General features: G+C 41.6%; 2 protein-coding genes across 4 annotated transcripts; one reads left to right on the forward strand and one right to left on the reverse strand.

The window, feature by feature from the left end:
- Positions 1-5,401: 5,401 nt before the first annotated feature.
- Positions 5,402-30,190, reverse strand: SREK1IP1 (SREK1 interacting protein 1). Of its 2 annotated transcripts, XM_034773083.1 has the most exons (5): positions 29,932-30,190; positions 14,732-14,779; positions 12,437-12,581; positions 9,155-9,226; positions 5,402-7,784 (listed from the first exon to the last, which is right to left on the reverse strand). In XM_034773083.1, exons 1-5 carry the CDS (start codon positions 30,050-30,052, stop codon positions 7,595-7,597), a joined length of 576 nt encoding a protein of 191 aa, XP_034628974.1. In that variant the 5' UTR covers positions 30,053-30,190; the 3' UTR covers positions 5,402-7,594. The 2 variants fall into 2 exon arrangements, with proteins under 2 accessions (XP_034628974.1, XP_034628973.1); XM_034773082.1 differs by lacking the exon at positions 5,402-7,784 and having other exon boundaries at positions 9,112-9,233; positions 12,441-12,581; positions 29,939-30,092.
- A 49-nt stretch (positions 30,191-30,239) lies between these two features.
- Positions 30,240-236,671, forward strand: CWC27 (CWC27 spliceosome associated cyclophilin). Of its 2 annotated transcripts, XM_034773080.1 has the most exons (14): positions 30,240-30,419; positions 37,239-37,335; positions 41,768-41,880; positions 47,096-47,239; positions 47,979-48,077; positions 48,319-48,422; positions 56,467-56,536; positions 61,641-61,720; positions 63,518-63,551; positions 69,855-70,027; positions 152,668-152,771; positions 205,061-205,170; positions 210,590-210,693; positions 234,989-236,671. In XM_034773080.1, exons 1-14 carry the CDS (start codon positions 30,378-30,380, stop codon positions 235,149-235,151), a joined length of 1,437 nt encoding a protein of 478 aa, XP_034628971.1. In that variant the 5' UTR covers positions 30,240-30,377; the 3' UTR covers positions 235,152-236,671. The 2 variants fall into 2 exon arrangements, with proteins under 2 accessions (XP_034628971.1, XP_034628972.1); XM_034773081.1 differs by lacking the exons at positions 152,668-152,771; positions 205,061-205,170; positions 210,590-210,693; positions 234,989-236,671 and adding an exon at positions 78,548-80,602.
- Positions 236,672-288,358: the final 51,687 nt, after the last annotated feature.

Genomic DNA, 288,358 nt, shown 5'->3' on the forward strand with positions numbered 1-288,358 from the left:
GGGGTGAAGTGGAGTGTGACAGGGAGTGTGTTGTATGTACGTGGGGGGAGAGAGAGTGAGTTTTTGGGGTGCTGAGAGTGTGTCAGCATGCTATCTTGTAAGTTCAGATCCACCTCCCCCCACTCTCTCTCACTCATTTAAAGCAAACAGTAAATGTTTGCTTTTTCTCAGAGATGATAAGCAGCCGTTTTTGCCGAAACGGAGCTTTGAAAGGGAATTTCCTCATTCCTGCAGCCGATTTCACAACAATGACAAGAGTGGCCACTTGACTTAAGGGGATTATGGGACGTTTCCAGAGGCTGATCACAGCGCAGTAACACAACACCTCGTTCACACTGGCGCTCTGGTGCTCCTGCGGGGGCGCAGCAAACATTATTCCACTCGCCGAGGTGGAGTACCAGCAGTGCTGTAGCTGCAGAGTCAGAGCGCTCTACGTGCCTTGCCAGTGTGGACGGGGAGTGAGCTAGGGCACCCGGGGCTGCTTTATTGCGCTGTAACTCGCAAGTGTAGCCAAGGCCTTAGTGAAGGCTGAATAGCAAAATAACACTGCTTGAAATTGTCATTCTGGAACATGCCACAGTCTCCTGTCTGTCTTATGTGTTTGCATACACAGCTCAAACATAATAACTGGAGCTTATTTGACCCTACTGAAAAGTAAATTTGTTTCTCCTATGGTGTGCATTGGAAGTTGAGGACTGTACATTTCCTGTGATATTTTATATGTTCTGCAGAATGTTTAGAGGCTGCCATTTTCTTTTTGTGAATGGTATTTTCTTCAATCATTTATAAAACTGTTACTTCATTCACTATTGATTTTTTAATCAGTGGCTGAATCTTGGCCCTGGTATAATAACTGAGACCTAGCCAGAATTTGTGCCCTATACTTAACATGCATTGGGCTGAATGATTGTAAGAACCTGCTATGAAGGGGGATTAGAAAGGATCCTCTTACAGTTTAAGGGAGTGTGGTGCTCAATTAATGAAAATGACTGGCAAAAAGTCATTCCTAATGACCAGAAGTCGATTCATATGTCAAGTGCTTCTGTGAGGTCTTCTTTCACATGAACTCCCTCTGCAGTCAGGAACAGTCAGGTTAAGTGTAGGGCACAAATTCTGGCTAGATCTTACAGGTTCTATGCCCAGACCATGCCAGGGCCAGGATTATAAATGATTGAAGAAAATATTCATCATTCACAACAAGAAAATGGCAGCCACCACCCATTCTGCAACACAAAGACTCTTGTGTTCGGACTGTCCTCTTAGGTTGCTCATTAGGCTTGGGACAGCTTCCTACTCACTAGGCCAAGCATTCCCTTCAAATAATTTTGAAAATATACTTGTTCAATCATGCAACTGAGCTCTAATGACCACATATGTTTATTATACCTGACTGTGCCTTCAGATCACAAGTTCTCTGGCACAGGCCCTGTTTTAAGTACGTCTAATCTATTGTTCTGTGCCATCAATACTTACAATAAATATAAATATAAGTAATAACTCCGTCAGTTACAACAGGCACAATCTTTTATGAAAACTTGTTTTGTGAAAGTGTCAGATTTCAGTCACTTGGTATGAAGAACATCCCTCCCCCTTGAACATTTCTGTTTCATAACTGGCAACCCTTCTGTATCTTCAAGCATTTTTCTGCTGAACAGCACTCCCTTTGTCACAAACTAGAGCAGCAGACTGGAATTCCTGCTGGGACACAGAGATGAAACAGTGATGCTGACTGTGAGACATCAGAGCTCTTCACAGCTATGGACATATTAAAACAGTGATAAATGTTTAGACTATTCATTTTTAATATATAATCTGTTAAAGTAATGTAAACATTTATTTAGCTGAAATACATGTCTGAAGGGGAACTGTTCACTACAGGTTTCCCGTAAGGCTGGGATTCCTTTCCTTAAATGCTGGCCCTAATCGTGCTTACTTTTCAGATGAGTAAAGTCCTATTGACTTCAGTGGGACTTTTTGCATGAGTTAAGTGAGCAGAATTTGGCCCATAGTGTGAAAAACTAGCTAATATTTGGATAGGCTTTCTGCAATGAGACAAAAAAGTATGAATGAAAGACAATTGTGGCCCTAACTATGCCCATTTAAACAAAATCTTTAACATTATTTTAATATAGAGACATCTTTGTATTCAATTTCTGTTGTTCTGATAGTAGAATTGAAGGAATAAAATTCATACAATATCATGAGGGCATTCCTTGCTGTGGAGGTGGAATTGTGCCAATTCTTCACTGTGACACTAAGAAAAAAAACCTATGTACATTAACGCTTTCTCAGTTCCACACTTCCTTTAGATAGAAAAATATATCAATGGAAGCACGGTTAACTCGTACTTTTTAGGAGATGCTGCCTTTAACATTGAACAGGGTCATTGGGTCCCTGGTATAAAATACCATATAATTATCATTGGAATTGTCATGATGATAGATAAACAATAACTACTGCACCTCATCTATTGAAATCAAAAGACTGCCTATGTACAATCAGAACAAAAAGTCTAATGGAGACAGAAAATTACAAAAATACAGAAGTACCATGTAGACCATTAAAAAACATGACCAGTTACTTTTCTAAACTTAAAGCCCCTCAAACTACATACTGTCATTAACAAAGCACTAATATGTGCAGTAGTAGCAAGAAGAGAAATCTGCCTCAAAAGGGAGCTAGCAGGATCCAGGGAATGGGTAGAAGAAATTAAGGGAGATCAGATTGCAAACCTATATTTCAGGCCAGCAATACGCAAGGTCATCCATGAAGGGGATACCAAATAATAAACTTTAAAGTAGGTTCAGGACACAAATTGTCCAAAGCCACGTCCTGTTGAAATGGCTGGGAACCTGGGCCCTTTTGGTAATATCAAAGGTGTGCAGCAAATGAAGCACCAACATGCCTATGCTTATTATGTTAAGTCTTGTACAAGGAAATGAGGAAATATTTTAATATCTTCACCCTATTTCCTTAAAAAAAAAAAATCATTCTGAAAAAATGCAGCTCCTAACAATAGCTTTGTATAGTCAGGGACTATGGCAAAGAAGCCCATCTCCATCTCCATCTCCAGTGCTGTTGAGATCTGCAATCGGAATGGAAAGTAGTTCTTTCCCTTTGAAATCCTTGCACTGCTCTCTGAGTTCCATGGTGATAGGCATAGCATAAGAACAAGAGAGCCAGCACATGGCTTATACACTACTTAAGCCCTTAAAATAGGACTTGAGTAGAATTTAACAAGGTAAATAGACTTTGTGCTGGCCCTTTGTAGAAAGATGAATTTTACCCAGTGTCAGCAGTTAGCTGAAAGATTGGTTTTAACCAACCATCTGATATCTGGACTAAATTGTTTAGGCTTCATTTAGCTTTCAATTCACTGACAGGTAAAAAGGATTTTAAACATACTTCCACATCTTGCTAAATCAGAATTAGCAAAGGCTGCACTCCACATTTTATTCTTCTGCTGCCCCTTTGTATCCAAGAAGCTACTGAGCCCATCGTAAACAAACAGTTTCAGGGACTAAATGCAAGCAAAACATCTTTAAAGTAACTAGAAACACTGAACTTTCAAAACAAAAACCCATTAGCAGCAAAGATTAAATATGAAACAAAAAGAACTAAGTACATGGGATATTACACTTTTTTAAAAAGGTAATTGAATGTGATTGACTTCTAATTTTTCAGTATGTTAGTTTTACCATTAAAAAGTCCAGATTTATTTAGTATATACATTTAGATCCAATATTTCATTTCTGATTTTGCCAAATTTTCACAAGTAGTAAATTTGAAGCAAGGAGGTGCATATTACCTCTCCTGATCAAGATAAATTAACAACTTAGTATTTTATTTTTGAGGGAGAAGAGCTTCTATTATTTAAAATTACATGGGAGAGATTCTAGAGAATCTTCTTTAATAAATGTTATAAAGAGTATTTGGTGTTAGTGAAAAATGCAGGCTTGACCATTCAGGAGACTAAAATCCTGTTTCCATCCATGTTAACAAGTGACGCTTAGGCAGCAGCCATGAAAGCATTCTCAAATAACTCCAACTCTCAATGTAGAAGAACCTGCATTAGGCCTAGAAAATAATTCAGTTTCGATGATCTTTCAACTCCTTGGCCTCTTTACTGAAGCTGCCAACAATGGTACTTTGAGTCTGCTGTGATGTACATGCATATGCAGTTAAACCAGACTAACTGCCAACTCATTTCACATAGGTCAAACCACCATCAAATGGCAACAACTTCCAGTGAGTGCTGCCCTGGGCAAACTCCTATCAACATCACAGAGATGAAATGCCTCATATTTAGCTGAGCTTTAAAGGACATATACTCAACTTGATGGCATTTCTATGTGCATATGTAACATGGTAAGTTTCAAACACCACATATGATCAATTCCAACATTTCAGGGAATATTCTAAGCTTCAGTGGCCAGAAACCTATTCCTGTTGGGGAAAATTGAAAATCAAAAAAGGGAAATGGGGGATATATGGAGCTCCTACCCTCTGCTTAGCACAGCCACAGCTTCAAGGATATCTGCAATTGTCTCAAACTGGCTGATGACACTCATTAATGTCTTCAGGCATAACATTACCCCATCTCATTGCATCCTTCCAATAGAGGATAACACATTGACAATCTGAATTACTTATCTCAGAAAAATAATAATGGGGGTCGGGGCAAGAAGATGTGCACACAACCATTGCTATAGGGGAGAGGAAATGGGGCTCTACATAGCCACTGGCAGGAGAGAAGGGGGGACCCCGATAATGCAGAAAAGGGTCGCACAGAACCTTTGATGTGTGGGGGGGAGCAGAACACTGGACTCTGTTATAGGGCAGGAAGGAATGCCCCCTCTTCATCCCTAGAACCATGGCACAGACGGAAGAGGGACACACAAAGAGCTTGTCCCGTAGAACATAGGAATACAAGGAGTCCCTGATGCGTGCGGTAAGTTTGGCCTCCGCCAGGTACAAAGTGGGTGACCCCCTCCTCTATTAATCCACTGAGCCATTCAGTTTCCAAACTACCATCAAATTACATTTTTCTTTTTTGCAATAAATTTATAAGACTCAGAGTTCACTCTAACGGTTTGGTGTAAGGTACTGACTGCCCTCAAGTCCCAAATCAATGGTAATTAACAGCATTCAGCATATTGAAGGAGGGGGCTCAATGCCTTGCAGGATGGAGCCTCAATACCTGCAATCGTCAGAAGTTAAAAAACTTTGAGGGCACAAAAATATTTTGACCACTGCATCGGTGAAGATTACCTGACCTCACTTATGCCACTTAGTTTTTAAATGTATTAAACAGTCTGGTAATAAATCATGAAAATGGAAGTGCATAGTGGTAGTGGCGAATAAACAGCAACTACAATTGTACAATAAAGACATTACATTGTTTGCAGTTTTGTAAAAGGCTGCACAAAAGTCTAGGTAACATTTTATTAATCACTTCCTGAATTCAAAATATTGTTTGTGCAAATTTGAAGGGTTAGAAGTCAAATAAGAATCTGCAAATCAGTTACATAAGGGAAGCACAAAATCAATGTCAAACATCTGCTTCCTAGGTATATTTTAAAAATGTATTTCAGATATAAAGCACAATATAGGTTAACTCTTAGAATAGTCTCTGCACGGCTCTTCACAAATAAATTTCTTAAATGTTTTGCTCCTGGGTAAAAGGAGATTTAATGAATTTTTTGCTCATAGGCCAATTTTAAAGGCTCAGATACAAATTTTACATATGCCAAAATCACAGTATTCCTAAAAAAAGTGTCCTATTATGTCCAAAATAAAGGAAAAATGATCTACTTAGAAATATATTAACTAGGTATGGGCTTGTCTACATAGCACAGGCAATGCAGGCTATGGGTTGTGATTTCTAAAAGTGCTCTAACGTGTTGTGCTCTAACTGGCCAGAGTAAAATCTGCTGGCACTGTCTAAAAGTGCCTAATTCAAGTTAACGGTCTTTCAAACAGGAAAAGTTTAACACAAACGAGGTACCTTTTAGAACATGGCAGCAGAATTTACATGGGGCAGTTAGAGCATAGCACATTAGTGCATTTTACAAATCACACCCCTGTGGCACGCTTTGCCATACTGTATAGGTAAGCCCTATGTCTTATTAAGAAGGTACAGCAGTAAGGTTCAGACTATGGCCCCAATTCTACTCACTTATACTGATTTTACACCAGTATAAATGGAGTAATCCTGACACACTGACTCTCTATACCTGCAATGGGCTTGAGGTAATTTGAAACAAGAAATATTAGTATTTAGGTTCCTGATCATCCAGCTATTATAGACAACGGGGAATTTTGCCACTGACTTCAATGGAGCAGGGGCTGGTCTTTAGACAACAGGGCACATGCTGTGTTACATAATAGAAGAAAAGATTTTTGGTTTTATAAAGCCATTGTGAATTTTATAAAGAGAATGGTGAATGGGGGTTGAAATTATCAAGAGTATCCAAAGTGCCAGTCTTTGATTTCCCTTACCCCTTTTTAAAAAGGTGAGTAGGTAATCTTAATGCCATAAATTGACACAGGACTGGGGCATTACTGTAGAAAACATTGCTGGATTGTCACTTAATATGGATAACAGTATATGCCTTATACACACTCGCCTGAAACCAGTGAGTACGTATTCAGTCGAGCTCAGCAGTGCCTCTGCTGCTGCCATGGTACCACGGCTATACTGCTATTTATACACGCGCTAGTCCCATGAGAGCTAATGTATGTGTACGTGAGCAGGGGAATCACACCCATAGCTCACAGTGTAGACACAGCCTTACATCTATTTTACAAAGAAGAAAAGGAAACTAAAGAATGATAGGTGTTATGTTTGTCCATGTATAGATAGGGCCACTTTCTGAGTATGATAGAAAACAATCACCATGTGTTTCAAAGTACATTACCAGATCAGTTTTAAAAGACTGTTCTTATTTGTAGCAAAGATTTACTATTTCTTCCCTTACTCTGTCCCTTCAAAAAAACAAAACAAACAAAAAAAACAACCCTCAACCTTTCTTCTACCTCAATGTCCTTATTTTTATTCACCAATGTCTCTATTTATTGCTTTTAAGTGGTGGCTGATATGGAATTATGTCAAACATGTAGGTTTTTATTTTAATAATCAAGATTTTAGAAAACTTAAAATTAATAAAAATGTTTCAACAAATTTTGTTAAAAATTCCAGTGGAAAGCACATTTTAATTAGTTCAAATCTTTCCCTGCACATGTTAGCAATCTGAATATTCTGGTCATGCATGGGAGCTAGCAATCAAAAACGGACTAGAAATTAACCAACCACAAAAGTTTATACAGCTAGTCTATTTTCTTGGTCCAACTTGCATAGAATGGAAATAGTGAAACACCATTAATTGCAAAAAACAACACGTAGATTTCCCTCCCACCCCCAAATATTTCATTTTAATAACCTAAGGTGTGGATATTTGTAAATAAATGTACTTTTAAAATATATAGATAATTTTTTTTTAACCTGACAGTATTGTAAAGCACACATAGGATAGATTTGAAAGGTAAGCAATCCTAATCTTTCAGGGTAATGAAAGCTGAATGCACTAACTCCTCAGTCGCTACTAGAGGAGTCTGAACTATCAGACGATGAATGTTTTTCTTTTTTTCTCTTCTTTTTTTCTTTTTTGTGATGTTTTCCTTTCTTAGATTTACTCTTTTTCTCCTTTTTTCTTTCTTTTTTGTGGGATTTCTGTTTTTTTGGTTTTGGATCTTCTTCTTCAGTGACACTTGATGAATAAGATCTGTTAAAAAACAAAATTAATACGGATTACGTTATCAATCAGGGTATGTATGGGTGAATCATATATTCACTTTATTTTTCTTTCTACACTGAATTTAATGCTGGAAATTGTATAAACACATGAATTCGTGCAGTCGGTATAGAGGTTGTCTACTCCAGCCTGTAATGGGCAAATCAATCAAATCCATGCTCATCCAAACTTTGGCCTCTCTGATGAGGCTGCCTCACCAGGAAAGCACTCCTTAACTAACAGTGTTCAGAAATGTGTAAGTTATGTTTGGAAAGAGTTAGTTACTCATCCTTGTAAATTAATTACTAATTGTATCTTACTGATTTAAACGTTAATTTTATTTCTTTGCTCTGCCTACAGCATTTTCCAAAATATGGAATGTAGACAGTTCAAGGTTGAAACTTTATTGATAGGCAAATGATCTTATATGTTTAGGTCTTTAAAAAATGGATAGAAAGCACGAAATCAAGGCACATAACAAGATGAAACCTTGACCAGAAAACCTACAGTAATAAAATCTAACTTAATACCTTAAAACAAATGGCTGTACTACCATTCCCGTTCCCACAATCCCTGCCAATTCAGAGAGCAGATGTTACCAGATGCAAAAGATGTATACATTTTCATTAAACTGAATTGTCTGTTTAATAAGAGATAAATCTGGTGTGACATTTAGAATATTTCATGAATATGTAGTAACTTGGTTTTAAGTACAAAATTTAATAATGCAATTGGGGGGAGGGGGGAGAGGAAGTCCTCTTTACCTTACTTAATAATAGCTTCATAAACTTAATTGTTACTACTTGTGAAAGTAAGGTACGCAGGATTTGACTTCTTCATAGTAATAGTCAAAGTGCACTAGGGAACTTTTAGTGCACACTAGCAGGGTCCACAGAGACAGTGTGCAGAATTAACATAGCTACACCTTAATGCCCCAACTGACTTCAATGCGGGTACTCAAAGTGCATAAAGTTAAACTCCTGCATAAATCTTTGTAGGAACAGAGTCTTAGTATGGTGATTGGTAGACTATCAAGCAAATAAAGTATTATTTTAAATTCTCATTCTACATAGTTTTATTTTGTTGTTTAGAGTAAACAAGAGTTTTCTTTTAGCATTTGTAATTGCAATGTCTAATCACTTTTTAGCCATGTTCCGGATTTGTTTGCAAAAGATTAGTAGTATGTTTAGTTTTATAGGGTAAAAATTCTGTATCAGACATTCAAATTTAGTAGATGTGCTTTTGTAGAAGCAAAAATAAAGGTTAATGTGCACAGGATATAAAAATTTGGTAAGTATATTTTGGACTTTAAAATATTAAGAAAATTCTGTTTTGGGCTTAATTAGGTATTTGTAAGTTACCTTTTCCTTAATTTCTTTGATTTGGATTTTTCTTTGCTTATTCTTTTTAGAGTCTTCTTTTCCTCCTCCTGACTTGTATCTGTGGATATAAAAATTGCATTTTATATAAAATATTTTTCCTTTTCAACTTCAAAATTAATTTAAAAACTCTCACTGAAATCAGTAATTTTTTTTATTGCTAATGTTTGTTTCAAAGACCAAAACATTTTGTGCTATTTTGCAGGTTCATTTAAAATATTTTGCAGAGCAGCCGCACTTTGGTTACACAACTCACATTGTAAAGGACCTGCAGCTAAGTACTGAGAATAAAATTAGATATGTGAAACATGGCCACTTTTTCTTTTTCTTTCTTTTTTTTTTTGTTGGTGTGCTTCGGTGGCGCTCCGGCCGCTTTTTTTTCGTGTGTATGTACGCGCTTTGGCAGCGCTCCGGCCGCTTTTTTTTTTTTTTTTTTTTTTTGTGCTTTAGCGGCATTCTGGCTGCTTTTTTTTTGGCGCTTGGGGTGGCAGGAGCCACCTTATGTTCGCGTTATAGCCATATTCGAGTTATCGCAGGGCGCATTATAGCGGGGTTTCCCTGTACCTTCTAAAAATGAAACCTACATCTATCTCTGAGTTGTGAAGAATACGTATTAAGGTTATAACAATAAACAAGAACGCACTTTTACGAAGAAATCCATGATTTAATTGAATCTTTCTGACTTTCTTCCACCCTGCTTGGAAACAAGCCCATTTTATTTACAACCCCATCTGGAACTCTTGGCTTCTTCTCGCATCTGTTCCCTACCTGGAATCAAGTGTCCTCTGTGATGTTGGGCCTAGTTGCCAGACTCTAGGCAGAGATTTTATGTTCCTCTGTCTGGGCAATCCTAGCTTAACCTGCCTCCTTCTCACATTTCATTTGCTTCTTGAGTTAATTTAAACTTGAGTGAAGTGGCATCTTGGGCAGCTGTTGCAAGGCTGTTAACCCCTTCATGTCTTAGGATGTATGTACCCCACACCTGACTGTCACACAACTGATTTAAAAAAACAAAAAACACTTTCCACAAAGGAAGGCATCCTTTTAAGGATACTTTAAGCCAGTGCATCTTAAACTACCCACAGACCACCATGGATGCCATAGAAAGGTATCCTTAAGTAGTAAGACTTTATCCTAGGAACTCAACCCATGTACTCCCAGGAGGGGAAGCCCTGCTGAGAGTTTACTTAGATCAATCATCTGAAGACTGATACTGGGGTAGGGGAGATGGTATTGAGGACGTGACATCATTCCATAACCATGAAGATATCATCACTAAAACAGCTGATAGTTGAGATTCCAAACAAACAATAACAAAATTGTATAAATAGAGAAAATACACATCTAGTTTACAGGCAGATTTCAGTTTTAAGAGATATTAGTAACAAAGATATGTAAAACTTATAAATTCAAAATTCATAATATTAAGGTTGCTAGTGTTTATTTTAAGTAATTCCGTAATATTAATACCATGACACCAGATGCAAGGATGTATCATATCTGATTATAATACTTCCTTCAGCCTTTGAATTAGATGTTTCCCAGGAAACATCTACCTTTAAATGCTGAATTTGTCCATCCAATTAAAATCATGTGTGACCATCATTCTTTTCTGTCAAAATGACTTTTGAGGTTTAGCGGAACAAGCAGCAGGAAGTGGGAGATGTGTTTAAAAAACTGAGAGAGAAAACATTCCCAAAAAACCTAGATGAGTTTTCAAAAATGCTGTATAGAGCACCTACAACTTAAGGAAGAACATTTATACTAGATAGGGATAACACAATATCCTCTAAACATCTACATACAACTAACTGTTTCTCTCTAGGGCTACATTTACCTTTGTGTTTCCTAAATGAGTGTCCATTCAGAGCCATGGTTTCAGAAATCCCTAGGTCCACAAGTACACAGTTTTTCTGAACAACTTAGTTCCTATCCACAAGTTCAAAAGAAAGGCTTTTTGGGAAAGCAAATTCAGCAACTCATTTTGCCAAAAGAGGTCCTAGCATTTCTTTTGAAGTGTTCTAGCAATACAGGAGGAAAACATATGTTGGAAAACATCTCTCTACCTCGCCTTCCTCATGTCATCAGAATAACCACTTCACAGAGTATGTTTACACAGGAGTTAGAGGTGTGACTGTAGCTCATATAGAGATACCCAACCTAGCTTTAATCTTGCTAGAGTGAGTACTAATAGCACTGAGGTCACAGCAGCAAGGATTTCAGCATGGGCTAGTTGCCCGAGTTAGTATCAGAGTCCCAGGTGTGCTTGCACATCCCATGCTGACACCTGTGCTGCTGTGGCTTCACCGTGCTACTCACACTAGCTAGATTAAAGATAGCTTGGGTAGGTCTACACCTGCTGCACCTCGATTGCAGTATAGATATGCACACAGATAGGGTTTTGATTAGGAAGTGGAGGCAGGGTCTAGAATAAGAGAGCAATAATAATGCAAATGAGTAAAAAACATTAAGAAAAGTGCATCCATATCTAAAACACATATTCTAGCTCCCAGAATAACAAAGACTAACTGCAAAGTAACAGCAGAATATCATGCCCCAGCATTCCTAAATTGGGGGCTCACAGTATGCTAGAACAGACTCCCATCTGGGACCTTTTTGTAGGTTGAAACCTTAGCCCTCCTGCGTCATCTTCTGATCAACTTGCGTACTATGGACTAATTAACCCCACCTGGTTTTCTCTTCCTCTATAGAGACTGAGCTTCATTTCCCCAAGACAGAAAGCGAGCAGTTATCCCTCCAAATGTTAACTGTCAAATCAAAACTATTAGCTGCATTCAAACAAAATAATGCTTAAGAACTAGAGAGACAAAACAGACTGAACAAAGAAAAGCATTTAAAGAGGCATCATTTACTTGGGGGAAGGAGAGAAAAAAAAAGAGAATTGTTTCAGCTTTATGCAGTAAACAAAGGATAACATCAATGAAATAATGTATATTACTTTCCCTGCAATGGGCATTTGCACATTCCAAAACTCACAATCTTTTGGATTTAAGAGCCTAAATGTAGGCACCCATGCTTGAAAATCTTGGTCAAATGTTTTTAAGTAGAAGCTTTTCTCATTTTTCCACAAGGTGTCAGGGGGGTCTCAAATCTCTTCAGCCTGGAGCCATGCCATAAAAGCAATTTTTTTAGGTCACTGGATAAGACAGAGTAAAAAGTGAACTCTACAAGAGTTAAATGACAGTTACAGGACTTTAAACAAGATAGCTTCCCAATTTAGCATTATGCTCTGTTATTTAAAACATACTCTTTTTCTCTGGTAAGGCCTGCAGTTTCCCCAGCTCCTCTTCCTCGCTGTCTTCACTGCTCGTACTGCTAACGTCTAAAACAATGTCTCTTTTGGGGTCCACCCGGAGAAAGTTTCTGCATTCAAATGTCAGATGACCAGCTGAATAAAAATCAAAAAAGAGTAAGCCATGAGCAGAAATACTTCAAATTATAAAATAATGTTAAAGAGTTACTGCTTTGTGCTGAGAAATATGTGTTTTCCCTTCCAGTGACAAATTATATCTGCAGTAACCAAAGGTTATCAACTAAGAATGTGTACGTATACTATGTCATTCATTATTTTCTAAAACATATGTGCATCGGTGTGAGTTTCTAGTGCTTTATAGACACATTAGGAAAAAGGAATTTGAAGCTAGCTTACACTGAACTTATTCTGAAACATGAGGATTGAACCAGGAAGGTAGATGTGGGGTGGAAGCAACTGCTTGCCATTAAAAAAAATCTCAATATATTCTTTCTATGATCAGCTCAAAAACAAAATTCCAGGATAAAGGTGAAATGAACTAACGACCCTCTCCCAATTACTGTAACAAGCGATAACATTTCTATCTTAGAGATAATAGACTAATTCCTTTTTAATGCAGTCAATATTATAAATGCTATTCATTAAAGCACCCTTTGTCTGCAGCAGCAGTTATCCGTAGCAATGTGTATTTTAAAGAAAATTAGGGGCCAAAAATCTTAAGTTTGTATCCAGGCAACAGAAACTCCTAACTCATCTGAAATAATGGACCTGGGGAAAAATGTGAAAAAAGGAGCTCCAAATCTATGATAATTTGTAAAGCTGTCAGCTGAAAAAATAATTTAGCCCCATATAAAAGGAAAAGGCTGCTAGAAGTCTCAGCAGGAACCAGGCTACTTACTGCTACAAACACAGCTTCTTCACATCAAAGATAATCTCCTGAAGCCAAAGCAGTAGGGAACATTAAAACAGAATAGGTTACTTGGCTTTCCTAATTTCTTTCATATCCAGAAAGTTTACAACACTGCACATATCAAACAATTAATTCTATACTAACATCTAATTGCCTTCAGAGGCGTTGACAAGTAAAGCAACGCAGTGTCAAAACTTGCTGGAAGAAAGTCTACTCTCTCTCTCACCATGTAACCTTTTTCTAAATCAATTAAAAATGGTTTGAAAGGTTTGTCAACAAAATGTTCATTAATAATTAAGGGAATAATTAATTACTTAAATAGTATCAAACATGTAATAAGAAGATTTAGTATTAATTTTTTTAAAGACAGACTATAAACCAGATCAAAACTAATTCTGTGCTAAGATGTTAAGAGAGAATAATCACTGAGCTTCCCAACGTTTCCCAACATACAATGTTGAAATGATAAAGAACAGCTACAGTACTTGCAAGGTAGTGTGTTATGGTAGTGTCTTCCAAAGTGTGGGCATGCAGAAGAACAGCCTTTGAATTGTTCTTTAGAGTCTCAGCTTTCATTAAAAAAAAAAAAAAAAAGAAGTATATCTGGTATAGTTGTGAAATGACTGTAATTAATGCAAAAATTCTTGTTTGAGCTTGCAGAGAGCCTGATACAATAGTTCTCAGATGTGAACTGCTCATTCATCAAAATGGGTGCCAACTCAGATACCAATGAGGATATGTAAAATGTCAAATTTGTTAGCCATTTCACTTCTCACTGAAGCATGTAGGAAAGAAGTAGTATCTTATTATTAGGACCCTACCAAATGCACAGTTCATTTTGATCAATTTCAAAGTCAGAAGGCTTTAAATTTGGCCAATTTCATGTTTTCAGATGTTTACATCTGAAATTTCACCTGGCGGTCCCAACCCAAAAGGTACCCGGAGGTGGGTCTGATCCCCCTGCCACTGAGCAGCCCTTCAGGTAAAGGGGAAGTCCTGTCCCTCCCCAGCCCAGCAAGGATTTGCAGCTAGAAGCCCCTGGCTGGGGCACTCTCAACAGCCCAGGGGAGATCAGATTTCACAGGGAAAGGCTTATTTCATGGCCCATGACACATTTTTCACGGCCGTGAAATTGGTAGGGCCCTACTTATTATGAAGATCTACACTAAGGTTTCCCACAGTGTGGGAGTAGGGAGCACACAAAAAAAGTATAAATTATGATAGGCAGGTTTTTAACAACGCACTGCAGAGGAGGTGTGTTTGTGTATGTATGTATGGAGGGGGAACTGTTTCATTTTCCCGAAGAGAGAGCTCAGCTTTCAGAAGTTTGAGAGAAACTGCACTCTGGGCAACTTTATACTGCCTTCATACTTACGATAGCCACACTTCTTGCATCCTGCCCTGATATTATCCTTATTTCCACCTGAAAACAAACAAACTTCCATTAATAATTGGGTGTTACTAATTAGACCTTAGTTTCTTTTTATATTTGACTTGACACTGCGTTAAAGTACATACGCATTCTGTAGTGATTTATTCATTAGAAAAGTCTATTAGAAAACCTAATATCTGGTCTATTGTCCGGCTATGCCGGAAGGACAGGAAACACTGGATGTGTTTTAATTAGGCTGCAACTTTATTCCTAAATGTCTGGGAGTACCAGGCAGATAAAAGTTTACAGTGCAGATAATTCTTTAATTATTTACATACACCCGGGGATAGGACTGCCCCTTACCCATCCTGGTCCTCTGCAATCCGACTGCTGGGACCTCTCACCCCCTCCCCAAATGAGGGGGAGGACTCGCTGTCGTACCAGTCCCTAAACACCTATTTCCACTCCTTTAAAGAATACCTCCTTTAAATCCTTTCTCAATCTATTTTATCTGATCACTGTATCCATTCCCTATGGAGTACCTGCACTGGACATCTGCCACAAGGAGGCACCAGCAATTAGCTTGGCTGCCTTACCCCATATCTAGCTGGGTTCCCAGAAATCTTCTGATGCCTTCTTCAATACCAGCCAAAAACATATCAGCTTCTAAGTCTGCAGGTCAACCCCATCTGCCATGAATAACTCTTGCCCGATATGCTATGTAAGGATGAGAAATCACCAACTCCCTTATGCCATCCATGATTTTGGCTACCTCCCTGTTCTCAGACCTCCTACCCTTGTCCACCCATGGAGGCTTCACAGCTTCCTGCCACAGCCTGTATCACAACATGCCCATCCATATAGTTTTTACTCCTGGGAAAAGTTCCAGGATCTGGCTCAAGTCCCTCTTAGCTCTGAACATTAAGTCCACCTCTTCACACATTCCTAAATCATTTCCCCCGAGGTGAATGACAATCCTATCTGGTGCATGCACACAGGCCACCACACTATCAGAAGGGGCATAAGCTGCTCCCATAACATGCACCTCCCCTCACCCTTTTTACTTATTTTGGTAACCAAAAGCATTGAGCCATAATGTAAAGGGAAACAGAAATAACTTAGAGAATTTTTCACTTGACCAGAGCTCAAAGAGCCGGGAAGTTACAACATCTCCAAAGTCACTTTTCTACAGCATATCCTATCACAATAATCCTGATATTCCATGTTAAAACAATTAGTGCCAAGTACTTTTAGATAAATCCACTCTGAATGACTGGAATAATCTATTTTAATGATGTTTTGCATTTTTATTTTTTAATTCTTTTCCTAAAGAATGGCAACAAATGAAAATTAGCCTACTGTTAAAATATGTTAATTACAACTAAATATTGCCTTTAAACTAAATGCGGGGCTTCTTTTTGCTATATACATTTATTCAAGCAATTATATAGCTTAACTTTCCTTTAGAGTCTTAATTTTTACTTTTTTATTTTAGAAAATAGTGAATGATGCATGTCTTATTTACCAAATTTTGTCACTAATTATTTTTGTCAAGCTCTAGTTGGATAAATAATAAAATTCAACTAAAAATTTCCCAAAACATTTTTAATTAAATAAAACCACCTTAAAGGTGCTGGATACATAGGAAAAAAAAGTTTATCATAGTATGTTTTGCCTTTAAGGATACGTCTAGACTGCAATTAAAAACTTGCAGCTGGCCTGAGCTAGCTGACTTGGGCTCATGGGGCTTAGGGTAAAGGGCTGTTCAGTAATCAGTGTGGCCATTCGGGCTTGGGCTGGAGCTGGGCTCTGGTATACCGTGAGGGAGCAGGGTTCCAGAGCTCAGGCTCCAGCCTGAACCCAAACGCAATGAAGCAGCCCTTTACCCCAAACCCTGTGCACCTAAGTCAGCTGGCATAAGCCAGCCAGGGGTTTTTAATTTCAGTTTAGACATACCCTTAAACTAACACATTTATTAATACATTCTTTGTTGATCTATAGTTAGTGAATTTAACTGATTGTTTCTGGTCGCCATGTCCTTCAAGATTTTAGAACTAGTATATAAGTAAATGAAGCATTGGTTAGGTAAGCTTACCTCACATAACATGATAAAGGCCTAATCCTTACTTAGTGGATAATTGATTAGCAATTAGTGTATAAATAGATGCATAAGTAATATATGAGCAATATATATGTAGATTCTGTATGCCTGCATAATTGAGTATGGTTATGACCTCTGTATAATCTTCCGAGATAGGACAGCGTGAACAAAGGTTCCTGGCAATGAATAACAACATCTGGACATTCTGTTATTGAGTTTTTGGTGTGTCTAGGGAAAATGAGGGAAGTTTCTGTCAGATAACTAGAATTGATAGTTTTGTTATTGTTAAAAATTTAGAAAAACATGTTATATAACTTAGTGTGCAATCAGGATTATCATATAGGGTAGTACATATTACCAAATAGAAAAGGAGCGATTGTGCTAAAGAATGAGGAGTGTTGATAAAAAGTGATATGTAATATTGTATGTAAAGGATCATGTTGGGACCTGAGGTCTCTGTCTATCTGACAGACAATTCATTAGCCTGCTACCTTCCACCTGATCACTGAGATGTGGCACTCCGTACCTGTGTGAATTAAACCTGGATACTGGATTCAAGAACTCAGAGTTATCAGCAGTCTGTCTGCTTTCCTTGGGTTTGTGAGTAAACCTGTGGGCCTTGCCGAATGGGGTTCTGAAATATCACTAAATAGTAGAGATCATCCTCTTACACGTTGTTTTTTATTTATAGATTGGAAGAGGAAAACAAGCTTTCCTGCTTTTTCAACTCCCAAAAGGTTTTTTAACTTTGAATGAAATAGTCATTGAACTGAACTAGTTGAAATAAACTGAAATGATTAAAATACTCTCTCTGCATCTACAGAAGAGGCTACTGCTGTCAAAAGCTGATTTAGCACTTCAACAAAAACTGGTTCCAGGTGCTTAGCCAGTGACTTCCACCAGTTCAGAGCTTTGACTTTCTTTAATACTTTATCAGGAAACGTACTGATTAATAGTATTTCTTGTATTTAGCCTAGAGGATTTTAATAGATTATAATAAGTTTAGGCCTTAACCTAAATTGTCAATTTAAAAATTAATTTTCAACCAATTACTTTTTAACTATATCTGTATGTAAATTAAAAAAAAATTTACCGATTTAAAATCCAAAATCCAATTTGAATAAAAAAAAAAAAAAAAAGATTTAAGAAAACACAAAACAGATTTTCATTCACCCTACAATCATTACAAATTATATAAAATTTGTCATGTGCACTCATGCATTAATTGTACATACGTATTTCCACAGATACAAAATCTAAGTTATGATTTCTAAACAGAGATAAACACAAACAAGGGCGCAGTCAACTCATGCAGTTAATGGCAGTTAACTCATGCGATTTAATCGCGATAAAAAAATTTTAATCGCGATTAATCGCACTGTTAAACAATAGAATACCAATTGAAATTTATTAAATATTTTTGGATGTTTTTCAACGTTTTCAAATATATTACAAATTACAACACAATACAAAGTGCACAGTGCTCACTTTATTTTTTATTAAATATTTGCACTATAAAAATGATAAACACAAGTAATATTTTTCAATTCACCTCACACAAGTACTGTAGTGAAATCTCTATCATGAAAGTGCAACTTATAAATGTAGCATTTTTTTGTTACATAGCTGCACTCAAAAATAAAACAATGTAAAACTTTAGAGCCTACAAGTCCACGCCATCCTACTTCTTGTTCAGCCAATCGCTCAGACAAACAAGTTTGTTTACATTTGCAGGAGATAATGCTGCCGGCTTGTTTACAATGTCACCTGAAAATGAGAACAGGCATTCACATGGCATTGTCGTAGTCAGTATCTCAAGATATTTACTTGCCAGATGCGCTAAAGATTCGTATGTCCCTTCATGCTTTGACCACCATTCCAGAGGACACGCATCCATGCTGATGATGGGTTCTGCTCGATGACGATCCAAAGCAGTGCAGACCAACGCATGTTCGTTTTCATCATCTGAGTCAGGTGCCACCAGCAGAAAGTTGATTTTCTTTTTGGGTGCTTTGGGTTCTGTAGTTTCCGCATCGGAGTGTTGCTCTTTTAAGACTTCTGAAAGCATGCTCCACACCTCATCTCTCTCAGATTTTGGAAGGCACTTCAGATTCTTAAATTTTAGGTCAAGCGCTGTAGCTATCTTTAGAAATTTCACACTGGTACCTTCTTTGCGTTTTGTCAAATCTGCAAAAAAGTGTTCTTAAAACTAACAACATGTGCTGGGTCATCATCCGAGACTGCTATAACATGAAATATATGGCAGAATGCAGGTAAAACAGAGCAGAACACATACAATTCTCCCCCAAGGAATTCAGTCACAAATTTAATTAACGCATTTTTTTAACAAGTGCAATCAGCATGGAGGCATTTCCTCTGGAAAGGTGGCCGAAGCATGAAGGGGCATACAAATGGTTAGCATGTCTGGCACGTAAATATCTTGCAATAACAGCTACAAAAGTGCTATGCGAATGCCTGTTTTCCCTTTCAGGTGAAATTGTAAATAAGAAGCAGGCAGCATTATCTCCTGTAAATGTAAACTAATTTGTTTGTCTTAGTGATTGGCTGAACAAGAAGTAGGACTGAGTGGATTGTAGGCTCTAAAGATTTACATTGTTTTGTTTTTGAGGGCAGTTATGCAACAACAACAACAAAATCTACATTTCTAAGTTGCAATTTCATGATAAAGAGATTGCATTACAGTACTTGTATGAAGTGAATTGAAAAATAGTATTTCTTTTGTCATTTTATAGAGCAAATATTTGTAATTGAAAAAAAAAATAAATAGTGAGCACTGTACACTTTGTATTCTGTGTTGTAATTGAAATCAATATATTTGAAAATATAGAAAAACATCCAAAAATATTTAATAAATTTCATTTGGTATCCTGTATCAGAGGGGTAGCCGTGTTAGTCTGAATCTGTAAAAAGCAACAGAGGGTCCTGTGGCACCTTTGAGACTAACAGAAGTACTGGGAGCATAAGCTTTCGTGGGTAAGAACCTCCTTCTTCAGATGCAAGATGCACAGGACCCTCTGTTGCTTTTTACATTTGGTATCCTATTGTTTAACAGTGCAATTAAAACTTGAGTTAATCACGTTAACTGCAATTAATCAACAACCCTACTTTTAATATTTTGTTTTTGATAATTTAGTAAATCAGCATCTTAGCTGATGCTTTCATGCAGAAATAGTTTCATTTGTGATATTAAGGTAGAATAGGTTATATCCTTTGTAAAGCAATAAGCTAGGATGTAAAAAAAAAAAAAATTAAAGAGGGTAGAAACAAGCACAGGTCAGATAATGTCAGAAATCAGACACTGAGAATTCTCCCTACGGTAGGATATTTTGTACAAAAAAATCTGAAGAACTTAGCCTTCTGAAAATGATGTTAAAGTTGCACGATAATTTCATTTGTGTATTTTTCTGATTCTTTTGTCATGGCTGCTTAATTGAGTTGAAAAGACACCAGAAGATATTCAAAGCTCTTTATTAATAACAGAATACTTCTGCAGATTTAAATTGAAATTACATATACAAAATTCTTTAAACTAACCCCCCCCCCATTATTATATATCATTAATATTACCCTAGTGTCTATGAGCCCTAGTCATGGATCTGGACTCCACTATATTAGGTGCTTTTCAAATACAGAACAAAAGTCAGTCCCTTTATTCCCAAGGAACTCACAAGGAACAAGCTGACTGCCCATTTCTTCTTTCCTTACACTGACATGACATGACTTCATTATGGAGCAGCTGCTGGCACTTCATAGTTAAGGTTGCAACTATAAACTGATTCTCCCTCTTAAACTCCCCCCCTACTCCTCCTGCCCCCCAATGGAAAAATAAATAGTGTCCTCAAAATTGGTTTGAATTAGATCCTTTAACTAATTCTAAGTCAACAGGACAAGAGATTAATGATATTACATCATAAAAATAATAAAATAAAAATAACCAGATTTTAAATGGGAACTTCAAAATAGTACACCAGCTCCTAGCAAGCTATCTTTGGCTTGCTGGGAAGCTCATTGTCTTCAGGAGGCTCTGCAAAACACCAAGGACCCATCAAATCCACATGTAAGAGTTTTAGAAAGCTAATTTGCCAGTGTATTAAAGGACATAGACAATCTATGCAATACAGGGCACATACATATTATGAAGCAGAGTTTTCTGCCAGTCTCATTTCCTCCCTGACACACATCTCTTTCAGACTCCCTAAATTCAGCAGGAGGATTCCCACTTCAGTCCACTGGTTGAGGTCTTCAGAAGTGGGACACTTGCCTAGAAGGATGGTGAGATGCGGCAAGCTGCAAGACCACAGGACTTAGGGATGGCAGAGAGGGAAGAGACTACTGAGGAGGCAGCAATCTCTCATCCTTGTTTGTTCTCTGTGTATGGGCTCCATAGCTGGCTGTGGGCCCCTGAGTAATCAGCAGAGACAGCTCTGTTTGCTGGTGTCTTAGTAGGGGCCATGTGGTTCTGACCCTTTTACTTTTGATCAGCCCTGCTGTTTGAAGTCTCAGTAGTTAATTACTCCCTGGTAGTGATGGTTGGGGCTGAGCTGAGCTAAGCAGGGACACTTGTTATAAAAAGTCACTTGCTAGGTGAACTCAAGAGCTGTGAACAGAGGTAGCTAACATGATAGTTTGGGAAGGAGTTCAGAGGGGGACAGAGATAATTTCCTGAAGCTGGGACTTCCTGTGCATGAAGTGCAAGTTGATGGCCATGCTGAAAGAAAAAAAAATTGGATTAAAAGGGCAAGTAGAGATACTACCGAGAATCAGAGAAGCTGAGGAGTTCCTAGACAACTAAGTTCAGGAAACTTCAATATCTCAGGATCCTGGAAGAGACAAACTGGCCATCAAGGAGTCAGAGAGAGAGAGGAACTCAGCAAAGGCATAGCAGTGCTTAATGACCAAAGGTAGAAGTCAAGGTGGCTTTCTACACAGTTGGAGGCTGACAACGATAGGTAGGCTGCAGCCACCAGAGAGAAGAGGATCTAGGAGGAATTCCACACAGCTAGAAGTTTACCATCGATACCAGGTCCTCAATGTGGAAACTGTGGAAGATTTTTCTGAAGATCCGGCTGGTCAATGGAACACAGAGCTGTGGATGTCTGCTTGGCCCAACCTGTAAGAAAATCAAGCTTGCCCACAAAGAGATCTTCAACTGGTGCCAAGGAAGATAGATGATCTTTGTTGGGGATTCTACAACAACAAGAATAGAAAGAACATTCTGCCAAGGACTGACAGACAAAAGGCAGCATGCGGCCTTCCCAGAGCCAAGAAATGTCATGTCACACCAAGACTGGATAGGCTTCTGAAGTTGATGGGTAAGGATCCACTGGTGAGTCTACATCAGCCCTAATGCCACTGCACTGTGGGATATCTCACAGATTATAGGTGACTTCAGGGAACTTAGAATGCTGCTGAAGAAGGAGAATGTCCAAGTGATCTTCTGTCTTCCTTCACCAAAGGACATGGAGGATCTCCAAGAAGTCAAAAGATTCTGAAAGTGAATCTCTGGCTAGGTAAGTGGTGAGGATGTATGGTTTTAACTTTATGGAATATTGGTCCACTTATGGGGAGAATTGGCTGTACAGTTTGGATTGCCTTCATCTCAGTAGAAAAGGAACCAATTTTCTCAGGGACAGCCTGGCTACAGTAGTTAGGAGGGTGTTAAACTAATAACAAAAGGAGAGAATAAGAAGAGGGAAGAAATGGGCATTCATTTAACACAAAATTGAGATGCTGTAAACACAATTAATCAAGGAACCAAAGGACAAGAAGAGAAAAAAAAATTCTTTAATTATGTATACGCCAATGCTAGGAGCCTGAAATTGCTCATTTATGAACAAAAATTTGATCCAGTTGGTGCCAGAAACCTGATGGGAATATTTGCACAATTGGAATGCAAAAATCAACTGCTATAATTTATTTAAGAAATATCAAGTGGGCAAAAGGGAAAGGGTAGTGGCACTCTGTCAAAAATGACATTATCTGTTTCCAAGTGAATGAGAACTCAGAAGAAAGTGATCCATATGCATTCAGAGTCAATGTCCTAACAGATATACTCCCATTTTGTGCTTTTAGTTATCGTCTGCTACAGACCATCAAATAACACTAAGGAACAGGGTGACCTGCTTGTTAAACACATATCTATAATATGTAGGAAAAAAAGTTGTGTGATCATGGGGGCCTTAAGTTTGAGTGACATATGGAGGTCACATGCTGTCAGTATTAACACATCTTCAGAATTTCTAAATATTCTAGATGACAATTTCCTAACTCAAGAAGTATTGCATCCAACATGGACAAATTCTATATTAGATCTCATCTTTACAGATAAAGAGGAATTCATCACAGAACTAAAAATTAGTGGTAGCTTAGGTACAAGTGATTATGATTTGATCACATTTGTCACATGCAGGCAGAATAAAGTCCAAACCAATAATATATGCACTTGGTGCTTTAAAAAGGCAAATTTCACAAAACTAAAAACAATTATGAGCCATATCAGCTGGGAGGAAGAATTTAATCACAAAAATGTGAATGATAATAGGGAATTGTTTAAGAACACTTTACTAGATGTCCCAAAAGCCATAATACCACAATCCAGAAAAGCCGTACTGGTTAAAAAAAAATGACCTGGCTTAAAGGAGAAGTGAAGGGGGCTATAGAAAATAATAATGAGAATGATGATAAAACAATATATAACAAATGAAATAAAGGGGAAGTTAGCAATAATGAATATATATCAGAAGCTATGAATTGTAGACAATTGATAAGGGAAGCAAATGGACACAAGGAGAAAACTATGGCCAGCAGAGTTAAGTACAAAAAGGATGAGTTTTTTTAAAAGTATATAAGAACATAAAGAACCCTAACAATGGTTTTGGATGATTACTAAATGGAAATGGTGGAATTATTATTATAACACAGAAAAGACAAAACTGTTCAATAAATATTTCTTTTCTGTATTTGGGGATAAGCCAGATGATTTAGTCATCTCATATGATGATTACATTCTTTCCATAAAGATCTCTCATGAGGATGTTAGACAGCAACTATTAAAGTCAGACATTTTTAAATTAGTAGGTCCAAATAGCTTGCATCCAAGAGTTTCAGCTTTCACCTTTATTCAACTGCTCTTCTACTAAGAGCTAATTTTATTTCCATACTGAGAAAACTTGGATATTTACATTAAGCAGAGGCAGAGCTGGATATCATCTATATACTGTTGACAATTCAGCCTGAACATTGTCAGCAGCATTCCCAGGGGTTTCACATAGATATGGAATAAGGTGAGGAAAATAAATGAGCCTTGTGAGACACCGACTGCAGACAGAGGCTATGGAGGTGGAGAAACCGTTGCCCATAACAATCCTTTGGATTTGGTTTGAGAGAAAGGACTGTAGTCATTTCAGGATATTTCTGTTCATCCCCACACTTACTGGGCTGCAATAGGAGTATTTGGTGATGTTGCAGAGACCCAGCAGAATTAGTATGGAATTATCTCCTTCCCTTGACTATGATCAGGAATAGATCATCCAAGAAGCCAAAGGCTGCGTCTGTCTGTCTCTCTTTTTGAAACTTACGACTGGAGAAAATAGGGATTAATATGAGAATTGAAAGACACATAAGGAACCGGTTAAAGGGGAGACTACAACTGGCCATAGCAAAAGCTGAACTGTCAGGCTGGAGGAAGGTTACTAGTGGAGTTCCACAGGGATCAGTCTTGAGACCAGTCTTATTTAACATTTTTATTAATGACCTTGGCACAAAAAAATGGGAGTACGCTAATAAAATTTCCAAATGACACAAAGTTGGGAGGTATTGCCAATATGGAGGAGGACTGGAACATCATACAAGAACGGTGGATGACCTTGAAAACTGGAGTAATAGTGTTACCCATAATTTGACAGTCCTGCGGTAACCCCAGAATGTGGCAATACTGCCATCAGCCATCTTGTATTTTCAGGTTTCAGAGTAGAGGCCGTGTTAGTCTGTATCCGCAAAAAACAGGAGTACTTGTGGCACCTTAGAGACTAACAAATTTATTAGAGCATAAGCTTTCGTGGGCTACTGCCCACTTCTTCGGATGCATATAGAGTGGAACATATATTGAGGAGATATATATACACATACAGAGAGCATGAACAGGTGGGAGTTGTCTTACCAACTCTGAGAGGCCAATTAAGAGAAAAATTTTTTTTTGAAGTGATAATCAAGCTAGTCCAGTACAGACAGTTTGATAAGAAGTGTGAGAATACTTACAAGGGGAGATAGATTCAATGTTTGTAATGGCTCAGCCATTCCCAGCTCTATTCAAGCCTAAATTGATTGTATCTAGTTTGCATATCAATTCCAGCTCAGCAGTCTCTCGTTGGAGTCTGATTTTGAAGTTTTTCTGTTGTAAGATAGCCACCCGCAGGTCTGTCATTGAATGGCCAGACAGGTTAAAGTGTTCTCCCACTGGTTTTTGAGTATTACGATTCCTGATGTCAGATTTGTGTCCATTAATTCTTTTGCATAGAGACTGTCCGGTTTGGCCAACAAAGAAAATAACAGAACACCACTAGCTGTCACCTTCAGCCCCCAACTAAAACCTCTCCAGCGCATCAGAGATCTACAACCTATCCTGAAAGATGATCCTTTACTCTCACAGATCTTGGGAGACAGACCTGTCCTCGCTTACAGACAACCCCCCAACCTAAAGCAAATACTCACCAGCAACCACACATCACTGAACAAAAACACTGACCCAGGAACCTATCCTTGTAACAAAGCCCGATGCAAACTCTGTCCACATATCTATTCAAGTGACATCATCATAGGATCTAATCACATCAGCCATACCATCAGGGGCTCGTTCACCTGCACATCTACCAATATGATATATGCCATCATGTGCCAGCAATGCCCCTCTGCCATGTACATTGGCCAAACCTAAGGTGCCACAAGTACTCCTGTTCTTTTTTTGAAAATAGAAGGAATGTTTGGACAGCCGACCTTGGTTTGAAGTGCCTCTGACATGTGTGTTTTATTGTTATGACTAGAAATGCTTTGACATGAGATAATGAATAGTTTGGTGAAATTACGAGAATTGGTGACTTTTGGAGGTTACTATGGTGATCCACTAGGAGTCACTGTAAGTTATGTGCTTTGTTTAAAGTTAGCTATAAAAGATAAGGTAAAAGAATATGCTTTGGATCAGACCGAGGAAGCTTTTCTTTAGACAAGGATCTGACACCTAAGTTCCCCAGCAGCTAGATGGAAGGAGGGCCCCCGGAAGGCTGGCTGTTGATTCCTCAAAACCATCTTAAACTATGGTAGATTCAGACCTAAATCTGAATCTACTGCTACAGCGTGTGTGTGCATGCGCATGTGCTTGAGACCTAATAAAAAAGTAGTTTTTGGTAAATCATTGATCAAATGGAGGAGCTGTGTCCCCACTGATTTATTCCTGACACTGCCTACAGAGAAACAGTTAAATTACCACTGCTTTGGCTTCTGAAAACCCTAGGTAGCAATAGGATGAAATTTAAAAGTGCAAAATGCAAGCTCATGCATCTAGGAACTAACAAGATTTTTTTTCTATAAGCTGGGGACATATCAGTTGGAAATGACAGAGGAAGAAAAAGACCTTGGAGTTTTGGTCAGTTACAGAACGACCATAAGTCACCAATGTGATGCAGCCTTCAAAAAAGCTAATGCAATCCTAGGATGCATCAGGTAAGGTATTTACAGTAGATATAAGGAAATGTTATTACCATATTATAAACCACTGGTTGAGACCTCATCTGTAATACTTAAGAAAGATGAATTCAAACTGGAACAGGTGCAGAGAAAGGCTACTAGGGTGATCAGAGGAATGAAGAACATACTTTTCAAGAAAGCAACAGAGGGTCCTGTGGCACCTTTGAGACTAACAGAAGTATTGGGAGCATAAGCTTTTGTGGGCAAGAACCTCACTTCTTCAAATGCAAGTAATGGAAATCTCCAGAGGCAGGTATAAATCAGTGTGGAGACAACGAGGTTAGTTCAATCAGGGAGGGTGAGGTGCTCTGCTAGCAGTTGAGGTGTGAACACCAAGGGAGGAGAAACTGCTTCTGTAGTTGGATAGCCATTCACAGTCTTTGTTTAATCCTGATCTGATGGTGTCAAATTTGCAAATGAACTGGAGCTCAGCAGTTTCTCTTTGGAGTCTGGTCCTGAAGTTTTTTTGCTGTAAGATGGCTACCTTTACATCTGCTATTGTGTGGCCAGGGAGGTTGAAGTGTTCTCCTACAGGTTTTTGTATATTGCCATTCCTGATATCTGACTTGTGTCCATTTATCCTCTTGCGTAGTGACTGTCCAGTTTGGCCAATGTACATAGCAGAGGGGCATTGCTGGCATATGATGGCATATATAACATTGGTGGACGTGCAGGTGAATGAGCCGGTGATGTTGTAGCTGATCTGGTTAGGTCCTGTGATGGTGTTGCTGGTGTAGATATGTGGGCAGAGTTGGCATCGAGGTTTGTTGCATGGGTTGGTTCCTGAGTTAGAGTTGTTATGGTGCGGTGCGTGGTTGCTGGTGAGAATATGCTTAAGGTTGGCAGGCTGTCTGTGGGCAAGGACTGGCCTGCCTCCCAAGGTCTGTGAAAGTGAGGGATCATTGTCCAGGATGGGTTGTAGATCACTGATGATGCGTTGGAGAGGTTTAAGCTGAGGACTGTAGGTGATGGCCAGTGGAGTTCTGTTGGTTTCTCTTCTGGGCCTGTCTTGTAGCAGTAGGCTTCTGGGTACATGTCTGGCTCTGTTGATTTGTTTCTTTATTTCCTTGTGTGGGTATCGTAGTTTTGAGAATGCTTGGTGAACCAAGCATGTATCCAGAAGCCTACTGCTAGCTAGCAGAGCACCTCACCCTCCCACCCTAACCTGTTGTCTCCACACTGATTTATACCTGCCTCTGGAGATTTCCATTACTTGCATCTGAAGAAGTGAGGTTCTTACCCACGAAAGCTTATGCTCCCAGTACTTCTGTTAGTCTCAAAGGTGCCACAGGACCCTGTGTTGCTTTTTACAGATTCAGACTAACACGGCTACCCCTCTGATACTTTCCAAGAGGAGACTTAGGGTACGCCCACATAGCAAAGAAAAAACCCTGGCTTACCCATGCCAGCCAACTTGGGCTCGGGGGCGGAGGAGGGGGGAGAGGGGGCTTGGGGCTGTTTCATTGCTGTGTGGAATTTTGGGCTTGGACTGGTGCCGAAGCTCTGGGACGCTCCCACCCCGCAGGGTTCTAGAGTCCGGGCTCGGTCCGAGTCCAGAAACCAACACAGCAACGAAACAGCCTCGCTGCCTGAGTCGGCTGGCACGGACTAGCTACAGGATTTTCTTTGCTGCATAGACATACTCTTAAGGAGCTTGACTTGTTTAGCCTAACCAAATGAAGGCTGAGGGGAAATACGACTGCTTTCTACAAATACATCAGAGGAATAAAAAGGGAGAAGACCTATTTAAGTTAGGGACTAATGATGGCACAAGAACAAATGGCTGTAATCTGTTCATCAACCAGTTTAGGCTTGAAATTAAACAAAGATTTCGAACTATCAGAGTGAGGTTCTGGAATCAATGAATCATAGAATATTAGGGTTGGAAGAGACTTCAGGGGGTCATCTAGTCCAATCCCGTACTCAAAGCAGGACCAACACCAACTAAATCATCCCAGCCAAGGCTTTGTCAAGCCAGGCCTTAAAAACCTCTAAGGCTGGAGATTCCACCATCTCCCTAGGTAACCCATTCCAGTGCTTCACCACCCTCCTAGTGAAACAGTTTCCTAGACCTCCCGCACTGCAACTTGAGATAATTGCTTCTTGTTCTGTCATCTGCCATCACTGAGAACAGCCTAGCTCCATCCTCTATGGAACCCCCCACCCCCCTTCAGGTAGTTGAAGGCTGCTATCAAATTCCCCCTCACTCTTCTCTTCTGCAGACTAAATAACCCCAGTTCCCTCAGCCTCTCCTCGTAAATCATGTGCCCCAGCCCCCAATCATTTTTGTTGCCCTCCGCTGGACTCTTTCCAATTTGTCCACATCCCTTCTGTAGTGGGGCGGGGGAGGGGTAGGGGAGGGGGACCAAAACCAGACAGAATACTCCAGGTGTGGCCTCACCAGTGTTGAATAGAGGGGAATAATCCCTTCCAAGGGAAGCAGTGAGGGCAAAACCCCTAACTGGTTTCAAGACAGAGCATGATAAGTTTATGGAGGGGATGCTATGATGAAATTGCCTACAATGGCATGTGGCCCATCTACAACTCTTAGTAACAAATATCTCTACTCCAACAGCCAAAGATTGGTCATTAGACGGGGAGCATATTTTTTCCCCAGGTATCTAGCTAGTGTGTTTCATGAACACGCTCAGGGGCTAACAGATTGCCATATTTGCAATGAAAAAGAAGCCAGACTGGGGATTTTCACTTTCCTCTGCAGCATGGGGCTCAGGTCACTTGTAGGGTTACAGTACTGTAAGTGATGGATTCTTTGTAATTTGAAGTCTTTAAATCATGATTCAAGGACTTCAATAATTTAGCCAGATTATGGTTTTAGTACAGGAGTGGGCGGGTGAGATTCTGTAGCCTGCAATGTGCATGCCAGACTAGATAATCATGATGAGCTCTTCTGGCCTTAAAATATCAATATAAAGCAACTTTTCCACAACATGAAATCGGGGTTTCTTTCCTTCAGTCTGTTTTGTTTTGTCGCCACTTCCCCTCCAGGCTGATACACGGTCCCCACTCGCTTTCTGGCTCTTGTAAAGCTTCACTTTGTGTTCTCACCCTGGGCACCTTTTTGTAGGATTGCCCCACCTGGTCTGATCTCCCATCTCGTCTGTGGGGGCACTCTTCCCTCCCCCGCGCCCCCTGCTCTTTACTCACTCTCCCAGGAGGGGTCCTGCCCCCTTCAAGTAAGGGCGACCGGATGTTTCACTGTGGGGGGCCCCCACCGCCAATGCGGGAAGCCGACGGCCCGGGCAGCCAGGCTCCCTTCCTCGCCTCCCGCGCCAGGTGTCTCAAGGTCTCCTCGGGCGCCCGCTCCCCCCACGCCAGGACGGATCTCTCACCTGGCAGCGCCATGGAGCCAAGGGCCCTGCAGCGTCTTCCCCAGCCGAGCCGAACACAGGCAGTGGCGCTTCCCGGCCGGAGGCCTTTGGGCGGCGCACTCCGGGCCGCACCATTAGACAGGGCGAGGAGGGGTGAGTGAAATCACCCCGGTGACGGGGGGAGGAGGCGGGGCGGAGCGGAGGAGCCGGGTCGGTGTCAGGATTAGGAGGCGCGACGGAGGCGGCGTGTTTCTCAGCGCTTTTGCTGCGGCTCCACGCTCGGCCTCTCGCCCCGGCTGCCTCCCCCCGCGCCGCGGCGCCGGATCCCGGGGTCCAAAATGGCGGGAGGTTTGCGGGGCTAGTCGGGGATTCCGCAGCGCCGGGACTGGAGCGAAAGCGGAGCCGGGTCCATCCTCGCGGCGCCCCCTCCCCTCAGCCCTAGCCCAGCCCCGCCGCCAGCATGAGCAACATCTACATCCAGGAGCCTCCGACCAACGGCAAGGTGAGCCCCCGCCCCGGGCGCGCCGGGGACGCGTGAGGGGGGATGGGGCAAGGGACCAGCTGTGAGGCTGGGAAAGGCGAAGGGAGCCAGGAGCTCCACTGACCATCACCCGGACCCCCGTTATGCAAATTGTTCCTGTGCCTGTGCCACACTTCTTGGCAGGTGCAAGTTACATTGGCGTACAGTAGCCTCCGTCAGCGCATAGCTCCTGTACCTGCAGGCTTGGCTGCTTGCTTCGGCGCTGCGCATGTTCACCAGGAGTGCTTGGGTCGATGCAGAGTGCGTGCACCAAGGGTGCGTCTCCCAGTCTGCAAATCTCTACCGTCTAGCGCAGGGGTTCTCAACCCGTTTCTTTCTGAGCCCCTCCCCCACCCCCCTAAAAACTCTAGGACCACTTGTGCCAAAACAATGGGTTCTCTGCATATAAAAGCCAGGGCTAGCGTTAGGGGGTAGCACACAGGGTAGTTGCCTAGGGCCCCATGCCATAGAAGCCCCTGCAAAGCTAAGTTGTTCAGGCTTTGGCTTCAGCCCCATGCGGAGGCGCTTCAGCTTTTTGCCCTGGGCCCCAGCGAGTCTAACGCTGCTTGGCAGACCAGCCCTGAAACCTGCTTGCGGCCCTGCAACAGGGCCTGGAGCCCTGGTTGAGAACCACTTCTTTTGGGAAGTTTTCTCCTGTGGTGGGATAGAAATGACTCACTCAGTGATCTCTGGGAGATGAGTCAAGTTCCCAGTATGCAACTTAGAATAATAGGGTTAGAAGGGACTGCAAGGGTCATCTAGTCTAACTCCTTGCCAAGAGGCAGGATTTGTTGTGGTTAAACCAGCCAAGACAGATGGCTCTCCAGCCTCCTTTTGAAAATCTCCAGTGAAGGAGCTTCCAAAACCTCCTGAGCCAGTCTGTTCTATTGTCCTATTGTTCTTCTGGCTATGAAGTTTTACCTGAGATTTAATCTAATTTAAACTTTCTCCATCCCGTAATGTCATCCCTATCCCATAATTCTTATGCTATTTTTTTAAAACCCACAAACCTGCATGGCACTTATAGCTGCCTGCAAAAAAAAATTGACGCCTTCGAGGAGCATTGGGCGCTGTCCGGGGTTCTCTGCTCGGTGTCCCCATCTGGTTCACTTCGTTTGACCCTTTGACCACACTCCTATCCCTGTTCTTTTATTAGTTGTCACCTGTAATTTTTTGGTCTCCAGGTCCTGTGGCCCCCCACTTAGGCTGGGGGGATCCTTTAGCCTGCCCACTTCCTGGATCCCAATAGGATCACTCTCCTGTAGCCAACTGGCCTGACCCTGTCACAATATATATCTTGGGGAAATGGCTGGAGCTGTGGATGGTTAGACTGCATCATTTTTTATTGCATTTCTGAATATCTGTTGTAATTTTTACATTAGACATTTTTGGGTATTTTAACATATTTTGATGCTAGGACATTCTGTAGGCTTTTTTGTTTTTACTACTACTAAAGAATAGATATTTACTCAGTCCTTCTTAATGCAAACAGTTCCATCAGAGCCATTACAGACTATGTTGTGAATACATAATTAAAGGTTTTCTAAAATCAGGGGAAAAAAAAAATCTCTGACAGAAGCAGAAGACAGGGAAGACAGAGCTCTGTGCTATTGTCATGAAAATTACAAATACAGAACGCGCAATCCTCTAGTAATAGTAGAGCTGCAGGAAGAACTGCAACAACTGGGGACATGATGATTTCTTTGAGGAGAGACTCCTGAGAGTCATAGCAAAAAACAATTCAAGGTTATTGATGGAGCACTGCGTCAGTGCTCATTTCTCTGGCTCACATTGGTGAGATCACATCATAGGGCAGGTTTGGGACAACGAGCAGTGGCTGCACAACTTTCAGATGCAAAAGGCCGCCTTCTTGGATCTATTTGCCAAGCTCACTCCAGCTTGCCAGTAAAGGAACACCAGAATGAGAGCTTCGCTGGCAGCTGAGAAGTGAGTGGCAATTCCACTGTGGAAGCTTGTGATGTCAGATTGCCACCGGTCAGTGGGAAATCATTTTGGATTTGGAAAATCCACAGCGGGGACTGTTGTCATGCAAGTATGTGGGGCCATTAATCTTATTCTGCTGTACAGGCGGCGGTGCTTCCCGGCCGGCGCACTCAGTAACACTGGTCTACAATTTTTGAGAAGTCGTCTGCTTCAGAGATAAAATGTGCTATTTATTATGTATTTTGATGTGCTGAATTCAAATATGACAATTAAAACAACTGGCTACTGTTTCTAAGATATTTAAGTTTTTACATTTGATGTCTATGTATATTGTGTAGATAGTAGGGTTTTAATCATAAATTGTAAACCTAGGTCTTTTCATGTGTTTATGGTTTCTTTACATGATAATATTTCAGCTGTCCTGTTTATGTAACACTTTAAAAATCAGCAAAAGGGTTATATAAATAAAATTTATTATGAAACAAAAGGCAAAAAACTATTATGTACATAGTTTAGTGCTATTCAGTATCTACTCGGCGCTTCTTGGCTTGTCTCTTGTATTCATTAAATGGAGCATCTCTTGTCACTGTCCAGCAATAGTCTGCAAGCATTGATGGGCTCCATTTGCCCTGATAGCGTTTCTCCATTGTTGCAATGTCCTGGTGAAATCGCTCGCCGTGCTCGTCGCTCACTGCTCCGCAGTTCGGTGGAAAAAATCTAGATGAGAGTGCAAAAAATGTATCTTTAGTGACATGTTGCAACCAAGGCTTTTGTATGCCTTGAGGAGGTTTTCCACCAACGACCTGTAGTTGTCTGCCTTGTTTCCGAGAAAATTTATTGCCACTAACTGGAAGGCTTTCCATGCCGTCTTTTCCTTGCCACGCAGTGCATTGTCAATTGCATCATCTCGAAGAAGTTGACGAATCTGAGGACCAACAAAGACACCTTCCTTTATCTTAGCTTCACTTAACCTTGGAAATTTTCCACGGAGGTACTTGAAAGCTGCTTGTGTTTTGTCAATGGCCTTGACAAAGTTCTTCATCAGACCCAGCTTGATGTGTAAGGGTGGTAATAAAATCTTCCTTGATTCTACAAGTGGTGGATGCTGAACACTTTTCCTCACAGGCTCCAATGACTGTCGGAGTGGCCAATCTTTCTTGATGTCGTGGGAATCTCTTGCATGACTATCCCATTCACAGAGAAAACAGCAGTACTTTGTGTATCCAGTCTGCAGACCAAGCAAGAGAGCAACAACCTTCAAATCGCCACAAAGCTGCCACTGATGTTGGTCATAGTTTATGCACCTCAAAAGTTGTTTCATGTTGTCATAGGTTTCCTTCATATGGACTGCATGACCAACTGGAATTGATGGCAAAACATTGCCATTATGCAGTAAAACAGCTTTAAGACTCGTCTTCAATGAATCAGTGAACAGTCTCCACTCATCTGGATCGTGAACGATGTTGAGGGCTGCCATCACACAATCGATGTTGTTGCAGGCTACAAGATCACCGTCCATGAAGAAGAATGGGACAAGATCCTTTTGACGGTCACGGAACATGGAAACCCTAACATCACCTGCCAGGAGATTCCACTGCTGTAGTCTGGAGCCCAACAGCTCTGCCTTACTCTTGGGTAGTTCCAAATCCCTGACAAGGTCATTCAGTTCACCTTGTGTTATGAGGTGTGGTTCAGAGGAGGAGGATGGGAGAAAATGTGGATCCTGTGACGTTGATGGTTCAGGACCAGAAGTTTCATCCTCTTCCTCGTCTGACTCAAGTGAGAAAGATTCTGGTGCATCAGGAACCGGCAGTCCTTCTCCGTGGGGTACTGGGCATATAGCTGATGGAATGTTTGGATAATGCACAGTCCACTTTTTCTTCTTTGATACACCTTTCCCAACTGGAGGCACCATGCAGAAGTAACAATTGCTGGTATGATTTGTTGGCTCTCTCCAAATCATTGGCACTGCAAAAGGCATAGATTTCCTTTTCCTGTTCAACCACTGGCGAAGATTTGTTGCACAAGTGTTGCAGCATATGTGTGGGGCCCACCTCTTGTCCTGATCTCCAATTTTGCAGCCAAACTAAAGGTGATAGGCTTTCTTAACCATAGTGTTATGTGTTATCCTTTGTCCAGTCAAGATTTAAATGACTGCAGCAAATGTGACTTCCCCCATATCCCTAAGGAAACTATTCCATGGTCTAGTGACAGCTGTGTTTGTTTAGAAAACCAAAGAAAAGACACAACAGAAAATACCAGAGGAACTACAGGAAACTGAAAACTTTTGTGATGCAAAAGTCACTTCACCACAAACATAGCAGAAGTTATCTGCACTGTTCACACAAGTACGAGACATCTCTGCTCACTTTGGCTAAAGAGAAATGTGTCCCTTTGCAAAATCAAACACTGACAAATAAGAGAGCACGACACTGTATGATTTCTAGAGCTGATATAGGGCAATTTGTTCAGCAGAGTGATGTAAGCTTCGTTATGATTGCATCATCCATGACTCCTAGGAATAACATGATGCAATTCATATCATGTATGATGCAATACCAGCTTCAGATTGCATCATTCATTGTTTTGCCTAAAAAGCAAGTACTGTCCAAACCCAGTCAGATTTATTCATAGATCCAGTCAAAGCTGTATTTTAGTCATTTCTGGTTTAAATTGAGATCCCTTCCCTTTATAACTCACTTATCCTCCGCCATTCCCAAGTCAAGGGTCGTATATACTGACCCAATAGCATATCTTGAAAACTAGAGCCAATCAACAATTTTAAGCATCATTTTCGTTCTCAGTGACCCAGAATTAGTAAAGTTTGACTACATTTATTTCAGAAGCATTTTAGCTGTAGAGCAGTGTAATATGCAGGACATAGTGCGTGGATTTGCAGCAATGGGGCTCCCAAGTTGTGATGGGGTGATAAACAGCACACACATCCCTATATTGGTACCAGCTCACCTTGCAAGCAGATCACTAGGTACGCTTCACTGACATCAATGTGTGTGGGGGAAGTGGGGGGCGGGGAAGAAGTGCATGATGCTTTCATGTTTAAGAACAGGACTGTTCAGAAAGCTGCAAGCAGGGACATTCTTTCCTGACTGTAAGGTTACCATTTGCAATATTAAAATGTCAATAGTGATTCTGGGGGACCCAGCCTATCCCTTGTTCCACAGCTCATGAAGCCATACGCCAGCCACCTCAACAGCACCAACGAAAGATTCAGCTGTCAGCACAACAGATGCAGAATGACCATTGAATGTGCTTTTTGTAGATTGAAGGGATGCTGGCATAAAATTGCATCTCAGTGAGAATAATATTCCAATGGTTATAGCTGCCTGTTGTGTCTTGCATAAATATCTGCAAATGGGGGAAAAACTACCTCTGGCGTGGAGCAGCCAGACACAAAGGCAATTACAGAGCTCAACATGGAGCTACATGTTAATGGCCAGCTACAGTAATGTGCTGTACTAGAGTGTGCTCTGGCCCTGAAGTTTTGGGGGCTTTTAGGAATTCTATAAGCTAGTTATACATTTATAAATATTACCCCATGTCTTTTGGTGAACCTGTGAATTATTAGGTGCTTGCTGTATGTATATAATTATTACACTGTGTGTTTTACTGAACCTGTGAGTTTTGTGATACTGTACAGCTACAAGTAGTGTGTTTTGAGTACTGCTATACCTTCTGCCATATGAGTTACGAACTAATAAAGATGTTTGTTTTTAAAAAATATAAATTTATTGTGTAGCAAAAACTGTGCCAAAATCGAATGCTGAAATTAAAAAAACCTCAAGTTTGAACAGAAATTAAAGCATGAAACTTTAGAATTAGAAAGACAGAAAACATCCTGACCCTTTCATTGCACAAATGTAGTCCATTTTGTACTCCTGGGGGGATTCTGCACCAAAAAATTAAAATGTATGCACTAATATTTTAAAATTCTGCATATTTTATTTGTCAAAATAACAAGTACACCAGTTTCAATTATTTTTGGTCATTTATTTCAAAATACCTGTCAGCAAGTATGTCTATAACAATACAGACAACAAAAAAGATTCAGGAAATGTTTTTTGACAAATAGATTCCTTACTAGGCATATTAATACAGAACTCTGAATAATAATTCATTTAAACTACAATACTGAACCATATTTCCCACTCCCCTCAGAAGCAGTGCAAAGGCTTGGGGGAGTCAGGGGTAATGGAGGAGCTGAAGGAGAGGAAGTAAATTGCTGGGAAGGAGCCTAAGTATGAACTTGGAGGGTGGTTAGGTATGGGTGGGAAAAGTATGGAAACCATTTTTTTTGGGAGGGTGGGCGGGAGGCAGGGGAATGGATTGTTGGGGAGCTTCCCCCATGCAGACCCTGGCTGACCCCTAGCCCCACTCAGACATCCACTCTACACATCCCCATGTGGCCCTGCACCTCCTCTCCCTGTCCCCATGAGTCTCTATACTACACCTCTGGTAGTAAAGTTAAGCAAATACATACGTGTTTGCAGGATCTGGGCCCAAATGGACAAGATAAACAAAAGTGGGAAAAGAAATAAATACAGAGAGGAGAAGAAACTTTCCCAATGTCACACAGTGGACCATTGGCAATAAAGTTTTATGAAAACTATTCTTTGAGTTGTATCTTATGTATCAGACAAACTGTAGGACAGTTGACATCTAGTACATTACAAAACCTGCCACTGAAAACCAGACCAACTTCCTAATTTTGTTGTTGCATTCCTAAAATTGGATGAAGAATTTTTTTTTACTCGTGACTGTATTATTTGATCAGAGACTTCACCTGTAAATGTTTAAGTGCAATAAAACTAAATAGTATATTTTCATATATTTTTATAGGTTTTACTGAAAACAACAGCTGGAGATATTGACATCGAGCTATGGTCAAAAGAAGCACCAAAAGCATGCAGAAATTTCATCCAGCTTTGTATGGAAGGTAATGATTGAGTTGGACAGTAGTTGTTGTTAATATTATTCAATGTACAGTATTGGTGACTTCTTACATTTTATGCTTTTTCATAAAACAGGAATCAGAGGAATATTACACTAATGTCCACGGGAATTGACATTAAGATATAGTTACCAGTGTGTGGGAAAACTAGAAGCGTTGAGAAATGCAATGGTTTTCAAAGATATCGAAAGAGACCTTAGACAAAGAATTTTAAAAAGCATTTTAAAAATGTTTCTCAAATCAAATAGATAGCAGGTTATTACTGAACTACAATACATGAGAGACTTAGGAGGACTTACTTTATGGGTATTTTGTAACATGTAACTATGTTCTTCAGTAAACTCATGAAATGATAGCCAAGGAGTCCAAGGAAGTCTGAAAAATTACTTTGTGCATCACTTTCCTTTCCCTGCTTATGGCCTCCTGTTTTCTTTCAAAAACATTTGGGAATTTTTAATACTTCATTGTACTGCCATTTCAGAGTGGTGGGAGCACTGTAATCCAGATAAAAGAAATGGGGTTTGGGAATTAAAGGATCTACCTTGGGAAAACCACACCATGGGAGGATGAAGGCGCTCGTAGCTACACAGTATCTCCAGCTGGTGCCACTATGTATGTATGTATGTATGTATCTTTTAAGGGTAAGGTACCTCAAGACCCCTTCTGATGTGTACCATTTCTTGAAAATATCCTCTTTTCAGGAGATTTTCACTCCTGTCTTGTGCTTCCAGCATAAATCAAGCCCATCATTTCTTGTAGAGCTAGAACATATCTGTTTGAAAGTCATTCAGTCCTGGTATAAAGTCTTCAAGTGATAGAGATTCCACTACATCCCTTGGTAAGTTGTTCCAATGGTCAGTTACCCTAAATATATTTTTTTTGAGTCTGAATTTGTCTAGTTTCCACTTCCAGCCATTGGATCTCATTATGTCATTGTCTGTCTGCTAAATTAAAGAGCTTTCTACTGTTGGAAATCTTCTTCCCTTGTAGGTACTTATAGATGATGATCAAGTCACCTCTCAGTCTTCTCTTGGATAATCTGAATGGATTGAGCTTCGTACCTTTCTAGTTGTAAGGCAAATTTTTCAGACCTCAAATCATTCTTGTAGCTGTTTTCTGAGCTCTTTCCAATTTGTCAATATTGTTTTTGAAACATAGACACCAGAACCGGACTCAGTACTCTAGTAATGATCTCACTAATGCCATATGCGGAGGTAACACCAACTCCTACTTGATAATCCCCTGTTTATATAGACAAAGATCGCTTGAATCTTCTTAACAGCTGCATTGCAGTGGGAGCTCATGATTGTTTGGTTATCCACCATGATCTTGAAGTCCTTTTCAGTCGCTGTTTTCTGGACACAGTACCCCCCTGGATGGAGGACTGTATCTAGAGGCCTAAACCATGGGCCAAGGAGAAACCAATCCCTCATGAAACCATGCCCAGATGAGACTATTATAGCAGTGAATTCCACGTTTGTTGATGCTCCGAGCACTAAGAAGAGCACTGTGCTCCATGAGTTAAGGCAGTGACCCATAAAAAAGGTAATGTCTTTGTCTTTGTCTGTGCTTCAGAGATTGACATTCTTTTTCATGGGTCTTTGGTTTAGCTCAAGGAGCACAGTGCTTTCATCTGTCACGATTAACACCATCTTTATCCTCCTCGTCAGGTCTGCAACCCAAAAGTTATTTTTGATTCCCTCATCCCCATATTTATGCTTTTTCCAAATCCTGCCACTTCTTCCTCCATGGCTTCCTATCTGACCCTTCAACACTGTCTAGACATCAAAAGCTCTTGTCCACGTCTGAATCACATCCCATCTTGATTTACTCCCAGGCATCTCCTATGTTTCTGGCTTCATTCCCTTCCTATGATTTATATATGTTCTCCTTCCCAAGGAAACCCTCCATAGACCTACCTTTCTCCAGGCATCAAGTTCAGTTTTCTTGTCAGTTTCTTCATGTGCCTAAATGAATCTGTTCCTCCTTAGTTATCCACTCATCTCATTGTGTTGCTCCACTATGCTTTGCTAATTATGCCAGCTATGGATACTAGTTAGTCCTACAAATGCCTCCAGGTGTTCTTCCATACTGCTCTTTATAGATGGAATGCCTTCCTTGAAATCATCTGAAAGGCAAATACAATTCTCCTTTTAAGACCCACCAGTGCTGTGATGCTTACAAGAAAATAAGCAATTATTGATAGTTAGATTAATCGTTTTTAAGGCCAGCGGGACCATTATGATAATCTAATTTGACTTCTTCATTAACACAAGAGAAGGAACCTCACCTAGTGATTTCTGCATCAAGTCCATAACTTCTGTTTAAGCTATCTTTTAGACTGACAACCAATCTATATATAAGAATATTTAGGTTCAGGGGCAGATGAGGATAGTTTTTGTTTTTTAAATTTTTGGGAAAAAACAACAACCCACCTTCTAAATGGTTTGGAATCATCAAGTTGTACCCTTATAGCTAGCCCATGTTGCTGCATGATTTTATTAGGTTTTTCATCTTCCTTCCCCCTCCTCTCCCTGGACCTCCTATTGTTTGTTTGTTTTGAATTTATCTCTTTTAAGGCAACAACTGTCTTCCTATTTGTTTCTTCAGCACCTTGAACAGTGGGGCCTTTGAGCACTGCTAAAATATAAATAATGAGAGGGACTTCTCAAGAAACATAAATTGGCCAAATGCTACGAAGTAACAATTTTACACTGATAATTAATTTGAATATCTGATTTATGGCACCCAGTTTACAACACTATCCTAAACACACACAGTGCTGGAATAGTGTATAACTATGTCATAATTATGAGGCTTACTGGGAAGGGAGCAAAAGTTCATGTTTTATATGAGATTATTAGAGAAAGAGTAAAGTTTGTTTTCAGTAGTCAGAATAATAACATTACCAATATGGTGAAAAAATGTTTGAAATATGTGAAGACTTCTTGAACTTGGAGTATTTTAAATGGAAATATCTCTGTCTACAGTATAAAATTTGTAAGTCATCCATTGTCTTAAAATATCATATTTTTTTAATTGACTTGCTACATATGTCAAGCAGAGTTAAATTTTCACCTCCCAGAAGCTGTTTTGATTTCCCTATAATAAAACCAAGAAGCACAATAGACTCAGTATTTCAGAGTCTGATTGGAGCACCATATAAGGTGAAACTGATGAATACTTGTCAGTGTTGGCGTGTATCCAATACCATTGTTTGGTCATACTAAATTAAAGATGCATATGGAAAGCTTTGGCCATAGAGAGAGAATGAAAGGAGGAGAGTAGAGCCCTATTCTGTCAATTTAAGAATTTTTATACTCTTAGCAGCTGATCTATTACAGCAGGGTGGCCGTTAATTTAGCAATATTGGCAACATGCCGTCTCATGTTCTTGTTTTATTTTTTTAACACAGCTGTCTTTATTTCCGGTCACTTATGTGATAGTGGTGTTATACTTATTTTCTTGAACACTTGATAACTGACAATAAGAAATTATTGCATGGAAAAACCCAGCATTGTGACAAATAATGTGGAGTAGGCAGTTTATTTTTTCTCACATTTATTGATATAGCTTGTATGTAGATTTTAGCTCCATTAATCCACATAAACTAATCTTCAGGTTAGGAAATTAAGAATTACCCCACAACTTTGATTATGTGGTGATTGGTGGAAATATGGTGCTAGAATATTCCTACTATTTTAAGCTCCTGATGATTATATTAGAGCAGAAGTCTAAAAAATAAGGAGATACTGTAGAATAAACACAGACACATTGGACTTAAGTCTCCTTTTATGTTGATCTTCGTCAATAATAATGCAAAGTCCTTGGTAAAAGGAGTATATGGGACAGGAGAACCAGGTCTATTAAGACTATCTGGGAGATGGCTTCTTTTGTTTCCAGCTTTTATCTATCAATATTAAACTTTCAGTGACGTGCAGTGCCTTCAAGTGTACTGCAACACATCAAACTGTTCTGTATTGTATATTAGTGTGTTTAATTTTGACACCGTTGTCTTAAAAATTTTAAGATGTTTACCGTGATCACACATCTTATGGTACTTCCCATTTCATATAAATGGAATATTTTAATATTGAAAATTGAAACAGAAGTTGAAAATCAACAAAATACCAGTCTTTGAGTCAAAGCTCAAGTTCTAACTTCTATACACATAATAATACCTACCCCTAGATCTCAAAGCACTTTATAAATGTGGTGAGTATCACTATTATTAGATGGGAGAAACTGAGACATAGGGCAGCAAAGTGACTTACCCAGCAGGCTAGTTGTAGAGCCAGAAATAGGTTCCCTGAGTCCCATTCTAGTGTTGTAGCCACAAGGCCACATTGCTTACACTATAAGTGTACTTTTAGAATAATTTAAAAATATCTGTAGTAAATATTCTTTTTCTTTGCAGGTTATTATGACAACACAATATTTCACAGAGTTGTGCCTGATTTTATAGTGCAAGGGGGAGATCCCACTGGTACTGGATCAGGTGGAGAGTCAATCTACGGGCTCCCCTTCAAGGTAGGTGTCTGTATAGCTTGTTTTTTAATTACTGTATATTCATTTTCAAGTGACGTTACTAATAGGAGAGATTGCTAAAACAAAGCTCACACAAGAAATTAATTTTTTCTCTTGTACAGTGATTGCTTGCACATCTTGTGTCTCCATTTTTGCATGTGCATTTTTGCATGCACAGTTCCAAAATTTGTCTGTATTGTACCCAGGGTACTAATACAATGTATTAACCTATTAGCAAAAACTGCACGAGGAAAAGTGAAAATAGGGTACAGTAAGAGGACATGAAGAAAAGAGGAATCAAAAGGGTGAAATAAGTGTAAAATTGGGTGAGTTACTTAAATGTAAAAATATCACTGAAGTGATTTCAATGTTGTTCCTACTAGGTATTCAGTAGAGCAAAAAGAGATCAGAAAGCACCAGGTAAACTTGTGTGGAATATTACAATAAAAGGAGAGTCAACAGCTTTCAAATATCTTCTTCTTCTCTTGCCCAGATTGCAATTACTGAATTATGCTTTCCAGCACTTGTCATACTAGTATTCTGGCAGCAGCAAATATTCAAAAATATGAACAGATATTTGCACGTGCCAAACTTAGATACAGAAATACTCTTATACTCGGGCAAGTTTAGATCTAATGTTTACAGGTCCATGAACGGCCCTGTCTTCAACATATGTTCACTGGGGTGTTTTCACACACAAGTTAGAAATATAGGCCTGGAAGGGATCGCAAGAGGTCTTCTAGTCCATTGCCCCCACACTGAGGCTAGACCAAGTTGGGCATGTGTAACTCTTCAGTGTAGTTAATATATTTCTAAAATTTGACACCCAGTCTCTTAATATTCATATTCTTCATATGTTAGAAGGTACCTTTAAAAACAGACTTCTCTTTTGTAGATGTTCTTCTGTTTTTATCTCGCTTAAACTGCATTGAAACAGAGGGTGCACTAGATATATGAAATTGTGCCAGAGAGAGGTTTTGTTGTATGATTTTGTGATCTGTTAGACAACACTGAAGTGATTAATGCTATATGTTCAATTATTTTATCACGAGGAATGTTTATAGGCAAGGCCCTCAATACATTAGAATCAAGAGGAAGACCAAAGACAGGGTAGGCCCACTGCTCAGTGAAGAGGGAAAAACAGTAACAGGAAACTTGAAAATGGCAGAGATGCTTAATGACTTCTTTGTTTGGGTCTTCACCGAGAAGTCTGAAGGAATGCCTAACATAGTGAATGCTAATGGGAAGGGGGTAGGTTTAGCAGATAAAATAAGAAAAGAACAAGTTAAAAATCACTTAGAAAAGTTAGATGCCTGCAAGTCACCAGGGCCTGATGAAATGCATCCTAGAATACTCAAGGAGCTAATAGAGGAGGTATCTGAGCCTCTAGCTATTATCTTTGGAAAATCATGGGAGACGGGAGAGATTCCAGAAGACTGGAAAAGGGCAAATATAGTGCCCATCTACAAAAAGGTAAATAAAAACAACCCAGGAAACTACAGACCAGTTAGTTTAACTTCTGTGCCAGGGAAGATAATGGAGCAAGTAATTAAGGAAATCATCTGCAAACACTTGGAAGGTGGCCAGGTGATAGGGAATAGCCAGCATGGATTTGTAAAGAACAAATCGTGTTAAACCAATCTGATAGCTTTCTTTGATAGGATAACGAGTCTCGTGGATAAGGGAGAAGCTGTGGATGTGGTATACCTAGACTTTGTAAGGCATTTGACACTGTCTCGCATGATATTCTTATCGATAAACTAGGCAAATACAATTTAGATGGGGCTACTATAAGGTGGGTGCATAACTGGTTGGATAACCGTACTCAGAGAGTTGTTATTAATGGTTGCCAATCCTGCTGGAAAGGCATAACAAGTGGGGTTCCGCAGGGGTCTGTTTTGGGACCGGTTCTGTTCAATATCTTCATTAACGACTTAGATATTGGCATAGAAAGTATGCTTATTAAGTTTGCGGATGATACCAAACTGGGAGGGATTGTAACTGCTTTGGAGGACAGGGTCATAATTCAAAATGATCTGGACAAATTGGAGAAATGGTCTGAGGTAAACAGGATGAAGTTTAACAAAGACAAATGCAAAGTGCTCCACTTGGGAAGGAAAAATCAGTTTCACACATACAGAATGGGAAGAGACTGTCTAGGAAGGAGTATGGCAGAAAGGGATCTAGGGGTTATAGTGGACCACAAGCTAAATGAGTCAACAGTGTGATGCTGTTGCAAAAAAAGCAAACGTGATTCTGGGATGTATTAACAGGTGTGTTGTGAGTAAGACACGAGAAGTCATTCTTCCGCTCTACTCTGTTCTGGTTAGGCCTCAGCTGGAGTATTGTGTCCCGTTCTGGGCACCGCATTTCAAGAAAGATGTGGAGAAATTGGAAAGGGTCCAGAGAAGAGCAACAAGAATGATTAAAGGTCTAGAGAACATGACCTGTGAAGGAAGGCTGAAAGAATTGGGTTTGTTTAGTTTGGAAAAGAGAAGACTGAGAGGGGACATGATAGCAGTTTTCAGGTATCTAAAAGGGTGTCATAAGGAGGAGGGAGAGAACTTGTTCACCTTAGCCTCTAAGGATAGAACAAGAAGCAATGGGCTTAAACTGCAGCAAGGGAGGTTTAGGTTGGACATTAGGAAAAAGTTCCTAACTGTCAGGGTGGTTAAACACTGGAACAAATTGCCTAGGGAGGTTGTGGAATCTCCGTCTCTGGAGATATTTAAGAGTAAGTTAGATAAATGTCTATCAGGGATGGTCTAGACAGTATTTGGTCCTGCCATGCGGGCAGGGGACTGGACTCGATGACCTCTCGAGGTCTCTTCCAGTCCTAGAATCTATGAATCTCTGTGTAAACCTGCATTGCTCTTTTAAACCCAGGACTCCGGTTCTTTTCTAACCTCAGGCATCAAAGGAGATTGTTCATGCAATCAAGAAGAGAAACTAATAGATTTATACTACTAAACAGGGAACACATGTGATCAGTTGGCCAGACTTTTTTTTTTTTTCCAAGTTAATATTAGCATGCAACTTTTGTTAATTTTTTGCGTGCTAACTCTGCATACAGTATTTTTTTGGAAATGATTCAGTTGCATAAAGTGAGTTTCAAGCTTTGTGTCCAACAAGGGCTACCACATGGAATCAGGGCTGAGCAGGATATTGTTACTGAGATGCCTCTGTGGTAGTTCAACAATGCAGCCACACTATTGGACAGATCTCCATGTGGTAGTAATTTCTTCCCATTCTGGTCTGTGATGGGGTTTACAGACCACACAAAGGCTAAGGTAGTGAGGAACCAGTCCCGGCAAGAGGACCCTGCCCCTCTGCAGCTGCAGAGCATGCTCCAAATAGAGAACCTACTTAAAAGGGGACTCTGACAGTCAAGCAGCTGTGGAGGGAGATTGAAGGCAAGGCTGTCTGGAGAGAGGAAGCCAGTTTCCAGCCTCTGGGACAGAGTGGTCCAAAGGTCTGGAGTGTGGGTAAGACCCAACTGGGAAGCCTGGGGTTTGACCCTTTTCTCCCCTAGAAGGGAGAATAACTGGACATTGAGAAGTGAGCTGGGAAGTACCCATTTGACTATGTAGGTTGTTGAGGCTGATTTGGAACTCTCTACTAGGGAGGGGCAGAGTGCTGTAACCATGTCCCAGATTGGGGAGGTAGGAAGTAGCCCAGGGGAAGCTGGTCTGGTGTATCAGCGAGAGGGGACTTAGACATCCTTGCACCTTCCCCTTTGGTCCCTGGCCTAGACCTGGTTGAGAGGGAGGGCCCGGGTCCCCTACCTTCCCCTCCTCCTATTTGGCTGGGAAAACCCAGAGAGAACTGGGCAACGCTGGACTGTAACTCAGATGCCAGGCCCGCGGGCTGTCCAGCAAGGCCATCCTAGGACTTTGGGGACTCTTGAGCCATGGCTTCCCAGTCCACAAGTGGAGCCCTCTACATGATCATGCAAATAGAAGAAAAATAGCCCCTTTGCAGGGTCCCAGTGCTTCTGCCACCCTTGTAGTTGCACACAGATCCATTCCTGTCTCCCAGTTCAGCCTTATAAGACTCGGTCACAAAAAACAGTAGCTTCATACCCCCTGCCCTACCCTTGGTCTTAGGGTGCATCTGTAAATCATGATCATGTAGTGAGTCATGTGTGGGTGGGCCCCTAGCTTATGCAGAGCCCACATTGAAATGTGAGAGGGGGATGAGTGGTCTCATTTTCCTTCTACCAGGATTGATGGTTTGAATCTGATATTCTATTCTCTCTATAATTTTGAGGACCCAAGATGATTTCTCTCACAAGAAATGACCTGAGAAGCAGTTGTAACAGAAGGCTTTAAATACAGGGTTTTCTTCTTTCAGACTGTTCTTAGTATTGGGGAAGTTTGCCTGCTTGTGTGTGCTTAGTTTTTCTTTTTGTAATGCTAGTTCTATGTGCACTTATGTAAATCACAAGCACCTATTTTTGCACCATCTTTACATTTCCAGGATCTTTGTGTATAGTCAGGGTCTCCCTGGTTCTGTAAAGTTAGTACTTCACATAACAGAATATCGATTGGCTGCGTATTGTGCTATTGCCAACCTGTTGGGCTGGCTAAAAGAACAAAGAAACACAGGAGAAGTGTGTGTGTGGGAGGATTGTATATGATCTTGTATTTGAAGACTATCATAATGTGTATGCATCGGAGGGAGAATTAAGTTTGCATGTGCAATTTTTAATTTCCTATCTTTACATAAACGCTGATCCTGGCTCCTTTACTGGTATTATTAAAATCTATTGCAGAGCTCCCATTGATTTTAATAGGAACTGGATTTGTTCTGAGATGTAACATTTAACCTAAAAAATATGATAGTTTTGATGTCACAAGAAAAATGCAGGTTTTAGTCTTTTTTTCTAATAGGAGAGATTGTGTTTAAATACTAGGTTTCTTTTTTCTTTTTTTTTAATCACAATAACATTGCTTTGAAGTTGACAAATATTTTTCCATTTCTTAGCCTGGTTAACAAGGAGCTCTTAAGCTTGCACTTTTTTAAAAAAAATCATGTATTTGTTTGCATTGTTGATCTGGGAGTAGTTTTTGATGTTTCCTTCAAGAGGAGTAATTGTGTGCTTATTCATATTGGCATAACAGAAAATTGAGAGAAATGATGAAAGAATGGAAATTTTGTTTAAAATCTTTTCAATTCAAGATCTCTATACTAAACCATCTTCCTTTTTACTTTGAAGGATGAATTCCACTCACGATTGCGTTTTAATCGAAGAGGACTGGTTGCTATGGCAAATGCTGGAGCTCATGATAATGGCAGTCAGTTTTTCTTTACCCTGGGCCGTGCAGATGAACTTAACAACAAGCACACCATTTTTGGAAAGGTTCGCTATAGAGTTATGACTTGAATAATGGTTTTGACAGAGACAATTAAATGTAGTTCTAAATTCAGAGAATGTTTTCGTATTATCTTAGTACTTCACACAGCTCAAATGCATTTTTGCTACTTTCAAAGTTATTTTAGTGTTTAAGAACATCTGTTTTTGTCTGTCTCCATGCCTGACATTGATCTCAATTGGTAGTTTCCCTTAATAGTTAATTTTCCATTGCTTTTCTAATAAATTGAACCTTTACGATACACTTTTTCAGAGTAATCTAATAAAATTAAAAGTGCCGAATGTTGCATATACACTGTTTTTCTACTGTTAATAAAATATTAATTTAGAAATACAATTAGAATATCATTATTCAAGAACAACCCAAACAAATGAAAGCAATAAAATGATGATGGTTTCAAGGAAATGTGGAAATTGTCAAGTAGGTTAGCTCTGTAGTCTACAGAATTTTTTTTTAGTTTTATTTTCAATTCACAGTTCCCATCACTAACTTTTGTGGCAGTTAAATAGTTCTTAAACACAGAATCGGGTTGCTAAAGAGGAGAGTCTTGTTGCATTTAAAATATCTGTAGCCATATGTAATCTAAATTTAGATATCCCTCTTTCATATATTCAAAATTATTTGCATAACAATTTCCTTAAATTTTGCAGAATAATTCACAAGCAATCTGAAAATTGATAGGCTTTGAAATAACTAACTTTAAAAAAACTTTTGTGAATTTGCTAGATTACTGGGGATACCATATACAATATGTTACGACTGACTGAAGTAGAAATTGACAAAGAAGAAAGACCACTCAATCCACACAAAATAAAAAGTAGTGAGGTATGTATGCAGTTAATTAAAATATTCTATTTTTTTTCTTTGTCTTCAAACAATTATATTCTAGTAGGATGTATTGGCATTAATTTATCTGAGTGGATTATATATTATTGCTGAAAAAATACATTTCAAAATAGTGTCTTTTTTTAAAAACAAATCTTATTTTTTAAAGAGGTAAGCATTCTAAATGACAGCAAAATGCTTATTAAATATTTTTTATACAAATATTTAACTTTTTCCTTAGGTTTTGTTTAATCCTTTTGATGACATCATTCCAAGAACAAATAAAAAGCTGAAAAAGGACAAACCAGGGGAAGAAGTAAAAAAGTCAAAATCCAAAGGCACAAAGTAATTATACTTCATACGTGGGCTTTTCTTTAATTTTATATAGCTCTAATTATAAAATTATTTCAGTCTTGTTCTATGATATGCTAGTGCCCTTGTATAGTACCTTGTATAGTAAATGTGGTACCTGATTTTTTTCAAGATGGGAGTGCATAAAAACTGTGTTCATAGTTTAAGCAATTTGTCCCTTTTCCTTTATTTCTTAATGCTGAATATTATAGTTGGTAAAAAGATTGTTTACATACAGTTGCAGGTATACATACAGTTGCAGGTATAAGATTTCAGCATTATATATGCCAAATTACAGTTAAAAAAACCTGTTTAAAGAATAGTAAGGTTGCAAAGTGAAGCAGTTATAAATTAAGAAATGTCAGAATAAAGGGTGCATTTGCAACCTTAATATGGGCCCCTAGTATGTATGCATCATGATACAGTCTCTGGTTTCATTATTATATACTACTTTGTCCAAGACACTGTCACTTCATTCTGTGCATCAGACTGATTGTGTTCTCAGAATGAATCAATAGTCTTGTGAGTGACAAAGTTTTCTGTAGGACTTCATATTTGGTGCAGGAATTGGAAAGCGTATAGTTAATAAGGGAAGGGATTGCAAGCAAAATGGTTTATGGTCAAGGAAATTGAATTCCATTCTGGGAATTGGATTCTATCCCTGCCTCTGCCACACAGTTCCTTTGTGATGTTGGGAAAGTCATTTAAACTAAAATATTCACAATTGGCCACTAATTATGTGTTTCTTATTTTCTGGATGTCAAGTGGGAGACATTTGGTGTCAAATTTGCAGAAGTGTAGAGTACTCACATCTGCAACTGAAGTTTGAGAGATGTGTTTTGAATGTATAAAGTGTTACAAAAATGCTAGGTACTCTGGAAAGATCAGTCCTTCGGCGTCTCAAGTTTAGCACCCAAATTTAGTGGACACTTTTTTGACAATTTTAGCCTTAATATCTTTTTCCCTTGGTTCCCCAACTGTAAAATGGGATAATACCATCACCTAATCTCATAGAATTGTTATATTGATAAATTCATTAATATTTGTGAAGCACTAAGATACTACAGTAGGAGTACAATATCAACATTGAAGAGAAAATTAATAGTTTTGTATTCAGTGCAGGGTTTGGATGGTGGGTATTAAAAACGGTCTGTGGCCTGTTATCCTCTGTGTAGATCAGGTGCTTTGGAGGGGGATGACACACACACAATTTGACATTGAGTTTCACATCTATTTGCAGACAGAGAAATGTAGAGATCCAGGACTCCTGGTTTGGATTCAATTCCAGGTTCTGGAGGGGAGTGTGGTGTAGTGGTGTTAGATTCCTTTTGCTGTTGTGACTGGCCTGTTTCTGTCCCCCTCTCCTCCTGTCCTGTGTTCCGATCCCAGCACCTGCTTGCCTCTCCCTCAGATCCTAACCATTTCCCTGACTAGTTCCCCTCCCCCCATCCCCCATGCTTGCTCCTGTCACCCGTCTTCCCCTCTGACTCCTGTTATCCCTCTGTTCTTCTTTGAGTAGTGTCCTGTGGGTGCTCCACTTCAGGTGCGCAAGCTCCCCCTACACCTGTGATCAGAGATTTTTGGTAGAAGTGCCTGTTTGGCCGGCTCATGCACCCTACACATCGCTGTGCCTCGTAGTTAGGTTATATTGGGCTGCATGGGCGAATTGCCATCAATTCATTCTCAGCTGCCTTCACCCTGAGATGAAGCATTTAGCATGCCCTCTTAGTTTCACTTAGCATACTTAGTTAGTTCAGTATACGTAGTTTAGACATGTTGTTCTTCCCCATTTGAGGGATGATTTTGGACTTGGTTTTTGTTTCTGGGATATGGTGGGGACCCCACCATATAAGTGTTGTTTTTCATGCTGGAAACTACGCCAATTAGTATGGACAATCTGTGTCTCTGGTGTGTGGGAGACACCCATATACCATCAAAGTGTAAGATCTGTTCTTCATTCAAGAGCAGATCTAGAAAAAACAGGGAGATAAAGTACAAGCTTCTCATGATGGAATTAATCCTCAGACCAACTTCTGACCTGGATTTCAAGAACCCCTGTACATAGTGCCCTGTCTACCTCCGGATTCTGATCACCAAGAGACTCAGTCACTGAGATTCCGGGAGATCCAGCATTGTCACTCGTCACAGCAGTACCAAAAGTCCCACACTCTTAAGTCTACAGATACTGGCAGGAGTTCTAGATCTCCTTCCAGGAAGTCTTGGTTACTGGGGATCTCAGGGCCCAAAGGGACTGCTACTGAGGCTCCAAGTTCTTCTGGTACCACAAAGAAGGAACCTGCTTCCAAGAGCCATGATACTACTAAGAAAGGCACAATACTGAATACCTCTTCTGCTTCCAGTGACCATGCCCATTTTAGTGGACATTCCACTTTAAAGCGGTTTGTGTCATCAGATCCTTCTGTACCTATCCCAGTGCCTCAGACTTTTTTCCTCTGAGTCAAGACATTCTTGTTCTGTGCACACAGGACTGGCTGCACCGACTCATATTACCAATGTACCTACCTCAGTACCAATGCTGACTTCTACAGGACTCTGCATGGCTCCTGCTTATTTTCCCCTGCTACAGCAGGAATTTCAATACTCAAGAGTCGTCCTGGTATCGAAGGAGCCAGCACCTCCATTACTTACGAGGACCACACATCTCTCCCTACCAAAGTCTACTGGGTTACTGTCTCAACACTTTTTTTCTTGCTTCTACGACTTTGACCACCCAGAGTGAACAATTATCACTTCCCCTGCACTATGTTGAGGATCTTTCTTTACAGATCTCCTGTCTGCTCTGAGTCATTATTCTCCTTTACATACAGAAAAAGGGGAGGATAGGCAACACTGACCTTTGACCACCTGGGGTGATCAACCATGGATGCCTCCTCTCATGCCCTGTGCTCCCTCTCAGTGACCTCACTAGGATCCTTAAGCCCTGTATTGACAACAATTGTTAAGGGCACTGAGTCCTCGCAGGAAACAGACACACATTCTCTTGTGTCTTCACTTCCTCCTCTCCAGCCAGAACCCGGAGAGAAGACGTTTGAGGAAAAAGAAGCAAGAGCTGACAAAGCGGTTACATCTCCTACATATATCTCTTCATTATTGCCAGATGAGGTAGTAATGCCTCTACCACAGTCCTTGGCAGATGTGTTTAGACATTTCCAGAAGCTGATGAAGTATATCGCCGATACTTTTCAGATCCTGCTTGAGGAAGCCCAGGACTCCCATCATAAACTGGACATTTTACACACTCCAGCTTCTCATGTGGTACTCCCTATTAATGAAGCTTTACTAAAGCCTGCCAAGACAATCTGGCAGACTCCACCTATGCCCCACGCACACACTTGTAAAAGTGCCAATCAAAAATACTGTGTGCCAGCCAAGGATTCAGAGTTCTTATTCTCACATCCAACACCAAATTCACTGGTCATGGATGCATTGAATTTATGTGGTAGACAACACAATACGAAATCTACTCCCTATAACAAGGACCAGAAGTGACTAGATCTATTCGATTGCAGGAGTTATTCCTCCACAGTGCTACAGTTCAGAATAGCAAACCATCAAGTGCTCATGTCATAATATGACTATTTGAATTATAACAAGTTTAACACTTTTATTGACCATTTGCAAGAAGAGCACCACAAGCAATTTAAGGCTATCATACATGAGGGTCAGCTTTTACCAAAGACATTGTTGCAAACCTCCATAGATGCAGTTGATACAACAGCCCGGTCCATTTCTGCTGTGATTGTTATGGGGTGAGCTTCTTGGCTACAGTTGTCAGGCTTTCCTAGGGAGATACAGAGCACAGTTGTGTGACCATCAAAAGAGAAGTCCTCATTGTTTTTTTGGAGTCCACTGATGATTGCCTTCACACTTTGAAGGACTCCAGTGGCCACACTTAGATCCCTTGGAATATACACACTTGCAAGTAAAAGAAAATTTAGCAGGTTCCAGACATCACAAAGATCTCGCCCAACTCACTTCTCTATTTTCTGTAGATCAACTGACGCTCTGACCAAGAGGCTGAGATATTCCAAGAAAAAGCCTGCTATTACCTCTTCTTCATTTTAGCTATCTGAGAAATCCAAGCATTAGCTTTGATGGCTTCATCAAGAGTCTGAACCACCTGCTCCAAATAAATCTGACTCTGCAGTGTTCCATCCTCCTTCCCCACTTTGGATACCCCCCTTTTCACCATTTGGATCTGCATAGGAGACACTAACATCCAACCAGGGGGTATGGGGATTGTACCATCTTGGTTATTCCATCTATTTCACCTCCCATCCCCTTTTCCTGTCTCTTTTCAGAGACCCATCTCATGATCAGTTGCTGAGTCAGGAGGTTGCTTCTCTCCTATACTTAGGGGCTATAGAACCACTTCCAGTTCAGCACGGGAGGAAAGGTTCTGTTCCAAATATTATCTGGTCCCCAAAAAGAATGGAGGATGGAGATCAATATTAAATCACAGATGTCTCAACACCTTCATGAAATAACATAAATTCAGGATGGTGACTCCTACAGCTATTATTCCCTCTCTAGATATCAGGGATTGGTTTGTGACTCTACCTTCAAGACACTTATTTCCACATTGCAATTCACCCCCTCACAAGACCTTTCTTTGATTTATAGTCAACCACAACCACTTGCAATACCAAGTGCTCCCTTTTGGCCTTTCCTCTGCCCCAAACATATTCTCAAAGGTCATGGCAGTCCAAGCCGCTCATCTACATTGTGTAGGCATAATTGTCTTCCTTTCTCTCAATGATTAGCCACTCAGGTAGCCATTGGCAGTACATATGATGAGGTCTTTGTTTCATACCTGAGACCTCCAGATTAACCATGAAAAGTCTGTTTTGATCTTGGTTCATTGGACAGATTTTATATGAGCCTTGACAGGTTTGCGAATCTGCAGAATCTTAGTACAAAGATTCAATTAAGCCCTCAGACTTCAGCAAGGAATTGTCTTCCGCTGTTGGGCCATATGGTGGAGTGTGTCTTCATGAATCAACATGCCAGATTGCATCTTCAGTATTTCCAGGAATAGCTCAGGACAGTCTACATACCAAACAAGCACAGACTTGACAAATAGGTCTCTCTTCCCCTTTGGGTTCTGGACTTGCTCAATTGGTGGAAGAACTCCTCCAAAGTCTGTGTGGGGAGTTCTCTTCTTTCAACCTCCTCTGACTACCGTTATCACTTCAGACAGATCCCTTTTGGGATGGGGGGTGGATCTCAGTCCTCACACCATCCAGGGCAAATGGTCTTTCTAAGAGAGTCTCCTGCATATCAACATTCAGGAGTTGAGGGCAGTCAGGAATGCTTGCTCCCATTTTCTTTCACTGAACAAAGCCAAATTAGTCAAGATCATGACAGACATTGTGTCCTGCATGTTTTATATCAATTGACAGAGGGGAGCACGCTCCCCCCCGACTCTGTGCCAGGGAGACAAAGCTCTGAAATTAGCATGTAACCAACATGATAGCATCTCAGCTTCTTATCTCTCAGGTATACAGAACATCACAGCTGACCACCTTCGCAGACGCTTCTCTAAGAGTTATGACTGGAAGTTGGATTCACAAATCCTCCACAGTATATTTCTAACCTAGGGGTTTCCAGAAATGAAACTTTTTGCCACTGCTGCCAATGCAAAGTGCAGCAAGTTTTACTCTGGGGGGGGGGGGGGGGGGAGGGGAGAGATTCGTGTCTCGGTCACTGGGAAATGACTTTTTTATTCCATGGGCCAGGAGTTGTCTTTATTCTTGTCCACCAGTGACATTGATCTTGAAAGTTCTCAACAAGATCAAGCAGGACAAGGATTAGGTCATTTGATTGCACTGACTTGGCCAAGGTAGGTTGGTACCCTTACCAGTTCATTTCACTTCTCATCCACTGCTGAGACTTCCAGTTGGTTGCCACCTGTTATCTCAGGGGACTGGTCGCCGACCACTTCACCGGCCAATTTGGAAGTTATGTGACCTCAAACAAGGCTCGTAGATGGTTCTCGGGATAGAGACTTCCCACTTAACAGAGATACAACAGGTTTTGTTATACAGCAGAAAAACATCTACAAGAAGTAGAAATTTCACCTATGGTGTATCGGCAAGTATCTCTTGACCACGCTTCTCTTTCCACCATCCTGGATTATCTGTTAGAATTAAAAAGATCAGGTATTGTTATGAGTTCTGTCAAGGTTCACTTGGCAGCAATAACAGCCTTTCATTAGTCTGTGGAAGATTTTTCACCACAACTCCAAGATTTCTTAAAGATTTGAATCGTTATCTATAGGTTAAGGAACATACCCCGGTATGGGTCTTGAATGTGTCCTTAATTGCCTTATGACACACCCCTTTTAGCCATTAGCTACATATTCGCTATTCCACTTGCTCATGAAAACAGCTTTCTTGGTTGCCTTCACTTCTACACAGAGAGTGGGAGAATTGAGGGTTTTAATGGCAGATCTCCCCTGCCCCACAGAATTCTTCAAGGAACAGGTTTCGTTACGGTCACATCCCAAGTTTCTACTCAGTGTCCTCTGAATTTCACCTTAATCAGACCATTCATTTACCATTCCCCCCAAATCACATCACTCCAAACAGAAAGCTGCTTTCCATATCTGGGATGCCAGAAGGGCATTAGCCTTCTATCTAGAAGAACCAACTATTTTGAAAGTCTCCCAGACTGTTTCGATTGTGGACAGATCTAAAGGATCCACAGGCTCCACCCAAAGTCTCTTGTGGTGGATCTCTGCGTGTATTATTTCATATTATGACTCTGCCAACATTCTAAGGTGCCAGCCCATTCTATAATGTTGCAATCGATGTCTATGGCATTACTAAAGGATGCTCCAGTTGCTGACATTTGCAGAGCTGAAACCTGGATTTCAATATGTACTTTGGTTCATGTCCCTAGATCAGATGTGGCAGTTGGCAGTCCAGTTCTGTCTTCAGTATTGGGTTCTGCTCTGAAGATCCTTCCTTCCTCTGGCGATACTGCTCAGGAGTCACCTGAAGTGGAGAACACATAGGGACGTTACTTGAAGAAGAAGGAGAGGTTACTCACCTTGTGCAGTAACTGGGGTTCTTCAAGATATGTGTCCCTATGGGTGCTCCATTAGCTTCCTGCCTTCTCCCTAGGGACTTTGTGGTAGATAAGGAACCGAGGATGGTTCACCCACCTAGTAGGGCACATGTGTGGGCCAAACAGGCACTGCTATCGAGAAAATCTGATGAAAGGCCCAGAGGGTGCATGTGCACCTAAAGTAGAGCACCCATAGGGGGACACATCTTGAACTCCAATTACTGCTCAAGGTGAGTAACCCTCTCCTTCCTCCCCATCCTCTTTTCCTTCTCCCGTTTCTATCAGTTGGCTTCTCTTCCTAGATGCCTAGGTACGAGCAGTCTCCCTGCTCTCAGTTCCTGTGCCTTGCACCACATTGGTCTCTTGGAGCCAGGAGGAGCAACTGTGTAAACTGCAATCTTTTAGAGGCATATAACTTGGCTAAAATTGGGTGAATTTCTGTGAGGACGGCAAAAGGCTCGCTCTTGACGCTCGGACAACCAACCCCCTGTTATATTTCTAGCTCCTTCTTTAAAGCAAGAAGTGCTAGAGCCTCTCAATAAAATAGTTGTAAGAATTTTTGTAACAGGGGCAAAACAATGCTTATTTCCCTATTCTCTTTCTCGGAAACGTCTGGATGATTTTTAGCTGAAATTTACAGCCCACTACACCCTTCCCCCTCTGCAAAAAAAGAAAGAAAGAAAGAAAAAAAGAAATCAGCTTGAGGCAGAATGGAATGGAAAATTTTGGCCCAAAAAGTTGAAGTTTGGCAAAGTTATAAGCAACTAAAAATACCTTTTGTTTAATGGAGGTGAAGTAGCAAACATGTAGCTAATGGTTTAAATGAGACCATGCCAGTTATTTACTGGATGTTTTATTTATTAGAATTTTGAAATTTCATATTTATTGTTTGCATGTTCAAAATGTCACTGGATCAAAATGTATTTTTTTGTTTTGTTTTTTAAAGAAATTTTAATTTGCTTTCGTTTGGAGAGGAAGCTGAAGAGGAAGAAGTGGAAGTCAACAGAGTTAGTCAGGTACAGTTCCCAATTACTATTCTCTCTCTCCATCTCCTGTTCTTATTGTTTTTCTTTTGGCAGCATTGTTTTATAGTGATAGTCTATCAGTTTGAAACCTTGAAAGTTGTTCATTTTGTAGTTTTTCTAGATTCGATCAATAACTATTTAGGGGTAGGGAGGAGTTGCATACTTAGTTTGCAGCATTCTATTCTCAGAAGTTGCAGTCTTTTAAATTAAATTATTTTTTTGTCTTGTGTAATTTTGAATATGATTTTAGTTTTCTCACTTTTATAATTGTTTTGTTGTTTCTTTAAACACAGTATTGTTATACTTCATAGCATATTAGTGATTCTGCCATTAAAAGCCCATATATTGTGTGTGTGTGTGTGTGTGTGTGTGAACTTTGTTAAAAGAAAGTTGTTTAGCTTTCAAAAAGTTGTTTAGCTTGCAAAATGAAAAATTCAAGTTAGGAAATGCCAGATTTATGGTTCTCTATTTAACCGCAATTCTATCCCTTTGTGCATCTATCCTGTGCACTGAATGAGGCAGGGAGCCTATGTTAAAAACAGTATGTGATTATGTAATTAAAGGCTATATCATGATGAATATGCAGAAGTAGGCAGAATTAAGGTTACACTGGTACCATAATTCAGGTTTCTCCTGACTTTCAAGTGTTTTAGGTGGCAAAGATTATGAAGAAAAAAAAAAAAAGTTTTGTGTCACTGTAACTGTCCATTATGATGTCCTAGTTGCTTGGATACACTGATCTGTTGGCTTTGTGCCAGGGAAGGCAAAGGGTCAGAAGGGACATTATCCAAAAAGAGCAGCATATTTCTGAAAACCTCGGGTAATATTTTCAAATATGGATAGCTAAATTAACCATTGCCTCAAGTTCCTCTCCTACATCCTCCTCCACCAATCTAGCTTCCACCCTTTCTGCTCATCTAAAACTGCTCTCATTAGGATCACTAATGATCTCTTCTCGGCCAAATCTCAGGGCCTCTACTACATCTTCATCCTTTGACTTCTGTGTTTTCATGTTGCTGATCATAGCCTTATTCACAAACGCCTACCCTCCCTTGGGTTTTTCATAGAATTATAGAATATCAGGATTGGAAGGGACCTCAGGAGGTCATCTAGTCCAACCCCCTGCTCAAAGTAGGACCAATCCCCAGACAGATTTTTACCCCAGTTCCCTAAATGGCCCCTTTAAGGATTGAACTCACAACCCTGGGTTTAGCAGGCCAATGCTCAAACTACTGAGCTATCGCTCCCCCCCATTTTCAATACTGTCTTCACTGGTTTTCCTCTTACCTCTCTGGTTCGTCCTTTTGCATCTTTTGGCGAGTCCCCATCCTTCTTTCTGCTCCTCTGAGGATGGCATTCCTTAAGGTTATGTTCTAAGTACTTTCCTCTTCTCTCTTTTTGGTGGTTCTTACCACTTACACAAACTCAGCTATCATCTCTATATTGACAACTCACACATCTACTTTTACGTTCCTGACCCATGTTTTTCCATTTCATCTTGCATCTCAGATTGTCGCTTTGACACCTCCACCTGGATGACTTGCCATCAGTTTAAGCTTAAAATGTTCCAAACTGATCTCCTCGTTCTTCCCAAATTCTCCCTGATTTCCCCCTCATTGTCACTATTTTCAACATCTTCATCCTTTTCTCCACTCAGGGCTGAAGTCTGATGACTGTCTTTAATGACTACTACTCCTTCATCGTATGTTTTCAGATTGACTGAGCTGGACTACATCAAGCGAGAAGGAATGAAAGTTGCACTAGTCAGCATTCTTCTTTATTTGTTGTAAAAGAGGGAAAACTCCACATGTAGACTTGGTTGCCTACCTATTAAATAGGTGATTTTCTCTAGCTCTGCATCCCCATAGCCCTAGAAATGGGCATTCTTTCACTTTTGGTAGTTAGGCCTAGCCACATAACTTTCTTTCTCTGCCCCTGTGTCTTGGCCGAATCATGGGCAACCAGACCTAGTAATCAGAGCCAGAGTCTGTGATCATGAGATGGAAGTCAAGTATAGGCTGGGTCCAGATACGGGGGGGAAATGGGGCAGGAGCAGGAGGCAAACTGGCGATCAGAACCACAAGTCAGGAACAAGAGTTAGGCTGGGTTGGGATACCAGGGGGTAAGAGACAGGAGACAAAATGAAGATCAGAACCATGAGTCAGATGCAAGGAATCATGCTAGGTGAGGATGCCAGGAAATCAAGCTCGGGGAGCAGAAAGCACACAGTCTAGAGCATGGTGGAACCCTGTTGTTCGGACAGCTTCCTGTTCCTGCTGCTTGCTTAAGTAGGGCAGCCAGTGCTCCTGCACTCGGCCAATAGGACCTCATGGGCGGAGCGTCAAATTGGGGCTGAGCTTCACGGGTCCCTGGTAAGTGATTGTTAGCCGTCTGCCAGGTGGCGAGTTCGAGCGTGGCCACTCCCATGAACCCAGCAGACCCAGGTTTGAGACCTGTGGTTCATGACATTCTGCTAGCTGGAGCTCTTAAGAAAAGAGAGGTCAGAGCTGAGCATAGCAGGATGTCAGGTTCTAAGATGCTGCATGCAGATGTAGGGCTATTCTGCTAACTGATTTCGTAGCCAGATACGGTGGGTCCTGTTGGCTTCAACTCAAGAGAATAAAAAGGTAAATAGTCGAAGGGACTGTTTTGTATTAATTTTGATGGAATATATAGGCCCAGAGAGTCAAGATGTTAACATGACCCTGTCACCGTGTATAATACCAAACCATTAAACATGGCTTGGGGTTTTCAGTACTGAGACCTCAGTCTGCTTAGTACCATGGCAAGCACACTAGAAAATTCATGCCAAAGTTTGAAAGTTTATTGATCAGGATACGTAAGAGAAGAAGAATCAGAAAAAGTCATCAGTATCTTGGAATTGAAATTGAATGCTTATGCAGAACAAACTTAATCAAAACCTGTTTAAGTAATCTTTTAAGAGAGAGGCTATCAGTTTGGATTTCATTTTGTCAGGCAATCTTTCTTGGTGGGGAAGAAAGGATTAGTTCTGTTTGCTTCTGTGGTGTGAATGTCAGTCATCTTCTCTGCCTTTGCCAAAACAGATACAAGGAGAAAAAAGAGAGAGGAGGATAAAGATGAGGGAAATATGGGTTTTATTGATGTTGTCAGGATACCAACCATCTGGTCAGGCAAGGATGGACGCTCTGACCTGGCACTTCAACAGTTGTTCCTGTGGCCTCAGGCTCACTTCCCCGGTCTGGGATGTCATCTGGCTTGTCTGGTCAGATCCATCTCCTTACAGGTCTTTCTCAGGCTGGTCAGTGCTGGATGGGCAGTCTCATCTCATTGTGCTGGTACTGTGTGGTACAGTAGGTTTCATGATTGTGTGAAAAGCTGAGAGAGAGAAGATAGGAGGAAAATAGTGGGGGATGGACATAGGAAGGGAGGACAGAGCAAGGTTTTGGAGGTCTCAGGCTGGAGTTTTAACTAGTCTACTCATGATGGCCAGTTGTCCCAACTAGCACCCTGAGGTCTGGGTACCACAGTGATGTGATGATGCATGAATGAAAGAGAGTCTTTTTTATGAAGGGGAGGCCTGCCATCTTTTTCTTCTCTTCTGGGGATTCCTCAGACTGTCCATTCCCTGTTTCGCCACCAAATCTCTTTTGGTAAGGACTCTGAAAAGTGGGTGATGGGCAAAATAGCCCATCCTCTAATTATTTCGTTCCCAGTTAGGCCTAATTTCCAACACATCAATTTTGGTCCACTGATTTCCAGTCCCATGCTCCTTTTGCTTACCAGGCATGATCTCCTGGTTATATCCATCTGGTTATATCAGTAGGCATTTTTGTTTGGACTAATTCAATCTTTTTGTTCCTTTGCCTATGAACATTTATTTGTTATAGGTGATTGGAACATTTTTATTAATTTTTATTCACTTTCCAACAGTTGAGCCCATATTTGGAGTGGGCCTGTCAGGCCCCAGTTATTACAATAGGACTGTGGTGAGGCAGACAGTTGATAAACCATCACTAGAAGATAGAGAAGATGCTCTCCTCCCCAAAAACTGCCAACTCAGAAGGTGGTTCAGAAAAGTGGAGTAAACACTCTGCTCATTCACATTAGCTCTCCTGATCCCCTCATGTTGACTCAGTAGGCCTTTGTCTTCTAAACTGCTGACTCTCTTCCTAGACTACAGCATGTCAGTTGGCCTGGCTCTTGAACACATTAAGAAGAAGGGACTTGTTGGAACAAATAATTTTTCACATAGCTAAATGGCGCTAAAAGTCTGACTTCCACATCATACAAAGTTGAGGGCATCTACAGGGTTTAATTCGGGATAAAAAGTTAAATCTCTAGATGTGACCTTTCTGACATTCTTTCCCCATTCAGGATGGGATCAGTGGCACCTTCCTGAGGCTTCAAGCACTTGATATTGAGTCCTTAAAGTACTACATTACAGAAACATATGCTGAATAAAGGCTCCACTGTCTGTCAAGCCTTAGTTCACATTCACCCTGTCTCTTCGGTTGAGAAGGGAATGCTTTCCTACTAGAACCTTTGTATATAAGGACCTGGGCGTGTTGTCGGATCTTTAGATTTGTTCTGTCAGGTTCTATGGATACTACCTTCAGTACATTGTTCCTGCATGCTACACTCTGAGTTGTTAAATCTCTGTTTTTCTAGGTATTTACTGTCTGTCTATTGTAGTGATGGATATTGCTGCTATAAGTGGCACCTGTCTGAATTGGCATGGAGAGATGACAGACTTTCTTACCTGTTTGGTTACCCGAGTTTGTCTACACCAGCTAGGGCATCCCACTTTTCTATTGTATTGTGTTGGTGGCAGTGGGACTGTTTTTCTGAAACAGTTATGATCTAATTTTTTAGATTTATTAGCATTTTTAGTGCTGAAAGAGCTATTAAATTTCTAGAATAAACCAGCCAGTCCCCTTTATAGGAAGAGTGATGTCACAATAACTCCCTTTTTGCCTCACTCTCTTACTTGGGCTAAAATTAATAGGAAAAAAATTACAATTTTTTCCTAGACTCACCTCTCTTCACTTCCCACTCTCCTAAATATGGTTGTGTGTAACTTTTTTATTGTATTTATTTATTTATTTTTATATAGAGCATGAAGGGAAAAAGTAAAAGTAGTCATGACTTGCTGAAGGATGATCCACATCTAAGCTCAGTTCCTGCTGTTAAAAGGTGAATACAGTAGTTCTAATCTACATAACTGCTTCTGTTTCAATATGTTAGATCTCATTGGCACTATGCATTTTCATTTTATCCATTGCTTTTTCTGAGTAACAATTCTCTCCACACAGGGCTTACTGAATAAAACTATTTTGTCATTAAATTCAAGTCATTGTTGGTGTGCCAAAATGTTTCTTTCCCAGCCCTCTCTCATCCTGTGTCTGGTGATGGGAACCTTTTTATTGGCTTGGAGCACCTCAGAAAATTTTGGCCTTTGGGATTCCTTTAAAGAAATTTCACTGAATGCTCATAATACATTATATATTCATAATATTATACATGTTTACAGTTTAGAAAACTGGATATTGGGAGATTATATATGATTAGTAAAAATATCTACTAATGCCTGAATTATGCCAGATTGCCCATCAATCAATAATACATTTATTTATTTGTAGATGAATGGTAAAGATAGGTTGGAGACTAAAGAGTTTAGGAATAGGGAGTAATAGAGGAGGGAAAGAAAATAGATAAGAATCACAGTAACAACAACAAAAGCAGGAGAAAGCAGTAAGGTTGTCGCTTTTCTCCTCTAAATCCCAATAAATCCCATAAAATGTGCAATTAGAGAGAAGGCTGCCCCAGATGCCAACTACTTACACTGCAAGTCCAGGAATGGCTTACACGTAGATCATAGATGTCCATCTTACTAGTATGAATAAAGGAAGTTTGGGTTTTTTGTTTTTACATTTCATTCTAGTATATCCACTAGTCCAAAGATCAACAGATGGCATAGTTTTGCTCTTCTATGTTTTCAGTATAATTCTTTTGAATTCTTGCTTTCAGGAGCTACCTCTTTTCATGCTTATTCAAATTAAGTGTAGGTGAGGTATCATGCTACTTTTGTCTTTTTCCAAATTGGTCTCTAGGGCCACCATAATTTCTCTAAGGGGTTATACCCGCACCATTTTCTCTCCACTTACCAGTTGTGCTCTTCACTTGGGCCAGAATTGCTTGGTTTAAGAGCACAAAGTGGTCCACCAGATTCCCAGAAAATGTATATGTTGCTGTTTGGTTTGGAGGTCTTGAAATGTTCTGTAGCAGAGTGTGGCAGTTCCCCCTTGGCTCCTGCCTCCGCTAAGTCCACAAAGGTACTCTGAGACCCTGGGGTTAGTATCCACTGGTGCCAGTTTATTCACAGGCTTGTTCCCACCACTGTTTCACCATGTACAGTTGGCCCTTCACCATCTGCAGGCAGGAGGGAAGGAAGAGCTACCTCCCTGTTTCCACTCCTTTCCTTCTGCTCTTCCCCTGGCCTCCTTCCCCTGAGGCTTTTATACAGCCGCAGGCTAATTAGGCAGCAGCTGTCTCTGATTCCCCGATTAGGGCTAGATTATCTCCAGCCAGCTCTAATTTATTCTCCTAAATAGGAGCTGGTGTGACAGAGGGCTGAATCAGCAACCCTTTGCCCAGCACCCTGTCACAGTGTTCACTAACTGAATTTACCCCTTACATGGTAGCATTGTGTTTTCTTGCTGGTCTGTCCCACATTTTTCAAACTCTTCTAGCTAGTGGGTGTGACAATCAAATGGTGGGAAAATATAATCGACTGACATTATAGTGATGATCATGGTGAAAATGGCTAGATTGGGGGAGTTCTGGCATAGTTTTAAATAAATAACCTAAGTGAATTCTTGGTTAAGGTACTGCTGTACTGTTTTTAAATGCTACTCTTATCAACAGATTCAGAGTGCTTTAGAGAAGGAACAATCATCTTATATGGATTGTCTCTCTTTTTTTCCCCCTTAGTGAAAAAGCAAATGACGTGAGGGATTCAGACGAGGTGAGTGGCACTTCTTCTGCAAACAGAAAGTTTTGATTCATTGTAGATACTCATTCTGTATTTCATGTGAATTATTATTCTTAAGGGCAAGGTAATACTCTAAAGATACAGTTTCCACTAGGATTTTGACAGTGGGTCTCAGATTCCCAGCAAAAAAACGAATGGAACTCTCAAAGCTTTTAAGTTTTGGCCAGTATGAGCCATCTCAGCAGGGTAGAGCGTGACCCTGACCTGCCACACACCACCTCCCACATTCTGCATAGATTACTGCCTGAACATTTCTGACAGTAACTTAGGTAGTGGCAGACAACGCTCCTCCAAAGTTATAAACCAATCAAGAAGAAAAAAAATTCCTCTGAAAAAAATTATGTAATGGAACAAATACCACAAATGAAAAATCTCCAGACACTGAGGGGAGGCATATAAGTGTGTGAGAATCTGAATGGAAAGATGTATTTATAGAAGAAGAATTTCAAGTAACTTTTCCTTTGCTAAAAATGCCATCTATCATGGCTACAGCTACACTGCATCTATCAGGATTCTCACTTCTGAGAGTCAGAAACTTGGGGGATGTCCTTAAGGTAAACAAACTGCAATGAACAGTAATAATACAGTCCAAAGCCAACCATGGAACATAGAGGTTTTTTTAACTACAAAAAAGCTCCTTCCTACATTTACTATGGAAAATAAAACTTTTGGGTTGAAGTGTGGCTTTGCTTGAGTCTTTGAGCAAGGGCAGCATATTGTTGCACTGTCCCTAGAGCAAATTGTGACTTTGAGTCTCCAGGCAGGGAAAAACCATGTGCCAGGTATAGGCCTGGTAGAGTATAATTGCCCCCAACATAGTAATGATAGCAATGCCCAGAAAATTGTTAACAAAAGGAACAAAAAGTTGGGAGCACTTTCCAAGGCTTTTACCTCCAAATAGAACCCCCAGGACTGTATGATGACATGACATGTTTATGAAGGTGTTCCTGGGATGGGCATGCATGTATGTGGAGAATGTTGGCAGGATAGCAGGCTCATTAAGGTGGACTTCCAACATAATTATGGGGAGGAATCTTGAATTAGTTTGAAACATCACTATATTTCTGTAAATGTATTATAAGATGGGTCAGTCACTTGGGCCTGTGTCTTAGTCACTCTTCAAACCAAAGCCACAGCCACTAGGAAAATGACATCGAATTTAAGAAACTTAAGTTCAGAGGAATCAGGTAGTTCAAAAGGAGCTTTTATCAGCTTTGTCAGGATCACAGGTTTAATATCCCATGACACATAGGTTTTTTAATGGGAGCTTTGAAAAATGTCAAGCCCTCCGTGAAACTGAGAAGAGGCTACAGAGACACTCATTCTATTTTGGTCACATGATCTGCATGGAGTTATCTTTTAAGCTGGTCTTAAAATAGAGAGTTGAGACATCAAAGTGAGAAATCCTGTTAGAGAGGTATCTCCAGAGAAGCAGAATTTCAGGTACATAATTTTCATTACCACATATAATATTTATAAAAAGTAGATGTTAAAATTAATTGTTTATATTTGCAACATGCCAGTGTGACGCTTGCATCACAGATATGTCTTTTCATACTGTGCAAAGAAGCACTGTGGATAGGAAATATTTCACTAGTACAGAGTTGCTACATTTGTCAGTGGTGACTGACAGCCTTCAGGTTAGCAATGCTATATTTATATTTATGTACATATACTTCTTTTATTTAATTTTTTATTTTTCCCTACTCCTCTTTCTCTGTTGTTAATTTATCCACCAATAAATTGTGAAACAGCTAGGCCTGCATTTAAATATTGAATCCCAAAATTGTGATTTTTCTAGGAGGAAAAGACTTTCACTCCTATTAAGTTAAAGTCTAACCTTTCACACATGTTTTGTATCATAAATGTTATTCAGAATTGAGCTACCATGTATCAACATATAAAAAGTATCTAGCTGAAGGATGGGAACTGCTCCTGTGTATGCATGGCTAACTGTATGATTGATGTTTCCTTACGTTTTTAGTTACAACTTTTTTGCTAGCTTTGCATATTTTAAATTATTTTTGAGTTGGGACTTTTGTAGTCTGGTTGAGATCATGTCTGTGGCCTGACCCATGATGTCAAGTGTCTCAAAATATTTGGACCTGCTGACTGACAGGCTATATATTTTTGGATCCATGGACTTTCTAAACCCAAAATTACTGGAATGGGAGATACTTTATTTGCATACAAGTGAACTAATCAAATCCCATTGGGCGATGCAGTAACTTCAGAAGGGGAGTGTCCTATTCTGATCACCTAAGAACACCTGAGGAGGTCTCCCAAAATGGGGAAGAAACTAGCTAGGTCACCATCTTCATAAATAAAAGAGAAAGAGGAAGCCATTGCTTATCTGATTCCTTGCTTTGGGCTGCTGCAAGGCTTTTAGTCTCTGGCTATGGAATGCATCATGCCTGACAAAGGCTTGTGCTTCCTCCATCTGGCCATCGAGAAGATGAGTCCAGTAGTGTGCAACATCAAAGAATTGACATCTACAAGCAAGTAACTTCTAGTCATCTAGAAGGTCTGTCAATGTCAAACCAGCAGCACTGAAAAAAACACCAGCTATTCTTTTCAACCATGTGCCGTCTTCCTGAAGCTGAATGAAACCAGTGAGGGTACGTCTATACTTACCTTCGGGTTCGGCGGTAAGCAATCGATCTTCTGGGATCGATTTATCGCGTATTGTCTAGACTTGATAAATCGATCCCGGAAGTGCTCGCCGTCGACACCGGTACTTCTGCTCCGCGAGAGGAGTACGCGGAGTCGACGGGGGAGCCTGCCTGCCGCGTGTGGACCCGCAGTAAGTACCTTGTAGTTCGAACTAAGATACTTCGACTTCAGCTACGTTATTCATGTAGCTGAAGTTGCGTATCTTAGTTCGAACTGGGGGATTAGTGTGGACCAGCCCTGAGTGTGTATGTGTGAATAGAACCCAGAGAATTTATCCAAGAATGGCATCTAACTAATAATTCCAATACCTAAAACAGTCTCAGCTAAATAATATATTGCATGGATTAGGAAGTGGTATGTTTAATTCTGGAAAATTAGGTTATTTTCACCTAACTTTTTTAAATTTACATTTTAAATTTAATAAGTTGTATAGAATGATATAATCACAGAACTGGAAGGGACCTTGAGAGGTCATCTAGTCCAGTCCCCTGCACTCAAGGCAGGACTAAGTATAATCTCAAATTGTATTGTGTTTCATGTAATCTTATGTGGGAGAGGAGGGGGAGAGATTATCTATTGCTTAAACATCTATAATACTTAGCATCAGAGAGTCTCAACAATAGTTTCAATTTAGGAGTGATTTCACTCTCTACTCCCAGTATCAACCACTTGGATGCAATATATCAAGTGACATTGAGATTAATAATGCCCTGTGACTTTTGAGGCTGATAATTAAACAAGATTGCTGCCTTTCCAAATTGTTAGATAAATCTTATAAATGTTGATTTATTTGATAGGGTTTCATCAACCTAAGAATTAATTTGGTTTTATATTAAGCCACTCTGTTTTAATTTTCTTATCTATTTTATTTTATGCTTTTTTGGATAGTGATATGGTTTAGTTATAAATACAATTATATACTATCTAGAAATGTATATAGTTAGAAATCTGAGTAGTTTGATTATTTCTTTCCCAGATATCAGGGTATCAGACTTGAGGAGCCTGAGGGTAAATAAAAGTCAATTCTGTGTCCCATCTCATGGTGGTCCTTAGAACAGCTGCCATAATCCTCACATAACTGGTGCCAAAACCAGAGACACTGTCAGTTTTTGAAGGAACGTTGAGTTATGTATAGGTTATCTGTTTGAATAAACAGTGTAGGTTCCAGAAGCTTTGAGGATTTGAGGTAGATACCAGCCTGTCAACCTAAAGGCTGGCCAGTTCAACATAATAAGTACTATATCATCTTCTTCCTTGTGTTATATCCCTCAGATGGGTCTACAATTGCTCTCCCTCCAGAGTAATCTGTTCAATGCCAAATCACACCACATGCTAGCATCTTTCTTTATGACATCCCACCCTGTCTTCTTGGATCAGGCTTCTCTTTTTCCTTCAGTCTTGCTTTGTTGGGCTTCTTTGTCAGCAATGTGCTTCACATGACCAAACCATCAGAGCCTACACTCCCTCATTTTTTCATCTACGGGTATTACTTTGAGTATGTCTCTGACATGCACATTTCACATGTGGTGGTTCTTGCTTACATCACTCAACCATCTCAACATTTTCATTTTTGTGGAACAGATCGTTTGTCCGTGTTTCTTCTTTGTTGCCCAATGCTGAGTGCCATACATTAAAACAGGATAGACCACCATTTTATAGACTTTCCTTTTAATCTTACTAGTATCTTCCTGTCATGGACTACACCACTTCTCTCTCCATTTGAGCCAGGCATTTATTATTCTAACTCTAATTTCACCATACATTTCCCTGGTTTCTGAAATCCAGATACTTGAAACTTTGCGTTTTCAATATTGTCTGTCCATCTAGTTTCAAGGATAATTCTTCAGTGTTTGGATTATTGAAATTACAACATAATCAGTCCTCTACACCTCACAAAATGGAACTCTCCATCTTCTGCCACTCTCGCAAGTTCAGTATAAAAGTACATATGTGTGCATATGTCGGAACAAATAATAAATACGTATTATGAGAGAGATGGCATTCACTTTTAGAACATGTGGGATTCAAAACTAGTGAAGATTCTGTCAGTGAAAAACTAGAGGCACTGAAGTTCAGTCCTTTCTTTCTTTGTCTTTAGTACCATTAGAGACACCTAAAACAGTTGGACCTGTTGCTTACTTCTTTCTAGCAGAAGTCATGTCAGTTTACTTGTCTATAAAATATTTTGGACATACATAATGCTATTTCTATAGCACCAATTATTTTGAAGGTTTTGAAGTACAGAGAATTTGCAGTCCTAGGTGTTACACACTATTTTAATTATAAATTAAAATAATAATATACAATAAAATTTAGATCAATTCTCTTGTGTGGCCTTTTCCATCAAGGATAGCCTTAGCAGCAATGTGAGATAACTCATGTCACTTCATCAGCAAGCATCAGCTGTAACACTTACTCCTGAGGGAATTCTGCACTGAAAAATTACAAATTCTGTGCACAATATTTTAAAATTCTGCAAGTTTTGAGAAAGAGCTCAGCAAGAAGAGGAAGTCCCATCCTCTCCCACCTCCAGCTCAGCCAGGACTAGCAGCTGATCCCGGTGCAGGGTAGGAGCCACCGGTTGGGGTGTCCCCAGCCCAGCAGTGATTTACCTCACCGTTGTTTGCTCCAGGTGCCTGAAATGATGTACCTGCACTGCTAGGGAGGGGTGCATGACTACTCTTGCAGCTTCCTTTGCTTCCCTGTCAGAAAGTCATTTTTCTGTGGGGAAACAAAGAAATCTGTGGGGGTCATGAATTCTGCACACGTGTAGTGGTGCAGAATTCCCCCAGGAGTAAACACTGCTGGTGCTATTTCTTGAGTTGAATGGTTAGTTTAGTTTCCATGGCAATTCATTCGTTATCTTCTCTGCTGTGTAGACCAGTTGTGATGTGAATGCTTGCCCACTGAAATCTGGTTTGAAACCCTTAACTGAGGTTCTGGCACATTGTTAGACAGGAAATGATTTTTCACGTTTTATTTAAACATGTATTGACTTGTAATTTTAAATTCTATTTGTGTATGTTATTAACGGACTGTAAAACTTTTTCATAGCATAGACTATATCTTAGAGAGATTATTATATAGAACCACCTCCCCTTCCATTCAGGACTGTGTAAAAATCCTGTATTATGTACACAATATTTGTTTACATGGAAAATTAAATATTGTCTTAATTAATTTGTCTTTTAATAAAGTTTAGAATCTGGAGTCAGTGAAGATACCTTGGTTTCAGACAGATCCCAAGAGGTCCACAGGCCACAGTTTAAGAATAAATGATTTAAGATATTAAATAGTGTGGGTTTTTTTAATATTTAAATACATGTATTATTTGTGACTGTAGCTCTTAAAAATGTACATCCTTTGTTGGTACTACTGGTTCACCTTCTAAGGTATCTCTGAGAGATATTGAGGATATGTTCCTCTGTTTTCATAGCTCATATTTTGAGGCAATTACAAAATATTAGCATATATGTGTATATAAATTATAAATGTAAGCATTATATAAGCTCTCTTGCTGAGAAGTTGTTCCCAACTTTGTTCCCAAAAAATCCTCCAGTAAAATAGAGCTAAAATTAAAGCGGTCTGTTTAAATCAATGTAGGAAGAAGAGGAGGAGGATGACGATAGCGATAATGAAGAAGGTGAAATGGATAGTGACGAGAAATATCAAGTGAAAGAACGCGTAGCTAAGAAGTTGAGAAAAGATAAAAATGAAAATGTTAAGCTACCATTTAAAGAAGAACCAGAAACTGAAAAGAAAACAACTAGTCGCAGGTAAGCAACATGCAATTTTTTCCTGATTTGAAATTATTTATTTACAATAAGATGTTTAACTGCTCATCTTTAGCATTGCTTTTTACTGTGTTGAAAGTTACATATCCTATTTGAATTGCTGTAGTTAAAAATTTTATTCCCCCTCCCCTAAGAATTAATTGCTTATTAACTTCAATGATAAGAACATTTATTAATTTTTCATCCTGCAGTTGAATTCAATATTTGATTTACTGCAGGAATGGTGTTAGGGTAATTATATAATTTGTATTAATTTTGTGTGGGCTTTTGTTGTTCCCATATGCAGGAATAAGGTGGCTGTGTTAAAATCATGGGATTTGTAACTTTGCTGATGTCTTTCTGATGTAATAGTTTACCATTTGATTCACCATAGAGAGTGAATTCAGCTCAGCCTTTCTCAAACTCTGGGTCGGGACCCCAAAGGGGGTCATGACCAGGTTTTAATGCGGTCTCCATGGCAGGCCCAGGGTTGGAGCCAGAGCCCCACCGTCTGGGTCTGAAACCCAAGGGCTTCAGCCTTGGGCGGCAGGACTCAGGTTACAGGCCCTCCACCTGGGGCTGAAGCCCTTGGGCTTCCACTTCGGCCCCTCATCCAGGGCTTGAGTGGGCTCAGGCTTCAGTTCCTCCTCCTGCGGTCATGTAGTAATTTTTGTTGTGAGAGGGGGTCACAGTGCAATGAAGTTTGAGAACCGCTGAGAATGTGATGTGGTCAGAGATGATAATAGCACATTGTAAAAAGTAGCAAGATAATCTAGGTGTATAATTAGTCCACTTCATATGTGATAATAAAATTGTATAGGTTTTTCTAGCTAAAAACTATTAAATATGAACTCTGCAAGTTTATCTTGTAACTGAAATGTTAAGCTGTAGTGATCCCTGTTGAGAAATATACGGGCTAAATATTAAAGACCTGTTAGTCACCTGTTAAAGCCTGATCCCACCAAGTAGAAATGAATATACTTCAGCTATTTCGATCTCCAGTATTAAAGATCATTAAGGCTGCGAGTCTGTCACGGAGGATGTGGGAGCTCCTCAGAGCAGCAGTGCTCTAGAAGCAGCTAAGATTTAGTCAGAGGTATTTATAATAAAAGTCATGGACAAGTCAGAGGCCTGAATTTTTGTTTATTGTCTATGACCTGTCCATGACTTTTACTAAAAATACCTGTGACTAAATCTTCGCCTTAGGGCTTGGCTTCACTACCAGGGAGATCAACGCTGCTGCAATCAATGCAGTGGGTGTTGATTTAGCAGGTCTAGTGAAGACTTGCTAAATCAATGGCAGAGCGCACTCCAGTTGACTCCGGTATTCCAGTTCCCGAGAAGAATAAGATAAGTTGACCGGAGAGCATCTCCTGTCGACGCAGTGCAATGAAGACACCGCGGTAAGTCAACCTAAGCTATGTCGACTCCAGCTAAATTATTCACATAGCTGGAGTAGCGTAACTTAGGTTGACTTACCCCAGTAGTGAAGAAAAGCCGTCAGTTATCATTTATCAGAACAAGTTATACATGTGCATGCATATGTGTTTTTAAGCATCTGTGCCTCAGATGATGTACAGGGAGATGATATTATGGGTGGATAATATCAAACTTATTAGGAATTGTTTCACAATATGTCAATAAATGTGGACTCCAACGGTTCTTGACTAGTGCTTGTGGAGAGAAAATTATTTAATCAGCTATCACCAGTTCAGCTTATATGTGTATTAAGTTGACTAAAATTAAATTAAGTTACTTTTTTGACAATTTTAATTTGTAAATTCCTTCGAAATTCACTGTTTTATGTGCACTTAATGTAGCTTTTGAAATGAAAGTAAAACTTACCCAACCCTGCTACCAGAAAATTGTTGATGAGTGCAGACAATAGTTGGTTTTCCTCCGTCAGGTTCAGCTTCCACACTTAACAATGGCTCTTGTGTAGCTTTGAGGAACAAAGTGTTCTCCTTTAACTCTCTCATCCTGTTCAGTCACCTATCTCAATTGCTCCAAAGGTGGTGAAGCCATTTTAAAAGTATTGTTTGTAGAACCAGCTACATCGGTGGGTGTAGTGAGCTTTCAATATAGCTATTTAAATAACTTAGATTTGAAAGTGATGTTGGCTGTCCACAGAGTAAGGTAATGCCTTGTGAAGAAGGGAACTACCAGAGCAAGAAAGAAACAGTTCAGAAGTCATTCCTTCCCACAATAGACACACATGTCACTTTTAATGGCATTTCTTGGGCCACTAGGGCATTTTTTTCTCATAGAAGCTGGAAGTTGTATAGCTGGCAGTGGCAGCTTGGGAGAGGGTAGGAAAAACTCAAGAAAAACAGATCTTTATTATATATTTGGACATTAAATTAATATGAATTTAAAACATATTCTAAATTGACAAAACAGTTCAGAATGTTTTTCTCCTATTTTTTCTTAAATAGTTATGAAATATTTTTCATAGTAGGTTATGTTCCATGAAATAGCAAAAACAATTTTTTAAAAATGACACACAGCAGAATTACAATTATTCATTAATTTTTGTTCAGCGATAGTCAATGTGTAATAGATTTACTTAACCAAATTTGCATTTTTTTTTAAACTAGAACAACCCAAATTAGATCAAACAGTAGCATGCTTTTAATATCCACATCAGAGAAAGTCAGCCTCCCATTAGTTGGGAAAAAAACCCACAAAACCTATAAAGAGATCATGGTTTAACTCTCAAAAGTTCATTTAAACTATAGATTTATTTTACATATTCATTTTATGTTAATTTGCTGCACATTTTCTGTAAAATTGTCCTGCAACAAAAGACTACCCAGTGAGACTGATATAAATTCTGTTAATTCACTAAAAGCAGGCCCTTCTCTCTTTTTCTTTTAAATGCAGGGCTTATAGGACATATAAATAGGGTGACCAGATGTCCCGTTTTTAAAGGGACAGTCCCGTTTTTTGGGACTTTTTCTTACATAGATGCTTATTCCTCCCCACCCCGGTCCCGTTTTTTCACAGTTGCTATCTGGTAACCCTATATATAAACAATGTCTGAAGATTTACACTCTGAACTTACTGAAGGTTGCTTTTAAAGCAGAAGTGCTGAATTCTCTTTCTTTCAGGAAAATTTGTCAAATTGACACATCTAGCTAATTCATTATTAAGCCCTCCAGCCTTGTTATCTGTTCCACATTAAATAGCCATCGAAGAACTGGGAACATCAAAGGGAGTGTCTCCATTTTTCTGAAACAGCATCTCTTCAGGTATAGGGATGGCAAACGAAGGTCTTTGGAATAGATATAAGGACACTGAGAAGAATCTTTGCATCCTATGTTTGGCCCTGGAGAGGTGCTTTACAGACTGTGTGTGATTCTATCAGTTTTAAGCATTAGTGGCCATAGGTATGTGTGTACAATTGTCATCACTGTCTTGTTTACTGTACCTGTAACATTAAACTCTAGAATCTGTTGTTTTCCAGCTGATAGGAATCTGACATTCTCTGACATGGAAATTAAATGCATTCCACTGTTCGATCCAAATTCAGTTGTATTAACCTTAGGTCCCAGTGTGATGATATGGCAAGCCCATTATCATGTTAGATGATTCTGTCTTGAAGAATGAATTCTTCATGTGAATGCATGGGAAACAAGTGATATGACAGTCTCATGAGATTTCTCCACCTAGTCTAGTCTAGTCTAGTCCAGTCCAAGCTTCAGTTGTTCAGCGCGGGCAATGCTGCAGGAGTTGTCTGTCAGTAAACAGGGAGTTGAATCAGCAGTCCATGACTTCAGTGGGAGGTTCTAGTAGCATTTTAGTGGGCCAAGGAACATCTGCTCTCTATCATAGTTATTCTGTTGTACCAATAAAATAAAAACCAACAGGATCTTTTAAAAGGGGATGAGGCAAAATGCCACGTTTATTGTGAATACAAAAAGAAGCACACTAAACAAGTAATCATAAATATTCTATCCCATGTACTCACACAAAATACCAAAAGAAGCAAAGTACTAGACAGTTATATTTACTACATTCCATTCACTCACACACACATACACATATAAGTTCTGCAAAGTTGTTATAGTTACCAGCCTAGAGGTTGCTCATGCCAAGTTACTGGCCAGGTAACCTGGGCACGAGGGTGGAGCCGAGCCTTTGTCAGATGTGCATCCTATGCTCCTGGAGGGTGGTTGCAGAACCAGACTCAAAGTCCTTAATCTTTAGGGTCTATTTTTATAGGAGTTTATTCCTGTGCCAGTCTATGGAGGTGGCTTCATCATGCTGTTTCTGAATCAATCAGCAGATGGCACATCCATGATGGCTCCGTGACGGCTGCCAGATGTTATCTTGTTCTTTGGTTCTCCCATCGTTGGGGCTGTTTGGTGGATTCCAGTCTGCCCTCTGGGGGTCATCCGGTTATCTCCACTTAGCGCATTCTTCAGCCGATCGATACTGAAGTTGTAACTCTTAGGCTGGCACTCCTAACCATTCATCTTCTATTCACACACAACATCCATTCACATGCATTCCCTAGCTTTATTTCAACATATATCTCTTTTGACTTTAACCACTCTTAGGGTGTAATGAAACTGCTTAACCCCCTTACCATATAACATACATAACAAGCAAGATAAAGAACGGGAGAAGGGTGGGAGGCTCTGTGTGCTGTTCCGAGGAACAGTTGTTTCTGCAAGGTCTTATCTTTTCTGAGAGCAGACTCTCTGTCTCAGGATGTGCTGACACAATTAGCAGTTTGGCCTTGTAAACTGCTCACAGGGAGAAGAAGAAGAAAAAGGCCTTCTAATTAACACTGCTTTGGGATCTCTAAACTATGGAATGTGGTGGGGGGTTACATTCAGTCTATCTACCATACATCTCCTTACGGCATTAATACAGAAATCATACAGAAATCCTTTGGTATAGTCCGACAATTCATCTTATCAGAAATTTAAATATACAAGCAGAGTGTTTGAGCTTTTAAAATAATTTATTCAGAATAACGGCTTCTAAGTAGGTAACTTTTTTTAGCAAATCTACAGTCAGTTGCGGGTCTGTCTGTTTTGTCGAATGGATTTTGTATTAAAAGAAACAAGTCAGAAAGTGGAACAGAGGAAACAATAGACACTTTCTGAAATTCATGGCACCAACATCCAAGGCACCACTTCCTGTAAATACAATTATACTCAGAATGGTTAAGCTAATTTCGGTTGCTTCAGTGTGTGTCAACCTTTGGTATATGAATCTTCTGACTTGGGAGACCATCCAATTCAACATTAGTGTTGAAGCATGAGGGATAAGAATTCTGTCAAGTTGTCTATATCTTTGGTGTATGAAAGGGAAATGCCAAAGTCTTAGTCTTTTAGACTCTGTCATATCTAAGCTCCTAAGTTCAGAACAGCTGGTTACATCAAAAGCATACTTCCAGATAAAAGAAAATGTCAGACTTGTGCATCAGGAATCAAATTCAATTTTAGAATTCCATCAAGTTGGCCTTAAAAATGTCAGGCCTCTGCTTGTTAAAGGCTTGAAAGGGATCAGTTGGAGGTTTTATAGAGAGAGATCCCCGTCTAGTCTGATGGTTCTTCAGAATAGTGAATCATTAAAATAATTTCTTTATGTACATTTATTTTCATCCTGTAGGTGGAGCTCGGGTACTACACATTTATAAATACAGTAGCTTCATTATTTTTCATGCTTTTTATTTACATGGCATACAGCATGCAGCCACAGTACAAAAATAAGCAAAGTAATACAGAGATGCATTGGTTACCTATAGGAACAGAAAGGATGTGGCCATGGGTAAAAATAGTTCTAAAGTCCCAAAATTGCAGGAATAGTCCACTCGTGTATGAAATTTCTAGAAGGAAATCTGAAGATCTTTATATGACTCAAGATATATTAAATAGAATTTTTTCCTTATTCCAGTTTTGGTCATTAAAGATCTCATGATGTTTTTTAAATGGGTAGAAGTGTTTAACTTTAGTATCCTGAGCCAAATGCTTCACTTCACAGTCTAAAATTTTGTAATTGCTGCATACTAAATTGCTATAATTGCTAAATAGACGTTGCATGTTTGTTTCACCTGAGAGATGGCTACATTTCTGTAGCAGCTGAAATGATTTCTCTGTATCACTTCCAAATTTCTTGATAAAATTGCGTAGCATTTTGGGGTTCTGTAGGCTGAAAAGTACTGCCACAGTGCATGTCCTCAATTTTGCTGTCAATTAAGAGCTTAACATCCTTAGTAAGGCAATATTATGCTGCACAGCATCTATGAAATAGCTGTCCAGAGTGGGCGGGCAGTAAAGGAATGGGAAGAAATGTTTGAGATTACTGAATAATGCCATCTGAAAATCAAATGGAAGGTCTCATGTCTTTGGAATTAACCACACAGATCTGAAAACTAGTGGTGGGAGGGATGTTTCCTAGTTCTGTTCTGTTAGTCATCTCCTGTAATCATTTTAGCTGCATGTTAAAAAAATTAAATGTCTATTTTTCTTTTGCTTGGATTATAACAAGGCCAGTACCTTTGTCTAAAAGATGGTATTTTAATAGTACCATTTGCAGCCATCTCGTTGTTTCTTGTAGTCTCCCATCTCTCTGTCTGTACCCATCCATTCTCTTGTCTTATACTTAGATTGTAAGTTCTTTGGGGCAGGAACCACCTTTTTGTTGTGTTTGTACAGCTCTTAGCACAGTGGGGATCCTGGTCCATGACTTAGGCTCCTGGGTGGTAGGATAATATTATTAGCACATAAGCCCTGCTCTATGCTAGGCCTATTTCAGAATCTACAAGATAAACTAGCTAAAAGCTCTGGTAGAATAAAGTAATATTTTTTAAAAGGTGTATACATTTAAGACACCATAATACTTTCTAAGAATTTGGATAAATATTAAAAACACACTGGGCATGCCAGAAAGATCTCTTAAAGGATCATCCTACAAGGAGGCTTCAATACTGCAATATAAGATAGCCAAAGTGAATTTCATGGAGGATCTTTTTGAATTGAATTATTTTAAATCCTTTAATTCAAGACCCCATTTACTCTTCCTAAGGTTTCATCAATATCTATAAATACAACATTAGGTCATTTTTATTCATAAACACACTCGCTTAGGGATGATTCCCTGTTAGAGTTATATTTTAAGACCTTATCACTTAGTTTTTAATGCATTTAATGTGTGCCATGTTAATTTTATATTCTGTTTTTTAATCAAAATGTTGTGGGGTACCAAGTCAAATGCCTTAAAGAAATTTAAGTATATTACATATGAGTGTCTCCTAAATAATACTGAATAGGGAAGTGACTGAGAAATTATTCTGAGCCAGAGGCTCTAATTACTAATTCAAAATGTAAACGCAGTGATGCATCACTGATTCCTGTTTTTGGAAGTAACTTCAATTATACAAACTACGTTCTAATTAACATACTTGTTCAGACGTGTAAATGTGCATTTTTGTTAAACATGTTGGAGAAAAAAGTTAGTTGTAATACAGAAAACATTAACTTAGTACGTTGAAATTGTGACATCTTTAAAAAATGCTGGTAAAATATACAGCTAATAGTGGTGACCCCTTTCACACAGCAAGCCTCTTAGTGTGACCCCCTTATAAATTAAAAACACTTTTTAATATATTTAACACCATTATAAATGCTGGAAGCAAAGCGGGATTTGGGGTGGAGGCTGACAGCTCATGACCCCCCATGCAATAACCTCGCAACCTCCTGTGGAGTCCCGACCCCCAGTTTGAGAATCCCTATCATAAACCGAATGTTCTGTGCAGTTTTGTACATCACACTGCAGTAGAAATGGGAAAAGTTCCCAACAGTATGTGAATGAATTTCACAAGTTCTGTTATACAAACATAGGGAATACAGTGAAATTAATTATTCCTAGATGTAGTTAGAATCTGTCTAGCCTCTAATGTAGTCCTTGCAAACAGGTTTAAATAAAGACACATTTATTTAATCCTTTCCCCCCTAAAAATGCAAAAAACTAGTTATGGGTATACCCTCAAAGATTCGGAGGTTCTTGGTCCTACTTATTTAACATTTTTATCAATGACGTAGATGAAAACATAAATTGAGGGAGTGGTAAATAATGAAGAGGACTGGTCAAGATACAGAGCAACTTGGATCCCTTGGTAAATGGGGGTTCAAGAGAACAAAAAGGGTTTTAATAAGGCTAAATGTAAACATATACATGTAGGAACAAAATGTAGGCCATACTTACAGGCAGGAGGACTCTACTCAGCGAAGCAATGAAAAAGATTTGGGGGTTGAAGTGAATAATAAGCTGAACATGAGTTCCCCTTGTGATGCTGTCGCCAAAAGAGCTAATGCATTCTTACATATTCAGTCTGGATTCAGGAGGGGATGATGCTACCAAAACAAGGTTCTCTCTCTGACTCAAGACAGAAAATGCATTTGGATCAGGAAGGAAAAGAGGTGGAGTCCATATTGATCTGATGGCAGCCAGTGATGCTGTGTGGCATATCAGGCAGACTGCTAAACTGCTGCAACTTATTCCCTGTAGGCCAATGGTGTGGTTCATTCAAGAAATGATTACCAGTCAAAGCTTCATCCTGCAAGTTGGGGAGAAAATTCATTACCTTAACTGGCTCCATAATGGCCTTCCATAAAGGTCAGTTTTGACTCCCCTTTTGTTCGATGTGTATACACATGCAACCTTCCTGAAGTGCAGGCTGAGAAAAATGTGTATGCTGATGATCTTTTTATTGCTGGCGCTGGTAATGACTTCCATCGGATTGAAGGAAATCTCAGTGAAGGCGAAAATGCTCTGACCACTTATTCCTAGTAATGAAATTCTCAGTGAAACCGAGACAGTGGCAGCTGCATCTTTGCATCTGAACGATCGTCTTACTAATCTTTGTCCAAGGACAGCTACTGCCATGCCATCCAATTGTCACACACCTGGGAGTAAAACTCAACCATAGCCTGACTTACTGGCCTCACCTGGAATAACTGAAAATGACTCTCTTCCTCTAGTGTTTTGATACAAAATACAAAAACTCTCGGGAACCTCCTGAAGAGCAGACCCTTTGGGTCCTTCATACATCTCTGTTGGCCCTGATGTTTGCTTCAGCTGAATACTGCTCTGCAGTTTGGGGGCACACCCACCACACTCAGCTTGTCAACATGGAGCTGAATTCTGCCACTCACATTATTAGTGGCTGCTTGAATTATACACCAGCCTCCAGTCTGTATTGCTATTACTGTTAAATCTGCCTGGAGAGCTGAGACAGGTGAAACAAACCTATTACAGCTTGGGTTGACTTATGCCATATTCTCTTTGTTCAACTTGATAAAATCTTGAGATTCTAAACAGAGAAATGATTGAATTATATATTTATCTCAGTAAAGATCACCCTACATAAGTTTGTTAGCTCTTGCTGAGTTTGCAGATATTTTAGCTAACTCCTATCTGTTGGGTGATTTGTCATATCTTATTAGTATTCATTTTATATCCTATTTTACTGTTGTGTGAAATCAGTAGTTATACTTTCAAAACCATTATTAATAGAGTGAAAAATATCTCTCTTTATTGAATGATGCTTTGTGGGAAGGAAGTTTGATATTAACTGAGCAACTGAGGACATTTTCCAGTCTGAAGAACAGTAAATCAAGTAAACCATGTGTAGCTTCTATTCTGTTTAGATTCTTATACAGTTTCAGCTTCAAGCCACATTCTGGACATTTTTAGTCCTAGAACAAATAAAAACTATTAAATATGTTAGCTTCATTGTTAATTAAATATATAAACATTTGACTTAAAATTAAACACATAGATTTAAATTGATATTTTAGTGAACGCACTGAAGTTAATTAGCTACAGCTGTGTATAATGCAGGGCGATCCATGCAATTTTGTCATTGCCCTTTGTCCTGACCTCCAACTTTTGTCAAGTCCTTTCATGGGCAGAGACAACAAGAATGCCAGGTTTTGTAAAATTTACATCATCTGTATGATACTATTAAAACTACCAAATTCATGTCACACATAACCAGTAACAGATGGGAATATGAGACTCCAGGAACATTGTATTACTACAAAAGATTAATGCATGAACTCAGTGTGACACTTGCCCAGCACTGCCTGTCACACTCTATCTTGTATTTTAGAATACTCAATTCTTTTCTGTTCAACTCTTCACTACTGTGGTGCCTGGAATTTTTCATTGCAACATTTTCTTATTTCTGCATACCTATATTAATATGTGACAAAGTGGTACTTGCATTTCAGTGCTGTCAGTGAATGTTTTGATTAAAACCAATTTAAAATGTTTGTGTTTGACACAAAATAAGAAGTGATATTCATCCCCTGTGTGTGCTACAAGAAATGCAAATTTGATTTGTGGTGTGAATAACCGTTAAAGATGCATCTTATTGTGCTCCATTTATATGAATGAGTATTTTCTTAAATCCAAGATCCATGCATGCTCATACAGCGAAGTGCACAATATTGTTCCTTTTTTCCCCCCTTGGGAAGAACGATTAAGTGCCAATGACAACTTTTATGTGCTACCCTTTTAAACCAAACAAGTGTACAAAGGTATTTTTAAAAGATTAGAAGTATGAGATTTTCTAATTATATAAAAAGCAACAGAGGGTCCTGTGGCACCTTAGAGACTAACAGAAGTACTGGGAGCATAAGCTTTCGTGGGTAAGAACCTCACTTCTTCAGATGCAAGTGAAGAAGTGAGGTTCTTACCCACGAAAGCTTATGCTCCCAGTACTTCTGTTAGTCTCTAAGGTGCCACAGGACCCTCTGTTGCTTTTTACAGATTCAGACTAACACGGCTACCCCTCTGATTCTAATTATATACATGCTTATAACTGTTTAGTCACTTACTGTAATAGAGAAAGTTAGTTGAAAGATGAAAGTAGCACAATTTTTGTCTTTCTAACTTCTCTGTTCCTAAAGGATGTATTTACTCATAGTCCATTGAAATCAATGGGAGTCTGTCTTTTGACTTGAATGGACATAGTACACAGCTGTAAACCAGCAGATAGTGGCGTTTCCCTAGCAAATAAGAAAAAAGATTAGAATTCTAGAAAATAATTTTTCAGTTGCTGGAAGTAATTGCTATAATAAACCAAAAATTATACAGTTATGACATCATAAACGTGTGTTTTTGGTCTCTGAGTTTACTCTACTCTGCATTGAAAATAGGACAGTAACTGTAGTGCATTATCATGCATTTTGTAGAGAAGAACATATATTTTTATTACAAAAAAATCATGCTCAAATTCTCCACAAAATTTCTGCCCTATTTCATTTGCTGCCCCTATTTGTAAGGCTACCTGTTTATGGGAAAAGATGCATGATAACAAATTGACACAACGGCCTAGCAACGCTCTTCTGGATAACAGAATGTAAAGAGTTAAAAACAAGGACAGGGTGAAGAGTTTAGGTTTCACTTTTAAAAATAAGTTTTGTAACAGCACTAAAATACTGTTGGGGAAATACCATCACTTCTGGAGTTGAATGCAATTACTGTTTCGCATTGTACATCAACAGTTATGGATGATAAGTGAAGAACAGCATATCCAATTGAAATTTAAAGGAGAATCTAAGCAGCAGTCTTTTGCACAAAAGATTAATATATTACAAAGATTCGTCCTACCGTTCTGCCCCAATGAAGATTACCATTATATTTCTGATAGGTCTCAGCCTCCCATGGTTTTTAAAACTAGATAAGACTAAGTATACTTAGACCTCCTCTTTCTAGTATTTAGCCACTTACCTTTCAATTGTTAGTGTCTTAGGATTCCTGTCATTTCTTTAACCCAGGCTACTATGTAGATCCACCTCCCTCTTGGTTTGTAAAAGCCATTGGTGAGACAGTGGGCCCTTTGGAGATTGTCAGTATCTCATCATTTTATGGTAGAGTGCCAGGTGTTCTGAAGGAGTTAATGAAGCTTCCACTCATGAAAATGACCAATGCCATTTGTTTTATCTTCTAACTTTGGACAAAGACTGTGTCCATGATGATCCCATTAGATCTGTCTGCTGCCTTAGATACAGGTGATTGAGGTATGTTGACACATCTGAAGCCCTTAGCAGAAGTAGCTGAAACTACTCCTTTTCATACAGAGGACCCACAAGATTATTATGGTTTGTCCACCCTAGGGTTCTCATTCAGGGTACAATAGATTCTACCCTGTTTGTGATATTAAATATGTGTCTTTGGCCCTGAGGAGAGTTAATAAGGAGATATGAGCTGTGATAGCTGTAGTATGCAGATGGTATCCAGCTGTATGTTTCCTTTATGTTTGATTTTTGCCTGCAGTGGGAATGGATGACTCAACATCTATAGCAACTTGGATGCAAAGTAACTGATTGAGGCTCAGTCCAGATAAGAGAGAGATTTGCATGTTCAGGGAAGCATCTGAAAAAAATGGCTAGATTATCATCAGAATCACTAACTGATCATGTGATGCCATTTACTGTAAACCGGTTTTGCAGTCTAGGGGTTTTATGAGACACTGGGCTGCTACGGGATGTCCAGGTAGCACCCATGCAAAAGTGCATTTTTCCATCTGTACTTGAAGATAAAGAGTGCTACCTCTTGTTTCAAATGCCAACCTTGCTACACCAAAATTTGTCACCTAATTTTGTCACAAAATGCTCTGAGGGGCTACACTTTGAGAGCATTTAGAGATTGAAGCAAAACCAAAATGTGGTAGCCTGCTTATTTTATGGATAGGTGTGTATTTGTACCATTATTATAGAGCATAATACATAGCTTTACATTGAGAGCACAAAACACCAGTTCTCTGAGTTACACTTGCCTCTTGTGGGCTTACCAGGTGGAATTCATGCTTGTTGGAACAAATTTTTAATGCCCTAAATATTTTAAGTCTGCGTTACCGAAGAGAACACATCTGCTGGTTGTGCTACATTATCACAGTTGTGGTCAGCAGATGTGCCTGAATTGGAGCTACTTGATGTAAAAGAGTGGAGCTGCTGGTATGACATTCTCCATGAGGGTCACTAGAGTCTGCAGTGTGCTTATGCACTACAGGCTGGATTTCTTAATCTTCTGGACATGTTGGAAATTCATTATTTTTTTTATGGCATTTGGGAAGAGGATGGAATGAGAATTGAATGGGATTATTCATTGGCTACGTATGATTAAGTTTTGGGACTGGGTCAGATGGTGGTAGTATAGGCAAAGGCTGTGGATTTAAGTAAGATAATGTGATTTTTTGTGAATTCTTAAGTTTTGTAGGAAGACTTGGCCCTTGGTATGGGAATTCTTATTTGTGTTCTATTAATCTAGATTAGTATATACTGTACACATATGCAGTTACGTGTCTGTACATTGTAGTAGGAGGAAAGCCTGAGACATAAGCCCTTGTATCAGAGGCTGCTATGATGCCTGGGCTAAAGTAGTAGTCAAAGCTTTACTGATATAAAGCAAAGACAAGCTGTGAGCAAGATGCAGGACCTGCTCACAGAATCTGACAAGAACGGGGCTGATATTGCAGAAATACACATTCCTAAGAAGTGCTAGGTACAGAGTACTCACGCAAACACATCCCAATATCAAGTGGTACCAGAACTTCCTGATATCAAGAATGATACAAAAACATTCCCCGAGAAGAATAGGAACACACTGACATCCTCACCCCCCCATCCCCGCTAAAAGATAACAGTATGTAACAGAATGACAGTATGTAATAGAGATGTTTTAATTGAACCAACATGTACAAGGTGCCAGGTAATAACTAGCCACATCAGGGGGCAGTACGTAACCTGTTTGTATCGGGGTACAAAAATATATCTAGAGGGAGAGTTTGTCTAACCTAATGGAAATTCCTGCCATTCACTGAGCTGATCCATTGTTACGGGCATACATGTGGTAGTGGTCCGGTAGAATCTGCGGGATACTAGTACCATGCTTTGTCAACAATAAACCTGGCCTGATGCCTTCGTACCTTGATGGATCTTGTGGTCATTGGGCGGTTCGCTCAAGATCTGCTGTGCTGTCTGTCTGTGCAGAGCTGGGGAGAACACAGAGAGAACACGAACACACATGAACACACACACCCCCCCCCCCCGAACATCTAACTACAAGCATGTGCTCATAGGAATTACTGATATCATTAACTTTCTCTGCTTTTATTTTTTTTAAAAAACCCTCAAATCCTACAAAATGTGTGCATAGCTAGTCTATGTAACCACATAATCCTATAATTGTTACCCTCATCCTCCACACTCCTCATTGGTTTTTTACATCCACTTTTTGTTTAATTTAGATTTAAGATCTTCAGGCAGGAATAGTTGCTTAAGTGTTTTTACAGTGCCTACCCTGATCCTAACTGGAGAATCTCATCTTGGTGCCACGGTAATATAAAAATGTAAAACAACAAATAGGTTCACTGTGGAGATAAAAGAAGGCAAAAGTGATTTCAGCCACTATGGCATCATGGAATTAAAGCCCGTTTCATAATACATATGCACAAAGGGACTAAATAAAGGTTGCACAGGTAACCTTATTTTTGCCAATTCTTAATTTGTGAGTGTTTGACTTTGCAACCTTGCTAATGTTCCTTTAATGTAGTTTTTTGTGTGTAATTTCCTATGTTTTTGTAAAGCGTGTTGACACTTGCATAGTTCATCACAGGGTCAGAACTTTAGAACCACTGCACAGACCTCTGCCGCTACAGCTAATGGAGTACCCGATAACAATGGTAGGTTGTCATCCTCTGTGTGGACCAGTACTAGACACACACTTTGGCAATGAGTTTCACAGATATTTGCTGACATCAGGGGAATGGTTAGACTCAGGAATCTTGGGTTCCATTCCAGACTCTGGAGAGAGATGTACTCTAGTGGGCTCAGACTTTTCTGCTTGTTTCTCTTAAGCTTGACCCCTTCTGTCCTATCCCCTTCCACCTGTTCCTGTTCCAGTGCTGTGTCTTCTCTCCCTCCCCTCCCCCCAGCTTTTTGTCCCAGTCCTAGTCTTCCTCTCTGGGATTGATGTCCGATACCCAACTCCCTCCCCATACCTGTCCCAGTCTCCATATCCAGCCAGGTTTCCCTTCCAATTTGCATCCGAAGAAGTGAGGTTCTTACCCACGAAAGCTTATGCTCCCAATACTTCTGTTAGTCTCAAAGGTGCCACAGGACCCTCTGTTGCTCCTTCCAATTTCTCTCTCTTCTCCTCCATTCCTCTGTTTCCCATTCTTCATCTCCTGCTCCCAGTTCTTGATCCAATGATCAGTCTCTTGCCACTGGCTTCTTATCCTAGTCTCCCACCTCCCTGGCTTTTTGTCCCAGTCTCTTTGCCTAGCTTGTCCCAGTTCTCCACTACAACCCAGCTCCTTCTCAGATCTGTCTCCCCTCCCCTCATCCTCTCCCACTGGTTCCTAATCCAAGCCTGTCCCAGTCTCCTTGTCTAGCCAGTCCTATTCTCTCCCTAGCTTCTTGTCCGATCTCAGTGTTTTCTCCCGCCACCAGTCACCTTGCTCCCTGCCCATCACCCTCTCATTTCCCTCACTGCTCCCAGTTTCTCTCCCCACTCCAGTTCTTCCAGACTCCTTGTCCCCAATATAGCCCTTTTCCTCCCTCTGGTCTGGCTTTTGTCCCATCTTCATTCAAATTGCTTCATGCTGCCTGGGTGCCTGCAGCCTGGCGCGGCCATTACAGTAAAAGTGTGATTTCGCCCCTCTACCCTTGAGTTAGAGCATGCTTAATCATTCTGTGACGATGGTATATGCACAGCCCTATCCACACATAAGAGTTGTAATGGGTTGAATAATGTTCAGCCTGGTCAGCACTAAGAACTGTGAGAGTCTTGAGCGTGATGAGTGAGGAAGAAATCTTTAAAGGTTTTAGCTAAACTCTAGCAAGTTAGACCGTATGCCAACTGCTATTTTTCTAAATCTTATAATTTGGCCAAATTTGAGTGGATTTTCATGGGGACAGCAAAAGGCACATCATTGACACACAGGCCAACCCTTGCCAGATTTTAAATTCCTATCCAAAGTGTAAAAGTGCTAAGGCTGTTCAAAGAAAAGCTTGCCAGAATTTTTTAACCTGGGGAAAACTGCCTATTTTTTCCTACCTCTCTCATTTCTGGAAATGATTGAATTGTTTTGGCTGAAATTTTCCAAAAACTTTAGCCTGAAGCAGACATCCATCATGGGAAATTTCAGCCCAAATGGTTAAAGTTTGGCAACATTTTATAAGCAACTGAAAACAGGGGCTTATAATGGGAAATGTTGGGCAACCTTACTAATTAGGTGGTGCTACCAGTCCCGTCTACAATAAGAAAATTATGTGCACTACTAATCTAATTCTCAGACCAACCTTAACAGTTCTCTCCTTTTGCTACCAGAAATCTTCAGATACAAATTATTTCAATCACAGTTTTGCACCCACAGTTACTTATGGATCCATTACAACTTACTGTCACTTGAAGATGTATTGTATTTTCATATTGGTGTGCATTTTATACTGTAAATGATTCATCATGTGACATATGTGAGTTCAACATAATTTTGAACATAACATAACCAATATTTTTCATTTATAAATCATGTATCAACTCCAAGTATATAAAACCAGTTAAATTATGGGCCCAGGCTTGCAAACACTTACATAAATAGTTTCACTCAGTTAGTGGAACTGCTTATGTGAACAAAAGTTTTTAGAAATGGGCACCACCTTACAGTACTGTTGAAATCTGCCACTTCTGGCTTGGAATTTGACATTAATCAATATGATGTACAACAAAGGAGAGGAGGTAACATTTTGGCCAGTGATACAAAGGGCAACAACCTTATTCTCATAAAATAATCTTAGGAGATTTTTAACTTTCATCATAAACAGGACTGCTTTTCAAATTCTTATCCAAAAGACCCCTTCAGAGTAAACTCAAGGTAGTGAAACTGAGCTCTATTTAGAAGAACGAAGGACTGTCAAACCTGATTAAATTAGAACCTCAATCAGCATTCTGAACATTATGCTATTTTTTTATTTTAACAAATATTTAGCCATCTAATCAGAGTTCTGCTACCTTATGTCTTTTCAGTCTTCCCCTTTTATGTATCATCTAAATGAAATCCTAATCCTAATATTGACACTAAAGGCATTTTTTGTTGATAAACTTTATTTGATTTAATTTAGAAAAAGAACACCTGTTTTTCAGTGTGTAGTGAATTCAAGATCACTAATTGCAGGCTAAGTAAAGTTCATTCCAGGAAGCTGTGATGTTTGATTTAGCTACATGTTTCAAAATTCCTCCACTTCTCCTTTAATAAGTAACTGAACCAAGAGTTTTTAATCAGTTAAAAGTGATTCTCTTTCAAACCATTTTGGAACCAGGGAAGGGAGGGAGATTCTTCTGTTTCCTGGGGTCAAAATCGCTTCTTAAGCAAAGCAAAATAAAAGTTTGAGTTGTTGAGCCTATTCCTTTTTTTTATTTTAATTTGCATCTTTAATATTTTGTATGAGAAATCTAATACTTCAGAAGTGTGTAACTAAAATGTAGGAAAAAAGATTGCTCTGAACAGATATTAGATATACTTGATTTTTTTTTTAATAAGAACATCTACTTAGTTTAAGGGTTGCATGATTCATTCATTTCGTCAAGATACTGTAGACTTACTGTATTCTTTACCTTATTAAAATTCATTTTAAAAATCCCAGACATATTCTCTTTGTAGAGTTAATGATTGGCAGTGACTTAAAAGCAGACGATAGTATATTAAACACAAGCATAGATTGTTTAGGCACAAAAACTGTATCCCGGCAGTGAGATTTTTCTTGGCTCAGCATCAAAGCACGTTAATAGGTATAGTGTTAGCCTGGGACAAAGACTGGACTGTTACTGTGGTATATTCATCCTGCTGTTACTTGGCAAGAGTCAGTGTATTTTTAGGTGAAGTTTGTGTATGCACTTGTCTAGTCACCTGGAAAAAGGATGCTTAGATGACCCGTGAAAATGCAGTTAGTGTGATGGAAGGTGAGAATGTGTAATCCTTATTATATAGTGGATTGTTAGCACTGTATTGAGGGCAAGATATCATTTCAAAGTACAACAGTGCTCTCAGTTGTTTAGCTGCACATGTGATTTTTTGTAATGTAGTGGGAAGGATTTACAGTGGTATAGTAATGCACTTCGTAATTGCAAAATGTTTATGCTCCATTTCCTTCATTTGTTTCAATTGAGTTGAGTAACATGGGAAGAAAGACATTTTGAAGCTGTATATTTCTACCATAGAGTTCATTTTCTGTAAGTATGAACAGTACATCTTAAAGTAGAGTTATGGTCAGAGATGACTATCTTATGTAAAAAAAAAAAGTATACTTCCTTTACTCAACAGATTTGCTGCCTGTGTCTAGACAGTCATGTCACAGCTTAATCTACTATATTTTTATTATTTTACACTCCTTACCGCACTGAAGAGCTAACATAGCTATATAAGAGTTATTGGGATTCCTTTCTATCTCACATTATGTCACAGCACAAGTTTAAACTAAGAGTTGATTACTAAATTTCAGTTGTAGAATATTTATTACTAGTAATGATGCATGGTTAAAAAGGGCACAGCTTACTTTGTGGTTGAAAGGTTAAGTTTGCAGTGCTGGCAGTTAGAAAAAAAATCTTTTACTTTAACTGAGTGGATTTGTTTTGGAAGTCATTCCAGTAATAAACATGGATTTCCCCTCTGCCATTTTTTTCAGTTATTTTTCAGAGTATACTGTTACTGTATTTAAAAAAATTTTATGGTACAGTGACATACCATGTATGTGGTAGTGTTATCCAAATGATAAATTGCCGAGCCACATGATAAATTTTATTTATCATTTGTGTTTGACGCTGTTCACTGAATCCTCTTCCCTGGGACTATTTCTAATATTCCTAACTTTTTATTCTAATCTTAAGGTCATTCTAAATTATCTATTGCCTTAGTATATAGTGCTGAAAAAATAATCAAAAATATTTTCCTCTTTCCAGTTCTTCTGGGTAGCATGTTGTGCAGTATGTTTGTCCGTACAAAGGTTTTTGCGCAGTCCTTCTAATCTAGAATCCGGTCTCTGACAGTGGTCTTCTCCAGATGTTTCAGAAGAAGGTGTAAGAACTGTCAAAGGAGGCAGATATGGGATTATCTGGCCCCCACATAGACCTCACCCTGATTGCTAGTAGATGTTGACTTAGGCCTGGAGCATGAGTCTTATATCCCTTTTATAAAACGTAGTTATAATGAATTATGATAATTCTGGATATTCTTGATATCCATATCCACATTCAGTCCCTTTTTAAAACCTTGTTAAATTCTTGGCCTCAGTGGTTTCCTTCAGGGGTGAATTCCACAATTTAATTACACATTGTAATAAATAAAAAATCCTTATCTGTTTTTAATTTCCAACCTTTCTATTTAATTGAATTTCCCTTGTGTTGAGGCGTGAACAGAAGCTTCCAATTTACCTTCTTTTTACCATTCATTATTTTATACACACTCCTGTTATAAGCTAAATCATCATATTCTTTTCAGTCTATCTTCATATGAGTTTTTTCCAGCCACTTGTTCATTCTTGTTGTCCCCTGAACCACCTCTACTTCGGCAATATTCTTTTTGAGATGGGGTGACCAGAACTAACCTCGTTATCTCCATACTGATTTATACCTGCCTCTGGAAATTTCCATTACTTGCGTCTGATGAAGTGGGCATTCACCCACGAAAGCTTATGCTCCAATACTTCCATTGGTCTTAAAGGTGCCACAGGAACCTCTGTTGCTTTTTACAGATTCAGACTAACACGGCTACCCCTCTGATACTGAACAAGAGTATTCCAGGTGCAGCTGCACCATAGATTTATATAAAGGCTCTATTATCTTCTCCATGTTATTCCTCGTCTTGTTCCTTATGCAATTTAAGATCTTTGCTTTTTAGACTGCAGCTGCACATTGATCAAAGATCTTTGTTGAGTTGTCTACAATGACATCCACGCTTTTTTCAGTTTGAGGGGATGAGTGTGGTTAACAGGTGTCGTTTTTGGGGAAAGCCTTAATCAAAACAAATAGTTGCCATTTTTAAAAAGACACAGTTCTCCCCTCCACTCCTTTCTGTTTAATTATGAAATCTCTAATCCCGGGGAGGGGGGGGAAATTATAGATGCAGGACAAACAATATTCAGTCCTGAATTAGTATTGGATTAAGATGCTCAGCTATCACCATGATGTGTATGGTATAAATGCCCACATAGATTAACTGGAAAGTCAGTTATCTTGTGATCCATCAAGGACTAGAAATTGAAGTTTTATACACCTGGAAAATACCCAATTTACCAAAGGGATACAAGATGCTTGTTTCTAGGTTTCAGAATTTCAGACTTTTAAAGTTACGACATTTTAATGTATTGTAAGCTATATTAGGTCATTTTAGAGGTTTATTAAATTATTTTTTTCTGTTCCTGAGAGGTCTGTACAGTTAGACTCAGATTCCAATGGAACTAGAGACTGTGAGCCACCAATGTGATGTGGCTGTGAAAAAGGCAAATAGAATTCTAAGATATATCAACAAGGTATTTCCAGTGGAGTAAGGGAGGTCTTAATACCATTGTACAAGACACTGGCAAGACCTCATCTAGAGGACTGTGTACAATTCTGGTCCCCTGTGTTCAAGAAAGATTAATTCCTACTGGAACAGATGCAGAGAAGAGCTACTAGGATGATCAGGGGATGGAGAGCCTATCTTATGAAAAGAGACTAAAAGAGCGTGGCTTAGCAAAATAAAGGCTCAGAGGGAGTATGACTGCTCTCTATAAATACATCAGGAGAGTGAGTACCAGGGAGGCAGAAGAGCTATTAAGCTAAAGGACAATGTTGGTTCAAGAACAAATGGGTATAAACTGGCCAGGAATAAATTTAGGCTGGAAACTAGAAGGTTTCTAACCATCAGATCAGTGAGGTTCAGCATTCAAATAGGAGTAATGAGGGCAAGAGACCTAACCAGTTTTAAAATGAAGCTTGGTAAGTTTATGAACAGGATTATATGATGAGGTGGGACTGGACTTGATGACCCAGGAGGTCCCTTCCATACCTATGTTCTTATGAACTGGTTTTATAAGTGCAGGGGGGTAAAAAAAAGTGGTCACGAAAAAACTCAAAATACGATTGTTGGTGTATATATGTTAAATATGTGGTGCACAACACATGGAGTGATATAAAATGATTTTTGGCACTCATTTGTTACTCCATTGTTCATAAAGGATAAAATATTTATTACTCCCTATGTTTAGGTGCAAGTAGACGTTTCTCAACTTAAGTTGAAATTCCTTTTACAGTAATTCCTCACTTAACGTTGTAGTTATGTTCCTGAAAAATGCCACTTTAAGCGAAACAATGTTAAGCGAATCCAATTTCCCCATAAGAATTAATATAAATGGGGAGGCGGGGTTAGGTTCCAGGGAAATGTTTTTTTCACCAGACAAAAAACTTTATATATATATATATATACATACACACACACACACACCCCGTTTTAAACAAACAATTTAATACTGTTCACAGCTATGGTGATTGTGAAGCTTGGTTGAGGTGGTGAAGTTAGAGGGTGGGATATTTCCTAGGGAATGCCTTGCTGCTAAATGGCAACAGAGGGTCCTGTGGCACCTTTAAGACTAACAGAAGTCCTAAAGGTGCCACAGGACCCTCTGTTGCTTTTTACAGATTCAGACTAACACGGCTACCCCTCTGATACTTGCTGCTAAATGATGAACTAGCACTCAGCTGAGCCCTCAAGGGTTAACACCGTGTTGTTAATGTAGCCTCTCACACTCTACAAGGCAGCAGGAATGGAGGGGAGGGGAGACAGCATAGCAGACAGAGACAGACACGCACCTTGTGTGTGTGAGAGAGAGAGAAATGCATACTGCCCCTTTAAGTAAGCTGACCCACTCTTAAGTGCATTGTGTTGGGATCAGGAAGTTGAGACAGTAGCTGCTGCCCCAAGTGCTCGCTTGCTCTCTTCCTCTGTGTCCCCACCCTGCTGTATATGGAGAAGGGATAAGCAGGGTGTAGGAGCAGGGGGGAGGGGGAGACACTGACATTAGCCCCTGCCCCACTACCCCCAATGCATAGCAAGCAGGGGGCTCAGGGAGCAGCTCCAAGGCAGAGGGAAGGAGCAGCACATGGCAGTGGGGGGAGGGACATGTGATAGCTATTGATATTAACATGCCTGTACTTCCATATTTTGGAGACAACCTTCTGCAATGAAAGGCTGAGCGTGAGGGATGGGCAGCTTCAGCAAAGCTCCTCATTGTGACTAGAGTGATTTAAAAATGCCAGTCCTCTCTTTTGCTGAATCTGTTGCAAAATCAACTAAACGTTTGCTGAAACATAAGCAAGTTTTTATTGTAAACCAGACCTGCCAGGCAGATTGCCCCAATGCCAGGAACCTCAGTGCTTCCAGGGATAAATAAATTTGAAAGTTTTCCATAATACTAGAAAGAATTTTGCTGGAAGATATTATATTCTTAGTTTAATGAGATTTTTCTGTTTGTCAGATTAAAACTGTTGATCCTTCGTCTTGTGGCACATTAACTCTGCTTAATGATTTGTCAGATTTTAAGTGTATTATTATTGTTATTCCTTAAATTTGACAACCGTTCCTGTTTTTCATTGCTTAAAGGCAAACTTATTTTTGTGACTAAATAGTTGACGTTCTATCTACAGTGACTGATCAGCTGCATACTACATTTTAAAAATGAGATTTTTCATCCAGAGCTTCTTCCAAAGGTGTTAATTGAATGTTTACAGTTGCAGTAATTTTTTTGCCTATATTTTTCATTGGTATCCTTTGAAGATCATAATAAAAGAGATCGTTCTACCAGAAATATATCAGGGATGGCAGTCACCCTCAGGGTATTCCTTTCCTTTAAGATTTCCTAGAGGGTCATATGAGTTAATTGTAATTTTTTATCTATTTTACTTCCTGGACACTATTTGTACATATTGTATACATTTTGAATTTTCTTCTGGCGGTGCCAGATACTTCTTCAGAAGTACTTATTCATCTCTTGTTTTCCTGGTGTTTCTGGCAAATGGAGGTCTCCAGTTTTTGTTGAGAAAGAAGTTACTACTTCTAACTTAAAAATGCAACTTCAGCTTTATAGCAAAAAAATTAAAATATTAGAAAAAAATGAGCAATGGTATTCTGTAGCACAGTAAATACAGATAATACTAGTAACTGAAAGCCCGTACTGTTTCACACGTGTAGCATTTGGGCCAGATAATCCACTATTTGTGTAATCTCCCTCATACAACCAATGAAATTGTTGCATGCAAATTAGCTGTAATGTAAGTGTGGTGATTTATTGAGTTACCTCTGATATCACAATGGTCTAGGACTCTTGGCATGACATTAGATGCATGCCTTGCTGTCACATTGGTATCATTTGTAAAGTCAAAATGGCTGAGAACTTGGATGGTAACAGACTGTAAATCTCAGTGATGACTGAGCCTGGTGATACTTTAGACAAAAAGAGCTTGCAGCCATTCTTGTAGCTGTTTCCGTCGCTAGATTTCAGAGTTTTACACAAACAGGAATATTATTATATAGATACCACACAAACCCATGCTCTCATAAGCAAACACACTGTAAAATTTCTAACCTCCATTGATGATGTACATGAGAACTAGAAACAAAGTACATGACTTTTATGTTTTAAACTCTCATAAAGGATTTTAGTCATGAAGTTACACCATATGGACCTTATTTACAGATTAGCATGTAGTGCCTAATTTTCTGAAAAAGGCTTTGCAAATCCAGAAAAGAGCAAGTCTTTCAGACAACTTTATTCGAGTTTTGCTCACTTATTTTCCCCTTCAAACTTTAGGGGTAGGGGAGAGGAAAGTGATTCAACACCATTTCCTCACATATGTGAACTTGCAGACTGTTTTGGCTTGGGGATTACTATTTTAAATTTATCCTTTTTTTTTTTTGGATCCATTTAATTTGATGTAAAAAGCAACAAAGGGTCCTGTGGCACCTTTAAGACTAACAGAAGTATTGGAGCCTAAGCTTTTGTGGGTGAATGCCCACTTCATCAGATGCAAGTGGGCATTCACCCACAAAAGCTTATGCTCCAATACTTCTGTTAGTCTTAAAGGTGCCACAGGACCCTCTGTTGCTTTTTACAGATTCAGACTAACACGGCTACCTCTCTGATACTTAATTTGATGTGTAACTCTCATAATCATTTTCGTCAATGCTCATTTTGATTCATTGTGGCCTTGGAAATTTCAATGATCTTGGCAGTAAATGGGTTAATTCACACTGTTGGACAACTTTGCAAGTTGAATAACAGTAAAGCATACCATAGTCACAGTTGGATAATTTCACAGCAAAATCACTTTTTAATGAGAAGTATATCAGCAGTGCAGAGCTTTTGAAGTTCTTCTTATGTTTGGCTGATAAGCAGCCATACTGAGCTCATTGATGGAAAAGCATCCTTTTCTAAGCAAGACTCATATTAAAGACTGAAAGTCACAGTTACGTCATTGCTTGGTTAATTGGCTGCACCTGTCACTTGTTAACTGCCATAATCCAATAGTCTCTGAACCACGTGTTGAAAGGTCAGGAGGATCAGGAAAGAGCTCAGTTTACTGAGGAAAATTTTTAGATGTAGTCCTAGTTTGGCAACCTGTTGTGCATGTTAAATTCAAATTGCCCCTTTTCAGATCATGACATGAGCGTCTCAAAAAAAAAAAAAAATTACAAATAACTTTGAATAAAATAAAAATATGCCATTTCCCCCCTTTAATGTATTATTCAGCTAAATAGTGACTAATTGTATAATTATTTACAAAAGGTTGAATTTTAATTTGTAGATTGATTTTTCACATTTGTTACAAAATGTAATGATCTTTTATAATTAGTTATGTTAGTTAAAATAGCATTCATATTTTTAAATTATGTTTGGAACTAATTTTATATTTTTACAGAGATCTGGAATTCTATAATACATAATCAGTTAAAACTTATTTTGCTGAAACTTGGTCGGTCTTCATATACATACATCGCTTCCATATCATTCAAGAAATCTGACATACTTGGTGGGGGTAGGCAAAGATAGTTTTGTGCCATCTTTTATACTCCTACCCACCCAATTGTGGGTCTAGATTGTTAATATAATTAGATACTACATAGAAACATTAGGAGCAAAATGTGGACATTATCTCTTACTATTTGTGTTGATCCTTCTTCTTCTTTTGCATAGCTAAACTTCATTTGTTTTGGTGATGATTTTAATCTCCATTGTTGTTCTGTTATCTCTCTAAAATAGGTAGATTTTTGTATCTTTTCTGAAAATATTTAACTTTTATGTAACTTCTTATCATGAATATTGGAAGTAGCCCAGACTGTATCTTGGTCTGACCAAATTCAGCTAAACTTATGTATTCTGCATCTTTCATACTGTTTATGTGGAACAAGTTATCTAATTGAAACAGTTCAGAAAGGTTAATTAATATAAAATGAAAATGAAGTGTCATTGTGGAAATCATTTTTTTTGAGATGTTGCTATATCAGTTAGCAGGCACAATATGCAACTTGTAGAGAATAGTACAGGCCAGACTTTACAAAGTAGCGTTTTCTGGTATTTGTATAGTCGATGAATACATTTTGAAAAAATAAAAGTTCTTCAAAACCATTGCAAGAGTTGATACCCCCTGTTCATGAGCTATAAGAGATTCATTGCTAGGTTATATTTAAGAAGTTGTGTCAAGTTCTGTTGTCACATACAGTTTATGCGGAAGAGACTCTGAAAAGTTCGTTTTAACACGTGCAGAATTTAGGCACATTATTATATTTCAGTAGTATGCCTTAACTGTAGAAATATAAAACTGTACATTTATTAATGAAAATTACATATGGACATCCCCTTTTTCTGGTACTCCACAATAATAATACTGCAGCAGTTAGTTCTCTGCAAAAGCCTCATACAAAGGGACAGTTACAACTTCTCGTTTGCTAAAGTGCTTCCTCTCATACCAGCTCCCTTGTCATAAGAATGGTCATACTGGATCAGACCAAAGGTCCATCTAGCCCAGTATCCTGTTTTCTGGCAGTGGCCAATGCCAGGTGCCCCAGAGGGAATGAACAGAACAGGTAATCATCAAGTGATCCATCCCGTCACCCATTCCCAGCTTCTGGCAAACAGAGGCTAGGGACTCTTAATATATAGTATATGCTCCCTTGGCTCTTGTTACAAACGTCATTTTGTCTTCTGTAAAGGAAAATTTGCAATTTTCCTTATCCTCTTCAGAGGGCTTTTTCTACTTGCATGGTCACATGTCATTGCATTTTGTATTACATTCATTGTGCTACTTATTTACTCTTGGAGGAATTCTGTGCTAAAAAATTAAAAATTCTGCACACAATATTTTAAAATTCTGCAAACTTCAGCATATTTTATTTGTCAAAATAATACATTATAATCATGCCAGTTTCAATTATTTTGGTAATTTATTTCAAAATACTTGTCAGCAACTATGTGTGTAACAATACAGACAATAAAATTCATTCAGGAAATGTTTTTTGACAATAGATTCCTTACTAGGCATATTAATACAGAACTTTGAGTAATAATTCATTTAAACTACAATACAGAACCATATTTGCCACACCCCTGAGAATCAGCGCAATGGCTTGGGAGAGTCAAAGATAATGGAGGAGCTGAGGGAGAAGGAAGTAATTGCTGGAAAGGAGCCTGGGAATGAATCTGGAAGGTTGTTGGGTGCGTGAGGGAGAAGTATGGAACAGGGCTTTTGGGGGGGGGGGGGGCGGAAGGGGCAATAGAGAGATAGTTGGGGAGCATCTCCCATGCAGACCCTGGCTGTCCCCTAGCATTTCCCATTCAGTAAGACACATCTGCCCCTGTCCCCATCTGGCCCTGCATATCCCACCCCCTGTCTCCATGTGTACTTGCAGCCCCACGCAACTCCCCATACCCCTATCCCCATGTGCCCCTGCATCTCCACTCCCATTCTGCCCTTGCCCCAGTTTTTGTGACACGCCCCCCTCCCCATCAGCCCCATGTGCCCCTCTCTGTCTGTTCTCCCCATAGGGTGATCAGATGTCCCGATTTTATAGGGACATTCCCGATTTTTGAGACTTTTTCTTATATAGGGTCCTATTATCCCCCACCCCGTCTCGATTTTTCTCACTTGCTGTCTGGGCACTCTATCTCCCCATAACCCATGTCTCCTCACCTGGTCCTGTGGACAGGGTGCTATGAGGAACGCAGCCTCTCCTCCTCCCTATCAGCTGCTGACTGCTACCGGCTGCCCTCTGTTCTGGTGCCACAGCTGACTCTGGTGGGCAAAAGACGTAACAGCAGCGCCTCTCCAGTAGAATGTATTTTCTGCAGAGAAAAAGAAATCTGTGGCGGACATGAATTCTGCATGTGCACTATAGCGCAGAATTCCCCCAGGAGTAGTTATAATATGGCAAACATTGGAAGACCATAGCTGTGTGAAAGACATGATGAAATATAGCTTCTTTTGTATGGATGATTTGTCTTAACTTTAATAATAAAACAACAAAATTGTCAATTACACAAGCCGTACTATTTTGCTTTACTTTGTGGATACTCGTCTTAATTTTCTTCAGATCATATGTGTTCCTGGTAAAAATCCTGATATATGCCATAATACTGTAACATACCATGACATGTACTGGCTTTATTTTCTGTATGCTGTGTTCCAGATTAGAAAATCTGAGGCTGTTGTTCAAATTCTCCATCCTTTTGATCTTCTTACTTTTAGCAAAACCGTTTTAGAATTAGTTAAAGCAGTGCAGATTTCAAAGAAATAATTAGAATTAAAGGAACTTGGAAATATTTATACTTGAATTGCCTCTGTATTGAATGTTTTAACATACATATATATGGTTGGATCAAAAATACATCCAGATAATCTGCCTTGACCATCTCTCTTGGTAGTTTGATGCTCTTTTAATCAACAGAAGTAAAAATAATTATGCCTGCATGGCTAGTTTAAGCCTTTTCTTTCATTTTAGAGTTAGCTTGCAAGACAGTGTTTGGTCCCTCCCAAGACAGTGTCACAAATGTTTGCAGTTTTATTGTGAGTCTTGCAGTATTTGTAAGGGTTCATGTGATATTCTGATTTTTGCATACTGACTTGTACGTTTTTCTCAAGAACTTCCACCTGGGAATCTACCTTGTTCAGGTAGTTTTTTGGGGAGAGTCTCAATTAATTTCCTTTAAAAGGAATGCTGTCAAAAAGGGCATCTGTTCCTCCTAAACCCACATACCAAACCACGTTAAGAGAGAGGACATAACATTACACCATTTAAAATCTCCAGGGTGGTGGGGGAGAGACAGTCTCTTTGACTCATCCTAACAATTAGGTAGAGAGGTATTGAGTGCCCCCGCAAGGGAGGACCTACTTGCTCAAGAAGAGGGGTTGACATTTTTTAACATAAGAGTTGCACAAAGTGGTTCCAGAACTTTGGCACAGTACTGAAGTTATTGTAAGGAAAGATGGGTCCAAGGGATCTTTAGAATTACAGTTAAAACCACCCAGTAGGCAGTAGTAGTGTGGGTTAAACAACTGTTTTGATTGCTCTATAATCAATAAAATTGCACAATATTGGCAAAACTTTATTCACGGATGTCTGTCTTTTCGTTCAGGCATTTCCTCCACAAATTTACTGTCTGATGCCCTTTAGGCTCTGTGTGTGTGTGGTTTTATTTTTTTTTTTTTTTATTGCTGAAGTGGTAGTTCCTGCCTGTGGCAGAGAGGAGGGATTTTGAATAGTGGCTATTGTTCTCTTGGTCTTAAAGCCCTCTGGCTACAGGATCAGCAAGAATGCTTGCTAAACCTAAGTGACAATGTCTCTATTTCATGAGAATAACTTGCTAATGAATTACAACACTATGAAAAGGCTTAGAGTGTGGCGGAGATTACATTATCCTTAATATATTGCTCAATTAAAGCCTTGCTTTACACTTGAAAGTTAATTCACCCTTTAAGTATTAAGAAATGTAATAAATTTATGACTTTTAATTCTAAATATGTTCTGTGCTGATCATACCTTGTTTAAATAATTACATTATTATTTGCATAGCATATGTTATATTGTGTAGCTCTAGAAGCACTTACAAATAGTAGGGATTTATTGCTGTCTTTTGGCATTAACTAATCCTCTGAACACTAGGAGGCGTGTAATTTTTATCAAATGATTGACTTTCAAGCACTGATGCCCAAGCTAGCATGCAGCATTTATTATTTAAAGCAGGAATTATTTAAAGAGCAGGGACAGTTGGGGCAAGTAATCTATCAATAAGTGTCAAGTATCAGAGGGGTAGCCGTGTTAGTCTGAATCTGTAAAAAGCAACAGAGGGTCCTGTGGCACCTTATGCTCCCAATACTTCTGTTAGTCTCAAAGGTGCCACAGGACCCTCTGTTGCCTATCAATAAGTGTCCATTGTGTGTCGTACCTCTGAAGCATTACAATCAATAGAATTGTTGCTTGCAAATTAAGAGTAGATGAAGGATGGTGCTTGGTTGTTTTCCCTGTCACAACGGTCCCACTTAGGAGTCACCTGAGATTTTGACCTGACTTGTCTATAACCTATGTAATTATGATAATTAGGTTATTAATAATTACTGTATCTTAATTATGATCTAATTTCTTCAAATATAATTTATGCATACGGTTTTAATTCATTTAAGTTTATGGAATGTTTGAAGCGTCTGACTTGTTCTGTTATTAAGATCCTTTGGGACAAAGAAAAGACTGACATAGATGTTAAATGTATTATAGGATACATTTTAAATTAATTTTAACTCAAACTAATTAACAGCTTTGTGAATTCTCAGAAAATTCATTCAATACTCAGAGTAAGTACTGTAAATTTGGGGAATATGAGCGCATTTTTCATCCATAATAAAGATGTTAAATACTTGCTTTGTCAGAGGTTTTTGAACTGTGGGACATGCCCTCCTAAGGGAACGTGGAGGAATGTTTTGAGGGATTGAGCAGTGCCATCTGTCAGTTTGGGCTTCAACCCGGTGGGATTCAGGGTGGGAGCGCCACCTCCATCCCCTGACCTCACCTCTTTTTGTCTGGATTGGGGGAGGGGGCACAACCAAAAATTGGAACTCAATAGGTGGGCTCAGCTCAAAAAGTTTCAAAACCGCTGCTTTAAGTGCATGACTGGTTCCTCCGTTACATACTGCAGGAAAATATAGCATGTGTATATGTAAATATAAATATATGGAGTGGTTATGTCATATAGTTTACTTAAAGTAGAACTATCCTCTTGGCACCAGTCCAGAAAGAATATCTTGGAGATCTGGAGGGTTAAGAAAAGTGTCATTTTTAAAATAATAAAATACATAAAGGGGTTGGATTATACCTGCTTTTATTTGTTGTTTGAATTGTAAACAGACTTTTTTAATGGCAGCTGATCAATTAGCCGTTCTACTCAGAGATCAGTCTCTTATGGGGGCACCAAAAGGAGTGTAAATTGGAATGCTGAAACTACATTTTTACAAGCCTGCCAAAATAGTACTACAATGTACTGTGCTTGATTTTAAGTTCACAAAGTAAAATTGACAGAATTGTTCATACTAATCTGTAATTATTTATTTGGATCTGTATATTTTGATGGCTTCGCATCTAAAACATTCAGTGACTTTCTCAGCAGACTCTAGTTGCATATACTGTTTTAAAATAGATTACATTTATGAGTAGACCATAGTTTTGACCATGCTATACTATTTCTAAAGGCATGGATCACTGCTAATCTAAAGAATGCACTATCATGGGTTATGATTGTAACAAATTACTGTTGTCTTTCTAATGTATGAGTGCATTTTGAGTCTAGGGCACTGGCATCATTTTTTTCTTCTGTCTCTCACACTTTACTGTGTAAAATCGTCACAGTGCAATTATTGTTCATTTTCTGTCCTGAACACATGAATAAACATGTACATTATTTTTACTGAAATGCATGAAATTGAAAAGTTCCCTACTGTGGCTACATACACATAATATGTTGGATGATGCAAAAGGAATATAATGCTAAAAGAAATTAATTACTATTCTCAATAGAAATAATCAATGTATTCTGTGTTACCTAAGATGCTTTTACTATTGTACAGTTAAAGTTCTTCAATCAACTTCTGACTTAAGTTACACTGATGTAATCCCATTATGTAAATTTAATGGCTTAATATGTGTGATTGCTAATTCTTATTTCTAGATCAAATAATATATGTTATATTCTAAACAGAATATAAATCACAACTTCATTTCCAGAGAAATGTATACCTAAGCACATCTCAGATTTATACATAGACACAGATTTGTAGTTGCAAGCCTTTTTTGGGTTCCTGGACCGTTTTTGGTCCTCATGATTGAAATCTTAGTCTGGAACATTTTCTAGGTCATAACCTCTCACTAGTCTGAGATATTTGTGTTGCACTTTACTTTCTTTAAATACTGGAGACAGTTCAAGTGTATGAAAAAAGCTTCAGAGCTTGCCCAAGCCCCTTCTGCCCTGCCTGAGGGCTTGTCTATACAGGGAAGCTATACCGGTATAAGGTACGGTGTGAATTAAAAGTGATGTAGTTATAATGTTATAATCCCTGTGTGGACACTTATTCCATAATAAGAGTGCCTGTTCAGGTTTATCTTATATTGCTTTGGAAATGGTTTAAACAAAAACAACACAAAAAGCCATTCTTAGGGTATGTCTACACTGGCAGAGTTGCAATGCTGCTCGGAGAGCTGAAGGGAAACCGCTATTGTGTGTTCACCCTGTCAGCTCCCTGCGCAATAGCGTGTTCACGCCTGTGGCACGTGCAGCGGTATTTGGAGTGGTGCACTCTGGGCAGCTATCCCACAGAGCATTTCTTTCTCTTCTGCTGCTAAGAGTTGTGGGAAGGCAGAGGGGGTCGCGGGGCATTCTGGGGCTGGCCCAAAGCACGTAATGCATTGCTTCGCATCCCAGCAATCCCTGTGTTTCCGTCCGCATTTGGCACCATCTTTTAATGGTTTGTGTACTGCGCGCTCTGCCTCGTCGGTCTGCAGGAATGGATCCCACACTGTTGACCGATATGCTGCTCACTTTGACTAACACGTCACGAGTGGCAATGCGTAGTAGCTACGACACGAGATTGCTTGTGACATTCATGGAGGTATTGACCACAGTGAAACACCGCTTTTGGGCTCGGGAAACAAGCACTGAGTGGTGGGATCACATCATGATGCACATCTGGGATGACGAGCAGTGGCTGCAGAACTTTCGAATGAGGAAAGCCACATTCATGGGGCTGTGAGCTCACACCAGCCCTGTGGCGCAAGGACATGAGAATGAGAGCTGCCCTGTCATTGGGGAAGTGTGTGACGATTGCATTGTGGAAGCTGGCTACTACAAACTGCTACCGATCGCTTGCTAGCCAGTTCGGAGTGGGAAAGTTGACTGTTGGACTCGTGTTGACGGAAGTGTGCGGGGCTATTATTGCATTCTGCTCCGAAAGACTGTGACTCTGGGTAACATGCATGACATTGTGGATGGCTTTGCACAAAATGGCTTCCCTAACTGCGGAGGGGCGATAGATGGCACGCATATTCCAATTCTGGCACCAGACCACCTAGCCACCGAGTACATTAATCAGAAGGAGTATTTCTCCATGGTTCTCCAGGTGCTTGTGGATCACTGTGGGCATTTCACGAACATTAACGCAGGCTGGTCCGGAAAGATGCATGATGCACGCATCTTTTGGAACATCGGCCTGTTCAGGACGCTGAAAGCAGGGACTTCCTTCCCGGACCAGAAGATCACCGTAGGGGAAGTCGAAATGCCCATTGTGATCCTGGGAGACCCCGCCTACGGTTTAATGCCATGGCTTATGAAGCCATATATGGGGCAACTTGACATCAGCAAGGAACGGTTCAACAAGTGCAGAATGGCTGTTGAGTGTGCTTTTGGCCATTTAAAGGCCCACTGGCACTGCTTATATGGGAGGCTGGACCTGGCCGATGACAATATTCCTATGCTTATAGCTGCATGATGTATGTTCCATAATATTTGTGAAGGGAAGGGTGAAAGCTTCACTCAAAGTTGGACTGCTGAGGCTCAGCACCTGGAGGCTGAATTTGAACAGCCAGAGACCAGGGCTATTAGAGGGGCGCAGCGTGGAGCCATAAGGATCAGGGATGCCTTGAGGCAGCAATTTGAAGCCGAAAGTCTCTAAAATTTGTTTGTATGCTCAAGAGTGAAGTGCTTGTAATGCTAGGAGGTGAATGTGATGGGTGCAGATGATGCACTATGAAGGTGTAAGAAAATTGCGTGTTGCTTGCTAGGGCTCTGATTGCTTTCAATTAATGGAATAAAGATTGCTTTCATACCAAAACAATTCTTTTATTAAAAACCAACAACTGGAGGAGAGAGACAAACAAACGCATCAGCACTGAGGAGGATGGGGGAAGGGAGGGTACCGGGAGGAGGTGGGGTCCTGGGACCGTTAAAGATTCATGTATGTCCGGGTATCATATGCAACCTTCTCCTTTGGAGTAGACTGCAATGGGCACTGTACTTCAGCAGGGCTGAACTGCAGAGGGACAGATGTTGAGTGCAGTGGGTACTGGGATTCCACAAGGCTGGACTATGACTGGGCAGGAGTGGAATGCAGCGGGTACAGACTGGAGCCAGGAGGTTGATAAGAGTGTGTTGGCGGTGTCTGGGCAGTGCATGGGAAAGAGTTTTGTGACAGTGGCTGTTGGGGAGGGCGGGCGCGGAGCTGCTTGGTTTGCAGTGCTACTAGCGCCTGGCGCGTGTCCGCTTGGTGCTCCGTGGCTTCGTTCTGGCACGTCGCATTCTCCTTTTGGTCCCTTGTCTCTCTGTCCCGCCACTCTTCAATTCTTGTTTTTCAGCTGTGGAATGCATCATGACCTCATGCAGAAAGTCCTCTTTAGTTCTTTGTGGCCGCTTTCTAATTCTGCACAACCGGTCAGCTGGCAATAACAACGAGGTAGGCTGGGCTCCCGAGGTCATATCTGTAAAGCCAAAATGCAACATTTTACAGAAGCAGTATTGTTTGCAACACACAGACCACTGATTTAAAACACAGCCACTGTTCACATAGCGGTCACTAACTGGCTGACCCCAGGCAAGCGCACATGAGCCATAAGACCCTCAAAATGTTGAATAACTGCTGGGGCAGGAGAAATCAGTGTTCCAGGACTGTACCGTACACTGGGCACATGGCTCTTGGGGAGAGCCAGCACTGTAGCGGGGGCCTTATCATTCCTGTCTCCACATTTTCCATAGGCTGTGTTCATTATGGAAGATATCTCGCTGCTGAGGGTGAGCAGGGAATCAAGGAAAGGTCTTCTCCAAGACTGCGGCTTCCGCCCTGGCCCTTATGTGGCTTGCCTGTGTGCAGCAATGGTCCCCCACACCCAAGTGACAGCAGAATGGCGTGGGAAAGTTACCCTTAATGGGGCAAGCAACAAAGCAGCACTGCCAAAGAACCTATGGCAGCAGATTGCCCAGTATCTTCGTGAGAGTTTCCTGGAGATCTCTGAGGCTAATTCCCATGAGGTGAGCGAGTCAATCAACACCCTGTTCTGCTACTCAGACTAGGCATGTGGTGGTACGCGCATCATACAGACAGCGGCCTGCTTTCTGCAACCCTCTTGCCCCCAACAACTCGCTTCACCGATTCCCAAAATCAAAGCCACTTACCAGAGGCCTCCTCTCCTGCTTGCGCTTTGCCAAGATCCAACAGCTGTGACTGGCTAGCCTCCTCCTGGGTAGAGAAGAGCTCCTTGCTGCATGCATCTCTGACCTCTGAGTCGTCCTCTGCCTTTGGGTCCCCCTCCACATCCTTGTTCAAGATTTCCTCCTCCTAAGTCGGTCTACTTTCGACTGGCATGCAAGCCACCCAAGAATCCACAGTGGCCTTTGCAGTGGAAGTGGGGTTGCCACCGAGGATCACATCCAGCTCTTTGCAGAAACGTCAGCTTGTCGGCGCAGCATCGGAGCAGCAGTTTGCTTCCTGCGCCTTGTGGTAGGCATTCTGCAGGTCATTCAAAACTGGGGAGAGGGATAGCTCAGTGGTTTGAGCATTGGCCTGCTAAACCCAGGGTTGTGAGTTCAGTGCTTGAGGGGGCCACTTAGGGATCTGGGGCAAAATCAATACTTGGTCCTGCTAGTGAAGGCAGGGGGCTGGACTCGATGACCTTTCAAGATCCCTTCCAGTTCTAGGAGATCGGATATTTCCATTAATTTAATTTAATTCACTTTGACCCTGCACTGCAGTGTGTCCTGGTCATGGCCCCTTTCTGTCATGCATCATGAAATCTGTTCCTAGGTATCAAAATTCTATGGCTGGAGCACAGCTGGAACTGGACAGCCTCCTCTCCCCAAATGCTGTTGAGGTCCAGCAGCTTGCTCCAAGCGGGGGATTGCCTGGTGTGTGGAGCAGACATGGTCACCTGGAAAGATGTGCTGAGACCACTGCATGTGTCACCAAGCAAACAGGAAGGGGACTTCCAAAATTCCCCAAGAATCTAAGAGATGGGGATGATGGTTGGTCACCTGAGGGCAGTAGAGTTCAAACCGAAGACCAGAGATACGAGAACAGGCATTGTGGGACACTTCCCAGAGGCCAATCACAGCACTCTAATTGACCAGGGTGTCTACACTGGCACTGTGGCGCTGTAGCCCTGGTGCAGAAAGCTGTACGCCTGTTATTGGGGTGATTTTTTTTTTTTACTGCACTGCAACTGCGCAGTTTCTGCACACTAAGTGGCTTGGCAGTGTGTACAGCTTAGGAGTTACAATGCAGACAGCTGGTTTACTGTGCAGAAACTTGCCAGTATAGACAAGGCCTTAGTCTGCTCTTGATTCTCTGCTTTTGACCAGACAAACAACAGTGGATAAGAACTCCTGTTAAAAACGTTCTTTTAACTTTTACAGCTGATCTTGAGGCAACAGTGTGCAGAATCTTTTCTGCCATCCTTTTCTCTCCCTTAGGTGACTGAAATTGCAAGGCTTTGCCTCCTGATTGAGAATATCTACCAGGTTCCTCCTCTTTCTTTGTTTGTCTCCTATACCATAATGGTGGAGCGGAGCAGGTCAGCTCAGATTTTGCAGATAGAGGTGCACTGCCACTGTTTCTTGCAGTCTGTAGATTCTCTCTCCGTCACACAAAGGGACATAGACCTTCCTGCCATGGGCTAAGTGAACACTAGATCTGAAAAGAGACCAGGCCTCTGAAAGGGATGGCCATCCTTCCTGCGAGCAGCAAAAGGCAACCAAAAAGGTTAAAAATCTTATGGAAAATGCCAAAAAGCATTCCAGTTCCTCTTCATTCTCCAAAAGCTCTAGCTTACTCTCAGGTTCAGATCATGATAATTTTGATTCAGAGAAGCAGGAGATGTTCTTTCTCCAGGACAAACTTGAAACCATGGAATGTGGTGGCCACCATTAAAATCCATCCAGAGCCAATGGATGAGCAGGCTAAAGCACAGGGCAAATTCTTTGCCTCCCAATCTAAAATAGAATTGTCGTTCCTCTTCATTCTTCCTTTAAAGAAGTCAGAGAAGAGTAGGAAACTCCCAACAAAAGAAAAAGGCTCAGTGATTTTCTACATGGTCCCCTAAATCCCCCTTTTTTTCTCCTTAAGGTCGATGCAGTGATAATTCCTGCTGAGGGAAATTTCTTCCCAAAAGACCCCACAGACATAAAGATAAAAGCCACTCTTAAAATGGACTTCTCTCTATAAACCACTGAAGAAGCTTCACTGGCAGTTGTGCTTAGCTAGAGCAGTGGTTCTCAACCAGGGGTATGTGTACTTCTGAGGGTACACGGAGGTCTTCCGGGGATATATCAACACGTCTAGATATTTACATCAACTCATCTAGATATTTGCCCAGTTTTACAACAGGCTACATAAAAAGCACTAGCGAAGTGAGTACAAACTAAAATTTCATACAGACAATGACTTATTTATATAATGACTCTATATTCTATGCACCGAAATGTAAATGCAATATTTATATTCCAGCTGATTTATTTTATAATTGTATGATATAAAGGAGAAAGGAAGCAATTTTTCAGTAATAGTGTGCTGTGCCACGTTTGTATTTTTATGTCTGATTTTGTAAGCAAGTAGTTTTTCAGAGAGGTGAAACTTTGGGGAATGCAAGACAAATCAGACTTCTGAAAGGGGTACAGTAATCTGGGAAGTTAAGAGCCACTGAGCTAGAGCCACAGTATCTTGAGTAAACAACCAAAAAAAACATTGAGCACCAGAATTGGGATAAATTCAAATTATTACTCAAAAAAAATTTCTAACTAATAAATATGGTGAATAAAGTCCTGAGCTCCATGGTGTTGGCAAAAACACCTTTTTATCCTCTCTGCAAGTTTGAGAGATGATGAGAAATACTAAGTCATTCTAAAGGGCATCTTGCACTTCCTAGAGCTAGGGACAATAGAACCTCAGGACAAAGGGCAATCAAATTTATACTCCACTTCATATTGAGAGAGAGAGAGAGAGAGAGAGAGAGAGAGCAGGAGAATTCTGTTCCATTTTAGAATGTATGAACTAATTAGATTAATGTGTGTTACTTATGTTTAATTTTGGTAAAATGTCTGTGTAGTTTGAGGCCTTATAACTGGAATGGAAAGAAAAAAAGTTTTCAAAATGGATACATGAAGTTATGAAGCATTATTGTTGTTGGACAAGAGTGTTACTTTCAGCCTCTGTGGTTCATAAGTAAATATATTTTATTATACTGTGAAATGTCTCAAGGTCTCTTCCTACAGTCTCCTCTTCCTTTTTTCCTCATCAAGCTGCCAGGAAATGTTTCATGTCAATATTCATTCATGTGAACAGCCAAAAAACCTATTTCTCACCATTTGCATGATTCTAAATGTCAACAAAATGGGTTTCCCACTAGTCATATCAGTAGTCATTCATGTGTTATTGAAATGGAGAAGAAATGTGGTTTTGGAAATTAAACTGATAGTTTCCACCATTAAAATCAAGATGGCAATATAGTTAATTTCTTTTAATGCATTGACTGGTAGTATACTGTAGCTATGTCAATATAAGGAAAAAATGGTGCTAGCTGCACATATTTATTCTTACTCTTGTTTTTTCCATGCTTTTGCCAAAAGTTGCATCCTCTGAATACAGGTTCATATAGGTGAAACAGAAACAAAAACTGGAGGACACTGTAAACCACCCACTGCTAGCTCTCTTCAGACCTACAGTGTGACTTTAAGATATGAAAAGTATACTCCTGCCCAGATTACTCAATGAAAGCAAGATCTTACTAGAAACTCTTTGTAAAAAAGTGACTATATATACCAGCAGTTCTCAATCTGTAGTTTATGGGGCATTAGCTGGTCACTGGTTCTCCGTCTCTCCAGCTGCCAAACTGTATTAACAGGTAAAAATAAAAATTATGTACTTTCCTAACGTTACTTTTCAATGAAAGCAATTGCTTTAGTTACCAACAGAAATATTGTGTAATTGTGAAGGAATAAAAGGTTAGTCCACACAGTTGCAGTGGTAGGGAGGTGGTCCATTAAGCAATCTGTCAATGTTGTAAGTCGGGCTGGCAACCTTCGGCACGCGGACCATCAGGGTAATCCGCTGGTGGGCCGCAAGACATTTTGTTTACATTGACTGTCCGCAGGCACAGCCCCCGCAGCTCCCAGTGGCCCCGGTTCACCGTTCCCAGCCAATGGGAGCTCTGGGAAGTGGTGGCCAGCACGTCACTATACCACTTATTTTCATTTATACATGGTTTGTTTATCACACTGATTGTTTTTTATTTCATTTTTAGATGAGTTTTGTAACTATTTTTTTACTTTCTCAAACTGGTTTGCTCTTCCAGAACTTACCCGTTTATGGGAGTTGATGTCAAAAATATATTGAATTTTTTTCTGTATCCAGGGCTGGCTCTAGGTTTTTTGCTGCCTCAAGCAAAAAAATTTTTGGCTGCTCCCCCACCCCTCCCCCCGCCAGCCCTAGGCTCACTCTCTCTCCCCCCCTTCCTCCCCCCAACTGCACCCTCCTGCTGCCCCAGCCCTGGGTCACTGGTAACTCGCTCCCAGGGCGGGTCATTCAGCAGGAATTTTGGATGTGCATAGAACACAGACAGGATTGGTTCCCATATGATTACAGAACTGCAGTAAAGTGGAACAATTTTCAGCTTGTGTGATTGAAGGATATCTGGATGCATATTATAAGACTTTCCTACATAAATGAGGAAAAGTTGAGATGCCTTTATTATTCTTTTGTTCCATTCTTTGTTTCTATGGGGAATTTGCCAATGCAATATTACTGTCTTCCTTCCCCTCCCTTACTTTTCATTTTAAATTCTAGTGGGATCTCCCTTGCTAGGCTTCAGATAGAGAGGGGCACTGTCGATTTAGTCCACCCAGTTCTTTCTTTGGGTGAGAGCCCAGGGCTGGGGCAGCAGGAGGTGCAGGTCGGGGCCAGAGCTGGGGCGGCAGGGGGTGCGGGTGTGTGTGGGGGGGAGAAGAGCCCAGGGCTGAGGCGGCAGGGGGTGCAGGTGGGGGCCAGAACTGGGATTGCAGGGGGTGTGGGAAGAAGAGCCCAGGGCTGGGTGGCAGGAGATGCGGGTGGGGGAAGAGCCCAGGGCTGGGGTAGCAGGGGGGTGCAGGTGGGGGCCAGAGCTGGGGCGAGGGAGCCCAGGGCTGGGGCAACACAGGGGTGCGGGAGGCGGCAAAAAACCTAGAGCTGGCTCTGTCCCTATCAGTCACAGCAAGCTGCAGCATGAGGTTTCAGTTCCACACTCCTTCCCCCTCCCTTTCCTGTTAATTGCAGCCAAGGGAATGCTGGGAAATGTAGTTCTTTCCCTGCTCCAGGCTGGTTCTATAGGCAGGGAGCTAACCAAGGAACTACAGCTCCCAGGAGCCCCTGTTGGTTCTCAGCTACCATGCTGGATTCTTGCGCACCTGCAAATTTGCCGCTCCAAACAACTGCTTACTTTGCTGGTCCCTAGAGCCGGCCCTGTCTGTATCAGTTTGTTAGTTGGGAGCTAACATTACCCTGTATGCAGAGTGATCTAGTATGCATTAAACTCTTACTATCACAGATTTTAAATATTATATGGCTTTAATTTTTGTAGCAAGAGGGTATATACGCTGATTTTTCCCCTTAATCCTTCAAAAAAATTGCAAAACAAATTATAAAATGGGCTTTGTATGCACTCAATGTCCAGTCATTTTCACGTCTTTAAACAATTGTAGCTAATAAAACAGGGAAAATTTCCAGGATGCAGAATGAGCCATATTATGCCCTCCAACTCACCCTTCACAAAAGTCTAGGGTTACATGAACCTTTTGGCATCCCATTACTAAAACTGCATTTTTGTCATGACTGTCACAAGAGTTATGGATTCCGTGATTTTTCATGTTTTTTAAAAATATCCATGACTTGACATTCTGGGCTTTTAGTGTGTGGGTGGGTGGGTGTGATGGTAAACAGTTTGAACCAGTTTCAGTGAGAACCATCAGAGCTGCCAAGTTAAGCCCTGAGCTGCATGGGAAGCTAGTGGAGAACAGGAGCTCAGGCAAGTAACACATGGGACCAGGCATGTGAATTCTCAGTGAGAAATTTAATTCCTCTAGAGATAGCTCTACTTCCACTTCCACGGTATTGTTTAAAAAAAAAAAGAAGCATATGGTTGTTTAGAAAGATCAGTTTATTTATGGTAATTATTTCCCAGCTTTGAATAAATACCTGGACTATTGGTGCACCAAACAATGCTATGACACTTAATTTTACTGTGTTTCTAGAACTTTTACCCTTTTCAACCAGTCTGTGATTTTGTCTTAAAGCGCCAGTAAAAGTGCCTTTATTCACTACTATTAATTATAAACACTCAAATCAGTTTGAATAAATTATACTTTCTGTTGTGTATTGAAAAGATTACAAATTAAAATATCAAAAACAGTCATCTTGTGGGTTTTGTGGTTTCTGTGTTTGGCTGGGACTAAGGTTTTCAAATAACTTTAGGAACATAAATTAAGACTGTTCTGGATTAAATATGGTTTAGAAATTTGATCTGTTTTTACCTTAAATGCCTCCCTTTTTCCCACTTGTCTACATACATGCGCAGTGCCTTATAATTTGAAGCCTAATGCATTTTGAATAAAGGGATGGTTTTCAAAATACAAAAAAATAGTATGCAGGCTAACTTTGTATTGCAGATTTTCCTTGAATAGAGGTCACTTACATGTATGTATAAAATACTTTTCTTAATATCTATTTGCTCCTGAAAATCTCCAGTGCTGTGGAAACCTCTGTCTGAAATTATCTAGCTCCATTTTTGAAAACAGAAACAAAGCCAGATAAGTAAAGCCAGAAACTGTGTTTCAGCCTATGAATGATTAATCATAACAAAACTGTATTTTGCATATCTGGGTAGGCAAATTGAGTTTTGTGGTTTCATTGTAAAACTTTGTTCAAGAAGTAATATGTCACATATTAGGTTTTCTGGTTCTTGATTTAGCTGTCTGACTGAGACAATGATGCCATTGACATTCAGCTTTCCCAGAGGGAGACTGCATTTGTCTTTCTACTTCCATAGCATCCTAAAGCTCATTTGTCTTTTCTCTTCATTATATTAGACTTCTGTTTACTTTGTTCTGTCACTTTAACATTTATTATAGGTGTATAGTCATACAGAACCAATATTACATTTATTTATTATTTGTATTGTCATAGTGCCTAGTAACTCCAGTCATGGACCAGGACCCGACTGTGGTAGTTGCTGTATAAACACAGATAGTCTGATATCTCAGAAAATATCCTATAAAAATGTGTAATATAGGCTGATTCTTCCTTAGTACTGCTCCTCTCTCTGTGAAAGGACAGGACTTGATTTATTTTATTTCATTCATTACAATGTCTGAAAGCAAAATAAAAAATGCGAGTTTTACATTTTGCTCTGAAGAGTGTTAGCTTTGTATAATTCTGAGATCCTGTGGGGAGGTGAATTCTATAGTTATAGGCCTACTGCCAAGAAACTCTTAGGTGCACCATTGCTGCGTGTCTGGTGACGATGCTTTACGCTACTGGGAGAAAGCTCTCCCATCAACATAACAAAACCATCTCCATGAATGGCAGAAATTATGTCAGCAGGCAAAGCTGAGTGCTTATGTTGGTGTAAATTATGTCGCTCGGAGGTGATTTATTCACACCGTTGAGTGACATAAGTTATGTCAACATAGGCTGCAGTGTACTCATTGTCTGTGTCTTGTGGAAGCTAGTCCCTCCATGGGATGAAGTATCTGGAAAAATATGAGGAGATGGGACTTTTGTGCAAGAGCAGTTATTCATAATAGGTTGCATAAACAGTGCTGCAGCTTGCTGCATTGTCTTTTACCTTAAGGTGTCCACATAGCTAACTTTTATTCTTTTGCTTCTCTCTTCATGTCTCTGGCTGTACACACGTCTCTGAATCAATCCTGTGTCTTACTGCTTCTTGGAAGCACTTCAATACCCATCCTTATATGCCTGCTTAATAGGTAACTTTTTAAGGTTGCGTAGGTTTGCAAAACCAGAATACAACCCCAGCTTCTCCTCCAATCCTAGTTTAGACATCTCTGTTGACATCAGGAGGCCTTATTGCTGATATTAAAAAGGGAAACATCTTAGTGGAAAAACAGCAACCAGATTTTCTACTCATCCTTACCATCCATTCAGGGTGTAACTGAAGTTAGTTGCCTTAATTCTGTGGACTTCCCAAAATTGCCATTTTCATTTGTTCACTAAGCCTATCATAGCTCTTCAACCTGAATGACCATTGGATACAGAGATATTTCTGCTTTCAAATGCTTCAGGTCTTTTCAATGAGGGAAATCTTGAAGACAATATAGATGAGAGATTTAAAGGATCCTCTTTTCTCTTCATTAATATGGTTGTCACTGCTTTCTCATAGTAAATCTGTAACTCACTTGCACACAATTTACATGTAGATCATTAGGGCCATACCAAATTCACGGTCCATTTTGGTCAATTTCACGGTCATAGGGTTATAAAAATAATAAATTTCATGATTTCAGCTATTTAAATCTGAAATGTTAGTGTTGTAATTGTAGGGGTTTTAACCCAAAAATGAGTTTGGGGGGAGGGGCCGCAAAGCTATTGTAGACGGGGTTGCAATACTGCTACCCTTACTTCTGCACCGCTGCTGGCAGCAGCGCTGCCTTCAGAGCTGGGCAGCTGGAGACCAGCAGCTGCTGGCCAGGAGCCCAGCTCTGAAGGCAGCGCCGCTGCCAGCAACAGCAAGGAAGTAAGGATGGCATGGTATGATAACCGCCACTCTCCAGCCACCCAGCTCTGAAGGCAGCGTAGAAATAAGGGTGGCAGTACCGTAACCCCTTCAAAATAACCTTGTGACTCCCCTCGCAACTCTCTTTTGGGTCAGGACCCCTAATTTGAGAAACGCTGGTCTTCTTCCCCCCTCCCTCCCCCCCCGCCCCCAGGGTTAAATCTGTATGGTATAGGGTAAGAGCACACAAAGGAACAGATTTCACGGAGGGAGACAGATTTCACGGTCCATGACACATTTTTCATGGCTGTGAATTTGGTAGACCACTATAAATCATCTTGTAAGTGAAATCTTCCCATTTCACTTAACAATTAACATTACATTTACAAACAATTGTAGATAAAGGGCTTCATCAAGTTTCCACTCTAGGCATTGGGGTGGGATGTCAGGGAGCCAGTTTGGGCTCCTTGTTTCTCTGCTTGACACCAGTCCTAGCACAGATTAGAGCAGCCGGTGTGCTTCTGTAATGTGCCCCATCTGACAGCAGTTACCAAAGGCTCTTGCTATCCTTCAGTTGCACCTTCCTAAATTTGTTCTGGGAATTGTGGAAGATGTTGGCGTAGGAGTTGGCTATGCTTCCTGATAATTCCAAAACAAAGTACATAGAACCAGATTCCATGCAACCAAAACAGTGCAATAGGAACGGCGTGCAGCAGAAATTTGGTCAAAAACCTTCCCTTCTTTTTACAAAAGGGAGCATAAATTAAATTTGGCCTGTCTGTGGATCTCTCCTGCATTTGGGCTCTGTAGATTCTTGAATGTTTGGCAAACAGTTTATATATTTTGTTTTGCATTGTGGAAACATGAACCTTTACATTTTTCCATCATGTAAATAAGAAATAGAAAAAAATTGCATGGTTTTTTTGGTCATAGATTGGTTGATAGATTCATAGTGTGTTAGGCCAGAAGGAATGATCCATCTAGTCTGACCTCCTGTGTATCACTGGTCCTTAAATTTCACCCAATTAATCCTGTATTGAGCCCAATATGTTGTGCTTGACTAATGCATATGTGACCAGACTCCTAGGGGAGCCAACTGAGGTCACTCAATTAGGGTGAACTGCAAAGAATGGGGCAGACAATCCCTAAAGCTGGTGGATATTCCAATACTTAAATTTACCAAGCCAGCACAAAACAGCTTCTATTAATACCTCGCTGGTTACCCAGAAGCCAACAACACAGTTCCCTTAAAGCAGTGGTTCCCAAACTTTAACAACCTGTGAACCCCTTTCACTAAAATGTCAAATCTCACGAACCCACTCCTAAAAATGAATATTTCCAGGGATTTTCTCCTTTACCTGAGTATAAATTATAAAAGCAGTGATCTTGGAAATATAACATTTGTTTTTATGACATGCTTATTACACACTATTTATTATTATTTATAATTACATTATTTTTATTACATTATGAAAACGGCAACACTCTTCCAAGATCTCACTTCCGTAGCTTGTATCACTTTGAATAAGCCTGTTATGAGACAAGGCTCCTATGTTTCATCAAGGAGTATCAGATTTGAAACAGCATGAAGGTATTTAAGAAGCCAACTCAAAGAGTTCCTCCTACATAAGCATTCAGGTCTTGAGTAGTCCAGGCAAACAACGCACATTACAACAAAGCTTAAACTTGTTCTTCATAATAATTTTAAAAACAATACTAGCTGCCTATTTAATTTTAAAAACAGCAAAAAATATCCACCTCCCTTTCCATTTCTTATAAGGAATCTTGAAATTTAAATCTCCTCAGTATGATAGATATGCTTGCTTTGATCTGCTTAGCTCTTGGAAGTCCAGAGGCTCCAGGCTGCTGACCCCGTGCTATCCGGGGTCCCTAGGAACAGCTCTGTCCGCCATTAGGGAATTTTTCCCCGAGAACCCCCTGTAACATTTCGTGAACCCCCAGGGGTTAGGCCTCCAGCCTTAGGCCTCCACCCAGACACCCAAGACAAAGATGATGAGAATTACTGAAAATCTTACTCATCATATAAACCTCCCAGGTTAATGAATATTCCAGATTTTAACCAAATACACGCTTACAGCCAATTATTCTTAACTAAACTAAAATTTATTTAAAAAGAAGAGAGAGAGAGAGAACTGATTAAAAGTTCTGTGTACATACAGACATGAATATAGGTTCATAGTAGAGGTGGTAACCTTTGTAGTTGCAAAGCGTTCTGTCAGAATAAGTTCATAGGTTATAGTCCAAAATTCATATTCAGGGAGATCCAGTCAAGACTGGAGATCTCAATCTTGGGCTTAAGCTTCCCCTGCATAAAGGGGCAAGGGGTGCAAGCAGGGGCGAGAAGGGGAGAAAGTCAGGGGTGTACAGTGGGCCTACCACAGTCCCAAACTGCATGCTGGGGGGATCTAGTCACATAGAGTGTTGGGGTTCTTTGGGATTGGTTTGATTAGGCCTTGTTTTGAAATGGGATTAGCTTGATTTTTGGCTTATTGTGAAAGTCGGGCTGCTTATTTACTGCATGAATGTTGGCAACTGTGCAACCAATATATATGTAAACACACACAACCACAAACATTATCTACCAATATGTCTTTAAGGGTTGAATTTCGGTCATTTATCCTGCAGGATGCTTTCTTGTCATGCGTCACAGCATATCTTCCATAAAAGCATCCAGTCTTGATCTGAAGAAATCAAGAGATGAAGAATCCACCATTTTCCTTGGTGGTTCATTCCTATTTTGTAATTTGAATTTGTCTGGCATCTGCTTCCAGACGTTGGTTCTTGTTATGCTTTCCTCTGCTAGGTTAAAGAGCTAAATATTTTCTTCCTGTGAAGATACTTTCATGCTATTATCAAGTTGCTTCCCCATCCTCTTTTTATTATGAGCTAAACAGATGAAGTTTTTTAAGTCTCTCACCGTTAAAGCATTTTCTCCAGCTCTCAAAACATTTTTGTGGTTCTTTTCCACACCCTCCCTTATTTATTTATTTTTAACATGGCACCAGATCTGGATACAATATTCCAGTACTAATCTAACCAATGCCACATACAGTGGTAAAATCACCTCTTCAGCTCCCTACTCCCCTGAATTTTCATCCAAGCATCCAGCATACAGTCCTTCTGCTTGTAGGTACAGCCTGCATTCCTTGTACCTAAATGTATAACTTTGCATTGGGCTGTATTAAAATGCATTTTGTTTGAATGGGCCAAGCTTATCTAGTGGTCCAATAGCTATCTTTGACTGCACTGTCCTCAGCATTATCTACTGTTCTGTCAATGTTTGCATCATCACAGATTTCATCAACAGTGATTTGTATTTACTTCCAGGTAATTTATGGAAATGTTGAATAGTGTCAGACCTAGTACCTTTCTCACCAGAACCCCCACTAGAAACATCCCCCATTCAGTGATGATTCCCCATGGATGACTACTACTTGTGATCTGTCAGTTTGCCAGTTCTTAATCCATTTAACTAAACAGAAAATCCTATTAATAATGATTCAGAAAAGGCAAAAGTGTTCAATAAGTATTTCGATTCTGTATTTGGGAAGAAGCTGAAAAATGTGCTTCTATGACATGATGATGAAGTACTTTGCTGAGATTGTATAGTTCCAATTTTTTAATCGTCATGCAGTAAATCAAATACCTTACACAAGTGTAAGTATATTACATCTAACCTAGTTACCTTATCAACCAAACTTTTAATCTCATCAAAGAATTAATCAGGTTTGTTTGACAAGACCTGTTTTCCATAAAAATCATGTTGACTGGCATTCCTATCCTTTAATTCTTTATTAATTGAATCCTATATCAGCTTTTTCCAGTATTTTGCCTAGAGTTGATGTCAAGCTAACCTGTCAAGAGTTACCCAGGTTATATTGCATGTCCTGTTTAATATTAGTGCAACATTAGCACTCATCCAGTTTTCTGATACTTCAAGATTTAGTAATAGTGAACATCAGTAGGGCACAGATGTCCTCAGCCAGCTCTTTAATGACTCTTGTGTGCAAGTTATCTGAGCCTGCTGATTAAAAAAATGTTTCTCTCTAGTAGATGTTGTTGAACATCCTCCTTGGTTACTAATGGACTGGAAAATACTTAATCATCCTCATATAACAAGAGTACATCTTCCTGCTTCTTTTCAAATACAGAGCAGAAATATTTATTGAACACTTCTGCCTTTTCTGCATCATTATTAAAAATGTTATCTCCCTTCTCTGTGTGCCCGTATTGAATGTAATCAGGTCATGATCACTGGTCTCTAGATGACCACCAACTTCCAGTCCAGTGATTAATTCATCTTTATCTGTCGTAATGAGGTTCAAAATGGTTGCAATGGTGCAATACTTTTTGTGCTAGAAAATTATCTATAATTTTTAGAAACTCTAATGTTTTACTACTCACTGCATGAGATCTCCAGCCTCCATATCCCAGCTGAAGTCCCCCATAACTATTTTTTTCTTTCCATGCATTATACAGCTGCTTCCGGGGAAACTCATCTTGTTCATTCGTTTAATTTGGCCACCACCAGTATCGCCTTTTGGGCTTTTTTAGTTAGCACATTGATCAATATGTATTCAAGATCCTCCCGTTTTCAGTTCTCAACTGTAAAACAAGTGTCTTTAATATAGAGTGCCCCCCTACTTGTTTTACCCATACTGTTCTTCCTAAACAGGTTATAAGAAGAGATTTTAACATCCCAATCATCCATATAATCCCACCAAGTTTCAGTAATGCCAATTATTTCAGTTAACCAATTATACCAATTACTGTTACCCCACTAAGTCCTTGGAACATGAGATCATTCCATTTACAAATAAGGGCATGACATTAGATTCATGTCAGCTAAAGAGAGAGGAGATCTGTTAGGTCATCTAATCTATCATCTTTCCTATGAAGGAGTGTTCTCTTCTGTACATTTCTATTATTTTGTTCATTCTAGAAAAAAAAAGTTTTCTAATTATTGGGGCTTTCACCACTTCTCTTGATTATTCCACAGCCTAATAGATTTAACTGCCAGGAAATAGTTACTTTTCCGAAGAAGTGGGCTGTAGCCCACGAAAGCTTACGCTCTAATAAATTTGTTAGTCTCTAAGGTGCCACAAGTACTCCTGTTCTTTTTGAGTGAACTATGTTAGAAATAAAGCTACCTATTCAGTTTCCTATCAGGTGCCTCCCCTTCATTATTAGACAGACAAACTTCGTGTGAAGTCCAGCCAGATTTACCCTAGCTTTCTAACAGAAATCTTCTATTTCCCTGTTGGAGTCCTGAGCATTCATTCATTCATTCTCTCTCTCTCTTTCTCTCATATATCATGAACACTTTCTTATTATCCATGTCTTTGCCATCACGCTTTCATCACAGAAGATCAGATTGGACTTGTTCAGATTGTCTATTGTCAGTGTTGATTCTAAATCACCCAATGGATTAATTGTTGACTGAACAGATTCTTTACACATTTGGTAAGCTCCAGGATTTGGTCCTACTAGCATTTAATGTAAATGTTTTGTTATTAGTGTGTGTGTTTTCAGAAACTCGTATGTGCACATGGGTAAGAGCAACTTCACATACACATCTTTTGAAGAATTTTTAAAATTTCCTTTTATTTGCTAGTCAAAATGTTTTTTCAAATATTTATAACTAATAATTGTTATACATCAGTCATGAGCACTTCAGTGCAAGTATTTATAATGTGTGACATATAGTTTTGATTACATATTGATATTTTTCTGTTCTCTGTTTTAGAATCAGGGTCCAAGTGCCAGTAACTGAATTTGCAAGTAGAAAATTTGCTTTTGGTAAATATTCGCATGAAGTTTGTTGTTTCCATGAACAATCCTGGCAGTAAACTTGCTGGCTATATTAATAATAGAAAACAGTTACAAAAGAGGCACGAACACAGCTGGAACAAGTGGTTTTTTTGTTTTTTTTTAATTTGGACGAATATTCATAGAAATTTATTAGAAGTATTTGCTTTGTTTCATTGCATTAGTTCACAATTTTATTTGCACTTATAATGATCAATTTTATCCTGTTCTATTAGAAGGTAGTAAAAGATCTGCCTTATGGCAAAGACTGAAAACACTCAGCGAAAGCCTCACACAAAAAAGCAATAATTGTTGGATAGTTGAAGTGGCGAGGCTTTCAGGGTCAGGGGGTAAGAGTGGAGGCTTGTTAATTAAGATTCTGGGACAAAAGGCAGACAAAACAGTTTCCAGGTGTTGGAATTTTGAATGAAATACATAAACACCCAGCAGAGGATGCGGGTGGGGGAAAGAACTTGGAGTATTTCAAAGAAATGAAGTTACTGGGAAAGGATGCATTTTCATGAAAACTCACTATGTATGTTGGAAATGTGTCTCCCACGTGTCTTTGCTTCGCCCCCCCCAAGAAGATGAAAGAGCGTTTTTCCCCCTGTATGAATTGAGACCAAAAACATAACATCATTACTCCACTGGAGACTCCTAAGGGACAGGTGTGGTCAGAAAAAGACTGCTAATGCTGTCTGAAGGGAATGAGTCTGAGCAACACTTTGAGTCAGTTAACATTCATTTTTCTATAACCATACTTTCTTACAGGATTTCCAGACCTTTTTATGAACCTGACTGATGCAGCCAATTTTAAATATTTTATTTTCTGTATATTTTTCTCCATTTATTAAAAATAATTCTAACTGGGTCTGAATCAGATTGCTAGTTTTGCTAGTTTGTGAAGTAGTGACTGAGACATTCTCTGATGAGGTATTGCCTATATGTATTGAAAGAAAGACACAATGAGTGAAGGATGAGAGACTGAATTGTTGATCTATTTGAAAACCCGTGGAACCATATGGCCACCCAAAATATTATCTTTCTGCAGAAGAAACTTTCTGCATCTTTCTGAGCAGCACAAGAGACAAAGACAAAGAAAGCAGGAGCGGCTAACCTGTGACAAAGAAAATAGGTGTTTCTATATTACAAACAATTTGTTTAGAACAGGGGAATATGCACATTTCTAATGTAGTAGTAATATTAGGTTTCTTAGTCATAATTACATTATACAATACTTAAGAAATTTGAAAGTCACTTTATTTTCTTGAAAATACAATAAATGTTACCTTTGTTAAAGAATTAGCACAAACATTTAATATTTGTAAGTAATGCACACGTTATTTATTGCTGAATGTATGGACAACGTATTAAATATAGTGGGAGAAAGTTTAAATCACATCACTGTAATGTTGGCTAAATGTTAGTGATCTTATCAACTTGTGAGCGTTATAGGGGAAAAAAGGTGCAAGTGTTAGTTATAAATGTAATGAATTATTCCTTTGTCTTCGAAACAAACCATCTTTATGTGCAAGAGATCATTTGGTTCCATGGGTGAAGGAAAGAATAATTATACATTGTATAGAACATATCACAGTAATCACCTTGTTGACATTCAATCTGTATTTTATTAAGAAATATAGATACTATCAGGAAGTTCATGTCTTGGATATTGAGCACAGGAGAATCACAACATTTTGAAAAAAGCTGCTCTTCTCCACTTTGTTTTTTTATCCCTTGATTTAGGGAAGTGATATGCATTTGTGCATGGAGGGGTATAAAATAAAGCAGTGTGGCCAGTCTAAAAACAAAACTTAGAGAATGACGGTGCTGAAAAATGAAAGGATAAAAGGCACAAATTTACTGATATATTCATTCCTATGTATTTCTAACCAGTCAGTTTGTTTTAAAAGATTAATTTTTAAATCTGTGTGTGTACAAGGAAATCCTAGAGAATCCTGACGCATCTAGCTGCACAGAATTCTGTTTTATGCTAATATATCTAGCCAAGGATTCAATATTTTTTTTTAAAGAGTCTTGTCATTATTTCGCGGGTTTTAAACCAGCATATCAACAGTGGTGCACTGTAAAATTTATAGTCCATCATGCACTGTAAAATTTCTTAATCCATTTATGTACTGTCAAGGCACAGCTTATTTCTATACAGTTAATTGGACAAGAGAAATTACTTCTCAAGCACAGCAAAGTCTTTTGTTTGAATACTGCTCAAAAGAACTATCCTTGGTTCCAATGAACAATTTTCTTGATCCAGCAGTTCATTCAATAGTATCTATATATTTTTGTCATAGTTCTGTAGTTTTACACAAATCAGCATTTTCTGTATTACACCTCCAACATTGTTTAGCTCATATTTATGTTTCTGTTTTGGGTTTGGAGTTCAATAAAGAATGTGAACCAGAAAATAATGCTTTATTTTAAAATGTCTATTTAGTATACTTAATTTTAATACACAAAAGTTTTCCCAATGCAATTGCAGTTTCCAAATGTGGAAGTCGAGAGTACACTAACAGTCAAATCAACCACAGTTGAAATTGATGATCTAAATTCATTAGATAAGTGTCTAATGCCAGCACTAAGCAATGGTGCCAACAAAAAAATACCAAATAGAACCAGAGCCTAAGTTCAAAATGTCTATGTAGCAAAATACACCTTTATATGATAGCACTTACTGAATCCATCCCCCACACACATTCAAACTGCTTGTGTCTGACGAAGTGGGCACTCACCCACGAAAGCTTATGCTCCAATACTTCTGTTAGTCTTAAAGGTGCCACAGGACCCTCTGTTGCTTCATTCAAAACGCAGGCTGTTTAGTTAGCAATGTCTTCATAGCCCATATGCTTTCTCCTCCCCTGCCTATTATACAAAGGTCCGCAAACTCTGTGAATATGGTGGGGGAATCAAGTAGAAGAATGCTAAGAGTCCAAAAACAGCACCTACATTGTACAAACCACTTCACTAGCCTGGAGTGCCAGATTGCCAAAGTTACAACTGAAGTAGAGTTCAGTTGCAAGGAGAGCAGCAGAATACGGAGCCTGGACTTCAGAAAAGCAGATTTTGACTCGCTCAGGGAACTGATGAGCAGGATCCTCTGGATGGCTAATATGAGGAGGAAAGGAGTACAGAAGAGCTGGCTGTATTTTAAAGAAACCTTATTGAGGGCGCAGGAACAGACTATCCTGATGTGCAGAAAGAATAGCAAATATGGCAGGCGATCAGCTTGGCTTAACAGAAAAATCTTTGGTGAACTGAAACTCAAAAAGGAAGCTTACAAGAAGTGGAAACTTGGACAGATGACTAGGGAGGAGTATAAAAATATTGCTCAAGGATGCAAGGGTGTAATCTGGAAGGCCAAAGTATGATTGGAGTTGCAACTAGCAAGGGATGTGAAGGATAACAAGAAGGGTTTCTACAGGTATGTTAGCAACAAGAAGAAGGTCAGGGAAAGGGTGGGACTGGATGCGGGAGGCAGCCTAGTGGCAGATGATGTGGAAAAAGCTGAAGTACTCAATGCTGTTGTGCCTCGGTTTTCACATATAGTGACCATCTTTAAAAAAGGGAAGGAGGAGATCTGGGGAACTACAGACCAGTCAGTCTCATCTCAGTCCCTGGAAAAATCATGGAGCAGGTCCCCAAAGAATTCATGTTGAAGCACTTGGAGGAAAGGTGATCAGGAACAGTCAACATGGATTCCCCAAGGGCAAGTCATGCCTGACCAACCTGACTGCCTTCTATGATGAGATAACTGGCTCTGTGGATATGGGGAAAGTGGTGTACATGATATACCTTGACTTTAGCAAAGCCTTTGATACGGGCTCCCACGGTATTCTTGCCAGCAAGTTAAAGAAGTATGGATTGGATGAATGGACTTAGAAGGTGGATAGAAAGCTGGCTAGATCATCTGGCTCAACGGGTAGTGATCAATGGCTCAATGTCTAGTTGGCAGCAGGTATCAAGCGGAATGCCCCAGGGGTCGGTCCAAGGGCCGGTTTTGTTTAACATCTTTATTAATGATCTGGATGATGGGATGGATTGCACCCTCAGCAAGTTCACGGATGACACAAAGCTGGCGGGGAGAGGTAGATATGCTGAAGGGTAAGGATAGGGTCCAAAGTGACCTAGATAAATTGGGCTAAAAGAAATCTGAAGCGGTTCAACAAGGACAAGTGCAGAGTCCTGCAATTAGGACATAAGAATCCTTTGCACTTCTACAAGCTGGGGACTGACTGACTGACTGATTAAGCGATAGTTCTGCAGAAAAGGACCTGGTGATTACAATGGACGAGAAGCTGGATATGAGTCAGCCTTCTTGACAACAAGAGCACATTGTTAACGGCATATTGGGCTGCATTAGTAGGAGCATTGCCAGCAGATCGAGGGAAGAGATTATTCCCCTCTATTCGGCAATGGTGAGGCCACATCTGGAGTATTGTGTCCAGTTTTGGGCCCCCTCACTACAGAAAAGATGTGGACTAATTGGAGAGAGTCCAGCGGAGGGCAACTAAAATGATTAGGGGGCTGATGCACATGATTTATGAGGAGAGGCTGAGGGAACTGGGCTTATTTAATCTGCGGAAGAGAAGAGTGAGGGGGGATTTGATAGCAGCCTTCAACTACCTGAAGGAGGTTCCAAAGAGGATGGAGCGAGGCAGTTCTCTGTGGTGGCAGATGACAGAACCAAGAAGCAATGGTGTCAAGTTGCAGTGGGGGAGGTCTAGGTTGGATATTAGGAAAAATTATTTCACTAGGAGGGTGGTGAAACACTGGAATGGGTTACCTAGAGAGATGGTGGAATATCCATCCTTAAAAACCCCTAAGGCCCATCTTGACAAAGCCCTGGCTGGGATGATTTAGTTGGGGTTGGTCCAGTTTTGAGCAAAGGATTGGACTAGATGACGTACTGAGGTCTGTTCCTACCCCCTTACCTTCTGTGATTCATGTATAACAGCACCATGTGCTGCATTTGGTTTAAGTTTCAAGGTGAAAGCTAATCAGATTTTCTCAGAGTTAATGCTGTATTTGATTACTTGAGTTTTGTTCTTGTTCCTTGCCCTCACACCTTTTCCAGCGGCATAGAATGCCTTTTAGTTAAGTTCCAGAGTAGTATCATTTGTTAATACTGAATACATCCTTTATCTGGGGAATGCTGAATATTCTGCATTGGCAAGAGGATGTAGTGGATTATCTAAAAGGTTGCTTCCATACTAGACTCCTAGGATTTATAAGACACAGACATTAAATAAGACTTAAAGATACCCATCTACAAGAAGTATTTAATTTTGCGTTTGTATCTAAATAAATGTGATTACTTGCACCAGAACATGACAGAATTTATTTTATTTTACCAGAGGGTTACAAAATTTCTGTTTAATGTGACGAGTTGTGGTGCCTTTCGGGAAAATCAATTGGTGTATTGCTACAGAACTCCTGACTGATTCTGTTTACTGCTACCTATCTTTAACTATTACTGGGCATAGATAGGTCTCAATTTATTCATTTTTATTATTAGCTATAACAGTACTTTTAGTAATGCCAGTGACTAAAAATACAAAGAAGTGCTTTTGTAGTATTGCATACAGAAATACATAACCTAAAGTCTGTCTTGTTCCTCTTTTTCCATGGCCTCTATAGCCTACTGTTATGAAAGTGGTCTTTCAAACTTTCCTATGTCCTTTGCACAGCAAGCTTAACAAACATCAGATAACTTTGCTTTTAATATTAAAATTAATTACATAGCTCCATAAACTACTTTGCTGTGATAATCGTATTACCTGCCCTGAATAGCTTAGTCTTCTTGTACGGAAGATAAAAATATATAGAGAGAAGACAAAACACATGACAACAGTTTGCATATGAGCAGACTGCTAAAGATGAACATAGAAGATAGAACAGCTTGAAGAGAAGTATAACAGGCATGTAGAAAAAACTGATGGAAGCGTAACCGGGGGGATAGATGAACCGCAAAATTGTATTGTAGTTCTTGACTATTAGTGATTTCTGAGATTAGGTATGGGTAACTTAATAGGATTATCCTTCTGTATAGGCCATTAAAAGTATTTAAGTTTGTTGATGAAATGATTATAGATTGCATTTAATAATTTGGAGTTTATGTATACGTTAAGTTTAAAAAAAAAAAATTAGGAGATATCCTATCTCCTAGAACTGGAAGGGACCTTGAAAGGTCATTGAGTCCAGCCCCCTGCCTTCACTAGCAGGACCAAGTACTGATTTTGCCCCAGATCCCTAAGTGGCCCCCTCAAGGATTGAACTCACAACCCTGGATTTAGTAGGCCAATGCTCAAACCACTGAGCTATCCCTCCCCCTGTAGGGTAAAACTAACCTGTCTCATGACGGTCTAATCCCAGCTCACGTTCCCTATTAGTGGTTGAACAGTCCAACGCTTGGTGAATTCTGCTTCACAATGATAGGAAGAGCCAACATCGAAGGATCAAAAAGCAACATCGCTATGAACGCTTGGCCGCCACAAACCAGTTATCCCTGTGGTAACTTTTCTGACACCTCCTGCTTAAAACCCCAAAAAAGTCAGAAGGATCGTGAGGCCCCGCTTTCACGATCTGTATTCATACTGAAAATCAAGATCAAGCGAGCTTTTGCCCTTCTGCTCCACGGGAGGTTTCTGTCCTCCCTGAGCTCGCCTTAGGACACCTGCGTTATGGTTTGACAGGTGTATCGCCCCAGTCAAACTCCCCACCTGACACTGTCCCCGGAGCGGGTTGCACCCGGCACGCGCCGGGCGCTTGGAGCCAGAAGCGAGAGCCCCTCGGGGCTCGCCCCCCTACCTCACCGGTTAAGTGAAAAAAACGATTGTTTCATTTTAGTAGCTTGGCAAACCTGTCATGCTCTTTGTATTCATGACTCATTACTAGTTTAATTTCCCCGTGAAAGAGTAATTTACAAACATCTATATTATCCCATCAAAATTATAAAAAAAAAATAGATTGAATTCTATCAAGCCTATTCATACTTTATTGAGATCAATTCACTATGTAACTGAGTGAACAAACATAAACAGCGATGGACAAAGCTGCTAAATTTTAAACCATATAAGGTTACTTATTTGAGTAATCAAAAACATGGTGAAAAGTGCAAAATAAGAACCTTAATATAATAGACTATAACCAAGATGATTCTAAGGGAATGTTACCACATACAGTGTCCTTATCTCATATGTGCCATGTTCATAAGACAGCATAACTGCAGATCAATCATAATGCGAAGCACTTTTTACATGACTAGTATTTAGTGTGCCTATAAATGTAATTCAGTTTGTGAAAGTGCAGTGCATTTGTATTAACAGATGCACAATGATTTAAGAAAATATTTTCTGTTAGCAGATGGTGTTCAACAAAGACCACTATTGTTTCAGTGTGAAATGCTGTAAATGTTCTGGGCATTTGGCCCAGACATAGTCATTTACCTATAGTATATGACCAGGCAATGACACAAGAATGAAAATAGAAGTGCCAGTCCATATAAAAAAATATTTTTATAACTTAATATATCTAACAAGTCAGTGGCAGTGATTAAACCAAGTTAAATTAACAAAACTGATAAGATCATTCATTTTTACATTTTCACTTCTTTCAAAACAGTTATTTGGCATTCTACATTCCAGGAAAAATGAGGTTGGAATGCCCAGCTGGTACCTGCTGGTACTGTTTAAATGCCCACAGATAATATAACTCATGCTGCCTGGTGCCTGAATGTGTGGGTAATCTTCAGGAACAATAGAAATCTGTTCATACAGAAAACCCACAAATCCCAAGGATTTGGAGTCTCCCCTTGGCTTTTCTACATATTTGCTGTTTTCAGCAGAATTTAAGCTTTTGTTTTAAAGGTGAACTGCAAAGCTAAAAAGAAAATGGAGTTATGTGGTGAATGCTAATACTCTCATCTCCCAGCCTGCTTAATAGAGCCCCTCTCACACGTACATTTTAACTTGTTAAAGAAGAACTTCCCTCTCCCCCACCCTCCCATTGAAGGTCATCTAAAACTTTGTCTACACTAGCACTTTTGTTGGCAAAACTTATGTCGGTCAGGGGTGTAAAAAAATACACCCCTGACCGACATAAGTTTGATCAACAAAAGCACTGGTGTGGACAGCGTCTCCTGCCGACATAACTAACGCCGCTCTTTGAGGGTGATTTAATTATGCTGGCAGGAGATCTCTCTCCAGCTGGCATAGAGTGGCTACACGGGAGATCTTACAGCTGCAGAGGTACAGCTGTGCCGCTGTAAAGTCCATAGAGTAGACATAACCTAATGCAGTCTGGTCAAATCAAGTGTGAACTTCCCACATCTGTCTCAAGAGTCTGTTAACTGTTAGGTGAATATATTTGCACTTAAATAATACATAAAACAAATCCATGGTACTAACAAGACAAATGCATGTCATGTGCCTAATTACTGGTGGTTCTCTCTCCTCGCCCTTCATCTGTTTGTATCTCATTAGATTGTAAACTGTTTAGGGCAGGGGCTGTCTAATCTTATATAACTGTACAGGAACTGCATTTTAAATGCCGAATAAAATCAATCAGGAGCTTCTGGGGAAAATGAAAGGATATTACACATGCATTAAATGTGGTGAATTTTTTATTAAAAGTAGAGTTGGAGTAGGAATAGATCAAATAAAAAAACAATTACAGCACTTTACAACCATGAAAATAACCTTGGAGAAGTTTGGAAATGAGTAAAAATAAACACAATGAAGACCCTCAGGCTTTCATGCTAATGTGACTTCTGGTTACTTTAAATATTGTAGGATGAATTTTACAGAAAATTTGATTACTGTGATACATTTGAACCACTAGCATTTGTTTCATACTCTTTTATGATACTTCAGTGACAATGCATTAGAAGTGGAAATGTCACCATACAGACTGATGTCCAGTTGAAAGCGAGGTGCCAAAGTGCTAAATTTTTTATTGTTGTGGTTAACGCAGAAGTATCTAATATTTGTATGAGTATCTATAACATTGAAAGTCAGCAGTACATGTTATAAAAGCTTTTGATATTGTGATGCTTTTATAATCTTGGTAGGAATATAAGCATTTTATTAATACTTTTTATTATTTGTATTATAGTACAGTATAGTATAGTATTTTTGATGCAAGAAAAACGTGCTATTAGAGACTATGGGTTACATTCTCTAGTGTGCTCCGGCTGCTTTTCACTTTAGCGATGCTAAGTTGTTGGAATGTAACTAGGACTCTGGCCCTACATTTGAAAAAAAGCAAGATGTTGTGTAAAAGCAAGCTGGAGACAGAGTGCGTGTTATCCATTAGGGCCATATTGTGGCTTTTCCAGCGTAGCCATGCAGGGGAATCCCCTGCACCAACTGCCTGTCTCATGGATGGCAACTCAGTAGAGGAAGAAGAAAAACAGAATTTCTACTGCTCAGGAAATTCTAAGATTTTGAAATTTAGTTTCAACCCAAATTGGGACAAAAAGTCGAAAGCTTGAAAATTTTGTGAAATGAAACATTCCAAAATTTTCTTTTCAACCTTATTGAAATGTTCGATTTTATGTAATATATTATTATAATATAATATAATCTAAATATTTTAACTATCAAAGTATTTTCAACATTAATATAACTTCCCATAGAACATTTTGACAACACTGATATATTTCCGCAAAATGTTTCAGATTCATGGAATCAACATTTTCCGATGGAAAACTGTTCCACTGGAAATTTTTCAACCAGCTCTGTTACTCAGGGTATGTCTACACTAGAAACATAAGCAGGGCTGCCTGGGGGCGGGCAAGTGGGGCAATTTGCCCCGGGCCCTGCAGGGGCCCCCACGAGACTATAGTATTCTACAGTTTTGTGACTTTTTTTTTTTTTAATGGAAGGGCCCCCCCCGAAATTGCTTTGCCCCAGGCCCCCTGAATCCTCTGGATAGCCCTGAACGTAAGTTGACCTATATAAGGTTGACTTACAGCCACCGCACTACCCTCGTTGGAGTGTTTCCTCTGACCTAAGAAGGGCAGTGTGGGGAGCTGAGCACCCAGGCTCTCAGTTCCGCTGGCAGCTCTTTGCTGGGAGCCCAGCTGCCCCACAGGCTCCCGGACTCCTGGCAGGTTGCCCCATTCCCTGCCAGGAGCCGGGGGAAGCCGCCCGGGGCTTCTTGCCCCTGGGGAATGGGGTCCGGCTGCCCCGGCTTCTCAGCCCCCTCCCCACCAAAAGCCAGGCAGCCGTGTCAATTTCACAGCTCACCTTAACAAGGCTGCCTGGCTCCTGGTGGAAAGTGGGGTCCGAAGTTGTCAGGGCTTCTTGCCCCAGCTCCCAGCTGGGAGCAGAGTCCATTCTCTTCCCCCCTCCCCCCACACCCCCTTCCAGCCGGGAGCAGAGTCCAGCCTCCCAGCTCTCCAGGGGAACGGGGGCAGCTGGGCTGAAGCTTCTCAGCTTTCTTGTCAATTTCATGGCTCCTGCCATGAGATTGACAAGACAGCCAACATAAGGGACACAGTGGCCATACAGTGTGTCGCCCTAACTACACCAACATAAGCCTTATGCCTCTCATGGAGGTGGAGTTACTATGGTGTAGTAGGTACTTACATTGGTGGGAGAAAGGCTGTAGTGTAGACACTGACATAATTAGGTCTACATAAGCTGCCTTATGTCGACCTAACTGTGTAGTGTAGACCACCCCTCAGAGTGGACAGCCTGCAGAGGGCCACAGTGTTTCATCTCCCAATGAATATGGGTGGGAAAGAGCCCTCACAGTGCTCCAGCCAACACAACTGCAGGCCTACACTGTGGGGCTAAGTCGACTTAAGTTATGTAACTCCAGCTATATAAATAACGGTGTACCTTAGGTCGACTTATTGCAGTGGCTAAACCACACTGGGCTGACAGAAGAAACTCTCCCGTCGACTTACCTTATGCTTCTTGTTCCGGTGGAGTACCAGAATTGAAGGGAGATTGATTTGCGGTCAATCCCCTGGTAAGTGGAGACAAGCCCTAAGGGATGTATGCTATACCAGGTAAAGTGCTAGTGTGGAATATGTGAACCTCCATTTTTTATTTTTGCTTGTGTCAATAAGAGTTATCACTTGCTATGACATCTTGGTTTTTGCTTTTCATGATGTTATTTTTTTGTAAAAACATTTTCTTTTGTTAATCTGGACTGGGAACAAAGGCTTTTTTTCACCACTCAGTAGTTTTAATCAGAAAAGTGAAAAGGTGTTTTAAGAACGTGACCTTTGATTTATAAAGGCAGATCACTTCATATTGTCCTTGTTTTATTGACACTTAAGAACTGTGTGAATATTTTATTGGTTTATTTGTAGACTGAAATATTCATAGTTAAATTGTTCTAAATTAGAATCAAACCAGGACTACTGTGTAGTCTAAATAATAAATGTTAATTTTCTTTTACTACAAGTTATGACCACCTTTAGTAATTCCTAAAAACATTTTATTAGAATTTTGCTTTAACTGTGCTTTTCTCTGCAAGTTCAGTGTAACTAATCTGTGCTGAGAGTAAATATGCATGAATTTGTAAAGAGTACAAAAAAAGTAGAGCCATAAATAAGTCTGAATAGTATATCATTTAAACAATAGTAAAACAATGACGTTATTCAAAATACTCTGGCTTTTTGACTATGCACATATTGCTTACACATGTTAAAAATATTAATTGCATAATAAAATGTTTATCTTTTGACAAATCAGACTGCTTCAGTTCTACATTTTATTTTTCCACACATTGTGATAACAGCATTGATCAAATTAATGTCTCCAGTGGCAAGGTTACAAGAACTATTCGTATGATACTGTGTATAAAAAATATTCTTTAAGCCAATTTAAATAGATTCAGACAACATATTTGATAATAAATTTGACTGTTTAAAAAAACTACATAAAGTAATGTTAAGAATCGGATTAATACCTATAAAAGGAAGAAAATTTAGAGTTAAGGGTGAAATTGCATTAGTAACTGTTTTCAGTATTGTGGTATGTAAGAATCATAAAGACATGTACTATCTGAAGAACCTCATACATATATATATGTGATAAAGAAAGGTAAGTCACCTTGGACTCTGATCCTGCAAATACATGTGAATTGCTGTACTTTTCATTTTACTTGTGTGCTTAAAGTTAAGCATGTGCCCAAGTGTTCTCAGATTTCGGATCTTGGACTCCAAATTTCTGTGTCTTGAAGATACACCATTAATGTTCTTTCAACAGTTACTTTTTAATTTTATTTTTGGGACAGATGTATTAAGGTAAAACATTTTAAATACAATGGGAGTAGTCCTTTATAAAGTTCAGCATGTGCAAAAGTGTCTGTGGGATTGTCCCCTATATTTATAATGTAAATGGTTAATTAACTAGTAATGCCATTTATTGTTTCTATGCTGTAATTAGTACATCTTAATTATATATTAGCAGATTAAATAGAATTAAATTTTTTAAAATGAGTATCGTAGTATGGATTTATGGAGTCCAATATGTATTTTGTCTGATACAGATGATGTCTAGTTGGCAGCCAGTATCAAGCAGAGTGCCCCAAAGGTCGGTCCTGGGGCCAGTTTTGTTCAATATCTTCATCAATGATCTGGAGGATGGCGTGGACTGCACTCTCAGCAAATTTGCAGATGACACTAAACTGGGAGGAGTGGTAGATACGCTGGAGGGTAGGGATAGGATACAGAGGGACCCAGACAGATTAGGGGATTGGGCCAAAAGAAACCTGATGAGGTTCAACAAGGACAAGTGCAGAGTCCTGCACTTAGGACGGAAGAATCCCATGCACTGCTACAGACTAAGGAACGAATGGCTAGGAAGCAGTTCTGCAGAAAAGGACCTAGGGGTTACAGTGGACGAGAAGCTGGATATGAGTCAACAGTGTGCCCTTATTGCGAAAAAGGCTAACGGCATTTTGGCTGTATAAGTAGGGACATTGCCAGCAGATCGAGGGATGTTATCATTCCCCTCTATTCGACATTGGTGAGGCCTCATCTGGAGTACTGTGTCCAGTTTGGGGCCCCACACTACAAGAAGGATGTGGAAAAATTGGAAAGAGTCGAGCGGAGGGCAACAAAAATGATTAGGGGGCTGGAACACATAACTTATGAGGAGAGGCTGAGGGAACTGGGATTGTTTAGTCTGCAGAACAGAAGAAAGAGGGGGGATTTGATAGCTGCTTTCAACTACCTGAAAGGGGGTTCCAAAGGGGATGGAGCTAGACTGTTCTCAGTGGTACCAGATGACAGAACAAGGAGTAATGGTCTTAAGTTGCAGTGGGGGAGGTTTAGGTTGAATATTAGGAAAAACTTTTTCACTAGGAAGGTGGTGAAGCACTAGAATGGGTTACAGGGAGGTGGTGGAATCTCTTTCCTTAGAAGTTTTTAAGGTGAGGCTTGACAAAGCCCTGGCTGGGATGATTTAGTTGGGAATTGGTCCTGCTTTGAGCAGGGGGTTGGACTAGATGACCTCCTGAGGTCCCTTCCAACCCTGATATTCTATGATTCTATGATAATCCAGTGTTTTAAAATCAATTTATTGGTCCTTTTTCTGTCTAGAAAAGTGCTCTTCATTACATTTAGCAGTGATATATAGATTGCCTTAATTGGCCTTTCATTTCATCAGCCATCAAGTCCAATTTAAGATTCTATGCAAAAAACAAAAAAACCCATCGTTTCCATTTGTACTGAGTCACTTTGAGAGTCTCATTAGCTGAATTAAACATACTTTTTATTTGGTATAAATGGTTCCCACAGTAGTTTTTCCCCCCTCCCCTTCTCGCTCACATCTAACCCATGCTTACTTGATGAGTAGAATTGTCAAAGCAAGACACTCCTTAGTACTATTCTTTTGCCAAGTAGGAAGGGAATGGGTTAAAGACAGAGGTTAAAAAGTTGGAGTTACTCTCACAAAAAGAGAGATATGTCTGCTCTATGGAGTGGATCATATCACATATTCCACTGCAAATTAATCTAAGGTGCAAATTACTGTTTGTTGGATTGCTGTCAGCATTACAAAACCCAGCACAGATACTTAGGTGTCCCTGCTAAAACAACCAAAAAAACCCATCAAAATACCTCGATCTAATAGAAAATATAAATGCAGAAGAGCCCAGAAATTCAAATTATAGTTGCCACTGTGTGACCATATCTGACTTTTCTTGGGAGGTATGAATTTTCATTTTTGTCTTAAAATATATGTACAAAATGACAAAATTATGTTTGCTGAGGAGCAAACATTTGAATTTATTGCAGTTACAGTCTTACCATTATGCTGATATTGATGGGTTTTGTATTGAATTTCTGTAGTTGAACAAACAAAAGAACAAGACACAGGAAACTCACTAAGTACATTGTGGTTTGAAGCTGCTCAAGGACTTAGAAAGTTAGAAGTAGTACTGGAGCAGAGCGATTGGGGGCAGAGGACAGGTGAAACATCAAGGACATATCATAAATTATTGAACATGTGATACATTTTATTAAATGACTCTACTAACATTATCACCACCACATATGTAGTATACATATTGTGAAGGAATTAATGAGGCATCATATGTGTACCTATATTTATCCATCTGGATGGACACAATGATAAATTACATGCATTGTACACTTCTGATCACCTCAGCTGCATTCTCCAGTTAGTCTCTCTCTCTCCTGGGACTGTTTCTAATACACCTTTACCTCAATATAACGCTACCCGACATAACACGAATTCGGATTTAACGCAGTAAAGCAGTGCTCCAGGGGGGCGGGGCTGCGCACTCTGGTGGATCAAAGCAAGTTCAATATAACGCAGTTTCACCTATAACGCAGTAAGATTTTTTTGGCTCCCGAGGACAGCGTTATATCAAGATAGAGGTGTATTCCACACCTTTGAGCAGCATTAAACAGCTGTAATTTTTCCTTGTTGCTCTAAAACTTGGGGAAAAAGCTTACACTTTGTGTGAGGGGCAGGTTGAGCAATATCCAGTACTGGACCAATGGCTGTTTCAGATCCAACATCTTGTGGCCCTTCAGGGCTAAAAACTGCAATTTGTAACATTAGGAAGAGATTTCCATTAAATTTGAATGAAACACAACAATTGCTTCTAAACTTGGAAAGTCTGTGATATCAGGCTTTAAATTGACAGTGTTGTATGTAAAGGAAAGCAATTGTATGTGATGTTGAGGTTTTAAAAAATTAATTATACTTTTTCTCTCTCTCAAAGGTCTGTATAATTAGACTCACAGTACTAAGAGAATCTGGCATTACAGTTGGAGTGATACAATAAATAGATCAAATGTAATGTTTTATAGTTCTAATTCATTTTTGCACTGATCCTACAAACACTTAGTCACATGCTTAACTTTGAGCACGTGAATAGTTGTATTGACGTTAATGGGACAACTCCATGCTTAAATATGTGCTTAAGTGTGTGCCGTATCAGGGCCTTTGAAAGTAGTTTGTCTGTGGCATTTACAGAATACATAATTGTGTGGTGAATAAAGGTTGTATAGGCCCTCTTTGGGAGTAATGTGTCCATTTCATAATAAACATTATACATTATTGCTAAAGTCTGGAAATTTCTGGACCTACTAACTTGGAGAAATCTTCTTTGGCCTGTCTTTCTGTTTGCAAATTCTGAGTTTTTCCCACCATGATTATAATCTAACTCAAGTTGAACTATACTTTTTAGGTATGATCTTTTCTAGGACAGAGGTTTTACTGTTTTGTACAGATAGGTGATACTGCAGGTCTGAAAAAGATTATACATTTGTGGGGACTACATTTTACAGTGTCTGATAGGTTTTTATGGAAGCCATTTGGTGATCTCATCAACAGCGAGGCTATTGTTTCATTACTATCAGATTCAGTATGTTTGTGATTAAATCAGCAGAATAGAGAACATGAAGGGAGTGCTGTTCACTTTGCAATCATTTCCATGTGTTATAAATTCTTATCAGATGTTGGGAAACAGCAGACATAAGCTAACAGTAAGTGCTCCATCCAAATCCCAAGAAACAGTGATATGTAAAAAGCATAGATTGTGCTCTGTTAGTTTGATCTACTATTTAGGTATTTACAATGTATCCACTGACTAGGGTATCTAGTTATTAATAGAGTATATAAAAATTATTTCCTACTTTAATCTAATTTTGTATATTTTTTAATCTTTGAACAATGTGATGCTGCTTCCAACATTTTAGTACCATAGTAATTAAGGTGTGGTTCTAATCACTGAAGATACTTTTCATAAAAAGGAGGGTCAAAGTGAGTCTTACACTAACAGCTTCTTCAAGCATCTACAGCTGCCCTCTCTTGATGATGTAAAAGTCAACTTGGGTTGGGGGGTGGGTGTCTCTGGCTTACAAAAAGAAGAAAAATTAGATGGTAAGTCTAAGGCCTCAAAAAATAAAACAATAACATAAAAGTAAAATATTTTACAAAGAGAGCAAGATTGGCTATTTACTCACCCTGAATCTCAGTCCATTTAAAATAAAGTGAAGCCACACTTGATTTAATTATCTTCATTATTTAGGGTGGGGAGGAGACGAAGCTCTGTCACATTGCTGCTAAAATGCTCCATTCCTGTTGTACTTTAATCTGAAAGTGCAGTACTGTGGAACGAAGATGAGCTGCACCCAATGAGCAAAGAATACAGATAGGAAAATCGACATTACCATATAAGCTCACATCCATCCTCCATGTAGTCCAGTATCCTGTCTCTGATAGTGGCCAGGACCAGATGCTTCAGATGAATGTGCAACTATCTCTTCCCACACCCCCTCTGAATTAATGTTTTGTCCTAACCACTATTAGTTAGAGATTATTCTCATTCCTGAAGCAGCAAGTTTTATAACCCTTCCAAAATTCATTTGTGCATTACCTGTTATAATTGGATATCCTTGTCATCCCTCTTCATCTTCCAGTCTCTCTCTCTAAATCTTGCAGTGATTTCCACAGCCTTAATATGTGTAGTGTGAACAAGTATCTTCCAGGCGGAGAGTGGGGTTTCCCCCGTCATTAATGTCACCTTCTCTAAAGCTCTTTCAGGGCCTAGTGATCTATTGCTTTTAAATTTATTCTAGCACCCTTTTTTCTGACACCTCAATCTCTGATACTACCTCATCTCTATTGCAGAAAAGAGCATGTCACAAGCAGGGATCTCCCCAACATCCTCTGTGCTAAAGACTAATGCGAAGAAAACATTTAATTTCTCAGCCATGTCTTTGTCTTCCTTAATTGTTCCCTTTAACCTTTGGGACTCAGTAAACAACTGACTCTTCTGCAGATTTTCTGGTTCTTTTGTACTAAAAATTATTTATATTGGTTTAAAATCTATTTGCTTATCTTATCCCTCCTATATTCCTTCTTACATATTGCCTCTTGTAATTTATGCTCCCTTTTATAGACTTCACTAAGGTTAGATTTCCTAATCTTGAAGGTTTTCTATTTGTTTTGAATGACATCTTGAAATTGCCATTTAGCTCTACAAGTTTACTTTTTGCTCTCCTGGTTCCCTTTTTGTTGAGAACTATGCATGCCTTCTGAGACTTCAAGTAGCATCCATGCTGCATCTAAGGCTTTTACTTCCTTTATTTTTGACATTAGGGTCTGTTTTACCAGCATCCTCATTTTGTTAAAATCTTCCTTTCTAAAGTTCAGTGTCGCTGCATGCCAGTTGTTGGTACCTTTCAGTGACATGGTGAACCAATCCACCAGATGGGGGAAAGTGAAATCATGCTCCAAATAGCTGCAAACTACCAGTTTCTTTGCTCAGAGCTTTCTTCATTAACTTAGAAGCAAAGATACATCTTTCATTGAATGGACTAATGAAATCTTTAATCTAAATTCAACCCCACAAAAATTTCTTGGTAAAGTACTATGGGATTCCAGACACAAAATGTATAGCTTCCAGTTAAATATACATAAATATGTAATTTTCTATATTATGCAATTTACACAAATGTTTCTAAAGTAGAATCACAAATGAAGAAAGTATTAGTTGACTATTTGAATGGAATTGAGATACTTTCCCATTCTGTAAACCTGAGTTTGGGTAAAATTGTGGTGGCTGCCATAAGCCTGCCAGTTGCATGAACTGCATCATTGCACTGCAATATTGGCAATTAACCATAAAACTCCTTTAACACAATAATAAAAAGTTACCGTACGAATTCAGACAATTACATATTATCGTCTAAATGCTGTTAAACTCAAGAGGCGGTATCAAACTCTTGCGCATGTACACACAAACCCCAGGAATTGTGTAGAGCTGTGTAGCTGATAAAACTCCTGATATGGGTCCTCTAAATCCATATCTTCCACCACTTTCATGCTGTCGTCTTATTTCAGATGCAGATATACTGTAGCATCTGCAGGAGAAGGACAGACGTATGTCTGACCTCCACAGCAAACTCCTAGCTTGGCAGGAAGAAGCAGCACGTATTTCCAGACCCATAACTTTCATTCTCAGTTTTACAGTGCCAAAAACAAAAAGTACTATAATCCAGATAAAATAAGATTATTGAACCCAAAAAACTAAACTCAGATCTACATGCCAAATGTGAAAACTTGCTCCTCATTCCAAGAACTGTACATTCCATAAGTACCCATTAAGGGTGTTGCCTGATAGCCTTCAAAATTATGACTTTATAGAAAAAGTATCTGTCGATTTTTTTTTTTTTTCCCCCCCCTCCATACGTTGTACTTCGGTTATCTCCTACAAATGTGCCATTCTGGATCCCACTTTGTTATATCATTCATTTTTAAACACTATCTTTTTATTTAGAATATTCTCGTATTTGTCAGTTATCTCTAGGTCTCATGTGTTTCTCAGGAAAAGTTGATACCAATACTGAATTTCATGGATCTGATTAATTTTTCATGGATCTAGCCTGCATTTTTCAAGTTCATCTTGCAGAACCCAAAAGCTATATATTGGGTATAATTTAATTTGTTTCTATTACCTCTGATGTGATGTGAAGATGACATTTATTATTTGCATCATTGTACCATCTATGAGTCCTAATCATGGACCAGGACTCCATTGTGTTTGTACATTGGGTTGTACAAATACAGACCGAAAAGTCCTGGCTCTGAAGAGCTGACAATCTCAATTGCATCACAATGTCATTTTGCCTTGTCTTAGGTAGACTAAATTAGTATACCTAGTTCAGCTGTGAAATTAAAAAACACAATGTTAAAGTATGACATAACATTATTTTATTAATTATTTTAGAGTTTCCACAATATTATACACTAGGGAATAGTTTAAGGGAAAACTTTTGTTAGATACAAAAAATATATTTAAAGGGACAGTGTCAATGAAAAATCACACTTCTGTTTGAAAATTTCTACCTACTCTTGTTACTTATAACATTTAAGATGACTGTAATTGTGAGATTAGAGAGGAAATATTTTTTTCTGTTTTTCAGTTTATTTTGTCATGGACAACACTTCGTGTATAATAAATTTTATCATTTCTGCATAGAATCATAGATTAGGGTTGGAAGAGACCTTAAGAGATCATCTAGTCCAGCCCCCTGCTCAAAACCGGACCAACCCCAACTAAATCATCTCAGCCAGGGCTTTGTCAAGCCGGGCCTTAGGGGTTTTTAAGGATGGATATTCCACCACCCCTCTAGGTAACCCATTCCAGTGCTTCACCACCCTCCTAGTGAAATAATTTTTCCTAATATCCAACCTAGACCTCCCCCACTGCAACTTGACACCAATGCTCCTTGTTCTGTCATCTGCCACTACGGAGAACAACCTACTTCCATCCTCTTTAGAACCCCTCTTCAGGTAGTTGAAAGCTGCTATCAAATCCCCCCTCACTCTTCTCTTCCGCAGACTAAATAAGCCCAGTTCCCTCAGCCTCTCCTCATAAGTCATGTGCCTTAGCCCCCAATCATTTTCGTTGCCCTCCTCTGGACTCTCTCCAATTTGTCCACATCCTTTCTGTAGTGAGGGGGCCCAAAACTGGACACAATACTCCAGATGTGGCCTCACCATTGCTGAATAGAGGGAAATAATCACTTCACTCAATCTGCTGGCAATGCTCCTACTAATGCAGCCCAATATGCCGTTAGCCTTCTTGACAACAAGGGCACACTCGTATCCAGCTTCTCATCCACTGTAATCCCCAGGTCCTTTTCTGTAGAACTGCCACTTAGTCGGTCCCCAGCCTGTAGCAGTGCATGAAATTCTTCCATCCTAAGTGTAGGACTCTGCACTTGTCCTTGTTGAACCTCATCAGATTTCTTTTAGCTCAATCCTCCAATTTGTCTAGGTCACTCTCGACCCTATCCCTACCCTCCAGCATATCTACCTCTCACCTCAGCTGTGTCATCTTGTGAACTTGCTGAGGGTGCAAACCATCCCATCATCCAGATCATTACTGAACATGTTGAACAAAACCGACCCCAGCACAGACCCCTGGAGCACTCCACTTGATACCGGCTGCCAACTAGACATCGAGCCATTTATCACTAACTGGTGAGCCCAACGATCTAGCTAGCCTTCTATCCACCTTATATGATGGTGGCATAGTAGCCCCTTAGTCATTTTCTACTGATGGTGGTGGGTGAAAGACGAACGGAAGCAAGGGAGAGAAAAAGCATTTTTTAAATAAGAAAATATTATTATAAAGCCATAAAAGTAGAAGAGGATTCATAATTATAATGCCAGAAGAGACCATTGGAACTATCTAGTCTGAGCTCCTGCATAAGACAGGCCATAATACTTCCCTGTATTGATTGCTATTTAACCTAAAGTGTGTCTATTAGAACAACACCCAACCTTGATTTAAAAATTTCTTGTGATAGAGAATCCACCATAACTCAGAGGATAAATTATTCCGATGATTAATTACTCTCACTATTAAAAATATTGTGTCTTATTGTTCGTTTGAGTTTGTTGGAGCAGGCAGCCAATCTAAATAGGGCAAAGAAAGTCCAGTAAAAACTGTAGAAAGTTCTCTGAATGTCAGTGGGACCAAAGGTATGATTTGGGTGTTCCAGCCCCACCATCTGGAGTCTCTGCTTGGATCCAGTCTGCAGTTGTCTCCCCAGGCCATGTGGTGGGAGTGAGGGAATGCACAACCTGGGTTCTAGTGTTCCCAGGATTAAATAGCTTAGGGCTGAGAATTTATCCCTCTGGGATCCCACTCAATGATTTCCCCATTTACAATTACATTTTGAGACCTATCAGCTGGTTTTTTTTAATCTACTTAATGTGTGCCGTCTTGATATTTATATGGTTTTAGTTTCTTAATCAAATTGTTGTGCTTTACAACAAATCAAATCAAATGCTTTACAGAAATCTAAGTGTATTACATCAACACCATTACCTTTGTAAACCAAATTTGTAATCTCATCAAAAAGGTGTTAGTTTGACAAGATCTAATTTTCATAGACATGTTGATTGTCATTAATTGTATTACTCTCAATTCTTTGTCAATTGAGTTCTTTATCAGCAACACCATTATTTTGTCCAGGATGTTGTCTGGTTGATAGCCTATGGATATCCAGGTCATCCCATTTACTCTTTTAAAATACTGTGACAGCATTAGGTTTCTTCCACTCCTACAACTTTCTCATTGTTCTAGGACTTTTTGAAAATCAACATTAACAGTCCAGAGAGTTTCTCAATCAGAACTTTTAAAACTTAGATGCAAATTATCTGGACCTGCTGATTTTACAATAGCTACTCTTCAATGTTCTGCCGAGTTACTATTGGAATGGAAAGTATTCATCATCATCATATGATATGACTACATCACTTGTCCCTGTCCTCCCCCCCCCCACACACACACACGCATTACAGAACAGAAATATTTATTGAACACTCCTGCATTTTCTGCATTACTTTTGACAGTTCTACCATTTTCATCTAGTAATGACTCAGTATCAGTGTTATGATTCCTTTTGTCCCTACTATATGTTTAAAACCTCTTTCTTATTGTCCTTAACTCCGCTGACCATAGGTTTCTCCTTTGCTTCCCTTATCGATTTAACAATTCCTAGATTCTAATTTATATTTATTGCTTTCAACTTCCCCTGTTTTCTATTGGTTTTATATATTTTTATTTTATTTTATTATAGCTGCTTTTACTTCCCCTCTAAGCCACATAAATTCTTTTAACCAATGTGGCTTTCTTTTTCGATTTTGTTGTTATGCCTTTTTGAGTATCTAGAAAAATGTTCTTAAGTTTCCAAATGTCGTTCTCTTCCCAGCTGATTTAACTCTTAATTGTGTTCAGCTTTATGAAATTATCCATTTTAAAGTACCGGGAATATGTTACTTGGAACTTTTTTGTGTGTGCACATAACAAATATAATCAAGTCATGATCAGTTGCACCCAAGCCATCATTAAATTTTAGTTCTGTGACCCATTCCTTTTTATCTGTCATCATAAAGTCTAATATAGACTACCCCATGTTGAATGCAACACTTGAGTTAAAAAAAATTGTCATAATTTTTAGACAATCCAAGGATGTTTTAATACAACATGAGACCTCTATTATGTGTCAGTTAAAGACAGGTGTAGAATTAAAACTTTTTTTATGTTGAATAATTTTCAAATTGACATTATCCCTTTATTAATCATACAAAATGTTGATGAAAAATATAGAGTCTTATTTAGTATAAAAACAGAAACATGGAACAGTCTGCCTTGTGAAGAAAGCTTCACCAAACTGTTATGAAGAACTGAAGATATTTTGGTAATATAAAGATGAAACACAGGTATTGATCAATATGCACACACACACAAACCAGTTAAACCAGTGTTAAGAGATCTCTAAAAAGTAAATAATATATAGTAATTCTTTTCTAAGCACACCCACAGGTCTTTATCAGTCTGTGGCTATTATTAGTAATGTACAGTAATTTTTACACTTCTAATTCTCAGCGAGGAACTCTGCACACTGTGTTTACTTATGTTCTTATGTCCTGTCTCAGTGCAGGGGGCTGGACTTCTCCAGGTCCCATCTAGCCCTAATTTTTTTGGTTCTCTGATAAAATGGAACAGATAATTCAAAATGGTCAGTTGCTGACCATTATACATCTGCAATGGATTGGTGTTAGCTACTTGTTGATAAAGCAATTTAATGGCTGATATCTTTCAGCTCATTAAGATCCAATTCCAGTCACAGAGAGCAAGAGCTTAATAGTCAGGAGCTACTGTCATTGCTTTCTAAGAAAAATAATTAGGGTAAGTTTCCTTTAAAAAACAAAGCAAAAGAGTTTTAAACTGTTGTTTATGTGAATACTAATGCCAGTATTTAAAAAGTTATCACTTAGAATTGGGGCTTGTTTATGTGGTGGGGTAATGCGCTCTACCGGGTTCATAGTTTGAAATAGCCCTATGTTAAAGTACACTAGGGAACATTTAGCATGCACCAGCAGGATCTTGATGGACCTATTAATGTGCAACAACTTAGTGCACTTTAGAAATTGCAGCCTCATAGTGGGCATTACCCGAACATGTAGACAAATCCTTAGTGGACTTAATGCTTATTCTGGATTCCTACTCTATGATATGTAGCTGAAACATGCCTACAAAATAATAGAAAATAAGAGTAAATTTTTTAAAAGCAACTAAGTGTCTGTTTTTTAAATTGAGACTTAGGCTGCTAAGTTACATAGGCACATATGAAAATATTACTCTAAAGCTCTTCTTGCACTGATCTCATAACAATTTAAAATTACCCTTAAATTTTACTAGCACTTTACAGGAGGCTGATGATTGAAAGCTTCTGATTTTGTGGGACTTATAAAGGAGCAGTTAACAGTTACTGTGGAAATAACCAAAAAAAAAAAAAAAGATAAGAAAAGTTGGTTCAGGTCTTCTGTAAAAGCTGTTCAGTCCTGTGATCAACTTCATTCCACAGAGCCACAAAGCTTAGACAAGATATTGCAATGCTGGATGAATTCCTGGTAATATATTAACAGTAGGTGGGTGGAATACTACAAAAGAGGAGGGGCTAAATATAAATTTTTTAAAAAAATCTCTTGGCATAAGCAGGTCATAAATGTTCAAGTTTATAGATAATTGAAATGAAAAACACTGTGTTGGATACACATGTATGTGGGGGGTCTAGATTCAGATACAAGGAACCCTCATTGAATACTGTTGTTGTTAAGCATCAGTTTACTACTGTGACATTTCTACTGTTCAGTGATTGCAGTTCAATATACAAAATAAACTATTCATAGTTATCAGAAGTTTAAGGTTTTGGTTTAAGGGCCAGGTTGTGGTTGGACCCAGTATAGGTGATCAAGGAGCCTCTCTTCTGTACAGGAAACCCACAACTGCAATCCTTGCAATCTCTGGTAAGAAAGGATTGCTCTTTGCTCTTGTCCGGCTAGTAGAACTAACCAAGCCAAAAAAGATAGGGAATAGGGCCCTGGCTCTGGAAAGAGGCATATGCCGCTCCCTTAAGAGGAGTAGTAACAGGATTGTTTATTCTGCACCTGGGAAATTCAGGAGGCACTTTACATTTCAGCCCAGCATGTGCTAGTGCCTTCAGAGCATAAATAAATCCTAGCTGTGCTGAGGTGCGTGATTTTTTTTTTCCCTGTCATTCTCAGCCAAGAAAATAGTATGGCCTATATCACTCAGGCAGTGCTACAGCCACTGAATTAATTATCCCACTTCAGAGTTTTATGGTCTATCGTAAGAGGGTATTAAAATAAAATAGTAACACTGCTACATACCATCCTTGCAAGTGGTGTTAAAACAGTCATTTGTTGTTGGGCATGTATGATTAGGGGAGTATAATTAGGATGATGGAATTTCAGCAGAGAGGTGTTGAAGTTGCACCTAGAATACAATCTCTTTCATCTAAAGTGCCAGTTTTACAGTCCTGTTTTGAAACGTTCAGAAATAAGGCTGACTTTAGTTCTACAATGTTGTATCATCTACCATATGACAAAATTGTAATTATTTGTGTATTAATGTTAAGATGAATAATGTGAAACTAGAATGGATAGGATTACACTACAGTTATTAGGCATGCTTCTGATTCACCTGCCAATAATGATCCCTGCAATAATTATACGTGTTCTTGAATCTTTTATCTACTGCTCTGATACAATGTTGACATCTGATGAATTCATGCCATTGAGTATTCTGGGAAATATGTGATTAGAGAAAAACTGTGTCCTGTCTATGCCACAACCAAGTAGGAGAAACTTGATGTTTGCTTGGGTGCCCTGCTCAAGTTAGCCATGTGCTCTATTAATATTATCTTTTAAAACTGGGGAAAATGCAATTTACGCAAAGATCATGTACTAATAGAGCTTTAGTTTGGAAGGTCATACAACAGATAATGGCATTGCTATAGTCCTGACTTAGTCCTGCAACAGTCATATCCTGGAAATGTGAAAAATTCAAACATCATAGAGTTGTTTCTATCATGTAATTTTTCAAAATACAATATGTTATAAGTTGTACAAAAGAGAGGGAAACTATCTCCAATTAAAGTGTTTTTGTGACTGCCCACTAATCTATAGATAATAATCATGGCCTTATGACTGCCAATGAAGAAAAGAAAGCACAGAATGGTGTGCGCACAAAGAGTGATTTAAACATTGCTCTTGCAACAATAATCTACACAGGAAGTCCATAATGCCAGAGTTGTAGAACAGCACCTATTTTACAAATTTTATCAATGCCAGATGATGAGGCAACCGTGTAATCACCTCAGGGCAAATTTTAGAACTGCTCACTATGTAGTCATAGTCTGCTAATTTGAATGAAAAGAGTTCATTTACTAACTTCTTATTTTCTTTTGATCTTAGTCTCATGGAAATTAAACTCTTGCAAGATTTTAAAAAATCAGGTTGGAAACTGATTCTACATACTCTTATTTCTAGAGAAGAAAACAGCATTGGTTGAACAACTGGATCAAAATACCAAAAAGATTCTTAAAGTTTGGTGAAATAGCCAATAAATAAGGATGGATTACAACTAAAGCACTTTTTATGAAAAAAGTATTTTAAAAAACAGAAGCTGAGAGAGACAAGAACTAAAGTACAGATACTGTACTGTGGGGAAAATATATTTTCACCTCTAAAATATTAATAACCGAATGGGAGTAATGTCACTAGTTTAAAATAAAGGTACCTTTGGCCAATCCCAAAGATAAAGTGATATTCTTGTATTCACGGAGTACAATGTGATTTTTGAACATCTAAAGGAGCAGATGTTTAATAATTTTCAGATTGGATATTGAGATTACTATAATTATAGTGGTCAAAAGAACCAACCACTTAGCACCCCTCAAAATAAAAAACATATACATCCACTTATAGAAGTGGTACAGTGCACTGTTAGGAAGGATAGAAATATATATCACCAGTAATAAATGGCAAGCTCTTTAAACTTTGTGATAATTGTTGGTGAGATGAATGTTCATGAAATTAATTTAAGAGGTATTCTTTGTAATATCTCTATGATTTGCAGAAGCAGTGTGCCGAGGCCTGCCACATAGGCATGATGTTCTTTAACTCCGTATAGACAAGATAAATAAATTATCCCAAAGTGCTCTAAATGTTGTATGCACTACATTAGGCTTACTTACTGTCAGTAATCTACTCTGTTCTCTGAGTGGAAATATGGCAACCATTCCGTGCCAAGGACGTTACATTTGTGTGTTTTAAGTTGGTAAATGAAGAATAAACATGGGGAATTTAGATCAGCAAAATGCAAACTGCAAATTACTGTAATTAAAATGTCATGAAGACACACGAGCTGACACCTGAAATCTTGAGAAAAGAAATGTAGAATCTTGACACACCACAAATTGAGGTCCTATTTCCTGTAGTCCCCGGATTTTTCTTTGAAGATGCCAATCCAAATTCAGATGAAAGCTTAACACTGAACAATCATGCCAAAGCAAATTAGATGCAAACACAGAAGAAAGTGGAGAGGACAGTATTTCACCAATGTCTGTGTATAATCATAGAGCATTGATCATGTGAAATACACTTACATTTACCTGATCCAAACCTATAATCAATGAAAAATGAATCCCCATCACACACTGGGGAAAAAATTCTGCTTATCTCTGTTTGTTTGGCAATTACTTTAATCTTGTGCATGTAAATAACATTCTTGTTCGAGTGCTTGTTCATGTTGATTCTAATCAGATGTGCGTGCGCCACATGCATGGTCGTTGGAAAGTTTTCCCTTTGCAGCTCCCATCGGTTTGGCTATGGAGCCCCCTAGAGTGGTGCCTTCATGATGCTCAATATATGACCATGCCAACCCGACCCCCCTTCAGTTCCTTCTTACTATCAGACGTGCCAAACCAGTGAAAAAAATATAGAAATTGGGCTTGTTTTTGGCTTAATTGGCTTGTGAGTTGCTTGTTGGCTAGTTTTTGGCTAGTTGTAGATTTGCTTCTTTTTTTTTTTTTGATCGGCTTCTGGCAAGCAGGGGCAGGGGGTGGGGGGAGTGTCAGGGGTGCACAGCGGACCAACCACAGTCCCAGACTGCACACTGGGGGGGATCTAGTCACATAGAGTGTTGGGGTTCTTAGGGATTGGCTTGTTTTGGCCTTCTTTTGAAATGGGATTAGCTTGATTTTTGGCTTATTGTGAAAGTCAGAGTGCTTATTTACTGCGTGAAAGTTGTCTACTGTGCTTACTTTCTGTGACGGTCGTTAGAACTGCATTTGCTTGCCTAGGAAGTGCTTCCCTTAGCTTTCTTCCTGAGTCTTAGTCTATGTTTTAGTTAGTAGTTAGTTTAGTTTTGTGTACATAGTGTATATAAGTAGTTCAGATTAGGGTGTGGGGTCCTCCCCTGTCCCTTTCCTCCCCTTGGGTCTGGGGCATGCCTCAGGGCCAAGGGTTTAAACCTTGCAGGACCTGCGGTAAGCCCATGCCAACAGGCGACCCCCACGACACGTGCCTGAAGTGTCTGGGGGAAGAGCACCAGACAGGTGCAAAATCTGCAGTCTTTCCACCCTAGGACAAAGAAAGAGCAGTATTTTTGTCTGAAACAACTTCTCATGGACTCCGCTCTCCGTCCACAGCCCGCCATGGAGTGCCAGGATCCAGCACCGAGTGCATCAGTCCGTAGCGCTCCAGCCTCAGTGCAGGACATGGCACAGAGGAAAGACTCTGATTCGAGAGACCCTCAACACTGGTGCTCCTCAGCATCGCAGGCGGCGCAAATAAACCAGGCACTGCTTGCACTCATCAGTGCTGCACAGGACAACGGACAGGGGTCGTTCCCCAGTGCCAAAGGCAGCGCCAAGTGCAACAACAATGCATTCCACAAAGGAGCACTCAGCGCCCAAGGACCAGGAGTTAGCGCCGTTGACTTCGGTTCCCCGGAGGGGACCATTGAGCCCGGCGCCCAGCGACTCCCTGGACAGACAGTGACAGGTGGAGGAGTTGGAGTCCCCCTCTATCCCAGACACTTTTGAAGCTGCCATCATCCCCTCACTAGATCCAGGAGATTGGTATGCCACCCTTGACATGTACTTTCACATCACAATCACTCAGCCCCACAGGAAGTACCTCAGGTCTGTGGTCAATGGTACCCACTACCAATTTACTGTCCTCCCATTTTGGCCTGTCAGAAGCACCTCAAGTCTTCACCAAGTGCATGGCAGTCATCGCCACCGCATTCTTGCAGTGTCATCAGATACAGGTGTTTCCATACCTCGAGAACTGGCTGATCAAAGGCCGTACCAGGACCCAAGTAGAAGCTCAGATCACATTTATCAGAGCCACCTTCGACAGCCTGGGTCTACTCCTAAACGAAGCGAAATCGACTCTGTCTCCTGTCCAGAGGGTAGAATTCAGAGGCGCAGTGCTGGACTCTACCCAAGCCAGGGCATACCTGCCACAGGCAAGGTTTCAGGCCCTCAGCAACATAATCCGAGGCGTCATGCAGTTCCCCACCACTACAGCGAGAAACTGCCTGAAACTGCTCAGGCACATGGCAGCCTGTACCTATGTGGTGCAGCACGCCAGATTCAGGCTTCAACCGCTCCAGTCGTGGCTCATGTCAGTGTATCGCCCAGCCCGGGGCAGCTTGGACAGGATCGTGACCCTGCTTCGCCCAGTCCTTGACTCCCTCCGGTGGTGGATTGACGCTCAGGAGGTGTGCTCAGGCCCCTTTGCTGCCCTACAGCCATCTCTGACATTGGTTAAGGGAGAGCTCATCTGGGAGACCGCAGAACTCAATGCCTCTGGGCGCAAGCAGATCTGGTTCTCCACATCAATGTCAGAGAACTAATAGCAATGCACCTAGCATGTCAGACATTGTTCTTACCTAACCGGACAGTGTGTATCAGTGATGATGGAAAATCCAACAGCAATGTTCTATTTCAACAAACGGGGGTGCATGCTCCTCTCCCTTGTGTCAGGAAGCCATTATGCTGTGGGACTCCTGTGTAAAACATTCAATTGGTGTCCAAGTGGAAGTTCCTATCCAGAGGGTGTTCCTATCCAGTATGTGGGAAAAACCCATGTAGGAGAGCTTGTGTTCCTAACACAGCAATTGCAAATGAGTCTGAAATGTTTTGAGAAGTTTTAAGGAACTTTAAGGATTTTTTTTTTTAATTGAGTGGAGTCAAGACTTACTAAGTCTTGATAAATGCATGGACTCTATGTTTTCTTGAAGGGTTAGCATTTTGAGATGAAAGAATGACTTGGGTTCAAATACAGACTTCAGTTATGTCAAGGCTGATTCCCCACTCTGGCACTTCAATTGCCAAAGGTGGGGCCCACAAGGACTCTAAAAATTATTACTCACCACTCCAGGCTTTTATTAAACTCCCAAGGTTACAGCTTTTCTCTGACCTTGGATGGGTAGATGCTGCCACCACCGAAGTGCAAAACCCTTTGAGAATTCAGGAAGGTGCACTTGGGAATTCCTTCTTGTGGGGTACCTTGAAGCCCTCTCTCTCTCTCTCTCTCTCTCTGACATACACACATACACATACATGCATGCATGCATATCCCCGGGGAAGAGCTGAGAAAGAAAAACAAAGGAAATCGGCTGTTGCCACCAGCTAATTAAACAACACGTGCACAGACCTCTTAGGACACAAACATCCAATCTTGTTCTTAAAAAGATAATTTTTATTAAAAACAAAAAGAAAGAAAATACATCTGGAAACATAGGCTATTGCTAGATTTAAAAAAACAAACAAACAAGGATTAAGCATCAAGAATAACATTCTTGAGGTCCATCTTAAAGGTTACAAGCAAAACAAAAGCATTTGGGGTTAGCACAGAGGAGTCCACCTGCCATAAAGAAATAAAGAAATAAATCTAATCACGTCTTCCTAGACATTTCCTGATCTACTTATACATCTGGGGTTTCAAATGAGTAGTTTCTAGATATGATCTGATGATTTTTCATACCTAGCCCCAAGCTTCTTACAGCATCGCTGCTCTGTTCTCTCTCTCTGGAGAACAACAGACATCAAAAGGGGAGTCTTGTTTCAATTTTAAAAAGTTTTAGCCTTCCCATTGGCTCTTTTGGCCAGGTGCCCACTCACTTTTTTTAACCCTTTACAGGTAGACCAATTAGAGAACAGCTACTAAGAGGGATTTTATAGATAACTTGCTGGCTGGGTCCCTAAAAGGGAGCTACCCCTCCCCCCCTTCATTATCACAGGTTATAAGTGGAAAACTAAGTTGTTTAGGTTCATCCTAATTCATGTTTTTGCACATCACAAACCTACTCTTCACCTCTAGAAGCTGATTAAAATGTAGCCCCGGTCAGTTGTCAGGCAAATTCTTACCAGTTGGCTACTTGATGATCTATGTGAAATATGTTGGTCTCTGTCCAACTTCCAGTAAACAGTGTCGAGAGCACAAATTTAAACATTTTATTAAAGCTAATGTAAAAAAATATATATAATACATAGGTTGGGAAAACAGTGTCTGTACATCTGGGTATAGTGATTAGATTATCCACAAATATAAAGTTAGTTTTTAAAAGTCATAGGATACATAGAGTACATAATCAGCAATAACCCAATTTTAGGTGAATAGATTTAACCATACAGTTTAGATATTAGAATCCGAATACTCGGGTACATCACTCATAAAAAGTTGTACAGGGATTTGGTTGTGGAAAGCAAAATATATCAATGAGTGGAGATTATCTCTCAGTAATTGAGAATGAGATTGGTTGTCTATTTAGAAAATACAATCCATGAGGGAAAGTATTTGTTACTTTCCTGACTGCACTTCTCATCGGCACTCCAGCTCATCCCTCCTGGTATTGCCGATGTCGGTGATGTGTTCTAGGTAGCTGTCCCTTGACCATCTGATTGCATCTGGCACGATGAGTTGCTGCATCAGCTGAGTGTAGCGTTGGCTGTTTCCACATTCTGTCAGCACTCGCTAGTTACTGGGGTCCCATGCACCTAAGGCTCCGATGATCAGTACCTGTGTCTGGATCTGGTAACTCTTAGCTCTCAAGGTTTTGGCCAGAGGGGCATATTTCTCTACTTTTCGAGCTTGGGCATCATAGAAGGCCGGGGTCCTGTTCTCAAAGGGCACCGTGACGTCCATCATGATGATCATCTTCCAGTCCTTGTTGGTGATGACGCTGACCGGCCGCTGTTGGTTCCGGGGATGGCAGAATTTACGGCAACCTTCCCCACAGGTGGCGGGATGGCTCTGGCCAGGTAATCTTGGATGGCGTTGTGTCGCAGCTACCAAGCTCTCCAATGGGGCTTGCAGCTACGCAGGACGTGGGGTAACATCTCATTGGTGTAGCCGTACTTCCTGCATCGCTTGTCCCAATTCCTGTTGCGGACGGTTCTGTTCAGTGGGACACAATTGAGCCGGCCCCTGTTGATAAACCTCCAGTCAGCAAATCGGGTGAAGCTGCCCCCGGGGAGGAAGTGGTTGCTGGTGTTGTTAAAGATGGCCCAGTTTTAGCTGACTTAGGGGTACTTCTTTGGTCTGTGCATCTGAGATCTAAGCTTTCTCTCTAGGGAATATGTCAATCTCCTTTATATTCAGAGTAAACATTAAAAGCCTAAGTGAGTCAGCAAGAATTAACCTGCAGCTACCCTGAAGTGTTCCTGCACCTGTTAGCAAAGTGAAACAACAAAAGTATCTTACAGATGTGAAGGATTGAATAAGCATAGAGTTAAGACTGTCCTCTAAGCCTAAGTGGTCCCTTCAGACAATAGGGCAGAGTTTGCACTATTCCTGACCATTTTTTGTAAATAAATCAGTGATTTCATATTCTAGTTATTCTGCTACTTTTCACAAGCATCCCATTCACACACGATTAAAAATAAAAATCAAAAGAATTAATCAGCACATAATTCCAAGTTTTGACTCGAGAGGCCCAGGACTGGAATAACAAGGGTATTACAGATCAGAATTAAAGTGCACTGACAGAACTGGCGGGGGGAAGCTTGCACAGCACATTCCTACATTATGCTCAGCTCTAGCCAATGTTCCTATTCAGTCACTTTCATGAGCACTAACTCAGTTACAAATTGAAAAGCAAAACCGAGAATATATAAATTAGAATACCAAAAAAGCTTGAAATAGTGACCAGTAATCATGGCTTTCACACTTTTTCTATCACTAACCAGACTTCATTTTGGAACTCAATGAATTATCCCTTCATACAGTATGATCGTCTTTTGCAAGAATTGAACAAACACTTTTGGGGGATAGCTTTGGACAGTCAATAATTCATCTACATAATTTTATTAATAATTGAAGAACCAAAGAAACAATCCCCCTAGAAAAAGTAATTTGAAAGCAAACAAGTATCATTCTGATCATAATACGGAAGTTCAGCAGAAAATGTTTAAAACATATTATAAATTAACAAAACAGACAAATCACTCAGTGTTAATATAACATCTGTCTCACCCTTTTGGTTTTCTCCATTCTGCCTTTTTCAGATGTTCATTGTTTTGTAAAGTTCATAACACTCAAAATATAATTTTAAAAATTCTTACTTTGTATTGGATTATATTTATGCAGATTCGTCAACTCCATTTACTGTCCATATTTGAAATCTTAGATTGGAAGAATTATCACTTCAGTAAATTGAATTTCACAAGACAATGTTATGTTTGTTTTTAGATCCCTCTGCTTTTTATTTCCTTTAAGTGTGGTTCTTGTAGTTAAGTATTATGGATGATACAATGTTAAATTAATGAATCAAAATATAAATGTAGGGTCCCTGTTCTGGTTGTCTTGTGCGTTTGACATATTTCTAATGGGCTCTTAAAAGAAACCATTTATCATACTCTCTTGTTGTCTTTGCTAATGTAAAGAAGAGCTTTTTTTAAGGTTCCAATTGACTTTTAAGCCAAGTTCTTCATACCAAACTTAACAAGAGTGAGGCAATACATTCCGTTTGTTTACATCAGAGATTTACTGCCTATTAACTTTGACTCTGTTTCTCCTGAGTGGCTTTACATTCTTAGAAGATTAGACTCATGTAAATATTGTTCTCTTTGCAGTGAGGAACTACGCAAAGAAGTACGCCAGCTGAAACGTGAACTACTAGAAGCAAAGCAAAAGAGAGAAGAAAATTCTACAAAATCAAAAGAAAAGAAAGAGGAAGGTAAGCACATATCATAGAAGGTGGTAACTGTAAATGTTTTAGTTAATTTCTCATCTTCAACATCTATGATTATTGGGTTTCATGTGGATGAATTTAAATAGGATTGCTGAATTGGATAATCTACAAGCAAAAAAAATTCCTTACAAATTTACAACAGTAGCAACAAAAGTATACAAGTGTACAAAAATATAAAATGACAAAACTCTATCAAACAAATTTATCTGTATGTTTGTTCCATGCATATACATTGATTGGAGAGCTGCTGAAGCTGAAATTTCCATTGTTGTTACTCTATATTACTGTATTCCCTAAAAAAGATACTATCTTGCTATATTACAGGCTGTAACAGATATAAGCGGTGCCTAACCTTAAGCATGTTAATAGTTCCATTGACTTCAAACTGCTACAACTCCTGTGAATGATTTCAATGGGACTGTTCACATGCGTAAAATCAATTGCTTAAGTACCTTGCTGAATAGGGACCATAGAAAATATCGGCTCTGGCAAAGTTAATGAAAAATGTGTTTTGTTGTATCCTTAAAATTTTTCATTGCTGTAATATGATTTTGTTCAGCTGAAACCACTGACGTGCAAAATTTAACTGGAAGAACATTTGATATAACATGAATCCAGTTCCATTGCCACCCCTGAATCTGGTCGTTCTTCTTTGAGTGATTGCGTATGTCCATTAGACTAGGTTGTGCACATCTCATGCACCGGTGCTGGAGAGTTTTCTTTAGTAGTACCCGTAATGAGGGCCACACCTCTACCTGGTATTCTCGTGCTCTGAGCCGAGGATGTAAAGTATGGAGCCTCCCCGCCCATCCTTCAGTTTCTTCTTACTGTCCATGGCTGGTGGTCGAAGCATGTTGTCTGTTTGTTCCTTCAGCGAACAAACCATTTTTAGTTAGTTTCTTGTTTTCAGTTATTTAGTGGTAATAATTTTCAGGTCTTTGAGCTCTTTCTTTTGTCCTTTTTTTCTTTTTCTTTACCAATTGTCTACTGTAACCCAATGACAGGCTGTAAAGGGTTTAATAGCTAATTAATTATGACGGGCGTCATATGTACCTAATTACTTGTTTCTCAACCAGATGGGTAGGACTGGAAGGCATCAGGTGATAACTAAACAGATACCTGGTGCTCATAAAAGGGGAGAAGGTTCAGTCTGAAGAGGAGAACCCAAAGGGACTCCGGTGAAGGAGCCTGAGTCAGAATCTGCAAAAGAGCAGAGCCTTCAGAGAGACTCATTCTGAGGAGCCAGTACTCATCCTCAGAGTTGGAGGAGAAGACTCCAGAGTAGTGGAAGGAGATTGAAGACAGAGACCAGACAGAGGTAGATTTGTTGAGAGACTTTGATTAATAGTTTGAGCTTTTGTTGCTCCAAAAGAGGTAGGACTTTAGATGCATCTAAGGGTATGTCTACACTACGAAATTAGGTCGATTTTATAGACATCGATTTTTAGAAATCAGTTTTATACAGTCAGTTGCGTATGTCCACACTAAGCGCATTAAGTCAGCGGAAGTAGAAGTGATCCTCTATCTGGATGGCTCCCCACAATGTGTCTCCTATGCAATCTATAATTCAAAAGATATTGGATTATTTTGTTACATTCAACAGTCAAGTTTGGCATTCAGCTATATCAATGTGCACCTGGCCGCAATTTTGGTGTTTTCATCCTTGTGTTATAGATTGGACTGTATTTTCTAACCCTATGATCATCACATTCCTTAAAGGCCTAGAAAGACTGTCCCTGCTCCACAGTGGGATTTGAACTCAGCCCTTACGGGTCCCCATTTTGAACCACAAGCCACCAGCTGGTTGTTACACCTCTCAGCAAAGGTTTCCTTTTTAATAGCCATCACCTCAGCAAGAAGAGTAGGAGAGCAGCATGCTCTGGTGACGGATTCTTCGTACACAGTTTTTACAAGGGGAAGGTACAGCGTAGGCTACACCCTAAGGGTACGTCCGGACTACCCGCCGTATCAGCGGGTAGCAATCGATTTATCGGGGATTGATATATCGCGTCTCATAAAGACGTGATATATCGATCTCCGAACGTGCTCCCCGTCGACTCTGGAACTCCACTGGAGTGAGTGGCAGTAGCGGAGTCGATGGGGGAGCCGCGGCCGTCGATCCCGCACTGTGTGGACCCCAAGTAAATAAATCTAAGATACTTCGACTTCAGCTACGCTATTCACTTAGCTGAAGTTGTATCTTAGATTGATCCCCCCTGCCTCCCTAATGTAGACCAGCCCTAAGTTTCTTTCCAAAGTAGTATCTGATTTCCACCTCAATCAATCAATATATTTTCTGGTCTTCTTTCCAAAAGCACAGTCTCATAAGGATGAACAAAAGCTTCACAATTTGGATGTTTGCAGAGTACTAGCTTTTTATCTGGAAAGAACAAAGCCTTCTTGGGTCTTTTGTGGAACAAATGAAGGGGCATCCTGTAACAGTGCAAAGCCTGTCCAAGTGGACCAGTTGTTTTGTCATGTGTTACAAGATCAAGGGCATCCAGAAAAGTTCTGTGTATGCAACCAGAACACTGTTACAGTTCAGGCCAACTGCTCCTGAATTTCCCCTTAGTGGTACAGCAAGGACATTCACTCTCAAGTTTCTGGCTTCCTAGCTATTGCCTTTCTTGGATGGAGACCTACCTCTCTCTCCCTCCTGACTGGTGTATTTCCAGGCTTTACTAGTTCCCTGCCTTCACTGTGTTATTCCCACCAATGACAGGCTCCCTAAGCAGGCTTCTCTTACCTTCTCTTCTGAAACTAATAGCCAACAGTTGTAAGTTACCACACAGCACTTCCTGTGCAAGCATATTTAAAAGCATTACAGAGAAAACAGATAAGAACAGATGTAACTTAGATAGTTCATAGAGCCGAGAAATGGAAAAAACAACAATAAAAGAATCTACATGCATGCTATTAAGTTTTCCAGAGATCCACCCAACTAGCTGCAACATGGGCTCTGGCAGGCAAGTCCTTCAAACCTGCCCCCACCCCCACCCCCTATGGGGCCTTTTGTGGTCAGAAGTTCATAACAGCCTCATCTTAGATCTAGAATGCTATCTTATGGGGCCTCATAGCCCAGGTCCTTCCAATGCTTCCCTAATATTGGAGCCCTCTGTGGACCAGAAGTCCAGTCTATTTGCTGGATCAGCAAGAAGGCTCTGAGTCATCTTAAACTCAGGCTATTTATTCAATAGTCCTTTTTTAGTCTATTGGTCCCTGGAGAATCCATATTGGGTCTTTGAATTGCCCTCATGTAACAAGGGATCATCAGACAAAATGCTCCCTCCTCAGGGAAAAGCTTCAAAGGATGAGTTTGTAGGTGAGGGGTTGCAATCTCCTCTTCCCCCATACTTCCTAGGAGTTCCACTTCACACACATTGTCGTAAAAGGTTAATTGTGTCTACTATATTGTTCAGCATAGTCTTTTGAAGTTCACATTATCTCCCAGAGATTGCATTAATCCTTCCTCCTAAAAAAATCCTTCCATCTATAAAATCCCACAATAGTGCACAAACATTGGCATTTACAATATAATGAACTCCAAAGATATTAAACTTACTTTAGAAGTTTAACTTAACTCCATAAAGTTTGCCTAGGATATTGTCATACCTGTCACAAGCACATTCAACCTCTATGGTTTTGTGGGAAATGTCCCTGTCGTGGAACGTGTGCAGAACAGCAATGTGGCCCACACCTTTGCTAGATATTAGATATTACTACCGCATCAAAGGAAGATGAGAATGTAAAAAAGCAGTTCTGTAGTCCTCCTTACAACGAGACTCTTATCCCCACCTCAAAGGGAAAGTTCTTGGGAGTCACCTAGTAATGGACATATGCAAAATCACTCGAAGAAAAAACAGTCACCTTGTAACTGTTATTCTTCAAGATGTATTGCATATGTCCACTACATGACCCACTCTCCATCCCCAGTGCATCAGAGTCTATCATCTAAGAGCTTGGTACAGAGGAACAGAAGGATGGGTGGATAGCTCCTCCCTTTATACTCTTGTCTCAAAGCTTAGATTTTGATATAGAATTAAAAAATAGATAAATGAAAAATAGGCCATGCGAACTATAATACTATCTTGGGTTAGGTCTACACTTACCTCTGGGTCTGGCGGTAAGCAATCGATCTTCTGGGATCGATCCCAGAAGTGCTCGCCGTCAACGCCGGTACTCCAGCTCGGCGAGAGGAGTACGCGGCATGGATGGGGGAGCCTGCCTGCCGCGTCTGGACCCGCGGTAAGTTCGAACTAAGGTACTTCAAATTCAGCTACATTATTAACGTAGCTGAATTTGCGTACCTTAGTTCGAAGTGGGGGGTTAGTGTGGACCAGGCCTTGGTGATCTATTCCTTATACTGATATCAAAGAACTGTGATCAAATGTGTATTAGAATGATGTGTTCATTGACTGTGAAAGTTTTAATAACATTCAAAAGTCCATGGCAGTATCACAGAGCCCAAGATTAAAACAGAGATGCTACTGCATGAAAGAAGTTAAACATGAGTATGTTCCAGTCAAAGAAGAAATGTTGATTAATGCGTGATTAAGTGAAGCACAATATTGAAACAGTTAGATAATGTCAACATCAGTTGTTGCGGTCAACTCATCCTGCTAGGTGCTACGGTAACACAAGTAACAAATAATAATCCTTGATAATAAAAAGTATGAAGAAAACATTCAGAGCATCTATTCTGATGTACCTAGAATTACTAGTAACATATGTTGTGATCTAACTGCAGTAGAGAATTTTTTTATATAACTGTTTGTAGGTGAATGCACAGGAAAATTACCAAGATGGTACACGGTTTGATATAGATATATGGATGTGGTAGTTACCAGTTGAACTGCACTTCTGATCCTTCCTGGTCTCTTGGAGCTCACCTTCTCAGGGTCTGTGACCATCACCTTTTGCTTGGGATGGAAATCACATGATTCTCCCACTCTGACAGTTACTGGGTTGCAGTCTCCTGTGTAATCAACTGTGATTATCTCAGCAGATCTGAGTTAGGCTCAGACACTGCACATCTAGACCGACGGTGGTAATCAGTAAGGCTAAGATTTTTGTCATGGTTATTTTTAGTAGAAGTCACAGACAGGTCACGGCTTCCGTGAATTTTTTGTTTATTGCCCGTGACCTGTCTGACTTTTGCTGCTACAGCAGCATGGTGACTGGGACCTGAAGGGTTCCCCTTCTGCCCATAGCAACTTCCAACTGCCGGGGGGGCCCCCCTCAGCCCACAGCAGCTGGGAGCTGCATGGTGACCATATTTCCCAAAGAGAAAACTGGATACCCCCCGCCGCTTGCCTGAGACATCCCCCTCCCTCCGCGCGAGGTTGTCACCTGTCACTGGAACCCTGAGGAGGGCTCCCTCAGGAGTCTGTCACCTGTCGCTGGAACCTTGCAGGGGGCCGCCTGTCGCTGCTGTCGCTGGAACCCTGCCAGGGCCCTGCTGGCTGCCAGCTCCAGAGTCCCAGAGCCCCTGGGGCTGAAGCAGAGAATGTCACAGAGGTCTCTGGAAGTCACGGATTCCTCTGAGACATAAACGTAGCCTTAGTAATCAGCAACCAAACAGCCTTCTTAAAGCAAAGAATCATTTATTTCATGCAAAAACATTTAAGAAAAAATGTATCTTGAAAAACAAACAAGCCTAAACACAATACTTGCTTCTCTCTAATGCCTGGGAAGGCCCAATTCCTTGAGACTCACCCATAGAGTCTTTCACTCTATCAGCATGTCGCCTTAGACAGCTTCTTGGCAAGTGTCCCCACCATTGCAGGAATCAACACCCTTTTTAACAGTTTGTAGTCCTTTAATCTAGTAGATCTCGGCATTGCAAAACAAGATTTACAGTGTGTTGGGAAAAGGATAAAGGATCATTGAAGCTAACAGCTGGGCCCCATTGTCCGTCCAGTGTGTACCTAGATCAAGGGTGGGCAAACTTTTTGGCCCGAGGGCCACATCTACGAATTCAAATTGTATGGTGGGCCATGAATGCTCACAAATTGGGGTTGGGGTGTGGGAGGGGGTGAGGGCTCTGGTTCCAGGTGCGGGCTCCAGGGGGGCTAGAAATGAGGAGTTCAGGGTGCGGGAGGGGGCTCCAGGCTGAGGCGGGTGAGTGGGGTGTGTGTGGACGGGGTGAGGGCTCCGGTTGGAGGAGCAGGCTCTGGGGTGGGGCTGGATATGAGGAGTTTGGTGTGTAGGAGAGTGCTCTGGGCTGGGACCGAGGAGTTTGGAGGGCGGGAGGGGGATCAGGGCTGGGGCAGTGGCAGGGGGCTGGGGTGTAGGAAGGGGTGCAGGCTCCGGCTGGGAGTGCGGGCCCTGGGGTGGGGCTGAAGATGAAAGGCTTGGGGTGCAGGAGGGTGCTCTGGGCTGGGATCGAGGGGTTTGGAGGGCGGGAGGGGGATCAGGACTTGGACAGGAGGTTGGGGCACGGGATGAGGCTCAGGGGTGCAGGCTCTGGGCAGCACTTATTTCAAGCAGTTCCCAGAAGGCATGACCCTTCTCCGGCTGCTATGCGGAGGCACGGCCAGATAGCTCTGCACGCTGCCCTGTCTGCAGGCACCGCCCCTGCAGCTCCCATTGGCTGCAGTTTCCGGCCAATGGGAGCTTTGGGGGCGGTGCTTGGGGTGGGGGCAGAGCTCAGAGTGGAGCCCCCTGGCTGCCCCTATGCGTAGGAGCCGGAGGGGGGCCGTGCCGCTGTTTCCGGGAGCCACGTGGAATGGGCAAGCTCCAGACCCCACTACCCAGCAGGAGCTTGAGGGTCAGATTAAAATGGCTGGCCACCCCTGACTTAGATTTTCTTAAATCTGGGAAGCCATTGTGTTGCTTCCCTGTTTGTATTTCTCAAAGCCCTAATAGAAGTTGGACCAATGACTTCACACAGGAAAATCTTATAACCCAGCATTGAATAACTTCCCCTCCCTGACCAGGTCACTATAGGTAGACAAATCATAAATGATGTGTTTTTTTGATACGGCATTGTTCTTATACAATTTGGCACCTGGGCAGTTGTGCAACATTGTTATAATTCAATAGAACAATTATTTCATATTACATGACATAAGCTATAGGAATAAGACTTCAGTAGAAACTTCTTTTTTCCTCCTGCTTGTTCTTAATGTATTCTAGAACTGTTTCTTGCAGCCTTCATTCAGTAGTGTCACTATCGCTATTCGATAGCTGTGTGTTAGGAAAAAAAGCATTTCAGTATATGAACTAGTTGATGATCACACTACGTACCCCAATTTTAGTTTTGGAGTTCTTTTGACCTGAGCAGACAATTGGCTTAGACCCTTAAATGGGGGGTTGGGGGGAGAATCTCCCTAATCTTGGACATGAATTTTGTAAAATCTAACACTAATAGAAATGTCATTGTGAATCTTTTTTAATTTAAGTGAAAACAGTTTAAATTTTCAGCACTCTCAGGCATTGCAAGATTATACAATCCCATGAGAATTTGGAACATAAACTGAGTATAAATTAACTAGAAACAAGTAGAACTGAATAGTCTCTCTTCATTGTCAAATCCAAACTGCAATAAATAAATAGCATAATGAAAATAAATTGAATTTTTCTTTTTAAAAGTCGAAGGTAAAATTAGTAACAGGAAATTGTTTTAAAACATTTTGAAATTCCCAAACTATCTCTTTAATAAACTTATTAAAAAGATTTAATATTGCAGTATTACATGAAAAATAATATTTGTTTGTTTTGAATTATATGCATTATGTGAGCTTGCAAGGAGATGGGCTAATCAACAGGAGGATATTCAGAATCAGGGTGTACTTTCTCAAAGGCTTAAATGGGTATTAGAAAAGATCCAAGCACTCGTTGAACAACACATCAGTTTGCAGACATTTCTAGTTATTTCTGTGGTTGAAAGAAATGTAAAATATAACCCATTTCAGGGGTAGGGGAAAAGCAAAACGAAGTCTATATGAAATCTCAAATCCCTAATTTAAATACAGTAACTAGATACAGTAAAAGCTGTGTTATCCGGCACTTTATCAACCAGAAAGCTCTATTAACCAACATTTCTGCTATCTCCCAATACAAATCTTCAGTCTAGTAACCGGGACTAATATACTGCCCAGGAGGTTATGCAGTTGCACATTCTGCACTCTCCTTTAGACACATAGGCAAGCTGATATAAGGGACTTATGCAAAAAAGCAGCTTCCAGGGTGTGTCATAGGGCCATTACAGATTCAGCTGAATCTCCTACACCTTCTACATCTACTGTGATAATTGATATTGATAATGATGACCTTGAGGCACTGCAAGATCCTGAAGTGCCTTCTGAATCATCAAAGAAAGATTAAATTATGTTCAGTATAGTTTTAGTGTTAAGTGTATTTTTAGTGATCTGAGTGTACGCCATGCGCTGCCCATAGTGATATGTAGTGTCATAAGATAGCCTACTGTATAGAAAACGTTACGTGTATACACTAAGTGCTTCAAGAAACCAACTACTCTGCAGTGCAGTACAACTACTGGATTGGTGAGTACCTGCATATTATTTTATACTTTATTAATTCTATTGTATTCTAATTCTTTGAAAATTGGTATTATATTGGTAAGTATAACTCTTAGTTAACTAGAATTTTTGACTAACCGGCACCCCTCCCTCCTTCCCCCCCCCCCCCCATTTCTCCAACGTGCCAGATAACCAAGCTTTTACTGTAGTAGTTTTGCCAAGGGGGAAGAGAGGGTGGGCACTGTAGGATAATCTCAAATCATACAATATCTTGAAGTCTATTCAACAAAAATTGCAATCTTCCATTTCTACTTTGAAAGAATTTCTAGTGTTTAATAATTCTGTGTGAAGGTTTATAGTTAGTCAAAAATAATTTTTCTGGGTTGGCCTTGTCCAGCGTTTTAATAAATTTTCCCAATCCTTTTAGCTAAATTGCTTCTCTAATCCCTCTACAGGTTTCGTTGAGTTTAAATATTTTATCAGAACCTTCAGCAAGTAAAACAAAGCTATATAGAGATGCAAGGTTAGACAAATTTTCTAATCTGCTTTTGAAAGATGAAGTATCAGATGATCTCTGGTGTATTATCAAAACAATGCCTCAGTTGTGAATATTGCAAAAATTCAGACAATGTAGGGCAATCTGAGCTTGTAAATAAAGAAAGGATTTAAAATCTTGGTTATGATTAGGGCTGCAGATTTGTCTCAGCACTTCTATAGCAAAAATCATGGAGACCTTAAAAAAGGTCACAGTTTAGGGGGGAAATGGTGTGTAAATCATGGGTATGAAAATTCATTTATTGCTGTAAATACAATATACATAAATCACACCACTGCCACCCTCTCACTCCACCAAGAGGCATTGACCACCTGCAGCAGCACCCTCCACCTTGACACTGCAACCCTAATTGCTGCCCGGTGAGGAGGGGAGTGAAGGAGCAAGCCCACCCCACACTTGCTCTGTAATGGCAGCTCCTGTCACTCAGGACTGGGCCTGACTTCCTGCTGCAGGTGCTGCAGCCTGGTGCATAGGGTAGCAGCACTACTCAGGTTTGGCCCAGCTGCCCCTCCTTCATGACAGAGCATCCGTTTGCCTCACTTGCTAGATGCTTTAGAATGTTAATTTGACAGTATGGCCCTGATCTTGTAAAGAATTCCTGCTTGGTTAACTTTATTCATTGTGAGTAGTCCTACTCAGTAAGCAAAATTTAAACACATATAATACGTATAAGTTTAAAAGCATATAAGTCTTTGTAAGATCTGGACCAGTGTGGTATCTATGACCTCTCCCTATAAGTTTCTGTCACTCTACCCCACTAAATTGTATTATATGGCTGGTAAGTTAAGGGAATGATGTTGGATTCAAGCATTCAAATTGGATATACCATGTTAAGTATACTGAAATTGACACATACGCAGCAGTAGAGGGAATCTGAGAAGCAATGATAATGTAAGATGTTGAGATAGTAGTGGACAGCAAATTAAACATGAATTTGCAGTGTGTTATGGCTGTTTTTATATTAAAAAAAAAAGCCAATGTGATTCTGTGCTTCAGAGGCAGTACTCATGAAGCAAAGGGATATTCGCCCCTTCATTTACATATCTGATGTGAGTGCACCTGAATACTCCTGGAGGAATTCTGCGCCATTGCGCGTGCAGAAATTAATAGGTTTTGCGCAGAATTTCCTTTTCCTCTAAAGCAATGGGCTGCAAAGTTGCTGGCCGCCCCTAGGGGTTGCTGGACCCAGAAGAGCGCACACGCAAGTAGAAGACACTGCTGTGGGGAGGGAGCTGGAGGGTTTCCAGCAGCTGCATTTCTCAGCAAACCCTGAAGAAAGAAGGTGACGTGCAGAAATCTCCACACAAGCCCAGCACCCAGCATAAGGCTTTCTCCCTCTGGATCACTTGGCTCTGCTGGAGGTGCGGGAGTGCAACTGTCTGGGTCGGGACGTGGGGGGTGGTGCACCTGAGGTCTGTGGGGGTGCAATTGTCTGGCTGGGGGGGGGGGGGGGGCAGGGGGGCTGGGGGGGGGGGTGCAAGTGTCTGGGCAGCGCAGCTTGCAGCTAGGCTCTGTGGGGAAGGGAGTGTGGATGTCTGGGCTAGGGAGTGCTCCACGGCTGGGCTCTGAGGGGTGGAATTGCGTGCGCATGTCTGGACTGGTGGAGGCCCCACAGCTGGGCTCTGGTGGAGAGCAGGGGTATGTGTGTGAGTGTCTGGCCGGGGTGGGAAGGGCCTGTGGCAGGGCTCTGGGGGAGAGGATGGGGTGCATGCAAGTGTCTGAACTGGGGGTCATCCCACAGCTGGGGTTTGAGGGGGAGGGGATGTGAGTGTCTGGTCTCAGGGAGCAGGTGCAAGTGTCTGGGCTGAGGGGGGCCCCACAGCTGCGCTCTGGTGGAAAACAGGTGTGTGCGAGTGTCTGGCTGGGGGGTGCGCGAGTGTCTGGCTGGGGAGTGCTCTGCAGCTGGAGTCTGAGGGGGAGGGGATGTGTGCGAGTGTCTTGCTGGGGTGGGGGTGCAGCTGGGCTCTGTGGGGAGGGGACGTCTGGTCCCCCTACTGGGCTCTGTGGGAAGGGGGCAGAGAAACAGGAACTGGGTTGTTGTAGGGGTTTCCTTAACTCTCTACTCCTGGAGGACTTTTTTTAGGTCTGTACTGTTACAGACATAGTTGCTGTTAGGTATTTTGAAATAAATTACCAGAATAATTGAAACTGGCATGATTATATTGTGTTATTTTGACAAATAAAATTTGCTGAATTTTGCAGAATTTTAAAATATTGTGCACATAATTTTTAAAAATTTGGTGCATAATTCCCCCAGGAGAAAGGACCTGAATTATTGCATTCAGTTCATGGCAGCTTGTGAGAAAGACAATGAAAAATTAGAGAGTTTGGAGAAGAGTGACAAAAATGGTCAGAGGATTGGAAGGACTCATTTAAGAACAAAAGGTTTTGTTTTGTTTTAAGTTCTATATAGATATCAATACATAGATTAGTTTAGCTGTTAGTGTGCCACTTAATGTGAACACCAAGAAGGGAGAAGAATTTTTTAAGTTTCAAATGAACATGTATAAGAAGGACTAACTGGGAGGATCTCAGGGCTTGTCTACACTTGAAACGCTGCAGCAACACAGCTATAGCACTACATCTGCGCCGCTGTAGCACGTCAGTGTAGACACTCACTATAGCAACAGGAGGGGTTCTTTTGTCAGCATAATTAATCCTCCTTCCCAAAAGGCAGTAACAAGGTTGATGGAAAAGGTCTTCTGTTGACCTAGTATTGTCTACACTGGGGAGGTAGGTTGATTTTTCACACCCTTAAATGACGTAGCTGAGTTGACTTAACTTTTGTTTGTAGACCTGACCTAAGACATTTAAGTAAAATATCAGGAAAAACTTCTCAACATTGAACTATACTAGACTGCCAAACAGTCTCCCAAGGAGATAGTGGATGCCCATTCACTTGAAATGTTTAATCGACTGGAACAAATATTAGAAAATGTATTGTAACAACTTTCAATTGTCAGAGAAATAAATTTTGATGACCTAATAGATCTTTTCACTTTCTGACTTCTGTATTCATTGTGTCTGTAATATCCCAACATGAGGTTCTGATTCATCCCAGCTTGTTATGCATTTTTTCAACAAAAATTTTAAATAGATGACATGGCCCAGTGATGATGATTTCTCTCTGACTGATAATCAGTGGAAGTGACTCATCAGACTTAAGATGACTCCTGCATGCCCTTTCCTCAAAAATGTATTGGGATGGAGAGTACCTCACCATTCTTGCTGACAGTAGGGGACAAAAGTCCTCCCATGTTCCCTCTCCAGTTTGAGATCTGGGGTGAGAGATTCTGCGTCTCTGTGTAGACTTATATACATGATATTTTGCAGTTTGTACAACTCAATCTCAAATACTTGGGACTTGGAAAGGAGCCAAAATTAGGCATTTCGGTATAGTAGTTTGTATTTTTGGTACTCAAAAAAATCCTCTTTTTAATAAGATTAAATTTTGCAAGTTATTAGGCATATAAATGTCTTTATATTGCTTTGTTTTGAGCAAATAAAAACCTACCAATTTATTTCACTTTAAAAATGTAACTACTGCACATGATCAAATACTTCTGGTTGCCCAAATGTTCAAAGTTTTTTATGGCGAACAAACAGTATGCTCATATCTAGCCATAATTTAGTTCTTACGGTTGGTCATGTTTGATTGCCTATCTGAATTTTAATGCACATAATAAATTTGTTTGCATTTAAATTTGCAAAATAAATGTTGTTGCATCTAGACTCTTTTTAATCCACAGACTAAGAAATAATATCTGTGTGTCTTAAAAACAGCTTCTTATCACAAAAAATAATTGCTTGTTTGTAGTAAGAGATCTTTCCGTTACCACCTGATTTCTCTTAATCTTTTGGGAAGAGTATGTGGGATGGACATTGGGATCTCTTTTCAGTACATGTGAGCTGTGACATACTTTATCAGATTTATAGATTTTTAAGGACAGAAGGTACCATTGGATCTTCTTGTCTGACCTCCTGCATATCATTAAATTTCACCAGTTATTCCTGTATTGAGTAATCAGTGCACTGACCCACAGGAACCCTCCTACCAACACTACAAGAAGAATTGTGTGTGGACTCCTCCTGACGGTCGAAATGACAGACTGGACTTCTACATAGAGTGCTTCCACAGATCTGCACAGGCTGAAACCGTGAACAAACAGCACCACTTGCCCCATAACCTCAGCCGTACAGAATGCAAAGCCATCCACAGCCTCAGAAACAACTCTGACATTATAATCAAAGGGGCTGACAAAGGAGGTTCTGTAGTCATAATGAACAGGTTGGATTATGAACAGGAGACTGCAAGGCAACTCTCAAACACCACATTCTACAGGCCACTATCCTCTGATCCCACTGAAGAGTACCAAAAGAAACTACACCATCTGCTCAAGAAACTCCCTGCTACAGCATGGGAACAAATTTACATGGATACACCCCCAAAGTCCCGACCAGGGATATTCTATCTGCTACCCAAGATCCATAAACCTGCAAACCCTGGATGCCCCATCATCTCAGGCATCAGCACTCTTACAGCAGGATTATCTGGCTATTTGGACTCTCTTCTCAGACCTTACGCTACCAGCACTCCCAGCTATCTTCAAGACACCACCGACTTCCTGAGGAAACTACAATGCATTGATGATCTTCCTGAAAACACCATCCTGGCCACCATGGATGTAGAAACTCTTTACCCCAATATGACTTAAAACAATGCTTCCTCAGCTCTCGTCCCCTAGCGCCCCTCCTCTACTTGCACTACATTGATGACATCATCATCATATGGACCCATGGGAAGGAGGCCCTTGAAGAATTCCACCTGGATTTCAACAATTTCCACCCCACCATCAACTTCAGCCTGGACCAGTCCACACAAGAGATCCACTTCCTGGACACTACAGTGCAAATAAGTGATGGTCACATAAACACCACCCTATACCGGAAACCTACTGACCGCTATACTTACCTATATACCTCCAGCTTCCATCCAGGACACATCACACGATCCATTGTCTACAGCCAAGCCCTAAGATACAACTGAATTTGCTCCAATCCCTCAGACAGACAAACACCTACAAGATCTTTATCAATCATTCTTAAAACTACAATACCCACGTGGGGAAGTGAAGAAACAGATTGACAGAGCAAGATGGGTACCCAGAAGTCACCTACTACAGGACAGGTCCAACGAGGAAAATAACAGAAAACCACAGGCCATCACGTACAGCCCCCAGCTAAAACCTCTCCAGCACATCATCAACGATCTACAACCTATCCTGGAAAACGATCCCTCATTCTCACAAACCTTGGGAGGCAGGCCAGTCCTCGCTTACAGACAGCCCCCCAACCTGAAGCAAATCCTCATCAGCAACTACACACCACACCACAGAAACACCAATCCAGGAACCAATCCCGGTAGCAAACCCCATCACCTATTCTGTCCCCATATCTACTTTAGCTACACCATCAGAGGACCCAACCACATCAGCCACACCATCAGGAGCTCATTCACTTGCACATCTACTAACGTTATATATGCCATCATGTGCCAGGAATGCCCCTCTGCCATGTACATTGGCCAAACCAGACAGTTGCTACATAAAAGAATAAAAGGACACAAATCAGACATCAGGAATGGTAACATACAAAAGCCAGTAGGAGAACACTTAAGTCTTCCTGGACATTCTATAACAGATTTAAAAGTAGCCATACTTGAACAAAAAAACTTCAGAAACAGACTTCAAAGAGAAACTGCAGAACTAAAATTCATTTGCAAATTTAACACCATTAATTTGGGCTTGAATAGGGACTGGGAGTGGCTGGCTCACTACAAAAGCAGCTTTGCCTCTCCTGGAATTGACACCTCCTCATCAATTATTGGGAGTGGACTACATCTACCCTGATCGAATTGGCCCTGTCAACACTGATGGTTCTTCAAGTGATTGCTCATGTGTACTCTACAATAGGTGTGCATGCTCACCACGTGCACCGGTGCCATAAGCTTTTCCCCTAGCAGTACCCTTGCGGGGGAAGCACCCCCGCGACCCCTGGAGTCGCGCCTGCTTGGCACAGTATAAGGGGAGCTGCGTGCACCCCCCACCCTTAGTTCCTTCTTGCTGCCAATGAAATAAAAACCCGCCTGCGAGCGGTCCTCGGGGTGTCAGTCTTCGGACTGCACCCCAGTGCACTGGTATGTATGTCAATAAACTGGCCTCAGGCTTGAGTCTTTGAACTAAAATCACTGCGTGGGTGTCTTTGACCATGACAATTTGGGGGCTTGTTCAGAATCACTCGACGTCCCACCGGACCGGAGGACTGTGGACCGCTTCCACACTGATCCCAGGCGCCAGGTAAGAGACCCTTCGGTGGGGAGCTGTCCAGAGGCTCTGGGTTCAGGTAAGGACGCGCTGTGATCCGAACCTTTTGAGGCTAGACTCATTTGCCTGACGCCTGTTCATTTTGTGTGTGTCCGTTCTGTAACTTGTCTGTTTAAATTCTTGCATCATGCTGCGCTATCTCGATCATTGTTTACTTAGGCTATAAGCTGTGGGGGGCGTAGGGGACTGTCTGTTTTGTGGTGTGTACACGAGGGTCTTAGCCCCAACGGTTTCCTTGGAACAGCCTCGGTGAAATTACTGGGACATCCGTCTGGCAGTTAAACGCTTTTAGAGTGCCAGCCCAGTATAAAACAGGAGATTATTCAGGCAGGAACAGAGGCTGAATAGGCTGGGTGATCTCTCCGGGACATAAAGGAAACCACCACTAACTCCAAAACTGAGTGGCCCGAGGATTAGAGGTAAACAACTGAGAGGGAGACATTTAATGCCTTCTCCCTATGTCCGGGCATAGCTCACTATCCTATTAAGGGAGAGGCTGTGCATGGACAGCGTGAGAGGGTGTAGATTGAGGTTTTTGATAAGAACAAGAAGTACGCCAAGCTCCTATGCTTTGCCTTTTTAAGCTTTTTATTTTGTCTTAGTCAGCTTTGTGGCTATCACCCTTTGGGGAGTGGTTCCCCCAGAGGGTGCAGGGCCAGCTGCTGAGGAACCCCGGGAAAGTGGCCCCCATAGTGAGTAGGGGACGGAATCCACTCCCTGGAACCCACTATGGGCAGGGCAAGGGACTGGGAAAACCGGAGACCCCCGTTGCGTGAGTGGGGCAAGGTACAGGGCACCCTGGAACCTACTGCAGGTGGGGCAAGGGACTGGGAAAACCGGAGACCCCTATTGCGCACGTAGGGCAAGGTACAGGGAATCTCGGAGCAGCCGAAGGGGTTAGCAAGCCTCAACCACCAGCAATAGGCTGAGCGGACGAAGTGAGATCCGCCGACCGGGGATTGGCAGGACTCCCACCAGCAATAGGCTGTGTGGACTGGTGAGGACTGTCATAGCAAGATCCCGAATTAGGTGTGGTGTGATTGTGGGTCGTAAGGTGGTCCCGGGACCTGCTAAGGGCGGGGTAAGGGACCAAAAATAGCGGAGACCCCCGCTTTGTGTGAGTAGTAGGTCCCCATCCTTTTCGGCCCATTAAGTGACGATTGCGTCCCTCCTTGCTCGGAGAGCGGGGAGGCCCCAGGAAACCACCCACTTACTCCTAGGTAGTAGAGTACCCATCCCGTTCTCTTGAAGGCGGGCCGGTGCTCTCTGCTGGGGGAGGGGTGTATGGGGACTAAGCCTTTCCTAACCTTCTGTGTGGTTGACCTACGACCGAAACCCTTCCCCAAATCTTCCTCTGGAGCATGGACTCAGGTATGGAGTGAGCTCCAGCCCCTGGAAATTGTTTGCCAAAACCTGGGGCAACCGGGCATCCTACCCCGTTCCTCTCAGAGACGGATTGGTAACTCGTTGCCGGACAGGGTGCATGCGAGGACCTCCCTTTGTAGATCCTTCCCAGTGGCGTGCATGTTGGGGGATTGGCCTCACCGGAGTTATAGAGGCTAGGAAAATTGCTCTCGCCTGGAAAGGAGACTAAGGCTTACTGCAGTGTTCTAATGTTGTTGTGTTGTTTAACCATTCTTTGTGTATAATAGCAATTGCTTTGTTAAATAATTAATTCTCTCCTACAAGGGGGGTTAGCCAAAAAGCCCACCTTCCTTGCTGAATTGATAGTAAAACAATGCCTGTGCCCATGAAAAGAAGGATTGGGCCCAAACAGGCAGGCAACTGCAGTTTAAGGAAGTTAATGGAAAGAAAGTAAAAAGTTAACTCTGTAATTACTGGTGGGAATTAAGCAGTAAAACTATAAATAAATGTTAAAAGAAAAATTCTTGGTTTCTTTGCAGCCATTCCTTTGGAAGTGTCTGTAAATAATCCAGGCAAAAGGTTATATAGGTGAAATCATTTAACTATTAAAAAGTTAGTTAAATTTGTTTAAAAACGGTCCTGGTGTGTATAATTTTTTGTTTTATAAGTTTAAGATAAATTAATGTTGTTTTGGGGTTATAGAACCAAAAAAAAAAAAATACTTTTGCCAAACAAAGTAAACTAGTGTTGTTTAGTTTTGGTATTTAGCATTTAATCCTTAAGGTGACTTAATGCTTTATAAGATATAAATTGTTTTAAATAAAGACCAAAGTTGTGGCTGCAGCAGCGTAGTCAAAGCCAGGAGAATGGAAAATTTTAAATCTGTTTTAGTAACAAATAGCAAATAAAAGCTAATATCAACTAAAAAGCCACAAATTGTTCTTGAAGTGTTGCTAGGTACACCTTATACCCTGAACACCTTTGGCGCTCCCTGGACGGTTGCGCCTCAGGTGCTCTGGGCCTATTTGCTCGCGTGCATCACCGGATGACCGTGCACCGTTGATTGCTACAGTTAAATAGGACTTTTCCTCTGTGACCCAGCACTACTGCCAGCAACATAATGATTAGGCAGGCAGCACTTTTCCCTCTTTGGGAACTTTTTCTAAATATTTGGATTAATTTTATTCAAATGTTTAAATGTTATAATTGTAAGTATGTGTTAGTTTTAGTAATGTATTTTCTTGTAAAAAGGGCAAATGCAGGATCTTGGGCAGAGGTTTTACAACAGTTTTTGCATTGGTAGAATATGTCGTGCGGTGGCTGTTGTGAGGCTTTTGTATCACAGTCTGGCATATCTGAACTGATTATAAAAGAGCTATGTGCAGCTTCACAAATCCAGTATGGCCAAATGCCCTTTAAAGGCCACTCCCAATCAAAAGACTAGATTCAGCCCTCATAAAATTTTTACCAGGGCACCCAATGCAACTACCGACAGTGCCCTGCTGGCCCTGGCTCAAATAAACAGTCATTTAATAAATTACACAATAGTCAGACACTAACAAAATGTGTTAGGTCTTTTTATATACAGCAGTCCTACCACTCACTGAAACCAGAAGACTGGGTCTACATAAAGGTCCATCAGCAAAGAACTGCCCTGGCCCCATGCTAAGGGACTCCTGTCCACTGACAAATCCACTAAGCCTTCGGATCTTGCTAAGAAAACAACTTCTCCACTTGAGGCCATAATAAAGCCTCCAACCAAGCAAGGTGATTGTGCTAGTAACCCCTCCCTTGCAGCCTCATTGCCGGACAGCTAAGTGAACTAAGACTACGAAATCTTGAAGAATAGATTGCGGAAGCTAGCCAAAACTACCTGAAGATAAAACTTTTAATATTCCTCAGCCTCTCCTCCTTAATGAACTTGGGGTGGGGAGGGGAAAAATAAATATTTTTCTAAACCTTGGCCAATCAGTAGCCTCCGATTTAGCCGGTATCATCAATATACCCCTACTCTACATGACTGCTTCCTAGCCCATCGTTATAGTCCCCGCTCCCCAGCTACTCCCCCTCATATCTTCTCCAATTCCCATACAAATCTGTCTGGCTGTGGCCTCAGAGAAATTCAGGTCTCAAAACAACAAATGTGGTATAGCACATCCTACCAGCAGGATTATCGTTTCCAATGGTGGATTGTGCTAAATGCTACTATGGGAACAATTCCAAATAACTACCCAGTACCCCAGTTGCTCCCAGGGAGCAGCCATTCGGTTAGCCCAGCTTGTGCAGTGGGAAAGTTTCCACCGAGGGAAAAGAGGCGTAGTAGAAGGGGTCTTGCATGGTTTATCAGAAGCAGCCGCTATTTGGACAATAGACAAGGCCCAAGATCATAAAGAATGCCTGGAAAATTTGGAAAAGGGCATCAGGCCTCCTTACTGAGGCAGGGCTAACCAACACCTATACCAATATAAAGGTCCTCCATGCCCTGTCAGAACTGGGAACCATGACCCAAACCCTCTTACAAAAATTAATAAACACCCTCGTTTTAATAGGAAAAAACACCAGTTGGGATTCAGCTTGTAGCCAAATGCAGAATTTCTTTAAGGGTCTCTTAGCAGAAATAAAATGCGAGGCGATGTCCTAGGTCAGCAATGGCCCAAACCCCTTACCACTACTGTGGGAGTGCCACCCAAGCTGTGGAAGTGGAGACATACGTGAACATTGTCACAATGGAGCTCCGTCACATGTACCTTCCAAGCTTCGGGGCCTATTAATGGCACCTGGGCTCCAGTGCAGTTGCTTGTGCCTGGGCCATGGGCAAACTGTCTATGGGACTGGGTCATCAATCGGCAGGTATGGGAAGTCAAACCACCCCACGGACCTAGCTGTTTCATCACCACTCCCCATGATTTCGCTGCGCAACACGTCTGGGTGGGAATCGGAACCTTGTGGTCCTTGTGGCCCTTGGAACCCCCACAGTTGTCCTGCCTCTGCAAGCTGCATCCCGGGGAAGTACTCAATGTCTTAGATATGGACTGTTGGGAAGGGGAAGCAATAGGGAAAGACCCAGAAGGAAAATTGTTATTTAATAAAAAAGATGGGTGCGCCCTGCCATCCAGTCCCCAACTCCCTCTTCCTTTCCACCTTAACTTAACCACTGCACAAGGTATCCGTTTCATCACCTGGCCTGGTATGCCCCAAATCTGTGTCCCTTCACCCAGCCATCCCTCTTGTTTTTGTTCCATTATCACTAACCGTTTCTTAAACTTAACTTCTCTATTCTCCCTTCTCTCTAACATGACTTTTCTTCAAACCCAAATCCATGTAATAGTAATCGAGTATAACAGAACAGCCAAAGCATTTCAGGCCATTTACCGATTAGGTGCCCTGTGCTCTTCCCATGACATTGCGTGTTTTATCGCTAAAGAAATCACCTAACTTGCACCCAGCCTCCTCACTTTTTCAGTCTTAAAAATTCTGCTTGGTATTATCCTTGCAATCTGTTGCGGGTTGTTGATTGCCGTCCTCTGTTGCTTATGTAAAATATGTTGTTTACCCCAGCTACAGCCTCAACCACCACCCAAAGCCCTATTCTTTTCTACAGATGTCACTGATCCCACACTATATTGTCCCACGGACCCTAAAATTAACCACCTTAGTATTAATTATGGTAGTCAGGGTCCTCACGGACAACACAGCCTCGATGTTCTATATCAACAGGCAAGACGGGGCCCGATCCTCTGCCCTCTACCGCGAAGGCCTGAGGCTGTGGGACTTTGGTATAGCCCACAATATCCACCTGAAGACCTTCCACCTACTGGGTGCCCGGAACAAGAGGGTGGATTGCTTGAGCAGGGACTTTTCCTTGCAACACGAGTGGTCCCTCCACCTATAAGTGGCCCACCAGCTCTTCTGAAGGTGGGGAACTCCCCAGGTGGACCTATTCGCGACTCGGCAGAACTGGCGATGCCCCTGGTTCTGCTCCGGGGGGGCTTGGGAGGGGCGCTATCTCCGATGCCTTTCCCATGTCCTGGTCAGGCCAGCTTCCCTACGCCTTTCCCCCATTCCCTCTAAACAGCAGAGTCCTGGAGAAGATAAAGTCAGACAAGGCCCGGGTCCTCCGGGTTGCCCCGGCGTGGCCCAGGCAGCATTGGTACGGGGACCTTCACGGGCCTGGCGGTAGCTCCGCCGTTGCCGCTCCGCCCGGACCTGCTCTCTCAGGATCAGGGCTGCCTCCTCCATCCCTACCTAGCGGCTCTTCACCTCACGGCGTGGCTGCTCAGTGGTTAGGTGGAGAGGAAAGGACATGCTCAGAGCAGGGGTGAAGGACCTGTCTGGTTTTAAGATTAAGCTAGATAAGTTTATGGAGGGAATGGTTTAATGGGATAACATGATTTTAGTCAAATGAACAGTGTGCCATCGCTGGTAAATAGTATCAATGGCCAATGAGGGTCTGGCTGGAGAATCTTGCCTACATGCTCGGGGTTCTACTGATCACCATATTTGGGGTCGGGAAGGAATTTTCCTCCAGGGTAGATTGGCAAAGGCCCTGGAGGTTTTTCGCCTTCCCACTAGCTGGAGGATTCTCTGCTACTTGAAGTCTCTAAACCACAGGATTTGGGGACTTCAACAGCAGAGTCAAGGGAAAGGGTTGGGACGGCTTTGTGGCCTGCATCATGCAGGAGGTCAGACTAGATGATCATAATGGTCCCTTCTGACCTTAAAGTCTATGAGTCTATGAATCTATGAAAGTAGACGGACCTCCACTCGCCGTGCTTATTTGGCGAAGTGGTCCCAGTTTTCTAGGTGGACGGCGGACCAGGGTGTCTCCCCGGTGACCGCCCCGATCCAGCTTATCCTTGATTACCTCCTCCACCTGAGGGCCCAGGGCCTGGCGCCCTCGTCAGTCAAGGTGCACCTGGCAGCCATATCAGCCTTCTATCCGCTGGTGCCAGGGCACACGGTATTTTCCCATGCTATGACTGGCCAGTTCCTTAAGGATTTGAACCATCTTTTTCCATATTCTAGACCCCCTGTCCCACAGTTGGACCTAAACCTAGTGTTGGCTCTTCTCATGGGGCCCCCATTTGAACCAGTGGCCACATGCTCCTGGTCTCGCCTCTCATGGAAAGTGGTCTTCCTGGTTGCAATCACGTCGGCCATGTGAGTCTCAGAGTTCAGGGCCCTGACCTCCGAGCCGCCATACATGGTCTTTCATAAGGACAAGATCCAGCTCCGCCCACATCCCGCATTCCTCCCGAAGGTGGTCTCCATCTACCACATGGGTCAGGACATTTTTCTACCGGTCCTTTGCCTCAAGCCTCATGCGTTCAGTGAGGAGTGTCGTCTCTACACACTTGATGTGCGGCAGGCTCTGGCTTTCTGCCTCGAGCGGACTAAGCTGTTCAGAAAGTCCTTGCAACTATTCGTCTCCTCGGCTGAGCACGTGAGGGGCCAGCCGATTTCCACTCAGTGGCTTTCCAATTGGATCACTTCGTGCATCTGTTCCTATTATGAGCTGGCAGGTATCCCCCGCCACTCATTGTGAGGGCACACTCGACTTGGGCACAGGCCTCGTCGGCTGCCTTCGTGGCCCACATCCCCATCCAGGACATTTGTAGGGCTGCCATGTGGTCTTCGGTTCACACATTCACCTCGCACTATGCAATCGTCCCCCAGATCAGGGATGACGCCAAGTTCAGCAGGGCTGTCCTCCGTCCTGGGAACTTGTGAACTCCTACCCCCTCCAACAGATATAGTTTGGAATCACCTATTGTGGAATACACATGAGCAATCACTCGACGAAGAAAAGACAGTTACCTTTTCTGTAACTGGTATTCTTCAAGATGTGTTGCTCATATCTATTCCACATCCCACCCTCCTTCCCCTCTGTCGGAGTTGTCTGGCAAGAAGGAACTGAGGGTGGGGGGAGTGTGCAGCTCCCCTTATATTGCGCCAAGCAGGCGCCACTCCAGGGGTCTCGAGGGGCGTTCCCCCCTATGGGTACTTCTGGGGAAAAACTTCCAGCACCGGTGCACGTGGCGAGCACGCACACCTATTGTGGAATAGACTTGAGCAACACATCTCGAAGAACACCAGGTACAGAAAAGGTAACTGTCTTTTCTCCACTTGTGAGGTAACTCCCATCTCTTCATGTGTTAGTATATAATGCCTGCATCTGTAATTTTCACTCGATGCATCTGAAGAAGTGTTTTTTTACCCACAAAGCTTATGCCCAAATAAATCTGTTAGTCTTTAAGGTGTCACCGAACTCCTTGTTGTTTTTCTTTGACTAAAGTATATCATGCAGAAAAGCATCCAGTCTTGATCTGAAGCCATGAAGAGATGGAGATTCCACCACTTCCCATGTCAGTTTGTTCCTGAGGTTAATCACCCTCACTTGTAAAACTTGTGCTTAATTGAGTTTTTCTGGCTTCAGCTTCCAGCCATTGGTTCTTGTTATGCCTTTTTCCATAATATTTAAAAGCCCTGTTGTATCTGGTATTTTCTCCTCAAGAAGGTTCATACGTTATATGTACTGTTCGTGGAGGTCACCAGTCTTTTTCATTCATTGAAGAACTAAAAGTCAGATACTATAACTGTATTGGGAGGGAAAGAGATGATCCTCATTGAAGTCATTAGGGACCTGTGTGAGCACAGGGTCTAGTCATACTGAGCTGCTTGCAGGATCAGGGCCCAATTCTGTTATGAGGCTACTGGCTGATGTCTGTGCTTCCACCACACATCTACTTTGACAGCTGCAGACAGCTCTTTATTAATATTAATAGCACATTTGGTATTAATACTTCAAACTATACATATTACGTATTTGCCTGCTTGTGTTTGTTCCAGATTCAAAGCATTAGCATAATTACAGAGTGGTGTGGTAGTGGGGGGCAGAGGAGAGCGCATTTAAGTGTTTACATGGTTTAAAGAAGAGGGGAAAAACCTAATTCCCTCCTTACAAGTTTGATTATGACCAGCCTTCCAATTTGAGAATAAGGTTGTTAGCTATGCCAGACTGCTGTCAAGACCTTACATTAAATAAGATGTTTTTCTTTTATCTGACATTTACTGTAGTGATGCCAAGAATTACATCAAACATATAATTCATTCGAACGCTGAATTTCTTCAGTATTTTGCCAGTACTTAATCAAATATTTGAAAAATCTATCATTCGTTTCATAGCTTTGTAGTCTAAAACTGTGAATGTTACAGTGAAAGTTACTTTAGACAAATTTAATCTATACAGTTTTTTATTTATTCAATCTGCTGACCGTTTTAAAGGAATATATTTTAAAAAATATCAAATGATCTTCTTTAACTGTCATAGTTTCAGTTGCAGCTTTTGAACATTAGTATCTTTACTTAAAATAACCCATTAATCTCTAAATGATGATAAAAACCAAATAGTCACATAAGGCATATTTGTAATGCCATAAATACAAAAGAAACAGTGAAACCTTCAGAAACTAACAACAAAATCTAAAGATCCTGGTTTAGGTACAAAACCTTTTATGTTATAATAATAAAGTTTAAACTAAGGTAATAGCATCAGAGAATAGTATAATAACTAAGGGTATGTCTACACTACGAGAGTAGTTCTATTGTACTTAAATTGAATATGTGGAATCGATATTACAAAGTCGAACGTGTGTATCCACACTAAGGACAGTAATTTGACTTTGTGAGTCCACACTAACGGGGCAAGCGTCGACATTGGAAGCGGTGCTCTGTGGGCAGCTATCCCACAGTTCCCGCAGTCCCCGCTGCCCATTGGAATTCTGGGTCGAGCCCCCAATGCCTGCTGGGGAAAAAAATGTGTCGAGGGTGGTTTTGGGTAACTGACGTCATCCAACTGTCACTCCCGCCCTCCCTCCCTGAAAGCGCCGGCGGGCAATCAGTTCACGCACTTTTCTGGTGAGTGACAGCGCGGACGCCACAGCACTGCGAGCATGGAGCCTGCTGCGACCATCGCTGCAGTTATGGCCGTTGTCAACACCTCGCACCTTATCATCCACCTTTTCCAGAGGCAGATGCTGAGAAATCGGGCAAGAAGGCTACGGCAGCACGGTGAGGACATGAAGTCTGAGAGTGGCACAGACCTCTCACAAAGCACGGGACTCCGCGCCGTGAACATCGTGGTGGCAATGGGTCATGTTGATGCTGTGGAACGGCGATTTTGGGCCCAGGAAACAAGCACAGACTGGTGGGCCCGCATAGTGCTGCAGGTCTGGGATGAATCACAGTGGCTGCGAAACTTTCATATGCGGAAGGGAACTTTCCTGGAACTTTGTGAGTTGCTGTCCCCTGCCCTGAAGCGCAAGGACACCCGGATGCGAGCAGCCCTGACTGTCCAGAAGCGAGTGGCCATAGCCCTCTGGAAGCTTGCAACGCCAGACAGCTACCGGTCAGTCGCGAATCACTTTGGCATAGGCAAATCTACCGTGGGGGTTGCTGTGATACAAGTAGACAACGCAATCATTGAGCTACTGCTGTCAAAGGTAGTGACCCTTGGAAACGTCCAGGTCATCATAGATGGCTTCTCCGCGATGGGATTCCCACACTACGGTGGGGCTATAGATGGAACTCACATCTCTATCCTGGGACCGGACCACCAGGCCAGCCAGTACATTAACCAAAAGGGCTACTTTTCAATGGTGCTGCAAGCACTGGTGGACCATAGGGGACATTTTACAAACATCAACGTAGGATGGCCGGGCAAGGTTCATGACGCTCGTGTTTTCAGAAACTCTGGTCTGTTTAGACGGCTGCAGGAAGGTATTTACTTCCCAGACCAGAAAATAACTGTTGGGGATGTGGAGATGCCTATAGTGATCCTCGGGGACCCAGCCTACCCGCTAATGCCCTGGCTCATGAAGCCCTATACAGGCACCCTGGACTCTGAAAAAGAACTCTTCAACTACCGTCTGAGCAAGTGCAGAATGGTGGTGGAGTGTGCTTTTGGACGTCTCAAGGGGAGATGGAGAAGCTTACTGACTCGCTCTGATCTCAGCGAAACCAATATCCCCATTGTTATTGCAGCTTGCTGTGTGCTCCACAATCTCTGTGAGAGCAAGGGGGAGACCTTTATGGCGGGGTGGGAGGTTGAGGCGAATAGCCTGGCTGCTGATTACGCCCAGCCAGACAGCCGTGCGATTAGAAGAGCCCAGCGGGAAGCGCTGTGTATCTGGGAGGCTTTGAAAGCTAGGTTCCTCAGTGAGCAGGGTAACCTGTGACTATTAAGTTTGTTTAAAGAGAAGCTGAACCTGCCCCCCCGTTTCTTTACCCACTTACTGTTGACTATCCTCTCCAGCTACATACCCCGTTCACCCCATCCCCCCCCCCCCTTCCAACACACGTTTAAAAATAAACTAAATGGAACTTTGTTAAGGAACACCATTTTCTTTATTACGGATTTTGCGGTAAAGTGTTGAAACTGGAACACAGACTGTGGTGGGGAGCGGGCATAGTGATGGAAAGAACGCTTCTAAACTCGAGGAATGACAGGCTCCTGCTCCTAGAGTGGTCCGCAGTGGTGGACTGGTTGTTTCAACGGAGTCTGCCACCCCTCCTTTTCGGGACTCGGTGTGTGGGGGCTATGTGACTTTGTGGCGGGGAGGACGGTTACAGATCCCCTGCTGCGTGGCTCTGTGATCCAGGATAAGGACCGCTGCATAAGATCTCTATCCGCCCTCCCCTGCCACAAAGTCACATGGTCCCCCCCCACACAGAACATGAAAACCACCTCCCAGACTGACCAGGGTGCCTAGTGACTGCAATGTGTGTGTGACCTTCTGCTGAACCTGCCCCCGTGTCTGTACCCTGGTAAAGGTGACTGTCCTCTCCAATTTCCAACCCCCCCTTTCCCCCCTTCAAACACACTCTCCCCTAAAAGAACATGATGGAAACAGTAATTAACAGAAACGTATCTTTTATTAGCAACTACACAGTTAGGGGATGAAACTGGGATGGGGGCTTGGGTGAGACGGGAAGGAAAGGACTTATCAAATTTTTGGGAATGAGCGCCTTCTGGTACTTGAGCAGTCTGCAGAGGTGGAGTGACAGTTTTCACGGCCCCTGCCGCCCCTCCTTCTTGGGACTTTGGGTGAGGGGGGTACGGGAGTTTGTGGCGGGGGAGGGCGGTTAGAGATAGACTGCAGTGGGGCTCTGTCCTCCTGCCTCCGGTCCTGCAGAACATCCACAAGGCGCCGGAGCGTGTCCGTTTGCTCCCTCATTAGTCCAAGCAGCGTTTGAGTCGCCTGCTGGTCTTCCTGCCACCACCTCTCCTCCCGTTCGCTGTGTGCTCGCTGGTATTGCGACATGTTCTCCCTCCACTGGGTCTGCTGGGCTCCATCGGCTCGGGAGCAGCCCATAAGTTCTGAGAACATGTCGTTCCCGTGTCCTTTTCTTTCTCCGCCTAATCTGCGCCAGCCTCTGGGAGGGGGATGCCAGGGTAGGTCGGGAGACATTCGCAGCTGTGGGATGGGAAAAAGGGAGTGAATTCCTCACAAAGATAATTTTTTGTGAACAATGAACATAGTCTTTCTCTGTGAACAAGACCATGCACAGCACCTATCACATGCACACTCAGGACAAGGTCGAATTTTCGGCCTTTGCATTCAGTCCTGGGGTCTTGCAGTGGAGATCAGACAAGCGGGGCAGGACAGCAGAATTCAGGTAGCAGGCTGACATGGTAAGCCGTAGACTTTTGGCTGTTTAAAACTTAAATTATAGCAGTGCCCTCCTTTCACGTTCAAAGCAATGCTCCGATCGTTGGCCAGTTCCTGCTGCCGGCAATCCAGCAAGCATGAACTCTGCTCCTGTCCCACCCCCTCGCGGTTGTCCCCAGGAAAGATCCCTGTATGCTTCCCCTCTCCCGCCTCCACCGCGTGGCTGTAAACCGCCGGTGACAGTTCTGTAAAGGAACAGGCAAGCAGTCCCAATAGTAACATTCCCCTAATTCTAAGCAGGTCACCATGAGCGACATCACTCTGCTGAGAATTTCTGAGACCGAGAAAGAACGCATGCTGCGTGAAAGCCAGCAAAAACCAGGGCCGTATGCCGCCATGCTCTGCAAGGCAATGATCCCAGAGTACTTGATGATTGCCTGGCGAGGAAAAGTTTCCTACCACGGAGGACACAATAAGGCCGCTCTCCCCAGGAACCTCATGCAAAGGCTTTCCAATTACCTCCAGGAGAGCTTCGTGGAGATGTCCCATGAGGATTTCAGCTCTATCCCCGGCCATATAGACCTTCTTTTCCAGTAGCTGCACTGGCAAGGACTAAAAAGTAGAGCGCCTAGGGCAAACTAATCATGATAAACCCATTGTTAATATTCCTGTTCTGTTCAAAATAAATGTTTACATGTTTAAAACACTTACCGACTGATCCTTCCCCTGATTCAGGGTCTGGGTTAACGCCTGGGGACGGTTGGTAGGGGATCTCTGTGAGGGTGATGAAGAGATCCTGGCTGTCTGGGAAATCAGCGTTGTAAGCGCTGTCGACTGCCTCATCCTCCTCCTCACCTTCCTTATCTTCCCCATCCGCTAACATCTCCGAGGAAGCGGCGGTCGACAATATCCCATCCTCAGAATCCACTGTCAGTGGTGGGGTAGTGGTGGAGGCTGCACCTAGAATGGAATGCAGTGCGTCGTAGAAACGGCATGTCTGGGGCTGGGATCTGGAGCGTCCATTTGACTCTTTGATCTTCTGGTACGCTTGTCTCAGCTCCTTGATTTTCATGCGGCACTGTGTTGCATCCCGGCTGTACCCTCTCTCTGTCATGGCTTTTGAGATCTTCTCGTAGATCTTTGCATTCCGTCCTTTCGATCGCAGCTCCGAAAGCATGGACTCATCACCCCACACAGTGATCAGATCCAAGACTTCCCGATCAGTCCATGCTGGGGCCCTCTTTCTATTCTGAGATTGCATGGTCACCTCTGCTGAAGAACTCTGCATCGTTGCCAGTGCTGCTGAGCTTGCCACGATGTCCAAACAGGAAATGAGATTCAAACTGCCCAGACAAGAAAAGGAATTCAAATTTTCCCGGGGCTTTTTCCTGTGTGGCTGGTCAGAGCATCCGAGCTTGGACTGCTGTCCAGAGCATCAACAGGGTGGTGCACTGTGGGATAGCTCCCGGAGCTATTAGCGTCGATTTCCATCCACACCTACCCTAATTTGACATGGCCATGTCGAATTTAGCGCTACTCCCCTCATTGGGGAGGAGTGCAGAAATCGAATGTAAGAGACCTGTCTGTTGAACTAAATAGCTTCGTTGTGTGGACGGGTGCAGGGTTAATTCGATTTAACGCTGCTAAATTCGACATAACCTCCTAGTGTAGACCAGGCCTAAGGCCTTGATTCAGGCAGCATTTAATTTTGAGCTTAAGTTCCATGTTCATTTTGTTAAGTCTGATTGATTTCAGTAAGACTTAAGGTTGTGTTTAAGTGCTATCCTGAAGAGATGGAGGCTTTCTTGAATTGAGGCCTAAGGTTTTAGGATAAGAAAATTAACATGACCTAGAGAATGTTGTGAATATTAGAAATTCAGAATTCTAGCTGTGCCTGGGTTATACATCCTAAACATATAAATTTTAAGATGATTGCAGTCCTTATTATGAAACCTTTTCAATATTTGAGGTGTGGTTATGTAAGATACAATTTATGTTTTGGAGTAAAGGCTCAATCTTTATCCTATCCCTTTAAATCTTTGTCATCATTTCATTTTTAAAAATGTCTTTCAGTGTAGGTATTTCTAAGGCACCCATTAGCATAGCTTCTAGGTATCAAATATGATGATTGAAGAAGCCAATTTCTGGCCAGCAGTAGCATAATTTCTCCACTCTGGTTAGGTAAAATTTGTATGGGCTCTTTGGGAGTGTGACACAGTTTACCAGACCTTGGAGGCTCTGCTGCTCTGATGCACCTTGCCCCAGGAAACAGTTCTCTGTGAGAAAAAGTGCAGCCACTGTGGGAACCTGTGAGATCTGATCCTCCAGCACCCAGAAGGACTGGGGACCAGTAACAGCCAATCAAGGCCCAGCTGTCCAAAATAAAAGATGCTGCCTGCTGTAAGACAGTTCTTGGGTGGAGTGTGGAAGGATGCTCCCTGTGCCACGGCGAGAGCAACCGGGCTGGGCCAGAGTCCATTAGTGACCACAATCGGGCAAGAGGTCAAGAAAGAACCCTGGTGATTCAATTCCAGAGAGAACTCAGCCCAGAAGGGTGAGAAAACTATTTTGTTTATAATTGGCCCCCAAGAGCAAGGAACTGCTTCTATTCTGAGTGTGTTATACCCCAGAAGGGGTTTTGGACTGAGTGATCTGTCCAGAGGAACAAGCTATGGAAGACGTGATGAGGCTGACTGATGGCCTACAGGAGGTGTTGGGAGCTGCAGAGAATGGCAATGCCTTTCTTGAACGCAAGGGAGCACTCAAAAAGGTGAATGCAATCTACCACAGGAAGAACAATAGGGTAAATGAAATATAACACGTGCACTGATTTTAGTCATTTTAAGAATCCAGTTTACCATTCTAGGCTTCTCACAAATTAACTGAATTTTCAGTTGCTTAGCTTAAGAACAAACTCGAGATTGTCAAAAAGGTTTAGGATCTCCTCAGTGTTTCCCTTCTTCTACCACTTTCCCATTGTTGTTGTTATTGTTTAATTGCTATTAAGGTAGTGTCCAGAGGCCCCAATAAACCTCTTTCTCTCTCCACCACTGGCTGGGAAGAATGAAATGCATTTTTCTTTCTCACTGCAGAAGAGGAAGAGAGGTCTAGTTGTGAACCAGCAGAATGCCCACTGATCCTCATACTGGTAATGATTCAGCAAAGAATTTAAGCATGTGCTTAAATCCCATTCAGGGAATTAAACATGATTTTAATTTTATTATTCTTACCCCTTCACTAAAGGGCCCAGTCTGTAATATTGAAATACCATTATTAAAGGGCATTCCATTGAAATCAACAAAACATCAAGTATCAGGAACTTTTTGTTTGTAACCTATAAAAAAAATTCTAAGATTTGTTTTCTAAAAAATTAAGTTTTTTTCTTTGGAAATATTTGATGAGGGAATCTGATTTAAATTGCATTGTACTGTTACAGAGAGATGCATTTCTTGACTTTAAAGAATGGGATAACCTAGTATCAGTGAATATGGGAAAGTGTAACATAATGCATGCATACACTATTTTAAGCCTTTCACTGAGAGGCAGTAGCTAGTTCAACAGAAGAATTCTTCTGTTGACCTAGTGCTGTCTACACGGAGACTTAGGTTGGCTTAACTATGCCACTCAGAGGTGTGGATTTTTCATACCCCTGAGCGACTTAGTTATGCCAACCTAATTTTCTGGTTTAGATCAGGCCTAACAGGATGTAGAAATATATTAAACATGACCTTGCAATGTTCAGAAGAAAAGGGTGAGTCTAGTATATATCTAGACAGATTAGAGGATTGGGCCAAAAGAAATCTGATGAAGTTCAACAAGGACAAGAGTCCTGCACTTAGGACAGAAGAATCCCATGCATTACTACAGACTAGGGACAGAGTGGCTAGGCAGCAGTTCTGCAAAAAGGACCTAGGGGTTACAGTGGACGAGAAGCTGGATATGAGTCAACAGTGTGCACTTTTTGCCAAGAAGGCTAACGGCATTTTGGACTGTATAAGTAGGGGCATTGCCAGCAGATCGAGGGACGTGATCATTCCCCTCTATTCAGCATTGGTGAGGCCTCATCTGGAATACTGTGTCCAGTTTTGGGCCCCACACTACAAGAAGGATGTGGAAAAATTGGAAAGAGTCCAGCGGAGGGCAACAAAAATGATTAGGGGGCTGGAACACATGATTTATGAGGAGAGGCTGAGGGAACTGGGATTGTTTAGTCTGCAGAAGAGAAGAATGAGGGGGGATTTGATAGCTGCTTTCAACTACCTGACGGGGAGTTCCAAAGAGGATGGAGCTAGGCTGTTTTCAGTGGTAGCAGATGGCAGAACAAGGAGGAATGGTCTCAAGTTGCAGTGGGGGAGGTTTAGGTTGGATATTAGGAAAAACTTTTTCACTAGGAGGGTGGTGAAGCAGTGGAATGGGTTACCTAGGGAGGTGGTGGAATCTCCTTCCTTAGAGGTTTTTAAGGACAGGCTTGACAAAGCCCTGGCTGGGATGATTTAGTTGGGGATTGGTCCTGCTTTGAGGAGGGGGTTGGACTAGATGACCTCCTGAGATCCCTTCCAACCCGATATTCTATGTGCTGTGCTTCTTAGAAGCAAAGATCTTGCAGCCCAGGATGAGCGTGGCTGAGGTGGCTTTAAGGCATCTTTGACCCCTCCTGTTGTGTGATGTGCTGGCAGCTGGACAGGCTCGCAGAGTACCTTAGACACCCTTGGGGGCTTGCTTAAATTACAGCAGCATCCCAGGGCTGCCCAGAGTTTCTGCAGTGCTGCTTACTGCACCATCACCTGACATGCCACTCCCAGTCCTGCCCCTGGTATATCTCATATACCTGAACTTGAGAGGAGGTCCTCAGAATACAAGTTTATGACTGTCTTCTATGAAGTGGTTTTCAAACTTTTTTCTGGCAACCCAGTTGAAGAAAATTGTTGATGCCTACAACCTAATGGAGCTGGGGATGAGGTTTAGGGTGTGGAAGGGGGCTCTGGGCTGGGGCAGGGGGTTGGGATGCAGGAGGGGGTCAGGGCTCTGGGGTGGGGCCGGGGATGAGGGGTTTGAGGTGCAGGAAGGGGCTCCAGGTTTATGGGGGACTCAGGCCTGGGGCAGGGGATTGGGGTTATCTCAGGTGGCTCCTGGTCAGCCGGGGTGCTAAGGCAGGCTTCCTGCCTGTCCTGGCACCATGGACCTCATGTGCCCCAGAAGCAACCAGCAGCAGGTCCAGCTCCTAGGCAAAGGAGTACAAGTGCCTCCGTGTGGCTCTCTCCCGCAGGCCCGCCCCCCTCATCCCCCCTTTGTCCCCTCCCAGCTCCCGTTGGCTGGTATGGAGCTGGTGCTCGGGTTGGGGCAGCGTGCAGAGTCCTGTGGCCCCCCTGCCTAGGAGCCGGACCTGCTGCTTGCCGTTTCCATGGCGCAGCGCGGTGTTTCAAACAGGTCGGGACTAGCCTGCCTTAGCTGGGCAGCACCCAACGGGACTTTTTATGGCCCAGTCAGCGGTGCTGACCAGAGCGGCTGTGACCCAGTGCCTTACATTCCGAGACCCAGTACTGAGTCGCAATCCGCAGTTTGAAAACCACTGTTCTACAGTACCTATGCCAGGGAATTCTCTCTGAGGGAAAACCAAGACTGCTTCTTCAAGTGATGATCTCTGTTGTATTCCACTGAAGGTTGTGCACCATGTGCCTAGAGCTAGAGCCGGAGCTTTTCAAAGTAGTATTGCTTGGCAGTCCACACATGCGTTCTTATATTACCTCATGGTTTCACCCAAGGTGATAAAGGGCAAAGCGGAACGGCTGAGTATCCAGTTTCTTCTCACCGCCGCATGTCCAAGTCAGAGCTTCTACTAACCTCTTTCATTCTTAGTGACTCATTTTCTAATTTTTTTACAAAAACAGTTCTTATTTTCATTCACAGTTAGGATTTTATTGCTTTTTGTTGTATTTTGGTAATTCCTAGCAGTTTTTAGAATTAAGGACTTTTTGTGACGTTGCTTTGGCAATTTTTCACACCGAACAGTCCCCTTCCTCCCTTCCCCCCAAGCTGTGGAGTCTGGGTACTGGATTATTGTGAAGATCCTTCCCCTCTGCTGTGGCTCCATAGGTCTGCAGTGGAAAAGGAACTGGAGATGCAGCCAGTCTACCTCACCCATAATTGCTACGGGTGAAATACGATGGCGCATGTGTGGACCACTGAGCAATACTACTTTGAAAAGCTACAGCTTCAGGCACATGGCACATGCGCATAACCCTCAGTGAAGTACAGATAGGGACCACACATCTTGAAGAACCTCCAGTTACAGGTAAGTAACCTCCTCTTTTAGGGTCCTTTATGCCTCTCTGGTCCTTTTACCCTGCATAAAATAATTAGAGCAGGGGTGAGTATTTTACCCTACATGCATAATTGTGCTCTGAGCATAGGAAGATCAGAGGTTTGTGGAAAAAATAGTTTTCCCTTTTCCATGACATAACTCCTTTCCAGTTCTAAGAAAAAGTTGCCTACATATCTCACTTCCCTAGTTTGCATTTTCTCTTGGTAGTTAGTCAAGTTGTACTTTAAACTTCTTGATACTTCTTTCCAATATGTCCATTATAATGTTTTTTTTAAAAATGCTTCATCTGTGTCACTGATACTGTGACACATCAAAAGTATTCAGTCTAGACCCTAGCAAAAATTAATGGGTGATCTTAGCTAAAGTTTTGTGCAAACCATATTAGTAGCCACAGGGACAGCAACTATTTTCAACTATTCCCTAAATGTATTCTTTCACATTTACGAAGACTGGCACACTGATTAGCCTCCCTTTGCAATTCATTTTGTTTCTAGTATGTAATCAGCACCTCTGGGATTTACTTTGAGAAAACTAGGTTGGTTGTTCTAACAACTGTTTCATGCATTGTCTGATTGCCTCATCCTAAAAAGGAAACAAAACCTGTGGAACCAGCACAAGTTTCATCTCTTGCCTTATCAGAGGGACTGGCATTGTTCAAGTTTTGTCAACACTGGTAAATTAGATAACAAAGCAATGTAAAAGATTATGTGTATGATGTCAGGAATACAAGTACCTTTGGAAAGTTCAAAATCATTGTCACTTCATCAATGCTAGTATTCATGTTCATACCACTGCTTGATGCTAAATCATATTTACCTCACCTTAATTCTGGACATTATATTCTTACCAGCACTGATGCCAAAGTTACTTACGTCAGTATCATAAGCTTCATACCGGCTTCAACGTGAACAGTAACCTTATTTGCTGTTCTAGTGCAATCAGCAGGACTAGAACTCAGATTTTTTGGATTTCATCTAGCAAAGAATGCTTCTGATGATGCTCTGTACTTTATAAATAGCTACATCAGCAAATATTATTATAATCTACTCTTATAACAAAAAAACAGAGATTTGCCTCGTGGGGATGGGGGAGGACAGGCGCTCTGGACCCCCCTCCCAGGTCCCCACTGACCTTCGTTTACCCCCTCTTTTCCCCTGGTTTGCAGTCTTTGGGGGAGATCTCTTTGCAGGCTATAACTTCCAGGCCAGGGTTTGGCAGCTGTTCCTCCTTCCTCTTTGCAAGCTGGAGGAAGATCTGGATGGAACAAGGAGCAATCTCTCAGGCAGTTCTTCTACAGAGTCAATCTAAGGGCTCAGTCTAACAGAGTCTATTGCCCCTTTACGGGGTTTACCTTCTACCCCTCTTTCTGGGGTGTGTTGTTCTACCGTCAGTCAGGGCGACTTGGGGAGTGGTGTGTCTCGCAGCTGTTCCCCTGTTGGCTGGGCTCACTCTATTCCCAACAGTCCCTGGGTAGAGTAACCTTCTTCCTGTTCACCACCATTTCCTGTGCTAAGTTTTTTCCCCTTTTAAGTGCCTCTCCCTCCCGGCTGAGCAAGCCGTGCAGGTGTCTTGTTAGCTTGGAACAGGCCCAGAGGAGCTTGTTAGCCTTCTTACGAGGTTGAGGGCATGTCCCTTCACACTTCCCTCAGCTGAAAAAAACCCCTCATTTTACTACAAGTTTTTTTTTGATAATACAAAACTATTCAAAATAGTTAAGTCCCAGGAAGACTGCAAAGAGCTACAAAAGGATCTCTCAAAACTGGGTGACTGGGCAACAAAATGGCAGATGAAATTCAGTGTTGATAAATGCAAAGTAATGCACATTGGAAAACATAATCCCAATTATACATACAAAATGATGGGGTCTAAATTAGTTGTTACCACTCAGGAAAGAAGTCTTGGGAGTCATTGTGGATAGTTCTCTGAAACCACCCACTCAATGTGCAGCAGCAGTCAATAAAAGCAAACAGAATGTTGGGAATCATTAAGAAAGGGATAGATAATAAGAAGGAAAATATATTGCCTCTATATAAATCCATAGTACGCACACATCTTGAATACTGCATGCAGATGTGGTCGCCCCATCTCAAAAAAGATATATTGGAATTGGAAAAGGTTCAGAAAAGGATAACAAAAATGATTAGGGGTATGGAACCGCTTCCGTATGAGGAGAGATTAATAAGACTGGGACTTTTCAGCTTGGAAAAGAGACAACTAAGGGGGGTTATGGTAGAGGTCTGTAAAATGATGACTGGTGTGGAGAAAGTTAATAAGCAAGTGTTATTTCCTCCTTCTCATAACACAAGAACTAGGGGCCACCATATTAAATTAATAGGCAGCAGGTTTAAAACAAACAAAAGGAAGTATTTTTTCACACAACGCACAGTCAACCTGTGGAACTCCTTGCCAGAGGATGTTGTGAAGGCCAGGACTATAACAGGGTTCAAAGAAGAGCTAGATAAATTCAAGGAGGATATGTCCATCAATGGCTATTAGCCAGGATGGGCAGGGATGGTGTCCCTAGCCTCTGTTTGCCAGAAGTTGGGAATGGGCGACAGGGGATGGATCACTTGATGATTACCTGTTCTGTTCATTCCTTCTGAAGTACCTGGCGTTGGCCACTGTCAAAAGAGAGGATACTGGGCTAGATGGACCTTTGGTCTGACCCAGTATGGCCGTTCTTATGTTCTAAAAAGAAGGAATCAAAAGATTCAGACCTCAATGCACTTTTATGAGTTCTCATTCGTTTTTAATGACATTAGTTTAGTAGTAGTAGTTTATTTTAAAATAAATAAATTTGACAAATCCATGCTAGGAGCTAGACCTGGAAATATCGCTGCAATTCACAAAGCCTAAGTTAGGCACCCAGGCTTCAGTATCACCTGTTGAAACTGTGGATAAATAATGAAAGAAACATTGCAGCAGGGTTATTGGATCCTGGCACTCCCACATCATGGCTAAGTGTTCTAGCCACTAGGCTACAAAGTTATTCTCATGTGTGCTTTCTCTCAAACACACGACTTCTCTAATTTAGGCCAGAGAGAAGGGATCTCCAGTCTCCCCACCTCCCATGTGAGTAGCCTCATCACTGGGCTAAAAGTTATGAGGGATGTCCCTCTGCCCCCTCCCCAACTGTTTTGTTTCGCTCCCCTTCTCCTTCTCCCTCTCCCTCCCCCGAATCCGGCGGGCAGCCTCTGAGCATGCCTACCAGATGGGGTCTAATGGTGAGTTAGGTAGCCGAACACCTATCTATCCTGGTTTATGAATTACTCTGGAGCTGAGGTGAGCTTTTGGACATCCAGAGGGAGGCAGGAGTGTGCATGCTCAGGGGCAGAAACCTCAGTGCCCAGGGAACTTTTCCTATAAAAACTTTGGCACGAAGTGAGGGCACTTACATGGTTTCAACAGATGTTTTGTGCACCACAGTGGTCCCTAAACAGGGACATAGGTGCCTAACTCCTTTTGAGCATTCAGCCCTAATCATCATCGGCAAAGTTGTTTTAAAAATCTGTCTGTGTTACAGCACCAAAGAATTATTAAGCATTTTACCCTTTAAAATAAATAGTTTATTCACTTTTGCCTCTTGTAAAATTAAGACTCTAATGGAAATTGTAACAAGACCTTAATTGTAGCATTGTGAATGCAAAGCTATAATGTGAATTTTGGTGTCCAAGTTTATTTCCCTATTAAATTAATCAGATGAGTTGGAAATTAAGGTTCTGATCCAAAGCCCATTGAAGTCAATAAAAAGACTCCTGCTGAGTTCAGAAGGCTTTGGATAAGGTCCTCACACTGATTTTATATATATATGCAACAGTATTGACTTCAGCTGAACTACTCCTTATTTTTGTTGCTGTAAATGTGAGGGAAATAAACCCCATTTGATCATTTCCTGTATTATTTAGGGAATTCTAAAACATCATCTCATTTCCAGACTATAAATGGAAACTTTGTCCCAGACATTGGGTTTTAGGACAGATTACACCATGAGGCCAGCATCTGTTATGCCTTGAAGAAATATCTTAGGAGAGTAGAATCTATTTAAAAGAAAACAAACTAATTCAAACTCTGAAGTCACCATCACAGAGGGATAAAGGACCCGATGGCATACACCCCCGTTTAGCATCAGCTTGGTGGGTAAGAGACAATATACTTTTAATAGTGTAAATCTAAAAATGAAATGTAACGTTTTTTCAGGAAGTTAGGTTGGGACTTCTCTTTTCTCATCATTCCTTAATTAGATATTTGAAATTGGGCAGAAAAAGAAGCGCCAAAGCATCATATTATGGACTTGATCTTTTCATTAGGCTCTGCTAACTTGTGACGCATTGTTGATCCAGCAGAAGAATCTGATCATCCCTATATTGAAACACTGTAGTTTGGCTTCTGACTCCTCATCCTCTGAACTAAGGATTCCTTCAGATAAAACAGTGCTGGAAAATGGTGTTGTGCATTTCTTTGACCAGGCGTCTCTCTCATGTAAACACAGAGCAACAGTATATTTATAAAAAACACAAAACAAAACAACTCCCCCTCCCACTACAACAAGACACTGCACATGCTTCTGCCCCTGGCAAGATATTGAGAGAACAAACAAGATGTAACAGATGTGTAGTCACGTTGCTTAATGCACTACTGGAAGGGGCCCAGGTACTATCGTGATGAGCTCAGTATAAGAGCTTACACAGAATAGAATTTTTAAAATACTGTAGGATGCCAACAAGGCTAATTTAGATAAATGAAATAACTAGGTGAGATTCTTATATTTCATTTATCTAAATTAGCCTTGTTGGCATCCTACAGTATTTAAAAAATTCTATTCTGTGTAAGCTCTTATACTGAGCTCATCACGATAGTACCTGGGCCCCTTCCAGTAGTGCATTAAGCAACGTGACTACACATCTGTTACATCTTGTTTGTTCTCTCATCCTCTCCCCAGAGAAGCACGTGTAAAGGAGCATTTTGTTGCGGTAGGAGAGGGGATTGTTTTGGTTTTTATAAATCTACTGTTGCGATGTGTTTATATGAGAGAGGCCTACTCAAAGAAATGCACCTTGTACTTGTAGTGGAAAGTCGTGAGGTTTGTGATAGTCCTTAGTTCTTGGGAGAGTTCAATCCACAGTCTTATCCCATTCCACAAAGTTCTGACTCCCGTACAGACAAGTTTTACCTTTATTACTGAAAGTTCCATTGAGCCAGTGGTGGAGCTGTCAACCACAATCTTCGTCATGGACCTTTAAGCAGCCTTTTAGATATCCTGGGCCCATGCTGTGGAGTGCTTTGAAGATAAGAATGGAAAAATATCATTGCTATTCCAATGCTATGCACATCTGCAATACCATTTTCCAGCACTGTTTTATGTGAAGGAATCCTTTGCTCAAAGTATGAGGCGTCAGAAGCCAAACTACAGTGTTTCAATGCAGGGATGATCGGATCCCTCTGCTGGATCAACAATGAGTCAGTCACAAGTTAGCAGAGCCTAGTGAAAAGATCAAGTCCATAATATGATGTTTTGGCACCTCTCTTTTTCTGCACAATTTTAAAAGGTTTTTGGAGAATTATACATATAATAGTTGTCCCCAAGCCTGTGTTTGCATATATGCATTCTCCCTTCCAAGGGTTATCTGCTCTGAAATGATTTCTTTGGTCTGTTAATTGCCCCAGTGGGTTTTGTGTCTTTAGTGTAGACAAAAAAAATATTGCTTACAAAAATGTGTTACTTCACAAAAAATAATATTTTGGCTATGTTCAAGACATAAATTATACTTGTGGGTTTGAAATAATCACAGTGGTTGGGATTTTCAGAAGTTTCTATGGTTATGTCTACACTACAGTTAGAGACTCATGGCTGGCGCATGGTGGTGGGGCGATAGATGGAATGCATATCCCTATCTTGGCACCAGACCACATTGCCAACCAGTACATAAACCGCAAGGGGTACTTCTCAATGGTGCTGCAAGCACTGGTGGATCACAAGAGACGTTTCACCGACATCAGTGTGGGATGGCCGGGAAAGGTGCATGACACTCCCACCTTAAGGAACTCCGGGCTGTTTGAGCAGCTGCAAGAAGGGACTTACTTCCCAGACCAGAAAATTACTGTTGGGGATGTTGAAATGCCAACAGTTATCCTTTGAGACCCAGCCTAACCCTTGCTCCCATGGCTCATGAAGCCATATACAGGCAGTCTGGACAGTAGTAAGGAGCAGTTCAACTATAGGCTGAGCAAGTGCAGAATGGTGGTAGAATGTGCCTTTGGACGTTTAAAAGCTCACTGTCGCTGTTTGCTGACTAGGTTAGACCTCAGCGCAACAAAATATTCCCATTGTTATTACTGCTTGCTGTGTGCTCCATAATATTTGTGAGAGAAAGGGGGAGACGTTTATGGCGGGGTGGGAGGTTGAGGCAAATCGCCTGGCTGCCAATTTTGAACAACCAGACCCCAGGGTGATTGGAAGAGCACAGGTAGGTGTGCTGCGCATCAGAGAGGTTTTGAAAAACAGTTTCATGACTGGCCAGGCTACGGTGTGACAGCTGTGTGTGTTTCTTCTTGATGCAAACCCGCCCTCTTTGTTGATTTTAATTCCCTGTAAACCAACCACCCTCCCCCCTTCGATCACAGCTGGCAAAGGAAATAAAGTCACTATTGTTTTGAAACCATGCATTCTTTCTTTATTAATTAAAAAAAAAGAGAGATAACTGGGCGGGAGGGCAGGGATAACTCAGTGGTTTGAGCATTGTCCTGCTAAACCCAGGGTTCTGAGTTCAATCCTTGAGGGGCCCATTTAGGGATCTGAGGGGGGGTGGGGGGAATCTATCTGGGTATTGGTCCTGCTTTGAGCAGGGGGTTGGACTAGATGACCTTCTGAGGTCCCTTCCAACCCTGATATTCTACAATTCTATGATAAGGTAGCCCAGGTAGAGTAGGGAAGGACAAGGCCACATTGCTTATTGTAGCCACACTACAAATCAAAACTGTTGGAGCCTCCCCCTCACGTTCTTGGGCATCTGGATGAGGAGGATATGGAACTTGGGGAGGAGGGCAGGTGGTTGTACAGTGGATGCAGCAGTGGTCTGTGCTCTTGTTGGCTTTCCTGCAACTCCACCAGATGCCTGAGCGTGTCCGTTTGCTCCCCCATTAGCCTCAGCATTGCATCCTGCCTCTTCTCATTGTGCTCACTTAATGTTTTCCTGGCCTCTGCCACTGAATGCCTCCATGCATTCAGCTGTGCCTATATCAGTGTGGAAGGACTGCATGAGCTTGGAAAACATGTCATCCCAAGTGCTTTTTTTTTTTTTTTTTGCCTTCTAATCTGCAAGAACCTCAGGGACGGAGATGATAGGGGGAGCATAGAAACATTTGCACCTGCGGGGGGATAAAAAGGGAGAGTAAAATTTAAGATGATACATTTCTGAAAACAAAAGGGAGACTCTTTCACAGTGAATCAAGCAATTCACAGCAGACAGCACATGTGCTTTAGGCACAAGGTCGGATTTTACCTTTTATATTGAGCGCCTGCCGGTATAGTGACACGTCACACACGGCTGGGCAACAGAATTCGGTTTCCAGGTAGCCATGGTAAGCCAAAGGGTAAGCGGGGAACATGTGGGAATGTGTTCAAACTGCAGCACACTCCTCCTCCCACCCCTCCACGTGGCTATTTGGGATGATCCCTTCACCCCTCTCCCCGCCAAGTGGCTATTCTCGGGGATGATCCCTTTTAGCCAAGCGCAAACAGCCCAGCATTAACGGGGTCCTTTTATTGTTCCTTTACAAAAATTCCCCTATTTCAACCAGGTGACCATGGATGATATCACTCTCCTGCGGCTAACATAGAAAGATATAGACCGAACATTGCTTGAATGCGACCAAAACCCAGGACCATTCGCTGCCATGCTTTATGCTGCAGTGATTCCAGACTACTTGCTACTGGCTTGACGTGGTAAAGTGTCCTACCGTGGAGGATGAAATAAGGCAGCCCCTCCCCCCACCCCACCCAAAACCTTCTGCAAAGGCTTTCAGAGTACCTCCAGGAGAGCTTCATGGAGATGTCCGTGGAAGATTCCCGCTCCATCCCCAGACATGTTAACAGACTTTTCCAGTACCTGTACTGGCCATGAATGCATCCCAAGTCTTCAGGGCAAATCAAACATTTAAACACCCTTGCTTTTAAACCCTGTACTATAGTTACAAATGTGTACTCACCAGAGGTGCCTTCTCCACTTTCAGGGTCAGGGATCACGCCTTGGGAGGGTATTGGCTCCATGGTGATGAAAAGGTCCTGGCTGCCGAGGAGAACAGATTCACCGCTTGCCTGCTGCGCATTCTCCTTCTCCTCCTCCTCTTTCTCATCCACAAAATCCTCCTCCGTGTTGCGTGAGACTCCCCCCTTGCAGGTGTCCACGGACAGTGGTAGAGTAATGGTAGCGTCCCCCCCTAGAATGCCATGCAGCTGATCATAGAAGTAGCATGTATGGGGCTCTGACACAGAGCGACCGTTTGCCTCCTTTGTCTTTTGGTAGGCTTGCCTGAGCTCCTTGACTTTCACGCGGCACTGCTGTGTGTCCCTGTTGTAGCCTCTGTCCATCATGCCCTGTGCGATTTTGGCATATATATTAGCATTTCTTCTTTTTGATCGGAGTTCTGCTTGCAAAGATTCTTCTCCCCATACATCAATCAGATCCAGTGTTTCCCATTCGCTCCATGCTGGAGCTCGTTTGCGATTCTGTGGGGAGGACTGCATAGTGACCTGTGCTGCTGAGCTCTCCACACTGACCAAACAGGAAATGAAATTCAAAAGTTCCCTGGGCTTTTCCTGTGTACCTGGCTAGTGCATCGGAGTTGAAAGTGCTGGCTAGAGCGGTCACGTTGGAGCACTCTGAGATAGCTCCCAGAGGCCAATAACATCGATTTGCGTCGTACTACCCCAAATTCGACCCAGCAAGGTCGATTTTAGCGCTACTCCCCTCGCCGGTGAGGAGTACAGAAGTCGATTTTAAGAGTCCTTTAGGTCGACAGAACAGGGTTTCTTGTGTAGATGCATTCATTATAAAATCGACCTAACCCTGTAGTGTAGACCAGGGCTTAGACTCTCCTATAGTCTTTAAGTTGACCTGCTAACTCATGTGAAAACTGCATCTGTCTTGTCTTCACTAGGATTCTACCTCAGGTTAGCTAGTTTAAGAACACCTCTTTTTTTTCCGTAGAAGACAAGACCTAAGGAAACGGGGAAGAGGTAGGATCATAATATTATAATGTAGTGGTGTTATACTATACTGCATTACTCTCTTCAGCTCATTCCATCTCATAGTGCATGAAGTTTCTGGTAGATTGTGTTTTATACCATTCAGCTGCAATTTCCCTCCCTTTATTTTCTGTGTATTATTATATCTTAATTTTTTCTGATCTTTCTATATGGTAGATTTCCAATTCCAGATCTTTCTTTGTAACTCTGATGGGGCATGGACTGTTCAGATATTAGCTGTTAGTCTTCAACATATTAGCTGGAGCAATGAGGAAATAAAGAGAGGTGTGTGTGTGTGTGTGTGTGTGTGTGTGTGTGTGTGTGTGTGTAAATTATAGGAAGAGTAAATAGAACAGTTTCTGACTCCAAAGTAAAACATTTTCTCTAGACAGCTGTCAGACTTTTAAGTCTTCTGTCATTCATTCAAAAGGCTTGACAATCAGGGTTTGGTTTAGATTTACAGTTCAGTGGTCTCTGTCCTATCTGAAACCTAGTGCACTAACTTTGCCCTATAATTATATTCTGTTTGATCTTCTGCCACAGGAGTCTGGAGAGTTTAGGGGGGGGGTTAAATTTATTTTTGTGTTCTTTATTGGAACTGACAGTCTTGAAAAAGATGCCTTATTCATGTCTGCGAAATATTTTGAGAGTGTTTTAAGACATTTCACATGTTGTTGAGTATCTTCCAAGGAAAAAAATAGTTTAGCTGTACAAATCAAAAAGGAAGATACTGATCAATAGTCTTAATTTTGTTTTGTATACTATTAAATTATCTATTGTTATTAATCAGTATCATAGAAATGCTGTAACCAAACAATTGGAATAATTAAGATGCATATTTGTCACACTGACATTCTACAACAAACTGTTCAATTGGATATATAAAGAGTAGCTTTAGGCTATTCTAGATAATATTACTTTACTTCAGTGTTTTTCCTTTTTGGCAAGAAGAAATCTGTTTATGGTAAAGAATTTTGAGGGGTTTTTTGCTTGTTGCCACAACACTGAGAATGTGATTTGTAGCTTCCTCTGCCTGGGAGACAGGACAAAACAGGAAAGTTGTCAATAAGACCATCAAACTACAGAACAGTAGTTACAACAGATGGAGCGGTGTGCCTTCAGGCAACATCATTCAACATCCTGTATGTTAGTCTTAAGTACTAAATGAAAAAGTAAAAAGGGTTGAGACAAAGATGTGGAATATCTCTGACAGCTGGAATCCTTGAAAATAAAAATGAGACATTTGTCATTTAACTTCCCGTAACAATGTTCTATATGATATCCTTAATCCTGAATCAGCCCTAATTTATTAATTCACATGACATATGTCTAATTGAATATATAATACAATTGCCTTTTCATCCAAATCCTTCTAGTTTTTTACTTCCCTATTACTACGGGCAATTCTACTTTCCTACCAATTTCTCAGGCTTGAAATTTTGTCATTATCTTTGCCTTCCGCCTACCTACTAGCCTACACATTTATTTCAGAAATGTGACTCCTCCCTGAAAAGAAAAAAAAAGGATAAATTAAATTAGTTCTGTATTTAAAATAAATAGAGAAATGTTAATATGATGCATGCTAAACTTCGTTAGTAAATCACTCTGATTTCATTACAGCCTCTATGTTCCTTCATTGGAACTGTTTAAATTGTAAGCTCTTCCTGGTAGGGGGCATGTTCTCATATACCTCTGGAAAACCACTTGCCTGTATAAATAAAAATAATGAAAAACATTTTCCCTGGTACCAAGAAGCAAATTTTAAAAGCTAACAAATCAGCCATATGTGACATTTCACTGTAACTAAAAAAACAGCTATAATAGTAAGAGATTAGCTCTTTAAATGGTCAAATAAACAATGTAATCATAATAATAATATAAGCATTTATATAATGTTTTTCACCCTAATTTCTCAATGCTTTTTATAAAGGTTTATAAATATAATTTGTCTCAGCTTTACAGATGGGGAAATTGAACTCTAGATCGGTTATATGACATACTTAGGATTGCCTTTATTTGTCTTAGATTCATATATAAGAGCCTGAATTTGTGGGATAAGGAACAAAAATAGCCCTAATTTTGTTTTGTTTAACTTGGCCTATTAGATAGCTATCCCCTGTCTAATAGGTCTTTTTTTGCTTATTTTGTGCTGTATTGGAAGTGTCTTTGATCAAATAACTTTTAGTTTATTAATTCTTATGACATTTTAAACTAAATTATCACATTGATACAAAATATTTTAATGAAAACAAACTCCTATTACGAATATGGGAAATTTTAAGACTAAAATTAGTCATCACTAGGCAAGGTAAACATAGAATCATAGAAATGTTGGGCTGGAAGGTAGATGAAGAAGTCCTCAAGTCCAGCCTTTTGCTCTGAGGGAGGATCAAGTAAAACCTAGACCATCCCTGACAGCTGTTTGTCCAACCTGTTCTTAAAAACCTCCCATGATGGGGATTCCACAACCTCGCTTGGAAGCCTGTTCCAGAGCTTAACTATCCTTATAGTTATAAAGTTTTTCCTAACATCTAACTTAAATCTCCCTTGTTACAGATTAAGCCCATTGCTTGTCCTTCCTTCAGTGGGCATGGGGAGCAATTGATTACAATCCTCTTTATTACACCCTTTTACATATTTGAAGACTGTAAGCAGATCCCTCCCTCAGTCTTTTTTTATCAGGTTAAACATGACTGTTTTTAACCTTTCCTCATAAGTCAGGTTTTCTAAACCCTTTATCATATTTGTTACTCTCTTATGCTCTCCCCAATTTGTCCACTTCTTTCCTAAAATGTGCTGCCCAGAATTGGACACATTACTATTGCTGAGGCTTCACCTGTGCTGAAAAGAGCAGGAGAGTTACCTCCCATGTCTTACATACAATGCTTCTGTTAATACACCCCAGAAAGATTAGCCTTCACAACTCTATACACACTGTTGACTCATATTCAATTTGTGATGCATTGTAACACCCAGATCTTTTTCAGCAGAACTACCACCTAGCCAGTTTTTCCCCATTTTGTAGTTGTGCATTTGATTTTTCCTTTCTAAGTAAAATACTCTGCACTTATCTTTACTTAATTTTATCTTGCTGATTTCAGATCAATTTCACAATTTATTAAGGTTGTTTTGAATTTTAATTCTGTCCTCCAAAGTGCTTGCAACCCCTCTCAGCTTAGTTCCTTGTGCAGGTTTTATAAGCATACTCTCCACCCCATTATCCAAGTCATTATGAAAATATTAAATAGTACTGGACTCAGGATTGACTCCTGTAAAATCCCACTAGATAGATTCTCACAGTTTGCCAGTGAACCACTGAGAGCTACTCTGAATAAGAGCATAAGAATGGGCATGCTGACCAATGTTCCGTCGAGCCCAGTATCCTGTTTTCTGACAGTGGCCAGTGCCAGATACTTCAGAGGGAATGAACAGAACAGGTCAATTTATCAAGTGACCCATCCCCTGTTATCCAGTCCCAGCTTCTAGCAGTCAAAGGTTTAGGGATACCCAGAGCATGGGGTTTTGCCCCTGACCATCTTGACTAATAGCTATTGTTGGACCTATCTTCTATGAACCAAGTTATACTTTTGCCCTTCACAACATCCTATGGCAATGGTTGACTGTGTGTTGTGTGAAATACTTCCTTTTGTTTGTTTTAAACCTGCTGCCTATTAATTTTATTAGGTGACCACTGGTACTTGTATTATGTGAAGGGGTAAATAACACTTCCTTATTAACTTTCTCCACACCATTCATGATTTTATAGACCTCTATCATATCCCCCCTTTAGTTGTCTCTTTTCTGAGATGAACAATCCCAGTGTTTTTAATCTCTCCTCAAATAGAAACTGTTCCATACATCTAATAATTTTTGTTGTCCTTCCTTGCACCTTTTCGAATTCTAATACATCTTTTTTTATATGAGCCAACTAGAACTGCATCCAGTATTCAAGGTGTAGGCATACCATGGATTCATATAGTGGCATTATTTTCTGTCTTCTTATCTATCCCTTTGCTAATGGCTCCTAACATTCTGTTAGCTTTTTTGACAGCTGTTGCCCATTGAGCAACTGTTTTCCAGAACAATCCACAATAATGCCAAGATCTCCTTCTTGAGTGGTAACAGCTAATTTAGATCACATCATTTTGTATGTATAGTTGGGATTACGTTTTCCAGTGTACATTACTTTGCATTTATCGACTTTGAATTTCATCTGCCATTTTGTTGCCCAGCCACCTAGTTTTGTGACATCCCTTTGTAACTCTTCAAAGTCAGCTTTCAACTTAACTATCTTAAGTAATGTATCATCTGCAAATGTTGCCACCTCTCTGTTGAACAGCACTGGTCCCAGCACAGATCTTTGATGGATCCCACTATTTACTTCTCTTCATTGCAAAAACTGACCACTTATTCCTACTCTGTTTTCTTGTCTTCCTTGAGTGCTCCATTAGCACATCAATCTTCCAGTGGCCCCTCTGGGTGTTTGGCATGTCTTCCTGCTTCTGATATACTTCAAAACAATTTTGCTGTTAGTTTTTTGTCTTTTGGTAGTTGCTTTTCAAATTCTTCTTTGGCCTGCTTATTTAAACTTTTATACTTGACTTGCCAGAGTTTGTTCCTTTCTATTTTCCTCAGTAGGATTTGACTTCCAATTTTTAAAAGATATACTTTTGTCTCTCTCTGCCTCTTTTACTCTGTTGTTTAGCCATGGTGGCTTTTGTTTGTTTGTTCTCTTACTGTTTTAATTTGGAGTATACATGTAGTTTGAACTTGTATTATGGTATTTTTTAAAAAGTTTCCTTGCAGCTTGCAGGCATTTCACTTTTGTGACTGTTACCTTTAATTTCCGTTTAATTATCCTCATTTTAGCGTAGCTCTCCTTTTTGAAGTTCAGTGCTACTATGATAGGTTTCTTTGGTAATTTCCCCACACAAGGATGTTAGTTGCTATTACCAGGCAGTTCTGCTATATTCAGTTCTTGGACCAGATCCTTGCGCTGCTTAGGGCTAAATCAGGAATTGCCTCTCCCTTTGTGAGTTTTAGGAGTAGGTGCTCCAAGAAGCAATCACTAATGGTATCTAGAAATTTTATCTCTGCATCTCATCCTAAGGTGACATGTACCCTGTCAATATGGGGATAGTTGAAATCCCCCTTATTATTGGGTTTTTTGTAGCCTGTCTAATATCCCTGAGAATTTCACAGTCACCATCACCATCCTGGTCAGATGGTTGGTAGAATATTCCTACTGCTATACACTTGTTCTTCAAGCACAGAATTTGTGTCTATAGATGTTCTATGGTAATGTCTATGGCTTTCAACCAGTTGTGCACCCACCTTCTAGTAATTTCATATATTTCCCTAGTTTATTTAAAAGAATGTCATGTAGGACTATGTCGAAAGCTTTACTAAAATCAAGATATATCAGGTCTACTCCTTTCCCCTATGACCAGGCCAGCAAACCTGTTAAAGAAGGAAATTAGGTTGGTTTGGCATGATTTGTTCATGACAAATCCATGCTGGCTATTCCTTATAACCCTATTATCCTCTAAGTGCTTACAAATTGATGGTTTAATAATTTGTTTCAGTCTCTTACCAGGTATCGCAGTTAGGCTGACTGGTCTATAATTCCATGCATCCTCTTTGTTCCCTTTTTAAAGACAGGTATTATGTTTGCCCTTCTCCAGTTTTCTTGGACGCATCATCCAGGAGTTCTCAAAGATCATTGCTAATGATTCCACGATTGCTTTAGCTAGTTCCTTAAGTACCCTAGAATGAATTTCATCATGCCCTGCCAACTTGAATGTAGCTAATTCATCAAAATATTCTTTAAGCTGTTCTTTCTCTATTTTGGCTTGTGTTCCTTCCCCTTTGTTAATATTAATTGTGTTGATTATCTGCTCTCCATTAACCTTTTTAGTGAAGACTGAAGCAAAACAGGCAATAAACAACGCAGATTTCTTGATTTCATCAGTTATTAGCTCTCCCTTTCCCACTAAGGAGAGGAACCTACACTTTCCTTCATGTCTTTTGCTTCTAATGTTTTTAAAGAACTTGTTCTTATAGCCTTTTATGTCCCTTGCTAGTGTAACTCCTTTTGTGGCTTTTGGATTTTGTCCCTATAAGCTTGCAGCGCAGGACCCAAAGTATCGATGAATATGATGAGTTATATAGTCATTCCAAATGAGTGTCAATAAAACATGTATTCATAACATACCATCATGTATTCTGATATTATTACATATATTGTGCAGAAAATCTCCTTTAGAACTGTTTTAGAGAGTTAAAAAAGGTAAGGACTCTTTCATATACCTTCACCTAAAACCAGGGTGTCTTTGTATCATGAGTAAAGCTGTACAGGCCTGGGAGGGAAAGAAACATACCTGTTTGAAGCTGAAAAATGATAGAAACCTCTAACAGTGACCTAGAATTAGAATTTCTATTCATACTACAACAGGATTTTAAATTAGCATATATATATATATGTATGCTCTGTGTGTGTGTATATATATATATAGATAGATAGATAGATAGATAGATATCTACATATATATAGCATAAATTAGCTGAATTATGGAGTATCAATAATGGGAGCAAAAATATCACAGTTGATGTGCTTCTTAGTAAAGAGTTATGCGGCTATACCAGTTCAATTTGTTACCCTCTTTGCTCCTGCCTTGATCATTTTAGTTATAAGGCATGTCATCTGGATACCTATTTTTCTCTTTTTGTTTTGTTTGTTTTTTGTTTAGTTGAATTGCATTACCAGATTTTGTGTGATTTGTTCACTCTTTCTGGTGGGTTCTAAATACTGTAACAGAACTTTTCTGATTGCCCTGAAAGCTAAAATCTTTGCCCAGCAGCCAGCCGACTAGCCAGGTTAGATGCTAGGCAGATGCACAAGGCTGCTGTGGTGAATGAATCCTTTCCCCCAAGCCACGGAGTGGCTACAAAACCTGGTCTAGTTTATTGGCTGAAGTAGGCTCTGCAGCCCCATCCCCCGCAGAACAGAAGACAAGAGGACCAAGTAGCAATGGAACCCAAAACCCTGTCTCTCCCCCAGAGCACCCAGAGCCTAGCCTTTCCTTCCCCAGACACGCTGCAACGCAGAAGGTCCAAATGGGTTTTTACACCAGGCAGGGGATAGATATTCCTTTTTACCTACAAGACATTCCACATCCATCCCATCCCATTTCATAGCCAGAGAAGCAGGACCTGAACTGTAATCTGTTTGTTGTAGTATTCCTTATCTAGATAGTTAGGAATCCTTTGAAAGTTATTCTAACAAGCTAGCAATTTTCTTTGCAGTCAACAACTAAGGATTGTTTTAAATAGTTTTTGATGGTGTGTGTATAAACTTTTGGTAACAAAGCAGTCACAAATCCTCAAACATGACTGTAAATCATACCATATAATCTAGCAAAAAGAATTTGAATTTGAACAGATTCTAAATGACAAGACCTTATTACTGCCATAGAAGTTCCAATTAATATATCACAAAAGACTTTCACAGACATCTTTGATAGAGGAAGTAATTTCCCCCTCTTCACCGTGGCAGTCTTAATAAAAAGATTGCCCTTTACAAAATTGTCTTTAAAAGCCCACTGTATAGGGCAAAAATGTATGTTATGCATTTTGTTTGCCAAACTGTGATGTCTTTACTTGTTAATTTTTCTTTGCACCATGTAGAAGTATTTCAACAATACTACATTTCTATGCATTCCAGATGGACCCTAAGGCAGGATTTAACCCTGATATCACAGATGCACAATAATGAAAGGCAGATAGGTCTCTCAGCTGTTCTCAAGCTGTTTGCTTGTTCATTTTGGCTGGAAATGAAAATATATTGAGGGGCGGAGGGAGATATGTAAAAAACCTATTAAACCAGGTGACTAAATCTCTCAAAAGACCAAGAACCAGTGAGCAGCAAAACTAGACAGGTGGTATGGCTGCTTGAATAATCTTCTCAAAGGATTTAAATTTGACACCCAGAAAAAGATGGTTGTACTATGAATTTGGTTGTGCTTATCCAGTATATTGTCCATTTTGTTGTAGGACTGTACTTTGTGAAAAACATTAGTAGCCAGTGTTATTGACCTCAAAAATTTGTGGGATCAGATCAGGCATGCTGGGCTGGATGCTTTGATGTTAACTGTGAATGCAAACTTCACTTTGCATTGTCATTGGCAGGGAGATAGATTATCTAGTCTAACAAGTCTTTTTCTGCTTCTAAACTTCATCTGCTGCATATTGGATATTATTTTGCAAACCTGGACTGAATTATCTATGTAAAAAAACAAACTTTCCACAACACCTGAAACAATCAGGAACTTTTGGCTTAGGCGGTCAGTTATCTATCTTATTTCTTTTACTCTTGTCTTTTTTCCCACCCCCTCTCTCTATTAATTTGTCTCATACACGTGTTTTATATTGTAAGCTGAGTCTGGAAGAGTGCTAGTGTAGCCAGTATTCAAAAAGGGCAAGCAGGATGGCCTGAGGGACAGTAGAACAGTTAGTTTGACATCAGCCCTAGGCAAAATAATGGACAAGCTGATATGGGATTCAGTTAATAAAGAATTAAGGGATAGGAATATAATTAATACCAGTTATGTGGTTTAATGGAATACAGGTCTTGCTAAACAAACTTCATTTCATTCTTTGATGAGAGTACAAGTTTGGTTGACAAAGGTATCTGCGTGGATGTAATATACTTAGAATTTTGTAAAAATTTGACTTTTGTGTGACATTCTGATGAGAAAATTGGAACTATACAATATCAATATAACACACGTTAAATGGATTAAGAACTGGCTAACTGATCAGCCTTAAAAAGTAGTTGTCAGTGGGGAATCATCATTGAATGGGGTTTCTAGTGGGTTCTACAGGGGTCAGGACAAGGCCTGATGCTATACAACATTTTCATCAGTGATCTCAAAGTAAATATAAAATCTTTGCTGATGAAATTTGGGATAATGCACACGTTGGTGGAATGGTAAATAGTGAGGAGGACAGGGGAGTCATGTAGATTGATCTGGATCATTTGGTAAGCTGGAACCACAAAGATGATTTGAGGGTGGAGAGAGTGACTTACAGCAAGAGACTTAAATGATGAGGCAGTTATATATCCAAAAGCTTTTCATAAGGTGTTTTGTCTGGTAATTCAGAAGACATGACAAGCCTGTACACTGATATTAAATCACAAAGTATACTTTCACTGCACTTGTTTAGCAAAAAAACATTGTTTTCTATTTCAGAGGAAGAAGCTGATCCAAACAGCATAGTTACAGAATATTTACAGGAGAAGAAAAAGTATGAAGATCTGCGGAAGCAACAGCCAAAGAAAGGGATATCTCGTGAAGAGCAGGTAGATGCTTAAAATAATAAAACAGACACTAAGAAAAACCTGTTTCACAGAAAACTCTGGAAAAGTTTCTTATCTCTTCAATTGTATTACACAAAATTTCACTCCAAGAGAAAGGTTGGCTTAATTCTTTAAAAAAAGAGGCCTCAGTGGTCCCTTATGTGAGTTATTCAGGCATAGGTGCTGGGAAAATCTGTGAAGTTTCCAGTCAGTTCTTCAGTCAGAACATCAATATTGCTATGCTTGAAAGTGCCATGAGTTTGCCCTAAAAAACTTCTGGAGAGAAGGGCTATCCACACAGACAATGAGGAGTCTCCGGTGGCACCTTAAAAAGTAACAGATTTATTTGGGCATAAGCTTTCATGGGTAAAAAAACCCACTACTTCAGATGCATGGAGTGAAAATTACAGATATGCTTGTATCTGTAATTTTCACTCCATGCATCTGAAGTAGGGGGTTTTACCCATGAAAGCTTATGCCCAAATAAATCTGCTAGTCTTTAAGGTGCCACCGGAGACTCCTCATTGTTTTTGTGGATACAGACTAACACAGCTACCCCTCTGATACAACCCACATAGAGTTGCCCTTGTGTGGTGGCCATGACCTCCCATGCGCTCCTGCAAATGTGCTTTGCTAAGTTTAAAATAGATGGGGCTTTTAGATAACAAAATTTGGAATATTTTAAAACGTGAAACTGTAAAGCAGAAAATAACATGTCCAAAATGCATACATTACACTTTTTACAAATGTTTGTATTTGGATACAAAGGTTAGGGGTCTACTACAGACCACCTAACCAGGAAGAAGAAGTGGATGAGGCTTTTTTTTAAACAACTAACAAAATAATTCAAAGCACAGAACTTGGTGGTGATGGAGGACTTCAGCTACCCAGACATCTATTGGGAAAATAACACTACAGGGCATAGATTGTCCAACAAGTTATTGGAATGTATTGGATACAGTTTTTTATTTCAGAATGTGGAGAAAGCTACAAGGGGAAAGGCTGTTCTAGATTTGATTTTGATAAATAGGGAGGAACTGGTTGGGAATTTGAAAGTGGAAGGCAGCTTAGGTGAAAGTGATCATGAAATGGTAATGTTCATGATTCTAAGGAATGGGAGGGAGCGAAAAACAGCACAATAAAGATAATGGATTTCAAGAAGGCACACTTTAGTGCAAGTCTAGGGAAAAACATTTCAAGAGTTGGCAATTTTTCTAAGGGCACGAGAGCAAACGACCACACTGTGTAGGAAAGATAGGAAGTATGGCAAGAGACCACCTTGGCTTAACCAGGAGATCTTCAATTATCTGAAACTCAAAAAAGGAGTCCTACAAAAAGTGGAAACTAGGTCAAATTACAAAGGATGAATATGAACAAATAACACAAGTATGTAGAAATAAAATTAGAAAGGCCAAGGCACAAAACGAGTTTAAACTAGCTAAAGACATAATAAAGGGTAACAAAAAAACATACATTAGAAGCAAGAGGAAGACCAAGGACAGGGTAGGCCCGTTACTCAGTGAGGGGGGAAAAAACAATAACAGAAAATGTGAAAATGGCAGAATTGCTAAATGACTTTTTTGTTTTTCTCCAAAAAGGTTAGTAGCGATTGTATGTCTAACATAGTGAATGCCAGTGAAAATGAAGTAGGATCAGAGGGTAAAATAGGAAAAGAACAAGTTAAAAATTACTTAGACAAGTTAGATGCTTCAAGTCATCAGGGTCTGATCAAATACATCCTAGAATACTCAGGGAGATAATTGAGGAGATATCTGAGCTATTAGTGATTATCTTCAAAAAGTCATAGAAGACGGAAGAGATTCCAGAGCACTTGAAAAGGGAAAATATGCCAATCTGTAAAAAGGGAAGTAAGGACAACCTGGGGAATTACAGACCAGTCAGTCAGCTTAACTTCAATACCCAGAATGATAATGGAGCAAATAATTAATTGGCAAACACCTACAAGTTAACAAGTAACAGCATGGATTTGTCAAGAACAAATTGTGTCAAACCAACCTGATGGCTTTCTTTGACAGGATGACAAGCCTTGTGGATGGGGGGGGAATCAGTAGATGTGGTATATCTTGACTTTGATACTGTCTAGCATGACCTTCTCATAAATAAACCAGATGGTGCTACTATAAGCTGGGTGCATAACTGGTTGGAAAACCATTCCCAGAGTGGAAGGGGGGGCATATTAAGTATGGTTCTTCGGGGATCAGTTCTTTGTTTGGTTCTGGTCAATATCTTCATCAATTATTTAAATAAGGGCATAGAGAGTACACTTATAAAGTTTGCAGATGATACCAAGCTGGGGGCGGGAGGGAGATAGCAAGTGCTTTGGAGGATAGGATAAAATTCAAAATGATCTGGACAAACTGTAGAAATGGTCTGAAGCAAATAGGATGAAATTCAGTAAGGACAAATACAAAGTACTCCACTTAGGAAGGAACAACCAATTGCACACATACAAAATGGGAAATGACTTTTGCCTAGGAAGGAGTATTGCAGAAAAGGATCTGGGGATCATAGTGGATCACAAGCTAAATATGAGTCAACACTGTTGCAAAAAAGGCAAACTTCATTCTTGGATGTATTAGAAGGAGTGTTGTAAGCAAAACACAAGAAGAAATTCTGCTGCTCTACTCCATGCTGATTAGGCCTCAACTGGAGTAGTATGTCCTGTCTGTGTGCCACATTTCAGGAAAGATGTGGACAAACTGGAGAAAGTCCAGAGAAAAGCAACAAAAATAATTAAAGGTCTAGAAAACATGACCTCTGAGAGAAGATTGAAAAAACTGGCTTTTAGTTTGGAGAAGAGAAGACTGAGAGGGGACATAATAACAGTTTTCAAATACATAAAAGGTTGTTACAAAGAGGAGGGAGAAAAATTGTTCTCCTTAACCTCTGGGGATGGGGCAAGAAGCAGTGAGCTTAAATTGCAGCAAGGGCAGTTTAAGTTGGACATTATGAAAAACTTCCTAACGGTCAGGGTGGTTACGCATTGGAATAAATTGCTTAGGGAGGTTGTGGAATCTCTATATTGGAGATTTTTAATAGCAGGTTAGACAACATCTGTCAGGGATGGTCTAGATAATACTTAGTCCTACCTTGAATGCAGGGGACTGGACTAGATGACCTCTTGATGTCCCTTCCAGTCCTATGATTCTATGAATATAAATGTTCTGCTACTGAAAGAGATTGGAAACTTGAAGTTTAATAACTTCATAGCAAGGAATGATGGAGCTTTTAGTTCATGAAGCTGATTTAGCTCTAAACTAAAAAGTTCATGGAAATTTTGTAGCTCCAAAGGCTATTAACTCTCAGTGAAAGAAATTAAAGTTCCATTGGCAAAGTGGATCATAATCAGCTGAGGTGAATACCTACAGTATGATCATTGTCCTTGACTCTGCAGGAAGACCGGCAAGACACCAGGAACATAGTTTAACAAGGCCACAACTTTATTAAGTAACATATCTGGGAACTATCCAGCAATAACTCATCCAGTGTAGGTCATCCTTCCTTTGTACCTGGAGGACAACCACCATCAGCCCTCTCCTCCCCCCTCCCCCCCCCCCAGCCACACAGACACCTTTCCCTTCTGCTGGGTCCCAGTACTGCTATTGGGATGCCATTGCCCTCATCAGAGGGTTAATGGGCTAGGGAAAGGGGATTGTTTCCTCACTGTACCAAACATGAGGAGCCCAGTCTCCTTTCCCATCTTCTTTGAGATCTCTTATAAAATCATAGAAGATTAGGATTGGAAGAGACCTCAGGAGGTCATCTAGTCCAACCCCCTGCTCAAAGCATGGACCAGCACCAACTAATCATCTCCTAATCCACTTCTAACTCGAGTTTATGAAGGAGCCAGACCCCCTGTTGAACGTGTACTGGATATCTGCTAATACAACAAAATGAATTTTACAACCCTTAAAGCGGCCAGGGGTTTTCTTTCTCCTGCTCACACAGACAAAGCCTCCACTGGGGGAGTAGGAGGAGGGAAGCAACTTGTTTGCATCCCTGGTCAAAGCTGTGGAGCTATTATGCTGTGCAAAATCTTTAGTTCTGAAATTTTTCTTCTCTCTCTTCCCCTCCCACTTTTCTTAAACACAAAATATGGACATTAAATGCAACCGCCTTTCCCAACCAAAAAACCAGACCAAACAAAAATCCTATTGTTAATGCTACACTAAAGTAGTGAAAGCACTCATAAGCCGGGAAGTTCCCAAAGATAAGGTTGCTTGCACAAGGAAATCTGACTACATTGCACATTTATGATATTTTCTGTTTCTGATTCCCATTTTTTAACTTTTGGGGAGAGACTTCAAAAAGTTTTCTTTTTTACTTTTAGAACTAGATTTAAAAAATAAAAGCAGTCATACAGAGGTCTTTACAAAATAACAGCTTTAAGTGACTGATTATGATATAATGTATCAGTACAGTTACAGCAGTGATACTCAGGCTGAGGCTTGCGAGCCGCAGGTGGCTCTTTAATGTGCCTCCTGCGGCTCTTTGCAGCAAATGCTAATAAAACACTGTGTGATTTAGTTATTAATCTATCTAAGTTATTAACCAATTGTAGTTGGTAAATTAATAATACTTGGTCAGTTATTTTGCTGTGAGAATTTTTTGTGAGATAGATAGATAGATAGATAGATAGATATACACACAAAATATTTCCCCTCACATACTATTACAATTTTTTGGAAATGTTAGTACAGAATTGGAAAGGTTGTATCAGCACTGTAAAATACAGTATGTAAATGTCAACCAAATTAGGACATCAAAGGCTGAATTATTTTTAATTTATTTCATTGATTTCTTCACCAGAGAAAAATGACAACTCTCCACAGTATAATTGTCCTCCGTAGTCTGCGTTGTTTATTGATTATCTTACTCTTAGTAAGTAACTGCTCCTTTAAGTAAAAATGCTTAAGGCATTGTAAATGACTGACCAGAGTTCATAACCTATAACAAATTCCTTACATTACTTCTAGGTATTAATATTTATAACTCTTACTAATATACTAATAGCAATATATAGTTTGTTTATATCCACTTTCATAAATTATCTGGAGGTTGTTCTTTGCAGGAGGATTATTAATTTATCATCTATTGTTTGTTAAAATGATAGGAAATGTACTTGAATGACCACATTAAAAGCTAATGGTTTCATTCAGTTTGTTACACCATACCTTGCCTCCCAACATTTATATCATATGGTCATGTCAAAAAGGCAACATGGTAATCACTGATGGGGATGGAGAATTTGTGAACTGTGTGGGAATATCTTCCTCAAATATGTTTTTTGAACAATTTCTAATCCACCTCAATTGACTACTCCTCAAGTAATCCAAACATAAGTGTATTGCGTATTTTATTGTTACAAAACTTCAGTAAAACAAAAGATATTTCATTTCAGACGCTGGCGCTACTGGACCGATTCAAATCAAAGCTAACTCAGGCAATAGCAGACACTCCTGAAAATGAAATGTCTGAACCTGAAGTAGAGGATGATGCAGGATGGTAAGGATTTTTAATGCATTATATTCGGGAAGGGCAAATCTGGTTAGGGAAAAATAAGGCCTACTCCAAATTTTCACTCATCTTTGAACCAGAACCTTTTTTTTTTCCCATTGGCACTTACCTGTAGTGGTAGGTTCTCTTCTGGAGAAGGTTACACAGTCTGCTTCCCTATTCCTACTTCAGGACCTCTTCAGGAGGAAGCAAGGTAGTTCATTTTCTTTGCCAGTCACCCTCTCCCCAAAGTAAGTAGCAGGAACCAGTAGCATCTCAGCTGAGATTCTGCTTCCTTCAAATTTAGTTCATGTCTATACAGTGATTTAATGCACAGCAAGCCAGCGTGCAAGTCTACAGCACACTAGCCTGCCATGTGCTAAATGGCTATGTGGACCCTGTACACTAAAAGTTCCCTAGTACGCTTTAATCTACTGCTATTTTGAAAAAACTAGGGAACTTTTAGTGCAAGGAACACATTGCCACTTAGTATGCAGCAGGCTACAGCATTGTAGATTCACCCTCTGACTTGCCATGCACTAAATCACTGTATTGACAAGCCCTTAGTGATATTCTGTACTTTAATCCCATGCAAATGTACATTACCTGCATCTGAAATTCCACAGCTAATGTGACAAGTTTCAGAGTGGTAGCCGTGTTAGTCTGAATCAGCAAAAAGAACGAGTACTTGTGGCACCTTAGAGACTAACAAATTTATTTGAGCATAAGCTTTCGTGGGCTACAGCCCACTTCATCGGATGTATGCAGTGGAAAATACAGTAGGAAGATATATATACACAGAGGACATGAAAAAATGGGTGTTGCCATACTAACGATAATGAGCGTAATCAGTTAAGGTGGGCTATTATCAGCAGGAGAAAAAAGCAACTAATGTAATCGTACTCATTCAAGCATACTTTTCAGAAGCTACAGAGCCACCAACTTTGCAGTGAGCTAGTGTAGCAGGATTCAGCTAAGTGATATCAATATCTTACTTCCTTGTTGCTGCTTTGGAAAGAAGAAAAGAACAGACAATGCCCCTTTGAAGAGGCTGGTGAGTAGCATCAGAATTTAGGGGAACCACGGCCTATTGATAGGGACTAGGTGTGACCCAAGGAAGAAGAGAGCCAGGACCTGTCAGATTATGGGTAGTAAAAATAACCACCTAACTTTTAGATATTCGTGTGAAACTTTTGCTCATCACTTCTTTATATACTATGTATATATGAGTAAAGTGTTTATGCCTATGCCAATCTGTGTAATAGCATATTTATTATTTATCTTCACATGTATTCGCAAGATATATAAATATATTAGCAGAAGGAGCCACACTGGCATGCCCCATTCCTACTGCATTTTCCATTCCTGTCACTGGGAGTTGATTTTTGCTTTACTGTTGACATTAGGAAGTCCTGACTTCCAGAACCATATACTCACTTCACAGGGGGCATTTCTTCTACAGAAATATATGGGCCAGTATTATTTTACTATTATGACTATTTCCATGCTTTTTGACATCATGGTACTTTGGAAATACCTAAGTTTGTTAGTTTAATAAGCCAGGAAGCACGTCCTCAGCTAGTGTATAGCTCCGGGGCGGCCAAACTGTGGCTCATGAGCCACATCTGGCTATTTTACCATTAAAGTGCAGCTCGCGGAGGCCCCCATGCCCTCACCCCGTTCTTCATCTATTAGACTGGGGGAGGGGAGGGAAGCTTGGGACCTCTGCCTTGCAGCGGGTAGGTGGGTTTCGGGGCTTCAGACCCAGTAGAAGCTCCAAGCCCCATGAGGCACCTCCCTCGGGGCTGAAGCCCCAAGCCCCAGCCCACGACGTGTGCCTTGTCTCTCAAACTTCTGAAGATTGTCATATGCAGCTCAGAGGGCCACTAAGTTTGGCCACCCCTGGTATAGCTCCACAGACTTAAAAGGAGCAGTGACAATTTACACCAGTTTTGTGTAAATATGTGTCACAGTTCAGGGCAACTACATCTGTATTTCCTCTTCATGGTCCCTCAGGGCTTCCAGTCTAGGCTCCTGGCTCCTCAGCTGTCACCTCTCTTGGGCAGAGACCTGTATCTCTATCCCTCCTGATTGGGCTTTTTCCAGGCTGCACAATTCCTAGCCTACAGTGATATCCCCAGCAAGCCAGACCACCCAAAAGGCCAGTGTCTGCTTTGCTTTCTTTCTAGAGGTTATGAACAGCGCAATTGCCCGTAGTTATAATTTACCACACAACAGCTCTTTATAAGCAAGCATGTTTATTCTTGAACATTACAGAGAAAACCTATTCAACCATAAAATAACCACACATGCTAAAAAGCTTACCAGAAGTCAACCCAACTCCAACCTGGGACTGTGGTAGGTTTTCCCCGTGGTTATAAGTTCATAACTGTCTCAGATTCAGAACCATAACCCAAGCTGGGCAGAGCAGCCATTTTTTTTATACAGCTCAGGCCTCTGAACTTGGTCTTCGGTAACAGGTAATCAGCAGACAAGACCCTCTCCAAAGGGCATAGTTTCAAAAGGTTGGGTTTTTGTATAACCAAAGATGGAGCATTTGAAATCACTTCCCCCTAAATATTCCCCAGGAAAACCACTTAACACTTTCTGTTTCAAAAGTCTGTTCTTGTCTGGCACATTGTTCAGTGTAGTCCTTTGAAACCCTTGGACTCACATCTGTCACATCTCCCACCTCGAGAGGTTACATACAATCCTGGCCCACAGTAATACATAAACCTTTAAGTTTGCACTGGCAAGGTCTGCACTCCTGTAGTACACAAAGCGGAGCAATATAGATAAGCCCTAAGCAGTATATAAACTATATATGTACACAACACTAGAATGTTTTGGAAACTAAAATTAAACTTTGTTTTATTGGGAGAAAGGTTTGCTCTTTCTTTTCCTTTTTTTTCAGTGTCCTCAGCTGGACTGGGACTGATCCAGTTGTGGCAAATTGGCATTAAAAATTCCTTGTCTCTTACTTGCAACCCACCCCTCAAAAGGCAGTGTTTGTACTTAAGATGATTTGTAGTAAATATTATGAGTGCATGGCATGTGCTTGTGTGATAGGCATAAATTATGTGATTCCTAGGCCATTTTGTCAGTCATGGTTGCTGCTTTTAAGGGAAGTGAAAGCTAGCCAGTATGCTGTGCTCTACTGTCAGGGTGTGTTATCTGAGGTAAAATTATTGTCTCTAAGATATTTTTATGTGTCCACATGAGTGGCCACACATTGAGGCATAATTTTAGTTTTCTGTCAAGATAGAAACCATTACCAATTTGTTATGTTTTCTTTTATTTGGCAAACTTTTCTCTTTGCATTTTTGGCTAAGCTGCTGTATTGGCATGGAGCACAGCAGACATTTGGGTACTTTTCAGCAGCATTCTACTTTTTTATACAAAAAAAGAAATAAAAGAAATATGACTCTATTGTAAATAGTGTGCATGGTGTTTGATAATTATTACCAGATTTTACTGTCTAACAAGGCAGTTGAAGAAGTGTTGTTAAGAGAGCTAAAAAGAAATACATGATATAGTTTTAATTTTAAATTTAGGAATCCTTACCAGGACATATACTGAGGTCCTTAGAACTTTATGACCGTTCTGTGGCAGTGATTACATGTACTGTTTGCAGCAGCAGAATCCAGTCTTCTCTACAAAATTCAAGGTGTCTCAAATTTTTACAACCAGCAATGGACCCTATCTGTAGCCATATAATTAAAAAAACCTTCTACTGCATATAAATATACCATACATAATGATAGAAAGGATACTCATATGACCATATCTATGAAATCAGTAGTCCATGTTGTGCTTTAGGTTTTGGCAAGAAAACTCTCATAGCACCTAGATGCCTAAGTCAGATTGCTTTGGCTGAAGCTTGTAGGTGGGTCTAGGTACAGACTTGGGTGCTTTGCACAGAGACTGCAGTTTTTGCATTGATTGATGGTGGTATATCAGCATCAGGTGTCCATGCTGATATTAAACCTATCAGCTGCCCTCAATAACATTGATCATGAGGTCCTGTTTACTTACCTGCTGACCCTTGAGCGGGGGCGGCCAAACTGTGGCTCGCAAGCCACATGCAGCTCTTTTACGGTTAAAGTGCGGCTCACAGAGCCCACCCACATCCCTCAATTCTCCACATATCAGACTGAGAGGGCGGAGCGCAAGACCTCTGCCTTGCAGCAGGGTGGAGTAGAGGCTTCTGCCCAGCAGGGAAGGGGGTCTTGGAGCTTCTGCCTAGCAGGCAGCACCTGCTGGGGCTCAGAGCTTCATCAGGAGCTGGGCTGAAGCCCCAAGTCCCGGCCCCAGGCAGATGTGCCCCGGCTCTCGAACTTCTGTGGATTGTTGTATGTCGCTCGGAGGACCTGTAAGTTTGGCCACCCCCGCCATAGAAGGGAGCAGGTGGAGCTATAGCTTCATTCTTTTCTCTCTCAGAGATCATCGAGGGTACAGCAGTAGATAGGACAAAACCAATCACATTGGCTTCAGTTGTTCCTCTCTACAGAGTGATGAAGTGTGACTGTTCCTTCTCTTTTAAAGGCCTTCATATGTGGGGTCCCACAGTGACCCCTACTATCCCCTCTTCTCTTCAATATCTACATGCACCAATGGGAGAGATAGTGAGATGTGTTGGGTTTGGCTGTGAATAGTATGCTGATGATATTCAGCTATATATCTCATGGTCAACTGATGCAACCACCACCATTACTAAATATCAGATCACCTACAAGAAATAAGTTTATGGATGAAGAGCAGTTAGTACAAGCTGAATCCAGGCCAGAGTTAAGTGACACTAGTCAGAAAGGGGAAATGCTTTGAAGAACTAGTCAAGATGCTGTTTCCACCTTCTATTGAAGGCATGCAGCCCCCATTCATCAAAGTGTTGTGAAGCCTTGGGGTCCTGTTTGACTCTTCACTAACCTTGGACAGCCAGATAGGAGAAGAGGGCCGGGTCACAGTGATCCATACATTTGTTATCTCCACCTACCACAGATTACTGTAATTAAAAGTGTCTGAGGATGAAAGTAAACATGATGCACCAGCTCCAGCTAGTACAGAATGTGGTTCCCCACCCTCTCCATTGATTAGGCCATTGTGAGCACATCAGAACCATGCTCAGGTCCCTCTAGTTGCTCCCAGTCAGCTTCCAATGACAGTTCCAGGCTTTGGCCCTAATTTTCAAGGCAATTAATGGATCAAGTCCCAGCTACATTAAAGACTTCATTTCAATGTATGAACTGCCATGGAATGCCTGTGCTCCTCGGTACAACACAGATCACAAAGCCTGCACTGAAGTGCATGAGAGCTGAGGATAAAGCGTTATCAGTCAAGGGGATCCAGTTATGGAACAGATTAAATGTAAGATGGATCTGGACTCTGAACTGATTCCACCTCTTTCTCCACACTCCTGGAAGTGTTAAAAAAAAAAGAATCTGGTGCTAAAAGACACTTTCTAAGGGCCTTTTTGACACTATCTTGTAGGGACCTATACTAATCCCAGACCCTGGTCCAAGATGCTCTTCGTTGGTGCCAAGAATCTATGAGAAGAGCAAGAAAAGATAGCAGCAGCATTCTCAAGACTGTGTACACGCCTCTTCTGGTTCCAAGAAGACTGGAACCATGAGTCCATTGGTGCTAAGAGATCTATTGCAGCTGTCACAGGAACTACATTCTGTGTGGCAGAAGCACATTTTGGTGTGGATATTGAATTCTATGGTGTTGCCCAATTAATTGTCTCCTCATACTCCATCACAGGTTCTGAGTCCAATTCCAGGTCTAGAGCCACCATTCCTTATAGGTAGTAATCCTGACAATTCCTCTGTTTTGCAGGAGGAAATTTCAATTAGTCCAATTTTCATTTTTATCTACTGATCTACAAGTACTTAACAAATGTGTTAAAGTAGCAGCAACTCACCTAAGAAGGCAAGGTGTCCACATCTTTCCATATTGCTCATAAAAGCAAAGTTGCAAGAAGAGCTCCAGTCTGCTCTGTGCAACACGTGGACAGCTCGTTCAATCTCTAAGACTGAGGATAAACCTAGAAAAGTCACAATTCATGATCTCAGCAGATCATGTCCAGTTACAGGCTGTATTATCACAAAGATCTACCTGGCTTAGCACAGATTCCGGGATATCTTCAGCACTGTCTACTTGATTCAGAAACAGCTTTGAAACCAAACCTTCAAATTGCTAGGTCTCCTGGCATTCTGTGTCCTAATTAGAGCTGGACAGGACCCAGCAACTCAGTACCTAACTCACACCAAAGCCCTAGTGGGATTCACAAACTAGATGTTCCCTTGCCTTATGTTGCTTTTGGGGCTCAGTTTGGTAAGTGTGCTCACAGCAGTCAGTTCCTGAAAACCAAGAGTCAGGCTGCTTTGTCATGCCTACTCTAGCCTGGGGAATGAAAGAGAAAATGCTGCTCCAGTTCATGAACACAAAGATGGATTAGAGTCGCGTTTGTTCCCCCTCCTTTTCAGACTGAAGCCAACGTACCTTGGCTAGACTGGAAAATCAGGCCCCATACTGGATCTCTCTTGCTAAGGCTATTGATTTACCAAGCTACCTTTAAAAAAGGAATTATCAAAATATTTCTTTGATTGCTACAGGCCCCTTTAAAGAATAAATTAATACCAGAGATCTGTATTAAAAACACATTGGAAAGAGGGGGGTTTCTACTCTGTTTGGCAAAAAATAAATGTTTATTTGGTTCTTTTTATTGCCACTAAGCTGGTAAAAAAAAAAAAAAGGCAGTAAATCCCTTTTTTTCCTCATCCTTGCCCCACCCCAGCCCCACACTGCCAGCATATGATCAAAACCTCCATCATTTAATTGTTCTCCCACTGTTGAATGTGTGGAAGATTGTATTTGATCAAAATGGTCCTTCTGCCAAAGTTATACTACTTATTGCTAATGTTTCTAGCAGTTGTCCATGCCAGAGAAATACAGTTTTTATTTCTCCATGTCTAAGTTTATTTGGGCCAGGCATCTGGGCTTGGATTTGGCTCCTTGTTCACTTAACACATTCAGAGATGATCCACGCTTTACTCTAGGGATGTCTAGCATTGCATTTACTGCCTCAAAATCTTATGGTTTATTTATTGCTAAGCTAGTGAAAGACGAAGAAATAATATATTTTCAGTGTCTAACAGCCCAATTTAAGCGTCCGAGGTATTGTATACCATTTTTGCCTACCTACACTCACAACGTTATCTGGCTTTGTAACATATGTAGGCAACATGCATTTAGCTATATACAGAATTTTTGAGGGGTGAGGGTCTGCTAAATAAAATTTTGAATTTTAAGTTATGAAAACTAGAACAGAGTGCAGTTTAATTGGAATGTGATTTTGTTCCAAGGAAACCCTACCCTCTTCCCCATCCTGTGGCCCACATGATATAGTGTTGCACAGTTGGCTTGGTTCATTTGGGGAGGGGATTTGCTGCCTTCTGAAGTATCAGGTACTGTACAGGCTATTGCTGGAGACAGGATATTAGACTAGATGCATCACTGGTTTGTTCCGGAATGACATGTTCTTATAGTAAACGCTGTAAATTTTCTCTACATTTGTACACTGTCTGGGACAAAATCTGGAATTTACATTAGAGTATTCCATTCTGATCTGTTCTACAAGCATGTGCTCTCTGTTTAAAGCACCCCTCTTCTTTCATCAAACTACTTAACATACTTTGTGAAGGAGGATAGGGAAATGCAGTAAATATGTCGTATGTGTGGATTATTACTGATAAGTAGGGCCCTGCCAAATTCACGATCCATTTTGGTCAATTTCACAGTCATAGGATTTTAAAAATCTTGTATTTCATGATTTCAGCTATTTAAATTTGAAATTTCATGGTGTTGTAATTGATGGGGTCCTGACTCAAAAAGGAGTTGCGGTACTGCTACCGGCAGCAGCACTGCCTTCAGAGCTGGGCAGCTGGAAAGCAGCACCTGTTGGCTGGGAGCCCAGCTCTGAAGTATGGTATGGTATTGCCCTTACTTTTGTGCTGCTGCCTGCAAAGCTGGGTCCTCGGCAAGCAGCCACCATTCTCCAGCCACCCAGCTCTGAAGGCAGCAGCGCAGAAGTAAGAATGTCGATACTACAACCCCCCTAAAATAATCTAGTGACGCCCATGCAACTCCCTTTTGGGTTAGGAGCTGTAGTCTCCATGCTGTAGAGAGAGCCTAAATCGCTGTTGTTTTTACATGTGGGTGATTCTGAGGTCATTACAAAACCAAAATAGTCACATTTTCTCACTAGCATCATGTCACGTCTTTTGGACCTAATGGGCTTCCTATGGATAAATGCAGTTACTCGCAACTTGAACTTATTTTAAGAGAAAAATAGTCCTTAATGACCATGTTGAGTAACATTTAAAAAAAAAATCAAAAATGAGGCAACAAGCCTCTGGTGCATTAGTCCTTATAAAGAAAATCCTTTTTTTCCCCCTCATCAACCTTGTTCTTTGCAAACAATAGACTATTTGCAGTTTTAACCTGGAGATTACATAATGTTCCAAATTCTCAATTTTAATTTTGCAATAAATACTTTTGTGGTGAAAACTGAGAATTCATGTAATTTGATGAAAATATCTGAGCTGAATATTATGTTAAGAATCCCTGAAAAAGTACTTGTCCAGAAAGATATGTATATCTTATGCTGCAGGCTCAGGCCAGGAGAAAACACAAAAAACATTTTTTTCAGGGTCCTTCCTTTATATTTTAGAGGACCCACAAATTGCTGGTGTGATAATGTTGTTTCCTCCAGCATACGTTCTGGCAGTGGAGTCACCTGGAAAGTGAACTACTTGTAGTAAAATGAACTTCTTCAACAAGCAAGCCTAGGTGATATCATCTGTTCAACACTTCAAAGAAAAATGTTCATTCAGCCTAGACCAAAGTCTTTTCTGCCTCTAAAGGAAGTAGTAACAAGAGTTGTTGATTAACTGATCCAAATGGATATATTTAGTCATTCTTCTGGGGTTATATGCTAAATATTCTGAGGAAAGTAAGTTGATCTGACCTTTCGCCAGTGGTTGTTATATACAGTATTCCCTTCCAATGTGCTAGTCAATGCTATGAGACATCTACGATCTGACTTTAATACAGATATAAGTTTATTAATTAAATTTTCAGTTTTCCTTACGTAAAATTTGGGTAATTTTTGCTCTGTGCATGAACCTTAATAATAGCCCAAGATTTTTAGTTTTGAATTATTTTCTATTCAGTAATTGTTCTTCTTGTTTGGACTTTAGACACTGTACATCCTTTATTTTAGTTCGACTGATTATTTTTCACTGTTTTTGTACTCAAAGTCTATTGCCTTTTTATTAAGTAAATACACCCAGTTTGCTTTTTTTAATATGCTCTCAGCTTTTCAGGTCTTTCAGAAGTAATGTAGCCCACCAACAGTGTTTAAATTGCACCTTTGTCTAGACTGAAATTGTAATGACAATTTAAGGTGATTTCTGTGAGTCAGTATTATAATGATCCTCTGAGGTCAGTCTAAAATCCGAAAAAATATATGCTAGTTCCATCTACTAAATTAAGGCTAATTTGTTAATGAGCTATGTTTCTTTAAAAGAGGTAAAAACTATTCAATATTGTCTTGGGATATGGAATAATAAAGCCAGTTCTACAAGTTAATCATTTTATATAGAGGACTAAAACCACAATGATTTTGGTTTAAAATTCCTTATCAATATATTGTGTGATGATTTTCTCAGTATTATCTTCAGTTTTCATTCTGCCTCAGCATTAATTCAGTAGTCTGGATGATTAGAAAAGCATACAATTCAACAGATGTTGGAAATGTTTTTCTAACCATTCCAGGACATGTGGTACTCACCATGATTAATATTTTTAACATCTTTATGTAGTGACTGAAAATTAGTATTCTGCTGTCTGTGAGCAAAAGAGCCTTAATTCATTCTTTTTAATGAAGTTGTCAATTTAGTGAAACTGAAGCAAGGGAGCTGGAAGGTTCTGTGACAGCCAAGAACTTGGAGGAGAGCAGAGGTAATCTGATAGTGGGGAAGAGGAACACAGGAATGGGCAGAGGTGAAACTAAGGACAGTGTAACAAGACAGATAAAGTAAAATCAGTTGGCAGTAGACAGTTAAGTCACCAATTGAATTATGTGACAATAGATAATTAGTGTCAGTGAACTGCAAAACTTATGGAAATGATAAGATGGTGATTGGTAAAATATGTCCATGATGTATGGAAACATGATATAGGGAGAGACCATATTGCTTCTGTGGCAACGGAATGGGTGCTACTAGGGTAAGGACTTTCATAGCTTGATACTGTGGGTGGATGGATGGATGGACAGAAAGTAGCGAGTCCTGGCGAAATGCTGCATGGGGACATGGTTTTTACAACACCAAGTGGCTCACATAAACAAATGAGACCACACTCAAGCAGATGTGTTCAGGTAAGGTTCAGATTTGGTGTCTATTGGTCTAGGTACTTATGTGTACCTAGTACTTGTGTACCCCACCCCACCCCCAGTACTCTAGTATCTAAGCACCTCCCAAGCATTTAAGAACAGAGATTAACACGCTTGCGCGCGCTCTCCCTCCCTCTCTCCACGAGCTTTCAGGAAAATAGTTTAATTATTTTGGAAGTAGGAGTTTGTGGTGTGTGTGTGTGTGTGTGTGTGCGCGCACACACAGGGTATAGCATCCAAAGCCAAATGGATACCTAGATAATGTTAAGATATGACAGATGGGAAATGGTGATGGAACTCCTCTAGAGTCTTCTATTGCAAGGAGCAATAGTGGTGGATGCAGGCTGCCTTAGGAACAGGTAGGGCTAGTCTTATGGGTGGCCAACATGGGTGACCACCGAGGTCAAGAGGCTGCAGAAGGGCTATGCTCACCTGGGAGGCAGTGGGAGGGGATAAAAGGGGCTCTGGGGCAGGAGCCAGGCACTCATGTGCCTACCCTCTCCACCCTCCTAGCAGCATGACACCTGCAACATCACCATCACTCCACCTGCTGCTGCTCCACCTGCTGAGCGGCCGCCCACTGCTGGGGAAACAGGACATAAAGGGCGCCAAAGAAAGTTCTCCCAGGGCACCGTTTTCCCTAAGGCAGACTCTGGGAACAGGGCACATTTATTGCCTGTCCCAGTAAACCAGGGCTGTGCCTACACTCAGATTTTTGTACAGTTCTCTCACTTGCTGTAACACCAGATCAGCTCCACTGGTACTAGCAATGGTGGGAGCACTGGTGTATGCTGGCAGCCAGAGCAGTTCTGAGAACCTTGTTCTTAGCTGTGGTACATCAGCTCAGAGGAGAGGGGCTGCAGGCTTAGTTTTGTTTTACGTTTCTGTAACATTTCCTCTTTTAAAACCTGGTTTTTCACATTTCTTTTGCCATTCTGGTTTTTATTTTGTTTGTTTGTTTTTGTGTCTCAGTCCTGTGTTTTCTCTCATTTTCTTTCCTTGATTTGAATTCTTTGCTTGTTTCCAATTTTCATTCTTTTACCCTTTTCTTCCTTTTTATTTTCCATTATTTGCATTTTGGTCAGCCTCCTTTTATTCTCTTTGTTTTTGTTACTCATTCTTTTCCTTTTTCATTCTTTACCTTTCTTCCTCAATTTATTTTTCTTTTTGGTCTCTTCTGTTTCTCCTCTTCTTATGCCACCCATTACTCTGCTGGAAGTGAAAAGAGTGCCAGTGAGTTCATTCTTCCAGAACAGCTAACTTTTTTTTTCCTAGGAAGAGAAACCTCTTTTGCTTTGATCTGTGGACTCACTCATCTGTTTTGTCTGTCTGTTCATATGGCCTACAATTCTATCTCCTGGCTATATATCATGAGAGAGACAGGAGGAAAATGTTGCAACATTTTCTCTGTTATTCATGCTTGTACTTTCTGAATACTCTGATTTCACAGTATTTTCAGGAAAGTTTTATGTTATAAGCAGGGCATAATTTAAAGAAAGAGGAATCTGAATATCACTCTGAAAAAAGTGGCATTTTGCTTGTGGTCAGCAGTGGACTGAAGGAACATAAACAATAGAAGAAAATTAAGTTCCATGTTAGGCTATATCTAACAAATTATTTAGAAATTCTTGTAGTTATATCCAAAAGTATATTCAAACAGTGATCAGAATATTATAAACCCCAGCTGTTTTCTCTTTTACCTCACTGACGGAGTGAACTGACAATCCATATAAAATATAGTGATGGTAATTTACAATATTCATGTCTTTGGTATTTATTGTAATATTCACTGTGATGAACTTATTTGATCTAAAAGTGGAAGGGATTTGTAGTTTCTGTACATGTTCTAGGCGTGTATATGTCTGCTAGTGGGAGTTTAACTCTCAGGTCCATAGAGGGACTATTGTTAATTAGAATGTGAAAAGCTGTGGCTTGCTTATCTCAGTGTCTCTTGATAGCGGAAGCAACAGCCACATTGTTAGCCAGTCTCTGTTTTATATATGCACCTACTTTTAGGTAAAATTCATATTTGTGCTTTTAGCTTTAGTAGATATACAGTGGCCTGATTTTGACATGCAGACATTGGTGTGCACAAATTTTGAAGGCACTCAAAATGAAAGATGGCAGAACTTGTTCCCTTCGCTATATGCAGCTGAGTTCTTCACTGGAACACTAGCCTACCAATGGAGACTTAGATGGTAGGAGACTTTAGGCACCTGCAAGGTTAAGTGGCAGCTGAGTGGGGGGGTTGAGAATGTCGGCGGCACCTAGTTGTTGGACTTGGGCACATAAGCCCATTTGTGTATCTAGCTCAGGGGTGGGCAAACTTTTTGGCTCGAGGGCCACATCTGGGTGGGGAAATAGCATGCAGGGCCATGAATGTAAGGCTGGGGCAGTGGGTTGGGGTGTGGGAGGGGGTGTGGTGTGCAGGAAGGGCTAATGGCAAGGGGTTGGGGTGCAGGAGGGGTGCAGCAGGGGGTTGGGGTGTAGGAGGAGTGTGGGGTGCAGCGGGGGCTCAGGGCAGGGGGTTGCAGTGCAGGCGGGCTGTGGGCTCAGGCCCAGCACTGCTTACGTTGAGCAGCTCCGGGATGGCAGCGGAGCACAGTGGGGCTAAGGCAGGCTTCTGCCTGCCCTGACCCCATGCCGCTCCCGGAAGCAGCCAGCACCACGTCCCTGTGGCCCCGGGGGAGGGGGGGGTCAGAGGGCTCACCGTGCTGCCCTCGCCTGCAGGTACCTCCCCTGAAGCTCCCATTGGCCACGGTTCCCCGTTCTCGGCCAATGGGAGCTGCGGGGGGAGGGGAGCGGTGCCTGCAGGCAAGGGCAGCGCACCGAGCCCTCTGCCCCTTCCCCCCTCCGCCAGGGGCTGCAGGGATGTGGTGCTGGATGCTTCTGGGAGTGGTGCAGGGCCAGAGCAGGCAGGGAGCCTACCTTAGCCCCGCAGCACCACGGGGGTGGCAATCCTGTGGGCCTGGTCCAAAGTTTTGATGGGCTGGATCTGGCCCACGGGCCATAGTTTTCCCCTGATCTAGCTCCTTGGTCTGAATATTTTGGCACATGTTTTCAGCAAGCTCTCTATTAGAAGTCAGCTGTGAGCTGAAAATGTAAATTGCTTCATCTGTTTCTAGAATCTTCTGCAAAGACACTGATTTCTTCCACTTTTCAAATACAGAAGAAAACAAACGGTTGGCTTGTGTGTCATAATAGCATAGAGTGAACTGTCAGCTACTGGTGATAAGCATAAGTTGCAGAGTGGGGTTTTTAAAGTACTAACTCTGGGAGATGAAAAAGTAGAGCCATTAGCACAGTGACTGTAGACAAATTATCTGGGCAACTAGCTGTTTCACAAAAAAATATAGGGTTTTGATCTATGTAAAATTTTCTTAAGACCACCTGCATATTTGTTGAACAGAATACTTAGCCAATTGCTTGGCAATGCAAATGTGGAGCTAGGTTCAAGCTAGATGCAAAGATACTAAGCACCACCATGCCTAATTTTTTGGTGCCTAGCAAATCACAAAAAAGTGACAAAGGCACCTTATAGACTAACAGACATCATGCGTCTGACGAAGTGGGTATTCACCCACGAAAGCTTGTGCTGTTCCAATACGTCTGTTAGTCTATAAGGTGCCACAGGACTCTCTGTCACTTTTTACAGAGCCAGACTAACATGGCTACCCCTTCTGATACTTAGCAAATCACTGGAATTCACAACGTGTGAGCTAGGCACCTGGGCTCTCTATACAATGAATGCGGAAAGAAAGGCACCTCTGAATGACATTCACAAAAGCCAGTACACTAGGCGGCTCCTTGACTAAATTAACCAATGGGAGATGCCAAGGTGAGGGTTGTGCCCCTAACTCTACACCTTTCAGGGAGTTCTGTGCCTCCCTCTGGTTGAGATTCTCAGTTGCAAACTCTTGGGGTTAGGCACCTCCTCTACTGTTGCAAGGAGCAAAAGAACAGCAACAGCAGGAGAAAGATCTTCTTCATAACTTTCAGCCCAGTGGTTAGCATACGCACTTGGGAGATGGTGATCCCCAGGTCAAGTCCCCGCTCCATTTGAGCGGAGAGGGGATTTTAATAAGGATCTACCAGCTCTCAGGTGAGTGCTCTAACCAGTGGATTATGGGATATTTCTGATGTGGGGGCTCTCTGTCTCACCTGTTGAAGTTGTTCCCCTGTGGATAAATAATTTAAAAAGTTGTTGGAGCAGGGAGACTGGATCCTGGGTCTCCCACCTCCCAGGGGAGTGCTGTTGTGATCATTGGACCTCCAGTTTTACCCTAATTGTGAGCTCAACTGTACTACGTTCATAGGATGACATAATTTAGCTACCTATAACAACAAATGATGGTAAAAGGTGCAAAAGCAAGACAGACTGGATTGGTCCAAACAAAAAGGAGTATAGATATAACTCAAGGACGGTGTTAAGATCATGCTTGGGGAAACAAGAAACACATGGAACCAGAAATCAATGAACCAAAATTGGTGTGTCAGAAATTAGACCTATTCTGGACAAAATGATGGGAGGACAGGCTATTCCACCCATTATTCCCTTTTGTGGTCTTTAAAGAAAGAGACTTTGGGAGAAAAATTAGCCATTGGGGTGAGCTTCACTATCATGGCTGCCACCACCACCATCTCCTGCGATGATGGACCTTCGTCCTGATCCTGAGAGCTCCAGACCAGGCCAAAGAGCGGGATCCAGATGATTCCGCCAATTCTACCAGTTCCGACTGAATCCTGAACACCAGTGGAGTAGTGAGACTGTGTTCCCTCCTCCTTCCTTTTGTCCTTTCCCTTCCCCATCTTATTTCTTCTCTGTCCTATCCCTCTTATTTTTTCTGGCTTAGCTGGCCAAGATGGTATATTTTGCTACACTGCTGTAAGCCTATGACCAGAAAGAGGCAGTTAAATGCAACCTAAACAATGTAGGTACAAGTTTACCAGGTCTCAGAATGGCTGACAAGACTCTCTCATGCCTGTTTTTCCACCAGTGAGGTTGTAAGTGAAAATAAACACCAGACACTGTGACGGGATTCCCAGGGTGCAATCTGAACTGTGGGACCACTGAGCCCTTGTCCTACCAACCTGGGGTATCCCTCACACTGATGCTACAAACCTCTGGCAGGTACTGTAGTTACAGATATCCACAGGCAGGGACTGAGTTACATGAATGCTTCTCTCAGCCACTCATGAACCAACAACAGAGAGACTCGAGCCAATTCCCCCCAGTTCCCCAGCCCTGCACCCTCAGAACTATACTGTCTTGCTCTAGTCAGAAACCTGACCAATGTAAGCTCATTACCCAGTCCGCCCCTCCCTTGAAGTGGAGAAGACACACACTAGCCTTTGTAAACTGAGCTGAGATTTCCCAAGTCCTTTAACAAAAACGCTGTTTTAGATAAAATATAAAACAGATTTATTAACTACAGAAAGATAGATTTTAAGTGATTATAAGTAGTAAGCGTAGAGATCAAAGTTGGTTACCTAAGAAATAAAAGTAAATTCACAATCTGAGTTATAAACTAAACAAGATTTGAATCGAGCAGTGTCTCACCCTGATAGGTGGAACTAGCAGATCAGAGATCTTCAATACAGAAGCTGGGACCACTCTCCCCAGTTCAAAGTCTTTGTCCTCCAGACATATTTCCAAGTGTTGAGTTGTGGGGGAAGTGAGGCCAAGCCATGATGTCACTTCCCCACTTCATAGTTTCTCCCAGCTTGCTTGAAAGATCTTTTGCTATGACATGGGTAAAGCAGTTTCCATTGTATACGCGCTCTCTCTGACAAGTCTCCATTGTATACAGTTCTTGGGACAGTGGCTTGCCTTTAATGGGCCATCAGCACGTCTGGCTACTCCATTGTTGTACCTGAAAGACTGGTTGTGGGTGTTCCCAACCTCACAACATATTTCAGTATCACACATGCACAGCAAAACTTCATAACTTCACATACAATGATAGTACATACAATCCAATAGGACACTAGTGTTCAACAGATCAACTTTTAAAATGACACCTCACAAGGCATATTTTGTATAAAACATCATAATTATATGCCAGTCGTGAATATGGGGGTTCCAGGGTGCTGCTGTGGGGTACAGAGTGTCACAGATATAGAAGGTGCATTTTCTATCTTTGTTGTTCTTTCTTTCCCCTTTTGTGTGTCTTTGTCTTGTTTTATTTTCTAGGAAGCAGAATCAGACTTTAACAGCAACAACCCATCTCAACTAACTTCTCTTTTCCCCAAAAAAGACAGCAATTACAATCTTTAATACCATCTAAGAGACTGTCAAGGTGTTCTTAATAAAAGGTCATTTTAATAAAAATGATGTTTAATTATGTGTTTGCCATACTACTAAGCAGACTGCGATCTCTATACTAAACCCGAACCATGTTGGCCAGTGACTGAGTTATGTTAACACCTTTAAAAAGAACAGGAGTACTTGTGGCACCTTAGAGACTAACAAATTTATTTGAGCATAAGCTTTCGTGGGCTACAGCCCACTTCTTCGGATGCATAGAATGGAATATATATTGAGGAGATATATATACACATACAGAGAGCATGAAAAGGTGGGAGTTGTCTTACTTAATTGGCCTCTCAGAGTTGGTAAGAGAAAAAAACTTTTGAAATGATAATCAAGATAGCCCAGTACAGACAGTTTGATAAGAAGTGTGAGAATACTTACATGGGGAGATAGATTCAATGTTTGTAATGGCTCAGCCATTCCCAGTCTCTATTCAAGCCTAAGTTGATTGTATCTAGTTTGCATATCAATTCCAGCTCAGCAGTTTCTCGTTGGAGTCTGTTTTTGAAGCTTTTCTGTTGCACAATTGCCACCTGCAGGTCTATCATTGAATGACCAGACAGGTTAAAGTGTTCTCCTACTGTTTTTTGAATGTTATGATTCCTGATGTCAGATTTTTGTCCATTCATTCTTTTGCGTAGAGACTGTCCGGTTTGGCCAATGTACATGGCAGAGGGACATTGCTGGCACATGATGGCATATATCACATTAGTAGATGTGCAGGTGAACGAGCCCCTGATGGCATGGCTGATGTGATTAGGTCCTATGATGATGTCGCTTGAATAGATATGTGGGCAGAGTTGGCATCGGGCTTTGTTGCAAGGATAGGTTCCTGGGTCAGTGTTTTTGTTCAGTGATGTGTGGTTGCTGGTGAGTATTTGCTTCAGGTTGCGGGGTTGTCTGTAAGCGAGGACAGGTCTGTCTCCCAAGATCTGTGAGAGTGAGGGATCATCTTTCAGGATAGGTTGTAGATCTTTGATGATGTGCTGGAGAGGTTTTAGTTGGGGGCCGAAGGTGACAGCTAGTGGTGTTCTGTTATTTTCTTTGTTGGGCCTGCCTTGTAGGAGGTGACTTCTGGGTACTCGTCTGGCTCTGTCAATCTGTTTTTTCACTTCAGTAGGTGGGTATTGTAGTTTTAAGAATGCTTGATAGCGATCTTGTAGGTGCTTGTCTCTGAGGGATTGGAGCAAATGCGGTTGTATCTTAGAGCTTGGCTGTAGACAATGGATTGTGTGGTGTGTCCTGAATGGAAGCTGGAGGCAGTAGGTTTCTGGTATAGGGTGGTATTTATGTGACCATCGCTTATTAGCACAGTAGTGTCCAGGAAATGGACCGCTTGTGTGGATTGATCTAGGCTGAGGTTCATGGTGGGATGGAAATTATTGAAATCATGGTGGAATTCCTCAAGGGCTTCTTTTCCATGGGTCCAGATGATGAAGATGTCATCAATGTAGCGCAAGTAGAGTAGGAGCATTAGGGGATGAGAGCTAAGGAAGCGTTGTTCTAAGTCAGCCATGAAAACGTTGGCATACTGGGGCCATGCGGGTACCCATAGCAGTGCCGCTGACTTGAAGGTGTATATTGTCCCCAAATGTGAAATAGTTGTGGGTGAGGACAAAGTCACAAAGTTCAGCCACCAGGTTAGCTGTGACATTATTGGGGATATTGTTCCTGATAGCTTGTAGTCCATCTTTGTGTGGAATATTGGTGTAGAGGGCTTCTACATCCATAGTGGCCAGGATGGTGTTTTCTGGAAGATCACCGATGGATTGTAGTTTCCTCAGGAAGTCAGTGGTGTCTCAAAGATAGCTGGGAGTGCTGGTAGCATAGGGCCTGAGGAGAGAGTCCACATAGCCAGACAATCCTGATGTTAGGGTGCCAATGCCTAAGATGATGGGGTGTCCAGGATTTCCAGGTTTATGGATCTTGGTTAGCAAATAGAATACCCCTGGTCGGGGTTCTAGGCATGTGTCTGTACAGATTTGTTCCGGTGCTTTGTCAGGGAGTTTTTTTAGCAGATGGTGTAATTTCTTTAGGTAATCCTCAGTGGGATCAGAGGATAATGGCCTGTAGAATGTGGTGTTAGAGAGCTGTCTAGCAGCCTCTTGGTCATATTCCAATTTATTCATGATGACGACAGCACCTCCTTTGTCAGCCTTTTTGATTATGATGTCAGAGTTGTTTCTGAGGCTGTAAATGGTGTTGTGTTCACTCAAAAACCAGTAGGAGAACACTTTAACCTGTCTGGTCATTCAATGACAGACCTGCGGGTGGCAATTTTGCGACAGAAAAGCTTCAAAAACAGACTCCAACGAGAAACTGCTGAGCTAGAATTGATATGCAAACTAGAAACAATCAACTCCGGTTTGAATAAGGACTGGGAATGGCTGAGCCATTACAAACATTGAATCTATCTCCCCATGTAAGTATTCTCACACTTCTTATCGAACTGTCTGTACTGGGCTATCTTGATTATCACTTCAAAAGTTTTTTTCTCTTAATTGGCCTCTCAGAGTTGGTAAGACAACTCCCACCTTTTCATGCTCTCTGTATGTGTATATATATCTCCTCAATATATGTTCCATTCTATGCATCCAAAGAAGGGTCTGTAATTATAGAGAAGTTATCCATAAAAAGTGTTACATGTTCAGGTTTGTGCTTCAAGCTTTTGTGGAAAATGGCTTCTTTCATTCAGGTTTTAGTATGTTATATAAGCATGATAAGACAATATTTCCTCCTGTGATTAAACTTTCATACTGATGCTGATTTTTTAAAGATTTCATGTCTTTCCCAAACACATGCTAATGAATACAAATTACCAAAAACATGGACAGCCTTATTACACAATCCTGTAAACACTTAGCTCTTGTCTATATGGGAACTTAGTTTGCACTGAGTTGAGATTCCTGTTGGCAAGCATGGATGAAAGAATGCTCTGCAGATATGCTATGCTGGCAGCTGCAAATAGGCAAAGGCTGTTTGTGCTTTATATAAGCAGTTGGCATTGGGTGGCTTTAGTTTTGGACTTCAGCTGCCATACCATCAAGCAGATGATGTGGCTTCAACAGTGGCTCCTCCAGAAGCAGCAGGGGATGGAGGAGGGGGGACACCAATGAGGAACTGCTACTATACAAGCTTTTCCTGGAGCAGCTTCACACAGTGCAGCGCCATTTCTAGGCCCGGGAAACCAGTATTTATTGGTGGCAGAGAATCTTTCTTCAAACCTGGGATGACCAGCAGTGGCGACAGAATTTCAGGGTGGTGAAGGCAGCTTTTTGGAGATCTGTGCTGAATTGGCCCTGGGGCTGCAGTAGTAGCATGCCAACATGTGGCATCCCATACTGGTTGAGAAGATGTTGCCATTGCCATCTGGAAGATGTCACCATTGCCATATGGAAGACAGCCACTCCTGACTGTTAACTGGTCCATTGCCAACCATTCAGCGTGGGGAGATTGATTGATGGGGACATTGTCGTGAAGGTGTGTACTGCTGTGCAGAAGGTATTGTTAAACCAGGTTATACAGCTTGGTGCTCAAGAGATTATTGATGGTTTTGCACATGTGGGGTTCCCAAACTGTATTGGAGCAATTGATGAGTGCTTATCTTTTCCCTGCCGCATCAGACCTTGGAGGTTATAAACAGAAAAGACTATTTCTCCAAGGCCTGGTCAACTGCCACATAAATGCTGGGTGTTTTGGAAAGGTCCACAAAGCTAGGATCTTTCCGAACTCACATCAGGTTACCTTTAATGAATAGTGGAAAGTTTGCCCCGAGGATCACTATGAATAATAATGGTATAGAGATTGCTCCAGTCTTTGTGAGAGACCTTGGCATATTATCTGCTTTTCTAGCTTATGAAGCTGCTCACAGGCCAGTGGAGAGAAGAAAAGGAACAGTTTAACTATCGCCTCAATAGTTGCAGAATGACAGTGTGTTGGGCAGTCACAAAGCTATATGGTGCTGTCTTTATGACTGGGTTAGAAGCTGCAGAACAAAACTTGCCTAGGAGAATAGCTGTGGGTTGTATTTTGCACAATATTTGTGAAAGGGAGAAAGTCTTAACAATGAATGGGAGGTGGAGGTACAGAGATTTGCTGAACACCATGGGCAACCATTAAGGCATCCACTGAAAAGTGTAAACCACCAGGTTAATGCTGTCAGAAATGCTTTTTGTTCTTACTTGGAGTTTGGTGCCTGAAGATGTGCAGTTGTTTGAGGGATGGTGGGGCAGGGTGTTGAATTGTGAGCACTGGAGTTGCTTTTTTGGGTGGTAAAAGTGGCATGTTGTCGCACTCTCTATCTTGAGTCTATGTTGTTGTTCTTTGTATTACCTATGAAAATTTGTACTTATTGTGTGTACCATGCTAGGATTGCAGATTCTTTGTAATTTTCAGGGTTTTTTTATTGCTCAATATATGCTAGTACGTAACCGCCAAGGATGAAATACATTACACATTTTGCTAACAATTGTAAACAAACAGATTTAAATTGAAAAAGTTCAAAATTCAAATATAGTGTGGTGGATGGGGGCAGTTCCTATTCACAGATGAGTGAACATCTTGCCTTTGCTGCTGCTTGTCCTTCTGAGATTGAGTGTTAGGGCTCAACATTGCCAAATGGATTGAATAGCTTGAATATGCTGAGCTTCCACATGATGGTGCTATCACTGCCCTGTGCTTGTGCGGGGACGGGGAATGACCATGGGAGCACAGGAGCAGGGCTACAGATGGGAACATCTGCTGGTGTTCCCAATACCCTGTGTTATCCAGAGGCTGGGGTAGGGCTGTGATCACTGGGCGGGAGAGAGAAGGGAATTAGTAGATGGATAAGTGCCCCCATTTCGTGGCATGGCATGGGTTTGAAAAGAGCTGACGATTGGGGCCTCAGGATGTGACAGATTGCCTTGCAGGCCCAGTTGCCATTTCGTAAATATGTTGGGAGGACAGAATGAAGGGGGACAGGTTTGGAAGAGGGAGTATGGCTGGGTGATTGGGCCAAAAACTCCGAAAGGCCCCCAGGTCACATCCGCACAAAATGGCAGTAGCCATGGGGCACTTGGAAAAGCAATTAGCAGAGCAGTATAACATAACAACAAGATGGACAATTACTTACATGCCGAGGTCCCCTTGATAGGCTCTGTAGGTTCTTCTTCTTGTGTCCAAAACTGGGAATTGGGCTGGCTTCCTGTATGGCCACTTTCTGGGTCCCAAGTTCTGAAAAGATCCTGGCTGTTCAGGGAGATATCTTCTTTGTCCTCCTCATTGTCATCCTCCTCCGACTTGTGCTCTTGCATTGAGTCTCTGCAAGGCCGTCATGTGAGCTAAAAATGCCTTTCCACATCTTTAAAAAATGGACAGGTCAAATGGCCAACGATGGATCTTCTTCTGTCATCCTTGCTGTCTTTGTATGTTTGTCTTAACTGTTTGGTTTTTATACAGCACTGAGAGGCGTCTCGGTAGTGACCCTTTTCAACCATCTGTTTTAAGATTTCCTCTAACAGTTTCTTATTGTAGTGGTTGACCACAAAAGCTGCCTGCATCCCCATTTCTACCCAGATAGCTAGATTATCAAGGTCCTGACTACAGCTGCAAGCAGCTGCTTGAGGACTATTGTAAAGCTGCTGGAGGACTATCAAAGTTGTCTGCAGCAGCATTGTCTACATGAGCAATAATCTGCACTAACTTAATTCGTGTCAAATTTAGTACACTTAGATAACAGGGCTCCAGAACTTTCACCAACTAGGGAGAGGGTGTGCTTTAAAGGTTTGCATCACATGTACACAGGCTTTTTCAATCCTCACTAACACAAGTTAGTATGGACTAAAGTGCCCATGCAGAGAAGCCATTACTTTTAAGTGTAGTTCTTGCTACTGCCAGTAGTGCCCAAAAACTTAAATGAGACTACTCACAGAAGTGTGAACTAATAGTGGTTGCAGAACTGGATCCATAGATAGGAAACGCAACACAACATTTATATATCAGATTTAAGTGTACTCCACTATTATATTCATTCTTATACATTGAATGCAAATGACACTGTCACCTTTTGAATGGAACTTTCAAATTTTAAAGTTGTCTTTTGAACCGATTCTAAAATAGCAGTTTTACATAGCAAATCTCTCTTCTGAGTGGGCAGAAGTAGAAATTAATGGAGTGGAGGTTTTTTCATTTAAAATGTTACAATCAATAGCCACGCTTAAGTATATAAAGTTAAATCGCATCCAGTTCAGCATGTTGCAAGGTGGAAAAGTATCTGACATGTCAGTACAAATCATTGTTTTACAACTGATAAATTTGTCGTACGTATGCATGGTTTGTTTTGTCTTTTTTCAGTAGAGTAGAACAACTGAATTTTATTCCCTTAAAGATTTTATTTTGGCTAGCCTAAAATTTCATGTTTTCTGACATCTTCCATACTAATTCCCACTTCAGTGACACCTACTAATAAGGCCAGAGTTGATCAACTTTAGGCTTTCCTGCCACTGAGTATGCCAACAAGATATCTATGACTCCAGAACATGTTGATATTTTCAGACCACTGGGAATTTTATTAAATGGAGAACTACTAGTATGGTCAAGATTTCAAATCAACAGTAGAAAGAAAAAGTTGGCTTGAAGAGCAGCATTAGAGTTTAATCTAAGAAAAGGCTTGGCAGAATTCAATTTTTATGTTTTGATTTTGATAGATAATATCCATTTTATGTATGCATTTTTTCAGTTTTATCCATTTAAGTTTTCATGGTCGTGAGAAATAAAGGGAGTCAGACAATATTTATTTAATGACTGTAGAATTTGAAATGCAAAAAGTTAAAGCTTTATAAGCATTAAAACACAAACTGTCAAAATCACATCATAATACAGAGTAAATATTCTTAAATCAAATCCTAAATTCTCAAGCAGCATTTTTCTGACTTTGTCTATTGTAAATTTTGATTATCAATGGAAACATTTTGTCATGGGTTTGTCTGTATGGTGAAATCTGGGTTTACCAACATTTACCAATAAAAATCTGAGCCTTCCAAGCCTATTTATGAATGAGGAAGCATGTTCAGTTTAAAGTGGAACTGGAGGATTGTCGCATTCCCTGTTTAATCTTAAAGGTTGTGATCCCGTAGAATGCATTCCCTGAACTTACTGTAGGAGTTTTCAGTGCAAAAATAGAAATAGGCCTACAATCATGCTGACCATAGGTATTAAAAGGAAACTCCATAGTGACTAATAGGAAAACTTGAAAAACACTCCCAGTTTCTGGAAAGATTATATTTAACTCATCTGGGAAGGTGCATCAAATAGAAACAAGACAAAAGGACTCGATACTAGAAATAAAAGCCCATCAGACAACATTGATATGAGAACATTTAAACTTGAAAATAGAAGTAGTTACCCTGTGATATGAAGTAGTAGTAAATTCATTTTTGCATTTGATGACCATCTCACAACAGTACATTTTGCCAGGGATATTGTAATTACAATTTCTAATGTCACTTCTTTCACTCAGTGAGTTTGAATTATGATTTATTTTTGTTTTTTTTTAGGTTGTCACATGTACTTCAGTTTGAGGACAGAAGCAGAAAAGTGAAAGATGCAAACATGCAGGATGAAGACACTTTTGAAATCTATGATCCTCGGAATCCTGTAAATAAGAGGAGAAGAGAACAAAGCAAAAGGATAATGCGGGAGAAAAAAGAAAGGAGATGAAATGAATGTAAAACTATCCAGAGCTGGCTTGGAAAGTGTAATAAAGTATCGTCCCTTTAATAGCTGTGGTTCCTAAAAATATCACTTTACAAGTGTGAAAAGGAATCTCTCAAGAACCTGTTGTCTGATTTTGAAATACAGCTATCTTATTTGTTTTATGAATTGTGCAGTAAAATAAGCAAGTGCTCTCAGTACATAATCCAAGCTCTCTTTAAACACTTTTGAAATTTTAATAAATATATAATAGTTTTGGTCATTATTTTAATCAATGTATAGCAATTAAATATTGAGAATAGTGTAATTAGAAGGTATGTTTTCAAGACAGTGAAGAAAAGATATTTGCCAAAATGAAAATGTTAAGGAATGAAAAAAAAATTATTCCCACCAGCTATACAGGCTTTTTAAGATTTAATTTTTTTAATGGTAAGATTAAATCCATTTACAGATGATTGATTTTTTTGTTTAGTTAAGCAATTGGGTTCTTCATTGTATCACAAAGTTCAGAAGATAGATTTAAAAATTCCAGACTTCCAGCACAAAGTGTACAATGTTCCCAGCTCTCTTGAAACTCAATCAAAATTTAATTTGAGGGTGTGGTTAAATTTTCTTCATCTTGAGAAACATATCCAAAAAATGACTTGGAAAGACATGATAATCTACAAGTTTGGAAATGTTATTTCACAAGCTTGAGAACATTTTAGAATCCAAATTTAAAGAGCAATTAATATGGGGGAAAAAAACAATAATTTAAATCACATGTTTATAAGAAGCTTAGACTCCCAGAATGAAAAGTAGTTATTACAAAGTACCCATCCTCTAATTTCATCTTCTCTACAGATTTATCAGTATTGAAGGTTTATTTATTTATCTCAATATTGAGATACAGAAATTGCAAAACTAATCTCAGACTCTTGTTTTTAAAGACTTTACATCTAGCATGTAGTGACCTTAAAGCTACCAGCGGAAGCTGCAAATTTAACTAACTGTACATCACGCTGATTTCTCTAGCACATCATGGAAGTGTGTATAAAAGAAAAATATATCTGAAATTCCAGGGAATATGGCATTTTTGGTCGTATAAATTTCTAAGTTACACATACATACAGTAAAGCAGTTAGTAACACAACTAAATAAGGGGACAACAAGGTCATTAAAAAGTGAGAGTAGATGAGTGTTTTGCTGCTGTCGTTTTTAGAACAAGTTCAGTAGGGTATGGTGTCCTTATCAAACCGCCACTACCAAGTTCCTTGATAGGGTCTGACGTGTGAGGTACATAAACCTGTCTTGGTGTGTTAATGTGGTCCAAATGGCAGAGGTTAGATTAATGCAGAATATTGCTTAAATGTGCTATGTAATCTCTGAGATAAGAAGAAAAAAACTTGTAGGTGTTAAACAAGTTCCTGGAGAAAGCTGTCAATGTTGTCCTCTTGTTCTGAGTGAATTATATTCTAGCAGGGTATAGCAGAGTTAAGAGGGGTTACATTCTTAATGCTGTCATTCACAAAAAAAAAAAAAAAAAAGTGAGTCAAAGTTCTTTGTGATCTGCTTTAGAATCTGTAAATAATTTTCTGGTGGGCTGTCATTACTACTTACCAGAAAGCAGAGAACAATTTTCCATCCACAGTCACATACTGAGTCACATCTATTTATTTATTGCTTTCCGAGGAGAGCCAATACAAAGTTTTAGAACAATAATGATTATCAAATCCTCTCATTCCACCAGGGGAAATGACTAAGCTGACATCCTCTTGCTAATGCAGTGGGTACTGAAAATATTTATAAATCAAAAATTTACATTATTGAAATAAATAACTGTATGATTAATACTTATCCAAATTGTTTATACACATTTGATTAAGCTGGAAGAATTGGTATTACAATGCTTTAAATGAAATCAGTTTCAGTGGCCTTTATAGTGTCGTAACTTGTGAACAGTCAAATCTTTGGAATTAAGGAACAAGTTATATCTTAAGATGGAAAAAGAATGGATATGCACACTGTCAAGGCTGCTTCCCCACTCTGAACTTTAGGGTACAAATGTGGGGGCCTGCATGAAAACTTCTAAGCTTAACTACCAGCCTAGATCTGGTCTGCTGCCACCACTCCCAAAGTGCTAATTCCCTTCCCTGGTTAGCCTTGAGAGACTCTTCACCAATTCCCTGGTGAATACAGAGCCAAACCCCTTGGATCTTAAAACAAGGAGAAATTAACCATCCCCCTCCTTTCTCCCACCAACTCCTGGTGGATCAAGATCCAACCCCCTTGGATCTAAAAACAAAGAAAAATCAATCAGGTTCTTAAAAAGAAGGCTTTTAATTAAAGAAAAAGGTAAAAATCATTTCTGTAAAATCAGGATGGAAAATAACTTTACAGGGTAATCAAACTTAGAGAGTCCAGAGGAATCCCCTCTAGCCTTAGGTTCAAAGTTACAGCAAACAGAGATAAACACTCTAGTAAAAAGGTACATTTACAAGTTGAGAAAACAAAGATAAAAACTAACACGCCTTGCCTGGCTGTTTACTTACAAGTTTGAAATATGAGAGACTTGTTCAGAAAGATTTGGAGAACCTGGATTGATGTCTGGTCCCTCTCAGTCCCAAGAGCGAACAACCCCCAAAACAAAGAGCACAAACAAAAGCCTTCCCCCCACCAAGATTTGAAAGTATCTTGTCCCCTTATTGGTCCTTTGGGTCAGGTGTCAGCCAGGTTACCTGAGCTTCTTAACCCTATACAGGTAAAAGGATTTTGGAGTCTCTGGCCAGGAGGGATTTTATAGTACTGTACAGGAGGGCTGTTACCCTTTCCTTTATAGTTATGACACACACCGGCATCTGTTTACAATGAATAGAGTTCCTGCAGATTATTGCTTTAACTAAAAGTATTAAATAGCAAAAAAGAGGTCACTGTTGGTCAACTATACGTACTTACAAAGGGTGAAATTCACTCCTCAGCATAATTGAGTTTTGTATGGAAGACTACATGGAAGGAAGAGTACATGCTAACATTATCCCACAGTGATAAAGCTGCAATACTACAATGGCTATTCCCTCCCATAGGCCTGTAAATCCTAAGCCTTTGTTCTTTTGTCATCCCACCCCTAATAACCTCATCTGGGGCATCTGTTTTACTCAGAGATGGCACCAGGACCTCTTAGGCCTTGTCTAGACTAAGACAGAAGGTATGATGATAGAATGTGTTAACTAATACATACTAGTAACTAGTTTTAAAAAATCTAATGCAGTTAAGGCATTCTGCTTTTAATATGTGCTAAACAGGTCAAGCTAAAGCCTACTCGGGAGCCTAGATTTTAAACGAGCAGTTATATCATGTTGAAGTATATAGTGCCTTGTCTACACTAGACTTTTAAAACATGTTAGAACATGTAATGCCATTATCAATTCACCTTGTTCTAAGGTGATTTTTTTGCTTTATTCACTTTGAATTAAATTCCACTGGTAATATTGGATTTTTTTTCAGACCGTTTCCATATATTGAGTTAATCTTTTTGAACTTTGTCACCAATTCTAAAAAGAATTAATAAGACTCTGAATTAGCCCATAATCAATATTCAGTCAAAACAAGGAAGGGATGTATACACTAACTTTTTATTGCCATAAGGCAACAGTCTTCTAGTGATCAGGAAAGTTAGCTATACGCCTTTATTGAAAGCCAAAAGGGGAGACTCTTCACCCCTTCTTGTCAACTGTTGAGAATAGGCCACTTCCACCTTAATTGAATTAGACTCATTAGCACTCACCCACCCACCCACTTGGTAAGGCAACTCCCATCTTTTCATGTGCTGTAATATTTATACTGCTTACTGTATTTTTCACTCCATGAATCTGATGAAGTGGATTTTAGCCCACGAAAGCTTATGCCCAAATAAATTTGTCTCTAAGGTGCCACAATGACTCCTCATTGTTCTTACCCAAAGATAATTTCTTCTCTGTTGAGTTGAGATAAAAGTCTGGTCTCCTTCTACATCTCTTGGACAGTATTCCTTTACTATTTTTTTTTTTAAATATTGGCTAAGATCATGCCATTAATATATATTATAGTCTATAACAACCTCACCAAAAATTATGTTCATGGTACAGGCCAAATAAATATTTTCTTTGTGGTAGATTCTTCCACAGTGCAGGAGCCACAACAAAAATCATTTAGAGTTTTATTATCTTCAGACACTTAGCAGATAGTTACAGTAATCTGCATATAAAAATGGGGGAAGTAATTTAACTGCCTAAGGACTTACCCATCACTGGTATTGTGAACAGAATGGATATAAGCCCTAATTTTGCAGTTGAATCTGCTCCTGTGAGGAACCCCATTGTATTCTACCCATGTGGATCTAGTGGGAGCATCAGGGACATAGTTTGAAGCTTGTAAAGTAACTATGATGATTGTAAAAGAACTATACAATATAATGAACACTATTTTTATGAAAAGTAACATTTAATATAGCTTTATAAATAATAACAATTTTCTATTTACAGTGAAAACTGTCACACTATAGTAACCTTTTTTTATTTTTTTATTTATTTTTTTTTTAATATTGTAGTCCAGGGGTCGGCAAACTTTTCTGTGTGTGACAAATAGTTTCAGAAAGACGACAGGTAGGTTGAGAGATTAGATGAAACTCATCTGGGGGATGAATTTCAGGTAAGGTCTTAGGACCACCTTATCTCTATGAAATGATGTATAGGGAGTTCATCCGTAAGTGGCTGAAGCTCACTCACTCTTCTGGCCAAAGCGATAGCCACAAGGAAGACAGTGTTAAGAATGAGGTGTTGCAAGGAGCATTTTGAGGGAAGTTTTAACAGGAGGCTCCATGAGCCTTAAGAGGTCCCAGGTTCTCTGACCAGTGAGTAAGTATGTAATAGTCCTTTGAGGAACTTTGGTACAGCGGGGAGAGAAACAACCAGGCATAACTGCCAGTGGATGACAAGCTGGAATTTCTGCAAGGTAGACCTAACATAAATGAGTGAAAGGCCAGACTGTTTCAAGAGCAAGATAGGCAAAGATCTTCAATACAGAGGGCTGGATAGGGTCTGAGCCATGTTGGGCAGCTTATATCAAAGGCATCTTCCATTTAGCTGAATGTATCTTTTTGGTCAATGTTTCCTGCTCTGTATCAGGATTTTCTGAACCTGAAAGGCGCAGTTCTCATCCCTGGTACTTAACCAACCACTAGCCATGCTGCCAGCTGCAGTGACTTTGGGTCTGGAGAGAGTATCCCGCCATGGTGTTAGGAGAGCAGGTCCAGGCAGTGTGGGAGCTGGATCAGCAGCTGAATGAATACCTGTAGCAGGTCAGTCAGCCAAAACTACTTCAGCCAGTAGGGTGTTATGAGAATCATTGTGGTGTTGTCTCTTCTGATTTTGGAAAACACCCTTGGGATAAGGGGAAAAATCAGTGAAAAGTCATATAGGAGGTTTTGGGACCACTGCAGAAGGAAGCATCCATTAGCGAACTTGAGCTCACACCCCTTCTGACACTTGGCGGCAAACAAGTATATCACAGGAGTATCCCAATGAAGGAATATCATGTATAATGAACCTCAGGATGTTGAGGTGGAATTTCATGTCTTCTGGTGACTCAGTCCCTTGCATCTGTAAGTGGTCCAAGTAGGCTCCCCAACCTGTCTGACATACCTGTGATCAACATCCTTGTCAGAAAGGGGACAGAAAATAGTACTCCTCCATGCACCTTTGTCGGTTCATTCCACCATCTCAGCATCATTTCAGTTCTGCAATGATGTGAGTTGGAATCAGGACCTTCTTGCTCATTTGATGTTTTGCCAGTGAATAGACAGATCTGAGCCAGAACTGGAATGGTTTGAGGTGAAGTCAGGTAAATGGTACCACATACATGCACTCCAACATGGCCTAGCAGTCCAAGACACATCCATAAAATCGTTGTCAGGTTTGATTCTATCCTGAGCACTAGCAATTGCATCAACAGGGACCTGTCTTCAGAAGGATACATTCTCATTGTCCTGGAGTTGATCAGGTCTATGAATTCTATTGATCTGCAGTGGGATAAGACCTTTTTTACACAAGAGCATAAGAACAGCCATACTGAGTCAGACCAAAGGTCCATCTAGCTCAGTACCCTGTCTTCTAACAATTGCCAGTGCCAAGTGCCCCAGAGGGAATGAACAGAACAGATAATCATCAAGTAGATCACCAGAAGGCCCAGCTGACAGAACAGGAAGCGGACATAGTCAAGGCTTGCTGCCACCTCTTGCTGGGATCTGCTTTTGATCAGCCAGTTGCCCAGGTAATGAACATCCTTTCTTATAGGGCCTGGTCTACACTGAAGTTAGGTCAACCCAACTACATCAGCAGTGGTGTGGAAAATCCAAACCCCTGAACAATGTAGTTAAGCTGACCCAGCCACCCATGCAGGCAGCAATATGTCAATGGAGGAATTCTTTAGCTACTGCTTCTTGGGGAGGTGGATTACTTACACTCATGGGCAAGCCCCTCCCATCACTGTAGTGAGTGTCTACACTGAAGCGCTGCAGCTGTGCTGCTGTGGCATTTCAAGCGTAGGTAAGCCGTCAGATGTGCTGCTACCACTGCTAGGCATTTTGTGAAGACTCTTGTAAGAAAAATAGGGCATAAAACAAATCTTAGTTAAGCAAACTGCTTAACTGTTTATCCATACTGCCTTTCTTAAGGTTCTTTGGATTTTGATTGCTTAATTAAAGAAAAGAACTTGAAGGTTGACTTTAATTTTATAGTGTTATATTAACTATCCTTAACAGCAACTAATAGCGTATAAGATATAACAAAGCCAAAATAGTACTGGACAATGATCTTGCTAACAAACTAGAAAGTTGGTTGATGTGATAACCATCTAGATCTTAAGACTCAGACACCACAATCACAATAGAAAATAACACTTATACTCAACCACTATCCTGAGGTGACTTTATTAAGAATTTTGACTAAGAGTCCCTCAGAATAGGGCCTCACATGCACCAACTGCTCATCAACTCTACTGTTGCTTACAATAGAGGAAAAACAATCCAAAACGTAAGACAGTGTGGGCTATTACTTACACACCAATTTACCAAGCTCTCCTTCCTAATGGATCTGTAGTAGTCTACTATTTAACCTACTTCCCAAAAATTATATTAGCCCCAGGATCTGATTAACACTCCTAACTAACTCAGAAACACCTAAATTTATAACACACTGCATAGACTGTGTGCAGGTCAAGAGGCTTGCACAGTTGGTCTAGTTTATGCCTGGAAACACCTAGAACCTGAAAGCCAATATGAAACCATTAACTATGCTACAGTGTTTAACAATTTTAGTTAACAACAATAACTTGTTTAGATTTGAGGTTACTTTACAACAATTTTGATTTGGAACACTGTAACTGTGACAATCTTTAAAGCACATACACAAGCATGCATACTTCCTTACTAATTAACTACTCCGTTTCAAAAAGTAGTCAATTGACTAATTTGAGTCATCATGCAAGAAAAAGTCTGTTACTTATCTCTAGATCTTTGCTCCGCCACCAGCTTTCTGATCAGTTATGGTTCATAGTAGGAGTTGACACTGCAAACATAGATGGAGCAAAGGCCAGACACCACTATTATCTTTTTATGATGTGCTAATAGGCAACCTAAATTGCTGGAAAAGAGAAAGAGGTAGTGAAAGGTGCCTGTCTGAGCTAGATATGTGATATCACCAGGTGGGCTCCCAGGTGGCTGGTCCAGGACCTCAGTATTCTCCCTCCGCGTGTGTTGGCTTTTGGGAAGTGATGTGCTGAAGGAGACAGGCTTTTTTATCCCATTTCTTACTTCTGGGAGAATTCTGCACCAAACAAAAATTCTATGCACAAAATTTTAAAATTTTGCATATTTTATTTGTCTAACACATATAATCATACCATTTTCAATTATTTTGGTAATTTATTTCAAAATAGCTGTCAGCAACTATGTACAATACAGACAACAAAAAAGATTCAGGGAATGTTTTTTGACAAATAGATTCCTTGCGAGGCATATTAATACAGAACTCTGAGTAACTGATTTAAATTACAATATAGAAACATTTCCCGCACTGCTCAGAAGCAGTGCAAAGGTTTGGGGAAGTCAGGGGTAACAGAGGAGCTGAGAGAGAGAGGTAAGTAATTGCTGTGAAGGAGCCTGGGTGTGAACTTGGAGGGTTGTTGAGTGTGGGTGGGGAAAGTATGGAATAGGTTTTGGGGGGCAGGAAGACATTGTTAGGGAGCCTTCACCACGCACCTAGCTGACCTCTAGCCCCATGCCTGCACCCCCACTCAGCCAGCCCTCCTCCCTATCCCCATGTGTCTTTGCAACCATTCAGCCCTCGCTCATCTGTCCCTCCCACTAGCCCTTCCGAACCCCAGTCTGTGACCCACCCTCCAGGAGTCCCATGTGCCCCACGCTGTCTGTCCCTTCATATCCCATGCCTCTTCTCTTCCCTATCCGCAGCTGGGACTGGCCCAGGAGCAGCTGCTCTCTGTTCCGGCACCACAGCGGCCCCTGGTGGGGGAAAGACATAACTGCGGCACCTTTCCGGCAGAATGTATTTTTTGTGGAGAAAAAAAATTCTGCATGGCACATGAATTCTGCACATGTGCAGTGGCACAGAATTCCCCGACCAGTAATTTCTGCTGGTTCATCCAACCTGGTTCCTCTTCTTGGAGATGCTGGTGCGGACTGTCAGAAATATGAATCACCATCTGATTACAGATCTGAAATGTCCAATCAAATTGAGAGCTGTCCCCTCTCACTGTCCAATCAGAGAACATGTCATCACCTCTGAGTTCAAATATTCCGGGCTCTTTGTGCAACATATCTTGTGAGACCATTTTGTGTAAGATAACTTGGGTCATAGCTGTTGGTACTACCATGTTGGGACATACACAAAGCTCAAGCTTGTTGGCTCTGGTCAGCAACTTACTTCCACAAGTCACTTTCCCTGGGGACTCCTTGCAGTGCATCCTGTTGCCAGCTTTGAAACTTCAGCAAGCATGCTGTGCAATTTCTACATCAACACTTAGCTAGCTGCTGAGATGTCCAGTTTAAAGTTTATACAAAGTCCCTCCATATTCTGTTATGATCTTTGAACTTGTTTTAACAGTCCATTAAACAAAGTCACTTCAAGAATGGTTGTTCTCCAGCAGGCCAGAACAGCTGTATAAACGTTTCATTCTGTTCTTATTTTAATAACAATGGTGGGACCTTAGTTACACTTTGCACATTATTATTCAACTCTGCTGTTAAATGTCCTTATAACACACCATTGGTTTCAGTCCCTTTTATTTACTGCTTCTTTCAGCACAGGTGTATTTCACTAACTTAACATAATTGTGCTTGATTGCAAATATTAGCCTTCATTTTTCATTTTATTGCTAAGCTGAAACAAATCAATAGAAATGCAACCCACTTTTTTCCCCAACAGATTGTCCATGTGGTAAACCTTGTCATTAAAGTTTACACTATTTTGCAGAAAATTGTATCACTTACAGTTGACTTCTTCCCTTTCACACATAAAACTTCATTTAATCACAATAATTTATTCAGTCTGGTTCCCTATTCTTTTCTTACTACTGTATCTGGAAACATAATATAGTATCTTAATATTGGATATCTCTTTTTCAATTCATTCATTCACAGATGGGAAAGGGGGAAGTGTCTCTTCAGGTGCATCAATGGTAGACTCTTCTGAAAGGCTGCAGTAAAAAATGGTTACCTACCTTTTCATAACTGTTCTTCGAGATGTGTTACTCATGTCCATTCCATTCTAGGCATGTGCGCGCCCACGTGCACAGTCATTGGAGATTTTTGCCTTAGTGGTATCCGTAGCATTGGCTGTGGCGTCCCCTTGAGGGCCGAGCTCATGCGCTGGCATATCAGGCTCTGCCGACCCTACACCCTCTCATTTCCTTCTTCCCGGCAACTCTGACATTGGAATAGGAGGGCAGGTAATGGAATGGACATGAGAAACACATTTAGAAGAACAAGAGTCATGAGAAGGTAAGTAACCATTTTTTCTTCTTTGAGTGCTTGCTCGTCGATTCCATTCTAGGTGACTCACAAACAATCAGAGTTTGTGGGCTCAGAGTTCACAGTCTTGCGACTTGCAGCACTGCTTTACCAAAGCCAGCATCGTCCCAGGTCTGCTGGGTGTGTAATGGGATGTGAATGTGTGGACGGACGACCAGGTAGTCGCTCTACAGAGGTCCTGGATAGGCCCTTGGGCTAGGAAAGCTGCCAAAGAGGCTTGCACCATGGTTGAGTGAGTGGTTACGATCACCAGAGGGGGCACCGTTGCCTGATTGTCACAATAGCAAATTCAGGCAGTGATCCAAGAAGAAATTCTTTGAGCAGACACTGGACAACCTTTCATCCTATGGCCACCGCAACGAACAATTGCGTCAATTTGTAGAATGGTTTGGTCCTTTCAATGTAGAATGCTAGCGCCTTCCTGATGTCTAGGGAATATAATAACCTACGTTCATCCTCTGACTTATGCAGCTTTGGAAAAAAGACAGGTAAGTAAATGTCCTGGCCCATATGAAACTGTGAGACCACCTTGGCCAGGAAAGCCAGGTGTAGCCACAGCTGGACCTTGTCTTTGTAAAAGACCATATAGGGCAGTTCAGAGGTAGCACCCTAAACTCAGAGTCGTGGCAGGAAGATGTTATTGCAGCCAAGAATGTGACCTTCCAGGAAAGGAGGAGAGAGCAGGAAGCCAGAGGCTCGAAGGGGGGTCCTGTGACAGCATAAGATTCAGGTCCCACGGAGGGATGGGGTCCCTGATATGCGGGTAGAGGTGCTCAAGGCCCTTGAGGAACCTGGCAGTCATGTCCTGGGCAAAAACCGACCTACCCTCAGCAGTGGATGGAAGGCCAAGATAGCGACCAAGTGGACCATGATAGATGCAAGAGACAGACCTTGGAGCTTGAGATGCAGAAGGTAGTCCAGGATTAACTCTTTTTCGTGATAGCTCAGTAGTTTGAGCATTGGCCTACTAAACCCAGGCTTGTGAGTTCAATCCTTGAGGGGGCCACATAGGCATCTGGGGCAAAATCAGTACTTGGTCCTGCTAGTAAAGGCAGGGGGATGGACTCGATGACCTTTCAGGGTCCCTTCCAGCTCTATGAGATAGGTATATCTCCATAACTGCAGTGAGGCGCGCTTGGGCTGAATGCCTTTATCCAAGGTCCAACAAGAGAACCGCTTTCATTTAGCCAGGTAGGTCACTCTGGTGCAGGGCTTTCTGCTGCCCAACAGGACCAGTTGGACACCAGACAAGCACTCCTGCTCCTCCGCATTTAACTGTGCAGCAGCCAAACCGTCAAGATGCAGCACCGCCAGGTTCAGATGCAGAAGACTGCTGTGGTTTTGGGACAGCAGGTCCGGCCTGAACAGCAGCTGTAATGGAGCAGCCAATGAGAAGTCCAGCAGCATGCCATACCAGTGCCGATGCAGCCAAGCTGGCACAATGAGGATCACCTTCAACCTGTCCGGCTTGAGCTTCATGAGGAGACTGTGAATGAATGGCACTGGAGGGAAGGCATACAACAGAACCCCCAACCCTGGGAGCAGAAAAGCATCCGAGAGGGAGTCTCTGTTGATCCCCCAAATCGAGCAGAAAACGTGGCATTTCCTGTTCTACCTGGATGCGAACAGGTCCACCAGGAGAGTCCCCGACCTCCTGAAGATGATGCTGACCACTTTCGGATGGAGGGAGCACTCGTGGCGAGACAAGAAGGTCCTGCTGAGGCAATCTGCCAAAGCGTTCCAGGCCCCAGGGAGGTGTATGGCTATGAGATGGATGTCATGTTGTACAAAGAAGTTCCAGAGCCTGAGGGCTTCTTGGCAAAGGGCAGATAAATTGGCTCTACCTTGCTTGTTGATATATAACATAGCTGCTGTATTGTCCGTCAGGACCTGGACCACCCTGCTTTTTATGTGAGGTAGGAAGGCTTGGCAGGCCAGGCGAACTGCTCTGAGCTCCCTGACATTGATGTGTAGAATCATAGACTATCAGGGTTGGAAGGGACCTCAGGAGGTCATCTAGTCCAACCCCCTGCTCAAAGCAGGACCAATCCCCAGACAGATTTTTGCCCCAGATCCCTAAATGGCCCCCTCAAGGATTGAACTCATAACCCTGGGTTTAGTAGACCAATGCTCAAACCACTGAGCTATCCCTCCCCTCATAGGAAGTGATCGTGACTCAACTAACGACCTTGCATGCTGAGATTGCCCAGGTGGGCTCCCCAACCCAGGTCCAAGACATCAGAAATGAAGGGAACTCCCTCCAACACCTATGCAGGATTCTACCATGTGAGTGACGACAGTAGATAGTTTGGTATCTATTGGGAATGTAGACCGATGCCAGCCATGCCTGCAGGGGCCTGATGTAGAGCTGCGCATGCCAGACCACATAAGTGCAGGCTGCCATGTGGCCCAACAATCGCAGGCACATGTGAGAAGTGGTGAGAGGGTGGAATACAGCTAAGGACCATACATCTCAAAGAACCTCCAGTTATGGGTAAGTAACCTCCTCTTATTACTATTTAAAAATTGCCCAGGCATCAAGGCCTTTTAGAAAAGATATGAGAGAGAGCTTTGGCCTCACTGCAAAAAAAAAAAATCAACACCCGAAATTGCAGTCTGGCCATTGAATAAAATTTTCTGCCAAACAAGTCCAGTCTCTTGGCATCTTTATTTTTCAGCATGCCACTGACTTGGCCCTGTCTGTCCCTTTCATTAACAGCAGATACGACCAGTGACATGTGTACCCTTTTGCAGGGACATAGTACTTCTTTTCCACCTTCTTAGAAGTAGATGGAATTGAAGAGGGGGTCTACCACAGCGATTTGGCAATCTGAAGGACGTCTGGGTGGAGGGGCAGCACGACCCAGGACGGGGTGGAGGAGGATATAACATTAAAGAGGTCGTTGAACTCTTCAGTTTTTAAGTTCAAATTAGTAGCCACCCTTGTAAGGAGGGGCTGGTGCTCCTTGAAGTCGTCAGGGGGACTGCCTGTTTGGGAGGGACCCGCAACCACTTCATCCAGAGATGACGATAATGATTCCATTGCCAGGGGAGGGGTGGGTTCTTAGGTGTTGGAGTCTGCTGCATTGTCCCCACGTTGGTTTCGGTACTGTGTTCGAACTCCAGTGCCGGGAGTGGTTTGTCTGAGGCAGCCAGAATGTGATGGGAACAGATGAACAGGAGAAAGGCTTGACATGATTTCATTACAGCTCAGAGTTCCAAGATGTTGATGTGCATCCTGGATTCCCGAGGAGTCCACATTCCCTATGTCATGTGATCATCCATGTGCGCTCCCCAGCCTACAAGGGATGCATCGGAGATAATCATCTTGTCCGGGGAGGAGGAGAGGAAGGGAACCTCTATGCAGACATGAGGTGGATCTGTCCACCACTGGATGGATGAGAATACCCTGGGGGGACTTTCAGCATGAGGTCCAGGGGTTGATGTTTCGAGGAGGAAACTGTCTGGAGCAACATCCGGAGGTAGCAAAGGTGGAGTTGAGCAAAGGTGGTTATGTGTGAACACGAAACCATGTGGCCAAAGAGGGACAGGCAAGTCCGGGCTGGGACATAAGGATTGTTGATGATATGAGTTACAAGTTCTTGTAGTGTCTGGAACCTGTCCCTTGTAGGTAGGCCCATGCTGTGACTGAGCTGATGTTAGCCCCTATAAAGTCCAGGGATTTTGTGGAGTCCAAGGTCAATTTTTTCACATTGATACTGACCCTGAGGGATGAAAGAAGGCCAAGTAACATGGAGGCTGAAACTTGGGCTTCATGTCTGGACCATGTGGCTAGGAGCCTGTTGTCAAGATATGGAAATACGTACCAGGACACATGCCTCTTTCTAGGAATGGGATGATCACTGCAAGTGTCACCATATGAAACTTGGGCTTGAGAATGAAGCAGTTGAGCTGACAGAGGTCTGGGATTGGTCTCCACCTGCTTTTCTTCTTGGGTATCAGGAAGTAAGTTGAATAGAACCCCGTCCCTTGATATTCCAGGGGAACGTGTTCTACTGCTCCCCGTTGCAATAAGGAGTTCACCTCTTGGGTGAGGGTGCTGTCATGAGAGTGGTCCCTGAGGAGGGATCCAGGACAGGGGGTGGATTGGAAGAGGTAGCACCATCCAGGGGCAGCTCCAGGCACCAGCGCACCAAGCGCGTGCCTGGGGCGGCAAGTCGCGGGGGGCGGCCTGCCAGTTGCCGTGAGGGCGGCGGGTATGCCAAAGGCACGGGACCAGCGGACCCCCCGCAGGCATGCTGCCGAATCCACATTACCAGCGGACCTCCCACAGGTGCGCCACCGAAAGCTGCCTCACTGCCGTGCTTGGGGCGGCAAAATACATAGAGCCGCCCCTGGCACCATCAAACAATGAATTCGAACGCCTCTTACAAGGGGCCTTCAATGGGGAAGCAGGTGAAGGCTCCCTTTCAGGGGGGTATTGGGACCAGGACCTCCAATAAGGCCAGTAGGCTGGATCTGAAGGTGTTGAGGTGGTCCCCAGGGCATGGGAAACCAGTGGCTCCGTGGTGGTTGGAGTGGAGTGTGTTGCCAAGATCAGGATGGCCTTTGTGAGTACGCATACAGTTGGTACGACATCGATGGTCCCTCTCTGGCATCCGACTCATCAGAGAATGAGAAGGTGGACTGCGGTTCTATTGGCGGTACCATCAGAGCTGGTGGCAGTGTGTAGACCTTCAGAGCAGAAGGCAAGGGGTCTCGCAATGATGGCATATCATGACGGGGAGAAATAGTCTCCCTAGAGACAGTGAGTTCCAACAAACGCGGTGATCCTAGTTCCGTTAAGGCAAAGATGTCCTGGGTCTCAAGCACCACTCCTGATCTCTCTGGTGTTAGTGATACCTTCTCTTTACTTGGAACTGGTGGTGGTGCCACAGACTTCCCTGGAACAGGTGGATCCCGCATGTTGACGGTAACTGGTCCAGCAGCTGAGACTGCCGGATCCCATTTCTTATGGAACTTCTTGTCGTGTCTATGTGGTTTAGTGCGCGCTCCATCTTCATGACTCGAACTCATGGAAGGAGCACCTGATTTCTTTGTTTTTGAAGAAGACTTATTCCCATACTTATGGGTATGCTTCCTTCCTTACCTCCTGAGTAGGCCCCGGCATGGGGTCCAGATTCAGACTCCGAAGCAGGAGGCACACTCCTCAGAGTTTCAGGCTGATATACAGGGAGATCCCCTGGCCTGGGTTCAAGTGGGCATCATGGTGACTTCCATAAGGTGCTTCCAGTGAGCCCAGCCGTCTTGGGTAGAGGCAGTGTTGGTGTTCGTCGCTCTCCAAGAAAGCATGCGGGCAGGAGGCACAGAGTTTGAAGCCCAGAGTTTGAGGGTCCTGAGCAAAGTCCGGTACCCTCACAAGGGAACAGGGTGTGTATGTGTAGAGAAACAAACCCCCAATCTATCTATCCTAATTAGTAAAATTATGACAACTACAATAAAACAGCTAAAAAGTACTATAAAACTTTAAAATTCTAAAAAATCAATATTTTTAAAGGTGTGTCAGAGACAAGGACGCTGAAAGTTCTGACCTGGATCATGTGACAGTGAGAAGGAACTGGAGATGTGGTTGACCCATCCCATCCTTTGTCACCTTGGATAAAACCATCAGGCGTGTCAGGGCACATGCGCAGATCAACAGACACTACTTTCAAATTCTCCAATTCCGGGTGCATGGTATGCATAACCCTTACTGGAATATAATAGGGACCATCACTAAAAAGAGGAACTCAGAATTTTGGAGCCTTAGTCACTATACTCTCTATGCTATGGAGCGTCCAAAGGGCTCTCCTAAGCCATAGAAAGTCCAAAGCACCTTGTACTGGTAATGATTGGGCCACACTGTGAATCATATATACTTCCTGTGGGCTGGCTGGATGGTGTAGTACGGTGGCTGCCACCCACCTCTATTTCCCCTTCATCAGGGCCCCTCATAAAATTTACAGTCACCTTCTCAGCCAAAACTCCTGTAATTCATTCTTCATCAGGCTGGCAACAGAGCTTGTCAGAAACAGAACTAAAAAAGTTCCAAAACAAACACAAAGTCTTTCATCAGTTTCAGCTCTGCGGAGTCTCCTAGCTATTTTGCTCAACCACATCCCCTTCCCTGCAGTTCCCTGTTGCCTTTTTATATTGGAATCCCTTGTAGTCAGGGTGGCTTAGCCCCAGAATCTTGTATCATGGTGGCTTAACCCCGGGATCTCCAGCTCAGGGGCAAACCATCCTGCAGGATGCATACATCTACATAGCCAAGTCAAAAGCCACAAACCAGGTTTTAGCCTTAAATGATGGAATGATTGAGGTAAATGTTACCAATCTGAGGCAGCATAATGTATTTGTTCCATTTCTTCAGAAGGGGAAAAGACTCCTTTTCTTCTTCTTCAGGATAAGGAAATATCAGGAATAGAAGTTTCTTCTCCCATCCTCCTGTGGTACCTCTTCTACAGCTCCTAGACAAAACAATGAGGCCGCTTCAGTTTGTAACACTCTCTCACAGGAAGAATTCCTGAAGACAGACAAGGAAGAGGGGTGAGTAGGGCGAGTGGTGTGGCAATGCACAGGGTAGCCTTGGGCAATGATGTTTAAATGCCCATTTGTCAGCTGTGATAATCACCCAGGTCCGGTGGAACGGGGCAAGGTGGTTCCCGAAGGTGAGGGAAAGCTCCGGATTGGCTCCAGAATGATTCTCAATGCTTCTGTCAAATCTGCTGCCTGTGAGATGGTGTCAGGTTGGTCAAGAAGAACTGGCATCCCCCTAGAGTACATATGCTTCTTTCTTTGCTGGCAATCTAGCTATCAGCCCCAGGCATTGGATGAGATCCTCTGCCTTTTTTGGGGTCTGGTACTTGTATGACTCACTACTGGGAGCTGGTGTATAGATCCCCAGAGAGCTTAAATCCTTGAGGAAATGGAGCATTTTGGTCTCTGGCTGAAGAGCTCCATTCCCTCAAAGTGCAAGTCCTCCATTATATCTTGTCCTTCACATGATACGTCTCATGTTTGAAGCTCATTCTGATGGTCATGGCTATCAACCTTGCTTCTTAGGATCTTTGTCCTTAGGAGCACCTTTATTGGACTCCAATTTTTCTGTGTGAGGAAGTATGTCCAGGTTTTGTCATAGCGATTTAGCCAGTTTTAATTAATCATGAGGGCTATTCTCGTTGGTGTCATGGTGCTAAAAATATTGAAAAGTTGAGAGACTTAACTTTTACAAGTATAGTTTGAATGTCCAGGGTCTCTGTGATACAGATATTAGGTGTTGGAAAGCTTTAAAGTAGTCAGTTGCTTGTGTCGGGGCTGGTGTCACTGCCTTGTCTGGTGATGAGGAGGACTTCTTCAGTGGAGTAGTTGTACCTCTTCCAAAATTTCTTGCTCCTGGGGACCAACATTCAGTTCCAGTGTGAGCAGCCTAGCTAACAGGGCCACCGGGGAATGAGCTCTTCTCTTCCTGATAGCACAGCATGGTGATCTCCTCCTGGATATGTGACATGAAAGTCTCCAATAAGCCCAATATGTCCAGGATGGCATGGTAAATGGGTACTAGCCTGGTTGCGGTTGACCAGCCCAGTGCCACTCCCACTCCAGTTGGGGTGGGGCTCTGAAAGAGGACCCTCCCCCCTTTACACTCTGAGGGTAATGGAGAGGGATCACTGCTTGGTGCCAATGAGGAGGAGTAAATCAGCAATTGTGTGGAGGAATATAGTTCCTCTTTGTGACGAAATGCACCCCTGTATACACACCCTACATGCTATTGTAATAATCTTTGTATAAAATGTGCCTTGTGAGATATAATTTGAAAACTAATAACTCACTGATTAATAATAGCATGGTAAAATACATGTAGCAACATTATATGTAAAGTTATGAATATAAACTGAAATTATGAATGAAATGTGTTTACTAGACAAGTCTGGGAAGGGGGTAAAACTGTTTCCCAAGACAAAAGACAAGCTGATGCCTCTAGCCAGATATCATCAAAGTTGATTGGCAATCACTAGTCAAGTGGACGGAGGCGGGGACAGATCAATCTGCATTTTAATAAACAACATGGAACCTGTTTCACTACAAGACAATGTCTCCCTCCACAGAGTGGGAAGGAACTTTATCTAGGAGTATCCCTCAGGAAAATGCATATCAAAGGCTGACTGGACTATAAAACTGAGGGGTAAAAACATCCTAGGGATTCCTTCTTTCCCTCCCTATCTCTCGTTACCAGATTTTCCCGTTACTTTGGGGTATACGCATTTATTAGGATTACTCTTTGGTGGGGGAGAGGGGTGTTTATGTAATTCTATCAATGTACTGCTTGTGTTACTTGTATTTTCATTTGGAGCTCTACTTCTCCCTTCTGCAAGTCCCCTCCCAATGGAGCTATCCTGCAGGACCTAGGTTCCCCAGGGCTGGGTTCCTCCTGCCCCAAAAATCAATCAATCAATCAATCAATCACACACACACACACACACACACACACACACACACACACACACACACACAAAATATAGAGAACATCTGAGGGGACCGGGTCAATCAGCACTCCCAAGCTGACCCCTTATATGTCCCTAGACTCAGCAGGCTGGGTCGAGCAGCACTTCCAAGGTGCCATCCTCCTTTATGCCACAGGTTCAGCATGTCCCTATCCCCACTTTCATGTTACAATTGTTCTGGTAGTAACCCACTTGATGAGCAAACCCCACAGGATTTTGGGGATCTTTAGCTCAGGTAAGAGGAGCGTTGCTGCAGAGTAAATAGGGAAGCCAAAAACACAAGGGGGGGAGAAGCAACCAGCTTAACCATAAAAGTTATTTATTGCCAGATAATAACCATACAAAGAGAGTTAAGCAAACAAAACAGTTCCAATGTTAAATCTAGCTTAAACTTGATTACAAAAGTCAGGTTTAGAGAACTATACCTGATCACACAAGCAGGGCCGTCCTTACCCATACGCAAAGTGTGCAGCTGCGCAGGGCACCAGGAAACTTGGGGCGCCAAATTTCCTGGTGCCCTGCGCAGCTGCATACTGCTCCAGCCCCTGCCCCGCCTCTTCCCCAGGCTCCCCCCCCCCCCGCCCCGCCCCTTCCCCCCCCTGCTCTGCCCCAGCCCCGCCCCTTCCCACCCCTGAGGACTGCAGCAGGGCCGGGCCTGCACTCACCGGCAGTGGGAAGTGCAGGGACCCGGCCCCAGCTGCACCACCAGTGAGTGCTGGGGGATGGTTCCCCCTGCCCTCCAAGCCAGCCTTCTCCAACCCCATGGAGGCCTGGGGCCAGCCCTCCCACCCGCACGGAGGCCTGGGGCCCCCCACCCCTCCCACAGGGGGGCTGCATAGTGCCCCAGAATAGCTAGGGATGGCCCTGCACTCAAGTCAGGGATAGAAAGCTATTACTAGAGTAGAAAAAAAAAGAGAGAGAGAGAGTTGGGTTTTCTCCACTCCGTGAAGCTTGAACAGGTTGGGGTTCCCAGATGGTGGTGGTAGCTGAGGTTCCAGAGTGCTGGAGACAGGCTGAGCCCCCAGCACTGTCAGTCAGGAGAAGATGACGTCCCAGTGGAACTGATGCAGATTTTGGATCCAGGCATCAAAACACTTACTTGAGCGTGGGTAGGGGTTTTTTGTAAGGAAACAACAATGGTTCAAGGGAGAACACTAGATTTGTTTATGGGTAAACTGATGGCTCAAGGCAGTATACCAAAGTTGTTTTGTTCAGGCTCGACAATAGGAACTGATCATTCTTGGCTATGGGCAGTGTTCCTTCGAGGGAGCTCACAATGCAATTAGGCAGCTTCAGTATTTTGGATCCCAATAAAGGATTTATTTCTAGAATTGGTCTGATAACTACTGAGCTGGGTATGTGCAGGTGTGGGTTCATTAACATCTGGAGCAGAGATCCCCCATCATGCAGTGCTTCCCTGCTTTTCTGGTCCCAAAGTTCAGTGCGGTTCTTGCCTTGGAATCTCTGTTCTCCATTCTGTATGGTAATAGAGATGCCTCTCTGTCCCATCTCCGATGCAAATGAGGCTAGGGGAGTTTCTTTAATCCTGTCACCCTTGTCCGGAGGGGTTTAGGTGTATCTCCCGCTGCCTTTTCATTGCTTTTTGGAAGTCTTTCTTCTGATCAGCTTTTGTTCAAGCAGAGGCTGGGGGGCAGGATGTACTTCGTGAGTCGGACAGGCTGGGTACTGAGCCCTGGTTCCCCAAGGACACAGAGTTGACAGGTAACAAGTCTTCCCCCCACACTGATGGGATGCTTGCGCTGAGTATCCCCATCACATCCTTACTCTGTGGTACCAGGTTTGATCTTCAATCCATCGCAGCCACCGCATCAGTCGCTGGATCCTGCAAACTAGTAGAACCAGACCAATTGCTAGTATAATTCGGAAACTGATCACCACCACAATGGGGTGAAGCATGATATTCAAAAGACCTGTTGCACTGGGGCTCCCCCCAAGCAAAGTCTCCCATCAGGAGTGATGCCCTGTGTTTTTAACTGTAGCTGCTAGCCTAGAGATCTCCTGATTGTGGTGTTGAATCTTGAGTTTCCCATTCTCCCCCAAAGATTGGAGCCTTTGCAGCTCAGCTTGTAAGGAGGGCTGAGTTAATAGTCCCTTAATGGCAGGGAGACTCATTCCCAGTGAAATGGGGGAAACCTCCTTGTAGAGCTCAGGATAGGCATTAAAATGTTGTTCAGTCCATATAGGCACAGTAAACTTAATATCACAATTAACAATGGTGATTACATTACAGAAACAGCGATTAATGTAAGGCACCATGGGTTGAATCCAATGTCCATTAATCAATACAATATTACATCTCGTTCTCACACACACACATGCTTTACCAGCATAGACAATAACAGACCCCCTCTTCCTGGATAACATAGAAGGAACATTGAGACTTATTCCAAGGTTTTGGGAAGAAGCATTCATCATGTTCCTCCAATGCTTGTTCTTCACAGCTATAGCCCAAACCTTCTTTTCTCCTACACCCTTTTACATGTACTGTGTTCCACATACTATCTTTCTGCCAGGCCCAATGTTAGGATCTCTGGAGTACATTACTGAGTTATCATTATTCTGTAATCCCAGTGGGACTACTGGGTGGATTACTCTAATTTCTTTGCCTGTGACAGTTATCAAGAATAACTGCAAGCTTTGCTGGTGGTGACTGTACGGAGCATTAACAAGTCTCCACCAGGGCTGGAGGACTAATTCTTCCTCAGTTACAAGTGACCGAATCAAGTTGATTGCCTCCATGGGAATTTGTCCTGCTATGGCTTGCTGAATCATTCCCATGATTACGTTCTGGGCGAGATCCTGAGCTTGTTCACATGCTGAGGCAATGAGACATTATTCTGGAGGGACTGTACACCAAGCATTATTAACTCTTCATCTTTTTCTATGAGTCTCTCTCACCCAGGAAATACCTTACTTATTAACTGCTTGCTGCTCCTCTCTTAACTGTTTCAAAGTGCTGTTAATGGGGTTCCCATCTTTCCTATATTTTCGGTGTCATATGATAGTTTATTACCCAGAACTTCTATGTTTCCGCATCAACTAAAGAGATTCCTTTTGTTACAGGTGCAATCCAATCACTTAATTCCCTTTTTACTCTATTTACATGGTCGGCCCCTTGCCATATTCTTACCCACACATCCCAACCCTTATGGCTAGTTCCAATCAAGGGAGCGCATACAGGTGCAATGTGAAAGATATTCATGCCTTCTAAGTGGATTTGAACCTTCTTCAAAGAAGTCTGAGGTTGAAGAACCTAATGTTCTTGTTGATCCAATTTCAACACATGGGGTCCTGAAATTGGGGCTGTTAAACATCGGAGGGGAGCGAGGTTTGTGATCAGAGGGTTGAAATTTAAAACAGTTTTTTGTTGTTGGCCCAATTCCATTCTGTACAATCCAGGCTCATGGAATCCCTCCAAAACAGCAATGTGCCGATAGAATTTAAACCAAATTGTTGGCATGAGCTTGTCACAATGTGTGCCCTTTAGTGGAACTACCCAGTCTGTGGGACCTTGCTGAATCAGGTCATGTCCAACTAAAGTCCAGTTCAGTGGTTCCCAGTTTACGAGGAACCCGGCGATAGTCTTGCCTGCTGGTGTGATCAGAGACAGCTGCAGTTCATCTCCGGGTAACGGAGGTGTCTGGGTTCCGACGATAATGATGACACATAGGGGCATGGTTACTCCCCAAACAGCAGAGGAAACCAGGACTATCCTGCACATTCTGCCACCCAGGAGGCTGTCACTGGTTGCATCTGATGGTGTACATCCCTTTCAAGACCACAACGGCTTATAGAATAACGGGATGGAGTCTGGTGTGGTCTTAGTTTCGTAACAAAACTGGAGTGACTCCCTGGTGGCACTCTGCGTGCAATTGGCAATGCTTCCCAGGGGCAACCCAAGGAGTTGCCGTCAGCATAGAAATGGTAGCGACGCTGCATGGCCAGGGGTTTGCTCCCATTCCCATAGAATCCATGCATGTGGCACAGCAATTTTACTTCCTGGACTCCAGCTGGCAAGCACCTCCTGAGGTTCAGAGGGATCACAGGTTCAGCATAGAGCCTGGACAGCATCAGACTCCAGACACTTATGAACAGCAGGGTGCTGGTGCACTGTGGGATGTCATGCCTCGTGTTTGGGACCTGTGAGGGGACAGAGAAGAGAAGAACTCCCTCACTCACCCCTGTATATACTGGGAGAATCTGAGACCAATATTGCAGGGTGAACATGAAGCAATGACCTACGTGAGGGTGTCCATAAGAAGTCAAGGACTTCGCTGGCCTTTTCCTATCTCAACATCGGGGTAGGCACTGACAAGCCCACCCGACGTGTATTTTCCAATGGCCCCAAACTGTTCCTTTTTGCTAGCTAAGACAGGTGGCTGGCAAGATGGAGAAGACAGTTATAATATTCCTTGAGGTCCCGTGGTTTACCCTTCCACTCTTTGAGCTGTGTGGAATGAAACCATTTCCGCCAGGGTTTCCCATTTTTTCCATTCAGGATTTCTACCTGATAAACACTGGGGCTGGCCCAATTCACAATAAAGCAGGGGCAATCCCAGGTGTGTGTCAAATAGTGTTACTTCACTGAAAACCTTCTGTACATTACTGGTAGGCCTAATTCCCATATCAAAGGAGGTTTCCCCCAGCCTAGTATTTTGCCCATGATTTGCTGTACTATGCCTAGCTATGCTGCCACTCACTTGTGTAAAGCAGCTATCGCCTCTACTAAGGTTTGTACCCATTCATCTGTTACCATCTTTCTTTCCCAGGCACTACACAGTTCTACTCCCAACCACCAACTTTCAGGCATGCACATTTGTCTTCCAGTCATAACTTCAAAGGGAGTGTATCCATGTATCGCCTCAGAGCCTCTTGGAGCCAGTAAAATTATTGGTAGCTCTTCATCCCAATCTCTCCGAGCTTGTTTTCTCAAAGCTTCCTTTAGCATGTGATTGCTTCGTTCAACTTGTCCAGAGGACTCAGGGTGTCCAGCTATGTGGAAACGTTACTTAATGCCTAAAGCCTTACATAGCTCTTGCATAACATCGCCCACAAAATGGAATCCCAGATCTGAATCAATTACTCTGGGAATTCCCATTCTTGAGAAAACCATGTTAAAGAGCTGCTTAGCGGTGACAGAGGCAGTGTTGGTTTTAGTAGGGATGGTTTTGACCCATTTGGAAAGAATCTACTATTACCAGGCAGTATTTATTCCTTCTACTGCTGGTGGATAAAGGGCCTATGTAATCTATCTGAATCCGTGACCAGGGACCCTCTATTCTTTGGTGCCCCAATGCATTTTTTTGAACCTAGTGATCAGCATTAACCATGGCACACTGCAGACAATTATCACACCACTGATCTATATCCACTTTCATGCCCGGCCACCACCCTGTATCTTTCACCCTATTTAAAGTATCCTGTTTTCCTCTAGCCCTTGCTCATGCACAAACTGAATCAGGTTCCCCCCATACCTGGCTGGGGACTATCCAGTGCCTTTGACCATCTGCATCCACAGCCCACCAGACATCTCCAACCTGCGCAATCCTGTATTTTCCTGTGGGATCTTTCCCTGTCTTGGCTAAGGACCGGATTTGTGTATCCCCATCTTGAAGGGTACTTAAGTCCAAGGTATCTATTCCTTTGCCTAAAGCTTTTCCCTGGGTAGTTACTGCCTCTATTTGTTCTAATTGGTCTGTGTCACTAGTGTGGTTACTAGTAGCAGCAGCAGCTTTGGCTAAGGCATCAGCTCTATTGTTCCAGTGTGCTTCTTCTGAGTGATTTTTCTGATGCCCCTTTGTGTTTCACCCAGCTGTCGCCAGTTCATTCCTTGATCAGATTTGCAATTTGTCTCCATTTGTCTGAATGAGAAATGGAGCGCCCATCTGCGGCTACCATTTCTCTATTCAACCAAAGGGAAAGCCACACAGTGATTGCTCTGGCTGGCCAGTCAGCGTCAGTATAAGTAGTAACAGAAGTGTCCCAAGATTCATAAGCTAGGACAGCTTTAACTGCCTCCACCTCAGCTGCTTGGGCAGAATGAGGGCAAGCTCGTCGTTGGAGCATCTCTCAGTCATTTACGTGGATGGCTCCATACCCTGTTTGGAGATGACCTGTATGTAGAAAACTTGAGCCATCTGTAAACCAAATTGAAAACCCCTTCTGTTTAGCATCTTCAAGCCTCATGCCTCCCTTGACTGGCCACTCAAGGTGTTTTACAAGGGGGAGGGGGCAGATATGCTCCTCTCCTTCTATAATCAGCCCATATGGGGCAGGCAAAATGGCTTGCTCTTTTTTAAACTCAACTCCTCAATTTACTATGGTGAGGGTCCATTGAGCAACGTGGGGATTAGAGGCCTGGCCCTCCTGTATTTTCCCTGATATGATGTACTTGAGTGGGGAATGCACAGTCTGAACAATAATCTTCGACCCTCCAATAATAAATTCCCAATATGTGAGGCTCCACATCAATGCAAGACACTCCTTTTCACAGGGGGTAAAACCTTGCTCTGTTTGATCCAGGAGCCTGGAGGCATATGTGATGACTCTGAGCTGGTCGCATTGCCTTTGGTTGAGCGTAGCTCTGATGCTTGTCTCTGAGGAGGCCAATTGAATCACAAAGGGCAGGGCAGAGTCCGGATAAGCCAGGGTAGGAGCACTAGCTAAACCTTGTTTCAAGGTGGCCAGGGCAGTCTGTTGGTCTGGTCCCCATTCCCAAATCCTGTTTTTCTTTAATAACTGGTACAGAGGCTTGGCTTTGTCAGAGAACATTTCAATGAACTCACTGGAGACATTAAAAGTTCCCAAGAGAGCTCGTAGGGGGTGCGTGTCGGTGGGAGCAGGTAGCTTTCCTATCGTTTCTACCCTTTGTTGATCAGGAGTCTGGCCATCCTCCCCGAGGCACACACCCACTTGTTGCTGTACTAACTGAGCCTTTCCTCTATTTACCTTAAATCCAGTTTCCTGCACTATAGTCAATACTTCTCTGGTGATTTCCCTGTTCATTTCCGAAGTGGGGGTGTGTATTAAAATGTCATCCATATATGAAATTACATGAGAGTGGTGGTTAGAGTGCAAATAGTTCCACAATTTAGGGACGTGGGCATGACAAATACTAGGGGAAGAACGGAAACCTTCGGGAGTCCGGCTGAAGGCATATTGCTGTCCCCTATAGGTAAAAGCAAACTTATACTAACATGAAGGATCATAGAATATCAGGGTTGGAAGGGACCTCAGGAGGTCATCTAGTCCAACCCCCTGCTCAAAGCAGGACCAATCCCCAGACAGATTTTTTGCCCCAGATCTCTAAATGGCCCCCTCAAGGATTGAACTCACAACCCTATATATATATAATTATATATATATTATGCCCATCTATAAAAAGGGAAATAAAAACAACCCAGGAAACTACAGACCAGTTAGTTTAACTTCTGTGCCAGGGAAGATAATGGAGCAAGTAATTAAGGAAATCATCTGCAAACACTTGGAAGGTGGTAAGGTGATAGGGAACAGCCAGCATGGATTTGTGAAGAACAAATCATGTCAAACCAACCTGATAGCTTTCTTTGATAGGATAACGAGCCTTGTGGATAAGGGTGAAGCGGTGGATGTGGTATACCTAGACTTTAGTAAGGCTTTTGATACGGTCTCGCATGATATTCTTATCGATAAACTAGGCAAATACAATTTAGATGGGGCTACTATAAGGTGGGTGCATAACTGGCTGGATAACCGTACTCAGAGAGTTGTTATTAATGGTTCTTAATCCTGCTGGAAAGGCGTAACAAGTGGGGTACCGCAGGGGTCTGTTTTGGGACCGGCTCTGTTCAATATCTTCATCAATGACTTAGATATTGGCATAAAAAGTACACTTATTAAGTTTGCGGATGATACCAAACTGGGAGGGATTGCAACTACTTTGGAGGACAGGGTCATAATTCAAAAGGATCTGGACAAATTGGAGAAATAGTCTGAGTTAAACAGGATGAAGTTTAACAAAGACAAATGCAAAGTGCTCCACTTAGGAAGGAAAAATCAATTTCACACATACAGAATGGGAAAAGACTGTCTAGGAAGGAGTACGGCAGAAAGGGATCTAGGGGTTATAGTGGACCACAAGCTAAATATGAGTCAACAGTGTGATGCTGTTGCAAAAAAAGCAAACATGATTCTGGGATGTATTAACAGGTGTGTTGTGAGCAAGACACGAGAAGTCATTCTTCCGCTCTACTCTGCTCTGGTTAGGCCTCAGCTGGAGTATTGTGTCCAGTTCTGGGCGCCGCATTTTAAAAAAGATGTGGAGAAATTGGAAAGGGTCCAAAGAAGAGCAACAAGAATGATTAAAGGTCTTGAGAACATGACCTATGAAGGAAGGCTGAAAGAATTGGGTTTGTTTAGTTTGGAAAAGAGAAGACTGAGAGGGGACATGATAGCAGTTTTCAGGTATCTAAAAGGGTGTCATAAGGAGGAGGGAGAGAACTTGTTCACCTTAGCCTCTAAGGATAGAACCAGAAACAATGGGTTTAAACTGCAGCAAGGGAGGTCTAGGTTGGACATTAGGAAAAAGTTCCTAACTGTCAGGGTGGTTAAACACTGGAACAAATTGCCTAGGGAGGTTGTGGAATCTCCGTCTCTGGAGATATTTAAGAATAGGTTAGATAAATGTCTATCAGGGATGGTCTAGACAGTATTTGGTCCTGCCATGTGGGCAGGGGACTGGACTCGATGACCTCTCGAGGTCCCTTCCAGTCCTATAATCTATGAATCTATGAATCTATGAAAACCCTGGGTTTAGCAGGCTAAAGCTCAAACCACTGAGCTATCTCTCCCCCAATTTTTATTTATTTATTTATTTTTAAATATAAATATACTGTCCGCACACCACATACAGCTGAATCGACGGATGCAACTTCTGACGTGGTCTGGTGCGTCCTGACTCTGACGCCGCCTGTTTTCCTCATGATTGAATATGTCCCTGCAATACATGCACCGCGATCTCTTGCCATCTTCCTTCCATCTTGGTTTGAACTTGACAGGCTGAGTCTTTATCACAGCACCCTTTATATCTTCACCCAGGTCAAAGTCTGAGCTGTCTATGTAGGGGTAATTGTGTTCTGAGGCATCGCTTTTGGCAAAACGTACGTACAAGTCCACATCATCGGTGTCGATGTACTTCCCTCGCGAGGGGGCATGGTGGTAGTCCTCATAACCTGTCATCCAAATCTTTTCTCGTGGGTTAATGCGCACTATCTCCTCCGCATCATCATCTGGAAAGCTGACGTGTTGATAGGACCTTTGTAAGGATGGAGGGGTATAGCCATGAAAGCATTAGCCAAATAGATCATGGAGAACCATTTTGAGCCAGCTGCTATGATTTCATTGTATTTAGCTACTACAGGGGCTGCTGCAGGGGTGGCCGCATTTAATGCACAGAAGTCTATTGTCATTCTGTAAGTGACCCAGTCCGCCTTAAGGATTGGCCATACTGGTGAACTGCAGATACTTTGCATAGGCACGAGCACCCCTTGTTCCAAGAGACAGTCTATGGTATTTTTAATGCCCTCCTTTCCTGCAGCTGGGTATTTATATTGCCTTTGGGGAGGGGGATCTTTTTCCTCAATCAAAACTTCAGCAATCTATTTTTCCACACTCCACCTTATTTTTAGTCCATACACTGGGAAATTCTTGTACCCTGGCTCACTAACAGAGATTAGGGTGGCTGTGGGTGCCTTTATAGCAGCACAATGATGCACAGCAGAGATCTCTGCAGGGCCCCCTCTAACTTCCATAACACACCGTTAGCTAGCGCCGCAGTTAGCTGAAACGTTCAGAGGAAAGTTTGCGGATGATACCAAGCTGGGAGGGGTTGCAAGGGCTTTGAGGATAGGATTAAAATTCAAAATGATCTGGACAAACTGGAAAAATGCTAATAAGTAAATAGGATGAAATTCAATAAGGACAAATACAAAGTTCTCTACTTAGGAAGGAACAATCAGTTGCACAGATTAAATGAGAAATGACTGGCTAGGAAGTAGTACTGCAGAAAGGGAACTGGGGCCATAGTGGATCACAAGCTAAATATGAGTCAACACTGTAACAGTGTTGCAAAAAAAGCAAACAATTCTGGGATGTATTAGCAGGAATGTTGTAAGGAAGACATGAGAAGCAATTCTTGGGAAGAGAGGTGAGTGAGATAAAAGAGGTATGTGTGCAGCGAGGCTGAGGTGAAGAAACTGTGAGGGAGGGAGGGGGTTAAAGCAAACAGCCAAGCAGCAAATACTCCTGAGGGCATTCTGCACCAAAAAATTAAAAACTGTGCACAATATTTTAAAATTCTTCAAGCTTTATTTGTCAATAAATAAATGCAGAGGTTCCAGCATGGCAGTGAGGAGTACAGGCCACTGGTTGTACGAAGGTGGGAAATCACCCTGCAGTCTCCCCACCCCCAGGACACAGGACCTGACATAGCACAAGACCTGGGCCTACCCCAGAAACACCCCGAGGCCCTGCCCATCTGTGCCAGGTGCACTAAGTCTGGGGCAGGCAGAAGCAACCAGGCAGGATCCAAGTGTGGAGGAGCTCAGTGAGGAAGGGGTGGGCCAGGTGTAAGGTTAGAGTATTCTTGTGGGACAATCTCGGTGCAGGCAGGCCAGTGTGTGTGGGGGGGTGTCTAGGTGTGGGGGGATCTGGATGCACAGTGACTCGTTGGGGGGGGGCAATGGAACTCTGCAAGGGCTTCCAGGTGAAAGTGGCTGGGACTCAGCCAGAGGGGTCTGGGTGTGGGGATCTCATTAAGGGAGTCTGGGGGACTGGGGCTTGGTGGGGTGGAGGTCTGGATGCAGAGAGCTCAGTGGAGGTGGTCTGGGCATAGGGGTCCAGTGGCAGGGGGTCTGGGTGCAAGGGGACTCCAGATGCAGGGGTTGAAGTTCAGTGGAGTGAGGTTTGGGAATGGAAAGCTAAGGGGGTTCTGAGTGAGGGTCAGGTTTGGCAGGGGTGTCTGGGTATGGGAGGGTCCAGATGCACAGAGGTTGGGTGGCTGGGGGAGCAGTTCCACATACAGTGACCCCACCCCCCCGCAGCTGAGGAGCGATGGGGCAGAAAGCAGGGAAGGTTTCTGGGGGTTGGTCTGACACAGCCACTCCTTGCAGGGGAAGAGGAAATTCCGTTCTCTCCAGCCTCCAGGCCAGCTGGGACTAGCAGCTGATCCCAGTTCAGCGTAGGAGTCACTGGCTTAGGTGTCCCCAAACCTGCAGTGATTCACCTCTCCGCCAGCTGCTCTGGGTGCCTGAAACTATGTACCTGCGCAGATAGGGAGTGGTGCGTAACTGCTCTTGCAGCTTCCCTGTCAGAAAGTCAATTTTCTGGGGGGAAGCAAAGAAATCTGCCAGGGACATGAATTCTATGCAAGTGCAGTGGCACAGAATTCACCCAGGAGTAAGCAAAGGGCAGAGAAAATCCACTCAAAAACCATAGACAGTTCTCTGAATGGTCCCTTCTTTGGCTGCTTCTGCAACTTCTCCTACCAGCTGGAATCCCTGACTAGTTCCTCACTGTGATTTCTCACAATCTCACCCAAGGCAAAATGGCAGGAAGGGATGAGAGGCATCACTTGGATCCTACTTCCCCCGCGGTGTGTGTGTGGTGTGGGGTGGGGTGGGGGAGGGAATGTGGGGCTTGCTAGGGGAAGTGTAGCCCTGGCTGGACCTTATTTTACCTCCTCCCCTCAGTGCAGCAATCCTGCTTGGGCTGCTGCTTCTACTGGCTTGGGAACCACCACGGGAAGTTGTGTGAGTAATCTACTACTAAAAAATGAAGACTGGTCAAAACAAACAGGAAAAATGTGCAGATCACAACCTATCATCACATTATCTTAATTTATCTTAATCCCCCGTTCTTACATTTTGCTTATTTTGACTGAAAACACACACAAACTGGAACCTCACCAGTGGTTCCACAAAAGTTTCCGAGTTGAGAGATTCCTTTTTGGTTACATATAGTGTAAGACAGCAATCCTTAGTACTGCATGTTTTTTATAGTTAATTTTTGACTTGTTCCTGAATTCCTATTTAGAGCTCTGTAACTGTTCTCACTCATGAAGAACAACTAGGCTACTAAGACGTTAAAATTTCTCTCTTTTTTTAATCACTAGCACTGAGCAAAATCAACAGCTTATTTCACTAAAAGTTCTCATCCTTTTGAAATGATCTAAATAAAATTTCTGTGACGTAGCAGCTATTCTGTATATCTGAAATGAATCTCCACAGAACACTTTCTGCTTGGCATTTTTATAGTTTTTCTAAATAATATTTATTTCCACATCTCCTTCCCAAAGAAGCAGTATTACTTGTTTATTAAAACAAATTCTTACTACACTTTTTAAAATTGTTTTGGACTAGAGAACATACTTACAGTTAAAGAAGAGATGTGCTCCTAAACTCAATTCAGCCTAGCAATTCTTTCTATTCCTATTTTTAGCCTTAATTTTGCTCTGTTTTTTGAGAAATTGGTCATATTAATGAATTATCTTAGTGACATTATATATTGTGCACTAGGTTAATGGGACAAAATCCATGTGGTATGGCATTAGAAAATGAATTGTTCACTCCACTTGGATGACAGAGTGCAAAAACCTTCCCCTGTGGAAAAAGTTCTCCCAAAAGCAATGATCTTGCAGAAGCACAATATATTCTTCCACTACATCTGACAAATAAATATTGTTTATGAGGTCTTGGAGTATAATGTACATTTAATGCATATATTCCAGGATCACACTTGAAGTCTAACACGTGGTTTGGACTAATACCAGAAAATGTGGGTGCAAGAAAGAAAAAGAAAAGAAACCCCCAGAAGAAGGAGAAATCATGCAAGCTCAATTGTCTTCCCTTTTTCTGAAAGGAAGATTTTTCCAGAGCTAAGATTAAGCTCCCTGGAAGACATTTTCTTTTTGTGCTGTACCAAACCTATGGGGGGGAAATATACACATTTGGCTGTAAATCCATATCCTTTATCCTTCATGTGTGACTATGAGCAGCACTCCCCAGTCTAAAATCTAGGAGAGGGAGCGGGAGAGCACTATTTTTAGTCTGGCAGAAAACTCAAACATTTGAAGGTTAGCAGAAAGAGCAGGACAGAAAATTTTTACTTTATTTTTCACGTTTATTTAATGGTCTTATATTTTGCTCACAAGTTGGAAGATTTGCAACCTCTGAAACTAATTTGACAACCTATAGGAAAAGTTCTCCTAGCTCATCACCCTAATATACTGCAGACTTTTTAGAGAAAAACTTTACAAGCTCCAGACTATTTGGCACCAAATGAATAGAAAAACACAAATCCTTGGTTTGCTTTACTGAGGGACCTCCATGATAAGTGTGTTACACAGGAAACAATTCTCCCGTCCAGAGTTGCTTTGCATCTAGGTTGATTTTCCAGACAGCAATTTCTAGCAGGCCAGCATGTAATGCAGTAACTCAGGAACACTGCGCTAGCTGCCAAGTATGGCTAATACTGGGATACGTTACAAATGTTGAGTAATAACTGGGATTCATAAGGACCCTCCATCATCACCCTCAGCTGTTTTTCTTTTCATATATGGATAGCCATTGTCATCTTGCACAGATTTATTTATTTACTTCCACATGTCCTTTGCAGTTTCATTGCTTCCCTCTTTTCTCTATATTGAAGAGATGAGTTTAAGTCTAGAGGATAGCCAATCACTACCCTGAGAGTATCCAAATGTGTGTGCCTGCAATTCATCCAGGTACAAAAAAAAAAAAAATGCACCCACAAGATTAGTGGATGCAAATAGTACCAATAAAAAGGAGAGCAGGGTTATTTTAAATTGTAGGCTACAATTTTATTTCACTGATTTCCTTTTGATTGGTAATGTTGATTTTATTAAAATTAAAATGGTCAAACAATGAACATTTCAACCTGGGTGTGGATGAGATGAAGAGAGAAAAATGAGAAGATAGTAAGTAATAAAATTACTTAGCAGTTACACTGTTGATCTGCAGAGTACAAGAAGTAAGTGCAAGTGCAAAATATCTCAATGAATTTAGTGTCAGAACATACCTGAAGTAGGTATTGCTTATCCCTATTTTAAAGATGGCCAAAGTGAAACCTCTGTTAAGGAATTTTCACAAGGATTCACAATGAGTCAGTATCAGAGGCAAGAAGGTAACTCAGGAGGCTGACTCTCTGCCCTAGACCAAGATGCCTCCCAGTTATGCATACTGTCAATACTATGTCACATACCATTAGTTCAAGTTTTCATTTTCTAATAGAACTATACTGAAAATTAAGGTAATTTCCAGATCTACACATTGAATGTCTCATTAACCAAGCCATCAGGGTAAGTATTTATTTTTATGTCATTTAAAAACCTGATGAGATTTCAAGTGGGGAGTGTCCCTTTAAGCCAATCTTGATCCTGGCTAGTAAAGCGAGGAGGAACTGTGTAGTCTATCCTCTGCTTCATGAATCCTGCTGACTGGGGCAGAGGACTAGAGGAATGCACACTTTTCTGCTTCTATAAACAAAAGGAAATTGCAACCATACTTGCAGCTGGTTTGCACTTACTGTCGATTGCAGTTTATCTGCTAGCCAGCTTGATGGACCAGACCTAGCTACATGTCATGCCACTTCCGAGATGTAGAGTATGGACTGTCATACTAGATAGATCTCCCTCTGTTCTGACATCATTTTGAGAGCAGTGGAATGATAGTCTTGTAGCTAATATGTAGTGAATAGGGATGATAAAAGAGGTTACCCCCACCCTTTTTCTCCACTATCCACAAGTCATCACCGATGAAGCAGAGGAAAAGATTGAGCTCTTGTATTTGAACAAGAATACTCACTCACATTTGTTATGGTTAGAGAATCTCAAGTTTGCAGGATGTACAGATCCTTATTTTCTCCATTTGCCATGACGATAGTGCTAATCTTGTGATTTCAAATCTCAGTCTGATTCCGTGCAGTTAACTCTGAAATGTGACTATGGTTAAACTTAACAGAACACCTAGGTATGGGGACTCCTACATCTATCTATTGAACCCTCCTGACAATTACAAACTAATAGCACATGTGGTCGCTACAGCAAAAATTAGCTCACTATCCAGTGGCTATGCTTATATTTAGACAGGTTCCTGCTGAAAGATCTACAATACAGAAAATGCAAATCCAACGCTTGAACCGTGTCCCCCGATCTGATTTTGTGGTGTCCTCAGGTTCGTTTGTTTTTTTAATCACGATGTAGAAAGTTAAACAAACAAGGAACATCTACTGAATGCATCAATTAAAATATAAGACAGGTCAGATAGTTGATATAATTGGCATGTGCAGCTCAAAGAGGTGCCACTAAACTCTTTCTGAAATATGACTTAATTTAGTGACACTGGTTTCTGAGCTACCAACCATCTTAGCCCTTGGAAGGCTGAGGCGGCGTATATACTGCACTCAAGTTAAGTATACTTGGCTGAGCTCCTGATCCCTCCTTCTCCTCTCTGCTCCACTTTATTAAATAGCTATGTACCCTCTGACTACCCCAGAAAAGTGCCACAATCTGATCTTTCCCTGCCAGTTGCTGATTCTGCCCTGCTACCACTCAGCTTGTGCTACCCAATGCCTTTCCTCCAGCTGCCAGATCTTGACCTCTCCCCGCGGAGGAAAAAATCCACCACCCAAGTCATTGGTCCCTCCTTCAACCATCCCAAACAAGATTCCCCAGCCCCATGCACCTAACAGAAGCCCAACTGACTGTGCCAGTGTCCAGAATGTATCTTGACATTACCTCGCTCCTAAGAGTTACAAGGGACAAGCTCAAGTACTACTACTTTTTTTTTTACACTCATATTTTTCAAAACAAAACAAATAATTGAGTAACTGACATTTGTTTCCTCACTGTCCCCCCACTCACAGGCCATTTGAAAAAAAAATCTTTATAAGGGAACAGAAGGATTTTCTTTTCAATGTTTTTTCTGAACTTCTTTCTTAAGGCACCAGCAATATAAGCATGGTCATACCTGTTCAGAGCAATGCTCCATCTAGCCCACTACCTTGCCTCTGACAGTGGCCAGTGCCAGATGTTTCATAGGTAAGGCTACGCTTTAGTCACAGGTATTTTTAGTAGAAGTCATGGCCAGGTCATAGACAAAAATTCATGGCCCATGACCTGTGCATGACTTATACCCCTAACTAAATCTTGTGGGGGGTCCCTGCCGGGGAGGGATGGGGGGCTTCCCAGGGGGCTGCTGCTGATGGGGGGCCACTGCTGCTCCCACCTGCGGCTGCCGCCCGCCTGCTACTGCTCTGACCGTCCCTGGGGCCAGCTGCACCTGCGGCTGCTCAGGCGGTCCTGGGGCCAGCTGCAGCATCCGCTGCTTGGGCACTCCCAGGGCTGCCCGAGCAGTGGCCGCTGCAGGTGGCTATGGGGCTGCCTGAGCGGCTGGCTGTGGATCCGCTCCAGCAGCGGTCAGTGTGGCTGTCCCTGGGGCCATCTGAGCGGCTGGCCCTAGAACCAACTGCTTAAGCAGCCCTGAGGTAAGCCAATCAGAAGTCATGGAAAGTAATGGAATCCGTGACTTCCACAATCTCTATGACAAACATGGAACCCTATTCATAGGGCATGAACAAAACAGGGCAATTTTGAGTGATCCGTCCTCTGTCGTCCAGGCCCAGATTCTGGCAGTCAGAAGTTTAGGGTCACCCAGAGCATGACACTGCATCCCTAATCATCTTAGCTACTACCCATTGATGGACCTATCCTCCATGAACATATCTAATTCTTTTTATAACCCAGTTATATTTTTGGCCTTCACCACATCCCATGGCAATGAGTTCCACAGGGTAACAGTGTTTTATGTGCAGAAGTACTTCTTTATGTTTGTTGTAAACATGCTGCCTATTAATTTCATTGGGTGACCTCTAGTTCTTCTGTTATGTGCAGGGGGAAATAACATTTCCCTAGCCACTTTCTCCACACCATTCATGACTGTGTAGCCCTCTATCATAACCCCCTTAGCTTCCTTCATAAAATGAACAGTCCCAGACTTTTTAATCTCTCCTTGTATGGAAGCTATTCCACTTCCCTAATCATTTTTGTTGCCCTTCTCTGCACTTTTTCCAATTTTAATATTGCTTTGGTCACCCCATCTCAAAAAAGTTGCCCACAGTATTCAAGGTGTGGACATAAATTTATATAGTGGCAGTTTGAAATTATGTATCCCATTCCTGATGGTTCCCAACAGTCTTAGTTTTTTTAACTGCTCCTGCATACCGAGCAGATTTTTTAAAGAATTATCCATGACTAAGAGCTGTTTCTTAAGTGGTATCAACTAATTTATACCCCCAATATTTTGTATGTATAGCTGGGATTATGTTTTCTAAGGTGCATTACCAGCCTTGAATATCATCTGTCATTTTGTTGTTCAGTCACCCACTTTAGTGAGATCCCTTTGTAACTCTTTGCAGTTACCTTTGGACTTAACTATTGTGAGTAATGTTGTATAGTCAGCAAACTTTGCCACTTCACTGCTTTAACCCCTCTTTCCAGATCACATAATTTATCATTTAGTTCATTGGGAGACCCTGCTATTTACCTCTCCACTGTGAAAAAACCCAACCATTTATTTCTCCCCTTTGTTTCTATTTTTTAACCAGTTATTGATCCATGAAAGGATTTTTCATCTTATCCCATGACAGCTTGCTTAAGAGTCTTTGGTGCGGGACCCTGACAAAGGCTTTCTGGAAGTCCAAGTACACGTATCCAGTGGGTCACCCTTGTCCACATGCTTATAGTGTCAATAGTGCTGGGAAGGTTCCGAGTGAAAAGCTGCTGCAAACCCAACAGAGCACACACTTGTGCAAATCATTTTTGGATAGAGCCTAGACAGATGGCACTATTTGTTTTCTATACATCTTAGTAACAGAGGTGAGGATTTTGAATGTGTCTTATAAAAGGTAGTGAACACTAAATAGGGTTGAAATGCTCTTAACTTTCTGAAACAAATTCCTTTACTGCTGAAATTATCCATGCTTAATCTCACCGCAGCAATGAACTTTTCTGGGAAAACATGAGCAAAATTGGCTCAGCATTTATATAAGAACAGAAAAAGCATTCCTCACATGTTCCAAAAAGAAATTTTGCACATACAAACTCAAGAGTTATTAAAAGGATATTTACACACACACACACACTTTTGCAGATCTCATTAGCATTTAAGGAATAGGCTACATTTGAATGAAATTTCATAGGTGGTTTTAAATTTACAAATATTTAAAGTGTTTTTCATGAATGTAACAGAACTTGCTCTAAGGATTTTTTTATTTTATTTTATGCTTTGTACTGTCATAGGGCACATCTACACTGGGGCTAGGGCTGTAATTTCCAGCTCGGTAAGACATGCCTGCACTTGCTCTGATTGAGCTAGTCTGCTAAAAATAGCAGTGTAGCCACAGTGGCGCAAGCAGTGGGACAGGCTAGCCACACTGTGCATGATCCCATCTGAAATCCTCCGTATGTATTCAGGTTGCTAACCCATCCTGCCATTTGTGCCATGATGGCTATACTGCTATTTTTAGCTTGCTTGCTCAATCAGAGCTAGCGCAGGTATGTCTACCCAAGCAGGAAATTACACCGCCAACTCTAGTGTAAATATACTCACAAGACTTCACTCCTGCAGCACTTAGCAGCACTAAATGGCATGAGCACCTTTCCTGCATCCCTCTCATCTCCTATCTTCCCAAAGGTTCCCCTTCTGCTCTGCCAGCCATGGTCATGGGCTGCTGTTGTCATCAGACAATGGTAGAGTCATGGAAAGGATCTAAGGAACAAAGAAAACATCCTTATAGCAACTCTCTCCCTCTCTGCTTCACTGAAGAGCTTCTACCTAGAACCTTCTGGAGCCTCTTCATGCTGGCATCTTATTACAGCTAAAAAGAAACAGCACACTACTCTCACAACTGGGTGCTAAGGGCCCTTTGTTGAAAGTGTGACCAACATTATATATTGTATTAACAAATACAATATAATAGCCTGTTAAGAAAGACAACTGTTGAGGCATATATACATAAGGGCATGGGGGCTAGAGGCTCAGATTGAGACATCAAATTTAACTGCATTTAATAACTGCCAAGTGTTTGATCACTCAAAGTTAACGTTGCATTAATGCTTTTTTCATTATAAACATATCTAAAGGTGATAGATATTTAGAATGAGTGAAATCTGCCAAACAGATTTGCAAGTCAAGCTGTGAGCTTAAATTGTTGGTATTTCTTTAATGATATAAATACATCAATTTTTATAAAAAACAAAAAGGAGACTGGTGGCACCTTAAAGACTAACAGATTTATTTGGGCATAAGCTCTCGTGGGTAAAAACCTCGAAGTGAGGTTTTTACCCACGAAAGCTTATGCCCAAATAAATCTGTTAGTCTTTAAGGTGCCACCAGACTCCTTTTTGTTTTTGTAGATACAGACTAACACGGCTACCCCCTAATACTTGACATCAATTTTTATACTGAGTTTATAAAAGCATGTTCTAAAAATATTTTCCAGCACATCACATTCATATTAAATACAACTTGAGCCCCTCACACACTAAGTATGGAGGAAAATAATGCATTTGATTATGAAATACTTGAGAAAATATATTCCTTTATGCTGGTAACTTACATTTCTGGAATATATGAAAATGCAAGGTATTTTAGCCCAAAAATGAACATCCAAACCAGAGCTCAACAAAGAGTAAAAACATCAAAAATAAAAACATCACCCACTTCATATCAAATTATGCTCTCTGTGGTTGTAATTCAACCTGCAAGTTGCAAAAATGTTTCCATTCAAGGTTTGTTTAAAATGTATTTATTTTTTATTGGGGAAAAAAATCATCTGGGACTAATTTAAACTCTTCAAGCAATATTGGTCTTGATAAATCAACTTATCAAGCACTTCATATGGAGAAAACTCAACCATGCTGTATTTGGCAAAGTGTAATTATCACATGGATTACAAAACAAAGAAAGTATCAGAGAGGTAGCCATGTTAGTCTGAATCTGTAAAAAGCAACAGAGGGTCCTGTGGCACCTTTAAGACTAACAGAAGTATTGGGAGCATAAGCTTTCGTGGGTAAGAACCTCACTTCTTCAGATGCAAGTAATGGAAATTTCCAGAGGCAGGTATAAATCAGTATGGAGATAACGAAGTTAGTTAATCAGGGAGGGTGAGGTGCTCTGCTAGCAGTTGAGGTGTGAACACCAAGGGAGGAGAAACTGCTTCTGTAGTTGGATAGCCATTCACAGTCTTTGCTTAATCCTGATCTGATGGTGTCAAATTTGCAAATGAACTGGGTGCCACAGGACCCTCTGTTGCTCCTTAAAACAAAGAAAGAGAACTAAGGTCTGGCATGTGAGAACGTCAAATTCTCTGTTTCAGTTGTTAACCTCTTTTCTGGTGTACTACTGACAATACTGAAACTTTTAGGACCAAATTCTGAAATGCTTGATCCTCACTCAGGAAAATTCTCTCTGACTTCAAGGGTATGTCACCTGAGTGAGAACTAAGGGCATGTCTACACTTGGAGCTGGGGGTGTGATTCCCAACTCAGGAAGACCTACCCGCACTAGCCCTCATCAAGCTAGCATGACAACAACAAAATGCATCTGCAACGGCGCTTGCCCCCCACCCAAATGTGTGCCCATCAGAGATGCTTGGCATAGTGGCTAACGTCTACCATTGCTGGCGCTTCTGCAGCTGCACTCTGTTTAGCATATTAGCTTAATCACATCTCTTAAGGCTGGGTATCACATCTCCAGCTCAAAGAGCAGACACGCCTTCTCTCTGAATGACTTGGATGAAGAGGGAAAACAGGTAGAAGGGCAAGCAGCTATATTTTGAACTGGGATAATGGGATGAACCTTTTATGTCTGCTACATGCTTCTCTTGGGCATCATAGGTTAATCCTTATTTTGAAATTGGCAACTAGCAAACACCAGCAATACAGTATATGTAACCTGATTACAGGACTGGAATCCAGGAGCTACTCTTGAATACCAATCCCAGCACTGACTGGGACTCCCTCTGTGACCTCAGCTAAATCAGTTTGCCAGTTCCCCATCTGTAAAATGGGGGTAATTCTTATTTACCTATCTCACCAGAGTATTGTAAGGACTATTTGCACAACACTTTGGTGATGCAATTAGCTATATAAATGCTAAATATTATTTTATTGGAAGTGTCAGTTTTCTAGGAGCTAATGGGAAAGTCTAAAATATGTCTCAGTGAGCCAACAGATTACTGAATGGTATGTTGTTTCTACAGCTGTACTACATTCAGCCCCTTCACTCAAAGATTGTAGGTATGTAGGTTGCTGTTTTTATTGATCCTTTTTGCAGTGGGGAAAAATAAAGTTAATGAATATTGACTTTGCTCTGTGCAAGACTCTCACATTTTATAGGAAGCAGTATATGTATGGTATCTCTTGTCACAGAATGGGAGAAGCAAAATAAGAAAGCTCTAAGGCTATTGTTCATACTTATTTTTCCCATTTCTGGAATAAGTAAACAAAAATATCTGTACAATGCCCAAAATCCATAAGGCTGAAAAGCAGCAGCATATTTGAAAAGCTTTTCTCTACTTATTGTTGAGTACAATGAAAACCAGAACAAAAAGCAACCTGCTAGAAATAATTGAGATGCCAGAACATTAACTTAGATAATTCCATTTTTCAGTGTAACAAAGGGAGCAGATTGGGGGCAAGGGAGGAGAGGAGAAGCAACTTAAAATTCCTTACTAGGATTCAAGAATAATATAAAAAAATCAAGGGTAAAATTTTCAAAAGTGCCCAGGAACATGTCTCCACAGGAAGTTACTGCACTAGATGCCAGGGTGTGAATCTAGAGCATGCAAGCTTTCCCACTACTACTTAAGCCACATTTTGGGACTTTCACTATGTTGCAGTTGTGTCCGCATGGAATGTTACTGCACAGCAAGCTTGTGCACGGCAGATTGACACCCTGGCTTGCCGTGCAGTATCTTGCCATGTAGCCAAGCCCTCAGGTTAAAAACAAGACCTGGTCACTCAGCTTTTAATTCTGGTTACCAACCTAAGTTAAAGCTGACAGGGAAGTCTGGGATAGAACTCGAGCTGCTAAAGTATGGTTATTTACACTACAGTAACTATATGTCCTGGAGATGTTGTAGTCAGTCTGGATCCTGCTATAGGTGGGCATATGCTCTGTGAGCATGATACTTTTTTTTTTTTTTTTTTTTTTAAGCTAGCAATGTCTGGCAGGGCCATGCTTGTGCCCTGTGTCGCCTCATGCTCCAGTACAAAGGTATAAAGCAGGGGTTCTCAAACTCCATTGTTCCACAACCCGCTTCCAACAACAAAAATTACTACACGACCCCAGTAGGAGGGAATGAAGCCTGAGCCTGCCTGAGCCCTGCCGCCCTGGGTGGGGGGCAAAGCCAAAGCCCCACTGCCTCGGGTGGGGGTGGGGGCCAAAGCTGAAGTCCAAGGGCTTCAGCCCCAGGCAGAGGGCCTATAACCTGAGCCCCGTTACCCAGCACTGAAGCCCTCAGGCTTCAACTTCGGCCCTGGACAGTGGGGCTTGGGCTTCGCCCTCAGGCCCCAGCAAGTCTAAGCCATCCCTGATAACCCCATTAAAATGAAGACATGACCCACTTTGGGGTTCTGACCCAGTTTGAGAACTGCTGGTATAAATGATGGGGCAGCCCACCCCTCGATTCCCTCACATTTTGAAGCTGGTGGTAGCTAGCGACTCAAAAAGCCTGGATAGAGGAGGGTTATGGGAACCACAGTTACTGTAGGGTAAATATATATGTCAGTGTGGATCCCACTGTAGAGGACTACAAGTGGTATCCTCCTCAGACACAGGAGATATGAGTCAGCCATATCTTACAGATCTCAGCAACTGGTATGTCCTTGAAGCAGACTATGGATGATACCTGAGCTCAGGTAGCATGTGCCCTAACATTTGTAGGAAGGGTCTCACCAGCCAATTGGTAACAGGTGGTGACACACTGAGCGATCCTCTTCGACAACTGTTGAGAGGAAATCACCTGGGTCTTAGATCTACGCAACAGAGCAATAAAGAGTTGGGGAGAGTCTGAAAGGTTTTGTCCTGTTCAGGTGACGAAGCAGAGACCTGGAGACATCTAGAAGATATAAATTCTCGACCAAAGAGGAATGTGGTTTCAGGAAGAAGACTGGTAAGGTAAATGATTATTCCGATGGAACTCTCATGTTATCTTTGGAATACACTTGGGATGTGGTCTCATCAGATCCTTATCCTAATGAAAAGTTTTACACAGCCCCACAAGGGCTTGGATCGCATTGGATTCTCTGGGCCAATGTGATGGCTACAAAGAATGCCGCCTTGATAGTGAGAAGGTACAAAAAGCATTCCAAAAGAGGTTCAAATGGTGGTTGCATTAATGTAAAAGGACAATGTTGACATCTCACAGAGGAGCTGGGTCTCTTACCAGGAGGCACAAATGTAACAGTCCTTCGAGGCATCTTATCATCGTGGGATGTGAGAAGACTGACTAAACCGGAATATGATCTGCAGAGATTGCAGACAGATAGACTTTCAGGGAGCTCAATGCAAGGGCTCTTTACTTCAAGGGTAATATGTGGTCTAGAACCCTTGTTATTGGAGTTTTAAGTGGAATGCCCACACAGAAAACCTTCCATTTTGCTGCATATATTTTCCTGGTGGTGGCCATTCTACTTTGGAGCATTGTCTCTCGCTACTGCTCATTCAACCACCATCCAAGCTGTCAGTGTAATGACTTGGTGTCCAGTTTTTGTATCTGGCCTTGATTCTGAGACACTATGTCCAGGCAGACAAGGAGACTGATGGGAGGCTTACTGGACAGTCACAGGATGTCCAAGAGCCAAAACTGTCCCAGATGGTATAAGGCTATTAAAATCACTGTGGCTTTGTTCTGTTTGATCTCTGCTAGTGTTCTGGGAATCAGAAGAACATGGGGATATGCACAGAGAAGATCCCTTCACCACAGGAAGGAAAAAAGTGTCCAGTAGGGATCCACTGCTCGTGACTCCCATGGAGCAGAACTCCTTGCATTTGGCATTCTCCTCTCATGCAAATAGGTCTATAGTCAAGTGTCCCCATGTCTGGAAGATGGGATATAATATTGGGTCCCTCAATGGCCACTCTTGATTGGAAAATGTTCTTGCTTAGGTAGTCTGCAAGATTGTTGTTGATCCCTGGGAAGTAAGGGACCACTAGGGTCACCACATGCAGTTGGCACCATTATCGAAGTTCTAGGGCCTCTTCATAAAACTGGGATAAGTGTGCACTGCCCAGTTTGTTAACACAATGCATTGCTAACATGTTGTGTATCATGGTCTGTAGTACGAAGTCGTTGAAAATGGAATGGAAATCTATACAGCTCAGTCTTATAGTTTCAGTTCCAGGATGTTCATATGGAGTTTTAAGTCATCTGCAGACCACACCGCTTGTTTCTGGAAGTGATCCAGCTGAGCAACCTAGCTAGTCCCAGATGCATCCATCCATCACCAGTGTTCAGGATGGGGAGGAGGCCGCAAAGGGTACCACTTTCTGCATATTTAAAGGATTCATCCACCAGGTAAATTCCCATAGAACGTGGGAAGGAAATGCTATCAACTTGGATATCTGGTGCTTGGCCGGAAAGTACACTGCTGATCTCAGCAATTGTGGGAATGGTCGCAGGCAATGTCTGGCGAGAGGTGTCACATAAGCCAAACTGACATGTACACCAAGAGGAGTAAACATGTGTGAACTGTGGTTGATGGTTCTGTCTGTAGTTTAATTACACAGGTCTGAATGGGTAAGAATCTGTCATCTGGTACGTAGCCCGTCACTGCTTGTGAGTTGAGTAGTGCTCCTGTGAATTCTTGGGAGATAACTGTCTAGTTTGCCAAGAATCTGAACTGGGAAAAAAAGGATAAAACCGGTTGTTTTGTTGATTCAGCTAATCATCCAGATATGGGTATACATATATGCTTTCTTTCTTGAGATGTGTCACTACAACTGCCAGGCATTCGGTAAACACACTTGGTGCCATGGAGAGTCCGAAAGGCAGAACTTTGCTTGGTAATGATTGGGCCCAACCTTGAATGTGAAGTACTTCCTGTGGGCTAGATGAATGGCAGTGTGAAAGTATGTATCTTTTAGGTCAAGAGCTGTGAACCTGTCCTTGGCTTGGAGTGTAGGAATGATGGAGGCAAGCTTTCCCGTCCTGAATCTGAGGCAACACATGTAGCTGAGTCTCCTCAGGTCTAGGATAGGATGAAGACCCCCTATCTTCTTCAGAATGAGAAAGCACTGAGAATTAAAACTTTTTCCCCTGTATTCCTGTGGATTTTTTTTTTTTAAATTACTCCTGATTGGAGCAGTGAGTCGACTTATGCTTGTGAAGGCTCCCATGAGAAGAGAGTCTTGAAGATGGTATGGGAAGGAGGATGGATAGGGCACAGGGAAAGAAATTGGATGGTGTATCCATGGGTAATAATGTCTAATATCTATTTGTCCATAGTAATGTCCAACCAAGCACAGTGGTATGGAGCAAGGTGGTTTTTGAAGAGCATTCCCTGAGTGACTGGTTCTCGTGCTGCTCTCAACTGGTATGTCAGACCTGCTTCCCTGAGGACTGGGCAGGGTGCAAGGTTGAAGGATTGGAGGTCTGATGTTCTCTTACAAATAAGGCAGCTTTTTAGGTTGGTAGTCTGGATGCCTTATTAAGAGAATGTCTGTTGTCTCTGATGGTGCTGCAGCTGCTGTGGGCAATAGGTTTTCCGATATGTTAGAAGTGTGTATGTTCCTCAGGGTCTCAGGGTCACCTGTGTCTTTAAGTGAGTGTAATGTGCTTTTTTGTTTTGTTTTCTCATGAAATAGCTCTGAACCTTCAAATGGAAGGTCTTCTATGGTAGCCTGTACTTCACAAGGAATGCCCAAAGCCTAGAGCCATGACACCCTTCTTGTGGTCACAGCTGTGGTCATGTTCCTGGCTTCCAGTATCAGCAGCATCCATAGCAACCTATTGGATGTTTTCAACACTAGCTGTCCCTCTCACACAGTCTTTCATTTCCTCTCTAACCTTCTAACCTTCTAGGAAAGCTTTGTCGGAAGACTGTACCATGTGAGGAAGTCATACTTCACTAAAAGGGCCTGATAATTAGCTACCCTCAGCTGAAGTGAAGCCGTCCAGTATGACTTCTTCCCAAAGAGATACAAATCATTTTGGATCTGTCCTTAAGAGTATTCCTGGTTGAGCAGGACTTCTTCTGCACCGCTGAAACCACTAGTGACCCAGGATTAGGATCACAGTAGAAATATTCCAGTCTGGATGGGGGCACCCGATAGTGTTTCTCTATCCTTTTCACAGCTGGAGGTGCAGTGGCTGGTGTCTGACATAGTGGTTTAACTGGGTCCAGAAGCCATTCATTTATCAGGATGATGATGCATGCTGGGCCCACTGCAGATAGATGTGGAGTCTGGGTAGTTTCTCTGTAACGACGAAGGTCTCAATTTTTAGTGTGCCTACTATCCTCAATAAGAGGTCTTGAAAGGCCTTAAACGTCCAATGCCAGTGCAGACACCAGGGTCATTACCTCCTCTGGTGATGATGAGGAGAGGTTTTTAAGAGATGAAGCAGGGTACTGGTGTGTCCACACCTTGGGTTTCTGCTCCTCCTGATAGTCAAGTATCTGGGCTCTCATTGATGATGTGGCAAGACAGGGTGATCTTTTCCTTTTACTTATGGGAATAAACGGATTCTGTGAGCTCTAGCCTGTTCTTCCCAGAATGACCAGAGTGGCATACCATACAGTTATGCATGCTGGCCCAGCCATTGCCACCCTTGTGGCTATGAGTCAAAGTTCTCCCAGTCTTCTGGTGCTGCCCAGGGACCACATAGCAAATGGTTCCCTGCCCAACAGAGGGAAGAAAGTCTGCCCTGATGATGGAGATGAAGAGTATATCACTTCTATGGGCAGTGCCAATGGTGGCTCCTCCAACAGCACTTCCAGAGCCTGTTCCATTAGCTGTAATGTCTGCACTGATTCAAATGCCGGTGCTGAGGTAGAGATCATTGTAGATGCCGATACTGATGGTGCTGGTATCAATGCTTCCGGTGCCAGCACTGTAGCCTATATATGACTATGTACCAGTGATGAGCAATCTGCGACCTGCGGGCCGCACGTGGCCCATCAGGGTAATCCGCTGGCAGGCCGCAAAACAATTTGTTTACATTGACTGTCCACAGGCATGGCCACCCGCAGATGCTTCCCGCGGCTCCTATTGGCCAGGAACAGTGAACCGCAGCTACTGGGAACTGCGGGCAGTAGCATAGCTGTGGGAGAAGCAGGGGGGAACAGCTGCTCCCCCCCTGAGCACAGTGGCGCGTTAGGCCGCCCATTCCACCTTGTAGGTAGAAAACACAAAGCACCAAGCCTGATGTTGTGGGGCCGAGCAGAGGGAAAAGGGTGAGTTAATCATGAGGTTTTAGAGTCAGTCATGGTTTCTGCAGCTTGCAAAAACGTTGTGACTCGTTTCACAACAACCCCGCCGTGTGCATCATGTTTCCTTGGCTTGGACCTTCTGGGTGTCCTCTGCCTCGCAGCTTAGTTAGACCCCAGCTGGGGGCATATGAGCGCTGCTGCTGCTACACACGCTGCCAGCTGCAGACGCAGCGGTGGCTCGCTTCTGGCCGCTGCTGCTTGGGTGGCAAGATTTATTCCAGGCAGAGAATTAACCAGCCAGCCAGCCTTCAAATCTCCGGGTTCCTCACACACCTGGTTATTCAAACTGGAGCTGCCGGGGGTTTAGCAGGGAGGGCTGCTGGCCAATGCATTTTCCAAAGCGACTAAGCGAGCCAGGGGCCCTCACATTCCCTCGCCACTGTTTTACCCCACCGTAGCTCTCCTCCTCCCTTGCAGGCCCCCCTCATCCTCCATCTCAGGCATCCCCCAAAGTTCGTGTTTTCATAAACTCTTCTCTCACCCGGTAAGTTTCACTCCCTTGTAACCCCTGAGTGCTGCTGCAATAGGCTCGAGGCTACTGTTTCGGGGAGGAGGGGTGGAGATTAGCCCCAGCTGGGTTTGAAAAGACAGTGAAAGCTTGCTGCCCCGCTGGTCTCTCTGGAATTGCAGGCACGGGGCATCGCTGGGGGAGGCGCTGAGGACCTGGGGGTCATAGGGGGATGGATGGGTAGACGGATGGGTGTGTGGGATTGGGGACAAAGAGTGTGCTTGGGGTTGATTAATCAAACTTAGCTGTGCCTCTTCAGCTGCCACTGAGAAAATCAACAGCTCCCAGAGCAGCCGTGAATTAACTTTGCTCTCCACTGCCATGTGCTTTATGCAGCTCACAGGGGCTGCTTGAATTACCACCTCACTTAGAGCCTTTACTGCCCCATAATCAGCGATGAAGACCCCCCCTCCCCCCAGCAACACAACAAAGGAAGTCTTATATATAGCAGGGGAATGTCAGTCACCCGCGGTGCCATTGTAATTGCTGGATTAAGTATGTATTTGCTAAAGTCCCCTGAGGGGATTGTTACAGTCTATGGGGCGGATACCAGACAAACATGCTTGTCATTGGTTGCAAAAGGACACAGCAAACCCCCAGGTCCTGGTGCTCCCCTACATGGGCGCTGCGCTGGGGTCAGGGAGCAGGGCTCCTGACTGAAGACAGGGGACTCATGATCCCCACTGATGCCAATAAAGCCTCCTGCAAGAGTAAATCAGGAGTGAGGATAGATACATAGATGGATGTGTATGGAGATCAGTGGATGGATGGATGGATGGATGGATGGATGGATGGATGGACAAAGGGGTGTATATGGGGATAGATGGGTAAGTATGGGGTTATGGGTGGATGGATAGAGGGGTGCATATGGGGCTGGATGGATAGAGGGAACTGTTTGGGGATGGATAGATAAGGTAGCTAAACGCGGTGACAGATCCAGACTCTGTAGTAACCCTATTGAAGCAATTATGCCAATAAGTAGCGCAGTTGTGGAACGATCCTTTAGCCGACTCGAACTTATAAAGTCCTACCTGCACTGGGTGAGGATGGATTGTCTGGGTTAGCTTTGCTCTCCATTGAAGGACAATTGGCTACTAAAGTAGATTATAATAAGTAATAGATAACTTTGCTAGAATGAAGCTTAGATGAAAGAGGCAGTTGTAGTTGCTTCATAGATCATATTGTTTTGATCTTATCTTTGAAATATAAAATAAGTAAATAACGTGTTATTGTTTTGATTTTATATACAATATAAATAGATGTCATACTGTAAAACTGTTTTTATATTTTAAAAGCAAAATAACACACGTACTTGTAAAACAATATTATTCTCGTGTTTTTATTTTAAGTACAAAATAAGTATGTATAACGAAATTAAAAGTATGTAATTAGTAATCTGATATGTTGGGTGGCACCTTTTTTTATGTGTTCGTTCCCCCTGATGTTAGAACCTGGCTACGCCACTGGCTGCGGGCGACCGTACCTGTGGACGGTCAATGTGAACAAACTGTCTCGCGGCCTGCCAGCGGATTACCCCAATGGGCCGCCTGCGGCCCGCAGGCTGTCCACCACTGCTATATGCTATAGGTATAGGTATTTGCTAGGTAAGGCATAGGTATTAATTAAGAAACACAATGAGCTTATAAATCTCGAGGCCTGTAAGACAATAACTTAACTAAACTAATCAAGGTATAAAGGCCCCAAAGCCTTAGCATATTCAGCTAACCAGGAATAACGCTACATTGTAAGAGATCAGAAGACAGAATGCTGCAATGACTAAACTGCTGACAGTTAACCACAAGATGCCAGTTGATATCATCTTGAGATATTTTAAGTTAGGAACGTTGGCAGATGTCTGACCACAAGAATGCCATGGTAACTAACTGATGCACATGCTAAAAAGCTTGAGGTAAAAGGCCTAGTAACCTATGGGAGAAGGGTACTCAAACATCAGTGGGATGTGGAAGTTCAAATAAGGAAAAAAGGGCCTGAAATCCCTACCCAATATGCATGAGGTATAGTGAGTATCAGAGTATCACGTTATAAAAGCTGTGTCCTGGCCTGCATGCCTTGGGAGATGCCAGTCTGACAACCACTGGTAAGGAGGAGGAGGAAGATAATGACTAACACTTTGGAATTTTTCTGTAAGGGATAGTGTTAGTATATGGATGCTTAGACGCTACTTCTGTATTATCTCTATCTACCTTGCTGGGTTGAAGTGTTTGTGATTTTACTGTGTTAATAAAACTATGAAAATTCAAGAGGTGTTTCCTAAGTGAGAATGTTGCTCCTGTGCACGTCAACTTACCGTATTTTCCGGCGTATAAGACGACTGGGCGTATAAGACGACCCCCCAACTTTTCCAGAATATAGAGTTTGGGATATACTCCCCGTATAAGACTACCCCTCTTCCAATGCACACCAAATAAAAATTAAAAAAACATCAGATTTGATTTCAATATGGTAATTTTAATTCAAATGCTTATGACATGCAGGTACTTAGCAGGAAAACTGTCACTTATAAACATAAGGCTGTTTGTCATCAAACATGTAAACATAAAACAGTGCAAGTGGATTAAACTTTTCCTAATTCACTCTAAAGCTGAAAGGAAGGATAAGACAATAAACACATGGGAGCTGCCATGCTGTTTGTTTTCTAAGCTGTCAACCAAACTGGAACTGATGATGATAGGAGGAAGATAACAAACAATAGAGAGAGAGCAAGTGCCGGGCAAGTCCCTGGCGAGTTAGCAACGCCCATCATAACTGCAAGCTACGGTATTTTTACAGGGTTTGCTGGCGTGACAGTTTCCCTTTAAAAGCCTTCAAAATCCTCCTGTTCGTCATCTGATATCATAAGTACATCAATGACATCTTGTGATACATTTGTGAGGCAGTCATCGTATGGATCGAATTCCGTACCAGATGGTGTGGTCTCAGCTTCGGCTTCCTCTTCATCTTGCCACAAGTAGTCGTCCTCCATACCATCTAATGAATTTGATATGCCACACTTCTTGAAAGACTTGATTACTGTTTCTGCATCAATATCATTCCAGGCTTTTATGACAAACTTGCACAAAACATCCAACTGTGGAGCACGCATGTTTCCTCCTTTTGTGAATGACTTTTCGCCGCTAACCATCCATTCACTCCACTGTTCTCAAATGCGATCTTTAAATGGCTTGTTTAGGCACACATCCAGTGGCTGTACCAACGATGTCAATCCTGCAGGAATAACTGCCACATCTGTGTTTAGTCTTGCAAGCCTTTGCTTGGTGCTGGGAGTTAAATGAGCCCTGAACATATCCCACACCAGTAGACTACGTTTTTGAATAATAATAATAGAGATATCCCATCTCCTAGAACTGGAAGGGACCTTGAAAGGTCATCGAGTCCAGCCCCCTGCCTTCACTAGCAGGACCAAGTACTGATTTTGCCCCAGATTCCCAAGTGGCCCCCTCAAGGATTGAACTCACAACCCTGGGTTTAGCAGGCCAATGCTCAAACCACTGAGCTATCCCTCCCCCCCAAGTCCACCTGGTCGCCTGCTCCATACATTATCAAGCCATAGCTTTACCCCTTCTTCATCCATCCAGCCTTTTTCATTCACATGTACAAAACAACCAACAGGGAACTTGAGTTTTGGCATTGTTTTTCTTTTAAAAATAATCATTGGTCTCAGTTTGCCGCCATCAGCTGTGCATCCTAGTACCACTGTAAAACTGGACTTCTCATGTCCTGTTGTTTTAATTAAAATTGTTTTTTCACCTTTTTGATGGACAGTTTTATTTCCAAACATATCAAAATTCATTGGAGTTTCATCCATATTTCCAATACTACTTAACGCATAGCCATGTTTAGTGCGCTGTTTTATTATGTATCGATGGAAACTATTTACTTTGCTATCAAGATCTGCAGGTAATTTTTGGGCAATTTTCGTCTTTTGCCTCAGTACCATATTATGCCTTTCCATGAATCTAGTACACCAGGATACAGTGGCCTTAAATCTGTTGCTGTGATCTGGGTTAGATTTGGCCCACTGAAGTGCAAACAAACGTATTTTATTTCGTGTCACTACATAACCATTTTGGCGATGCTCATTCACCATGTCTGCTACATGTTTTTCGAGTTCTGACCAATGTGGGGTGCCTCTTCTTAATGCACACTTACCCCTTGGCATACTCTTTAATGCTTTTTCATTTGCTTTCCAGTCCCGAACCATCTTTTCTGTTACTCCATATTGTCTTGCAGCAGCGCAGTTATTATGTTCCATGGCAAAGTTTACAACTTTAAGTTTGAAACTGGCTTCATATTTCTTTCTTCTTGCTGGTGGAGCCATGATGGGGTTTTGACTGTTGGACATTTGTATACTGTACTGTATGTACTGGTGTTGTACTGTATGAACAGGTACAGATACTGGTGCTGTACTGTATGTGGGACCCAGTATACAATAACCAGCCAATCACGGCAAGCGATGTACCTTAACGGCGATTGGCTGGTTGTTGTATACAAAGCCTGCTTGGATTGGTCAGCATTGCATCCCCTTCCTGTCAGTTCTTTCTCTGCTTCCACACAGCTCTCCCTGCCTGCCCAGCCCTCCCTGTCTCCAAGACAATCAGAGCAGTAGACAAACACGCCTCTTTCACCCGTCTGGCCCGCCCTTGTATCCTATTACCTCCTTCTCTGCCTCTCAGCTCTCGCACATGCTCGCCAGGAGCGAGATCTGAGAAAGTAAAAACAGTAGTTTCCAGGCAAGCTTATCTCGGCTAATAGGAAATAAACATAGGCTTGGCATAGCACATTAGGGCTTTGCTATGAGGAAGAAAATCTGTTTGAACAGGGAAGCATGTCTGATGCACACTTTTTTTGCAAGTGTTGTAGCTGTGTGGACCCCAGGCTATTAGCGAGGTAGTATCTTTCATTGGACCAACAGGGTGTAAGAGACAAGTTTTGGTGCATACGCAGGGCGCTTCTTTAGCTCTGGGTTTATTCCCTGAATCATTTATTCCCGGCCCTGGGTGCGCGCTCTCATCCATTAAAAGGCGGGATTCCCGCCTCTCTGCTCTCATTTAGCACAGCGCTTCCCTGGGGCCACCCTGCGGCACTTCCCATAAGACTCCCAGCCCTGTGCTTCCGCAGAGCTGTAACAGTCAGCTCCAAATCAAGCCAGTCCGCCCCTTGGTTACCTACAAGCAGAGCCAGCCGCTCGGGCTGCCCTGCCCAGGACGTGCACCAGAAGAGGCGCGCTGGCTACTTAGGAGCCCTGGAAGCGAGCGGGCTGCACTGCACAAGCTCTGGCCATGGGCTTGGACTTCAGTAACGTGCCCGGCTAATTCCCCCCCGCCCCGCGCTTCGCCGCAGGGTCGGTGCCGTGCCAGCCTGCACATTACACACAGACAAGAGCAGCCCCCCCCCCCCATGGTGCGGTGTCCGGTGCGATTGGGCACGTGGCAGTGCCCTCCCTCCCCCCATGTGGGGCTGGTTCGCAGCCCTCTGGGCCCCGCGGGCTGGGGCTGCAGGGGACCCGGCTTGCCTGGCTTCCCGCACAACACGGCGTCCGGCGCACTGGCTCGGCAGCTGATAGGGCTCAGCGCTGTCTCTGGAGCCGGGACTGTGTTCGCTCAGCGTGTCAAGCGAGGCTTGCTGAGGGCTCGCTTTGATAAGCGGAGATCAAAGGCGCCGGGGACCCCAGGTCTTAATCAGCTGAGCCTCGATGGTCCCCGGCTCGCTCACTCTCTCTGTCCGGGAGCCGTCACCCCTTGGGGCAAGATGCCCTCCCGCCCCCCGCTGTTCGCCCCGATCCGCCCCTGGCCTGCTCCCGTGCGGATCGTGGCTCCCTTTCCCCGTAGGGATCCCCCCGCCCGGGCACTCCGTGGCAGCCGCAGCTGGTTCCCACGCTCCTGTCAGGGCGGGAGGGAGCGGAGGCAGCCGCAGCAGCCCGGGAGACATATGTGGTGCCGCAGATTCAGCTTGGAGGTTTCAGCACCCGGCATATAAGACGACCCCCAATTTCGGAGAAGATTTTCCTGGGTTAAAATGTCGTCTTATACGCCGGAAAATACGGTAATAGTAATTCTAATAGCATTGGGCCAAACCTCAGAGCATTAATTAGGGATTCTTAAGCAACCAACAGATCAGAAAATGGAATTGATGAAGCATGTTGCATTACAGACTGCTCCTTCTCACCTGGAGATGCCTGGCAAATCTTGGAGGACTTGACCTTCAAGGTCTACCTGTATCACATGGCATGGGAGGACACTGAGCTCTTTCTGGAGTCCTAACCTCAGTGCTGTGATCACACCCACTCAGCCTGCTGTGACACTTAAGCAGTCGCTCTTGACGTCGACGGCTGAGGTAACTCCAATGCTGCAGTCAGTACCAGAGTCAGTGTGGAGGCAGAGGATGTTTTGTACAGCATCAACTTCTCCCAACATTGTCTTGGAAGTAGCCCTGCTGATTGACAGTGCACTGACCAGCATCACTTACTGGTAGTTGAGTGCTCAGTCTTAGGATTTCTGGTTCACATGCCACTCTCATCGACTGTTCTAAGAGACAGAGCTTGAGTTCTGTCCG

The sequence above is a fragment of the Trachemys scripta genome, chromosome 6 (assembly GCF_013100865.1).
Source record: "Trachemys scripta elegans isolate TJP31775 chromosome 6, CAS_Tse_1.0, whole genome shotgun sequence".
Taxonomy (NCBI): domain Eukaryota; kingdom Metazoa; phylum Chordata; order Testudines; family Emydidae; genus Trachemys; species Trachemys scripta.

Coding starts and splice junctions, on each gene's coding strand:
- SREK1IP1 (XM_034773083.1), bottom strand. CDS start 30,052: ATGGTGCGGCCCGGAGTGCGCCGCCCAAAGGCCTCCGGCCGGGAAGCG. Junction 12,582..14,731: donor ATGCAAGAAGTGTGGCTATC/GTAAGTATGAAG, acceptor ATTTTTATTCAG/CTGGTCATCTGACATTTGAA. Junction 9,227..12,436: donor TTACCAGAGAAAAAGAGTAT/GTTTTAAATAAC, acceptor CACAGATACAAG/TCAGGAGGAGGAAAAGAAGA.
- CWC27 (XM_034773080.1), top strand. CDS start 30,378: ATGAGCAACATCTACATCCAGGAGCCTCCGACCAACGGCAAG. Junction 48,423..56,466: donor TCAAAATCCAAAGGCACAAA/GTAATTATACTT, acceptor TGTTTTTTAAAG/AAATTTTAATTTGCTTTCGT. Junction 56,537..61,640: donor AAGTCAACAGAGTTAGTCAG/GTACAGTTCCCA, acceptor ATTTTTATATAG/AGCATGAAGGGAAAAAGTAA.